Here is a 284,457-nt window from a genome sequence, read left to right as displayed (position 1 = left end):
GCTACAAGACTACACGTCAAGAAGGACAGGAGGGGGCTTCCCTGGTGGCGCAGTGGTTGAGAGTCCGCCTGCCGATGCAGGGCACACGGGTTCGTGCCCCGGTCCGGGAAGATCCCACATGCCGTGGAGCGGCTGGGCCCGTGAGCCATGGCCACTGAGCCTGCGCGTCCGGAGCCTGTGCTCCACAGCGGGAGAGGGCACAACAGTGAGAGGCCCGCGTACCGCGAAAAAAAAAAAAAAAGAAGAAGGACAGGAGGGCTGGTTCTCTGTTCCCTCAAGAAGCTCCAGGCCTCTGAATGAAACAGATCACACCTAGTGATCCTCAGCCCCCATTCTCCAGGTGAGGTAGGCAACATGCGGGTGAGTCCAGGAGCTGGGGGTCATGGAGGAGACACACCCTGGTAAGGGGAAGATTCCTGGAGCCTGCGGACTTGGGGGTGACCTGGAGCTGTGCACATGGAAGGTTCTAGAGTTGGCAGAAAGGCTGCATCAAATAAGAACATCAGTGGGTAAGAAGCAGAGTGTGTCTAAGTGGGGATGGTGGCCTGGAGGGGTTCAAGGCCCAATTCCAGACTGTAGGGCAAATGGCATGGAGACAGGCCATGGGGCTTAAAGATGTGAAGCTGGAAGTAAGAAATAGGAAATTAGGTAATCCGAGAAAAGGACAAGTAGTTTTCCTCTGACTGTGCTTGTTTGTTTAGGTAAAACCACAAACCCAGCCAGTCTCAAGGGACTTAGAACTACCATAGTGACCTCTGGAAGCCTCTTAGGATTCGCCAAAAATTATATACAAAAAAGGTGATCACATGTTCTATTCCAAATCTCATTTTCATCTCTTAAAGTTTAGCGACAGGGCAGAGAACAGGGAAAAAAAAATGTCAAGCTGCCTATTTTAGAAAAAAAGGACAATCCATATTCATGTAGAGTTTAAATATACTTTTAAAAATTGAAATCTCACAGTGTCCTTTGAAGGAAGTCTTACCACTTGATTTTATAGTTGAGAAAATTGAGGCTCAGGGGTTCTCAGTGGCCTCCTGAAGGCCACAGAGGTTGGAACTGGGAGGGAAGCCTGGGGCTCTGGCCTCAGATCCCACACTTGGTACCACTCTCCAGCTTGTTTGGTTCTCAAACTTTTCCCCTAAGGGACCTCTAATTACTAAGGCATCAGGGATTGCACTGGGCAAACAACTCACATTTGTCTGAAATACTTTAGACTACTTTGATTTGTTTGACAAAATTCTTGTGAATAGGGCATTCACTCCATAATTCATACGGGATTATTCTGAGGTTTTGTGTTGAAGGGATTATATTATAACCGAGTTCTCCTGAGAAAAGCTGTAAACATCAAGAGGTGACATTCTGGCGCCTGCTGTCCTCTGGGATGTTTTGGGAGTTGGTAAGGGCTCACAGGGGTCATCCTAGGCCTGAGCGCCGTGGGGTGACAGTAATCTTGGCAGGAAGCTCACCTGCTGCTGTGTGGCCCAGGCCCCCAGCTGAGTGGCCACTGCCAAGCGGCTCTCTCTTGCTCTGTTCAGTGGGGTTAATTCCCTGCCCCGATCACAGGGCTTTTGAGAGGGTTATGGTGAGATGGGCTTACGTACAAGTGCCTCACAAAGACGGTGTGAGCCTCAGTGAGGACCGTGATGGAAAGCTGTGAGGCAGTGGACAGAGGGGCTGGACCAAGGTGAGGGCCCCGAGTTCCCGCCGAGCCTCAGGGAACAGGGCGACAGCCTGGAAGTGTCTCTCCAGGGTTGGCTGGGCCCTGGGTGAGGCGAGTGCTGCTCCCCTGTCACCCACATCGCTGGATAAATGTACCCGCCCAGGAGCCGGGACATGGGGACAGTGGGACACAGGAGAAGCTGGGGATAAACCCAGCTGAGCCCTTAGCTCCTGAGGACCCTGGTGGGTCAAGGTGGCCTGCACAGGAGAAATGCAGTGTCCACTGAGGGCCAGCTCCACTCCAGACATGGTCACCATCACCTGCTTCTCATTGTCACAGTGTTCTGAGAAGGCCGCCTGTTGCCCCTTCAAGTTGAGGACACCGAGATTCGGAGCAGGTGGTACTTGCCCCATGTCCCGAGCTGGCAGGTGGCTGATATGGGTCTCAGCTCTGGTATTCCTCTCACTTGGAAACATTTATTGTACCTCTAGAAGGAGCCAGGCTCTGGTGTGGGCACCAGGGCTGCAAGGTGCCCAAGCTGAGCTCCACACTCTCAGGGGCCTCCACTGACTGAAAGTGAGGGGCCTGATGCCCAGCGCTCTGGTTTTCCAACGTCACTTTGCTGTCCACCCTTCCTCAGAGAGGGATGGGAGCCCAGGAAATGAACCTGGTCCCCATCTGCATTCCCAAGGGCATCCCGGGCTCAGACACAGCTCCCTCCTCAATAAAGTGTGACTGGGGACCCACTTGGGATGAAGCCAGTTTAACAAAACCAGAGAGAGGTGCTGAGGCACACCGCACAGGATGGAGTGGTTGTAAGTCTGAACGTTGCAGCACGTGGGGCCTGCCTACAAAGTTAGGAAGTTGATAACATCCTCAATCACCTGACATGGGAAATGAGGGACTCCAGCCTCAGGGCAAAGGCAGAGGCACCCCAGACAATCCCATGTTTCTAAGGATGCACACCAGCCAGGCCTCCTACTGAGAAGTTGAAGCTGACAGTTCCCTCAATCAGCCAAAGTAATTATGGATACGGTGGGAAGGTGTCTAAACTGGTGGAGAAATGCCTCGTGCTCCTGCTTTAACAACACTAAGCATCTCAAGGCTTGAGGTGGCTGCAAAGACAGGTGGAAAATGGTGCCTTCTTTAGAGGTGTGAAATGCCAGCTTTCTTGTCACCCAGAGGGAAAGGAAGAATAAATACACTTTTCCCACTTAAAATGTTTTGGTTGTCTAACATCCTTGAAGTGATTGGTGAATTTTCATTTCTCGTTGTCATGATGAACCCAAGGATTTTAAAGTAATTGATGTGTCGGGTCCAAAGAAGTCTTTTTCCTTTTTGATCCTCAAATTGTTCCCTCTTTGACCACTGGCAGCCCCTTCGAGTTGGGTTTTCCACCTTTTGACCTGCCCCTTGCAGTCTCCAGCAGCCTTCATTTTTCAGGGAAGACCAGATGTTCCAGATTCAACTCAGGCCAGGAATCAGCCATTGCCTCAGGTGTCTTGGTGCTGGTTGATGGGAAATAAGAATTCAAGAGCACAGTCTGGGTGCAACCAAACCTCTATGCCAAACCCCATGCCCACCATTTCCACCAGCGAGTCTAAAGCTTCTAGACTAGGAGACTCACCATGGAGGAACCACTTGAAATGCACATGACTGGACCCCCCTCTCAGAAGCTCTAATTCAGAAAGTCTAGGGTAGACTCTGTGCTCTGAGCACACACCTCAGTAATTCTCATGGACTGTCATTAGAAGTTAGGTCCTTCCAACAGGAAGGACCCACAGAGGCCTTTGCTGGTGAGGGTGTGTGTGGGAGGTTTTCTTCTGACCTACAAGATTATCAGTAGTCACGACATATACTATTTTACGCCCGATCCTCGAGTCAGCCTTTCAAAAAGCTTTTTCTCTCCTTAGATATTTTCTTTTTTTCAATTTTCTTGGGGTGAATAATTTATTGCTTTCTTTCAAAATCCAATTTGCTCATCCTCTCAAACCATCCTGAATGTACTTATGAATTACGTGACAATCTTGAGATGGAGACACAGAGTTTTGAAACAACTTTCTCAACAAAAACAAGGGGAAATCTTGGAATGAAAACCCATCTGTCTCCTGCGGTTTGGTTTGATGAAAGTCTTGCTGAAACATCAAACCCACACATCCGTCTTGCGTGGAGGGAGGAGCATAGAACTGAGGGGCTCCAAGCATGTCTGAGACTTTCCCATAACTGTGGTCTCCATGGGTCTGCCTGGGAAATTATGGATTTGTAGTCGTTTCTGTTTTCAGCATTTTGGGGGTTTCTTTGGCTGTTTCATAATCCAGAAACATACCATCTCTTCTCTCTTAGTGTGGTATCACCCAGAAGATGAGTGCAGGGCCAGAGCTGGGACCCTCTAATTAAGAAACCTCCGTGGAATGGAGATTTTAGAGGCTGAAATAGGCCAGCCGGTGGGAGACAAAGGTACAGGATGTCCCCTCCGTTCCCATGAACCCGTTTCCTGGGGCCCCATGCGTCCCTGGCTAAGGTGAGGGGTACTGCCTGCCAGGGAAACTTTCAAGAGCAGCTTTTCTCTCAACAGTAAGAAAAGGACAATTATTCAGGGTTTGGGGGCCATGAGATATGGAAGGAAGAATTTTTTTTTTTTTTTTTTTTTCAGCGGTACGCGGGCCTCTCACTGTTGTGGCCTCTCCCGTTGTAGAGCACAGGCTCCAGATGCACAGGCTCAGCGGCCATGGCTCACGGGCCCAGCGGCTCCGCGGCACGTGGGATCTTCCCGGACCAGGGCACGAACCCGTGTTCCCTGCATCGGCAGGCGGACTCTCAACCACTGCGCCACCAGGGAAGCCCATGAAGGCAGAATTTTTTAAAACTTGGAAGTAGGCTCTGAAATGAAAGCTCTTTCTGGAAAGGAAGATGGTTGGGGTCTGGGCTGTGAGTCCTTTCAGAGCAGGCCTGGGAGTAGGGTTTTCTTTTTGGCCTCTTTAGCTTGACTTTGGGGGCGCTGTAAGTGTCCCACAGAGCTAACAACATAGCACATGCTCAGTAAATGTTGAAGAAATGAGCAACCAAACAAACAATCCATCGCCTCATTCATGATTAAATCCATAGGTGAAGCTGGCCAGGACCCTCTCCGTAACACAATGTGACCTCAGGCTAGTCATGGACACTCGCATAACCTGCAGTCCCTTTTCTCTAACGCTGTGTTTGCTTTTAACAGTGTCTAAGCATCATATTCCAAAATTCCTCCAGATAGTGGAGACTAGTTAGATAAGGCACTCCCCATGAGGTGGCAATGACACATGAAGAAGCCAAAGCTAAGGAAGTGAAGGCCCCAGGCAAGGCCACTGGGTAGGAAGCAGCAGGCCGGGACTTCCCCTGCTGCTGCAGACTCCAGAGAGGTGAGGCCCTGGGCCAGGCACAAGAGGCGGGAATGCCAACCACTTCCTTGTGTTCCCTTGTACTGTTATCAACTCCCTTTGGATTTCCCACGAGCTTAGCTGGTCCAGAGGGAGAATCTATTTTAACGTTTGCCCAAATCCAAGCCACCATTTGGCCAGCGCTTCCCCGGGGACAGACCGCAAGTGCTTTGCTGGCAGCTCCATGCAACGTGGGTGGTTCCCATCATGAGGCTGGGTCAACAGGCCTGTGGCCACGCAGAGGAAAGGCTGCGTTTGGTCCCATGGGCACCTGGGGACACTGTCCCCAATCTCCCCAGCCCGCTGCTCCATCCTAGGACATTCATGCTCTGCTCACTCATAGGATCCGCATGGGCACGGTCCGCGCTGATTGACTCCTATGGGGACACTACAACGACTGCCCTTTGTGGGAGCAGAGGGCCCCCCGATGGCCTCTCTCTGATACTGACTGCAGTGCCTTCACCTCACAGAGCCCCTTCAGTCTCCCGCAGTCCATGGACTTGCACAGGGGCTCCCCTGCCTTTGGGTGGCAGTTTCCTGCTCTCCTGAGGTTACCGCACAGGGATGCTCTTCCTCATGGTCACCTCAGTTTGGCTGCCTTCAGGGAGCTGAGGAGGACAAGTGTGGACTAGGGACTGGCATTCATTGTTCAAGACACAGACTGCGCAGCATCCCTCCTAAGGAAGGGCTGATCTCGGATACCAAGGCGTGGCCTGAGATTGTGGAATATAAGGCACTTATTACGTTGAGGTTGTCTCCTTTTATTTCTAGTTTATTGAGTATTTTCTTAATCATGAAAAGATGTTGAGTTTTGTCAAATGCTTATCTAATACGTTGAGATTGGTAATGTGGTATTTTTAATTCATCCTGTTAATGAGGTTATTACATTGAGTGATTTTTGTATCTTGAACCATTCTTATATCCCAGGAATAAATCTCTCTCCGTCACGGTGTCTGATCCTTTCAATATGCTGATGAATTAGATCTGCTAATATCTGGTTGAGAATTTTGAATCAGTATTCAGAGTGGATATTGGTCTGTAGTTTTTATTTCTTGTAGTGTCTTCGGCTTTGTTGTCAGGGTAATGTTAGCCTCATATAATGAGTTAGGAAATGTTCCATCCTCTTGAACTTTTTGGAAGAGTTTGAGAAGAATTTGTGTTAGTTTTTTAAATGTTTGCTGGAATTCACCTGTGAAGTCATCTGGCACTGGGCCTTTCTTTGTTGGGAGGTTTTTGTTAATGATTCAGTCTCCTTACTAGTTGTATGTCTATCCAGATTTTCTATCTCTTCATCATTCAGTCTTGGCTGGTTGGTAGCTTGTGTGATTCTAGGAATCTATCCGTTTTGTCTAGGCTATCCAATTTGTTGGCAAACAATTATTTACAGTATTCTCCTATAATTCTTTTTATCCCTATAAAATTGGGTGTAACATCTCCTCTTTCATTTCTGTTTTTAGTTATTTGAGTCTCTCTCTCTCTCTCTTTTTGTCAATTTAGCTAAAGTTTTGTCAATTTGTTGAGTTAAAAAAAAAACAACTAACTCTTGGTTTCATTGATTTTCCCCATTGCTTTTCTATTCCCTGTTTTATCTATCTCTGCTTAATCTTTATTATTTTCTTCCTTCTGCTAGCTTTGGATTGGGTTTGTTGTTCTTTTTCTAGTTCCTTAAAGTTTAAAGTTAAGTTGTTGATTTGAGATCTCTCTTCTTTTTAAATGTAAGCATTTATGACTATAAATTTCCCTCATTTCTTTCATTGTATAAGTTTTGGTATGCTATTTTCATTTTTATTTGTCTCGAGATTTTCTAATTTCCCTTGTGGTTTCTTCTTTGATCCATTGGTTGTTGAATAGTGTGTTGATTTTCATATATCTGTGAATTTTCCAGTTTTCCTTCTGCCTTAATTTCTAGTTTCATTGTGATCAGAAAAAATGCTTTGTATGATTTCAACCTTTTAAAATTTGTTAAGACTTGTTTTGTGGCTAACATACGTTCTGTCATGGAGAATGTTCTATGTGCACTTGAGAAGAAACCCTAAATATTCCACAGGAAAACTATTAGAACTAATAAATGAATTTGGTAAAGTTGTAGGATATAAAAATCAGCACACAAAAATCAATTGTGTTTCCATACATTAACAATGAACTCTCCAAAAAGGAAATTACCAAAACAGTTCCATTTGCAATAGCATCAAAAGGAATAAAATTCTTAGGAGTGAATGTAACTAAGAAGGGGAAAGCCTTCTATACTGAAAACTACAAAACGTTTCTGAAAGAAAATAAAGAAGACACAAATAAATGGGAAGACATTCTGTGTTTGTGGATTGGAAGACTTAACATTGGTAAGATGTGAATATTCCCCAAAGCCATCTACAGATTCAATGCAATCCTTATCAAAATCCCAACATTTTTTGTGGGAATGGAATATTCAATCCTAAAATTTGTTTAGAATCTCAAGGGCTCCCAAATAGCCACCAAAAAAAAAATCTTGTAAAAGAGGAACAAATCTGGAGGTTATACTTTCTGATTTCAAAATTTACCACAAAGCTACCAAAACAGTGTGTTACTGGCATAAAGACAAACATACAGACCAGTGGAATAAAATATTAATAGAAAGCTAACAAATAAACCTTTGTATGTATGGTCAAATGACTTTCAATTATAGATTTTCAAGGGTCCCAAGATCATTTGATGGGGAAAAGACAGACTTTTCAACAAATGGTGTTGGGAAAATTGGGTATCCACATGTAAAAGAATGAAGGTGGATCCTTACCTAATACCATATACAAAAATTATACCAAAATGAATCAAAGACCTAAAAGTAAGAGCTAAACTATAAAATTCTTAGAATAAAACATTAGAAGAAAAACTTCATGACATTGGATTTGGCGATGATTTCTTGCATATGACACAAAAAGTCAACAACAATAACAAAAAGATAAATTGGACTTCAAAATTTTAAATGTACTTCAAAATTAAAAATGCTTGTACATCAAAAGACACCACCAACCTCAAGGAATAGAAGAAAATATCTTCTAAAATTTTGCAAACTATTGCAAATCATATACCCTAAGAGGGATTGATATCCACAATAAATGATGAACTTCTACTACTCAACCACAGTGAAAGCAAACAATCTGATGTAAAAAAGGACAAAGGCCTTGAATAAACACTTCTCCAAAGAAGATATAGGAATGGCCAATAAGAACACGAAAACATGCTCTACATCACTGATCATTAAGGAAATGCAAATCAAAACCACAGTGAAATTCCACTTCACACTCATTATTATGGGTATAATTTTTTTGGCATGTGGGATCTTCCCGGACCGGGGCACGAGCCCGCATCCCCTGCATCGGCAGGCAGACTCCCAACCACTGCGCCACCAGAGAAGCCCCATGGGTATAATTTTTTAAAAATAGAAAATGAGTGTTGGCAAGGATGTGAGGAAGTTGGAATCCTTTTGCTTTGCTGATGGGTATGTAAAATGGTAGAGCAGCTGTGGAAAACAGTATGTTGTTTCCTAAAAAAAATAAAACAAACAAAAGAATAGAATTACTGTATAATCCAGCAATTCTACTCCTGTTTATATATCTAAAAGAATTAAAAGCAAGGACTCAAACAGTAATTTGTACAGCCATATTCACAGCAGCATTATTCACAATAGCCAAAGGATGGAAACAACCCAAGATTCCAGATGAATGGATAAACAAAATGTGGTAATGTGGTAAATAAATTTACTACATACATATAAGTAAATATTCCATAAATAGGATATTATTCAGCCTTGAAAAGGAATGAAATTCTGACACATGCTTCAATATGGGTGAACCTTAAAGACGTTTTCTAAATGAAATAAGCAAGACACAGAGGGCAAATAATGTATGAATCCTCTTCTATGAGCTACCTAGAGTAGTCAAGCTCATAGTGACAAAAAGTATAACGGTGGTTACCAAGGGCTGAGCAGAGAGGGATGGGGAGTTACTGCCTAATGGATACAGAGTTTCATCGTGGGATGATGAAAAAGTTCTGGAGATGGATGGTGGTGATGGTTGCATAACAATGTGAATGTACTTAATTGTACATTTAAAAAAGCTTAGGGCTTCCCTGGTGGCGCAGTGGTTGGGAGTCCGTCTGCCGATGCAGGGGACACGGGTTCATGCCCCAGTCCAGGAGGATCCCACATGCCGCGGAGCGGCTGGGCCCGTGAGCCATGGCCGCTGAGCCTGCGCGTCCGGAGCCTGTGCTCCGCAAAGGGAGAGGCCACAACAGTGAGAGGCCCGTGTACCGCAAAAAAAAAAAAAAAAAAAGGTTAAAATGGTAAATTTTATGTTATGTATATTTTACCATATAAATGAATGGGAGAAAAAGGTATAAGCAAAGAAGAGATGTTTTACCTCTCTCAGAGGTGGGGGCATACGGTGATGCTGGTCTCAGAGACTTGGGGATTCAGAGGATGCCTTTGGCATCCTCAGTCTTGCTTGTGCCTTTACCCTCACTTGCCCCCTCTACCCCATATTCTGTCTCCCCAAATTGGCTGAACTTCTCTCTGCATCATGGCCACAGATGGCTCCCAAATTACATCGTGTCATCTTAGTGACTAAAGAGAAAAGAGGGGTTTTCTTGTACAGAGTATGGGTATAAATTCTCAAGAAAGGATTCTAAATAGCACCAGTTATTTTATGCGTTCATCAGCAGCCCTTCATGGGCCATTTGGAATAGAAAATGAACCATTCCCCGGATTTTTGTTTTAAAGGAGCAGGGAGAACCATAGTAAATGGGCAAAATTAGCAGCTTCTACAAAAGGGCTAATAATATTTTCACTGAAGGATTGTGATGAGAGAGATGCTGATTTTTTTTTTTTTTTTTGGTCACACTGCATGGCTTGTGGGATCTTAGTTTCCTGATCAGGGATTGAACCCAGGCCCCCGGCAGTGAAAGCCCTAGCCACTGGACCGTCAGGGATTCCCAAGAGTTGCTGCATTTTAAGTCCTATGAACGGTAGGCATGCAATAAATGGAGGCTGCAGGAGTTATGTCTCCATAATTAATCTTGGAAGATAAATTTGAAAACCTATCAAGTCTTAGAAAACTGTCTTAGCTTTGCTGAATTGAACGTACATGGGGTCCTTACTCTAAAGACTGTGTTCTTCATATACTACTTCCCACTAAAAGGCACCAGGCTCCTTGGAGAAATGGAGGATTCCAGGGACAGGGACACCTCAGTCTGTGCAACGATGAATTTCTAAAGAACTTACATGCAAGTGTTTTCAAACGTAATTATATTTTAAGTGTCAAGGGAATCTGTGTCTCAAGGCAGCTTTCATAGTGGCCTCTGCCATGCACAGCTGTGGTGTCCACTGGCCTCGGAGCTTCTACCAGGCCACTGTGACCCATCCATGATCACTGATGTCTGGCTCACTCCTACACCCCGAGCACCAGATACAGGACATGACACGTAAGATGGGCTCAACAAACACTTGGCCACTCAATGAAACAACTACTCTCCAAGCCTGTGCACCCAGCTTCATGCATCACACATTATTTTTGGAAGACCCTGGTGTTTTCCATCCTGCAGGATCCATAGGAAAGTGTCTTTCCCTAACCCAAGGCCTCCAACAACTTCATGTAAAAGCTGCTGAGTGGCAGCAGAGCCTGGGGACTCTGGCTTTTCTCCACCCCACCTTCTTATTTCCTTTTCCAGTGAGAAGCTGCCAAAGTCAAAAAGATTCATTCTACTCACATGATCCTGATGTGGCATCCTGCCCTCCAGAGGATGCTCAGGTGACAGCTTGTTCCTGGGCCAAACTGAGTGAGTGAGCCAGTGACCTGGAAGCCCAAGCTGTGGAGGGAGACCCCTAAATAAAGCCCCCAACCAGGGATTGAAGTGCTCAAGCAGAACAGGCGCACACACACACACACACACACACACACACACACACAGAAAGAAAGGGGGGTTAGTCGAAGGTTTTGAGGCTCCTCCGGACCAGACACCACTAGGAGTTTTACATATATCGTGCTTTTATTTTTCTTCCAGTCCTTCGACATACATGTCATAAACCCCTATTAGCCAGGTTCTGGTTCCCAAGCCCATGCATGGCATCACTGGGGCTCAGTCCAGCCCTCTCACCGAGACCTGCTGTCTCTTGCTCCTTCAGCAGCCTCGTGCTTTTTACCAATATCTTGAGGCTCTTTGCCATTTGTGGACATGTATGCTGCCCATTTTTATGGAGCCACTGCCTGACATAAAAAGCATTGGTGCCAGCTCACCCTGGAGCTAATATGTCGGCAAGTATAAAAGCAGTTGGCTTTACCCAGGTACAGGATTTCCTCATGGGACAAAGACCAGAATGGAGGCATCCATCACCTCCCTGCTGGGGCAAACCGCAAACTGCAACAAGGCCCTGGCTCTGACGGCTAAGCTTACATGTGTCCGCGCACGCAGGCTCTCTGCAGGCCCACCTCAGCTGCTCTGTCCGCTGCTGTTCCCGTTCCTCTCCGAGACCTGTCCCTCGGGTCCAGCCAAATAGAAGTATTTCTTGTTTTCCATGGGAGTTTCCCATTGCCTTTGCTTCTCCTGTTTCATGTGCATGAAGTGGCAACAGAGAGAGACAGAGAGACAAAGAGAGCCTTCTTTCCATACCTGCCCACCCTCCAAGGCCTCCAGAGGCAGCTCCACAGCAGGCATTCCCTGACACTCACGCAGCCAGTAAGAATGACCTCTCCCTCTGACCGCCCACTCTCTGACCTCTACCAAGTGACCTCTCACCTGCGCTGATTTACAAACTGTGCGACAGAATCCCTCACATAAGTTGAAGGTATGATAAGCCAATTAAGATCCCAGCCTTCTACTAAGAGAATAGTTTTGTAGCTCCTGGACCTGAGGGCTGGACCTCTGCCACCCCACACTCCTGAACCTCTGCTATCATGCACTCCATGGATTTCCAATGTGAACACATTTGCTGAGCAAATGTTCATTGAGCTGCAGCAATACTGCAGGCGCTCAACATACATGAACTGGGAGGAAAAGATAAACTGCATGTGAGCCTTCCTCTGAAGAAGACAAATACCCCAATAACAACGACAGCAACAACAACACAAAAACCCACAGGAGATTCTCAGAACTGGGAGACTGAGTAGCCATGAAAATATAAGCTGCCTGGCCTCCCTGAAAATCAGGAAAAGTGAATGGAAACGACAGTGGGACAGCATTTCGTATCCATCCACTTGGCCAGTATTAAAAGGCGTGATGGGGCTTCCCTGGTGGCGCAGTGGTTGAGAGTCCGCTTGCCGATGCAGGGGACACGGGTTCGTGCCCCGGTCCGGGAAGATCCCACATCTTGCGGAGCGGCTGGGCCCGTGAGCCATGGCCACTGAGCCTGCGCGTCCGGAGCCTGTTCTCCGCAGCGGGAGAGGCCACAACAGTGAGAGGCCCGCGTACCGCAAAAAATAAAAAATAAAAATAAAATAAAATAAAAGGCATGATGGTCCTGAAAGCTGATCACAAAGTGGAGAAAGAGGCAACCTCAGACAGCGGGAGGGTATGATGGAACTCCCAGCAGGAGCCCCCTGCATCATGCTGGACATTCTGCTCCTGTGAGCCACGCTCCTGCACGGCCGCCCAAGGTGATGCATCCAAGACTGTTCACTGCAGCTCTGCTCATAGGAAACCTGGGCCCAGCCTCCAGGGAAGCCCTTCCCCTATGGGGCACACTTGTACAGAAGGAATGAAGCGCAGCATGATGTGCTGTAACAGAGAGATACCGTGAACCTTACGGGAGACAGAGCACAGCTGATAACTGGGTGAGAAAGGGCAGAGGGTGTCTCGAAGAGAGAAGGAAAGAAAAGTGTCCCAGCATGGCCAACATAGGGTGGAGGAAAGAGAACGTGTGGATGGACGTCCTGGGAGGTTGAGGTCCTGGGATATGCGGGGGGGTGGGGAGGTCAGATAGGGGGTCATGTCAGGAACACATGGCAGCTTGAGCTCCCACGGAAGAGTTCCAACCTTCCCTGTAGCCTCCGTACATACAATTCCCAGACCGTTGTTGAAGAGAAACAGCGCTGGGGGTGGTGTGGATGGAGCAAGCCCGGGTGGTGGGTGTGGGCAGTGGTCCCAGACCGATGGAAGTGAGAATGGAGCGCAGAAACAGCCGGATTTTTTAGAAGAGCAGTTGGCAGCACTTGGACCTCTTTCTGCGGTAAGTGAACTGTCTGCGATGACTGCCCTGGTGTCTCTAAAGAAAATCACAAAAGTGGAGGGTTACGCCAGATTTGAAGACTCCAGAAAGACAAAACCAGCAACGCATGAATGTTGATGAGATGCTGCTTCAGGGGGAAAAAAGAAAACTGTAATAGACATTCTGGAGCTATTGGGGAAATTTGAATATGGCAGAATAGTAGATAATATTAGGAAATTACTGTGTATTTTTTATGTATGATAATGTCATTTTGGTTAGGTAAAAGAATGCCTTTATCCTCAGGAGATGTGTGTTGAAATATTTAGGTTATGAGCTGTGTAGTTTAAAGTTTCAAGTGGTTCAGAAAAAAGAGAATGAAAGAAAAAAAAAAGAAATATCCACTTAAAATGTGCAGGATTGAATACATGATTTGAAAATATATCAAATTACTTTATTACTTGATTTAGTTTTGTAAGCTTTTAAGTTCTGTACTCTTTTGAATCAAAATTAGAGATAAATGCTTTAGTTTCAAAAAAAAGAGAAAAAAATATAAACAGAGCAAATGTAGCAAAACATTCTATTAAGGATTTTGCGGGGGCGGGATGGGATGTGGTACATATTGTACTATTTTTTCAAGTTTTCGGTCTGTTGGCAGTTTCTCCTAACAAAAACATGGAAGAAAAATGACTGAATACAGTATTCTGCAGATAAGGATGTGAAATTAAATAGATGTTGGTCATTTGCCCTCCTGTGCTGGACTTGGGTCGCTGAAATTTGTTTGTTACTAGTTTCCTCCATGAGTACTTTTCAAAGGTCATCTGGAATTTGGGAAGTGTAGCAAACGGGATGAAGGTGAGGAAGGAAGGCGGCTGAGCTGGCCGAGTGGGAGCCCGGACGTCACGGGGCCTGTCACCACCTGCTTGGATGCCAGCACACAAGCTGTTAGTGTTGACATTTCAATGGCGTTCCCACCTCTAAACTCGGCTTGTTTTTGAAACTTTGGAACCTGAAAGAGCTCATTCTTATATGGGTTTTTCTGAGTCTGCTCAGACTACCCGGGTCCCCAATCTTCTCCCACAAACAGAGCCAGGCCTGGAGGCAATCAGACATCAGACGCAAGCTTTCCTCTTCGTCTTAAGTGACAGCCACGGCTAATGCCAGAGTGGGAGGAAAGCCACGTTCCAGGCCACTGGCTGCCAGCGACTTGAGAAAACGCTTCTGCCTGACATTGCCTTGAAAAAAAATAATGAAAATGTCCTGGTGTTTAAAGAACCCAGAAGGGGGCTTCCCTGGTGGCGCAGTGGTTGAGCATCTGCCTGCTAATGCAGGGGACACGGGTTCGAGCCCTGGTCTGGGAGGATCCCACATGCCGCGGAGCAACTGGGCCCGTGAGCCACAACTACTGAGCCTGCGTGCCTGGACCTGTGCTCCGCAACAAGAGAGGCCGCGACAGTGAGAGGCCCGTGCACGGCGATGGAGAGTGGCCCCCGCTTGCCACAACTAGAGAAAGCCCTCGCACAGAAACGAAGACCCGGCACAGCCAAAAATAAATAAATAAATTAATAAACTCCTACCCCCAACACCTAAAAAAAAAAAAAAAAAAAAAAAAAAGAACCCAGAAGGATGGTAGCAGTGGGCTGCTTTTTGCTTCAAAATGATTCGGCGTTGCTTTTCTTAGATGAGTGACTTTCTTAAAAGCTGGATTCCCTCTCAGATGCAGGCCTTTGACGCAGAGCCCAGGGGACTCCAGCAACCAGCCACGTGGGGCTCACTGCTGCCAGCCTGGGATCTGAGGCTCCAACCCCACGTGGGCAGAGTGATGGCCAGAGCGAGGAAAGCCCAGAGACCTTTAAGCGCTGGGCAAAGCCCTCGCAGGGATGAATCAATGGCCCTGTGACCTGGCCTGGGGCTCACAAACTCAGGCATCCAGAGACAGTCTGACCACGAAGGCCTGGTCTCCCCTTCAAGTTCTCAACGTGGGCTCCGTTGAGCCAGAACTTCCCCGTTGCAAAAGAAGCCAAGAATCCCGGTTTCTGTGTAAAGCCACCTGAGTTTTAAAGGTTGGCAATGAAATCAATTTAAAACAGTGGGACACCACCACGTGGGTCAAACGAACCATGCACACGACTGGGTGCAGCCCAGGGTCACCCATCTGCTCCCTCTGCAGCTGGTGACTGCAGCCCAAATCCCGTTTCTGCCACTTGCAGCCTGATTTTTCACCTGAGAAAACAGCTCCAATGTTGCCTCCCCAAGGGGCCGCTGGGAGGACCGAGGGCACTCTGGAGAGTGCGGGGCCAGGTCTGGGCACCACCGCCCTCTCCCTCCCTCCCTGTGTCCTGCCCATCTTGACCCCGAGCCTTTCCCCTGGGACCTCACACTCTGCTTATCGTCTCCCCAGGCTCCAGTCCACGACAGACATAACCTGGCCAGGCTCCTGCAAACCACCTTCCACCTTCCACAAAGGCTTTCAGCTCCTGGTCAAGGGGCTGCCAGCGTTTCCCGGTGGGCTCATGAATGGTGGTGCCCTTGAGCTCCACTGTGCCCAAAACACCACCCCCAGCACTGTCCTGGACCTCACCCCTCCCCTCCACCCACTTTGCACAGACACTTGAGGCCTAAGGCCCGTCCTCCCCCGTATCCATCAGGTGACTGGAGAGCCCAAGCCTGGGCTTCAGAAGCTCTGAGACAGCACCTTCCTCTCCTTCCTCAGAGGCCACCGAGATCTGGGCCCACCTGGGGGCTGTGGACAGGCCATGCCCCGTGCGCTTGAAGTTCAATTTCAGAAATGTACACATGCTGGCCGCCAAAGCAGAGCAGGTTCACTGTGGGGATTAGGCTGAGCTCTGGCCTCATGTTCTGACCCTGCCACTTGCCAGATGACCATCTGGTCACCCCTCTCCACCTCCCTAGGGGCCACTCTCTCCTCGTGGCACACACAAAGCAGTGGGTCGTAAGAGCGTTGTCACCCAAGAGTACGTGGGGACCAAGTGGTCGTTAACAGGAAGCAGCTGCACAGAGAGGACACAGGGTCCACAACTCCAACATGGACAGTCCCCGAAACCTGTCAAGGGTCAGAGCGGGTATCAGCTGGAAAATCATTCTACCTGAACATGAACTTCTCCACAGACTATTAGTTTTTGGAAAATAGGATACCTGTTGTGGACTGAATGTTTGTGTCCCCCCGGAATATCCATATGTTGCAGCTGTAACCCAGAATGTGATGATATTTGGAGGGGGAGCCTTTGGGAGGTGATCAGGGTTAGACAAGGTCATGAGGGTGGGGCCCCCGTGATCGGATTAGTGTCCTTGTAAGAAGAGGAAGAAACACCAGAGCTCTCTCTCCCTCTGCCATGTGAGGACACAGCAAGAAGGTGACAGTCTGCATGCCAAGAGGAGAGCTCTTACCAGAACCTGACCATACTGGCACCTTGATCTCAGACTGCCCACCTCCAGAACTGTGAGAAATCAGCATCTGTTGTTTAAGCTGCCAGACTGTGGCATCTTTTTATGGAACCTGAGCTGACTAAGACAATACCTAAACCCTAAATACCTAAACCCCCGCATACTCTGGGCAGTAGCTGGCATGTCTGACTCACCAGGATGAGCTGATGGCACATTTAGCCTGAAGAGAACAGGCAGACTTCATGCCCCTAAAAAGGGGCTTCCTGGTCCTCTTGGCATCGAGAAAACAGCCCCTCCCAGCCCTCAGAGTTCCGAGAGTCTAGAAGTGCACACAGAGCAAGAGAAACAAAGACAGAACCCTACAGTGGAGGCTCTTGGCCCCTGCCTCCAGGGCCTTTGGAGGAGAGGCAGGAAGGGCAATCAGGACCATCTTGGGCACTTGCAACATTGTCCAGGACCAATTTCTGCCCAAGTCGCATTGTCTAACCCCTGGAAATAACAATTTCAGAATAAGAAGGCCAGCTCAGCCTCCTGCTACATGGCTGACCCGACTGTCCCCTATGGGACATGTCAGTTAACCTGCTAAGCATCTTGCAAGCAGTTGCTCAGCTGGTGATTGTTCTCTGGTGTCCAGATCCTCAGGGCAGTAGTGGATTCCACAGAAAGGGGACAAGTTTAGGAATCGCATCCACCTGCCCCACCACTTGTTAAGTGTGAGGTTTTGGGGTAGGCATCTGGGTGCTGTGTGGAGGGCAGGTGTCTTACATCCCCTTGGCTTTGGGGGAGAGACTTTCTGGCCTCCTATTGCTCCTGAGGTGGGTGTGTCACCTGGGGAAGGCAGGGGACCAGTGGTCAGGGGCTGGCCATGTCATAGACCTAACTTTAGGGGTCACTGCGTTTCCTCTTGTCACTTCAGAGAAACATATCATCATGTCTAAGTACCAGTTGATGCTGTTGCCCAGAGACATGGGACCCACCCATTACTTTTCCTATGTATCATATTGTTTAGTCTCCTTGTCCTGCTTGTCTTGTGCCGACTTTATTTACTTTTGTAATTCTTTTTTTAAAAAATTAATTAATTTATTTTTAGCTGTGTTGGGTCTTCACTGTTGTGCGCAGGCTTTCTCTAGCTGTGGTGAGCAGGGGCTACTCTTTCTTGTGGTGCGCGGGCTTCTCGTTGTGGTGGCTTCTCTTGTTGCAGAGCACGGGTTCTAGGCGTGCTGGCTTCAGTAGTTGTGGTGTGTGGGCTCAGTAGTTGTGGCGCACGGGCTTAGTTGCTCCGCAGCATGTGGGATCCTCCTGGACCAGGGCTCAAACCTGTATCCCCTGCATTGGCAGGTGGATTCTTAACCACTGCACCACCAGGGAAGTCCTGTGCCGACTTCAATGTTTGCTCAAGAGGCAACCTCCTGGTCATAGTCCTCAAGGTTCATGTGCTCTGTAAATGGCAGAGATGATGAGAGGAACATGGTTGAAGATTCAGCTTAAAAACAACTGAAGATTTCTTTTTCATTTTTTTTAGAATATATGAATTTTATTTTTTTATACAGCAGATTCTTATTAGTTATTTATTTTATACATATTAGTGTATACATGTCAATCCCAATCTCCCAGTTCATCACCCCACCACCACCCACCTCCCCGCCACTTCCCCGCCTTGGTGTCCATAGGTTTGTTCTCTGTACCTGTGTCTCTATTTCTGACCTGCAAACCAGTTCATCTGAAGATTTATCTATGATTGAGTCATCAACAAGCATGAGCTGTGCATCAGTTACACGTGGGATTCTGGACACACAAAACAAATACACACCATCCCAGGGTGCGGAGGTGCCCTGGGACCCCACAGACACACTAAGTGCTGCCCAGGCGTCTAGGAGCATGGAGGAGGGGGCCCGGCTCGGGGAAGGTTCTGGGAAGAATTCAAAGAGAGAGCAGGGCTGTGCTGGAGCCTGCGCTTTGGGACAGTCACTTCAGTGCAGTGGGAACAGGTCTAAGAGGCTGAGACCCAGAGACCAGCCAGGGGTTGAGGCCTCTGTTAGGTGGATGTGCTAGTGCAGAGTGGGAGGGGGATACACTGTTTCACCATATGCCAGTAGTACCGTAATACAGATCATCAGCACGCATTAGCCACTCCCTGTGCCAAGAGTGCTACATGCATCACCTCATTTAATCCTGAGTTCGCAAATTGTGTCCCTGTGTCACGGATGAGAAAACCGAGGCCCTGAGTTGAAAGGTCACAGGTCACGGAGCTGGTTACTTGAAGGAAGAGTTGGTTACATTAGATTTGAACCCAGGCCATCAGTCTTCAAAACACACAAGCACTGCTTCCCTATCTCCCTGTCCCTAAGACAGACCTGGCTCCAGTTAGCCAAAATGCCGAGGGAGACAAGGCAATCAGAACCTGCGAGAAGCTCATGTCAGCTTGCCCACTGCTGCACTGTATTTATAGGTATATATATATATTTACTTCTGAATGCAAATGGATATGTGTGCAAGTACATCCGCATATACAGGTATCTATCTACACATACATATTAAACATATGCGCCCTCAGCCTCGCCCTCTGGCTGTGACACACAATGGGCGGCGGCGGGCCTCTCAGGTAGGCGGGGCACGCCCTGGGAGCCGTTCTGGTTGGCCCGCGGTCCGGCGAGGCGTATGACGTCTCCGTCGCGTCGTGCTGGCGTGAGTGGTAGCGTCCACTCCGGGAGCCTGAAGGAGACTTGGAGGCACCTGGGCCGCGCTGCTTGGGTCGTAGGGAGCCGCCGCTGCCGCCACTGCCCGCACTCCATGAGGAAGATGCTCGCCGCCGTCTCCCGCGTGTTGTCGGGCGTCGCCCAGAAGCCGGCAAGCAGAGTGCTGGTGGCATCCCGTAATTTTGCAAATGATGCTACGTTTGAAATTAAGAAATGTGATCTTCACCGGCTGGAAGAGGGCCCTCCTGTCACTACGGTGCTCACCAGGGAGGATGGGCTCAAATACTACAGAATGATGCAGACTGTTCGTCGAATGGAGTTAAAAGCAGATCAGCTATATAAACAGAAAATTCTTCGTGGTTTCTGTCACTTGTGTGATGGTCAGGAAGCTTGTTGTGTGGGCCTGGAGGCCGGCATAAACCCCACAGACCATCTGATCACAGCGTATCGGGCTCATGGCTTTACGTTTACTCGTGGGCTTTCTGTCCGAGCAATTCTCGCAGAGCTTACAGGACGAAGAGGAGGTTGTGCTAAAGGACAAGGAGGATCAATGCATATGTACGCCAAGAACTTCTACGGGGGCAATGGCATCGTGGGAGCTCAGGTGCCCCTGGGAGCTGGGATTGCTCTGGCCTGTAAGTATAACGGAAAAGATGAAATCTGTTTGACTTTGTATGGTGATGGCGCTGCTAATCAGGGTCAGATATTCGAAGCTTACAATATGGCGGCTTTGTGGAAATTGCCTTGTATTTTCATCTGTGAGAATAACCGCTATGGGATGGGAACATCTGTGGAGAGAGCAGCAGCCAGCACTGATTACTACAAGAGAGGCGACTTCATTCCTGGGCTGAGGGTAGATGGAATGGATATCCTGTGTGTCCGGGAGGCCACAAGATTTGCAGCTGCCTATTGTAGATCTGGAAAGGGGCCCATACTGATGGAGCTGCAGACTTAACCGTTACCATGGACACAGCATGAGTGATCCTGGAGTCAGTTACCGTACACGAGAAGAAATTCAGGAAGTTAGAAGTAAGAGTGACCCTATCATGCTTCTCAAGGACAGGATGGTGAACAGCAATCTTGCCAGTGTTGAAGAACTAAAGGAAATTGCTGTTGAAGTGAGGAAAGAAATTGAGGATGCTGCCCAGTTTGCTACAGCTGATCCTGAACCACCTTTGGAAGAACTCGGCTATCACATCTACTGCAGCGATCCGCCTCTTGAAGTCCGGGGTGCAAACCAGTGGATCAAGTTTAAGTCCATCAGCTAATGCGAGATGGTTACACCTTCAGTGGGCTATTCGGCAGCAACTGTAAGGAATGCTTTGGGTTCTCAACGTGTTAAGGAGGAAGAAAACCCATAGAAAGAAAGTGTAGATTTAGATAGATAGATAGTGTAATTGCATGTGGTTTGTACAGTGTTGCATTAAAAGATATAATGTCTTTTAATGTTATAGCTTAAGGATAGTATGGATCTTATAAAGGTTATTTAGTTATGTAGGTTGAAAATAGGTAATAAGAGTTTGCTTAACCCTCCTTCAAATTACTTCTTTAAAATAGTTCTATTTGGTTTAGCTGTATACTAGTTTAACAAATACTTTCTTAGTTACTACAAGGAAAACAATTCCTTATATGCCTGTCCAACTCTGCACCTTTTTGTGGGGCGAGATCATGGTCCTGTCCCTCCCAGTGCCCAGTAGCTTACCTGGTGTACCCTAGCGTGCACACACGCCCCCATTCGTGTGCATGTCGGTGCTGAAGCCTGTTCACCCAGAACCATCATTTCTCTCCTTAATAAAACACAATATTTATTATAACCAGGCAGGGGTGGAAGGACGATTCGATTTTTAGATAAGACTACTTCATTTTAAGGCCAAATAACTTAGTTTTCTCCATTTATGCATTCAGTATAAATATGAAGCTATTTTCTTAATAGTTTTCTATTTACATTCATATCAAACATTAAATACAAGGCATATTCTTATCAATTTTATCTTTTTTTGTAATTGGTTTCTGCTTTGTGGCAGGGTGAATCAGTCATACATGTACATCTGTTCCTCCATCCCTTCCCTCTTGCGTCTCCCTCCCTCCCACCCTCCCTGTCCCGCCCCTCCAGGCGGTCACAAGGCACCGAGCTGATCTCCCTGTGCTGTGCGGCTGCTTCCCACTGTCTATCTACCTTGCGTTTGGTACTGTATATATGTCCATGCCTCTCTTTCGCTTTGTCACAGCTTACCCTTCCCCCTCCCCATGTCCTCAAGTCCATTCTCAGGTGGGTCTGTGTCTTTGTTCCTGTTTTACCCCTAGGTTCTTCATGACATTTTTTTTCTTAAATTCCATATATATGTGTTGGCCTACGGTATCTGTCTTTCTCTTTCTGAGTTACTTCACTCTGTATGACAGACTCTGGGTCTATCCACCTCATTACAAATAGCTCAGTTTTGTTTCTTTTTATGGCTGAGTAATATTCCATTGTATATATGTGCCACATCTTCTTTATCCATTCATCCGATGATGGACACTTAGGTTGTTTCCATCTCCGGGCTATTGTGAATGGAGCTGCAGTGAGCATTTTGGTACATGTCTCTTTTTGAATTATGGTTTTCTCAGCAATTTTATCTTTTTTGAATTTTAAGTGCAATTCCAGTTAATAGTAATGTATGGAATGTATAATCTAAAACAGTGATTCCCAGCCTTTTTGTTACTTTCAACACCTGTTGTTTCACCTTTCCAGCAAATATTTTTCCATTGAAGTAAATTAAAATTCATTTTTAAGGGCTTCCCTAGTGGCGCAATGGTTGAGAGTCCGCCTGCCGATGCAGGGGACACGGGTTCATGCCCCGGTCCGGGAAGATTCCACATGCTGCGGAGCGGCTGGGCCTGTGAGCCATGGCCACGGAGCCTGTGCTCCTCAATGGGAGAGGCCACAACGGTGAGAGGCCCGCGTACCGCCAAAAAAAAAAATTCATTTTTAAGGATTCCCTAATACTCTGGGATGTCAAGACCAGGTTTTACAATCACTGTTTTCACAATACATACAAGTTCTACTCACCTTGAAAACATGTTGGTAAATAAAAGGTTAAAATTTTTTCCATAATTCTTCAAAACTTCAAGTTCTTAAATTGTTCATTGAACAAGTGGTGTTTTCCTTGTGTAAGTGCAGCAGAATTCATGTGTATGTTGTCAGCTCTTTGCTCCCTCTGTCCCCTGGCTTAGCTGATTGATTAAGCCTCATCTTGGGTTCCACTGGGCCTTTAGCTTGTGGCCCCTCTCAGCTTTTCCCCAACTTTAACCTTGAAAAACTCCGGAGTTTGGAGTGAGGTTGGTAGTTTTTTTTCTGACTGAGCCATAGAAAAGGGAGTTAACGCTAATGAAGGGGGGAAAGTTACCAGCACTTTGTTTTCTACTGCTTTACTTAAAAGCCTAATTACACCAAAAAAGTCATTTTCTGTTCCACAAAGTGTTTTGAGGCTATTCTTACCATAATCTGAGGTACCTTAGGTCTTCCTTAGTGATATCATTAAGAATATCAGAAAGTGTATAACCTTCTTCAAGAATCTGAAACAAAGATCAAATACATTAAGAGCTAAGCAGCTCTGTAATGATAGCACAGGAATGGTGTGTTTGGTTGTAAGTTTACCTTTTCAATTGTGTTCGTATCTGCTCCTTGCAGTTGCAACCAGTCGACAAGCTCTTTATCTGTTCTCTGCCCATAAGACTGAGGAGGGGACGCCGAGTTCTCTGTATTCTCTGTAATGATTAGAAATCTACGTTGTATACTGATGTGTAACAGCAAAACTCTTCAAGTAACAAGTTGGATGAAATAAAGTATTCCAGAATGTGATGTGAAAGGGAAATGGATTAAACCTGGCTCAGCTGCTCTGCTAAAAAAAACAAAAAAACAAAAAAACATATGCCACACACACACACTCACACATGCTCAGAGATTCTGCGATAATGCACCTGGGACACTTAGGAACTGTAACCTCTGCAAAGATGGACTGAGGATTTGGGTGCAAGAGAGGGGGCTTCTAATACTCACGTTATAGCCCTTCTGTAACATTTGAATTTTTACTGTGCACATGCTCTACTTTTACAGCAATAAAATAAATGCAATTTAAAAATAAGCCTCGGCTCTGAACCTCAGTGTGAGGGAGAAGCGTTCCTGCAGGACTGCCGTGGGTGCCCTGCTCAGCTCTGCCAGGATTTTGTGGGAGGACGAGCTGCACCCCTGTGTACCCGATGCTCATGCAGTAAAGTCATCTGTTCTTAGAAAGCTCAGAGTAACGGCCTCGCCTCTGCCCTCAGAGGAGTCATGGGTGCTCAGCGAACAAATGTAAACAGTTGCCATCAAGGAACTTGCTTCACTCTATCCTGGAAAATAAGGCTGCTCTAAGCAGGGAATCTCAAGGCTCTGTGATTCCTGCCGTGAGTCTGTGAAATTCAGCCTAATAATTAAATAAGATGAAACAGCTGCTTTTGATTTCAGAAAATTCCCCACGGCCGACTGCGACTACACTGAACAGAGTTATTTTTGAAGTTGAAGCGGTGCTGGATCTTTTCAAACAGCCACAAGCATATTCATGGCAGCTTCGTTTTCTTACACAACCCTTCACTTCCTGTTTCTACAGAATGGAGCTCTGAATATTAATCTGCATGGGTCTGTTCTCAGGCACTTCCTGACCTCATTTGTTAAAAAAACCAAGACAAAAAAAAAAATGCTCAGAGTTTGAGAGAAAAATCTAAAAGGGTCTGAGTCTAATATATTCCCAGCCCTGAAAAGAGTTAACATAACATTCCTCCTGTGTCAATATTTGGCACTCTGTACAATGCTTGCACTGAAAGAGTTTTTAAAAAGAAGAAAGAGAAAGAAAGAGAGACAGAGGGGGAGAGAGAGAGGGGACAAAGGAAAACAGAAATGAGCTTCAGTTTGGTGATGAAAATGAATACTGTTTGAGGTGAGGGCCTGTCTATTGTGCCCTCACGCCCCAATAATTCCTCTGTTCAGCCCTGTATCCTCTTGACCCACCGCCCCAACTTGTGCAGCCAGTAGGAATAAATTTGTCCTCCTCTGGGGCTCCCCTTCAAGTCCTACCTCCCCACCTGGGCTGGGCTCTCCAGGACTGAGGTCAGGACTCTCTCTGCAGTGCCCATCTGGCCCCCTCAGGCCTGGAGGCTCCACTGTCCCCAGGGCCCCAGCTGTGAGTCCGGTAAAGTCGATCGTGGCTCTATTGCCCTGGGCAGCAGCTGCTTCAGGAGGGGTGTGTGCAGGACTCTGGTGAGTGAAAGACGAGTTAAGTCTGCTCCCAGGCCTCTGGGGACATTTCCTCCCTCTTAATGTGTGACCTAGCATGGGGCCCATCTCCTTCCCTCCAGCCTTCGGCCATTGTTAGGTGAAGGCCAGGGTATCTCTGTGACCAGGAGGGGCCAGCCCAGGATGGGCTGGGGACAAAGCAATGGGGGACCCCAGGTCTTCCTGGGCTCCCGTAGAATTCTCCATGCCCACTGCCATCTCACTTGCCCATGAGTCTGGATGAGAAATGAACAGGTAAACTTGTTGCTCAGAGTAGGTCAGTGGGAGCCCCAGGGCCAGGCTCCACATCAGCTCAGGTGGGAGAAGGAAAGACAGAGGTGGTGTTGAAGGGAAACTGGAGGTTAGGTAACAAAGTAGACTGGGAGTGAGAGTGCTCCAGGCGGAGGACACATAGGCAGAGAGGAGGTATGGGCGGCACCGGCAAAATCGGTCCATGATCAGTGATCCGTGATCAGGCATGCGTAAGTCTTTAAAGACACTTACTGTAGTTTTCATCACTTGCTTTGTTGAGCTCGCCGCGGACCTTGCCGAGATGACAGTGCACACATGAAGGACACACTACCCACAAAGGTAACGCTGGAGACTTTGGCACCGGAACCGCTGCCTGTGCTTCATGCTTCCAGCTTTGCAAAGATTTGCGCCGACTGCTGCAGTTGAGCTTCCAGATGGCCAGGAGATCTCTCATCTGCTCACAAAAAATTAATGAGTACACACCTTGTGTGCTAGGCTTCAGGGTTGCAAGGTGAACAGCCCTTCCCTCAGGTAGTTTACCACTTGGTGGTGGGAGAAGTCACGTGGAAAAGCTCCTCCTGAAGGCGTCTGCCACGCTCAGCACAGAAAGTGAAGTGCGTCATTATAACAGGGCCGTTTACTGAGGAGTCCACATCCCTGGTACTCAGAGAACCAGTTTGTGTAAATGATGTCTCATCTCCCTCTGCAATCCTTCCACCATCCCTGGACAGATCGGGCATCCCAAAGACGGCTGCCCCCATGTACTTATCACACACGGTCTTGTTCATGTGACCAGTCCCACCCTCCCTGGAATCTGGGAAGTGATTATGATTGCTCCGACTGACAGGGAGAGGCCAATGGGGCACCAGTAAATGCTCAACAACTGGCTCTCTGGAAAAAAGTGTAAAACCCTGATGTGTATCACTTGCCAATTTACGTGGTGGAAATATTTCCACCATGGCTGGAGTCACGTGATGCTGCTGAGCACGAAGTTGGGAAGAAATGCCCAAGATCACACCACATGCTTCCACCCTGCAGACAAAACAGATGGAAATCACCCTAGAGCACTAATAATAGTGATATATAGTAAAATAATTTGGAAGTGATTCGTTTTGAGAATTTATCACCCCTATTTTTAATGAGATTCATTTAACTGTAAGTTTATATAATTTATTTTTAATGATGTCGGTGTTTATCAACTTGAAATTTTAACAATCGGCAAAATTCCTGAAAGTTTAGCCATCAGCTCTTGTGAACTTGTACTGTCTGGCATGGAGTACACACACAGAGAGAATTACATGTTTGTACAGCAAAGTGTCACAGACTGGGCAACTTAAACAAGACATGTATTCCCTCACAGTTCTGGGGGCCAAAAGTCCAAGATTAAAGGCTGGTTTCCCCCGAGACCTCTCTCCTTGGCATGTAGATGGCCGTCTTCTCTCTGTGTCCTCACATCATTTTCCCTCTCTGTGTGTCTGTGTCTTGACTTCCTCTTCTTATAAGGATCCCAGTCAGATTGGATTAGGGCCCATCCACATGACCTCATTTTACCTTAGTCACCTCTTTAAAGACCCCCATCTCCTAATACTGTCACATTCTGAGGTCCTTGGCGTTGGGACTCCAACATACGGATTTGGGTGTGTGTGGGGGAAACAACTCAGCCCATAACACTGTCCCAGTCGTCTTTCTCTTAAAAATATATAATTTATAATTGTAAACAGTTGACAAGCACATGGCAGCAATAGGAACCTAGCACGTCTGTTCCCAACTCAATCAGAGATGTGATCACCTGTGGACGTTGACTGTCACCCCTGCGGACACTGCCAGTGGCACAGGCTTGCCCATATTCGGCAAGAAGATGAAAGTCCAGCAGAAGACAATGCCCTCCAGGCAGTTCTTGACCTGTTCTGTGTGTCTCCTGCTGGCTTCTGTGTTTCCCCGCCACATCCCGCCCCGGAGCCGTCTTTACATTGGTCACTTTGAAAGCCATAACTCTCTTCCAGACCCCCTGATGGCACCCTGGGTTCCTCTGTGCCTTGCCAGTGCCCCCTGAACTCAGCAAATCTGCCTGGTAAATGTGCCACACCATGCGGTCATCTGGTCTACCTGCTCTTCCCATCCGATGCCCTATTAGACAGAACACTGGAGAGAGCAGGCTCATTCCTCAGTGTTTGAAATGCTAGTTGAACTCTCAAACTTTCCATCCACCACAACAGGCATGAAGGAGGATGGCCACGCTCCACGGGTGCACCAAGGATTATGTGCAAGTTGACCCTTAACTGCTACCCACGCACAAGTATCCACATGAACTGGAGTGAGCATGACGTTCCTGCAGAAATGACCTTGATTCTGCTGTTTCATGACTTTCTAAGTAAATCACTCTCATCTTCAGCAGTTTATTATTGTGACAAATGGCACTTCTCAAACTTACATTGAGCACACTAGAGGGTCTGGACCCTGAGCTCCTTGATGACACAGATGGAAGCCCTCTGCTGACTGCAGGACCTTACAGGTCCTGACGCTGAGCAGAAACTAGGGACTGAATAGCATGAACAAGTTGGAAGATTCACTCCAGAAAGGAAGGTTGGCAAGTAAAATTATTTTCCTAGAGGTTGACATCTAGATTGGTCATTGGTACTTTCCATGCTGTTTGGAAGAATTTCGGCATACCCACTATGAGGTGGCCAGGATAAAAAAGCTGCTTCTTGTCACTTTTGTTTGGAGAAGTGAAATCTGCTTTGCTTAGAAACAGTCTCCACATTTAATCAAGCAGGGGCTGGAGGAAGTTACACAGAGGTAGTAAAATATAGAGCAACCCTTCTCTAATCTTTCCACTGAAGTCTCATAAGCTAATGGGGCCCTATCCTACAAGTATGCATCATTTTAAAATACTGGAAAATGTCGTGGTGTTTTTCACATTATGAAAGTAATACAAGTCCATGGTGGAATATGAGAAAACTAAAGAAAAGTGTAACTTGAGGTTAACAATTGTCCGTAATCCTACCACGCAGAGATAACCCTGGTTATCACTCAACATCTTCTTCCAAGATTTCTTCTAAGCATATTTTCATGTATGTAAGCACATCTTTTCCGAATAACTTTAGTTTGAGCAAAATCTTCTGCTAAGAAAATTCTTTGAAGTCATCTTTTTCAATGGACGTATCCAACTTCAGTCACATGGCACCTCTTGGCGCCCCCTGGAGAGTCGAGCAGGCTTGAAGCCAGTGCTGGCTGAGTTCAAACCCATCCTCTCTGAGTTTCAGTTTTCCCTCTTTTGAAATGGAGACAGCAATAGCATCTACTTCAAGGGGCTGTTGAGAGGATAAGACCAGTTAATGCTTGTAAAGCACAGATGGCTCCCTGCCTGAGGTGTGTCCTCAGGAAGTGCTTACCTGTTGTTCTATTTCCCCTCATTATAAACAATGCTGTCTGGAACATTTTTGTACCTAAATCTCAGTTTGTGTCTCTGACAACCTTCTTGGGTAGAATCCTAGCAGCAGTTTCATCACCGTCCCATGGAGGGTCCAAAGCAGGAAATGACCTCCTTCCTCTGGGGGTCAAGTGGTAGTCAAAGAAAGTAGCTTAATTTGGGAGAGCAGGTGTCAGAAGGTAGACCCAGGTCCCCGGGGGTCACTGGGCTCCTCCGTGGGGTCATGGAGCCTGGAGTTGGGCAACACAGGGGCAGGACTGAAATTAGTGCTCAGTAAGCTGTTTGTTAAACTAATATGGAATCGCAGAGAAGACTTCTTCACTTCCTGCCCTTCACCATGAGGGTAAAAGTCGAAATCAAGACCCATTCCAAGGAAAGTCTTTTTATTACAGCCACTTTCACTTTTTTCTTCCTTTGAACTTTTTCGGGTTGCAACTAAGGGGGCACAAAATCTGTTCCCCCTTTGCTGAAGGTCCTTGGGGTGGTCAGAACAGCCCTCAGAGCTGAGCAATCAGAAATTTGGTTCTGAGATTTCGAACAATGTATAACCACTGCCGAGGTGACAAGTGGCCTGGCCCCCAGCTGGGCCCCGGGGAAGGGGTAGAACTGAGCAGAAAGAGTCCGGGGGACGAGGAGTGGGGCACAGCTGGCCTGGAGACGGAAACCAGAGCCACATCTAGCAACTTGCCCCATCCTGTGGCCCAGTTTTCTCACCTACGAATCGCATGCTAGAACCTCAGGTTCATGGTTTGCAAACCTTTTTTTTTTTTTTTGCAGTACGCGGGCCTCTCCCATTGTGGAGCACAGGCTCCGGACGCGCAGGCTCAGCGGCCATGGCTCACGGGCCCAGCCGCTCCGCGGCATGTGGGATCCTCCCGGACCGGGGCACGAACCCGTGTCCCCTGCATCGGCAGGCGGACTCTCAGCCACTGCACCACCAGGGAAGCCCTGCAAACCTTTTTAAATGGGACTTTCATTCAACTAAGCGGATATACACAAGAGCCCCAGTATTGGAAAGTCACATCCATCATTTCCGTATATAAATGTACATGTTCCATCACTTCTTCCTACACAAATCTGGTGAAGAGCAGCGGGGCCTGGCTGGACACACACCCTGTGGCCAGGAGGCTGAGGACCTCAGGCAGCCTCACGGCTGACCTCCCCTCCTGTAGGTGGGCAGGACCCAGGAAGTCCTGGCTCACAGCAGGCCCAGGCAAGCGTGGGGATGGTCATCACACACGACGGCTTTCCTTTACAGAATAGGGGGTCTCCACTTAAAACAAACCCTGGAGCCTGCAAAGCTCATAAGAAAGTTTTATTTTAATCAATAGATTATCCAACTGCTTGAGTTTCTTAGGAGATATTTGACTCCTGAATGAGCACGGAGAGGGGTGCTGGGCTTGCGCCGCGGCCTCTGTGGCATGTGTGTCTGTGGCATGTGGTCCTTGCCCAGCTTTTCGCTGCCTCTGCCCCCCAACCTCTGGAAACACTTCATCTTTTGTAAGGGGCGATGGGCATCTGTCAGGTATCTGACTTCTGAGGAATTATTTGCTCTTGATCGGGCCTTTGGGTGGGGCAGGGATGGTGGGGCAGAGGCTGGAGACTTCGTGCTGGACTTTGGAGCATTGACAAGTGGAAGGAAAGCAGCAACATTGCTGGGTATTTATTTATTTCCTTATTTAGAAATAAAAATGAACGCTGCTGGAGAAGACAATGACCCACCAGGCACTGTGGTTAGCGGCGTGGCCAGGACAGGCCGGTGCCGACCTCCTAGCTCCCAGTCAATGACTTGCTTCCCTGGAATTACAAGACTTGGGTGGAGATGCAAGGGGGCAGAGAGACTGGCAGGAAACACAGGGGGTGACATTATGTGTTCTCATCAGAGTAAAAATGTATCAGAGTCAATCCTGGGGCGCCCTGGGGTTCCTCAAGGTGCAACCCTGGGGGACCCAGAGTTTCTTGGGTTGCAGCCCTGGGGGGGCCTGGGGTTTCTTGGGTGCTGTTTGGCAGCTTCTGAGCAAGCTGGCCTCGTTCCTTTCGGCTGGGGGCTGGGGACCACTGCAAGGTCCCCAGGAAGTCATGAGAGTAACACACCAGTGAGCGTGGCCAGGTGTGGGCAGTGGCGACTTCCCGAGGGCGGGTTTAGGGGACACTCTTCTGCCCTTTGTGGCAAAACGGGTATTTATTTGAGCCCCTTCTAAACCTCTTCTATGAAAACCAACACACTTTGTTCAGTGTCGGATCGCCTCTCAGATTGTCAAAATTTCCTCAGTTGCCAAAGGTTTGCTCCTAGCCCCTCCTGCCACCACTTCCCCCCTACCCCCCCCCACCCCACCCCTGTATGAGCGAGCCATGCAGAGAGCTGGGGACCACCAAGAGCTTTGATCCCATGCAGTTAGCTCAGCTAAGGAATCCAGCAGGTCAGAATTCTTCCCTGGGATCTGCTGGGAATACGCCCATCTAAATTCTTGAGCTAGTTTTCAATGCTCAGGCTTCCCTGTCCCCCAGTGAAAGGCCGTCTTTAAACAGGAAAGAAACACTGGTTAATAATGCTTCAGGAAAACAAAGCTCTTCTCTTGAACATATACACATCTCTTTCATAGGATAATTACACAAAACGGGGACCTTTACTTGTTTTTTTTTTTTTAAGTGCATTCCTGGATCCAGCCCAGGAATTCAGAGGTCTGGGCTCAGGAATCTGCCTGTTTAGCCGCCCCTCCCCCAGTGTGATTTTGATGATCTGCTGGTTTGGAATCCACACCTCAGGCAGGGGGGGTTTGGCCTCTGGGAGGAGGGGCCAAAGTGCAGAAGATTCAGGGAGTACAAAATCAAGCCAGCTTTCTTTAATGGGGAGGTGGAAGGCCTGTGGCACAATGATTTTTGCTGCTGTGTTTTCTTCCGCTACCCTAAGCAAGTATTGGGCGTATTCCAGGTCTAGGTGGGCCCTGGGGGAGCCAGGGGAGTGGCCGTTATGGCCAACATCTGCACTGAGTGCTGGAGGCTGCTGTAAATAGAGCATGGAGCATGCTCAGTGCTCACAATGGCTCCGTAGGGTTGGTTCAATGATCATTTCCACTTTTTTACAGAAGAGGAATCTGAGGCTCAGAGAGGTTAATGAACTTGCCAAAGCCACACAGTGAATAACTGGTCCCTCTAGGATTTCAAAGCCAGGCGTCCTGCGTGGCTCCAGGCTGTGTCCCCAGGGAGCTCTCAATTAAGCGGAGAAGACAGAGGGGCCCACTGAGCGTGAAAACGTGCTGTGGCCAGTTAGGGGGTGCAGAGGTCCCCAGCGATGCAGAGAGATACCCGAGTAGAAGAAGAAGCAGATCAGTTGGACTTTATCATTATTGTAGGTATGTGCACTTGTCCAGCATAGGGGCAATCTCAAACTTCAGAACCAAGGTCAATGTGCAACACGCCACCTGAGGTCAGGGAAGTGTAATGGGTGGGCTGTGACCAGGTCCCAGCGCTGCCTCTCTGGCTGGTACACAGGCCAACGGCGTCCTGAAGCCAGAGTTCAGCCAGGGGTGAGGCAGGCCCTCACTATGAGCAGCACATGCATTCCTGAGATGCTGCACGTGCATTTTAATAAATAAATCATATGTTTCATTTGCAAAGGAATATATGTTTAGAAGGAACGTTATGTTGACTCACTCTTTGTAAACTAGTACCAGTTTATCAGTAACTCCTGGAACTTGTGTGTCTGGGGGGTGGGGCGAGAGGGACAGGAGGAGAGGGAGGCGGGAGAAGCATCCTCTCTGGTCTTGTCTGTCTGCTCTCAGGGCCGTGCCAGCAGCATCCCAGGCTGAGGCTGGGAGTTAGCCGTGCTGCCCTGAGAGCATCACCAGCAGGGCAGACCAACTGGTCAGGACCCTGCAGAGAAGTTTCCAGATTCCCTTTTCTGCCCAGAGAACCCAGAGTTAGGTCTTTCTCATTTCCTCTGATGGTTCTTGAGGGATAAAATCTGGATAAAGTTAAGTGACAATGTTTACTTTGATTCACAGAGTGTTTGTAGTTCCAGGTGCTTCTGAAGGAAACCTCCTCGGTTATAGAATTGAGGGAAGTTTAGAAGTCGCTATCATGGTGCTTTTGCACTAATATGGGAATAGGGCCTGAGCCCCCGAGAGCCCCAGGTGAGCACTTCGGGGACCTGGGCACAGGGAGGGGGCAGCTGCTGCCTCAGGAGCGGGACAGCGATGTGGGAGGGCTCCCTGCTAGGGTCTCCTTCTCAACGGAAAATGGCATGATTGCCCAGAACACTGTGAAACTGTGCTCCAAGCCCTAGACACTGTGGTACACTGTACAAATGACACAGCGGGAGCTGTAGGAAGGGTGCTGTGAGGACGAAATTCGCTTCCGGATGTGCTGAGCTGTGAGTCGGTGAAGGCCTAGGCCAGGAGCTGACACGCTGGCAGGCCTGGGAGGGGAAACCGGGGAGGCTGGGCAGACCCCACAGTGACCAGTCGACCTGCTGGGCTTTTGTGGAATCAGGACGTCTGCACGAAATCTAAAAGGGACAGGAGAGGCCCTGCCAGGCAGAGTGACGGGTGCCAGCCTGGCCTGATTTTCCCTACATGGGAGTCCTGGCTGCATCACGTGTCTGCAAAGTGCTTCAGGCTTCCCGGTGGAAAACTGCTGAGCGAACATAAAATATCTGAGCGACTCCTTCTGTGATTCGTAACTGTTTAAAGGCAAAAAAAAAAAAAGAAAAAGAAAAAAAGCAAAGCAAAACCACAAAGCCCCAGGCCAATGGTCTGTCTGCTTTGGTAAATATTTATTTCTATGATGTCCTCTGGAAATAGGAACAAGAGAACGGACTGGCCCCAGACCCCATGGGACCAGGCAAGGTTAGCAAACCAGGTCTCTCCCCGCACCCGGCCCTCAGCCCCAACCCCAGCCAACCTCCACATCCCACGCAGTCACGGCGACCGAGGCTGTTCGTGGTGTTCACACCGTGTGAGACCCTGTGCGAGGGCTGCAGGAGCACCGTCTCAGCCGTCCTCGGGCAGGGCTGTACTTCAGGGTTTTTTTTTGTGGTACGCGGGCCTCTCACTGTTGTGGCCTCTCCCGTTGCGGAGCACAGGCTCTGGACGCGCAGGCTCAGCGGCCATGGCTCACGGGCCCAGCTGCTCCGCGGCATGTAGGATCTTCCCGGACCGGGGCACGAACCCGTGTCCCCTGCATCAGCAGGCGGACTCTCAACCACTGCGCCACCAGGGAAGCCCCGTACTTCAGTTTTAATAGCCTTACTTTCCCAATTGGAAAACTAAGGCTCACGGATGTGTCTGTGGTACAGCTCCAAACTTCTTTGTCAAATTCCCCTCCTTGCTCTGAACCTCGTATCCTCCAGCTGGGCTCTCACCTCTGTCCCTGTGCTGTCCGCTCCAGGCCACGTCCCCGAATGCCTGTGCCCAAGCTCAGGAAGGCCATCCTTGTCCCCCATACTAAGGCCCCTGCTTTGTGCCTGCAGCCTGCTCCGCCCTCTCCCGGGGTACCCACGCTGCACACTTCCAGCTCCTCCAGGGAGCTTCCCCAGGGCATCCGCTCCCGCCCTGTGCCCCATAGCCTCTGCAGAATCTCCAGAAGGGCCTCACTACCAGCCAAAGCCCTTCCTCACGAGAACAGACTGGCGTTTCCGAAGCTGGGTGGTCCACATGGTTGGAAGCCTTCAAGCTGAGCCCAGTGAGCCTGTGTCAGAGACGGTACAGGGGACATCCTGGCATGCAGGGCAGAGGCGAGGGACTCTTCCAGCTGGAAGATTCTGGGATCCTCAGATCCACCCAACTTTGCCTACTGCCGGTCACCTATCTCAGGCCCTGGCCTCTCACTGGGGTGATCCCAGAAGCCCGGGCTGCCACAGGATGAGGGTAAAGGTTCAACTCTACAAACACGCCGTGAGGGCTCAGCATCCAGCACAGCCTTGGCGAGTACGTGTGCTCTGGAAAGTTCTGCTGGCTGCATGTGAAGTGAAGGGTCTGAAAGCATCTAACTGCCCTGTGCCTGACGCATAGTGGTGTCTGGTGACCGGCCCTTCACTGAACACACAGATGCATGCATGAATCAGACAATGATCTCCATGATGTGTTTTAAGCCAACAGCTGGGGCCACTGTATTAGTCTGTTTGGACTGCAATAACGAAGAACCACAGGTTGGGAACTTAACCAATAGTTTATTTGCTCACAGTCCTGGAGGCTGAAAGTCCAAGATCAAGGTGTCTGCGGGGTTGGTTTCCCCTGAGGCCTCTCTCCTAGGTGTGTCCACGGCCATCTTCTCGCCGTGTCCTCATATGGTCTTTCCACTGTGCATGTCTATGTCCCAATCTCCTCTTCTTGTAAGGATACGCGTCAGATTGGATTAGTCCCCTCTGACGACCTCATTTTACCTTAATAACCTCTTTACAGGCCCCATCTCCAAGTACAGTCACAATAAGACACTGGGAGTTAGGACTTTAACACATCGATTCTTAGGGGACACAATTCAGCCCGTGACAGCCTCTGACGAATGAGTCACTAGTAGGCGGTGGCTGAAGATGCCTGTGATCTGCAGGAGGAGAGGCCTGATGGGGCTCCTTGTTGGGGGGCTCCTGCCTGCCGCCCCTCACGTGGCCTTTCACCCCTTGGGCCCCAAAGCTCTCCTCCGCGTGCTCATGTCCGTGTCACTCATGGCTTTGGCAGTGGCCGGGACGCTGTGAAGCCTGCAGAGATCCCACTTCCCTTCCGTCTTCAGTTCTGGCAGGCTCATTCCTCTGTTCTAACTATCCCTTGAAGTGCCAGGCCCGGGACTGCAGACCAGCTTGCAAATGTTAGCACAAGCTTGTGTGCCCGACACACAGTGAGGTCGAACAAACCGAAACCTCAGAGTATGGAGCAGAGGAAGGTTTATTGCAGGGCCATGCAAGGAGATGGGTGGCTCGTGCCCCAAAAAACCCCAAACTCCTAGAAGGGTTTTGGCAAATCATTTTTAAAAGCCAGGTGAGGGGGCTTCCCTGGTGGCGCAGTGGTTGAGAGTCCGCCTGCCGATGCAGGGGACGCAGGTTCGTGCCCCGGTCCGGGAAGATCCCACATGCCGCAGAGCGGCTAGGCCCGTGAGCCATGGCCGCTGAACCTGCGCGTCCGGAGCCTGTGCTCCGCAACGGGAGAGGCCACAGCAGTGAGAAAAAAAAAAAAAATAAAGCCAGGTGAGGGAGTGGTGTCGCAGGGTATGTGATCACCTCGTGCACAATTCTCTGATTGGCTGATGGAGAGGTCACAGGGCATTGTCACAGGGCTTCACATTATCGATCCTCAGGCTCCAGGAGGCCTGGGGGCTGTGTGCTCATGGTCATCAAGTAGTTAGCATCTTCCATTTGGTGAGGGTTTTCACATCTGTAAAACAACTCAGGAAATGTGCATCAGATACTATTATCTAGGTAATACTATTACCTCAGAGAGGAGCTAAAGCAGAGGATATGGGGGAGGGGGTCTGTCCCAGGAAGGCCCCATGGGGTCCCGCTTGGTTACACAAACAGGCTTTTCCTGGCCTTTCTCGGCCTCAAACAGGGAGCTTCCCTGAGTTTGAGTGGGAGCGAGCCTTCCCTAGTGAGGGTCCCCTCCTGACCCGAGGACGTGATCTGTCTCAGGCCTTGCAGGTGGGGCTGACACGGGACATGGGAACGTGTCTGTGGGTCTATAGGGAGGGGGGTCTCTGTGTCCACTACCCTGGGCCCTGCCCTAAACACCTTCATTCTTCTGTTCTTTGGTGGAGAAATATTGCTGTCCAGGTGGTCCATCTGGACACTGGGTGGGTTGGTGAGAACTGTGCAACTGGCCAGGAGATCCAAGCGCAGCCTGGTTCTTGGTTGGTCAGCCAGGGTCGGGGGGCTGACCTCAGCAGGCGTGGAGGGGTCTGTGCATGAGATCAGCTCTCAGCGGTCCTGGGTTCTGTCTGGGTGGCCACCAGAGCCTGCTGGGACCTGAGAGCACAGGTGGGCAGCCCAGAGACAACCATGAACTCCCCTTCTGCAGGTTCTGTTGGGGTAACCCCTGGGTCTTCTGGGGGCCCCTGAAGATGGCACTGTGCAAGAATCATGACCTATCTTGACGTGAATGTCGTGAACTGTTCATTTCACGGTATTTTTGGATTAGGTGCTGAACATGAAAACAAATTGAAGCATCATAGATTGGATTATTACTGATTCCAGCAATATAGTAGGCTTTACTGGTTAGATACATATAGAGGATAAAGGAAGAGGACGGGAAGATATTTGTTTACAATTAAATTGCTGTTATTATTATAAAACACCGCTTATAAATTCATTCTGTCTGACTTTGTAACATGTAATGGGTAAAATGGATTACTGTATTTTTCCTTTCATGTCCACAGGATGAGTCAGATGTTGTTATATTCTAAATTTTAATTAAATATCCATGTTATCTTAAGTAATCATGATATGTATGTTTTAGCAATTAGCTTTAGCAAAGACTAAATCATGTCTTTTTTCACAATGTGTATCCTGAATAGTACCTATTGTTAATGCTTAAAAGTATAAATATAACTATTCGGCCATTTAGTTCTGAGACACAGATTCAGAAGTAATATTATTACACAAATGCTTCATCCAGGAAATTTCATTTCTTTTTGAATAAATCTAGAAATTCACTTAAAAAAGAAAACTTTTCAAAAGTGGTGAAATATGAAGGTGAAAGGGAAACTGAGGGAACTAGCTTAGCACTTCCATGAATTCCAGTTTGGACAAGTTCCCCTGGGTAAGGTAAGCACGTTTCTTTGTAGCCAGAGGTTCATAGAAAATCTGGGGGGACTTGGGTTACCCTAGGATACAAAGGGCCCATCGACAGTGACGGCTCTGCACTTGAATATTTGCAGTCAGGGAAGCACAGCCGTGCTGCCATCTGCAAAGAAGCCATTTTCTTCCTATAGCTTCGATGGCATTTTAAAAAATAAACGTTTTATTTGGGAATTGCTTTAGATTTACACAAAGGTTGCAAGGACTGTACAGAGTTCTGTTTGGTTGCCCCACCCCAGTTTTTCCGGCCCTTAACATCTTATATCACAATGCCACATGGTCACAGCTAAGGAACCAGTATTGGAACATCACTCTTAACTCAGGTCAGCAGCTTATCTGGAGGCCACACCTTTGCCTGTACTGTCCTTCCTCTGTCCCAGGATCCCATCCAGAGCACCCTGTGACATTTATTCCTCGTGTCTCCTCAGGCTCCCGAGCTGTGACAGTTTCTCGGACTTCCTCGTTCTGGCTGACCTGGCCAGTCTTGAGGAGGCCTGGTCAGGTGTTTTGTCCCTCAGTTGGGACGTGTCTGATGCTCACTCACAGGCTGGAGTTCCTGGTTACTGGGAGGAAGACCTGAGCGCCATTCTCACCACGTCAGGTCAAGGGCACACACTCTCAAGGTGACATCACTGGTGACCTTGATCACCTGGCTGAGGTCACGTCTGTCACGTTTCTCCACCTTAAAGTTACTCCTAGACCCCCTCCACCCTTCACACTTGACTCTTTGGAAGGAAGTCCTAAGCACAGCCCACACTCTAGGGGTGGGGAATAAAGTGCATCTCCTTGTCAGGGGGAGCTATCTACAAAAATTATTTGGAATTCTTCTGTAAGAGAGTTTTGCCTGTTCTCCCCATTCATTCATTCAGTCAGTCAGTCAGTCAGTATGGACTCATGGGCATTTAATTTTACACTTTAAAACCCAACATCATGATGATTATTTTTTTGCTCAAATTGCTCAGGTTTGGCCACTGGGAGCTCTTTTGAGTTGGTCCCTCTGCTGTGTCCCTTCAACGGGGCGGCCCTGATCCTTTTGTTCTGTGAACACGTCCTCACTTTCTGGCGCTACCAGATGCTACAGCTCACCTCGTAGGCTGCCTGCCCCAGTCTTAAAACCAACCACATTCCCCCCACATCTGCTAGGGATGCAGAGCTGCGAAACAGAGTCCCTGCACACAAGGAACTAGTGGTCAGTCCAGCTAGAAGGCACGGGGATGGCTTCCTGAGCAAGGGTCCCCCGCCGACCAGATGTGTAAGGCGAGGACTGTGGGAGTAGAGGTGTTGGTGGTCAAAGATAATGGCAAGGAGGGGAGGACAAGTCTAGCCACTCCTCCTCGGGTGGACCGGTTATCTCCCCTTTGCTCCAGACGTTGCGAGAAGCACGGGCAGATGGATCCTCGTATCCTGATTCTGTTAGGAGTGCGCTCGGCTGCAGGGACAGCAAACCCCACCTTTGAGGCTTTGACAAGCACCAGACGTTCACGATCACACACACGTCTGGATCGCGTCTGCTCAGGAGAGTCTGTTTTTCTTTCCTCTCATGCTCTTTGCCATGGTTTCCTGGGCTGCTGCTCTAAGCTGGTCACCCTGGGGGACCAGCAGGTAGGAAAGTGCAGCGCTCCTGCTTTCCCCAGTGAGGCCTGCTTGTCACGGGGGAAGGGGAAGCACCCCAGCACTTGCAGGATGGAGCCCAGCAGGGTTCGACCAGCAGGCTGCTCCTGGGACACAAACGGGGTGGGCAGTCCTCCCATTCTCAATATGGAGAGAGACCGGAGAGACCAGTCAGCTGTTCCTGGGGTAGTCCCAGGGCTGGGCACAGCTCTGGGGCAAAGAGCATCCCAAGGGAGTACAGCCGGCCCTGCAGCAGTGACTCAGATCCCTGCTCAGTGAACATTTTTTGGCCCGGCCACTGGGAAGCAGCCCTCTGTCATCAGCCCCCTTTGGGGACAGCCTCAGCTGCAAAGGGTGGCCTTGCTGCAGCACCCCCCAGGGCAGGGCTCAGCACTACCACCCCACATCTCCTGCCTTCCTTTCACTTCCCAGGGTGTGCTCCCTGATCATGGGGCTGTCTAGGAGCCCACTTCCCAGAGACCGGGTGGTACCAGCGGCACAGAGACTTAATCTGTGTCCAGGCAGTGGTCTCCTGGAGCCCACCTTGCAGAAGCTGGTGTGTCTGTGCATTCTGGGGGAGAGGGTACCAAGGTTCCATAGGTTTGCAAAAGGTTTGGGGATATAGAAAAGGCGAGGCGTTTGGTTGTGGGTAAGGACTGTGTGTTGAGGGGGAGAAGGAAAGTGAGGAGAGGGTGACAGTCCCAGGGAGGTTTTTATTTTTTTTTGCGGTACGCGGGCCTCTCACTGCTGTGGCCTCTCCCATTGCGGAGCACAGGCTCCAGACGCGCAGGCTCAGCGGCCACGGCTCATGGGCCCAGCCGCTCCGCGGCATGTGGGATCTTCCCGGACCGGGGCACGAACCTGCATCCCCTGAATCGGCAGGCGGACTCCCAACCACTGCGCCACCAGGGAAGCCCCCCCAGGGAGGTCTTGAGGGACACGGTATCTTAGGGCACGTGCTCCCACTCCTGCCCCACCCTTTCCTCACAGCATCTGTTACAGCTAGGACCAAGAATCCCAGCTTCCTAGCTGTGAAATCTTGGGCAAATTTACCAATCCAGCTACATCGCGTGTAATGTTTCCAGCTACCCCTTTCAGGGGCTCTTTGGACAATATTAATTTTCAGGGCAAGAAAATAAGAACTAGGAAAAATATCCAAGTCATTGCTCACATATTCCCTTTGATCTAAAGGACAAAAATGTATCAGACTTTTGCCATGGCCAAGACCATCTTTATGGCAACGACAAGCTTCTAAAAAGTTCTTTCAGAACTCCTGGCTGAGAGGAACAAGAGTGAAGCTGCAGAGAGGGGGCACAGAGACACCAGTGTTTCCTGACCAGACCTCCCTCCTCACCCCTGCACCCTGCTCCCTATGGAGTGCTGGGAAGGGAACCGCCATTCTCGGTATATGCCTGCTTTTCCCTCATCTAAATTCGTTTGAGACTTTTGTTTTCAGGTTTGAGATATTTTTGGATGGGTAAGGATGGAAAAATTGCACATTCTCTTTTAGATAATTGCTGCATGCCTTGTTTTTGTTTAAGTTCTTGGGAACTAAAGTTTCAGCCTGTGAAGTGTGGAGTCCCTGGACCCAGGATGGCCTTGTGGGGCATGGGTCACCCCTTAGGAGACTCTGGGCCAGGTGTGGAGTCTGCACTTTGGCGAATCAGGGAGCCAGTTGCATGGGCTAGCAGAGATTGCAAGGGGACACCAGGTCCAGGGTGCCTTCTACCTTCTGAGGACACTGTATAGGTGTGAAGACAGACACTGCATGAACTGGCATCTAAGTCACTGTGGTCCCAGAAATAAGGGTGTGGTCAAGGCAGCCAGCCCAGTAGAGGGCAGCAGGGTCAGTGGGACTGGCTGGCCCTGGTGGGGGAGGGGAGGGGAGCAATTTGGCCCTACCCAGGAGGGCCTTCCTGACAGGGACAAAGAATCCCAGCTTCATAGCTGTGAAATCTTAGGCAAACTCACCAACACAGCTTCTGCAAGTGGATATTGGATATTATAATACCTCATGAAGTTCAAATTCACTTAGTCATTCGGCTAACACGGACCTTGATGTTATGATAGATTCTGCGATGCAAGATGGATAGACTTGTTGGCTGTGAGTCTGGAGGTTCCCACCACCACCATCACCCCCTGCCCCCGTCCTGGGAGTCTAGTGGAAGAGATATTTAAGCAAAGACACAACTCAGTACAATTGAGCTGGATGGATGGGCAGAGCAGGGCAGCTTGGAAAAAAATCAGGGTAGCTTGTCGGCCTGATGGTCCTGGGTCCTTATCATATTCTGTAGCTGACCAGCTGGTGACCTTGGGCAAGTTACCTATGATTTTCGCTTATCACTAAAAAGGGGATAGTAACAGGACCTGGTGAGCTGGCTGCGACCTCCCCAACTCCCCTGAGGCTCTTTTCCTCCACACCTCCTGTTTCATCCTGTCACCTCTTGGGCTGGGGTGTCCTAGAGGGCAGGAAAAATGCCTGCTCTGTTTCCGAGGCCTGGGGCTCAGGGCTCAGGAAGGCTTTGCCTCAAGGAATGAATGCCCTACTCAGCTGAGAATGAGAGTCCAGTGATTTTGACTTCTTGAGAAATCAGAGCATTGCAGGGATTCTTCAAATCCTTCCGAAGAGACAGTGAACAGTGAGAGTAGAATCTGAGCATACCTGGCCTGGGTCCTCAGGGATGCAAACAAGGGGTCTGTTGTGTCTCCTCCCTGACACGCTTACTTTGGATTCAGGGCCACAAGGTTTTTAATGGCTGGCTACTTTTAAAAAAGTCCATTCAGAGATGATTTTCTTGCTCAGTCTCTCCACTGGTCCTGACAAGCCATGTTTTTCCTGCTCTGTGCTCGGACAGGACGGGCAGGGCTGCTCCTGAAGAGCCAGGGTGGGTTTGGATGTTGCATTCCTGAATCAGGGACAATTCCTGGTAACTGCACTCCAAGATGTGTCCCCTTTTCCAGGTGGGATTCTAAGAACATTTGGTCCGGGTGACAGATACAATCTGTGTCTCTTCTGCAGGAAGTAGGGTGGAGTGCCTTCCTGGAAACGTCTTCCTTGTGTGAGGGGCTTTGTGCGTTCACAAGATAAAGTGTTGATGAAACTGTTCTTTTGTACAGGAGGAATAGCACTTCCAATTCTGCAGAAGGGCCTACATTTTACAAGGGGATCTTCAAGAGCCTGCTGTCCACTTCCCAGTTTCACCAATGGGGAAACCGAGGCTTTGGGACTGCGTAAGGGACAACTGTGTCTTGGGGATGTTGGCATCTATCTGCCTTTCCTCCTCTGAGCATCCCTCTGTCTGGGACCTTCTTTCTTGTCCACTCCTGGCCTGCCTAAATCTTGCTCATTTCAAGAGGGCGTGACTTCTAAAGTCTTTCCCGACCCTCTGCCTCCGTTGGCCGGACTTTCCAGGGCTTCCAAAGTATCTTGGGTTTCCTCAGTTACGGCCGTGCTGCTTTATGTGTGCACTACCCCCAGTAGACTGTAAGTCACAGGCGGGCAGTGAGGTTTCGCTTTCTTAGAGCACAATAATTATAGCGCCGAATGAATGAATGAACGAACGAACGAACCCGCTGTGCAGGAACCAGGACTTTGCCTGCCTATTCGGGACCCGCCAGCCCGTGAACACTCTTTGAGTCTGGCCTGCTCAACGGGTCTAATAATTCTCAGTCCCACCTGGCCAACGCAGAGAGGTCGCAGGGCCGCACGGGGCCCCGGGCGCGCCTGGAGCGCGCTGCTTTGTTAGGGCGATGAGGCCAGGTGACCGGCCGGCCCGGGCGTGGCGGCGGCGATTGCCCGCGCCGCCTCGAGGGGGCCCTGCGGCGGGCGCGGCCGCGAGCCAGGAGGACGGGCCCGCCCGCGCGCTGCTCGCGCTGCTCGGCGCCCTGCCTGCTTCGGCCATCGCCCCACGGGACCGCGCCGCCGCTCGCCCAGGTACTGGAGGGGGGCACGCGCCGCCAACCTCTTTGTCTGGGGCGGGCGGCGCCAGCGTCTGCTCCTGGGGAGCGGGCAGGGGGCTCGGGGCGCGCAGGGGAACGGAGCTCCGGGCGCGCGGGGACCTGAGCTGGGGGCGAGAGTTCGGCCGGGGTCCGGGAACGGGGGAGCGGGGCTCAGGGACACAGTCGGGTGAACGCGGCGGGGGGCGTGGGCGGGCTCGGCCGGGGTCCCGGACGTGGTCTGGGGACGGGGGCGCGTGGACGCGGCTGGGGCGCGCGGACGCAGCCGCGGAGCGGGCCGGCTGCGTCAGGGGGCCCTCTGCGCCGGGGCGCCCTGGACGGCGGCGCGGGCCGGAGCGGCACTGTCGCGGCGGCGCCCGGGTGGACTTCGCTCTCCAGGACAGGTTCCGAGACTCCGGGGCGGACAGCCGACTCGGAGCTGCAATGGGAAGGCTCAGGACCCTTCTCCCGCTCTTTGCAAGCGGGCTTTCCGGTGCGTCTCTCTTTCCCTTTCCCTGTGTTGGGCGGGAAGCACGGGGTCCCTTGGCGCTTCCTTCCTGACTTCTGAAGGAGCGGGAAGCGGGCGGGGGCGTGCGGGGCCCGGGCCACCTGCGGCACGTGCCTGCTGCCACGCCGGCGCTGTCGCTGACAGGCAGGAAGAGGGAGGGCCCGGGGCTTGGTGGGCACCGCCGGGGTCTGATAAGCGAGATGGGGTCGTTTGCTTGAATTGATTTGAAAATCTGTGTGGCGGGAAGGGGCTGAAGAGCTCCCCTTGAATTCTTGAGACAGCGCTGGCGGGTTAAAAAAATAAAAGCCCGTGGGGTGTGTGGCCTGCAGAGACCGCTGTTGAGGGAGGTCACTAACCACTTAGAAGTCCCCCAGACCCTGAGGGCGTCCCTGTCCTTCACACACTTTGATCTTCTGGCGGAATTTTCCCCCATTTTCACTCTTTTCTAATGTGAATGCGTGTTCATGGAAGACTCTTGAAATACACTGATGATCATGGAGCACTCTAAAAATTCTGAAAATGTGACTGAAGATTATCATTGCATCGATATCGCAAAGCCCTTCAGAACTAACCGTCTTGGCATTTTGGTATATGTGGTCTGTGCATATTATTCTTTTTGAAGTGCTTTGGTTCTTTGCCTTTTGAAAGAGATTTGTGTGTCCTTGTGATTCTCTCCTCTTTAGGGCCTGGGAGGTTATATTTGCAAATCAATCAACAAGTATTAAGAAAGGCATTTCTGTGCGGAGGCCTGGAGGGGCCAGGGAGTCGCTGCAGCTGGAGGGTGGAGTGGGCAAGGCCATTCTGCGGAGAACGAGGGGACCTCTGTGCACAGGGAGCTGACTGTGGGATCTGGCAGGAGGCCAGGCTCCTGACCTCAAAGACAAAGTAACAGTAATCTTACTTAGTAATTTTACAAAGTAATAGTGACCCCAGAGACGGAGTAATAGCAAAGTAGTAACATGGTCGTAGCAAATGCTTATGGAGTGTTTGCTTGTGCTAAATGCTTTGCATGCATTCGTTGCATTCACCCAAATAACAACCCTTGGAGGCAGCTGGGATTCGTGCTCCATTTTACAGATGTGCAAACTGAGAGGCAAAGAAAGGCTAAGTATATTGTGCAGGTTGTTGCCCAACGTGGTGGTGCAGCCCAGGATTCGGCCAGGTGCAGCCCAGGATTCGGCCAGGACAGTGAGGTTCCAGGGCCCTGAAGTTGCTGCTGCTTGTCTGTCAAGTGGATGCATGTCCTGGCCGCAAATTCCTCAGCTGAGGTGCCAAAGTTAGCAGCAGCAACAGATGAATTATTTCTTTACAAACCAAGGAAAAGATAGAAAAAGTAGTAGCCTCAGGGAACTGGTGCTCCTGGATGCAAACTGACTTGGCTTTTACAAAGTGTAGCTTTGGCACCTATGGGTTTTCAATGGAGCTAGTTGCATACTTTGACCTGGGAGCTAAAGGTCACCAGGTCAAAGTATGTTCCTGGACTGCAGGAGATATTACTGATGGGATTAAAAATGGCCTGGGAATAAGGCAAAAAGGCAAGAAAAGAGAGGGGAAAGGCCAAGAGGGGACGATTTCTCATCCACCATGTGGCGATGGCAGCTTGTACACAAGGCCCATTTTACAGGTGAGTACATTTATTAAATTGCAAAACAGCTGGGGACTAGATCAAACCCAGCCCTCTGGCTCTCCGTGCGTGCGCTGATCCTCCTCTAGGGTCAGCCTGGCAAAAACCACCACCACGCTAGGAGAAAGCCTTTTGTACCCAAACCAAACCCTGCTCCACCCCTGACCCCTGACCCCAAACTCCTATGGGGGCGAGGTGCTGGCTGTTCCTGCTAGAGAAATAGCCGGCCTCCAGCAGGCAGAAAGTTACTGTTGTATCCCAGCCACCCGGTGCATCCACAGCTCCCTGAGTAGAGAGGCTTCCTTACAGTGGCTCTGCTTCCTTTGGAGAGGCCCCTGTTTTGTGGCTGCGTTTGAAGGGTCTTCTGGTACCAGGCGGTGGGTTGGGATGGGGTCCTGGAGGTACACAGACCCTGAACCCTAGGCTCTTTCCTGTGTGACCTAGTAAGCATGGGGGTCATCAGTGACCTAGAGCCGGCCCTATCCCCCTGGAGTCCTTTGCAGTTATCTCTGTTGATCCAGAATAAGGGGTCTGGCCAGTTGGTTAGTTAAACAGGCATTCTATTAACTCAGAGCCGCTACATGTTCCGGCTGTTAGCAAGGGTGTTCAAAATCACCACTGCCTTCATTATTGTCCGGGTTCTGGGCGCTACTCTGGCTACTGAAAGAGTTACTTCTTTGAATCCTCACTGTTAAGCAGAGGTGGGTGCGAGAGGGTGTTGTGTGGCCTGATCTTACCAGGGATGCCCACGTGGAATGATATTTAAACCCCAGCTGTCCGACAGCGAGGGTGTATTTTTCTGTGCTGCCCCACTGATTTTAAAACACCTAGACATTAAAAATTGCCTCAGTCAGAAGGCTGCTGAATGTGAGTTAACTGTCTCTTAGGGTTCAGAAGATGTTTTGAATCTTCCAGTGTGTTGAGTCCCTAGAAAAGGCAGATTTGCTGCTCTGTAGTTGTGAGTGAGCTCAGAGTGGGAACACTTATTTCCTTGATGTCTGTCCTTTCCCCATAAAAGCAGAAAACTAGAATCTCCAGGTTTCTGGAGCTTCCTATTGCACTTTGCACGTCAGGAATGAGTTTGGCGAACCGCACCCCTCCCCCTGCCACCCGCACGCATCATTTTGGTGTGGGTCAGCCGGGTTGTCTGCCTGCCAGAGCCACGAGCCAGGTCCTCTTGCAGGGACATCTCTCTCTCCTGCTCTGTGTGCACTCGGGGTCCCCACTGCGCGCCTGGCCCTGGTGCAGGCCGGCCGGATGTCTCCTACCTGCTGTCCCAGACCCCCGCTGGGGACTGCCTCTGCTGGATAGGAGGGAGGAGGCCAGTGAAGGTGAGGATGACCGCCACCTGGGGCCACTGATAGGAGCCATCAGAATGCCCTACTGTGTCACTGAGGGGAGGATAGTCATCATGATGACCCCTAGACATTTAAAAAGAGCTACGTTAATTTTTTTAAAAAGAAGGCAATGATCTGGTATTAATATGTTTGGTCCCAAATGGGCTAAATTAATGCAGAATTTATGTTTAAGGAGTCTGTGCCAGTGATCAGGAAAATTCCCTCTGGTGGAGCATTTCCTGATCGTGCCAAGGAGGTGCCCCCCAGAGCCACCAACTCCGGGAGAAGAGGTTTCCTCACGTTCCGTGCCCCCCCCATCCCCCTACGCCCGCCCGCCTGGGCTGGAAGCCCTGGCAGCCCTTGGCAAGTATCTCCCCTGCTCCCAGCCTAGTAACCTTGCAAGATTAACGCCTTCTTTTGACGGTGTGGTTACCCATGCGCGATGGGGTGCTTGCTATCCGGGATCAGAGAGATCGTCACCCAACGTTGCCAGGTAACATTTTTGTCTCTGTTTTCCGGAATGGACACTGAGACGCAGTGAGCTTAAGTCATTTGCCTGTGTCATGGGGCTGGTTGGAACCCAGGTCTGTCTGGGGACAGAGCCTGTGCCTGGCCCTCATCCACAGAAGGTGAGTGCCCCCTTGGTCACAGGGGCCTGAGCCTGTGCGTGGAGGGGGTGGTGCGGTGCTGGGCGGGGTCCCAGAGTGGAACCCAGGTCCCTCTGCAATGCTGGGACTTCTTCCCAAGGCCAGGGGTCTCTGTGGTCCCCTGCCCGCGTCACCCCTCCTCGAGGGCCTGGCGAAGGCTCCGAAAGCTCTCGAGTGCCTGCCGTCCATAGCTGGCCGGGGTTCCAGCCGCAGCTGCTTCCTAGGACATGGAGCCTTCGCCCCTCTTCCTCCTTCCTCAGCTCTGACTGTGGCACGTGGCCAGCTGCCTGCCTTCCTCTTCCTCTTCTCCCTGGGGGCTGATAGCACTCAGGACGCCCTGTGCGGCCCGGCTCTGTTCCTAAGATTGGGGAGAATCTGAGGGAATCCTCATTCCAGCTTCCCGAGCGGTGGCCTGCTGGTGCCACTCCCAGCCCGTCTGCGCCCGTGCGCTGGGGGACCCCCCCCAGGTGGGAAGGGTGTCACCTCCTTTCGTCGTGTCTTAGGGGGTGGCAGCCACAGGGTATGACCTGGAACCTCTTGAGCGTAGGTTTTCCGAAGCCGGTGATGAACAACAAACCCCGAGGTTTTAAAGACACACGAATGAGTTAGGTGCCCCAGTGGAAGAAGGTCAAGGCTCTGGAGGAGGAGCAGAGGCAGAGGCAAAGGCAGTGCGTGCAGTGAGGCCCGCCTGGCTCTTCTGTCCAGGGCGAGGCGGCTGTGCCCCGGAAACTCGGGAGCCGGTCGTTTCACACTGGAGGATTCAGGAATCCGCTCCCCTCATTACCCTGGACCACAGCTGCTCTGTGTTGCATCTCACTCATGGCGGAGCCTCCCAGGGCGCGGGGGAGCAGCCTACAGCTGGCCGTGCGAATCGCCCCGGGGCCAGGCTGGGCCATTAGCTGGGGCGTCTGCGTTCTGTACACATTCCTCCGGACGGGCTGCGGGAACAAAAGGGCCCCACTGACTCGGTCCTGGCGTTCTCCTCCGCTCGCAATCCATCACCTTTTTCAGAGGTTTCCTGAGGGCTCACCCCTCACCACTGGTGATTTTGGATGCACATCAAAGGCAGCGTGCTGGGAGGAAAGAGCTGGGCTCTGGCGGCCACAGGTCTGGGGTGGAAGGCGCCCTTTGTCCCGTGACTGCCCTCTCTGTTCCCCACCTGCAGCCCGGGGACATCGCCGCCCTCTGCGTGACTTGTACGGCGCTCCTCCTGGGTGCCGTTTTGTCTGACTGCCGGGGTCATGCGCGTGGCCCTGGATGTCCCTCCTGCTTGCCAGCTCCTGGGCTGCTACTTACTCTGGTTCTGCCAAATTTTCACTGCCCCAGGGGCTCCTGCTGAAACATCACGTCCCCATTCTTGGAGGCCCTATCTGGTCCCCCTGGGGGCAAGCCTTTGTGATAACAGGAGGACACCCTGGGGACTCAGGAGTTTGCCCATGATCTTGGACAGGTGTGTTTCCAGTTTCTGTTCACTGGGAAGACCTGAAGCGCCCAGTGGCTGGGGGTGGAGGAAAGGGAACACACCTCTGCTCGCGTCCACTGGGCTGGCGGCTGAGCGAGGCAGGCCCGGCTCTCAGCTGGCCAGGCACATGTTTTCTCTTGTCCTGCCCTAGGAGGGGAGGGGACGTTTGTCATCTGTGCTGCTCAGGGGGTGGGAGAGGATTCGCAGGTAATGCACATGCCTTTGCTTCCTCAATTATTTTTTGATTCTTTTTCTCCAAAGTAATTTTTGTGTAACACGTTTGCTGTAGACTTGGAAAAGAGGGAGAAATGTTAAGAATGCAGGAAAAATGTCCTAATATTACCACCCAGGGAGCAATGTTTTCACCCTCTTGTATGCTGTGTACCTTCTGTGCTTTTCAGGTTTACCAACTTGAGATCACATGTATTATTTTAGCGTCAATGTGGCAATATAAGCATTTCCCCACTTGTAACTAACTCTGCTTACACACGAGTGTTGATGACAGTACAGAACCCAGTGTGCACGTGATGACCATTTGTCCTCTGGTCACGTACAGCCTGTGTGCATCCTTGCACGGAGGTCGTTGGGCAAGATCCTGGCCAGTCACGTTCCTGGAGGGACTCCTAAGGTGGTTCGAGGTCAAAGAACACAAACTGTTTTTGATTGTGGTAAAATACCCATACCATAACTTGACCATTTTCAAGTGTACAGTTCCGTGGCATTAGTGCGTTCGTATTGCGAGACCGTCACCACCATCCATGAACAGAATTCTTCTCATTGTGCAAAACAAACTCCGTCCCCATTAAACACTTACTCCCTCCCCATTCCTCCTCCCCCAGCCCCTGTCACCCACCGTTCTACTTTCTGTTTCTATGGATTTGACTACTCTAGGTTCTTTATGGAAGTGGAATCATATGTTTGGTTTTTGGGGGGGACTGGCTTATTTCACTTAACATAATGTCCTCGAGTTTCATCCATGTTGTAGGATGTGTCAGAGTTCCCTCCCTTTTTAAGCCTGAATGATATTCCATTGTACATAAAGACCGCCCTTTGTTTATGCATTTGTCCGCCAATGGACACTTGGGTTGCCTTCACCCTTTGGCTATTTTGAATAATGCTGCTCTGAACATGGGTGTGCAGGTTTATGTTCGGATCCTGCTGTCACGTCTTTGGGGTGTATACCTAGAAGTGAGCACAAGGTTTTTGAAGCCTCTTGAAATATATGGTTGGATTGCAGTTGAGAAACAGCGTGCTCGCAGAATCCTCTTGGGGCTCTCCCAGGGTGCCTGAACTCCCGGCCGGCTTGGCGCACGCTGGGAAAAACCAGGCCTGCAGGAAAAGGAAGAGGGAGACTTCTTACCGAGCTATTTTGACAGATTGTGTAAACTCAGTGATTAATGCAATGAGAAAGCAGGAAGAATGTCTTTCATTAAGAAAAAAAAGAAAAAAAAGAGCCTTTGGGGTTGCTTGGTTTTATTTTCAATTAAAAGGGTCTGATTTTGTTTCTGGAGAATGGCTTTAATTTGGATAAATGGTTCAGTCTGGGACCCGCATGCCAGAACCTATGATGTATGAGTGCAATTATTCCGGGTTTCCTCAGGAACAACACACACTTGGGCCCTGCTCTGGCCTGGCCTTGGTGAAATGGCGATGACGGCGGCTGTGCCTTAGAGGGAGAACGCTCTTCTGATTAGTACCTGGAGCCTATGGGGCCTGAGGCCCAACCAGGTGGATGCTGGTTAATTTTTACCCTCTAAGAATGTGTTCACAGTCTCAAGTCAGGAATGCCAACCAGCAGGCCCTACCCCCGGCACTGGAACACGTTGGACCAGAATTACTGGCATCTTTTCCAGTGTGGGCATTTGCAGAATTGGTCAGGCTTGGGGGATTCAAAGGCAGGGGGACATCCTTACATTGTCCCCTATTTATGGAGGCTCCCTGGCCCAGGCAGGGTTCAGGCCCGGGGCGCTGGGCTCTCTGCAGGGTGGTCCGGTGGGGCTTCTTTGGAAGGAGATGCTGGACTGAAGGATGTGCTGGAGTCAATCCTGGGCTCTCTGGGAACGATCCATCGGGTGGAGAGCCAGTGAGGGCAGAGGCCTCAGGCAGGAGCCGCCTGGTGCGTTCCCGGAGCAGGGAAGGGATTGAGGAAGGCGGAGGAAGTAAGAAGACACCAGCATTCCGCTCCTGTTACTAGGAGCACCGTGTCAAAGCCTTAGCCTTCCACGCTAATGGGGGTGGCAGGTCTGCCATGAGTCCTGGCCAGCTTGGGGCCTGGGGGAGCTTGGGTGAGGGCGGGGAGTCTACACAGGAATGTGCACGAGTGCAGCCCACAAAGGAAGGACAGTTTGCTGAACCAGGTGGTTGGAGAATCGTGGAGCCTGGAGATATTGTAGCCCTGAAGATCCTGTGGCCCAGAATGAGAAGCATGCCCATTGTGGCGGGCTGGGGTTCTGGGACGTGTGGGCCTCGGCCTGCAGTAGAAAGGAGTGTGCACCCAGCTTTCGGGGGAGTGAGGGACTGAGCCCACCAGGCCACAGGCCGCCCGCCTGCGAGAGCTCGTGTGTGCTGTTCTTCTGCTCGTGGAAAGGCCGGGCATCTGTGCACGGGCCCCTGAGGAAGGGCAGTTCTCAGCATAACAATAGGAACAACTGCGGGCTGAGGGCTGGCCAGGCTGATGAAGACTTTGGGTGAGGGCTTCCCTGGTGGCGCAGTGGTTGGGAGTCCTCCTGCCGATGCAGGGGACGCGGGTTCGTGCCCCGGTCCGGGAAGATCCCACATGCCGCGGAGCGGCTGGGCCCGTGAGCCATGGCCGCTGAGCCTGCGCGTCCAGGGCAACGGGAGAGGCCACAACAGTGAGAGGCCCGCGTACTGCAAAAAAAAAAAAAAAAAAAAAAAGACTTTGGGTGAGATGGGTGACTGGCAGCAAGAGGGCTGATGTCTCTTGCTCTTCACTCCTCCCCACCTCCATTTAAATGGAAAAAGTCCAAAACATAGGTCATCTGTAAGAGCATAAGGCACTTCTACAGAATTTGTTTCTTGCTAGAGACACTATCACGACTTAAATGATGTCTACACATTTATAAAAGGTCCCCCATTCTCACATTTACAAATACACGATCACCTTCCTCTTCCCGGCTCGTTTTTTTTTTAATTTATTTTGGCTGCATTGCGTTTTCATTGCTGGGCACGGGCTTCCTCTGGTTGAGGTGAGCAGGGGCTACTCTTCGTTGTGGTGCGCGGGCTTCTCATTGCGGTGGCTTCTCTTGTTGAGGAGCACGGGCTCTAGGCACATGGGCTTCAGTAGTTGTGGCACACAGGCTCAGTAGTTGTGGCTTGCGGGCTCTAGAGCGCAGGCTCAGTAGTTGTGGCGCACGGGCTTAGTTGCTCCGCGGCATGTGGGATCTTCCCGGACCAGGGCTCAAACCTGTGCCCCCTACATTGGCAGGCGGATTCTTAACCACTGCGCCACCAGGGAAGTCCCCCGGCTTGGTTTTTATAACAGTTCAGTGTTAGAAGTGTGGTGTGTGTGTATTTGTATGCTGATGGTTTTCCCAGACCTATATCCTATCCTAAGCATTTCCCGTGTATCTGCCTCGGCTTCACAGTTATCACAGCGATGACTCTTACAGCCCTTCAGAGTGATGACCATACCTGCATGAGCTCCCAACCGCTGGGCTGGCTATTTGTGGGTAAATGATTCTTGTTAGAGCTGCTTCTTTCAGAAGGTGAAAGAAGACGCTCAGCTCCGGCTTGCTGGGGCTCTGCTGGCCTCTGGTTTTGTGTGTAGCCCACGGGCAGGTCTGTGCAGCCTCAGGCCTGGCCAGGGCACAGCCCCTCCCTCTGCCTAGGCTGCTTGTCCTGCCCCAAGGGGCCAAGTTTTCTTTCCAGCTTGCGGGGCCTGCGCGCCACAGCGGGTGGAAGTGAGTGTGGCTCTTGCTTGGTTAGGTCTTCACAAAGGCATGGGGGTCAGGGCCCAGCACCGCACCCTGTGGCCTGCTGTGTGCTGATGGAATTACGTGCACTGGAGCAGCAGTGCTTCTGACCTTGGCTCTGGGAGCCTTTGTGACCAAGAATCTTGGCCAGTGTCCAGCTAGGACCTGTCGGGGCTGAACTCAGCTCTGCAATCAATAATGTTCTAGTGGGGTCCAGACATTCTCAGCTTTCAGGTTTCACTGCCAAGATGAGTTGGATTAACGGGCTGGAGCTGACGAAGACTTTTGGCCAATGGTGATCTTTCTTGTCTGCTCTCCCTTAGACCCCTGGTTTACTGCCTTCCTTCCATTTGGCCTCACTGGTTGTTTCTGATGTATTCTGTCTGTTGTCAGACCCGTGCGCTTTCAGGACTTCAGCTTCTCTGTGTACCCTGGTGCTGCTGGAAATGGCATGGTCCTGCTTGTTTGCTCTGGGGCCGGGGTACAAAGGGAGCGTGCTCTGCAGTAACCCCTGTGGCCTGGGTCCTGCCTCTGCGTGTGACCCTGGGACAGCCGTCTTGCTCTTGAAGTGTTGCTGAGCACGGGGGCTTGGTATCAAGGACCCCCCCCGGGTTTCTGGGGTAAATGTGATGTCGTGTACACACTAGGTGTCGTAGTCATGACTCTTCTTTCCTCTTTAGTCATTAAGCCTTTCGAGGAGCTGAATCCAGGAGAAGCCTTCCGCCCACTACCCCCCACCGTGCTAGCCCGCCTCCTGGAGATAGAGCTCCTGGGAAGGAGGTGAGGGTTTGGGACCCCCGAGCTCTTCTCAGCCAGACCCATGTCCTCTGGGTGGAACCCTGGCAGTCACAGGCCCACACTGACCTTCCTGACGCCCATTTAGCACATCCTCGGTCTTCTGACGTACTCTGGGATTTGGCTGTGTAGATTTTGTTTGTATCTCTCCTCAGTAAAATCTGAGTTCTTCCAAGGACAAGATCCAAGGAAGGCGTCCTATATCTTCGTGTGATAAGGGTTTTGGAAGGAGCCCAGGGACAGCTCCGTGACCTTGGGCAAGGCCTTTGCCACTGGAGCCTCCCTACTCTAAGGCTTCACCCTGGGAGGGGACAATTCCACATCTAAGTGGAAACACGTGAGAAGCTGGCTCTTTACTGGAAGAGAAGGAGGTGCTTGCATATTTTCCGGGGTTTCATTAATTTTTTTCAGGGCCACCATTTTCTTCTTCCTGGGAGTTTTGCTTTGCAGTGTACTCCGTGAACTTTCAGAGGAGGGCAGTGACGCTTATCTTACAGACTTGAGAATCTAGCCCACTGTAATTTTCTTGGAAAATAGCCATGTTTCAAGTTGTCGTATTATAGAAAGTTGGTGGTAAATGTCTGCTAGGAATTCATGCGGTCTCCCTGACAAGAGTTGGGAATACAAAACCGTTACTTTACTATCTTGGTAGCACAAAAGAATACTCATTTCGGACAGAGTGTATTGTGGGATTCCTTGAAATCCACAGTGTAAAATGGCAAGAATTATTTCCTTTGTCTTTCTCTCAGAATGGATTCCAGTCTCCATACAGATCCACTAGCAATGTATAATCTCTTGTCCGATATTTAAATGAGAGTTTTGTTCTTATAAAAATGTTGGGCATCCACCAGACTCATGCTGAGAAAAGAGTCACCTCTCCCACTTATCTGCTTTCTGCCCAGGCTGCCCAGATCATGTTCACAAATTCTTTCTGTGGGCCTGAATGCATTTTAAAACATGGCTACATTTTATTTATTTATTTTTCAATTATTTATTTTTAATTTTTTTGGCTGCGTTGGGTCTTTGTTGCTGTGCGCGGGCTTTTTTCTAGCTGCGACGAGCGGGTTCTACTCTTCGTTGCGGTGCGCGGGCTTCTCAATGCAGTGGCTTCTCTTGTTGCTGAGCAGGGGCTCTAGGCACGAGGGCTTCAGTAGTTGTGGCATGCAGGTTTGGTAGTTGTGTCTCGCGGGCTCTAGAGCGCAGGCTCAGTAGTTGTGGCGCATGGGCTTAGTTGCTCCGTGGCATGTAGGATCCTCCCCGACCAGGGCTCAAACCCGTGTCTCCTGTATTGGCAGGCGGATTCTTAACCACTGCGCCACTGGGGAAGTCCTAAAAAATGGCTAAATTTTAGATAAAAGTTTGGATGTGCTGTATGATACCCTTGGTGCCTGGAGGCACACAACTCACGTTCAGATGAGGACGGGATCGCTGATAGCAAGAGTGTGGCTTTGTTTGCCAGCCACAAGCTGGATCTCTTCATCCGCTGATCCATCTGTCCTGCCCCAAATGGCCAGCAGGCGCTTCAGGGCCTTAGCCCTGGCTAAACACATGGCCCGGTGGTCCATGACCCCCCATCACTTGCCTCCGTCTCCGTGACGCTGTTCTGTTCCCAGCCTGATGAATGAGATGTGGTGTGTTGGCAGTTCATAGACCTCAGGCTGATTGCTGGGAATAAAAGGTACACACCTGAGGGTGGCAGAGGCGGGCTGACTGACCTTAATTATTGACTGTGTGTGAGGCTCTGTCAGAGAGTGACTCCTTTTTTCCTTCCTTTGTTCGTGCACTCACTCCCAGGCAGCTAACGTTTATTGAGTGCTGGCTGTGTCCCAGATACGGTTAACCCTCACAAACACTGAAGAAAGGAACACTCAACAGGGCTTGCTGTGGCTTGACTGCTATCTAAGCTTGGATGTGGCAGAACAGCGTGGAGGTGGGGGTTCCTGAGGACCATCAGAATGGGGGTTCCTGAGGGCCACGGGGCTGGTGGGCGTCTTGAGGACCTCGGGGTCAGAGCTGGGGGATCCGTCCAGTCACAGCTCTCTTCGTCTCCGTCTCTAGTTACTTCTGATCATCCGATTCTGAATTCTCACTGTCATTTTGAGATTGAGGCTACATCTGCTAGAGGCTCTCTCTCTTGGGGCCAAGGGGCCCTTTGGCTCCTGTGTGTGAGGCTTCTTTGCCATCGTTTGGGACCCTGAGAACTTAGCATTGGCTGGATCTGTGCTTTAGCGTGAAAGGGAAAGGAGACTGCAGAAGTACAGACAAACCCAGTGGATGGTTATTGAACTGAAATGACTGTTCTTTACCCAACTTCTTTTCTTGAAAATGGTCACATTTTCTGGAGAATAGTATAATGAACACTTGTATACCCTTCACCTAGATTTGCTGGTTTTTTTTTTTTTTTTTTTTTTTTTTGCCATTTTGTCACATTGGCTTTATCTGAAAAGTGAAAAGTTGTACCCATCATGAACTGCACCCACAAATGCTTTAGCCTGTGTTTCTCGAGAGCAAGGACACTTTCCCACATCCCTCAACCTCAAGACCATGATCCCTGTAAGCAATTTAATTTTGATTTGTGGACACCAGCTAATGTCCGGTCCCTAAAGTGCTTTCCTGCTGTCCTTAATCTGCTCTGACTTGTGGTTTACATGTCACACTGGGTGACTTCATCTATCTGTGCCCTGAAAGTGGGAGCAGACTGCCTGCTTTCTTTATTTAATATTATTATTGTTATTTTTCATGACTTCTTTTTCCTGAAGACATTTTTTTAAATTAAATTTTTTATTTTGAGGTAGTTTTCAGGCAGTTGTAAGAAATAATACAGAGAGATCCTGTGTAACTTGACCCAGTTTCCTCCTATGAAAACATCTGGAAAAGCTGTAGGACCATCTCACAACCAGGATGTCGGCTTCGATAGAGTCAAGGTACAGAACATTCCATCCCCACAAAGATCCCTCACATGCCCTTTATAGCCACCTCCACTTCCCACCCATCCACACCCAAACTTCACCCCAGCAGTCACTAATCTTCAGGTCGGTAATTTTGTTATTTAAAGAATGTTACATAAATGGAATCATATACTATGTAGATTTTTGGAATTGGCTTCTTTTAGTCAGCATAATCCTCTGGAGGTCCATCCAGGTTGTTGCTGTTTTAATAGTTCATTCCATTTCATTGCTGAGTACTGCTCTGTGGTGTGCATGGACCACTGTTTGTTCACTGGTTGAAGGTCATCTCTACTAATTTGTGTCTCCAATCCATGAACATGGTATGTCTCTCCAGTTGTTTAGATCTTTGATTTCATTCACCAGCATTGTGTAGATTTCAACATACGAGTTTTGTTAGATTTACACCTAAGTATTTACTTTTCTTTGAGTGATTGTAAATGGTACTGTATTTTTCATTCTGGCCTCCATGTGTTCATTGCTAGTACATGGAAATACAGTTGCCTTTTGTATGTTTATGTGGTATCCTGTGTTCTTGGTAAACTCACTTATTAGTTCTACGAGTTTTACTTTGTAGATTTCCTGGGATTGTCTATGTTGACAATCATGTCATCTGAAAATAGGGACAGTTTTATTTCTTCCCTTGCATTGACCTTTTGAAGAGATGAGGGCAATGTCCTTGTAGGATATCCCACAGTCTGGATTTGTCTGAGTCTTTTCTTGTCATCACATTCAGGATCACGTAGGTGTGAGGTGAGGTACTCTGCTCACCTCATGTCAAGAGGTGCAGTGTCTGTTGTCCCGCTCTTGGTCCACCAAGCTTAGTTACCTGGTGAAGCTCCTAGAGGTCCTTGGTGTCAGGTACCTCTTCCCCTTTGTCCCTTTGAGACTCTGAGCATCCTGCTTCCTAACCACCTTTTGCTCAGTGGTTCAGCATCCAAGGGTGGTCCTTGCCTGAATCAGTAATTATACTGGGATCATGAAATGCTGGACTTTAACCATTTAAGTACTTTGGAAACATTATCTCACAAGTAATCAGACCGTTAATTACCAATCCTCTTACCTGGGTAGAGTGAGAGAATTTTATTTATTGTGTTTATTCTCTAAATGGCCTGTAAATTTGGCAAAAGAAAAATGCTCTTTAGTTTGTCTTCCTCACTCTGTAACTTTGTAACAGTACTCTCCAGTGCTCTCCAGCGGCACCCAACGTAACTTTCCCTGGGAACGAGACTGTAGCTGTCATCACAGCCACGCAGTAGATACCTACCCAGGTAAGATACTTACTTGCCCAGCTCAGCCCACTGTTTGGGTGGCTTTGCTGAGAGTCTGTGTTTGCTGACATTTGTCTAAGTCAGGGCTTCTTCTTTTTTTTTTTTTTTTTTTTTTACAACCTTATTGGAGTATAATTACTTCACAGTGGTGTGTTAGTTTCTGCTTTGTAACAAAGTGAATCAGTTATACATATACATCTGTTCCCATATCCCTTCCCTCTTACGTCTCCCTCCCTCCCACCCTTCCAGTCAGGGCTTCTTAAAGTGAGGTCTCGGGACCAACATCAGCATCCCTTGGGGGCTGTTAGAAATGCCAGTTCTGGGCTCCACCACAGACCTCTGTCAAACACTCTGGGCTGGAAATGACAGTTACAGGGCGTTCAGTTGCCCACTCAAGTCTGAGAACCATTAGTGAAGTTTATCCATTCTCCAGTATGGAACAGTAGCAGTGGAACTCCAGTGACATTGTCCAGCCAGATATCTTTAAAATTCAGTTTGGCTTTGCCATAATCCACACATATTTTTGTGTCAGACTGTGGCTGGTAGCTGTTCCAAAGCCTCCCGGGAGTCTGTGCCAGGAAGGAGCTGCATTTACTTAGGAGAGCTCCATCCTTTAGCCACCTGACCCCCCAATTCCTGTTCCTGCCCAAGACTAGAACACCCAGCAGAGTGTGGGATTGGAGAGTGAGGTTTGCATTAACAAGTATAAATTGGGGCATGTTTTCAGCATTCGTTCATATTTAACTTTGTCCCCGACTAACTGGCTTACTGCTTTAATGAGTGATGATCTATATTTCTGGAGGCCTTTGTTGCCAGCTGTACTGGTTGAGGATAGTTTTATTCTTCATCGAACACATGTAGACTGAACTTCTCTTGTGTGTAAGGCAGTGTGCTCTTCATACAAAGTGGGACTGGAGTTGCTTCGAGCTCAGGAGTTTAGCTCTGTGCACACAGGAAACTTGATGGAGGAAGGGGACGTGTCCATAAGAGCAAAGGAAGGTGCTGTGGGAACTGAGAGGCGACTAAGAGTGAGGCAGCAGAGAACCTAGTGTTTAAAGCAGGTGTATCCGTCAGGTTCTCCAGAGAAACAGAACCAACACGAGCTATATATAGATAGATAGATATCTGTCGGTAGATATCTATATAGATCTATCTATCTATCTATCTATCTGGATAAATATATGAATTTGTGGGGGGCTGGTGTGTTTGAAGTTTGCAGGGCAGCCTGGAAATTCCCACAGGTCTTGATGTTACAGTTTTGAGTGGAGAACAATCTGGAGCAGAATTCCTCCCTCTAGTCTTTTCCCTTAAGGCTTTCAACTGATTGGACGAGGCCCACTCAATTATGGAGGAAAATTCTGCTTTACTTGATGTCTACTGATTTCAGTGTGAATCGTATCTGAAAAATACCTCGGCAGCTACATCTAGAGAGACATTGGGTGCCATAACCTAGCTATGAGGACACATAAAATTCAGCGCTACAGAGGGGAATCTGGACTACATATAGTCAGATTCAAATAGCAGAATTGCTGTGTATTATCTTGGGTACACTGGACAGTTTACTTTTTTCTGAGCCTCTGAGGTTAAGGGCTCTTTAGGTCATCCAGTGGCTGTTTACTGATTTACATAAGTAGAATAACCAGAGGTAATGTGGACATCAGGCTTGGTTTGATCAAGCAACTCAACCATGTCACTGCCCATAAACTCTTCTCTGCCTTTTTTTTTTTTTTTTTTTTGCGGTACACAGGCCCCTCACTGTTGTGGCCTCTCCTGTTGCGGAGCACAGGCTCCGGACGCGCAGGCTCAGAGGCCGTGGCTCACGGGCCCAGCCGCTCCGTGGCATGTGGGATCTTTCCGGACCGGGGCACGAACCCGTGTCCCCTGCATCGGCAGGCGGACTCTCAACCACTGCGCCACCAGGGAAGTCCTGAGACTGAATCTTGAGGGAATGCCTCTGTAGGGTCCCTGCAGTGTTGTCAGTCACATCGTACAACCAACATAGTAGAGAAGTAGAGTACAAGTCTCTTTAACAACCTCAGTGGTGGCCAAGGGCATTGTGATGAAATGCAGGTCTGCAGGAGGAACATTCCAAGGAATATGAGCATGCTGCTCCAGGTGTACAACTTAGATACAAAGATAAAACGCTAGAATATTGCCCTTGAGCTACAGGAGAATGAACTCTAGGGTTCTGTGGGGCCAAAAAGACATTCGGATCTATTCCTGTCCCCTCTGTGCCTGACAAGCTGTGTTTGCCCCCGCTGGCTTCCCCTGGAGGCACCGTGGGGGACCCATGCTTCCAGTGACTGGAGAGAAACTGCTTCAACACTGCTAATTTAGCAAACCCTCGCAGAGAGCATTTGTGCTGCCTCCTTTGCTTTTTGCTTCATCTTCCTCTGAAAATGATGAGTGAACAGTTTCCGCTGAGGATGTGCTCTCAGGAGCCCAGAGCTGCCTGTCCAGTATGTTGATGACGGCCGTGTGTGTGAAGTGTGGCCGCTGTGACCAGGGAAGGGAATTCCAAATTCCTTGTTAATTTTAAGTCCTTTAAATTTAAAAGCTATAGCAGGGTACTGATATTTCTCCACTGAACACAACTTTATTGTTTGGCTAGGCCTACATTTCGCTTTAACTTGAAAATTGAGTGTCCAAACTGAGATGTGCTGATAGCGTAATATGCACACAAGATTTTGAAGACAGTACAAAAAAAAAGGTAAAATATCTCCTGAATAATTTTCATGTTGATTGCATGGTGAAATAATAACCGTTTGGATATATTGGGTTAAATAAAATATATCATGAAAATTGCTATCACCTGTTTCTTTTCAAAATGTGGCTACTAGAAATTGGAAAACTACCTATGTGGCTTGTATGATACCTCCATCGGGCAGTGGGGGTCCAGGGATGTCCAGATGTCCTGGCTTTGGCGCCCTCTTGACCCTGGGGGAGAGAGGGTGCTGCCGTATGGATCTGGGGGCTCCGTCTGTGCGTTGGACTCATGGTGCAACCCCTCTCCAGCTAGCGAGTTAGAAGGAAGAAGAGGGCCAGCGGGTAGAGGCCAAGTCAGTAGCTGTCCCCTCAGGGACAAGGAAGTGTTCCCAAGGCACCCTTGGACTTAGCTGCCTGGACTCTGGGGGGACGGTGAACATTTGTTGTAGTTATTCAGTCATTGTGGATATTATTTAAATTTCTCAGATCCTTACTGTCGCTCCCTTGCCGGGGAGGTGAGATTTCACACGTTCTTGGGAATTTTGGTTTTGAGATTCCTTGCTCTTCTGAGCAGTTTCTTCGTGGATCCTGCTGCTAGGATCGACCATCGCCAAGGAAATTTTAAAGTTGGCCTACAGTGCTGCCCTCAGTCAGCTTCCTATTTGTTTATTTCGGTGGCCAGTCAAGGGGAGAGGAGGTGTGATTGTCCTCTGGTCGCCAACATGGACAGAACTCTTCCTGCGCCTCGGGCTCCGGTTGGGTGCTGGGTGAGTTGGGGAGCGAGAGGCTATGGACCCTGATGTGCAGGCCCCCTGGTCAGGCAGGGACGGCCAGCTCCCTGGGAGAGAGGCTGCCCACCCAGTCCGGCACGTTCCCATCCTGGCCAAGGAGCTGACCGCTCTTTGCCTGTTTCCTCCTGGAGGTGGTATGATGGTTCGGAGAAATCACACGGGGAGGCCCAGGGGCGCACATGCCAGGAGTTCGTGGCGGGAGCCTGCGGGGTGCTGGGTGGGGCAACTCAGGAAAGCCGAGGGCTGCGATGCGGAACGGGAGGCCCCAGGCCAGCTGGTGCAGTACTTGGGGATGCGGCAAGGCCCGGGTTGGGCCATGGCTGGCCTTGGGCGTTGGGAGACCCATCAAAGGGAATGTGAAGTTGTGCGTGTGGGCTGTGGCTTTCAGGGGCTTGGAGGTTCATCAGATAATCACGACCCCCCCCCCCGCCCCCAAACATGAAGTCTTGTGTTGATGTGAAGGACCTGTCTCGGGCGCGGGGTCCAGGCTGTCAGGCACCTGCTGTCAGGCACCTCCTCATCCTGGTCTCCTCTGCTTTAGCGAGGGCATTGGCTCTGTTTTCTCCCCTCCTTGCCAACCCGAGCCTCAGTTTCCCCAGCTATAAAATGGGGCAACTGTCACTATTAGTAGTTTTCCTTACTAACACCCGAAACCCCACAGAGTTGTCGTGATGCTATAGGAAGAGAGCTATAGGAAAGGGGCCTGAGTTTGAGCTCTGTGCAAACCTGAGGCTGAGTGATGTCCTTGTGTGTGTTACGGCTTCCTTCCTTTTAAAAAATATTTTATTGTGAACATTTTCAAACATTTCCCAGAGTAGAAGAAATATAATCATGAAACCCAACAGCCGGGTTCAACATTTACCAAGACGTTGCCGTACTTGCTCCCCGACCTCCTCTCCCTGCAACGATAATCTCGGTGATGTTGAAGCCAACGTGACTTCACCTGCACGCTTAGGTGTGTGCACTCTGGAAGTCCCAGGCACTTTGCTTATATGATGGTGACGGTAATTCTTTGGCATCGCCACCCAGTTGCTGTATTGTATTCAGATTTCCTTGATTGCTTCAAAATGACTTTTCCAGTAGGTGTGTTCGAATCAGGGTCCTGACAAGGTCCCACACTGCACGGGCCTCTCTCTTAAGTCCTTTTTCAGCCATCTACTCTGCAGCTCTGTTCTCTCTTGTTGAAGACGTTGGATGGAGGGCGGGGGGAGGGCCTGGCATGGGTGGAGGGGGTAGGGGGTGGGCAGAGATAGACGGGGTGGGGAGCAGCCTTCAGAGTCCGTGTGGTGCGGTGTTGAGGGTGGGTCAGGGGTCATGCCCTTGACCTTGATGGAGGCCTTGAGGCCCCGAGAGCAGGAAGGCTCTCTTCTCTTGCTGGATGGGTCACGGTGGTTACAAAGGGAAGGTCAGCTTCTTTGTGCCGCCTCCCAGCTGGCAGGACATCTGTATGTCCTGACGTGGTTTGGGGCTTTAGGAGGTTTCAGCTGGTTTTCTCACGCCCTGGTCCATGCACTGGCTCCCAGAGGTGCTGCAAAGCCCCCTCCTGCCCTGTAAGGAGGATCAGTCTGGTGGCAGAGCTAGGTTTTACACCCCACAGGGGACCCCCAAGCGGGCACTGAGGGATAGACATGGTTGGGACCATGAGTGAGGCTAGTACCTCTGTACCGGTCACCTGCCTGTCCTATGCCTGCTGAGTGGGGCTGGGGTGATTCCGTCCCAGTTTTTCTAGGGAGGAAACACAATTGAATTTTGCAAGCAAGTGAAGGCAAAGGTGGGCCTCAACCCCGTGTCCGTACAATGAAAACCTGGTGCCCTTTCCTGCCCCCCATACCACGTAGCTACAGCGGGAAGTGCACCTGGTCGGGCTCTTCAAATCTGGGCTTATGGACACTTGTGAGGAAGGTGGGAGCGCCTGGTGAGCATGCGATGCTCTGAAGAGTACCAAGTCAGCTGAAAGGAGGGGCACAGAAGGGAGCTTTGCATTTTGCCTTAGGCTAAGAAAAGAAAAGAAAACAGTGTGAGCAGAGGAAGCATTCCTGGTGGGGATTACCTGGAGGTGGCCCAGCCTCTTTGATCTCGGGTGCCCTGGGCTTGCTGCAACTTGCTACCGTCAGGACAGCAAATTTCCTTTCCCCCTTTATGTTGAGAACCTGCACAGGGCTCTGAAATTGGAAGCGCTTCTTTCCTCTGGCTCATGGAAAGCATTGCCCTGTCTGCAGGGGGAGAACGTGCTGCGGCCTCGTTGATGGCGGTGGGAGTGGTCCCGAGGCTCAGGACTGACAAGACAGACAGGCAGGCAGACGGCAGAGGTCCTGGGGACCTGCTTACCGCCCACCTCCTACCCGGACCTCCTGAAATAGGGCATCCTTCCAGTTTGTAGACTTTCTCTGGAAAATTCCATGATACATGCTTTGGAACAGTGTGAGGCACCCCTCCGTGCATGCTTCATTGCATTTGGTGGAATAATTCCTGTTGGAGGGTTTGCCTTGGGAATGGCACAGCATCCCTACCTGCTCCTAGTGCGAGTTAGTGGCCGCCCGCCTTGTGGTGGTGACTGAAAGAAAAAAGATTCCGCATATTTCCAAATGCCCCCGACATCTCTCCAATTATTCGTGGCTACAGGAATCACTCAGTGCTTAAAAAAAATGAACTAGGATGAAAAAAATTCCCGCGTGCTCTACAAGTTGTCAGGTTTTTTTTTTTTTTTTGTGGTACGCGGGCCTCTCACTGTTGTGGCCTCTCCCGTTGCGGAGCACAGGCTCCGGACGCGCAGGCTCAGCGGCCATGGCTCTCGGGCCCAGCCGCTCCGCGGCATGTGGGATCTTCCCGGACCGGGGCACGAACCCGTGTCCCCTGCATCGGCAGGCGGACTCTCAACCACTGCGCCATCAGGGAAGCCCAGGTATTTTTTTTAAAAAAGCTTTCAGTTATTTATACATGTATGTGTTTTACCAGGTTGCTGGTTAAAATGTATTTCTTACTGTGCGTTGCTCTCAGTTTCAAAAAACGTTGTGGACTGACAGGGGCGTTTTGGACAGTGTACACTGTGGATGTTCTTTTCCTGTGTTTGAAAGATTAAAAGACAGACGTCTTTGGAAGGGTAGGGAGGAGGGCTGGGTTAAAATAACACATGCTTGGGGTAAAAAGGTCCTTCTGTGAGCTCGACACAGACAGGATTGATAGTTGTGGTTAAGGTAAAGGTGGCCCCGGTTTGTCGAGGGCCCTTCGGGTGTGGCATTCGCATTCTCTGTGTCTGTACGTGGGTGTGAAGACCAGAGAGAGAAAAGTCAACCCATCCTTTGAATAAGATGCCTAAGAAGTTTCCCAAATACACTGGGGCCCATGGTTGGCTCAAGTATTGTTCTGATCGGTGGGCGTTCTCAGGAGGGTCAGAGCCTCTTGGTCAGGGGGTCCAGCATGGCTCCCCTTCCAGCTCCCGCCCGGCCTCCTGCTCTTGGCTAGCCTTCCGGGGGACCCTACATGGGCTCAGCGCCTCTGGGCTGTAGCCTTCTCCTCCTTGTCAGGTGCGGGCAGCACCCTCCATACCAAAACCCACAGGCGCCGAGCCCCCTACGAGCGCACTTGTGGCAGGAGCCTCGCCACTGGAGTCTGGTCTTCGTGGCAGGCACGCGGGAAGGTATGGAGGGCTTGCCAGCGGTCTGCACTGCACGCCCAGCTCGGAAATCTCATCGCATCCCCTCTGGTTTTGGCTGGGAAGCAGGCTGCTCCTCAGGAAGCATGGCTTAGAGGGCCTTCCATCGACGAGAGAAGCTCATAGCGGGGCACAATGATCGGGTTAAAAAAAGAAATTCAAGCAGATGACAAACAAAGCAACAACCATGCCTTCTCGGGTTGCACAGAGCATCCCTGTGATGACCCCTGATGCTCCAGGGTGGGCCGGGAGCAGGACAGCCGCGGTGGTGGAGGCACGAAGTGGCTGTGGACAGCCAGGACAGACTCCGGGGTCTGGGACCAGAGGATCTAAAACCGTCCTGGGTCTGCCTCAGGGTAGCCAGCTTCTATTTGATTAAATAAAAAGAATCTCTAAAAGATCACATTTTGACTTAAAAGTTTCTCGAGAATCTCCTGCAGTCGACCACATTTTGAGCAGAATGTCTCGGTGTCCAGTAGTCCATGTGCGCCCCACACACAGAACTCTACCCACTTGCCTCCCCGCTGCGGGTGTGCGGGTATGCATGCTCGAGTGTCCTGTGTGCGTGTATGCGCGCACACACATGCAGGCGTGTATGCGCGCACACACATGCAGGCATGTATACGCAGATGCTGTGTGTCTGCAGGTGTGCGCGCATGTGCATTGCTTGCACACACATTGCATACTCACATTCACACATGTACACATGTACATGCATACATGTATCTACGTAATGGGTGTCTTATGTGTACACGCATATGCTGTGTATGCATATATATACCTATGTGTATTCACATGCCAAGTATGTGTATGTGATACATGTGTATAGGTATGCATGCGTGTATGTTATGTATGTTTGCTGTGTGTATACTCCTGTGTATGCACGTGCCATTTTCGATTTCTTTTGTTTTTTTTTGGCCACGCTGGGCGGCATGTGAGATCTTAGCTCCCCGACCAGGGATCGATCCCGTGCCCCCTGCAGTGGAAGCGTGGAGGCTTAACCACTGGACCGCTGGGGATGTCCCTGTTGATTTCTGAAATGGAGGCAGAGAGCGTCTTTTGGGGGGTTGTTGAAGACACAACTACAACAGACACAACTACAACACCTTAATGTGGATATGTGGAGAGGAAAGGAACCTCCCCTGCCAGCCCAAAAGTCTGTGTCCCCCTGCCTTGCCCGCCCATCCGTCCTTCTTGACAAAGATACATTGTTGAATCTCTTTGCCCAGCAACCCCTCTTAACGTGCCTTAACAGAAACCATGCTTTGTTATTACATTGTCTCTGCAGTGTGAGGATTAATGTGTATGTAATATTTCCAGTTATGGATTTGCTCACTCGCATATTCTTTGTAGGTGCTGGGGTTAGCGCATCCCTCCGCTCGTTTATGGGACCTCCCCAGGTTGGTGGACTTTGTTTCCCTCCTGCTGTGACTGCTGATGGCGCGGTCACCCCTTCCCGCCTGGCATCTCTGTCTTTGGACACCTCCTTAATGGGGATTCACAGGGGTGGAGTGAGCGGAGCCAGGAGCCTGACCACTTTTGTAGTTCTTGATCTGTATGGTCACATCACTTTCCAGAGTGCTTGCCTGGATAATGAAATGTCTCTCACAGGGTGTCTCCTCATGGTAGTTTTGGACACTGATTTGGCCAAAGGCTCCTTCCTGGCAGCTCTGCTGGAGCCCCAGCCCCATCCTGCCCTCCCAGGGTGGCCTTACCCACTCAGGGCTCCACGCACCCTCACTCCATGGTCTCCTGTGCGCTTAAGTCAGCACCCGAGCAAGACAGAAGCCCGCCGACCTCCAAGTCAGAATGGGTTCGGGCTGCAGACACTTCGGCCCTGGCCCCTGCCACCACCTGGTGCCAGCCACCAGCTACCATTGTCCCTTGCTGGGTGCTCTTTGTCACACTGCCGCCACCTCTCCCTCCCCCCAGTCTCTCTGTCACATGGCAGCCAGAGGGAACCTACATTTCAAGTCCCATCACGGCACTCCTTTGCTCAAAACCTCTGGCCATTTTTGTTTCTCTCTGAGTCACAAGTCAAGTCCTTACATTGCCCTGGTCCACTTCCCACCTCATAGACCCCGGCTGTCCCCCTCCACCCCTGCCCCGGGCATGACCTTGCAATGGCTCCTCCCCACCTATGGCCTTGGTGTCCCTTAGGCTTCTGTACTGATGTCCCCTTCTCAGTCCCCTGTATAAAATATCAACTAGCCCTTGATAAAGGAGCATCCTGCCCCCATTTGTCCCTGGGTGCAGGGCTCTGCTTTTTCTGTCTTTTTCACTTTGCTTAATTTTTCTCCAGAGCGTTTGGCATATGTCACACGCTGTCTTTCTGTTTCCTGCCTAACTCCCTCCTGGAATGTAGGCTCTGTGAGGACAGGTACCTTTTTTGTTTTGTTCTGTTTTGTTTGCGGTACGCAGGCCTCTCACTGCTGTGGCCTCTCCCGCTGTGGAGCACAGGCTCCGGACGCGCAGGCTCAGCAGCCATGGCTCACGGGCCCAGCCGCTCCGCGGCACGTGGGATCCTCCCGGACCGGGGCACGAACCCACGTCCCCTGCATCGGCAGGCGGACTCTCAACCAATGCGCCACCAGGGAAGCCCGGGACCTTTTTTTGTTCATGCTCTATTGCTGGCATCCAGCGCCAGCACTTGGACACATGGCCAGGGCCTTGAGGGGAATGTGCACATGGGGAGGACCCAGCGGCGCCCAGGCTTGGGCCCTGGGTTTGTTTGTCTGCTGGGTGACAGGGGGCCCTGTTTGTCTGTCAAGAAAGAGAAGTGGGGGACTGCAAATAGAGGCCTCCTTCGGGGGCCAGGGGCCTCGGGGGTGCTCCTGGGGTTCACCTGGAGGCCCCTTTGTGAAGTAAGTTCACACTCCCGGGCTGGGAATGAACCTGGAGGATGATCTCCATCACCCCAGAACCAGCTGTCCTTTGCAGTGGCAAGATGCCTTGGGAGTGGGGAAAGACCGGCGGGAACGATCCAAACTGAGAAACTGGGATTCTTTTGTACCTCTCTTAATTTATCCTGGGTACTTCCACATCAATGAACACGGATCTGATCACTATTTTTTCTGACGTGCACTATTACAGATTCCTCTGCGTGTTAGTGTCATCAGTTGCCTCAGACAATTTGTTGGATACTAAAGCTGCGTCCAGTTTTTCCTGTTGTGCATACTTCTGTGATGAAGGGCCTTCCAACTAAGTCGATCTCCTTGTGTGCTCATTGACTTAGAACGCGTTCCTGCACGTGGAATCGCCCACCATGTGCTTGTTTTACACGAAGAAACGGAGATTTCTGTTTGCATGCGCTGTGCTGGTGGAGTCGCTGCCTAAGCCTGTCTTGTGCTTCTCCTGCTTTGGGTCAGGACCCCTGTGGTCTGGCTGCCGCCGACTGGCTCTACGTGCTTCACTTTGCAAAGGGCAGTGCACCGAGCCGTCCTGTGGGCGCTGCTGGGCGGGAGCCCGGGCGGCGTCCCTGATCCCGTTTCCTGCCTCCGTTGCCCATTCATGCAGCAAACGGGTGCGGGCCTTCTCACGGTGACGCGTGACATGCTTGGAGAGGTGCGGGCAGGGAGCGGCAGCGAGTGCGGGACGCTGTACGCACTTAATGGGCTGGGGGCCAGCGACGTCACCCACATCACCTTGAGAGGACCCCGCAGGGAGACGTGTGTGGGTATTTGGGATGAAGGGCCTCCGGGTGGAAGGCAGGAGGGGAGAGAGGAGACCAGGCACGGGGTGGGCACCCTCTGCCGGGAGGAGCCACACACAGCGACTGGGCTCTGAGAGGTGGGGAGCCCTGAAGGGGTCAGTGAGGGGCCTGCCGAGGGCCGTCAGGAGCATCATTCATTCATTCATTCATTCATCGCTCAGCTGGTGCTTAGTGCTGTTCCAGGCACGGGGAACCCTGTGCCAGCCAGGCACACGGGTCCCTGCCCTCTTGGATGGACAGGCAGTAAACCTATCCACATTGCCCCCAGGACAGGAAGTTAGGTAGCCATAAGGACACTGAAGGAAAACAAGACAGCATAGGGGGAGCGAGTATGGGCCAAGGTGGGAGGGCTGTGTCCGCAGGGTGTCGTGCAAGGCCTCTTGGAGAGGGTAACGTTTTGGCAGAAATTTGAAGGAAGAGAAGAGTAAGCCACACGAGCTGCAGGTGGTGGGAACAGCGTGTACAAATGTCCTGAGGCAGCAGCTAGCCCAGCAGGTGGGAAAAGAGCAGGGGAGTTGAACAGGTCCAAGTTGGGCAGGGGGTGGCAAAAATGGTCTTTGGGCCCAGGGTCAGAAGTTTGGGGGTTTTTTTGGTTAAAGGTGTCCTTGTGGAAGCTTGGGAGCATTCTGTGCTGGAGCTTTGTCAAGTCCTGATTCCTATTTAAGGCAGGGCCTCAGGACGCAGAGAGCCAGTCAGCTTGCTGATGGGGGGACTGGGGTGGTGGGGATGGGGAGACCAGGGCAAGGTCTTTTGGGGATTTGTTTTGTAGGGCTTGGTTGTGTGGCCCTTGTGCGGAGAAAACCCAGAGTTCTGACTTAGAGGGCTGAGGTTAATGATGCTGAGGGGACGGCCCGGTGGAGGCCAGCGATACCCAAGACTCAGCAGGTCAGGAGAGAAGGCCTGGAGGGGACGTGGGGTGTCATCAGCGATGATAGGGTGGGTTGCAGGGGACAGCTGCGGGGGAGGAGCGTGCCCAGAGGAGAGTCCAGGACGTGTAGAGGTGCCCAGGGGACAAGAGCTCTCCAAGGGAGATGAGGGCAGGCCCCGAGAGAGAGAAGGTACACAGGACATGGGGGCATGGAAACCAGGAGAGGGAAGTGTGGCGGGCGGGAAGCAGCCAGGTGAGCTGGGAGCTGGGGCAGGTGAGGAGTAGCGTCTGTGGCTGGGTGTCACGAGCTAGGTGGGGACTGGGGGGCAGTTTGGGTGGATGGGGAGGAAAGTCTGGCTGTCAACCCTGGGTAGTGGGCACGGACTCCAGCCAACCCTTGAAGGAGTTTCCCTGGAAGGGGATTAGGAAATGGGCTGAGATGTGGGCCCCAGGAGGGCCGTCTTTAAATATGGGTGTCAGGCAGCCTCTGTGTCTGCTGGGGAGTCAGCACAGGGAGGAAAAAGCTGGTGAGGCTTGACTGCGGGGAGGCGAGAGTCAAGGCTGCTCTGAGGGCCTCACGGGGCGGGCACCTGCCAGTTTTACATCCTGCAAGCTGGGCAGAGGGTCAAGATGTTCTCCTGCATTCAGTTTGCCGGGAACACCGGGCTCCGCGTGTTGGTGTGCACGGGGCAGCAAAGCACCGCTGGGAGCCAGCTGTGGAGGGCGGTGGACGGCAGCGCCCACTGAGGCAGGTTTCCCGGAGGCCACGCTGAGCGCTCCTTGCAGGCAGTGACCTTGGCTTGTGTCCCTGACCTTGGCCTTCCCAAGCTCACGCACAGTGGGTGCACAGTGGACCTGGCCAGCCGATTGAACAGAAGGTGGCCCCTGAGACCCCATGCTCGTAAGAGAGGAGACCGGAGAGCTAGCGAGCAGAGCCCTGCACCCATGCTTACAGGGGCTCATCTGCACCCATCCCAGCCAAGACTGCAGCAAAAGCATGCCAGACATCTAAGATCTGAAGCTGCAGTCCTCCAATGAGTGCTGATGACCTCTGAAGGTCCTGGCCCTACACAGACCCCTCATCGTCTCCGCCAAACTGGATCTTTCCTCCTTAATTCCCAGCCCAGCTTCGGTGGTTGTGACCCCCTCGGAATCAGCCGCCATTTTTCCTGCTGCAGCACCAGGGTCCTGGTTGAAACACCCTTCCCCTCTCTGCTGGCCCGTTTCGCGGGAGGTCTGCCCCTCCCATCCCCACCGTCTGCCCCCTCCTACCCCTTTGCTTGTCAACTTCTGACTCCTCATTTTCTCCAGAGTCAAGTCTGACCTTGAGCCTGGCACCCAGTGCCCCGACCCTCGCCTTTTCATCACTGGGACCACCTTCTTCGAGCGGGCTTTATCAACTCTCTGTCCCTCCCACGCAGTGAACTGTGGGGAATGAATGGAAGGTGGGTGCGTGGGTGCTGTGAATCATTGTCAGTCAGCTACTCAGAAATCAAAGGGCAGCAGATATGAGGCCACAGGTTCCAAGGCCCAGCCCAGGTGTGACCACAGGGTGTGGCCTCCAGTGACCCCATTGCCTTAAAACCTGGCGTCTGTCTTTATTGATTTACAGTCATTCGTTCCGCCAGGAATGTGTGTCCCACACAGCCTGGCTCCCAGGAGGACATGTGTAGTTTACTGTGAGTGGGTGCAGGGCCTAGGGATGCCCAGAGAAAGCTGGCCATGGGACAGGGCCCAGGCAGTGTTGCTTCTCTGTCTGACCTGGACAGACAGTGTCTGCTGCTATTTTAGACACCAGATGAGAAGCCCCAGTGGTCAGGTGGGACTGGAACTGGAATAACTTAAAAAAAAAAAAAAAAAAAAAGGAGAATTAAGAGGATTGTCAGTACTGTGCTACAGATATATTTTTTAACTTATAAACTTTAACTTCTTAAAATTATAAGTTATAAAAGTTGTATTAACCTTAAGCTTTAAAGATTATAAATTCAACCTGACTGACGTTTCAGAAAATTTGGGAACTGACATAGAAATCACCAGCTAACCCACCACCTGGCCCATCGTGGGCTGTTGGAGATGGCTGATACTGGGCTGTTGTTCTTGGGACTGGGAACCAGCAGGAGACCAAGGCACTGGTCAGGCGAGCGGCTGAGGGCCCTGCCCCTCATGTGGGTGCTGATTTCTGCTCTCTGTGCTTGGATGGAGATTTTGCTGTTTCTTGTTGCTGAGTTGCAGCGAGCAACGTTATTTACTGGAAACATGCTTTTCACATGCCGGAGCATCTTGGGGCATGATTTGGGTGAAGTAGAGATTACTTCAAGTCAAGAACATCACACTAGGCTGGGGAACTTGCTTTGCCAGAATTCCAATCAGAGGATTTAGTTATTAGCTCTCTTTGAGAGCACGTTGATTGGGCCGGGTGTGTTCCCAGCTTCGTCATGGCCTTACCGAGTCTGAGGGGGACCCAGCTACCGGGGAGTCACCCTAAAGTCCTGGCTTTCCCAGAGCAAGATGGGACCCAACCCTGCCTGCCTCACACCCGCCCGGGAATACAAACACCGGTTCACAGTGACAGTAATAAACAGAAACAAGGTCTGCTTTTTTTAAACTTCAGGAATAGTCCAAACTTGTTCATATTGATGGAAACAGCCCAACTTTCTCAGAAACTGTGATGTTATCTTCCCATTGTCTATGTGGGGCCTCTCAACTTAGTCCCCCAAACTCTTCTGGCTGTGTAGGGACCCCTCTTAGCAGGGGAAGAAGGAATATTTAGTGGGCATCGTACCAAAGCCCCTCTGGGCATCATCTGGAGTGAAACTCACAAGAACTGTTTGAGGTCGGTAGTGAGTTTCTCATTCTCGTTAGCAGATGAAGAAATGGAGGCCCAGGGTGATGACTAAGAAACTCGCAGACACACAGCAAGGAGTCGGGTCCAGGGTGCCCCGAGGTGCTCTCTGCGGCCGTTTCTCCAGCCCGCCTCAGTCCAGCCCATCTCGGAGGAGGCAGCGCAGCGCTCTTATGGGCAGAGTCTGTCCCCAGAGTTTCAGATGTGGTCTAGCCAGGTTTGGTCAAAGCCAGGGAATACTGGGGCATTTTTGGTCCGCAGGAGAACTATGGAGGGAGGAAAAGGCTGGGGTTAATCCAGAGATGAGGCTTGGTGACTCAGAGGGCGCTCTGTCAGTGTCTCCTTTCCATCCATACCCTCCTCGTAGGAGCCAGCTCCCTGGCACACCGGGGGAGGATGTGCTGGGGCCAAGTGAACAGGAGGGCTGCCCGGCTGCTGTGTTCTAGCAGAAGGACAGGCCAGGTGTGGCCCCTCCATCCTCACACCCCGCCTGGGGAAATGGCTTGGCTTTGGGACCCCCCGTGGGAGGCTGGCTCTGCTGTGGAGCACTGCTCACTAGGCTAAACTTCCCAAAGCCTCTGCTGGTCGCCAAGAGATGGGGATGACACCCCCGCAGAACCGGCGTTTCTGGAGCGGGTGGAGATTGTCTGTTGCACTGCTGGCATTTTGCGGCCCATCACCAGACCTGACCATGATCTAGATTTTCCTCTGTTAGGGAAAACTCACTCTGAAGCATTTCAATTTGATTGTACTGACACACCCCAGAGATATCGCGGGTTTGGTTCCAGACCACGGCCATAAAGTGAATATCACAGTAAAGTGAGTCACACCAAGTTTTTGGTTTCCCAGTGAGTATAAAAGTTACGTTTACACCATACTCTTGTCTATTAAGTGTGCAGTAGCATTATGTCTAAAAAACAATGTACATACCTTAACTAAAAATAACTTTATTGCTAAAAACGCTAACCATCACCTACAACGCAGGGTTGCCACGAACCTTCAATTTGTAAAACATGCAGTAGCTTCAAAGTACAATCAAAACAAGGTCTGCCTATACTGGGGAGGAATTTAAAAGGCCAGATGAGCCATGTCTGTTCTCTTCGGACTTGCACGTTCTCTCTCCACTTCTGGTGTTCTGTGCTGAAAGCAGCAGAATACGTCTTATAATTGTGGGTCTCACGGTTTTCCTTAGGAATTAATTCTGGGGCGTCTCTTTGCACTGGGGGTCAAGTGATGGTGCAGGGCTGCTTGGTGGCGAGTGAGGAGTAAGCTCTGGTTGTCCTCAGCGCTCGTCTCCCCTCAGTACTAAACGAAGGCCATCTACCAGTTTTCCACTGGCCCATTTCCTGAAGTTAGCTAGGATAGGACGGGGCCCCCGCTAGGTCCCGGGACACTGCCAGGAACCGCAGAGGTCTGAGAATGGACACGAGGACTGGGGGCTGGGGGCTCGGGGTCTTCAGCTCTGCGACCCCGGGCAGGTCTCCGAGTGTGAGATTCTAGTGTAAGAGACCAGAATCGCTCGCGGAGGGCAGAGGGCCCTCCAGGCTTATAGTTCCCTCCCGGTGGGGTCATCTCGGTGTGCAGAGAGAAAACTCGACTCAATGCACTAGTCTGATATTTATTATTCCAATCCCCTGCCCCTTCCTGCAGATATTTTCCCCCAGAGCAGGGGGAGCCTGTCAGTGTTGAGGTGGGAGGCTGGGAGGATGTACTCTGTGCCTGTGAGGGCAGAGGCAGGAACACGGTGCGTGGGGTTCGCTTTCTTCTCTTGGGTTTGAGTATGAGGCCTTGGTGTCCGCTCGGGCAGGAGCGCACACAGCCAGGGCCCCCGTGGTTTGCTGGTGTCTCCACGGACCCTGCCCTTATCCTGACTGCCACACCCTTGTCTCCCTCCACAGGGCAGGTGAGGCAGCTAGGATGCCTCTGCCGCCCCGCCAGGAAGCAGCCCTGTCTCCCTAGCCCCTTCCTTGTCTCTAGGGATGACAAGGAGACAGAGAAGGAATGGCCAGGACAGGGGGACATAACCACTGGGGGGTGGGGGGAGGCACCAGCCTTTTCTTTTTTTTTTTTTTTTTTTAGAAAACAATTCCATTTATGATAGCATAAAAAAGAAAATACATAGGGATAAATTTAACAAAATAAGTTCAAGACATATGCACTGACAATTACAAAACATTGTTGAAAGACATTAAAGAAGGCCTAAATTAATGGGAAGATATCCGATGCTTATGGATTGGAAGACATCATTTTTAAGAGGGCAGTGATCCCTAAATTGATCTACTGGTTCAATGAAATCCCAATAAAATCCCAGCTGCCTTTTATTTATTTATTTATTTATTATTTATTTATTTTTTTGAAGAAACGTTATTTTTATTTTTTTTCTGCTTTATAACAAATTTAATCAGTTATACATATACATATGTTCCCATATCCCCTCCCTTTTGCGCCTCCCTCCCACCCTCCCTATCCCACCCCTCCAGGCGGTCACAAAGCACCGAGCCGATCTCCCTGTGCTATGCGGCTGCTTCCCACTAGCTATCTACCTTACGTTTGGTAGTGTATATATGTCCATGCCGCTCTTTCACTTTGTCACAGCTTACCCTTCCCCCTCCCCATATCTTCAAGTCCATTCTCTAGTAGGTCTGTGTCTTTATTCCTGTCTTAGGCCTATGTTCTTCATGACATTTTTTTTTTCTTAGATTCCATATATATGTGTCAGCCTTTTCATCTATCCCTTTCTTTTGCTCTTCTCTGCCTGTTCTTGATCAGGGAAGGGGGGAAAAGCATATACTGGAGGCTGATTTTTGTAGAGGAAGCACGTTTCCTGTGCTTTTTTTTTTTTTTTTTTTTGCGGTACACGGGCCTCTCACTGTTGTGGCCTCTCCCGTTGCGGAGCACAGGCTCGGGACATGCAGGCTCTGCAGCCATGGCTCACGGGCCCAGCCACTCCGCAGCATGTGGGATCCTCCAGGACCGGGGCACGAACCCGTGTCCCCTGCATCGGCAGGCGGACTCTCAACCACTGCGCCACCAGGGAAACCCCTTCTGTGCTTTTTGAAGGCGAGGGAAGGAAACGCGTGAAAGGGGAGAGTGGAGGCGAAATGCGAACCAGTTCTCACTTTCTTAGCATCGGCCCAAAGCGGTACGCTGAGGAGGTCCCCTTATCCTGAAAGGGAGCCACGAGACGTGCCCGTGAAGAGCCGCACTTGACGCGCCCAAGGATCCGGGTCCCTGGATGGTGCGCCCACCCCATGGGGCCGCCATTGTCGCTGCCACAGGACTCCCCTTGAGGGGAGGGGGTTGTGAGCTCAGGATGGGAGTCGCCTTGAACTCTGTGGCCAGCTAAGACATTTTGGTGAAATTGGCTGGACTAGATGACCTCCCTTGAGGTCAGGGGACTCATGGTACAGGTTCACTGAGGTTGATTTACTATGACTTTGGTGAGAAACAGAGGGGTGTGGGGGACAGAGCCTGGAGTGGGAACATAGCCCTACAGTCCTGTGTCCTCTAGGAGGAGGTCATTCCTGCTGCTGGACCGTTCTCGCCGATCAAGTGCCAAACATGCGGCACCTTTAATCTGACTCTTGCCCCAGGGATGTCCCCGGGTTAGCTGATGTGCCTCTGCTCGCTGGCTCTGCAGTTCTCTGCCCCCTCACCCCACATCCCTGGATCCCCTGGGGACTTGGCTTCCCCTGTGTCCTGTGCCCCGTCCTGCCCTCCCTCATCGTCTGAGGAGCAGGCCCTCCTGCCATCGGTGAGATGGACTCATGGGGCTCCTGGGTGTCGTCAGGAAGTCCTGAAATGCGACCAGTGCCCTTCGAGGCCCACTGTGTCCTGTTGCCCTCCCGGGTGTGGGATGGAGCAGAAGCCGGCTGAGCGGGGAAGGGAGGAGGAGGACGGTCTTGAGACTGAGGATTTGCCCAAGGGCTGTGCTTGAGCAGGGCCCACGTGCGAGGCCGGCCTGTAGAGTTGGTCCCTGGGCCTCCAGTGGCCAGCATGACTGGTATCCCTGCCTTCCGATCAGGAGAGAAGGCCAAGCATGGAGGTTTCTGCAGATGAGAGCTGGCGACAGCTTACTGGTATCAGAAGCTCCTTAAACTCAAGCAAGAGGGCTTCCCTGGTGGCGCAGGGGTTAAGAATCCGCCTGCCAATGCAGGGGACACGGGTCCCATCCCAGGTGTGGGAAGATCCCACATGCCGCAGAGCAACTAAGCCCGTGCGCCACAACTACTGAACCTGCGCTCTAGAGCCCGTGAGCCACAACTACTGAGCCCACACGTCACAACTAGAAGTCTGCGTGCCTAGAGCCCGTGCTCCGCAACAAGAGAAGCCACGACAATTAGACTGTGCACCGCAACGAAGAGTAGCCCCCGCTCGCTGCAGCTAGAGAAAGCCCACGCGCAGCAACGAAGACCCAACACAGCCAGAAATAAAAACAAATACTTAAATAAATTTATTAAAAGAAAAAAGAATTGCGTTTTAAAAAAACTCAAGCAAGAGTCTTTTTTGTTACCAGAGGCAAAGTGCTTTTGAAAGAGCTTTAGGTGGCTCTTGGAAACCCTTTGGCACCTGGAGTCACAGAGCCATGGATGGGTGTGACTGGCCCGTGGTGGATCTTCTGTGTGATGGGGATGGAGGGGTGAAGACAGGAGTCATTTGCCTGGAGTGTTTGCTGACCCCCACTGCAGACTCTGGGGCTGGGAATGAGGGTGCATCTAGCTGGCAGACGGACCCTCCACGCTCAGCTCCCAGGGACCCCAGATTTTGGCCCCTGTGTCCCTCGCTCGGATCTGGCGATACCTGGTCAAGGTCAGGGTCAGGCTGTGCCTCTGTGCGGGAGCACCGGCAGTAGAGCCGTGCTCTCATGGTGGGTGTGTCCCATCGAAGGCCACGGTCACTCAGGCTGGCATGGCCAGCCGGCTCTGTCGCAGACTTGCTGTTTTCCCTTTTAGAACAAATAAGGGACAATACTTTGAGGCTATGTGGATCTTCTCCAAAGAGTGAGAGGGGCAGAATGGTGGATCATGGCTCTCCTCTGTGAGTTCCCATAATGAGTGGAGGCTGAGAACCTCTACGATCTCTGTACCCCGCCCCCTCCACCTGTCTCCTGCCGCCCTCTCCTGCCCTCATCCCTCCAGGCCAGGAGGTGCCTTGAGACCATGCAGGCATCTACGTCTCATCAGACCCACAGTGTGTTCATTTAGCTATTTATTTCTATCAGTAGGACTCATGGACTCATGAATTCCTATTTAATTGAATGGGTTATAATCAATACTATCACTATTTATTTCGATGTTCAAGTTGTCCCAAGTTTGGCCAGGGGCAATGTCTGCAAGCCCACTCCAGTCCCCTGGTGATGCAGCCCCGTCATTCTGGGAGCATTCCTTTACCCTCTGGCAAAAACAAACAAACAAAAAAAACCACTGCAGGTTCATTTGTAGTATCCCTGGCTCAGATCTGAAACCAGCCATGTCTCCAAGGAGCCCTGATTTCTTTTACTGGGAAACAGTACTTTAAAACCGGGACGTGGGTGCTGGGTGTAACCACTACTGTTGGGGCCTGCTTCAGGCCGCCCACCACGGACAGAGCTGGGGAGTGTATATATGCATGTGTGTATATGGGTGCATGCTTGTGCATGGGTTTGTGTGTGCATGTGTGTGCACATTTGCATCAGTTTTGATTTCTGTCCGTATCTGTGTCTTTACATTGAAACCATGAGTTACACCAGCATCCGATTCCAGTCCCCCAACACAGCAATCACTGTAATTTTCTTCCTTTCCGTGTTAGTAAACCCCTTCACCACCAGGTGGTCCCCAGGACACAGTGTGTTCATGTGGCTCCTTCCCGCTCACCGCTAGAGATTCCAGCTGCCCTCGGGGTCAGGCCCTGGCTTGCTCTGAGGGTCCCCTTCCTCTCCACTCCTCCCGGGACCGAGCTCACCACCCCCATGCCCGCCCTTAGGATGCGGCCTCTGCCCGCCTGCCTGCGGTCCACGCCCCGAACGCACACTGTGCTTCAGTTCACGCAAACACCCTGCCTTATGCACAGTGCTTGGTCCCCTGGCTCTTTTCCTGTCTCTTTTCTTGTCCACTTCTCCTCCAGGTCTCAGCCCACCTGTCGCCTGTTTTCCCCAAAGTCCCGTGAGTGGCTCAGTGCCCCCTCATAACGCCACATGCAGATATTTCTGCCATCAGGTAAAGAGGAGTTGTTTGTCACCGGAGTCCCCGCGTTGCCAGGCACACACAGGCTGCTCGTCAGCGTCCCGGGATGGCTGGGTGAGCGTGTGAGCGAGGGGCCGTGTGGTAGCAGCCCGCCCTCCACTCAGTCGGACGAGAACCCTGGGGTCCTGGATGGGCCAGCCTCGCATCCCGCGTTAGGGTCACTCTCACCGCAGGGCTTCTGTCCCCAGTCCAGTCTGGGTTCCCAGCCCGGGTTGGTGATGCAGCCCCGAGGCCTGGTGTTGGAGCTTTGCCCGCACAGTCTGGACCCGGGCCCCCTGAAGTCCGTCCTGTGCACGAAGAACCTCCTTTGTTGCCGGGGACTTGTTGCAGCCGGAAGTCAGAGGCAGGCAGTCCGGCCAGCGAGAAGCAGGGAGGACTGCCGTCTTACCAGGGGCAGGCCAGGCTGGCAGCACAGTAGTGGGTGAGTCTGGAGAGGCTAGAGTAGCTGGCTCCATACCTGCCCTAGTTCCTGGGGTCCCCTGGGGTCCCTAGGCTGAGCTGGCCTCAAACCCTCACACTTCAGCTTGCCTCTGAGGGGTGCAGGGCAGGAGAAGCCTGGGGGTGGACGGGGCCGGGTGGTGCAGGAGGGTGAAGGGTTAGGGGGCTAGAGAGGCGGCCAGCTGGCAAAGGGGGGAGTCCCGGCAGGGGTCCCAGTTTTGTATTTGGGGAAGTTCGCTTGGGCTGTGGTGGTCTGGGCTGTAGCCAAAGGACTGTCTGTGATCCCTGGTTCTCACTTTGTTGTCATCATCTGTGAGGTGTGATCGCATGCATGTGATTTATTATTAGTAATAAAGTGTGGGAATCTTCTGAACGATGTATCTTTTGATCAAGTGAGAGGAGATTCAGGTGTCCCCTGTGAAAACACCCGTTTGTCTTCCAATCTGGCAGCCATGGGCCTAGGAGCATGGGTGCTCAGGACCATCATTTCCAGGGGCCCCATAGAGTGTGGAGCCCGGTCCTTGAGTTCAAGGAGCTTTATCATTTTGGGAGTTACCTGTTCTTTGCTGGGATTCAGGTTCCTTCTGCTGGTTCCATGGGTGAGACAGGTGATAGATCCAGCTGACCTCTGGAAGAAGTGTTTGCATCGTGCACCCCCAGACAGCAGAATAATGGGCTTCTAGCTCAGCTTGCAGACACAGCTCTGGGCTCCATCTTGTGTTAGACGTTGGGGACTCAAATGAATCTGATACAGATGTGTGTTCTTAGGGATCCTGCAGTCACATGGGGGTGAGGGATATGTATGAAGAAATAGCACTTCTGAGAGATGTTTGCAAAAACTAAAGTTTAACTACTCTGTAGAAAAAGTGAATAATAATGAATGAATCTAGAAAATGAATTAATGAACAAACGAACGAATGACTATAGAGACAGATGAATAATAATCTTATTTGAAGGATGGAGGGAAATGAGAATGAATGGGTGGCTGCCAGGCAAGGAATCAGAAGACAGAATGGTGTGTTCCTGTGTGTGTGTGTGTGTGTGTGTGTGTGTGTGTGGTTGAAAGTTGAAGAGCAGCTTTGCTATTCCACCCCAGAAATGGAAAGATGGGTATTCAGTGCCAGAACCTGAGAGGTTAATGCTGGCCTTTGAATTGATGGCTGGAATTCGCACATGTGTTAACCATAAAGGCCCAGGTCTAGCCCACCCAGACTGTTCTCCGAAGCTAAGACATTTGGAGTTGCAAGCGGAGTTGAAGATCTGAAGTGTTACACCAACACAGGTCATTAGTATTGCACCCTGGGCTGGGCATGGAGGCAGGCCAAGTCACTAGGGCACACAGTTCTGCTCTGGGCACACGGTGAGCCAGCAGGTCTGAGGCCATACAGCTCCCTAGGCCATGTGCTACTATGCGTGGGCCTCCTCTACAGGACCCCGCGGAAGGAGGACGTGGCCTCAGCCAAACATGTCCACTCTCAAGGGAGCCTTTCCCAGGAGTGGGTTGCCAGAACTTTCCATGGTGGAAAGCTTAGATCCACTGCTCCACGACCCCAGCCCAAGACAATTCAGTCCTGTGGGGTCTGACAGGCATTGAAACAGGGCCATTCTGTCTGTGGGTCATGCCGACCCACCCCTCTGGGCTGTCCTTCAGGCTAAGTGACCCTTCCACTTTCCAGGTGTCTGACTTCCTCTTCATGTGACACCTGGTCCTCACCATCCCAGTCACCTCCATCTCCTTAAAAAACATTAAGAACAGGTTTTTAATTTCCTTCTAAAATCACAGACCCAGAGAGGAAAATGGGTTGTGAATCTGCTGGGAGCTGGATGGCACTCTGGATGGTAAGGAGACGGAGGGGTGTGGTGGATCCCAGACCCCAAGTGTGGAAGGCGCCATAATCATGCGCTTTGAGCTTGCTGGAACCTCTACCTGGTTCTCATCCCTCTTTGGCAAGGCTGCTGCTGCTTGTTTTTCTTAGTCGAAGAAGCAGATTGGAAAGAAGGCCTTTCTGCAGTAGAGTTTTCCTGCCTTGCACTCCAAAGCCACTGTTTGCTAGCAGTGTAGATTACCAGTGATACTGACCATTACAGATGCAGGTTTCCTGGACAGTATACAAGATTTAAAATCCCCGAAGGCAAAGAGCCTGCGGGTTTTGATTTTAAGCCCCTGGGTCTGCATTCTTGGAGAGGTCTGAAATCCTAGTCAAGCTGTACTCCAGCCAGAGGCGGGGGTAATCCAGTGGGAGGGCGGAGGGCGACGGAGGGCAATGGAAGGTTTGCCCCCCAGCCCTGCCCTAGGAGGCGTTTCTTCTCCACTTTTCCTGGGTTTGGCTGAGAAGCCTTTTGCCTTCTCTCTGGAGCTGCGTCTGGGGTGGGGGAGGGAGGGCTAATTCGTGTCAGATGGAGGGGCGCCGGGGGACCGTGCGCTCACTCTTCTGGCTTTTGTTCCCGGCATCTGACTTGTGACGGCAGAGTGGACTTGGAGGTGGCGGCCGCTTCTTTCCGGGGCTCCCGGGGTCGAACTTTTCCAGACGCCCAGACGCAGGGGCTCAGGAGGCATACCTGCCTGGCACCGCCGCCGGAGAGGGGTCCGCGCCTGCCTCGGCCTTCCTCGCCCGGCCCGGCTCTCCGCGGGGGCCAGGGCGGCCATGCGGCTGCGCGCCCTGACACCTGGGCCGCCTGGAGGGTGCGCGCGCGGGGCGCGGCTGCGCCGGCACCGGCGCCAGGTGAGTGGGAGCCCCGAGACGGGGGAGGGGCGCTGGAGCAAGGGTCGGGGCGCTGGGAGCGGGGACGCGGGCGCGCCGGGCGCGGGGACGGGGTGGGGGCATTTTTGGGTTGGTGTGCGCGTGTGCTTGTGTGTGCCCGCGTACCCCAGTCTGAGTGCCGATGTGCAAGTGTGTACGGGTGCCCGTGCACTCTTGTTTGCGCGTGCACGTTCGTTCACGCCTGTGCCCTTGTCTCTGCGCGTGCTCATGTGTCCGCGTGTGTCCTTGTTTGTGCGCGCGTGTGCACTTCCGCGCGCGTGTCCCGCGTGTGCCCGTGTATGCGCGTGTTACTTGCGCAGGAAAGGAAGAGAGAGGGAGAGCAGGGCTTTGCCTGGTGGGAGGCCGGCCGCGCCCTGGTGAGCCCACATGGAGTCGGGGACAGTTCTGGCTTAATTTTCTAATCCAACTCCCTCTTGAACACACTTCCTTGGGCTCCTTTCCTGGGATGGAAGTAGGACATTGGCAATTTCGCGGACTCGCTTCGTAGCCTGTGTTTCTTGCAAAGGAAGAGGGTGCTTAGCTCTATGGGTATGTGAGGGTGCGCTAGCATTGTTGCAGAAGTGTAAGTTAACCAGAGCCATGTAACGATACCTGGTCCTGGGACGGTCCTCCATGGCGTTTGAATCAAACAGAGCAGATGCCGGGAGGCGGCTCCTTGCTAGGTTCAGCAGTCCTTTCTCTGAGTGTAATAATTAGGCATTTATTGCATTCGTCTTCCCGGAAATGCATGTAAGGTTCTGAGGAGTGAGAGTTTGTCAAAATGTCAGCTACTTCACATCACTTTGAGTTGTGCTGCATTCTATTTTTAGTTTAACAAACACTATTGCTGGGAAGCTTAGGGGATGGTGTGTGGTATGCAGAGGGTGTCCCTGTACTCTGGGTCCTGTGGCTGCTGGTGGGTGGAAACATCTCTGGGCAGGAACACCCCAGAGGTTTGGGGTCCACTCTGCCTATGCAGGAAGTTTTCGTGGCGTTTAACTTCAGAGTCAAGTTGCTTGGTGTTTTTGCTCAGTATCTGCCCCCCTAGAATGCTACTGTAAGCTTCCAGGTATGAAAACCCACACCTAAATCCTCTTTCCTGAAAGGAAAACATAGCTTGGATTGTGCTGATTTAGCCTTTGTGCGGGTAACTGTTGCTTCCGGAACATTAGCCCAGAGAACCTAGCAGAGAGGTCTGTGAGGTTTTGCATTTGCGCAGAGCAGCGCAGAAGGGTACCCTTCTGCGCTGCTGTGGAGCACTTCAACTGGCTCAACTTTGCAGAGATTTTTCTTTCTAAAAAGAGACCTCACAATCAAGACCAGCACTAATTACCCTGAACCCCTCAGGGAGTCCTTGTGGAACCCGCAGCCTTGCTCTCTACCCTTCCAACTGCCTGCTCCTAACAATTAAATGCAATTTAGATTCCTGAACTGAGCCTGCTAAATGCTTCAGCATTTTGGCCTCCCCCCACCCCCCTGCCCGTCTCCCCCCTCCCCGTCTCCCCCACTCCCCCCTGCACTCATCAGCCCCGCCTCTTTGGGAGAAATGAAAGCACAGTATCAGGTGAAAACAAAGGCAGTCTAATCCTGTCTAGGCTCACTTCACAATGGAGATGTTATGTACAGATGAAGCGTGAGCAGATGTTATTACACTATCTGAAATGAATTCCTCCGCCGTCCAGCCATTGAAATGGCTTCAGCCTCCCTACAGCACCTCTGCTGTTTCCTTCCTCCAGGCTTCTAGCTGTCGCCCAGCCCGCAAGAATATCACAGGAACACAGTGCCTCTTTCTCCCTGGTTATAATAAAGGTATTTGCAAGGAATAAAAGGTCACAGTATACCCCGCTGGCCTACAGAATACGGCCAGTTCATTCAGTCAACAAATATTAATTGAGGGTCCATGGTTCACTGTCTGCCAGGCACTGTGCAGGGGCCTTGGAAGACAAAATGGATAAGCGCCTGCTGTCCTGCCTCTAGGAAATTACACAGGAGAGAAGGCGTGGAAACAAATAACTGAAATATGAGGGAGGGGGGAAGTATGTGCCAGCTGATGGGATTACGATAGAGGGCTGTGTTTGTCAACTACTTGAATGCCTACTCCTGTCTGAGCATGAGACTCGGGTGGAGACTGGGTCTGAGCCCATATCCCTTATCTGTTGGCTGTGTGGTCTTGATCTTGCATCCTAGTGCCCCGTTTGTTGAACAGTGGTTACAGCACAGAAGGGCCCTGCCAGTGTCATGAACTTCATGATAGCAGCACCTTCGTCCCTCTTTTATAGGCATGGAGTACAAGAGCCCTGCTATCAAAAAGTATACAGCCTCTTGAGAAAACCAGAAACAAACACGTGAACAAGCACGTAATAATCGTGCCTTACCATGTATGAGGAATAGCTTCTTATAGTATGGTCCATTATGTCGTGGAGGCTCTCAGTCCCAGCTGCAGATCAGAATCACTGGAGGAGATTTGAAAAAATTTGTAGTCTGGTCCCACCTCCAGATAATCTGTTTTAATTGGTCTGGGGTGGAGCTTAGGCACAGCTGTTTTAAAAACTCTGCCCAACAGAAGACCTAAATAGACATTTCTCCAAAGAAGATATACAGACGGCCAACAAACACATGAAAGAATGCTCAACATCATTAATCATTAGAGAAATGCAAATCAAAACTACAATGAGATATCATCTCACACCAGTCAGAATGGCCATCATCAAAAAATCTAGAAACAATAAATGCTGGAGAGGGTGTGGAGAAAAGGGAACACTCTTGCACTGCTGGTGGGAATGTGAATTGGTACAGCTACTATGGAGAACAGTATGGAGGTTCCTTAAAAAACTACAAATAGAACTACCATATGACCCAGCAATCCCACTACTGGGCATATACCCTGAGAAAACCATAATTCAAAAAGACTGATGTACCAAAATGTTCATTGCAGCTCTATTTACAATAGCCTGGAGATGGAAACAACCTAAGTGTCCCTCATCAGATGAATGGATAAAGAGGATGTGGCACATATATACAATGGAATATTACTCAGCCATAAAAAATGAAATTGAGCTATTTGTAATGAGGTGGATAGACCTAGAGTCTGTCATACAGAGTGAAGTAAGTCAGAAAGAGAAAGACAAATACCGTATGCTAACACATATATATGGAATTTAAGAAAAAAAATGTCATGAAGAACCTAGGGGTAAGACAGGAATAAAGACACAGACCTACTAGAGAATGGACTTGAGGATATGGGGAGGGGGAAGGGTAAGCTGTGACAAAGCGAGAGAGAGGCATGGACATATATACACTACCAAACATAAAATAGATAGATAGTGGGAAGCAGCCTCATAGCACAGGAAGATCAGCTCGGTGCTTTGTGACCCCCTGGAGGGGTGGGATAGGGAGGGTGGGAGGGAGGGAGACGCAAGAGGGAAGAGATATGGGAACAGATATATATGTATAACTGATTCACTTTGTTATAAAGCAGAAACTAACACACCATTGTAAAGCAATTATACTCCAATAAAGTTGTAAGAAAAAAAAAAAACTCTGCCCAAGTGATTCCCATAGACTGCCAGTGTTCATATCTGGTACCTGCCATAGCATTTGATTATTTACAGTAGCTTGATTAATAGGTAGGAGGGGGCGGGTATCCTTTCCCTTGAAGAGAGGTATGACTTGCCCGGGTCATAGAGCTTGTACTGCAGGTGGCAGAACCAGTGAGAAGACTTCTGCTTGGTGCAGGACACTTTGCCTCATTTGACAGGCTTGACAAGATCAACACCAGGGGATATGTGATTGAGTGATGAGACTGATGTAGGATTGCTACAGGAAGTTGAAGTGGTCAGGAAGGACTTGTGGGGAGGGTGGGACTAGAAATGGTCACAATAGAAAACTATAAGTTACCAGCATTCTAGACAACTTGAATAGCAGGGGAAAGTTTGGGGATGGGCAAAGCATGCTTTAAAGTTGGAATGGCATGTCAGAAAGAGTTCTCTGCCAATTCCAGTCCATTAGTAGTTGCACATGGGGTTCTCCTTGTCAGCCATTGGTCAAGGAATACAGGGTTGTGGTCTGTGTGCTGCGTATTTGCTTTTCCTTTTATCAGTATCAGAGGAGCATTTGCTTTGTTGAAAATTAGGATTCAAGGTGTTCATTCAGTACCTCATATTTATTAGTTATGTAGGATCCAAAGAACATACTTTCTTTGAAACTCTTTAGTTTAATGTTTTTATACTGAAGACACATTTTCAAAATATAATAGAAAACATCACATTGTACACTTAAATATGTGCAGTCTTCAAAGTTGTTTTGGGAGTTTTTTTTTTTTTTTTTTTTAGAAGATGTTGTTGGTAGGAGTTTATTAATTAATTTATTTATTTTTGCTGTGTTGGGTCTTCGTTTCTGTGCGAGGGCTTTCTCTAGTTGTGGCAAGTGGGGGCCACTCTTCATCGTGGCGTGCAGGCCTCTCACTATTGCGGCCTCTCTTGTTGCAGGAGCACAGGCTCCAGACGCGCAGGCTCAGTAGTTGTGGCGCGCAGGCTCAGTAGTTGTGGCTCACGGGCCTAGTTGCTCTGCGGCATGTGGGATCCTCGCAGACCAGGGCTCGAACTCGTGTCCCCTGCATTAGCAGGCAGATTCTCAACCACTGTGCCACCAGGGAAGCCCTGTTTTGGGAGTTTTAAGTGCTTTGCATTTAAATATGAATTTTAGGATCAGTTTGCCAATTATAAAAAAAAGAACCTTCTGGGATTTTGATTGAGATTTTGTTGAATCTATAGATTCTATGGGAAGAATTGTGTCTTAATTACATTGAGTCTTCTGACCCATGAGCATGGTATATCTCTCCATCTATTTATATCTTCTTTAATTTCTTTCCACGGTGTTTTGTAGTTTTTAGTTTATAGGTCTTTTGCAATTTTGTTAGATTTATCCCTATTTCATATTTTTGATACTAATATAAATGGTAATATTTTTTGAATTTCAATTTCTGGATGTTTATTGCTGGTATGTAGAAATACAATCAGCTTGTACATTCATTGATCTTGTATCCTTCATCTTTGCTAAACTCACTTGTTACTTCTGGAGCTTTTTCATAGATTTCATCAGCTTTTTCTCCATAAACAATGATGTCATCAGTGATTAGAGACAGTTTTTACTTTCTCCTTCCCAAACTGGATACCTCTTATTTACTTTTCTTGCCTCATTGCACTGATTAGAACTTCTGGGACAAGGTTAAATAGAAATATTGATTGCAGAAAACCTTGCCTTGTTTCAGATCTTAAAGGGAATGCATTTAGTCTTTCATCATTAAGTATGATGTTTGCTATAGGTTTCACATAGACAATTTTATGAAGTTCAGGAAGTCCCTTGCTATTCCTATGTGACTTTTTGCTGGGTAGGTACAGAATTCTAGATTGGGTACAGAATTCTAGATTTTCTCAGTACTTTTATTGCTACAGTGTGTTTTCACTTGCTTTTTTTTTTTTTGAATGAGAAATCTGCTGTTATGCTAATGATTGCTTCCCTGAGTGTAATGTGTCTTCCGCCTCCACTGCCCCTGGCTGCTTTTAAGATTTTTTTAAAAATTGAAGTAGGGTTGATTTACAATACTGTGCTAGTTTCAGGTGTACAGCAGAGCGATTCATTTATATATATATATTTTTTTTCCAGATTATTTTCCATTATAGGTTATTACAAGATATTGAATATAGTTTCCTGTGCTATACAGTAAATCCTTGTTGCTTATCTATTTTATGTATAATAGTTTGTATCTGTTAATGCCTACTCCTAATTTATTCCTTTCCCGCATTCCCTTTTGGTAACCATAAGTTTGTTTTCTATGTCTGTGAGTCTGTTTCTGTTTTGTATATAGATTCATTTAAGATTGTCTCTTTATGACTGGGCTTGAGCAATTTGGTTATCGTGTGCCTCTGATGTAGTTTCTGTCACATTTCTTGTGCTCGAGATTTTTTGAGTTTCTTGGATCTATGTGTTTATAGTTTTCTTCATGTTTTGGAAAAGTTTCAGCCATTATTTCTTCAAATATCCCTCCACCCACCCATCTTCCTTCAGAGGCTTGAAGGCTGCTTAAAGTTGTCCCACTGTTCACTTATTGCCCTTTTGTTTGTCTATTTTTTTATTTACTTAGGTTGTCTTTTCTTTCCATACTTTATTTTGGTAAGTTTGTATGGTGTTGTCTTCAGATTCACTAATCTGTTCTACTGCAGTGTCTAATCTGCCAATAATCCCATCCAATGTATTTCTCATTTTAGATATTTACATTTTTTCTATAAATGTTTGATTTGGATCTTTCCCTACCTACCTTTTTGAACAAATGGAATATAGTTATAATACCTCTCTTAATATCTTCTCTGCTTATTCTTGTCAGTTCAGGGTCACTTTCAGTTGATTGATTATTCTCATTATGGGTTATGTTTTCCTGTTGCTTTGCATGCCTGATAATTTTTGATTGGATACCAGACATGGTGAATTTTACCTTATTGGGTGCTGGATATTTTTTTATTCCTACAGATATTCTTGAGCTTTGTTCTGGAATGCAGTTAAATTACTTGGAGAGAACAGGAGCAGTGCTCAGTCTACAGTTAATCTTTCCCCACTTTTGAGGCAAGATCCTTCTGTTTTCTGTGCAATATCTGCTGAATCTTGAGGTTTTCCAGTCTGGCTGTGGGAAGAAGGACTATTCCCAGCTCTGTGTGAGCACTGTTTCCTCAAATCCTCTCTGGTGATTCTTTCCCCAGCCTTGGGGGTGGCTTCCTCAAACACGTGTGTGTAAACGCACATGTGTGTGCACACGCACACGGACACACGCTCATCATTACTGTGCTGAATGCTTCAGAGGGCCCTTACGCAGATCTTAAGAGTTCTTTGTAGCTCTCTCTTCTCTGGTGCTCTGGCTAGTGAACTCTTGCTGGCTTATTCAGCCTGAACTCTTAACTCCTTTCTTCAATCCATGTAGTACACTGGTTCCCCCTTCCCTCTCTGCATCCTGGAAGCTTTCTCCATGTAGGAATTTGGGGCATTCGTAGAGCTCACCTCACTTTTTTCCTGCCTCTGAAGAACTAGATAGGTTAACTTACCTGTTCATGAACACCCTATAAAGAGAATCAGTCACTGTGTGCTCGTGTCTGTCTTCTTTCATTTAGCGTAATAATGCTTTTGATGTTCATCCATGATGTTACATGTATTAGTAGCTTGCTCTTGTGTATACCCAAATGATATTCCATTTTATGAATATACCATGGTTTGTTTATCGAGGCTCCTTGTGATGGGCATTTGGGTCACTTCCTGTTTGGGGCAGTTTTAAATAAGGTGGCTCTGATCGTTATTGCACGTGTCTTTCTGGACATATGTATTTTGGTGTCTGTAAGAGTGGAATTGCTGAGTCATAAGATTGGCGTAGATTTAAAAAATGTATAAGAAATTGTCAAGCCGTTTTCCAAAGTAGTTGTACCATATGTCTCCCATTCTCGGCAACGTTTCGTCTTCTCAATGAATTTTAGCTCTTCTGGTGTGAGTCACGGCCTCTGTGAGTCCATGTGGATACAGGTTACGTTAGAATACACTGTCTCATATCAGCAAATGGGAATATGATTGGTGTTTGGTTTCGAAGGCAAATTGAATTTTCATAAGATCCTCAGCTACAGCTATGAGCCTTGACACTACAAACACGGATTTGGTGCATAAGTGTTTCACCTTGTCCCGGTGCCGGTGTGTGTAATGGGTTCAATTCTGTACCAGGTTTAAGGAGGAACTGCTATCTTGTCACCCTGGTCTGGTGACAGCTTCTCCTCAGTACATCAGTTCAGAGAGGCTAAGTCGCCAGGAAGGCCAGTTGGTTAGTGACCTCTGCTATAATTGTGCTGTTTGCTGATCGTTTCTTCCAGAGGAAGAAGCGGTAAGATTCTGGGAACGCATGTGGATTCCTTTGTCACAGAAGCAGTGGCTGTAAGCCTGCAGTTTGTAAGCTAATACGCAATCACATAAGCCCTTCACCCAGGGGATTATGAACTGGTAGCGTGTGGGCCGCCACCAGGGCCCTGGCACCGGGCATGCTGACGGGGCATCCCAGGCCCCTGGGATCCCAGCCTTGGCAGGGTGCTGTCTTGTTCTTCTCTGTTTGCCTGGTCAAGTTCCTGTTTCAGCCCTTCACCAACTCGGCTGGATTTATTATCTCCTGAAAGGGAAAAGAAAGGGCAAACGGACTATGAATGGAAGAGCTGACACTTTCTCTCTCTACTTTTTCAGCCAGAAGAGTTAACTTCGAGTCTGCACAGTTTTAAGAACAAGGCCTTTAAAAAACCCAGAGTCTGTGGGGTTTGCAAACAGATTATCGAAGGTCAAGGGATTTCATGCCGAGGTGAGTCCGCGTTTATCGTTCCCATGCTGATTAAACCGAAGCAAGCAAGCAAACAGAAAACCAAAATGAAACCTTCTTTCAGGAGTTTCCAAAAGTTAAATCACGGAATTCCCCATCTCAGCCTGAGTTTCCCCCTACCCTCACTGGGCCGGGACTGACCGTATTTACACAGATACGTACTCATGAGAACTTTTTCCAGCAAGAGTAAAGCTAGTCATATGGGAGAGGGGGCAGCAATGAGTGGCTCATGACGTATCTTCCGTCTGTCCTGTAGTGTCGGTAGCTCGGGTTATTCTACTTTCTGATCTCTTAGCAGTTTACAGATGAAAACTTGCGGCTCTTTTGAGTGAGGGTCATCGCGTTACTGCCCTTTCAGCGTGTTGTCAGGCATTGCTCCTGTCGGTAAACAGCCACCAGCTTCACTATTTGGTGCTTAAACCCCAGGTAATCAATGCAACTTGCTATCTTTTGTGCTTTCACGTTAGTAAATCTGTCTAAGGGACATGTGAGGAGGACGTCTCTTGTTTCCCTTGAACTCTAGAATCGTGGTTCTGTGTCACAGAGCGGAGGCAGGTTGGGGGACCTGGCAGAAGGCTTTGGGCTGCTCTGGGGCTTCTTATCACCGGTGGGTTTGGGATTTCCTCCACAGAACATTTTCAGGGCTGCCTCTAGGCTCCCTTTCCCCGCTGTGGACACCCTGGCGCACGGTCCCTGATGGCTGCTTTGGGGTTGGGCAGCCTCGAGGAAAGATGCACAATGGTCACACTTCGTTGGGACCCAAGAGTGGGCAGGAGGCAGCTGTGGCCCCCTCCTCTGAAGGGCCCCTCCACGGGCAGTGCTGATGGTGCCCTGGTGCCATGAGCACATCACCAACTCCTACCTGTCCTTCCCCCGCTGCGGCCTCGTGGGGACGCCAGAAGTCCCCTCCCTCCCTGGCGCCCCAGGGGTCTCTATTTCAAAGTTGACACACCTGCTTCTCAGAGTGCGTGGCCCTCTCACCTTGTCCCTGGATGCAGCCTGTCTCACGGGGCCTGGTGGTTACTCTCTGTGTAGAAAGGGTGAGCCGGGCCCCGGGGGCTGAGGGGTCACCTGTGGAGGTGCACATGGGACATGGATCCAGCGCCAGGCCTCCTCAGCACGGGCCCTCTCCCCATATCAGCAGGCATGCATGGGTGTGTACGTACACGAACACACACGTGTGCATGTGCAAACAGACACGTGCTCACAGGTGCATATGCACACACATGGAGACGTAGAGGAGGGTGTGACAGAGACATGGCTGGGCTGGGAGCACAAGCTGGTGCTCTGAGTCTGTCAGGGGCAAAGTCTCCTGCTCTGAATCCATGACATGGGTTGTAACCATCCTCCTCTGGATGGCTGGTGCGAGGTCCGAATGAGACAGGTGTGAGGTGCTTAGCCCACGTTCTGGTACTTAACTTTGCAGTTGCTGTGATGATTCTTTTTCCTCAGTGACCCCAACTGGATGTGCCATGGGCGATTCCCACGTGGGTGACACCCGGGGTCCTTGGCTGGCTGCTGTCCACACGTGCAGGTCACGAGCACAAGCAAAGGTGGTTTAGCTCCATAGGCACAAGGGCCCTGTTTCCCACGTACGTTTAACACGGCCTGGTTGTGACAGATGGTCTCTATGGAGAGCCAGTTTCCTTCTCGTCTCTGCACAGCTGAGGCCTGAGCTGGCTGAGGAGCTGTCCCAAACGTCCTTTTAAAAATCTCAGTGCCTCTGCTCTAACCACCTACAAGGAACAGTTATTCTTTTCAAAGTAAATAGAAGCAGTGAGATGTGACCAGCTTGGAGACAGCGGTGCCCAGCAGCCAGGCTCTCCTCTCAGGCCAGGGCCTGGCTCCCTGCTTGCTTCTGAAGATGCTCACGGCCCCCAGCACCGTCCAGGGCTTGGCGTGAGAGTGCATGTCCGGGCTTGTGCCCCCCTCCCTGTCCTGCAGCTTCCCAGGCCCATAGGGGCCAGGAGGGGTCCCAGATTATCCTTTGGTTCTTAACGGTCTGTTTTATGGCATTTTTTAGTGTGTAGTGTGTGAGATGCCAGGGAGGACCAAGGGGGCTGTCGGAATGGTGTGGATGGCACGTGGTTGTGCGTGCACCTGCTTGTGCACCCTCTGGAATTCTGTTGGTAGAGGGCAGCCAGATCTGAGGATCCCACTGGGTGCTGAGCTGCCTGGGGCTGTCTTGGCCCCGAGGACCCTGTGTGTGCCCAACACGGAAGGGCGGGAGGGCGGCAGGGCGGTGACAGTCGGGCCTTGTGCAGTGCCGTCTTGTGACCTGTGTGGCCCACGCTTCTCTGCTCCAAGAATCGCTATGTGGTTACGTTTTATCTCACAGTCTAGCCCCATGGAGATCACTTTTTTGACCCACCTAGTTTTCTTTTCCTTGAAGAAAATCATTCACTGACAGCGGTCCCGTAAGTGCCCTCTCCCTCGGGGGGTTCATCTCCACGTCTCATTTCCCCTCAGGGACACTCTGCCAGTGTCTCCTGTGCAGGGAAGCCAGGGCAAACACAATGTGACCCCAAGGCACCCGCGCCCGTGTGTCGCCCCTGAGCTTGGCTGGGATGGTTTGCATAGTTTGGAGGCAGTGGAAACAGATCAGGGGTTGGGCGCGGGTCCCGGGGCAGCTCCTCTCTCCCGCTTCCCTTCCCAGTGCGTATGCCCCAGCAGATGTGCCACGCTCCCTGTGTGCACACCTGGCCTCTCCTTGTGTTATCTCAAGGCCACGTTCCTCTGTTCCGAGCCCCCCAGCCGAGGGGATGTGTACAGACTCTCCCTGAGGGGCCCTGGGTCCATCCCTCGTGGCCGGGTGGTGGCATTTGCTGCCCTGAAGCACGTGGCCGGGACCGCTGGCTCGTAGAGGCCACCTCTGGGGCATGTGTGGCTTGGGGAAGCCATGTCCTTGGCCCAAGGACTCAGCTGCCTGGATGTGGGCCCCGGAGAGCTGCGCTACTTGGAGAAGTAACCAGGAGCAGGTGTGCATGAGGGCCAAGGCCCAGGACTTGGTGGAGAGGCCCGCCGACATCAGGGATGCCTGTGTGCCCGGGGCCCCACGTGGGTTCCAGGGCAGGCAGTGGGCGGTGTGGAAGGAAGCCCAGTGGCGGGTGCCCGTGCAGGCATCAAGTCCTGATTTCTAGGTCCTGCATGGAGGCTGTTCCTAATGTGGTGAGTGCCACCCCTTGGGCACATGTGCATTGAGGGGCTGGGCACTCACCTGTATCACTGTTAGTGAGATGTCTGCCGATTTCTCTTCAGAAAAAGGTTTTCTAGAACTCCCTCATTTGGTGGAATTTAAACACCTATGAGAATACTCAATGGATTATCGTATTTATGTACCTAACTGTAATAACTGTGTGAATAAACAGTAGCTACTCTTTTTTGAGAAGGAAAGGACTCTATGTGCCAGGAGTCCTTTCGATGTTGCCTTCTTAAATTAAACTGCTGTGTGCGGGAGATGCAAGACTCCATCCCAGGGTGGTTGTGACGGTCTGCCTCTCACAGATGCCATCGTGTGTGAAGTGGGGCTGCTGCTGGATTGGGAGCCCGGCAGAGTCTCTGCGGGTGTAGACGGGGCCTGGCAGGGTCAGTGGTTGGCTCCTGCAGAAGTCGCTGTGGCCCTAGACAGGCCCCTTTCCTGGCCCTCAATTTGGTTTGGTGACCTTTACAATTTGCATGTTGAGTAGTTAATGTTTAGGATTTCTTCCTTTTGTCAGTAAGCTATACAGGTACCGTAAAACACTCGGATAGTATAGTAGTTTCCTCTCCCTATAGTTTAGATGTATGTCATATACATTTGCACGTTGAGGCCGTGTGTGTGTGCTGCCTGTAGACATCATGTGTCTTCTCTCAGTAACCACGCACAAGCTGTGTGAGGTCTCGGCGAAGAGACCCTTCCTTTGGTTCATTTCTGGAGAAGCAGCAGGGCATGGTGGAAGGGAGCATGGACCCTGGAGACAGGCTGCCAGGGTTCCTGCCCTGCCACCCTGTGCTTGAATTCTCTTTTATTTATTTTATTATTATTATTTTTTTTGCGGTAGGCGGGCCTCTCACTGCTGTGGCCTCTCCCATTGTGGAGCACAGACTCCGGATGAGCAGGCTCAGCGGCCATGGCTCACGGGCCCAGCCGCTCCGCGGCATGTGGGATCTTCCTGGACCGGGGTACGAACCCGTGTCCCCTGAATCGGCAGGTGGACTCTCAACCACTGCGCCACCAGGGAAGCCCTTGAATTCTCTTTTTGAGTCATTGTAACAGATTAAATGCACGAGGAACACAAAGAACATTGATTGGCTCAAGGAAGCGTCCAGTAGTGTTAGTGATGATGACTGTGATGACGTTATTCCTGTTGGTTATGGTGACATTGGTGATGGTGGAGAAGAGTCAGGTGTGTCTTCTGTGACTTGGGCTTAATATTTTTACTGTTTTTTTCTAGCTCCTTCTTGACCTTCAAGTCCCTTATTTTCACTTATTAACCTATTTTGCCACAAGTGTTTTATGTGGTGAACTTAGAAGAAAAAATTTAATTTTTAAGAAGCTGTCGTTTGCACATAGAGGCTCCCTTACCCCTACTTCTCAAACTGTAGCTGCAGGGAAAGCCGCAGATGGCCGGTTAAGTGTCTGGTGTGGTTTGCCTTCTGCTGCCCAGAACCCAGCTGAAGCGCTTCCTGCTCTGCCCTCCCCACCAGCCAGGGCTTTGAACAGGTGACCTCTTCTCACTGCTCCACCAAGATCCCTCGGGTGGCTCAAGTGGCCCAGTTTCCACTGACAGTCCTGCTCCAAACCCACACTCGAGGGCACTGGCGTGGTGGATCTTGGCGTTCTAGTCCTCAGTGGGTGAGTCTTTTCCTGGTTGTCGAGAATTGTGAGTTCTGCGAGATTTGACCCCACGGGGGAGATGGATCCAGAGAGGATGCAGTGTCAGATCAAGCCTGGATCTAATAATGGAATAGGAGAGAACAGACTGGAATGGAAAAAAATAAAGAAATGCTTCTCAACCGTAGGGAGGAGCCTGAAGGAAACGAAGGTTGAGAAAAGGAGCAAAAGAGAGGCCAGAGGGAAAATGGCATGGAGGGGGTTTTGTAAGGAATATTTGATAATGACTTTTTCCCTTCGGTTAACGGAACACATATTAAGCACCTGCTAGAATAAAAAGGTGAAAAAGCTGTGACCTGTGAGGGGGGAGCTCTGAGGCTGAGGGGGGAGTCCTGTCTGTCAGGCCATCACTGTCTACAATATCCTAAGGGATAAATAGACAGAGCTTAGGGCTGGATGGGGCAGGTCGGTAAGTGTAGATAGTCAGCACTTGCTTTGTGCCAGGTACTGAATTAGAACCACAGGACATGGTGGCAGTTATGACCAACAAGGCAAGGAAGAGGAGTGTGTGGCCAAGCAGTGAATGTGGCGTTGGGCCCTCTGCCCTCTGCTGTGGGCGTCCGGTCCCCCGTCACAGGTAGCTGGTGACTGTGGACGCGGATAAGCTGGTGAGCTTGAGGGCAGAGGCAGGAGAAGCAGAGGTGACGCCCAGGGCTCGTCTCTCTCTTGGTAAATATGTGTAGAGTATTGTATGACAAGCCTGTAAGCCGGTGACCTGGATTCCCAAGGCTCCTGGAGACATCGGGAGAATAGCAGTTCCAAGACAACGTGGAACAATTTGGGGCGTTTCAGAGCCAGACGCTCTGGGCAGCTGCTGCTATGGGAGCGGATTCCTACCCATGACTTTGGAAGCCCCTGTTTGACCAGGGAGCCGAGTGTGGAATGCAGACCCCAGACTTGTGGAGGTGAGGATTCGTGTGTCATTAATTGCAGGAAACTCATGAGAAATGCACTGGCAACATACCCCCTCCCAGGGTGGAGAAAGGCTCCTGATGGGAAATGCTGAGGGAGCGCTGGGGAGCCTACCCTGGACCTTGGCCTTGAGCTCAATCCACTCTTTCACTTGACTGCTTCTCTGCTTTTCATTTTTGCAAGTCAATGGATGAAAAATGGTGTCTCGCTTTATTACGTTTTTCATTCATCTGGTTATCACTGAGGCTAAGCATCTAAAGAAATACAGAAAAGATGTCTGTAATGTTTATTTAGTAAACTAGCCTTTCAAATCCTTGGCTCATTTAAAAACTTAGATTATTTTTCTTCTTGATTTCTAAGAATTCATTATATTATAATATTAATCTTTCTATCATTAAATTAGGTAGGACTTTTGCCGATTTTTGATGGATTTTGACCTACAGAAATGTCAGTTCCTTACCATTTCAACTTGCGTATTGCAAACATTGCAAGCAGTTGCTTGCCTAATTTTGTTTGTGGAGTGTTTGTCATGTGAAAGTTTTAAGTTTCCGCTTATTCAAATCCACCCATCATTTCATTTAATTTCTGTTTTTGTTCCTATTTAAGAATGCCTTCCCTTCTCTATGGTCATAACGATGCTCTACAGTGCTTTATTCTAATGTTCATTTCTGCTTTTCCAGTTCTCATCCAGTTTCACAATTTCCTGGTTGATTCATCTGGAATTCATGTTATTTCGGTTATTTTTCATGAGCGAGCTGGTTTTCCCAGCATGATTTATTGTGTAGCTCGTCCTTTTGTAACTGAGTATGACGATGTCTTTCCCCTATGCCGCGTTCTCACATGTGGACCAGCCCATTGCACATGTCTGTTTTTACAGAGTTTGTACTGTACACAGTTTTATATCTTTTCACCTTGCCTGTTATAAGCATTGTCACATATTAGCTTTTTAGAAGTTATGATTTTTCAATAGGACTCAATATTTTATTTGTGGATATAAATTTTCTTCTTTATTGCTTCCGTAACTTCTTTTTTCATGGCAGAAATGAGCCTTTGATATCCCTTTGTTCTACTCCTCATTACGTACAATGAGACGAGTGGCATTGTTTTACATATATATATATATATATATATATATGGCGCATGCTTTGTGTGACTTAAGAGGCTGGATCTTCCCAGCTGTTTCTGCATTCAGTGTTTTTCACCATGGTATCAGTTAAAGTTCTTCAGCAAAAAAGAACCAACAGAATGTATATGGAGAAAGAAATTTACTGTAAGGAATTGGTCCACCCAGTATGGAGGCTAAGCCCTACCTGTAGTCGGCAAGCTGTGACCCAGGAGAGCCAATGCATGTGTAGTTCCTTTCTGAGTCCTAGTCCCAAAACAGGAGAAGACTGATGTGCCAGCTTGAAGACAGTCAGGTAGGGAGAAAGAATTCTTTCTTACTCCACCTTTTATTCTGTTCCAGCCCTCAGTGGATTGGATGAAGCCCCCCTACATTGGGGAGGACAGTCAGCTTCACTCAGTCTACAGTTCCAACTATTTTTCTTATCCAGAAACACCCTCCCAGACACACCCAGAATACTGTTTAAGCAAGTATCTGGGCATCTTGTGGCTTAGTGAAGTTGACACATAAAATTATCCATCAAAAAACATGTTCTGGTTGAAGTCTTTGAAGAAAATCCAGCTCTATACAGATACGTATTTGGAAAAGGAAGCATATTCTTTTTTTGATAGTACACCAAAAATCAAATGATAGTTTCTTAACGTTTAGTTTCCAAAGAAGACATATAAGTGGCCAATAGGTAAATGCAGAGGTGCTCGACGCCACTAATCCTGAGGGAAATGCAAATCAAAACCATAATGAGATGACACCTCACACCTGTCAGAACGGCTGTCATCAAAAAGACAAGGAAAAACAGGCTTTGGCGAGGTTGGAGAGAAAAGGGAACCCTCGTACACTGGTGGTGGGAATATACATTGGTTCAGCCACTGTGGAGAACAGTATGGAGGTTCCTCAAAAAGTGAAAAACAGAATTACCATATGATCCAGCAATTCCACTCCTGGGTATATATCCAAAGGCAACAAAATCAGTATCTTGAAGAGAGGTCTACACTCCCATGTTGATGGCAGCATTATTTACAATAGCCAAGACATGGAAACAACCTATGTGTCCGTCAGTGCATGACTGGATAATGAAAATGTGGTGGGTGTGTGTATGTGTGTGTGTATAAGGAAATATTCAGGTATAAAGAAGGTAATCCTGACATTTGCCATCATGCATGGGCCTTGAGGGCATTCTGCTAAGTGAGATAAGTCAAACAGAGAAAGAGAAATACTGTATGGTATCATTTATATGTGGAATCTGAAAAAAAAGAAAACTCATAGAAACAGAGAGTAGGAGAGCGGTTGCCAGGGACTGGGGGCTGGAGAAACGGAGAGATGTTGGTCGAAGGGTACAAACTTTCAGTCATAAGACGAATTCGTTCTGGGGATGTAACGTACAGCGTGGTGTCCGTAGTTAACACGGCTGCTTTGTGTACTTGCAAGTTGCTGAGAGTGTAGATCTTAAGTGTTCTCACCACACACACAAGATGGTAACTATGTGAGGTGATGGATGTGTTAATTGACTTGATTGTGGTAAATGTTTCACAGTGTGTATGTATGTCAAATCATCATACTGTACACTTTAAATACATACAACTTTGTTTGTCAATTATACCTCAGTAAAGCTGAAAAAAACCCAACAAAGTACGAGCTGCCACTTGTAGGCCCCTGAGAAAAGGGGTAGATGAGAAGCTGACGGTCAAAGTAAACGTGTACATTTTGTATTTTCATGTACATTTTGTGTTTTCGTGTACATTTTGTGTTTTCATGTACATTTTGTGTTTTCATGTACATTTTGGCCTCTGCAGTTGGGGGGGTGCATTCTGTTGGGGAAGTTCTAGTACCTTCCGGGGCCTTCCTTCATCCTGGGGGCTGTGCTGCACAGAGGGGCAGTTAGGTGAAGAGGCTTCTGCCCTGTGTGGTCCTGCCGGGCACTGGCTTCCGAAAGCGGACCCGGAACAGAGAAGGGTCGTACGCCGTTGTCCAGGGAATGACACCCCAGGTCTCATCCATGAGCTCCAGGCTCCTATCAGGAATTAGGCAGAAGATCTGTAGTGCCTTTGTGGGGATGTGGTGACATTTGGTGGTGGCTGTGGGATGAGAGCTGTGATCAGACTGTCCATGGTGGGCACTCAGGCTGTTAGCCTCTGTCCCTCCTGTCATGTCGCTGTTCCAAGAAGCTGGTGGTACACAGCAGATGACACTTTCCCTGGATGAGCTTGGCCTGGTCAGGAGAGATGGACGCACAGAGACTACTTTGAAATGATGCACGACGGGCTGGGTGCTGGAGGGAGAAATGTGCCCGGGGCTCCCGCAATCCTGTCAGGCACTTAGCCTTGCCTGGCGGGGCAGGGTGGAGGGAGGGAGGGCTTCCTGGAGGAGGAGGCGGCACTCGCACTCAGTCTGAGGAGGGTGTGGACGAGGTGCTGGAGCCGGGGAGGCTGGGAGTGCTGGATGTCGCATCTGTGCTGAGGAGCTGCCCTTGCTACTGTGGGCCACAGGATTGGAAACCGGGTCTGGACGCTGTTCCCGTCAGTGTTTATATGTTGGAAAGGCAGTGTGCAGCGGGGTGAAAAGTGGGGGCAGAGACGGGCTGGAATGCCAGCCTGCATAGGCCCTGCTGGGTCCTGGCACTGGCCCAGTTTCTCCCTGCCGGTGGTCCCGAGGATTGAAGGCAAGGGACACGCGGGAAGCATCTCGCTTGGGGTCACCCACAGCTCCCACAGGCTGAGGGTGAACTGCCACTCCGAGGAAAACCTGAGGGACCATCCACGCTGCTGGCATTTGGGTGGAAAGTGCATAATGCCGTGGGGTCACCTGATTCCATCCCAGGAACAGTGGGTTCACCTCTCAGGACCCCCGCCTTAGCGCGCGGGTGGTTTATGCAATTCACTATGATCAGTTAACCTTTGTGAATGTGATGATTTGCCCTGTAACAGCCTGAGGCTCTCTCGTGGCCCAGTGGGCCGTCCACCATGAATGTGTCCCACTGCTGTCGCCGTGCTTTCCACCGACCACAGCCCTTTTTGGGTTGAATTGGTTTGTCGATCTGCTGCTGCATAAGCAGTTACCCTCAAAGTTAGTGACTTATCGTGACAGTAGGTTCTCTTCTCACTGCTTCTGTGGATCAGGAATTTGGGAGTCACGTGGGCCGGCAGTGCTGGCTCAGGGTCCCGGAAGAGGCTGCCTCATCTGAAAGCTCTCCCGAGGCTGGAGGACCCACTTCCCAGGTGGCTCCCTCGCACGCACGGCTGGCTGGCAGGGTGGAGCTGCCTGCTGGTGGGAGGTCTCCATTCCTTCAGGTGGCCCTCCTCTCCAGGGCTGCCTCAACGCCTCACAGCGTGGGCCAGGCTCCCCTCAGAGGCGGGATCCAGGAGACCAGGGCGGAGGTCACTCGCCACGCCCTGTGCCATCCTGCCTCGGCGCACGACCAGCTCTGTCACTGTGAGGGGACTGCGCGGGGTCACGGGTGCCAGGAGGGTCCCTGAGGCCATCTCCCGGCTGACTGCCATGGGAGGTCGTGCTCCTGTCCTGCCTGCTGAGTGGACTGGCCTGCCCCATCCAGCGTGTGTGGACAGAGCTTCCTCTGGGGCAGGGGGAAGTCTTCACCTGCATTTCTGCTAATTTTCACTTTCCCAAAGGCCAAAGGGCCCCTCAACTGCCTTGCTCTCTATCTCAGTCCTTCCGGCTGGCCTCTGGCCCCTGGCTGTCCTCTGTCTGAGATTTTAATCTGGTGTGAAAGCCTCTTTTATTCCCATGGCCAGCTTATCTCAATTAGAAAATCACTCATCGCCTTTGGGCGGGGGGAAGGGGGGACCCATTAGAAAATGTAGAATAAATATTTGTTTTTGTGAATAATTTCACAAACCTCAGATGCACAGAAAGAGTTCAAAAAATAGATCTTGCAAAGATGCTAACCCTGGCTCTTCCCTGCTGGAGTTGCAGGGACCACCCCCCAGCCGCGGGCTGTTTTACTTTGTTGTACCGTCATTCGGGCCCAGGTAGACTACGAGTTCAGGCTTTCTGTCCTCAGCTCATAGACGAGAGGGGGAAGATACGGGGGGGTGGGGGTTGGTGAAAAGTTTGGGCCTCAAAGCGCTAACCAGGATTTGGGGCCCGTCTCCTGACCTCCAAGGCCTTATTCTTCCAGGACCACACACTTCTATACGTTGACATTGTGCTTTGCAGTTTCAAAGCAACGTCCCAAGAACGATTCCATTTTGGCAACACGATAACCCTGGGAGAGGAAAGAGGCCCAGAGAGCTCACTGGTCCTGCCTAGAGCAGCCCAGCTGGACAGGGCCTGGAAGCCCTCAGGTCCCGTGCCTCTAAGCCCAGGTCCCTGTCCCCCATCTCACAGCTGCCCCACGGGTTCCCCAGATGGATGCCCGCTTGGAGCCCACATGGGAGCTTGCACTGGGCTTATCTGGTGCAGTTGCTTCATTCTGTGCCGCCTCGCTGTCCCGCTGCCTCTGCCTGGAAGCGTCGGCAGGCAGGCCCCCGTGCCCCGAGCCACCGTGGTGGTGTGGGTGAAGCCTTTCATGTCCTGTCAGCACAGCTGCAGCCTCTGGACGGCGGGCCTGTGAAATCCACATTGGTTCCGGCTCTGTCTGCATTGTTAAGGCCTCCGAACCAACACATGCCTCTCTCAGTCCACACAATGGCCTGGGTTGAAGGATCCCCCGCAGGAATTTAGACGTGGATTTGTTGTGACAGTCAGTTCTTAAGTTATCCGGAAGTGGAAGGAGTGTGGAACTCAAATGTCCAATTTCTGACTAATTTAAAGGCGCCAGTCCTGAGTCTTCTGGGGCACTTTCAAGTTTCTCTCCTTTCTTCAGGGAGAAGCTGTAATTTCCAGCCAAACACGGATGCTTTCTACTGCTCAGGTTCACCGCCTTTCTCCTGCAAGGCCCCGATTTGGCCACCTGAACCCCTGGAAAAGCCAGTGTGTTTGTAACTGCTCCCCAGCGTCCCCACCTGCGCCATCTGGGCCGTTGCTGACAGTGCAGAGGGTGGCTGGGTTCTTGGACGCCGTGTCCGTCCATCCCACACTCTGTTGAACTCGGCGTTGTGTCTAAGTGAAAAACCTCCCTCAGTCCGGACGTTCTCAAGGATTGAGAATCTGGAGATGTAGAAAGTATTGAGAGACTGCTCAACACACACACACACACATTCTTTCTCCTTCTCTTGCAGCCTGCAAGTATTCCTGCCACAAGAAATGTGAAGCCAAGGTAAGCGTTGCATTGCCCTCCCATGGGGCTTCTGGAGCCGAATTGGCCCGCGTTGAATGATGTGCATGGAAGGGGACTGCTTTGGACCGTGGCCACAGAAATGGAACGCTTAAGAAACGGCTGCTAGATGCTTTTCGATAGGGTGTATAGTTTTCATCTGAAGAATAAACTGAGGAGCTATGAAATCCATGTTTTTAATTATAGAAAAATAGCTCTTAAGAATTTGGTTTCAGATAAGAATTCGGTAATTTTGTCCTGGCCATCTCACAGCCCTTTCTCCACAACAAATGATCCGTTCTTTCTAGTCACATCGACGTGCTGCTTTTTTTAATGGCAGAGAGGGGGTGGGGATGGGGCAAGGGCACATGCCTGGCCTTGAGAATTTTTCTGGCTTCTTTTTTGAGGGTAGTTCATAGATGGGCTGGGGTTTTCAGGCTGTCATGGACGTCTGGGGACCCTGAATCACGGGGTCCTGCATTCCCTGGTAGGGTTCAATTGCTGGGTGGCCCTACAAAGTGCTTGAGGCCTGGGTGTGCTGGGTTGGGTGTAAGGCTTTGATTAGCGGGGAAAGAGGAGGCCTGGAAATGGCATATGGAAGCTGTAGGCACCCCTAGACGGGGCCCTGGTTTTCTGAGCAGGTCCAGGTGTCTGCACCTCTCCCGCTTTCCAGGTACGATGTTACCTTCAGTGGAGCCAGGGCCCACGCGTCGCTCCTTGCTGACTGGACGGTCCCACCTTTGTGGGACCCCCTCAGATGCCCTGCAGGCTGCCCCTGGTGGGTGGAGGTCCAGGGAGACGGGGTTTCAGAGAGTCTTGGGATTTTGTTGCTGCTCTGGACTTCACGGCTCAGCGTCTCCTGAGAATTTTCGACTGGTCCTTGGGCTCTGAGTGGATGGAACGTGCGCTGGACGCGGGCTTCGTGGAACTGTGGGCGGGCTTCACGTGCGTGTGCTCTCCCTGTGAGGACCAGGATGCTGGTTTCCTCCACTGTCCCCACGATCCACACAGGCACGCACGTGAAGTCACACACGTGCACACACTTCACGTTCATACGGGCACTCACAGTCCACACTCACACGTGCCCACATACATGCACACACACACACACACTTCACACATGCACGCAGGTTACGTGCACGGGCACACACACACACACATGCACACACACAAAGCTAGAGAAATTACAGGTGGGTCTAGCCCTGCTTTTTTTTTCAAGAAAGAGATTAAATGACTTTTCTTATTAAACTTCTCATCATGGAGCATTTGGGACACATGCAGAAGTGGCGAGGCTATAGGATGGAGCTCTGTGCTGCACTGTTATCCAGCCCCCAGGTTGGCAGCCCCCTTGCCCCCGTCTCTTCCGAGGTGTCACATGATGTGTGTTTTAGTCGTCTCAAGATCAGGCCCCGCAGTGGAGCTTTGGGACATTTCTGCTGTCACTTGCGGTCTCACTGTGGAGAAGGCTTCCCCTTTCTGTCCAAGGCCAGGCATTCTTGCTCACACTTACCCCTGGGCAGGACTGATTTCTGACCTTGGTTATTTTAGGTCTGCTTTGCCCACAGATGGGCTCGTCTGTCCAGTGTGCTGTGTACTTTAAACCTAAGTGACTGTGTCAGAGCAGAGATTCCTGCATGCAGTGGAGGTGGGGAAGATGCCACCTTGGGGAATATTTCGGATTTCCCAGATGGTTTTCCCCCCGTCTGCCTCCTGAGGGTTTGGATGCACCCCCAGCCCCCGAGGGTCCCAGTTGCAGCAAGCCTTGTCCTGCGGAGCTTGTGCCTTATCACCCCGGTGGGGCAGACAGTGGGGAGAGCCACTGCCAGAGCCCTGCTTGCCCCGTGTCATGCTGCATGTGTGAGTGTGCCTCCTCCCGTGACACTCTGCCTGGCCTGGCCACTCTTGACCCGCAGCTGCAGACTGAGCCCTGCTGCTCTTGGCACTGTTTCTCAAAGGGGGCCAGGTGCCAGCTACTTAGGGGATTGAATTCTTTGGTTCAAAGAATATTCCAGAAGTCTTACCTATCACTGATTATGGCATTTCTAGCCACAGTAATTGGCAGTTTGCTAGGGATAGATAAGCTTTTATTCTTATTAGATCATGGTAGAGGGGGAAATGTATCCGTAGTCATTTTTTTTGGATAACGCAGCTTTGAATGGCAGGAGAGAATGCCACTAGCAATAACAAAGACTCTTCTTATTCCAAAACTATAATGCCATTGCTGCTGAGCAGACAAGGGCCATAAATTCTCAGCCGCCCCTGGAGATAAGCACGGGGTTGGGGGGTAGGGCAGCTCAGTCTCCCAGGAGCTGAGACGCAGCTCCCCCAGACGGCTGGGTCCTTGATCACCGCACGTCTGTGCCTAACTGTGCGCACCCGGATTTCTTTGAGACTGAGAAAGCTTACGTGAAGCTTTGGTCAAAAACACAGGCTTTGGCCTAACGTCTGGCCCATCCATCCACTTACTGACTTGGGGATGGTATGGGCTGTGGGTCCCCTCTGCACTGGGAACACTGAAGGAGAGGGCACAGCACGATCCCCGGAGCATGTTCGTGTGCGTTTAACCCCACTGGCGTTGTCGTCGCCCTGTTGCTGCCAGGGCCACCATCAGAGGCTCCCAGCCAGGCCCAGGATGTCCTCTTGGTAGAGAAGGAGATGCGGAAGGAGAAAGCCATCCTGCAGAAAAGGGGCTGAGCTATGTGGACTGGGGGCTCAGGCAGGGGAATGGAGCCTTGAGCTAGGACCGAGGTCACTTTCTTCCTGGCCGTCGGGTAGTATGCCCCCCCAGGTGAGGCCATGCAGTCCCAGGGTACACGGAGGCAGAGACCTGGGCTTTCATCCTCCTTGTCTCTTGGAGCAAGTCTGGTTCCCCAGAGCCTCAGTTTCTTCATGCATAAAATGGGTGAATAACAACTTCTGCAATCCACCTGAAACAGCTTGCTTTTAGCTGTTAATTGTGGTCATAGTAATTATTTAAATTTTAAGGAAGCAGAATAATTTACGTATAATTACTGGGAAGTTTGGAATTCTAAGTATCTTGCTCCCTGGGAGGCTGTGCTTGTTCATGGGTGCCACGTGAGCTGTTCGGGCAGAGTGACTTGGTGTTTTTTCCTGGCCCCTGGTTGACTCCCTGGCAAGAGCAAAGAGGAAGAAGGAGAAAGAAAGCTGTTTCAGGAAGGCAGATGATGGTGCGGAGACACTTGGGGGATGGGGGTGCGGCAGAGCGGGTGTTTCTTGAGCTTTGGTGCACTGACGAGAGCACCGTGCCTCCAGCACGGTTTCTGCAAATGTGAGGCCCCGCATAGGGGCTGAGCTGGCAGAACTGGAGTGCACACGTGGTGTGGAGCAGCCCTCTCTGCCCCGAGCTGCCTGCCGCCGGCTCAGAGACTGTCCTCGGACCCCCTGTGTCCCGTCCCTGGCCTGCACAGCACACAGCCCGGGGCCAGCTGTCCTCTTCTCTTTCCGAGCCTGCCTTGACGGGGCGCCTCGTTGGAGATAAAGACCAGGACTGCACGTGCTGCCACTTGGTTACTGGACAGGAGAGGATTCCCGGGCTCGGCTGGCTTCTTCGCCCGTCCCTCGCCGTGGCCACCATGTGGTAGCTCCGCGGCCCACTTCCACCTCCCGTAGAAGCAGAACTCTTGGTCCTGGGCCTACTGCTCCTCTCTCTGAAGGGAGACCATGTGAGGCAGGTGTGGCTCTGGGGGACCCCAGGACCCCTGGGGCCTCTCCTACCTTGGGACCCCTGCAGGCTCTGCTGTCGTCACCTCCTCTGCCATGCTGGCCCCTCGGCCCAGTGACCCCAGGTTCTGGCTGTGGCTGACGCAGGAGCCTCAGTGACCTTATCCGACAGGCTGGCTTCAGATGACATCTCTGTGCCCTGGGAAAGACGAGGGCCATAGCCTGTGACTTCCTCGTAGACCACCCTAGACGTCTCTCCTGGGTGTCAACAGCTACCCACTGGCTTCATTCATGAGTTTTAACCATTAACTTACATGTCTGCTCATTAACCTGTGTCTTCAGACAGCTCTCTTCTCCAGATACAAAGGGCAACAGCTTCCCTTTTGGGGCCTGCTGTCCCAGGCTTTGTCGGCCAGTCCCTCCCTTCACTGGATGAGCAATCAGAGACCCCGGTGGTGAAATGACTTACCCACTGTCACCTGGCATCCAGGTGCCAGTGTTCAAGGGTGTTGGGCTTCCAAGTTCAGGTTTTTGCTGCCCCATGTATTTTCGCTCTTCGTGGATCAGCCGTGGAGCTGATGTGCGCCTGTGCACCTGGTGCGGCTGCTCTGATGCCTCCAGAGCCCCCCCTTGGGAACTCCAGCCCCGTGGCCAGCTTCCCTGAGACACCCACACGTAGGTATAGGCAAGGCCCCCCCTTGGCTCGGGGGTCGAGTCCTTCCCTGTCCCGCGTCTCCTTTCTCTGCCGTGAAGGATGCCCTGAGGATCCATGCCCCCTGCCTGCCCCCTCCCACACGGCTTTGCTCACCTCACATCCATGGCATCTTCTCAGTCCCCAGCCCTCCCCGGAGACACGGGCAGGAGCAGCTCCTGTCAGCCGTGCGGGGCCCGCGCTGACCGGGGTGCGTGGGCACGTCCGACGGCCTTGCCGCTGGAGCTCGGAGCGTCCCTGCACAGAGGAGGTGGAGAAGCCAGCCTGTCCGAGCGCTGAGCCCCCAGCCCCGGGGGTCCCGGCACTGCCCCATCTTCATGTCCAAATCCTACTGTGCCTCGGGGCCCCGAGGCCCTTGCTCCCCAGAAGCCCACCAGCCAGCCCCCACCTGGGCAAAGCGCCCCATCCTTCCTGGCTCCAGGGCCGCCTTCTCCCTGCCTGCTCGGTGCCTTCGGAGGCATTTGGGGAAGGAATGCGGGGGGAGTCTGCCTTTACCTCCCCACAGGATGTTGGTGATGACCTTTCTTTCCTGGGACACAAATCGTTTCCTGGGAACAAATGACCTGAATTAATAAAAAGGAAGGAGTGAGAGTTTTCATAACACTCCTGGTGGGTCGAGCACAGAGCCTTGTGAGGGTCTGTGTGTTCATCACCCCAGGCCTCCACATACACAGGCAGCCTGAGAGTCTCATTTGAAGCACGATGGCTGATTGTAATCCAGCAGGGTGGTTTGGGGGTGACGTGAGGTCAGAGAGCTAAATATCTAGCCCGTGAGTGGCTTCTGACCTGTGCTCAGAAGGAACAGAAATCTGCTACGGTATTGAGAGATGATCAATAATGTGCTGAGCCTTTGCTTTTCCATCTTTGATCGTCACAGCCTCCCTTGGAGGGCGTCGTGTCCTTTGCCCCAGCCTTACAGGTGACCCTGGGGCTTGAAAGAGTCACACCACCCGCCCGGGGATAGGACCTGAGAGCCGTGTCCTATGCGGGGCCCGAGCTGCAAACCCTGGCCCGGCCTCTCTGCCTTCTTCGTGAATGTTCACACTTCTCTTCCCTCCTCCCACCCCTTGCCCTAAGGGGAGAGGAGGTTAATTTTCAAACTGCCCAGTTCAACAAACGCTTCCTGATTTGCTGTGGGGTCAGGCCCTGGGCTGGGTGCCCCGATGTAGCTTGCTGGACTACAGGTCCATTTCGGCCTGCTGCTCGTCCAGGACCACCCAGGGAGGCCAGTCCTGGTAGAGGATTCCATTTATCCACCTATGGTAGACAGATGTGTGCCTGTGTTTTGATGCTTGGCTGTTGATTTTTGTTTGATTGTTTATTTTTTTATTTTTTTTTTGCGGTACGTGGGCCTCTCACTGTTGTGGCCTCTCCCGTTGCGGAGCGCAGGCTCCGGACGCGCAGGCTCAGCGGCCATGGCTCATGGGCCCAGCCGCTCCGCGGCATGTGGGATCTTCCCGGACCAGGGCACGAACCCATGTCCCCTGCATCGGCAGGTGGACTCTCAACCACTGTGCCACCAGGGAAGCCCTGATTGTTTTCTATTGATAGTAAAATAATAAAATCGAGGGGAAGGTATGAAGAATTTACATACTCTCACAGAACCCCTCTTACCATCAACCTCCACACAGGTGTGGTGCATTTGTTACAATCGATGAGCCCGTATCCAGGCGTTATTATTAACCAAAGTCCATTGTTTACTTTAGGGTTCACCCTTGGCGTTGTTCATTCTATGGATTTGAACAAATGTATAATGACACGTATCCATCACTACAGGATCACGTAGAATAGTTTCACTGCCCTGAAAAACATCGGTGCTCCCGCTCTTCATCCCTCCTCCCCCACAACCCCAGCCACTGCTGATATTTTTACGGTCTCCGTAGTTTTGCCTTTTTCCAGGATGTTATATACTTGGAAGCATACAGTGTGTAGCCTCTTCAGACTGGCTTCTTTCGCTTAGTGATATACATTTAAGTTTCCTTCATGTCTTTTCATGGCCTGATAACTTGTTTCTTTTTAGTGATGAGTAACATTCCATTGTCTGGATGGACCACGGTTTATTTATCCATTCAACCACGGAAGGACATCTTGGTTGCTTCCGTGTCTTGTTTTTTTATTTTTGCCCGTTGTCACTGGGGTCAGAAGAGCCATTAAGCCCTGGTAAGTTCTGCACTTCTTCTGGGCATTATTGTTTCTTTTCCCGGTAAGATCCCTTTCCTGATAGGCTGTCCTCACTGAGCTTTTTTTGACTCATTACAACTAGAAGAAAAGTCACCTTACCCATTTCACGCTGCTAAAGGTACATTCACGGCTGTGGTTCTTGTCCCACTGGAAACGGTTATTCTGAGGCCACAGTTTGGGGAATGGCCCCCATGTGCCACTTCCTACCAGGGGGTTCTGGGTCTGCTTTTCAGTCAGCAAGCCATATGCAGCTGCTCTAGGAAAGTGCTATTTTATATAAACGTGGCAGTTTTCTTTGTATGGGAATTAATGTTTTTAAATCCCAGATAACCTGGGCCTGAACAGGGGCATTGATGGTGGGGTCTTTGGGCTTGAAGGTGGCTGGCAGGACGGAGCCGCTGTAATGTGGAGAAGCTCATCCCCTGAACAGCACTGGTCCAGGTGGTTCTGGAGCCTCCTTCTTTTCTTTTGGCACTTCTCTGCGCAGGGACCTTACCAGACCCTGACGGGCAGCACTGGATAGGCTGGCAGGCGCTGTGTTCATTTTACACGGGAGGAAACAAACAGAGGCCGCTGAAGCTGGCGGTGGCGTGTAGCCAGGTGACAGGACCGAGTGGCCGTGCAGTTGACAGTCTCACTCCATCACGACTGATTTGCTCTCTAGAGCAGCCTACGTTTAAGCTATATTTACATAGGATTCACTAGCCCTTTCCCAAAAAAGCCCAGAAGGGAATTATAATCTTCTTCTGAAATTTATTTATTTGAAATAAATCACATAATTGAAAAATAGGCCCTTCTGTTCTCTCTAAATCGTCAGTTTTCATTCCGCATCATGTACTGGCTAACAAGGCAGCCTCCACACATACTTGACTGCACTCACCTGCTGCACATTTGACCTTTCGGCTGGTTACCGAATGGGCAGGGGTCCTCCATCCTGAGCAGGGCGCGGGAGGGCAGCAGGAGGAAGCCTGGGCTGCTCTGGGTCCAAATGCACTTTGTTATTTAGACTAGGACGTCTGGGGTGCCCTGGGAACCTACTTTGGAGCCACACCCTTCTCACCCCAGGCCGACTCCCCTGGAGCCAAACCAGAGGTTGGGGGAGGCCCTGGGGCCAGTTGTCACAAATTCTTGGTTGGAGACATCATCTGTGAGGGGAGGGGCGCCTGAGCCTAGGCATTGCTCAAGTTTCCCAGAATACCTTTTGAAATCCTGGGAACAGGTGTTTTTGTGACGTCATTAGTGGCGGGGCTCCGTGCTCTGTGGGAGGACACTTGATGTTTGCTGAATCCTGCGATCGATCGTGGTGCTGGCACGCTGTGCAGGTTGCCCCTGCCTGCAGTCACACCTCTTCTCCAGGACCTGACTCAGATCCCAAAGGCAGCTGCAGCAGGGTTTTAGTTTTAATTAATAACACAATTACTGGAATATGTGTATAATGTGTCAAGGTGACTTTTGAAGAGCTGCAGTCATTTAAATGTGTATATTCGGGACGGTTCCTTCAAAAACAGTGCTTCCAAAAAAAATAATAATAAAAATAAAAACAAGCAAAAAAAAACCCAGCGCTTCCTGCACCGTCATCTTCGGCCAGTGCATCTTGTGGTCCTTTCTAGAGAGACCACTTGGGTGAGGCCCCCGTGACAAATTAAACATTGCCCTGCATCCCCCTCATCTGTAGGACTTAGGGGGGACGGGAGGAGCGACAACGGTAACGTTTTGGAATATTTTTAGCACATTGATCCTAGCAAAGGGGACTTAGTTACACAGGAGATGATCAGATGCACTCAAGCAAGCGCGCTCACTGAGGCCGGAGATGGGGGCGGGGACAGGCGCCTGCCAGCAGGGCATCAGGAGGGTGGTGCCATCTGACCCATGCAGCTGGGCTCTGATGACAGAGCAAGGGCACCCAGGACTGCAGGACCTGTCGATTCCAAGCAGACGTCACTCTTGTGACGCGAGTAACCAAGGTGTGTGTGTGTTTGTCCTGGGTCAGACAGCAGGGCGGGAGCCCGGCCGTGGAGGGTGCCTTGTGCAGCTTGGGACACCTCGCAGAGGAAGAGCTGTCCTGGGGCCAGGCTGCTGTGGGCACCTGTCACTCAAATAGAAACAAAATCAAGAAAAAGCACTCAGTGACTATTTCTCTCCCTCCTCTCTGAGTGTGAGTGACTGGATTTGCTGGTTCATGAAATTCTGTAATAGATGATTATTTCCCTGCACCTGCACTCTTTTGGGGAGAATAGAAGTAGAAAATGGAAATTTCCACACGTAGCTGTTGGAAGCAGCTCCGAAAGCCACGAGAGCCACAGGAGAAGGGGCCCTTGGACCTGGGTCTGTGTTCTGATGGCCCCGTGGTATCTCTGTGACCCTGGGTGTCTCCCTCTACAAATAGGAGTAAAGCAGCGTGTCCTGCCGGCCCCGGCCCACGCTCTAGACGCTGCAGCGTGTGCTCCATGCATTGGCAGACGGTCCTCACGGCGCCCTCCTTCCGTGCCCGTGCCCTCTGTTCTGGGGCCTAGCGTGCGGTCTCCAAAGGGGCAGGTTCCAGCAGGTTCCTGGAGGTTTCGGGGGTGTGCTCCAGCTCTGGCCGGCGACACGTCCCGCCCGGTAGAGGAGGTGCAAGCCAGCTCTTGTTCTCCAAGGTCACCTCTCTGCTGCCCTTTCCCTCTGTTGTCCCCAAGTACTACGTTCAGGCTGGGAGAGGTGACCGAACCCTGCACGATTTCATTGTCCCCTGTTCCCTGTGGGGAGGACACGCTGGTGGGCCTTGGGGACCTCTGCAGGCCTTGTGCTCAGGGCGCTGGCTTTGGACCCATTCCCACCATACCTCTGGACACCCTGTGCCTCATGGCCGTGCCATCGACCTGCTCCCTGCCTCTGAACATGTGTGTCTGTGGACAGCACCGACACCTGGGCGAGGGCCCCCGAGGACAGAGGGCCAGTACTGAGATCAGAACCCGGAATGCGGCTCGCCCACTTCTGGTGATGACCAGTGTGTGTTTGGGGGTGTTTCACACGGGTTTGTGTTGGCATCTTTCAGCCTCTCATTTGAAATTGCTTACAGTTGTACACGAGGAAGGACGTTTCTAATCAAGTTGCTGGTTTTATTTTTGTGTAGCTACTTCTGGAGGATAGGTTTCATATTTTAAAAAGACCCAGTTCTCCTTTCACATTTTTAGCAGCAGGATGGAAATAATCAACTAGACATTTGAGTCCCCAGCTTCACGTTTTAATTTGTAAAGGTAAACTCCAGTTGCACCCTGTGCTTTGTTTTTTCTCCAGTAAAGCTATTTATTTTGAGCAGGGATTCAGGAAGTGCCTGCCTCCCATTTTCCTTCAAGTACAGAAGTAGCTCCGGGGATGCCCTCTGGTCACCTCTGGGTGCAGCCAGCACAGTTCATTTTAGTGTGTTTCTAGGCATTTTGACTCGGGCCTTCTCATGTGCCCTGTGTATCTCTGCACCTTTCAACTCCTGAGTACCCCAGGAACTTCCGGAGCTGGCAGGCCTCCCTTCTGTTCTAACAGAGCTGAGCACTGGGCTCTGGGCTGTCGGCCTCCCCTTTCCCTGCTCAGACCATCTTTAGGATAAACTCACAATAACTTCTTTTTGGAGGGTAGGAGGTAGACTGTCTGAGTGCCTCGCACAGGCTATGAAGTTAGAAATTCTGATTCCAGAGTCTTTATCTAAAACCTTTTGTCCTTTTAGAGGTTTTCTCCTTTACTTTTTTTTTTTAAAGCATTTTTAAAAATATTAATTAATTTCTTTTTGGCTGCATTGGGTGTTCGTTGCTGTGTGCAGGCTTTCTCTAGTTGTGGCGAGTGGGGGCTACTCTTCATTGTGGTGCATGGGCTTCTCACTGTGGTGGCTTCTGTTGTTGCGGAGCACGGGCTCTAGGCATGCAGGCTTCAGTAGTTGCAGCACGTGGGCTCAGTAGTTGTGGCTTGCGGGCTCTAGAGCGCAGGCTCAGTAGTTGTGGTGCACAGGCTTAGTTGCTCCGCGGCATGTGGGATCTTCCCGGACCAGAGATTGAACCCGTGTCCCCTGCATTGTCAGGTGGATTCTTAACCACTGTGTCACTAGGGAAGTCCCTCCTTTACTTTTAATAAGTATGTTTCGGGGGAGTTGCCCGGCCGAAGGAGGCCCGCTGGAAGCTTAGTGGTGCCCAGAGAGGGTGGAGGGCCTGGTCCGGCGGACGAGGCAACAGGAAGGGACCCGTGGGCTTTTGAGGGAAGAACTGGCAGGTCGGATTGGCGTCTGCTTAGATGGGGACGGGGTTGCCGGCAGTTCTTAGGCTTTCTGTGTGGGATTCTGGGTGGAGAGTGACACCATTAGCAGGATTTGGTAAACGTGGATGGAGATTGAGCTTCATCAGGGTGAACTCCTGTGGGTTTAGTGGGACATATTTATGTGGACATTCAGAGTAAGCTAGCTGGCCCTATGCAGCCTAATGCTAAATTAAAAAATGTTTCTACTAAGATTTGAGGATAAGTTACGGGCTATTAAAATGTGTCATTTTTTTCCTTTTCTTGTCAGCCAAAGGGCAAGTGGCAAAAACCACACTATTCATTGTAGTGTTCTTAGACACTTTCAACAAAATATTTGGGGGGAAATTTCCTTGGTATCCCCCTTTGTGGCATGTACTATTTCCATCCTTTAAAAACTGTTGTTTCTGTTTGTGCCTTTTCTTCCTTTCCTCTTTGTGACAAGAAGGAGGGTGTTAAAAAGTCATGGGGGTGGTGTCATTATCATTTCTAAGCTCTTCTCTTAAAAAAAGCAAAAGCACACACTGTATTTGTCCTGAATTTTTGGTGCAGCTCCTGGCTCTGTTTCTCCTGGCTCCGCCCACCTTGTACCACACAGAGTTGCTTTTATTTAGGCTGGTCTGGTTGACCTGTTCAAGCCTGGGGGAGGGGGTCCTTATTCCAGTATTGCTGTTTGCAAAGATGTCCCAGCCATGCAGGTGCCCCTGTAAAGTGAGAGAGAAGGCAGGAGCTTGGTGCCTGGTGCTGGGAAGAGGGGGGAAGGGAGGAGCCTGCTGGGGGCATAGGGGAGGGGGAGGGGGAGAGGAGGGGCTTGGTGGGGGGAGAGGGAAGGGGTGGGGCTTGCTTGGGGGTGGGGAGAGGGGCTTGCTGGGGGTGGGGAGAGCCTTGCTGGGGGTGGGGAGAGGGGAGGGGAGGGGCTTGCTGGGGGTGGGGAGAGGGGAGGGGAGGGGCTTGGTGGGAAGAGAGGGGAGGAGAGGTCTTGATGGGCCGAGGGGCTTGGTGTGGAGCAGGCCCATCTATCTTATCTGTGGGTCTCCTGAAGAAGGAACCTCTGGTCTGGCCTTGAAGTAGGGGCGTGGCTAGGTAGGAAGGGAGAGGTGGGCCTTCTCAGCAGAGGAGCCAGCCTGAGACGCCTCAGGGGGTGAGATGACCTTGGGCCTGTGTCGATGGAGAAGGGGAGGTGAGGGCGGAGTGGAGTGGCAGTGCGGGGTCCCATGCCATGCTGGGTCCGTGAGCTCCAGGGAGGCTGGGCTACTGTGTGCAGCCTGCCCGCTGCGGGCAGTGATTTTCTTTCTCTCTCTTCAGCACCCCAACCCCGGGATGGGGGGAACAGGCAGGACCAATAGGCTTAATTGCATTGGTGGGGCGGTGTGTTCTCATGGGGATTAGACAGGTTAAATTGGGCTTTAACGCACAGTGGGAGAACAGTTTCCTGAGGAATGTGAACCTAATTAGGGATTTCAGGGTCACGCCTGATAAAGTTAAGGAAAAGTGCTGGAAGGAAGCAAGTAAGTTAATAAAGCCTTGAAGGTGGGCATTTTGGGAGCCATCCCTTTGCATGGATTCTGTTGTTCTTTGGAGGTTTGTGTTGGACCTCTAGCTGGAGCTCCCCTACCCCAGATGCTCCGAGACCCCAGAGGAGCATTTACAGGCCACCTGCCCACATCTGCCTGGAGGACCTTGTGAGAATGGCCTGTGTGGCCCTCTCAGGCCTTTGATGGTGGATGCTACGGGCTGAATGTGTGCTCAACCCCCAGATGCATAGGTAGGAGCACCAACCCCCAGAATGAGATCGTATGGATGGGCCCTAACCGTATACAACTGGTGTTCTTACAAGAAGAGATCACACAGGGGCTTCCCTGGTGGTGCGGTGGTTAAGAATCCGCCTGCCAATGCAGGGGACACGGGTTCGAGCTTTGGTCCGGGAAGTTCCCACATGCTGTGGAGCAACTGAGCCTGCGCTCTGGAGGCTGCAAGCCACATTTACTGAAGCCCGAGCGCCTGGAGCCCGTGCTCCACAGCAAGAGAAGCCACCGCAATGAGAAGCCCATGCACCGCAACGAAGAGTAGCCCCCACTCGCGGCAACTAGAGAAAGCCCGCACGCAGCAAAGAAGACCCAACGCAGCCAACAGTAAAAAATAAATAAATAAGTACATAAATTTATTAAAAAAAAGAAGAGATCACACAGAGGGGAGACCAGGTGAGGAGAAAAGGTGGCTTCTACACGCCAAAGAGAGAGGAATCTGGAGAAGCCAGCCCTGCCAACACCTTGGTTTCCGACCTCCAGCCTCCGGAACTGTGAGGAAATACATTTCTGTTAAGCTGCCCAGGCTGTGGTATTAGTTACGGCATCCTGAGCCCACTAAGACAGCTGATATTTAAGCAGACGTGCTGTCTCTCATAATGTGAGCACTAGGGCAGAGGGGGGCTTTCCTCTTCTCATTATTCTAACCCCCTATCTATAATAAACGGGGGAATAGAAATAATTGAACTTTTATCTTTAATCATCTGTGATGGGCACATAAAACACCTTGCTACTTTATTGATCAGTATCATAAAATGCAAGAAGTAAAAGCTGTACATGATACAAGATAAAGGTGATGATAAAGTTTCTGTCCCTTGAGGAAAGGCCCCACCCTCCTCCCAGCAGGCTGCCGCTCTGTGCAGAGATGAGGGAAGTGTCACCCTCCCCCCATTAGTGTGACGTCCCCGTGGCCAGTGTGTCTGTACCCATTCCTCCAGCTCCTGGCTCAGAGCCCGAGATGGAGAAGATGGCCTGTGACTTAACAGGCTGATGTGGGAAAGAAAGTGCTTCCGTCTTGATCTCCCTGTGAGTTTCCTTTGTAAAGAATCACCTTTGCAAAGATAAAACAGAGGTAAACTTTACTGCAGATTTTGCATAGTCTATGCTAGAATTCAAATTACTGTGCTGAAGTGATTTTATTTAATGATGCAAGGTGTGCACAGAGTGATGCCTTTATACTTGATGTAGCTCAGTAGACTGCCGGGCGTCCCACCTGCAAACGAGTCGGCTCACCCTGTCTTCTCCCTGTTTGCTCATTTTGCACTTGCATGATGGAGGATCATTTTGCCTTTGCACGTGTGTGCAGTTACTGAACACACTTTGATAACTATTGGCTGCTGCTGTTGAGCTTGTCCACCCTTCCAAGATCCTGGCGTGAATCGGATCTGCTCAGGCCGGCTTGATGCCAGACTTGAGGGATTCAGCTGTGGGCAGAGTTAAGTAAATGGCAGGAGGAGAGGCCAAGCCGGGGACTTGTGTGGTAGTGGCTGAACATGTGGTACATGCCACACGCTCTAGGGCATTGATGTCTGGGCTTCTGTGGAGCTCATTCACAGGACTCAGTGCAATTGGGGTTCCTCATGGTTCAAGAGGTTGTACTCTGATTTATCTCTACTCTGTGCACATGGTGACAGGCAGGGCACCAGTGATGCATGCGTGTTTTTGGAGGAGCTGGTGAGAAAATGTCACTCTTTATATGGCTTTGTCCATAGTAAAATTTAATAAGAAGCAATGACAACAAAGCTGAGCTCATTGTTTCGTGGTACTCACGAGAAGGGAAGCGAATCTCCGTAAGGCATGCGGAGACCTGAGCTGTAGTCTCTCTCCAGGATTAATCTCCAGAAGCAAGTAGAGGTGCCCCCGCGGGCTGTCAGAGGCGGCCTCACCCGCTCCGGAGAAAGAGCCTCGCAGCAGACAAAGCACCATGGTTCCCCCCGGGAAGTGAAGTGCAGGGCTGGGCTTTTGTAGTGTGTACACACACGCACGCTCACACACAGTTCCACAGACACACAGTCATGTAGACACACACACAACGCTCACACTCACCTTCTACCCTCCCTCCCCCTCACACGCACTCACCCACACTTCCATCCCACAGGGGCACAGTCACTTCTGGTGCAGGGGCCCCTCGTCCCTCCTCTGTCCTGCTCACCTATCCACCTGCTGGCTTCGGGACAGGTTGCTGATACCAGCAGGCCGCAGGCGCCACGTCGCCAGGTGCGCTGGGCACAGCCCTGTTTGTTTGTGGTTGCCCTTGGTAACGGTGACTCGGCCCTACCTGGAGCCGAGACAGGCCAGGCCTCCGGGGCCTCCTCTGGGGCTACCTTAGTCACTAGTGGGCACTGGCTCTGCCTCCTGCCCTGTCCCTCCCACATCCTGTGTCCCCCCGCCCCCCCCGCTCCCGGGCTCCTTCCGGTGAGAAAGGGGATCCGTTTGTATCAGGAGAGGAATGTGGAGTTTGACCTCTGTGGCCGCCGTGTCTCCTCCCTGGAAGGAAGGATCCGTGGCCCGGCCTCTTTGGGACTCAGCGCCCCGGGGCACTGACGGGACGCTCACCAGCTACCCGGGTTGTGCGGGCCGGGGAGAAGGACCTGCGGGTGCCCTGGCCCAGTTGTGACTGAGCTGCAGGCATCCCCGGGGGGTTGCCCTGCCGGAGGTGAGAACGCAGCCCTGTTCTCGTCCCGCTGCCGCTGGCTCAGGACACCTCACAGAGCAGGCAAGGGGCTCGGCGAGGGGGGGCACTGCCAGATCCCTCTGAAAAAACGCGCTGGCCATGCCCTCAGGGAGTTGTGGGCCTGCTCGGTTTTCAGCTCCATCAGTGAGCTGGGACTGGCCCTGCAGAGGCCGAATGCTAAGGTGGCACCAGCTCCTTCCTGCTGAGGATGACCAAGGCCACCCACAAGTGACCCAGAGCCACTGTCTTTCCTTTTGTCAAATGAAAATAACAGAAGACCCAGACGGCCCTGTGAGGGGTGCGATCAGAGGACGCCCTGGAGATGGGGAGAGAAAGCAGGTGAGCCTGCACCGCCGTCACTGACCCGACCTGCACCCGGGACAGCAGCCCTCGGCATGGTTACCTGGTGGCTCCATCCCGAGGACGTGCAGCTCCCGAGGGGGAAAGCAGGCAGGGTCTGCAGATCCGAGGGGCGGTGGAGAGCCTGCAGCCACGTGGGCTCCAGCACTGGCTGTCACCCCTCCGGAGAAGCCGGGCGCTCCTGTCTCTCTGGTCAGGCTGCACAGTGCTCACATTCCCTGATGCTGAGCTGGGTGGTCCACGTGAGAACATGCTGTGTCCTGACTGTGATTGCTCCATGGTTCTGCCGGACCGTGGTCAGCTGCCTCCCTCTTTCTTATTGGAAGGGAGGAAATAGAAAATGTACGTGAAGAATCTCATCTGTTTTCATGTAGTTCCCATCCTGGGATTTTGGGTTGGAAGGGACACGTGTCAGTGTGTCCACTTGATGATGACCTTTACAAAAGTAGGTGTTTGCAGTTCTTGATGTAAACATTAGTTTTCTCTGTACGGACGGGTTTCTCCCCCCCACCCCGCCCCCCACCATTCCTTTTTCTCTGAGTTGGTACTTCTTTCTTTCTTTTTTTTTTTTACATCTTTATTGGAGTATAATTGCTTTACAATGGTGTGTTAGTTTCTGCTTTATAACAAAGTGAATCAGCTACACATATACATATATCCCCATATCTCCTCCCTCTTGCATCTCCCTCCCACCCTCCCTATCCCACCCCTCCAGGCGGTCACAAAGCACCAAGCTGATCTCCCTGTGCTATGTGGCTGCTTCCCACTAGCTATCTACCTTACGTTTGGTAGTGTATATATGTCCATGCCACTCTCTCGCTTTGTCACAGCTTACCCTTTCCCCTCCCCATATCCTCAAGTCCATTCTCTAGTAGGTCTGTGTCTTTATTCCTGTCTTACCCCTAGGTTCTTCATGACCTTTTTTTTCCCTTAAATTCCATATATATGTGTTAGCATTGTCTGCATTTCACAGCAGTGTATGTAAAAATAGACAGTAGGGCTTGTAATCGATTCCCTGGACGAGAGGCTCTTTTCTGGCAGGAATGCAGAGAGTTGCTGCTTGACGTTTGCTCCCCTGAACTGGGGAGCCCGCTCACCGCACCCCACACCACAGCTCACTTCCTAATGAAGAGTACAGTTTATGCAGTTTGTGTTAGGCAGTGTCTCCTTCCTGAGGACTTGTCCGTTTTTTTACTAATGTATTGCCGTGAAGGACAGCAAGTGCCTGGCAAGAGAAGGCACTCAGTGTAAATGAGAAGCTTGGGGTGCGGATTGCACAGCTTTTAGTGATGTCAGCCATAGATGGGGCTTATTGTGGTGGTCCCGGGAGGTGGGATTGGGAGAGCCCCCGAGCACAGAGCTCTCTCTTGTTTTCTGGAGGACATCCTGGGGCCACGCCAGGTGGTCAGTGTCATTGCACTTCATGTGGCTCTAGGGGACATGGGAGGTGCAGGACACACCTGGCTTCTGGACTGTCTTCCTAGTGGTTGCTGTTTTTAAAACTCAAGTTTCTGATACTGCATAGCGCTTTTGCTTTTGTTCTCTTAACAAGCACATCTTCCAGACAATGAATGAAAAATAATTAATGGACTTTATTTTTTAGGCCAGTATTAGATTGACAGAAAAATTAGACAAGTAGTATAGAGAGTTAACCTATACCCATTTCCCTCCCTCATAATTTCCCCTATTATTAATATGTTGCATTAGTGTGGTGCATTTGTTGTACTTGATGAGCCAATATTGATACATTATTAACCAAAGTCCGTAATTTACATGGTGCTGTACATTCTAGGATTTGCACAAATGTATAGTGACGCACACCCACCATTACAGCACCACAAAGAACAGTTTTCCTGCCCTAAAGCTTCTCCGTGCTTCACCGTCTCATCCCTCTCCAAATCCCTGGCATCCACTGACCTTTTTAGTGTCCCCATAGTTTGCCTTTTCCAGAATGTCACAAAGTTGGAATCATACAGTATGCCGCCTTTTCAGATTGGCTTCTTTCATTTCGCAAATAGGTAATTAAGGTTCTCCCATATCTTTTCATGGCCTGACAGCGCACTTCCTTCTATCGCTGGATTAGTATTCCATTGCGTGGAATACAGATAATGATTTGTCAAAGGCAGGAGCTCTGGTGGCTTGCACATTTCTCACCAGTGTGTCAAGCGTTTAGTGAAGCACCAGGACACAAGCCTGCACCAGGTGAGGACTGTACACAGGATAAAATTAATCACCGAGCTCCATAACCACAGGGGCCCCTTGTCTGACTGCCAGCACCGTCCTATGTGCATCTGTGTGTAGCTTCCTCTATGTCCAGAGACTGTTCCTGCTTCCTAAGAATTCTCAGTGTAAAGTGAAGCAACTCTTAGCTCAGCGATTCTGGACAGTGAGAGCTGCTGCTAAGTGTATGCTAGGTAGGGGGGAAGAAGATGGGGTGTCAGGAGAGAGGGCCCCTGTCCCAGACGAGAACATGAGTCAGAATCCTGGTGGAGTAATAATATGACCCAGACAAATGAATGAGTGTGTATCATGTTCCTTAAGGAACTTTGTAAGATAAGCTGGAGAACTATAAATAGTTGCCATGGCAAGGACCAAGGTTGCACTGCTGCCCACTCCAACCCACAAGGACAATTAGTCAGATCCCGTGGATTTCTCCTGCCATTACACATTTTTAGAAAACTCTTTGAGGATGGGGCTACACGTGGTCCGGAGGGAGGAGAGCCAGGACACAGCTATGGGGAGCTGAAACCTGCTTGCAGGTGCCAGGATCTTGGCCTTCCAGAACTGCAGGAAGCAAGTCTGGTTCCCTCACCTGCTGGCAGCCCTTTCTGCTCAGGGAGGGCACCGTGTTCCCAGGAGGAGAAGCTGCCCTGTGTCAGGCCCCCTGTTCTCAGCACCACAAGCTCTTACAACTTCCAGTTCTCCGATGGGGAAACCAAGGCCCAGAGCGATTAGAGCCCAGGGGCCCATGGCCAGGAAGTGGTGGAGCAGAAGTCCCACCCAAGACGGACTCCAGAGCTGGGGTCTTTATCTCCACTGGGTCTGTCGTCCCGGGTGCCTGTAACTGTGTTTCTTCTGACGTGATTGCAGCTGTGGCCTCGTCACATTGGCCTGTGTGTCTTTCTTAATGTGCTCACATCTGCAGGGGCCCGGGGTGGAGTCCAAGGGACTCCTTCCCACTGTCTCATGCACTAAGCTCCAGCCTAGAGTGAAATGTCCACATTTAGACTCTGGTTTTGGTTCCGCTTGTGAAAATAGTTCTAGAAAAGGCAATCTGTTTTGTAGAGAACGCGAGCCCTGAGCGTGTTTGTGAGGTCCTGGGGCAGCTGGAAGACCCCCAGGCAGAGCCCCCAGCTCCCTCTCCTGGCCCCCGTTCCCCCTGCTACCTGGTGGGGAGGGGCTCGCCCTAGTCAGGAGTTCCTAGCCTGGGAGTCTGCTAGGTCTTCCAAATTAAAGATGAAGTCCTGTATTTATGAGCGATGGACATTTCTCTTGGGGACAGGCTCCATGGTTTTCATGACATTCTCTGAAAAGGATGCGGACTTTACAAAAGTGAACAAAAATCTGGACTCTGTAAACGCTAGGTCTTTTTTGTCTTCAGATGCGAAATAAACACTAGGTCTTTTTTGTCTTGAGATGTGAAACTGTGTGAATGTGGTCATAGGTAGTTTCAGGTTTGGGAGCCTCGCTTGATCATGATGCTGAGTTTTTTTCTTGAGAGAACCCACCTGTTTATCGTATTTCTTCTTCCTTTAGGTGGTGAGTCCCCACTGTGCTCAAGTCCACCTGGAACAGGTAAGTCCTTGGCATTTCCTTGGGGCCCTTCCTGCCGTGCCCTCTCTGGGCAGTCTCCCAACCCCTCTAGGATCCTCTCCCTCTGTTTGAGCTGTAGCTTTTGTTCACAGAGCTCTGTAGGGACCCTGGACCACCTTGCAGTAGCTGTTTGCACGCTTTCCTTAAGATGTGTGAAACATGCACTCTGTAAGAACTACCTTTCCGATCAGTGATAATTACTTCAGAGATTCATTTCCCTGAGCCCGAGTTTCCCCTGCTGTAATGCAAAGATGCACCATGTCCATTTTCTTAGTGATAGAGATGTGGGCAAAGCACTTGTGTCCAGGGTGTCTGTGTGGAGGGCACGATGCAGTGGCTTTGGAGCAGGAGGCTCTGACCGATGCCAGCTCTCTATCAGATTGAAGGTAAACTCAGTGATAACACTTTGACTTTGGCAGATCTTTATTGTTGTCTGCTTTTTAAATGGATATGTTCTTTGAATGTCCTTGTGCCTCTGGGTGTTTTCTTTGCCCCCCACCTCCTTACCCCCTTGGAGGGGGTTAAGCCTGGTGTTAATGACTTAGTAGCAGCTTGTAGGACACCTGGCTCAGTGACCTTTCAGGACAACAGGATGCCGACAACCCTCTTATTGCAAATTGGAAGTGACTCACTGTGCGGGGAGTGTGCCTTTCCCAGCCTCACCTGTGAGGAGAGGAGACAGGTGTGCCCCGGCGCCTTCTCCAGGATATCTACTAGGTGCGTTCTCTGTGCTTCCCAGGCTGGACGCGGCACCTTGCCCTTGGCCCCGGTTTCGCCATATCCAGAATCCAAAGTCCTGGTGGGGATTTCGCCCACCTTCCTGCTTCCTGTGCCTCTGATGGCACAGGTGCCCTGCACCTGATGAAGCTATGCTCTGTGAGAGTCTTTGCCAGGCAAGGCACCTCTGTGACCACCTGGGGTGTTTGGGACACAGGAATCAAGGAATCTTCATGTGGTTGTGATGCTCTGAACCCTTGGCTGTTTGCCCTGATGCTCATTTTTCTAGGCCTTTTCTGGTAGCAGATCCTCTGTTTATTGCGATGGCTTAAAAAGTGGGTGTGAAGTTCGACTAAAAATGGCAGGCAGTGGGGCTGAGAAAAAGGTCTGGAAGGCAAACCTCCCTTTGTAAATGTTAACTGAGGGGATGAAACGTGCAAACAGGCTCCGAGATTCCTGGAAGCCAGTGTAAAAAGGAAACCACGTTATTGGCATGTGCCTTATCAGCAAGGAGGGAAGAGGTAAATCAGTGGAGAAAGTGCCATGTGGGAAGTTATGCAGGGTGTTGACTGCGTCTGGGAAAGGTGCTGAACCACAGCTGCACAGAAATGCTCCAGCCTGTGCCCAGATCGAGATGAATTATTGTTTTAGAGGGACAAGCTTTGAAGGGGAGCTTATCAAACCCACTGGCATTATGTGGCTGTACCCATTGGCATGGCATTTAGAAATAGACAAGAGTACCCAATACTTTATTGCCTGTTTGGGTCATACTTGTGGGACTTCCACAGAACGTGGTCTACTGGGCTGTACAGTGGATGCATCACTGTTTTTCTAGGTAACCATGATCATTAGTGATGGGAGAGGTGGTCAGGCTCTTCAAGACTGAGTCATGTGTATGTTCTAGATGTTTTTATAGATCTACAGGCATGTTCACATGCACGTATAGCACAGAATATAGCAGTGATTATGTGGGGCTAGAGTCAGGTCGGGGTCCCACGCAGGCTGTGACAACAAGAGAGCCGAGTGACCTTGAACTGAGCCCTCTTGCTTCTGGGCTCCACTTCCCTCTTCTGTACAGTGGGGATACTACCCCCTTCCTCACAGCTCGCTGATAAGGATGGGATGAAATAACGTGTGAAGATTCTTAACTACGGCTCTGGCACAAGGAAAGTACACAGTGAGCGGGGAAAAGCCTTATTTGTTGTTCAGTGAATTCAAGAGGGCGATAACGGGTCTCAGTTCCCGCAGCCTTTGCTGTTTGTGTTTTTTCTTTTCTTTTTTTTTGCAGTACGCGGGCCTCGCACTGCTGTGGCCTCTCCCGTTGCGGAGCACAGGCTCCGGACGCGCAGGCTCAGCGGCCATGGCTCACGGGCCCAGCCGCTCCGCAGCACGTGGCATCTTCCCGGACCGGGGCACGAACCCGTGTCCCCTGCATCGGCAGGCGGACTCTCAACCACTGCGCCACCAGGGAAGCCCTTGTGTTTTGTTTTTGATCGTTGTTCCCTTGCCATCTGCTGGGGGAGAACCAGTTTGATCGGTTCCAGAGAGTGCCCTCTGCTGCGGGAGGGTGATGGCACCTTGACAGGCACTTCTAAGACCTTGATTCTTGTCATGCCTCCTTTGGAGGCTTAGAGGAGCTCAGTAAGCCCATGGAGAAGAGCCTGTGGTCAGGAGGTAGGTGGCGTGAGAGCCTCCAGCTGGTAGTCAGTGGATTGATTGCAGGATCTTTCCACAACACAGGCCTCCCGGAGCTCTGAACTTGGCCTGACAGCTTTTTATTGACGTCGGGGCAGTGCTGTTTGTTTTTCCATCTTATCTTTGCCTTTCCAGTGCTACCCAAGGGAGTGGATTCATATCAGGGCACCAACGGAAACTCTTTCCCAGGTGCCAGTGCAGCTTTCTCTGGGACACTGTGAGTCCACGTGTATGAGTCGCACCCACGGGCAGCACACAGCCACCTCCCCAGAGCATCCAGCCCTACGGAAGCCCCGCGCTGCTTTGCGTCTGAGAGGTGCATTCTCTTCAGAGCAGCCGCCGTCCTTGAAAGAGGCCGTGTCTCTGCCTTTCGGCCTTTCGGGGCCACGTGCAGGAAGCGGTCGGGGCAGTGCCGGCCTCCGCTGAGGACGCAGGCCCTCACCTGGCGGCTGGCACGCACACACCCATTGTTTTGCTGGGCCATTGTGGTCTCTCCCACTGGAGAAGAGGTTGTATAAGAATAGCTTCTGAAATTTGAGTCGGCTGTTTACTGAACTCAGATGGCTTTATTTCTCCTTGTTTAATTAAAGTGAAGGCAATGGGTGGTTTCTGTCAGAGGTGACCTTAGGAATCAGATTACACTGTCTGAGGCTGGAGTTTCCAACCTGGGTTCTGAAAACTACACCTTTGTATTGGCGTGTATGTATGCGTGTGCAAGTATGTGTGTGTGTGTGTGTGTGTGTGTTGGGGCTTTGTTCAATATCGTTTGCTTAAACTCACAAAGTCAGAGGAAGTGGTGATGAACGATGAGGTTAGCACGAGGGCGGCGTGACTGTTTAGGACACATGCCCATGAGCATGTGCTGTCAGTGTCACATTTCCCACCAGTGGCTGCATGACAGCTTCTCTCAAAAGCATTGAATTATTTCAGAAAGAATGCCTACCAAATTGGATAATTGGAAGTTTGAGATAGAGGGAAAGGAATGTACTCGGATGATATTCCCTTTATTTTATTGCAGTTTGGTAACCGCTACACATTTCAAGGTTTCTATCTGTCACATATTGATTTGTAAAGAAGTGTTACTGCAGCTCATGGAACCTTGGTCCCTCCTGCTGGCTCCTTTCCACAGCAGGCTCTCTGTACGAATTTCATGTCCTCGTCTGTAAGTGCAGGTATTCGATTGGATGCTGGTTTTTCCTGCTTATAGGTTGTTTCCTGCCCAACAGTAAACCTTCAGAAGCATAGACATGGATCTGCTTACCACAGCAGAGTCTTATAGCTGAGTGATGATGGATGCTGTTTTCTGAAAGTCACAAACACACGTACACGTGTGCATGCACACGCATGTTGGGACGCACAGCTGCCCCTTCAGGGGCTGTATATCTCATAAGAACGTATTTGACCAGAATCACAATATTAATTTGTTTCAGGCCGACAGAGACTTGCAAATTTCCTTGCTCTTTAATCTCTCTGATCTTTAGGAAGTAAAGTCTCAAGAATCCTGTTGGATCAAAGTCCAAGTCTTCCACTTGGTCAAGAGAACCAAACTTAACATCTATGTTTTTGGTAAAAGCCGGGTGAGACCCAGAAATCAAAGTATAAACGATGCTGCATTCCCAGAGTTTAACCTTGAAACGAAGTCATCTAATAGCTGTGCTCCAAGTAAGCTGTCTACACAGGGATGGGTCATCTGAGGAGCCCCATGGAGGATCATTGAAGGGGCCTGTGGAGACTGAAAGGCTCAGTTAGGATGGGAGAAGCATGGCAAGCACACCTGGACTCGGGGGGCTGGGGCATGCCCAAGAACTAGAAATGGAGGGACAGGTGGGAGGCCAGAGCTTGTGGCACCATCTCCACTGGAGAGGCAGGGTGTTCTAGCCCTGCGGTGCTGCTGGAGGGCCTGTGTTTGCTCGCCGAGAGCCTCACGCCCTATTTCCCCAGCTCCTGCACCCGAGTGGGGGCACACGCTGGCTACTTCTGTGTGTTCTCAGCAAGTACGGATGGACAGGAGTGCCCGGGGATTTACAACTTGGGAGAAGAGTGAGGAGTGTTGAGGAAAAGCTGAACAACTGAGTTGAGATGCGGCCCGGGGTCTCCCTGTTCCTGAGGTTCCCGTGCACTGGTGATCCAGACGCCCACCAGCCCCTCCAGGGCATCTCAGAGCAGGCCGGGCTCCTGGGCTGGGTTGATGACTTGGTTACTTCATTTCTCAATTGCTCATTTGTTGTACTTTTCTCAGTTCAGAGTCCTTTGTGAAGGTTGGGGTGCTGGACTGGCATTAAGTCAGGGTGAGCCCACAGTGGGAATGGGAAGACCCCCTTCCATTCCTTCCAGGAATCAGCAGGACCCAGGCCAGACTGGTCAGAGCCCAGCCAGTTCCGGGAAGGGGGCCCTGACCTTTGCCCGGCCTCTGGCTGCAGCTGCCGTCAGCACCTCTCCTAAATGCGGCCCTGGGCCATCCCCACAGCTGGGTGTGGATTCCCGTAGATTTCCAGGAAGGAGGTACTTGCCTCCAGCCTTTCCTGACCCCAAGCCAAACTTGGGTCTACACTAGCTTTGATTTCACTGTTCCCTCCCTCACCTGAAATAACATCCAGGCCCCTGGCTTTTTTCACCTTTGGGGGTAGAATTGTCAGGATTTCTGGGAAGGTGGCCCTGTGAAGAGGCCCGGCGTTTGCAATGCCTTAGTGAGAACTCCAGGTCGGCCATCAGGAGCCTTTCCTTAAGTTTCAGTTCAGGGACCTTCTGAGAAAGAGGGACAACCCTCCGCAAATTAAGAAAACCCCCCACCATAAGCCACCCCCTTTGTAGCTGGGCTGTGAAAGCTGGTGGCTACGTGTTGTTGCTGGCCGCCAGGCCCGCCTGCAGGTGTGACGAGAAGGCTGCAGGGGACACATGAACTCAGGGTCGGCTTGCATTCAGGGCAGCACGGAGCCTGGCTAAAGATGAAAACCCACCCCAGCCGCAGGCGGTCACTCCAGCGACTGCTTCCCCGTGTCTGTTCCCGTCCTTGTGTTAGACGTCAGCATCCCCTGCACATCCACCGCCAGGTGTGGCACACACGGCGTGGCATCTCCACCACTCTGGTTCGGGCTGCCCATCGTCCATCCTTGTCCTGGGCTCCCCGTGCCCAGCGCTCTGGGGTGACAGCGGTCAGCTAGCCAGGGCCTTGCAGCTTCCAGCGTGATGGCTCCTCTCCCAGGGAAGGGCCTTGGGAAATGTTTTCAAGGAGTGACTGGGGCCTCCCCAGGTCCGAAGGCTGGAAGTCTGCAGTGGATAAGAAAACTCAGGTTGAGTGTTGTTTCTTTTCTTTTATGACACTGGTTCCACAGCAGTCACAGGTTTTAAGTGTGGGAGGGATGCTTGAAGACAGTCGTTCTGTGTGATCAGTGGTGGAAATAGCAGTAACTGTTGAAGGGGAAAAACAACTGCTTATTTTTTTAATGCCCCGGATTGGGACGAAGGAGAAGCATCATATTGCCATAGCGCTTGAATAACCTGAGTGTATTTTTACCTGCGAGAGGAGTACTCCTTAAAAAATGCACACAGTGGCAAACTCCCCCAAGTTTAAATCTCTGCCCGGGAGCAATGGCAGGGGGGCGAGTGACCCTGGCTGTCATTTTGGGAGCCCAGGGGTGCGGAGTCAGATTCTTCTCCAAGTTCTGTATGCCCTAGGGCCCTCCACCCCGGCCCTCTCCTGGGACCCAAGGAACGTAGGGACACAGGGGCCTGTCTCCGGAACTGGGTCTGGAGAGCAGGTGTGGAGCTGGGGATCGGGGCCCCTGAGTGCGGACATTTCCCGGATCGGCGTTGTAACAGCTGTTAGCTGTGTGACTTTGACACATCATTTTCTGACCTATACAACAGACTTTAAAAAGCACTTACTTAAACAAGCAACAAAACTTTGTTAGTTACCCTTGATGGGATGTTAGAGAACCAACTTGTGAAATTTGATGAAGAGAAGCCATCAAGCATTTGACCTTCTTTTCTTGTACGAACTGTACCTCAGAGTTAAAAATAGATGAAGGGAGGAAGTTTTACTTGGTGAGGAATTCCGCTAACAAATGTTGAGAGAGTGATAGAGTTAGAACAGGCCATGTTTCAGACCACTAATAACTAAACAGCTGGCTCTAGGCTGTGACCTTCTGTAACCTCCTTGTTCACAAAAAGGAAGCTGGTGGGGTCATGTGGGCCTCATGTGAAGGACAGGCTGCCTCTTGGCCGAGTCCCTACCAGAAAGCAAACCAGAATCACAGCAAGCCCAGATCCACCCACAGCTTACAGGAAATACAGGGCCAGAGCGATCTGAAAAATATTTCCAGAGGGGTCAGCAAGATCAGAATGGGGAAATCCTACTGGGTAAAAAGAACCCCAGTTGTTTTCAAATACACTGCAAGAAGAGGAGGAGGGACCTGTGCTCCTCCAAGGAAATGAAGAGACAGGTTAAATAAACATTGTAAGACTTGATGTGGGTCCTGATTCAAAACCATCAGACTGTGAAAAAACAAAACCACAACAAAACGTTTGAGACAGGGACATTTGAACATTGATTCCATATTTGTGTACAAACGTGATTTCATATTTGCTTTACATTAAGGAATATATTGCTAATGATACTGGTATTTTGTTGTATTTTTTGAAAAGTCTTCATTCTAAAGATGCTGAAATACTTATCAGATGAAGTGATATGATGTCTGGGTTTGGCTTTACAGTGATTCAGTGAGGAGCTGTGGGGATTGGAAGCTGGTGGTACCTGAAGCTCAGGACCCTGGTCTCCACATCCCAGGATTATTGTGCAGGGTGCAAGTAGTATAGGCACAGAGCTCAGTGGGCTGGTGATTGAGACCCAGTGGCCAGTAACTTTTTCATCATATGAATCGTCCCCCATGTTTCGAGATCCACTGCCAGCTCCCCATCCTGCCCAGTTATCTTTCAGTACCTGAGAGCTCAAGGCTTGCCCGCCAGCGGCCAGTGTGGCCTCCTGACTAGTTGGCATCTGGAAGGAACACTGTGTCTGCTTGATGAAATGCTTCACTGAAAACCTGCTGAGTTCATCAGCACGTGACACAGAGGTGATACATCCTTTTCTAAAATGGCAATGTTTGCTTCATAAAGACTTTTTTTTTTTTTTTCGATCCGTGGGCCTCTCACTGTTGTGGCCTCTCCCGTTGCGGAGCACAGGCTCCGGACACGCAGGCTCAGTGGCCATGACTCACGAGCCCAGCCGCTCCGCGGCATGTGGGATCTTCCCGGACCGGGGCACGAACCCGCGTCCCCTGCATCGGCAGGCGGACCCTCAACCACTGTGCCACCAGGGAAGCCCCATAAAGCCTTTTTAAAACAATCATTCTACATGAAGTTAGTTTCAAACTGGCCAAGTGCATTCTTACTCTTCTCTTTGGGAAAATCATACATCTTCGTCCCCAGAGGGATTGACTTCAATATGATTTGCTCATGGCTGAGGTACAGACGTTGAGTGAGCACAGATTTAGACTCAATGTGACAAAGGACTTTGGAAAATTAAGAGTTAAAAATGGACTTGGAGGTGTATGAGGTGGTGAGCTCCCTGTCCTTGGGGATATTCAAGTAGAAGCTGACAACACTGCTGCAGTGGTCATTCCGCATGTGATTGGGAGATTAGGGGACTGAGTGAAAATGACAGCGAGGGTTGCTTTAGCGAAGCCAGCAGAGTATGTGATAACAAGGTTTTAGTCCAAACCAAGCAATGCACAGATAGTTTATTTAGTCAGTGGTTCTCAAAGTGTGATCTCAGAACAACAGCAACAGCATAAATCTGGGAACTTAGAAACGCACATCCTCTGGTCTCACCCCTGACCCCAGATCTCTCTTTTCCTAAGCCTGCCGAGTGACTGTGCTGCCCGCTGAAGTTTGAGCACCTGCTCTACAAGGAGATGTCTTCCAGGGGTGCGGCCACTCTGAGCGAGCCTGGCGGGCTGTGCGAGCTGGGCGTGGGGATGACTGAGGATGCTGCAGTGCAGCCTAGGGGGATGGAGAGGGGGTGGGGCTGGGCTGCCTCACCGAGATCCCTTCCTCTTGGGAACAGTGTCTCACCTCCTGATGCCTGTCTCCTCTCCCTCCTGCCTAGACGATGCTGTAGTCCTTTTGTCCGTGTTCTAGAACACAGAGCCAGCTTCGTCAGAGTCTCTGTCTAGAAAACGCTCCAAGCGGCTCAGTGCATGGCGTCGGAAGTCCTCAGGTGGAAACAAAGCTCTGGCAGAGACAGTGCGTGTCTTTAGAAGGAGGCATGGCAGCACCAACCTGTCAGCCTCTGCCTTCCAAAGAGGAAGGAGAACTCCAGGGCTTAGCTTCCCAAGGAGCATAAGGCACCCTTGGTATAAAAAAATGATATCACGTAAACTTACAACTATGACTGGATCAGACTGCGATTATGATTCTTTTCATAATGTTATCGTGACAAACGTGGGGACATTAGCATTGGGAAGTTTTCCAGATAGTTCTTAAGTGAATCGAAGATTGAATCATCTACAAATTTAAATAGATTAAATTACAGTCACACCTCATTGCTTGTGGATTTTATGTTTGCAAACTTGCCTATTTACTAAACTTTATTTGTAATCCACAAATCAACCCTCACTGTGATTCTGTGGTGGTCCAGGGATGTGCGCAGAAGGGCACAAATTTTGAGCTGCCTGTGGGCACGTCACCAGCTGAGGCTGTACAAGGTGTCTTCTTGTTTCAGACCTCAGACTAATAGTATCAATAAACAGGTGTCCTTTTCAAGGTATATTTCTTTTAGTGCCACATTTTTTGCATTTTTTTCTTTTTGTTAGTGATTTCTGTTTACAATGGCTGGTGCTCATAGGCACAAGAAGGCTGGCCAGTGTCATGGTGACTTTCTAGAACATGGCAACCTTGAATGAACTACAACTGATTCTTTTTTTTTTTTTTTTTTTTGCGGTATGCGGGCCTCTCACTGTTGTGGCCTCTCCCGTTGCGGAGCACAGGCTCCGGACGCGCAGGCTCAGCGGCCATGGCCCACGGGCCCAGCCGCTCCGCGGCATATGGGATCCTCCCGGACCGGGGCACGAACCCGTATCCCCTGCATCGGCAGGCGGACTCTCAACCACTGCGCCACCAGGGAGGCCCTCTTTTTTTTTTTTTAATTATAAGTTTATTTATTTATTTTTGGCCGCGTTGGGTCTTCGTTGCTATGTACGGGCTTTCTCTAGTTGTGAGCAGGGGCTACTCTTCGTCGCGGTGCACAGGCTTCTCATTGCGGTGGCTTCTCTTGTGTGGAGCACGGGCTCTAGGCGCGTGGGCTTCAGTAGCTGTGGCTCGTGGGCTCAGTAGTTGTGGCATGCGGGCTCAGTACTTGTGGCTCGCGGGCTCTAGAGCACAGGCTCAGTAGTTGTGGCGCATGGGCTTAGTTGCTCTGTGGCATGTGGGATCTTCCCAGGCCAGAGCTCAAACCTGTGTCCCCTGCATTGGCAGGCAGATTCTTAACCACTGTGCCACCAGGGGAGTCCCCAGTTGATGAGTTATTGATTAGGTCCTCAGACCTTTTCCCCTGACTTGCCCATCAGAAAGAAGAGACCCTAGCCCACTTCCCAGCTGCCTCCCCATGGACCTGCAGTGGGCAATTCTCATACAAACCTGAGAGGCGGGCAGGAGGAGAGGCCAAGCTGGGAGGAATCTGCGGTGGTGGGCTGAGTGGTCTTGGCTTTTGGGGTGCTAGGGTAGTTGGGAAGTTGGCGGCCCACCATGGTGAGTAAGAGCTGGGAACCTCTTCTGCATTTGGCATAAACAGGTTTGGGAGCAGACATGGTAGCCTCTGGGCTGAGTCCCAGTGCTGCTTCTCACTGGCTGGGTGACCTTGGGCATGTGGTCCTCAGCTCCCTTTTGGCAAAGTGGGGATGCTAAGGGTTCCCGGCTCAGGGGGCCGCCATATGGGTCATGAGAGATAGTGCAAGGAAGACACTAGGATGGGTCTGGGCTCGAATAGGGTCTGGGGTGTGTGGCTTTAACCATTTCTCTTCTCCATATAATAACAGTAATGAGGAGGATTGTCACATGCCGTCGATTTGCTTTCACATTCAGTCAAACCTGTCATTAAAAATGATCAGAATGTGTAGGTGGTTCTTGAGTTGACCTGTCAGTTAACCCGCAGAATCCTGACCGTGACTCACTTTAGTATTTAACTGTGTCGACACAGACAACAGTCATCGACACAGACAACAGTCGCCGTGTGTCTTTGGTGTATTGATAGCCCTGTCTTTGAGTTCAGTACGGTGGCTGAGGCTCCCCTGTCCTGTTTTTGCATAACGTACTCCCACAATGAGTCCTCTGAACTTCCCTCCAAGTGTTACGAAAGCTTAAGGAGACTTAGGAGATGATCTGACCACATCAGTCCTCTGAGTTTGCCCTGGGTGTTACACAGCCTGGTTAGGTCGAGAGCTCTGATGACTGTGCCTTTCCGGGGACGTGAACACCCACCCGTGTCTGTAGCAACAACAGATCTCTTTCTTTTTAGGCTCACATTTCAGTGGTTTGCACAATGTTTCCTTAAACTCGGCAGCGACAGAAGCCAGCAGACATGGTAGTCTCTGGCCTGGTTGATGGATGAGGCAGTATAGGATTGTGGAGGCTGGCTCTGAACATTCAGTGGGCAGCCCTGGGTAGCAGGCATTTGTCTTCCAGAGTGAGTGGAGTGACCATACAGTTATTGATTGGTGGGGGGAGGCAATCAATTATGGTGTGACCTCATTTATTTGGTTCTTGGAGGGCAAGACAGAGTTTAATTCCAATCAGTGAGCAGTAGGACCCAAACTTTGACGTGGCTTCCCAGCTGCGCCAGCCAAGACTCATCTTCCATTTTAATTCAACATGTGTTTGTCTTTTATTTATTTATTAAAAAAAAAATTTTTTTTTTTTTTTGGCTGCGTTGGGTCTTTGTTGCTGCACGTGGTCTTTCTCTAGTTGCGGCGAGTGGGGGCTGCTCTTTGTTGCAGTGCGCGGGCTTCTCACTGCGGTGGCTTCTCTTGTTGCGGAGCACGGGCCCTAGGTGCGTGGGCTTCAGTAGTTGCAGCATGCGAGCTCAGGAGTTGTGGCTTGCGGACTCTAGAGCACAGGCTCAGTAGTTGTGGCGCATGGACTTAGTTGCTCTGCAGCATGTGGGAATCTTCCTGGACCAGGCATCGAACCCGTGTCCCCTGCATTGGCAGGCGGATTCTTAACCACCGCGCCACCAGGAGAGCCCATGTCTTTTCTTGAATGTGATCCATTGTCATCCAGCATTTAATTCCACATTCACAGTCTTATATTTACCTCTCTGTTTCATTTTAAGCAACTTAAATGTGGGAAATATCCTCACCTATAAAAAGGGAACACCATTTCAGAGATGTTCCCAGAAAGGGGGCCTGCCTTTTCCTGTGGACCCCTGGATTTCAGTGGGGCCATCCTTGGTGGGAAGCTTGGGCACTGGGGCAGGATGGGCCTGCAGGACGGGACACTGCCCCACTGGGTACCACCCGGAGTGGCCTCACATCACTGCTGCTGAAGCCCTCTCTCTGCAGAGAGCTCTTGCCCTCCCAGGGTGACACTACCCCAGGGATAATCACACAGGTCCTTACTTTCTAGAGACTGTGTCTGGTCTCTCCTGGGGCTGCAGGTCACTCCTGGGCTGCTTCTTCCTGCACTTTTCATATCCCTGGCTGGCACCGAGAATGCTCCTGTTGGGAATTTGATGGTGTCTTTGAGAGCTGGATCCCCAGGCTTGGTGTGTTCTCCATCACCACGGAGTAAGGAATAAACGGCCTGTCCTTGGGGCACCACACCTGGCCCCATCTGCTCCCCGACCAGAGTGCACCTCCCCTCCCAATCACGTCTCTCACTCGTGAAATGCGGGAGTTGGGCTAGGACCGTCTCTCCCTCTGGGGCCCCGATGGTGAAGAGTCTGGCTTTGAGCTGATACCTCCATGAGACACGGGGCTAGGTGCCTCTGGACTTCTCCAGTCCTCTCATGGAGCCAGGAGGCTGCCATCGTTGACCCATTTCACAGAGGTGAGAACCGATGCTCAGAAGAGTTAAAAATCCTGCTGACGTGACACGTAAAGGGACAGGTGGCCCGATTACCCTTCAGCCCCGCGGCCCCTCTCAGGAAGCCCCTGCCGTCCTGTGGGGACCGAGCCAGCCTAAGACAGAAACTGGAGCCCCTCAGCTCGGGGCCTCCATTGCGTCTGGCCTGGAAGGAGACCCCACGTGGTTTCCTCCAGAGCGGACCCCTCCACTCCCTGGCCATCCTTCCAGGGACAGGGCTGAGAGAGCCTCCCACAACCCTCCCCGTGGTCCTCTATGGGAAGCAATGAAATGTCCTTGTTACGGAATAATTGATAAAAAATAAAAGAATGCCTGTTTAGATGTAATTATAAAATGGGCCTACATGAATCTCCCCCTCAATTTAAGGAACATATCCGACCATTTCATAAAATGAAATCCACCAGACAGCCTCCAGGGTAGACAGCTGGGAAGGGGAGGGTGGTTCTGACGTGGGGGATGGGGACCCGGTTCTGAAGTGGGGGATGGGGCCCCGGTTCCGAAGTGGGGGATGGGGCTCTGGTTCTGAAGTGGGGGATGGGACTCTGGTTCCGTTGTGGCGGATGAGGTCCCGGTTCCGACGTGGGGGATGGGGCCCCGGTTCCAAAGTGGGGGGTGGGGCTCTGGTTCTGAAGTGGGGGATGGGGCTCTGGTTCTTGGCCGCTCCTGGCCCGGCACTGGCTGTCCTTCCTCTTGTAGCTCCGGGTGTCCAGTGAGGAAGTTGAATCCAGCCTCAGACAGGTTGGGCCACCTGTTCAGCCACGGTTTTCCCCACGGTCTGACGTGTGTCCAGCCACCACCTCCTTTTTCCTTTTGGCCTCCTGGAAACTCGGAGCCCAAGGAGCGTGACAGTTCAGGAGCTAATGGAGGTATTATGGCGCCTGCTTCTTCTTTCTGGCCCAGCTATGCTCTTTGACTTTGTTTGTGTGTTTGTTTCTTGGTTTTGTGCTACTTAAAAAGGACAGAAGGAGGGCAGGCGGGCGGGTGGGCACGCACCTGTTAGGTTCTGGGACACCTGCCTTCTCAGGAACCCCAGCAAGTTTCCTGGGGGAACTTACGAGGATGGGGAGCAGCGCTGGGCCCGCCCTTTCTGCACCCCAGGGAGGTGGGACTCGGCAGTGCCAGCAGGACGCAGCCCCCTGCTCTGTGTGGTCCTTCCTGGTCCCTCTCTGGTCCCTGCAGCGCCCTGGCAGGCAGCCCTCAGCCAGAGCCCGCCTCCCTGCCCCGAGCGCAGCCCTATGTGCTGTCACTGAACCCTCTGCTCCGCTGTGGGGCTGGGGCCCCCATGCTGCAGCCCTGAGACTGCGCTCCCAGCCGCCCCTCCTGTCACTACTCCTCCGCCTGCCTCAGGCCAGCAGCAGGGAGGGGGCTGCTTCTGCAGGGAGAAGCCGGCCGTGCCCCTCTGCAGCACAGTGAGTTCCTCCCCAGAGGGACCTCCACTTGCACTTGGCACTGAGTCTGCCCCTGGCGTCTCTCCTCTGTTTGCCCCTGTGCTCGCTTGGTGGCGATGGGGCAGTGAAAGTTACGTGGAGCGCCGAGCCCTGACCCTGGCCCCCGCCCTCTGCTTCCTGGGGGCGGCCACTGCCCGAGCTGAGGACCTCTTCCCATCAACCCCTCTGGGGACATAAGACTTGATTGTGAAAGCGCTGTCTCCACCCTCCTGCCCTGTGGACGCCTCCCTCCCTTCCTTCATCAGCCTCGGGGTTACTTATGGTTCAGACCAGCCTACGCAGCTCAGAATTCTGAGTATTTGGTGACAAATCAGCACAGACATAATCTCAGTGTGAACGAAACCTTGCTTCTCATAGTTCAGCTTGGGGGTTACCTTAGTTTCCTAACTTAAGAGGGGTGTGTATTTTCTAGTAATTCATCGTAATCGCTGCTCACCTGTAGGAGCATTAAGAAAAGAATTCTTGGGCTTCCCTGGTGGCGCAGTGGTTGAGAGTCCACCTGCCGATGCAGGGGACACGGGTTCGTGCCCCGGTCCGGGAGGATCCCACATGCCGCGGAGCGGCTGGGCCCGTGAGCCATGGCCGCTGAGCCTGCGCGTCCGGAGCCTGTGCTCCGCAACGGGAGAGGCAACAACAGTGAGAGGCCCGCAAAAAAAAGAAAAGAAAAGAATTCTTAAGGTGGGCAATCCTAAAAAAATTCTTAAGGTGGGCAGTCCTGATAATGAATTTGTTTTCTGGTATTCTCGTTCTGGAAGGGAATGGTGTCTTGCTGGCTGTCTGACTTTAGGGAGATTTCTTGCCCAGAGTCTTATTTTTCTGAATGGTGCTGTGGTCCTGGGTGGTTACTGTGTTTGATGTGGGCTTGTGGGGAAGTTGTGTTTCAGGGGCCAGTCCCTGCCTGGTGCCCAAATACAAGGATTGAGTGCAAAGCTGATATTTATTTAGCACGTATTACCTGCTAGGTGCTGTTCTTAGCTCTGCACGTGTTTCCTTATTGAATCCTCCCAATACCTCCACTTTCCAGATGAGAAAACTGAGTAACGGAGAGGTAATTTCTGAAGGTCAGACAGCAGGTGCACATCACCCCTGCACCCTGCCATCTGGGCGGTGAGTGAATGAATGAATGAGTGAACAAATGAATGCCTTTATATTTGAACTGGATGTGGGTACCTGTTGCCTTTCAATTTTTTATTTTATTTTTTTTGTGGCTCTGCCCCACAGCAAGCGGGATCTTAGTTCCCTGACCCGGGATCGAACTCATGCCCCCTGCAGTGGAAGCGTGGAGTCTTAGCCACTGGACCACCAGGGAGGTCTCTCAAAATGTTTTAAAATGTATTTTTAACTCCATTTTCCTGGAGAAACAAACACAGACTGTACAGAGGTGTTTCAGCTGATCTCCTTAATGGAGCCCCCTCCCCAGTCCCCTGCCTGGCGGTGACATTTGTGCACTGCCACCAAGCCCCGTGCTTCCTTGTGAATCTGGCTCTGGTTATGCAACGTGCCTTTTGTTCCTTTTTATAAGACCTTTCACAACGCAAGTTTCAGGGCTGGTCAGCATGCCTGGGACCAGCACACAGGTCCGGCAACTCTGGGGAAGCTGGCACCCTTGATGTGTCCTCAGGCCCTGCCAAGTTCCCGGTATGGCATTCACTAAAGGTCTTTCTTTCTTTGCTCTTCACCCGAAAGCCAGAGGGGGCGAGGGGAGGTGGGAAGCAGGGGTGCAGCCTTCACCTGCTCCAGCCCAGGGATCCCAGTGCCACCCTTCACCCCGTGAGCGGGAGCGGGGAGTGAGCCTGGTGGGAGCTGCGACCAGCTCCCCGGCACGGTCGGCAGTGTGCCTGGAGAGGAAGGCCGTTGCTCCGGTTCCTCGTCTTGCAGGGATCTCATCAAATGCTTCCACAGGGTGATCTGGAGGATCCTGTTGGTGAGAACGTGTGTCACTGTAGCCAGTACCTGGGTGGGCGCAGCATATGAGTCCCACCCAGCCAGTGAGCAGAACCCACATTTGACAGTCTGTGGGGACAGGCTGTACTTTATGGTCACTGGGTTGTCTGAAGTTGGTGCTTCACCACCTGGCTGTTCAATGGAAAATTTCTTCCTAATAACCAACCACCCCCCTTTCATTGATTCCATATGTTATAACCTTGTGGTGGGGTAGAGAGTTGCTACTCTTCAGCTGCTATTCTTTTAAATTTTTTTTTTTAATTTTTTTTTTGCTGTATGCGGGCCTCTCACTGTCGTGGCCTCTCCCGTTGCGGAGCACAGGCTCCAGACGCACAGGCTCAACGGCCATGGCTCACGGGCCCAGCTGCTCCACGGCATGTGGGATCTTCCTGGACCGGGGCACAAATCCGTGTCCCCTGCATTGGCAGGCGGACTCTCAACCACTGCGCCACCAGGGAAGTCCCCCCTTTTATTTTTGTTATCCTAAAAATAAAGCTAGCTAGATATTCGTTGCTGAAATGTAAAACAGTATCCCCCTGCCTCTTAAAATGGCCAGATCACCCCTCTGACTCTTTGAAATTAGTGCTTGGTTTATTCCTTCCTTTATCTTGCAGACCTCTGTGTTTTGCTGCCTACTGCCTTCAGGACACCGCTCCCAGGGCTGAGCTGCATCTGGGAGCCAGCAGCCAGTGCCTCTGCTGTGTCTTCAAGGGGGGAATGTAGAGCTTAGACAAGAATTCACACCCTGGTTATTTCTGTGCAGTTGAGGTCAGTGCGGTCGAGAAGACCAAGGTAGACAGAACATGCATACAGGGCCCCTTTGCTGGGGAGATGACATCTGAGCTGAGAGATGCAGGTGGGGCTTGAATAAGTGGGTGCAGAGCATGTGCAAAGGCCCTGGGGCAGGAGGGAGCGAATGTGTTGGGAGAACTGAAAGGAGGGCTGTGAGGTGAGGATGGAGAGTGAGGGAGACTCCATGAGGTAGGCTGCTGGGTTGGGGCTCACCCAGGGCCTCCTGAGCCAGGCCAGTCCCCACCCTTTACCCTGTGGCAAGGGGACATGAGAACACCGCATTAGCATCAACCCCTGTGACACAGGCTTGATTTGTCCACCGTGTGTGTGTGTGTGTGTGTGTGTGTGTGTGTCTAAGTGTGCTTATGACAGAGATGGGTGCTGCTGTGTCTTCACGGGGAAGTGTCCGTGGCCTCCCCTCCTCTGCCGACATGCGTTCACTGACCGCTGAGTGGTTCTCATTAAGGCACTGCTTTCTCTGTTCTCATTTTCCTTTCACCCCATTTCATGCTTTCCCAGAAAACACATGAGACTATGTCGCTGTAAATGCTAATAATGCATTTACTCTGTGCTGGGCCCTGTTCTGGGTCTGTGACAGGCCTTTGCTGCTTGAACTCCACAACAACCTTGCAGAGAAGGTTGCTGTAGTTATCAGCCCATTTTATGGGTAAGGAGCATAGAGCACAGAGAGGGCATGCTGCCTGCTCAAGGTCACACAGCTGGAGCATTCAGGGTTCTGTTACCTGTACTTAGAGGCCTTCATCTGAAGGAAAGCAGGGCCTGGTAATGCAGGGACAGCCTGTGTGGCTAACCCTGGCCTTGGGTCAGCTGGCTGTCTCTGTGTGGCCCTGCGTTCACAGCCGCCAGGGCTGGAAGGGACTCCGGGAGATGCCCCGAGGGTGGCCATGGTGAGGAGTGTGGACATGGTTCTAGCCCAGGCCGCACTGCTTACCTGCTGTGTAGCGGGGCTCGCTGCGAATGTCTTCCCCTCCGCTTTCCTGCCCTTTGCGTTGGGAGGGTGACAGGGCACGCGGCCTATAGCAGCTGTTGTCTCTGCACCCTGAATCCGATCCCTCACATAAGCCTTTCAGGTTGTCCCCTAGGCTCTGCTGGGGCCCTTGGCGATGCGGCGTTGGTGTTGTGTCATTGCTGCATTGGATTTGTTAAGCACTTTTCGTAGAAGCCTGTAGGAAGCCAGTGATCCGCCTCTCATGAGTGATTATTGGAGACACGGAGCCTGGAGTCCTTTGGCCTGGACGCGGTTGCTGGTGTGACTGCGGCACCCTCCTCCAAAGCCTTCGACGGCACATTGTGCATCCAGAGTAAGGTCTGCAGGGTGTTTGTGGACTGTCATGCATCGACTACATCTTTTCCTTGAAAAAGTATAAGATACAAGGGCCCCTAGTAATTCTTGGCATCCTGTCAGGGGAGCAGAGGTTTGGGTGTAGATTTGAGGTGGTGCAGGATGTCTGACTGAACCAAGTAAAAGCCTCAGGTCAGCTGGGGGCCCAGGGGCCCGGAGCCCCACCTGCCCTGGGGAGCCAGCGGCTCCTGGGAGATGGTGTTGCCCAGTGGATGAGGATCCCACCTCCCCCTCCGCCCCATATACCACGCACGTCTGTGAGCGCAGGGGACCACCTCCCCGCCGGGCACCGTGGGTGCCTGTCTTTACTCAACCCGCGCGGGGCCCCCAGAGTGTGCGCCCGGGCAGCAGCTGCTCTCCCACTCTGGACATGTGCTTTGGCCTTTGTCCCCCGCGAGCTTCCCGTGGCCTTTTCACACCGGTAGTCCCCGCCAGGACCCCACTGTTCTCCCCCTCTGTTGTTTGGAAGTACGTAGCTGTCCCGCGTCTGCTCCCACACGGTGGAGTGACGGTGGAGTGCCTGTCTGAACCCCAGCCTTCCTTCCAGCGGTCTGCCCTCTTAGAAAGGCGCCGTTATCAGTGGCAAAGCATTTCTCTCCCAGCGATACTTGGGCCAGTGTCACCAAGTGTTCTGCACTGAGCTACCTCTGGTCTTGGCGAATGGTGCACCAGTCTCTGTTCTCTCTCTCTCTTTTTTTTTTAATTAATTAATTTATTTAATTTATTTATTTTTGGCTGCATTGGGTCTTCGTTGCTGCGCGCGGCCTTTCTCTAGTTGCGGCGAGCGGGGGCTGCTCTTCATTGCAGTGCGCGGGCTTCTCATCGTGATGGCTTCTCGTTGCAGAGCACGGGCTCTAGGTGCACGGGCTTCAGTAGTTGTGGCGCACGGGCTTAGTTGCTCCGCAGCATGTGGGATCTTCCGGGACCAGGGCTCGAACCCGTGTCCCCTGCATTGGCAAGCAGATTCTTAACCACTGCGCCACCAGGGAAGCCCTCTCTGTTCTCTTTTAATAAAAGAAGTTTGTGTCGGCATGCAAATGTCATGGTGGTCACTGTGCTCTCTTGAAAGATGGCCACGTGACTGCAGAATTGCTATCGCTACATCTATTTCAAATATAAAAATAACCCCATTAGGAAAATAAATGAGTTTTAATAATTTGAAAAATATGTTAAACAAGAGAGCCCCCGGGCAGGTCATCTAATTCTTTATCTGGTGGATGGCTCACTGCTCACTGTCTCGGATCCATGGACTCGGGGTTTGCAGGGCTGCACCAGACCTTCTAAGCGCTGGATCCAAAGCTGTCATTTTATCAGGGAGGCCAGTGACTTTACTGGGGTCCCAGGACTACATAGTGGTCTAAGCAGATGAGCTTTGGGCCTCAAGCAGCACCTTTAAGGAGAAGCAGCCCCTCGAGCAGCCCAGGCTTTGTGGGTTACCTTTCATATGTTTAACCTTTCGCACAGATTCCGCCTGTGTCTCTTCCCTTTGCCCTTATTTTTCTTAGCACATTTAGAAGTTGAGAGCTGTGATAAGCATGTGCCAAAGGGGACACAGGTGAAGGGGGCTGGGCAGGGCAGAGGCAGGTGGGGACGGTGCTGCATCGCCCTGGAGACCGGGAGGAACACGGGAGGTGCTGTGCTGTCACCCGGGGTGCTGGCACAGGTCTACGGAGAGCGGTGGGGGCCTGCAGCCCTCAGCCTCTGAAGGCTCCCCAGGAAGGCTGGCGGAGAGCTCTCTTCTTACAAAACAGCAAGAGAAAAGGCGTTTGCAGCACAGATCTGGGGGCCAGGGGTCTACAAGTAGAGAGGCTTCTTTAGACTTCCACGAGCTCAGGATGCAGGGTTTCTCATGAGCAAGGGACTGTCTTCAAGAAACTTCTGTACGTTGGCTCTCAGTTATTCTTAAGGCATGAAATATACTGTGGCGATAAAGGGAGACTTTGGCTTTTTAGCCCCAAAAGTAGATAAATTCTTTGCTTCCAAGTAAAGACTCACAGAGACATCACATGTCACCTTCCTGACAAGCACGGCGTTTGGGCATGGTCAGGCCCCTTCCACTGGGCATGGGACTTGCCCCTCGCTATCTGCTCATGGCAGAACTCCCCGGGCAGCCAAGGGGCTTCTGTCCAGTGTATCCGGGGTCCCGTCCCCTGCGTATCATCCGCTTGGTTCCAAATACAGCCCCAGAATGAAATTTTCTCCCGTTGCAGGATTTCATGCACATCAGATCTCAGAAACTGGCTTAGAAGTGGTCACTTGCTCACGGTTTCTCTATCCTCCTAGGCGTAGGGCTAGACTAGCTCCCCAGGGAAAAGCTCCTCTACCTTCACTGATTCCAGTCTGACCCAGGGACAGGCTGAGCAGGATGGGCTGTGGACCGTCGGGGGCCGGGGGATCGAGAGAGTCCAGAATTTTGGTGTCAGAAGTTGCTACTGCATCTTAACTGTGTGATTCTAGACACCTAATAGTACTTCTGAATGCTTTTTCCCAAACCGTGAAGTGAGGAGAATCACATCTCCGTCCTGGGGTTCCTGCTGGGAACCAGGTGGCTGACCACGAGTGGGTCTGCTTCCTGACCTCGGTCACCTGTGGCCTCTTACAGGACTGTGCTGATGGAACACTGCTGCCTTCTATACTGAAGCCCGGGGGGCTGCATGGTCGTTGGACCCAGGCCCTGTCTCCCCAGGCACGGCTGGCTGCTGTGGGGTGCAGGGGCTTTCTCTCCAGCCTCTCGGGGGCCCTGACTCGCCGGAGGGCCTCCCTTTTTCATCCTAGAGATCCTCTCCTCACTCTTTCCCGCCTGTGTACCTGTTCTGGCCTCACTGGTTCCCTTGCTGGTCCCTGAGATGCAGACAGTCCCACCGCAGGGCCTTGGCACTGGCCACGCCCCCCTGAGCGGCATCCCCTTCATGTGATGTCCCTCAGCCCACCTCCACGCTAGGCTTCTGCTGTGCCCTCCTCCCCGCGTGCTCCCCACCTAAGGAGTGGCCAGGAGCCTCACCGGCAGGCTGGGGTGAACAGTCACTATGTGGCAGTTCCAGCCCGTCATCCAGTTAGGTGATGGGGGCAGGTACTAGAAGGCGTTAGAGGGCCTGCCTTCAAGGAGTTCATTCTTTTTTTTTTTTTTTTTGCGTTATGCGGGCCTCTCACTGTTGTGGCCTCTCCCGTTGCGGAGCACAGGCTCCGGACGCGCAGGCTCAGCGGCCATGGCTCACGGGCCCAGCCGCTCCACGGCACGTGGGATCTTCCCAGACCGGGGCACGAACCCATGTCCCCTGCATCGGCAGGCGGACTCCCAACCACTGCGCCACCAGGGAAGCCCAAGGAGTTCATTCTTAATTGACAGACTTAGGCTTATGGATGGTGTCGGCTTGTCCTAAATGGGTGTGTGTTACTTCAGTGTAAGTTGGCAAAGGACACAGCTCAGGCTGTAGGTGAAACTGAGAAATGCTGGGAGGGTAGGCCGGGGCCTGGCCTTCTGATTGCATTGCTTGTACATATGTATGTATTTGTTTAATTATCCTTCACGTGTATATGTGTGTATGTATGTTTCTATCATCTATCTATCTACCTAAGCCTATCATGTATCTATCACCTATCCAATCTATTTATCTACCTATCTACCATCTAGCTATGTATTTCTCATCTATCTAGCTTACATCCATCATGCAAAGGGTGGTGGAGCTCAGGACTTGCTGGGGGTGAGAGCTGGCTCGGACCCTCTGTGAAGCTGCTGAGCCTTGAGGCTGCTGCGGGGAGTGTGGGTGCTACCCCTCCAGGCCCACCCTCACTGCCCTCTTGGAGCCTGGTGTTTCCCAAGGCCCGGAAGCTGCCCAACTCTGTGCCTTCTGGAGCAGGAAGTATCTCGCGCTCCTGTGCTAATTCTGGGGGAATTACAGAGCAAAATTAAAATGGTTCTCTTGGACCTTCAAGTCAAACCAGGAGAGAGTATGGAAGGATGGGGCTTTTGGAGGAGTCTCTGTGGCCCCCTTGAAACTCAGCTTCTGTGGGTCAGTAATGACAAGGGAAGTTCCCTCTCCAGCTAAGCAGCGAGGAGCGGGTGGCCTGGTGGCGGGCAGCTTGGCCTGGTCACGTCAGTGCTTGGACATCAGCAGGTGGGGCTGGTCCGCAGGGCCCCCGTGGCCTTCCCTCCTTCCAGGGTATTGTCTTCTCTCCTGCTTTGCTTTGTCACATGTGTTCGCACAGACCAGAGTTTGCAGAGTGAAAATGCAGAGAAGTTTGTAAATATCAGAAGACAGAATCAATCGCTTTATGCTGGTTGGTAGTTGAGAGCAGTGGTCTCCAGTCAGCTTTGAGTACTCACCCCCAGGGCTGAGACCTACTTACGTTTAATTGTAATGGAGTGTAATAGGATGCAATACATTATGTTTATTTATGTATAAATTATGTACGTGTCTCATATTGCAGATATGTTGTGTGCATTCCTTATACACACTCACAGGATAAAACAAAATGGAAAACGTTGCATGAATTGAAGGAACGGCACACGGCACCGTGTGTCTCCGCCGGGGCCAGTGGCTCTCAGACACGGTGATGAGCGCAGTCACCTGCTTAGCTTAAAACCAGCTTCAAGCCGGCTGGTCAGGATTCTGATGCTCTGCCGAGACTGGTAGTCGAGTCCTAAGGGAGGTGAGGTCCTTGGGAGGAAGGACAGGCTGGATAGCTCTGTGGTCAGGTCCTGTGACCTGGCCATAGTGAGGGTGGGGTCGCTCTCAGGCCCCTGCAGCCGCAGTGCAGCGACCCTGGTGGGCCGGGAATGTTCCTGTTCCAAGATGCTCAGCGTCCACCCTTGGCGGCTTCCTCACTGTTTGCCTCCCAGGAGGGCGTCTGAGTTCTGTGACTGTGGCTGTGAGGCCTGAATGCCACACCAGGAGCTGGAACTTCATCTGAGCTGACCCTGGAGGCATTACACTTTCTCTCTCCAGTTACAGAAGTAAGCTATGTTCTAAGCAGAATAGGAAAAAAAATGCACATAGAAGAAAAAATGTAACGGGACATTCCAGAAGCAAACTTCTGCCCTGTCAGCCTGCACTCTGGCCACACATTTCCAGGTGTGCGTGTATAGGAGTGAGTGGGTCTGTGTGTGAATCATATACTCTGCACTGGGGAGCGGCCATGTGGCCGTCTGTGGTCGTCAGCGCTGTTGCTGTCATAGGTCACGGCCTCTCTCCAGGCCCACACGTGTGTCGCCGTCTGCAGGGTAGCGTGGTTTATCTAATGTAACTGAGGCGCGTGGTTGACCTCTTAGGCTGTTGTCTATTTTTTGCTGTTACACACATCACAGCGCAGTGAGCACCCCTCTCCATAGAGACTCACAGACTTTTCCAGTAATTTCCTCAGCGTCATTCCTCACATTGCTAAGTCACATGCTTCAGACCTTTTAAGGGCTTTTTATCTTTACGGACAAGCTGTTTTCTAAAATGCTGAATCAGTTTACATTTCACCAATACTTAAAAAAAAAAAAAATATATATATATATATATATATATTTTTTTTTTTTTTTTTTTTTTTTTTTTGCGGTACGCGGGCCTCTCCTGTTTCGGAGGGCAGGCTCCGGACGCGCAGGCTCAGCGGCCATGGCTCATGGGCCCAGCCGCTCCGTGGCATGTGGGATCTTCCCGGACCGGGGCATGAACCCATGTTCCCTGCATCGGCAGGCGGACTCTCAACCACTGCGCCACCAGGGAAGCCCTTAAAAAATATATTTGATGCAGTGGGCAGGAAGGAGCTCACAGAAGGCAGTAGAGGAAGGCGCCTCCTGAGAGGAAGGCATTCGGGGAGATGAGACGGGGACGTCTGGGCTGTCCTCCCCCTCTGCCATCTTCGACAAGACCTCACACCTCTCAGAGCCTCGGTTTCCCCGCTTCTGAAATGTGGGGATAATTCCTTCTCACAAAGTTGCTTAATTCCTTCTCACAAAGTTGCTGGATGCATCTCCTGAGAGAGTGTATATATAGCCTTAGAGTATAACATAACCCTTACCACACACACACACACACACACACACACACACACATACACACACACACACACGGGGAAGGGTTATGTAAACTGTAAAGTAATTGTAACCTGAGGTTTTTTTTTCCCTGTTGGATAAGCTTTTTAAAAAAAGGAGTGGAAAAAATGGAGAATTCTCTCAAAGTCATTAACTGGTTCTTTCAAGTAAATATCAATACTAACAATAAAGACAGTAATAATGGCCGATGTTGACTGAGCGCCTCCTGTATACCAGGACACGCAGGACGAGCGTTTACATGTGCTGGGACCGCTTACCTTTTCCCTGACGGAGGATTGTTGTGCTGTCCCACGTGGGAAGCCGTCCTGCTGTTGGTTAATGGAATTGTGTCACTTGGGATCTGGAGTCTTAGGGCCGAGATGACCTGATAAGCTGTCGACCCTCCCGGGTGATAAGATGAGCCAGTAGTTCCAGGGTCTGACTTAACCATTTATGATGAAACAGAGGATCGGGCTCCCATCCTTCCTTCTTGGTGAGGTTTGCGGTGTGCGGGCTGGCAGGACAGGGGACTTGAGAATGACCCTTGTTCTGTCATTTGCAGACTCCGGGGGCATCCTCACCACCTGCTTCTCTGTGCTGTGACAAACCATCCAGGTGAGTGTCCATCACCGAAACTCGTGTGCCTCTGGCCTTGGGTCAGATCTCACAGAGGAAGCCTGGGCACCGTGTTATTTTATTCTGTAGTAATCTTAATGTCGTTTTCACTTTTAAAGCTAAATGCTCCGCAAAAAAAAAAAAAAAAAAAAAAAAAAGATAAATGCTCAAAAGTGATAAATATCATGTTTATGTCTCTTTCTGGATGTAATCTCCCAGCATTAGAAACACTGGTTGTGGAAACATTCAATAAATAATTGTGTAGCTGTGATTTGAATGTGAAACGTCACATTGCGGGAGTTCCAGAATTGACTGTATCACAGGGGATGAACTCTTTGTTTTTTAATACCAGTGTCAAAAAATGTGATTTGATTTTTTAAAGTAAACAAAACTCTTTTACATTCATGTCTGATGCATAAGGTAGAGAAGAAAAATCTTGGTGATTGTTTGAATTCAAATAAACCAATTAAAAAATACATTTATGATACTGGGTATTTGAAGATATTGTTTCTTTTAGGCATGATAATGACATCGTAGATATTTCTAAAAATATCTTTGTCTTTTAGAAATAAATGCAAAAATATTTATAAGTGAAATGACATATAATATCTGGGATTTCTTCAATGCAATCAAAGTGACGGAGGTAGCAGGGGGTATGGATGGAAAAAGGTTGGCTCTGTGTCAGTTTTGAAGTTGGATGATTGGGTTCCTGGAAGTTTGTTAAAACCATTTGGTGTATTTTAAAAATTTTTTCAGAATTAGGCGAGAAATACCTGTAACAAGAGTAGTAAACAAACAGCAACTACAAACCCCTAAAGCTGGTGGTGGGGAATTTGATGGACTAAAACCGCTCTCCCGTGACTATCCTGCACCCTTCTGTGGTTTCACTGTGGGCTGTCACTGTCTTGGGGTTGACCCTGGCACCTCTCCGCTGGATGTTTTACCTTCCATCCCTGACACCACCCGCAGTCCTAGGGCCCTCTCCTGGGAGGGGCTCTGGGGCCCGTGGTCCCCAGAGCACCGTCCTAGTGAGGGAAGCAGAGCCTGGATGCTGCGTGCAGGAAGCATTATCCTGGGCTCACCGGGCTCCGGGCTCTCCCCACACCAGCAGCCCTCCCCTCTGCTGGCTTCACTGCTTGGCGTTTTTACCCTCCTCCAGGCCCCATCCTCCCATACCGGATGCCTGCCCTTGTCCGCACGCCCTGGGTTAACCCACGCGCGGTCTCAGCAGAGCCTGCGCACAGCCCTTCCCAGAGACGTTAGCGCTTGCCTCCCAGCTGCTGAGATTCCCTCCCAGCTCATCCGCCCTGCAGGGCAGGCCAACCTCCTGCCTGGGCCCGCGGGCCCTCCACACCTGCCCCAGGATGCTACATGCAGACGTGACGAGTCACTTGCAGGTGTCTCTGCTCTGCCATCCCCGTCTCATGGGCTTCTCCCCTGCTGCCTACTCCTGACTTGATACCCAGAGCAAGGAAGGCTCCTCCCTCCAAGGTCCAGGCTCTCTGAGCCGACGCCCGCCCACTGAGGCCCTCCCTCTGCAGGCTCCCCATCAGGCCTGCTGCTCTGCAACGAGCCTCTCTTCCTCTGAGTATTCCCTGCTTGTAGCTTGTAGTGCCCCAGTCATGACCATTAAGGAAGTTGAGATGTGTGCCCTCCTGGGATGGGGCACAGTAAATTCCCAGATGCCTGTAATCAGGTCCAGGTGCGAACAGCGAGTGAATGTCCCTGGCCTTCTGCTGTCCTGGCACTTGGCCCCTCCCCTGACAGCCTGCCGCGTGTCTCCCAGGCCTGCAGGGCTGAGCCCCGCCATGGAGGACGGCCGCGAGCTGGACCTCACCTACATCACCGAGCGCATCATTGCTGTGTCCTTCCCCGCGGGCTGCTCCGAGGAGTCGTACCTGCACAGCCTGCAGGAGGTGACGCGCATGCTGCGGTCCAAGCATGGGGACAACTACCTGGTGAGCGGGGATGCAGAGCGTGAGGACGGTGAGGGGACACCGAGGGTGGGGACCTTGGGGGACACTGAGTTTGCTGAAACTTGGCGGAAGCGCCCACGTGCGGGGACTGAGGAGCTTGCGGGCGGGAAGGCAGGCCGGTCACTCCGCAGCTCAGTGCCCTTGGGGACCTGGTGGATGGAGACAGGTGCCGGGGAGGGGGACGCACCGCACGGAGGCCGCACGGGCTGCCGCGCACGGCCCGCAGTGGTCTGGGGCGTCTGGGCTCCGCACTTGCGCCCCAAGGGCCGCCGGCTTCTGCCCTGGCTGCTGGGCTTGGCGGCCCCGTCTCCAAAGCCCCGTTCCTTCCCTCCTGCTGAAGTGAATCAGGGGACGGAGGGTGGGCATCCAGAAGCCAGCGTCTGTCCTGGCCCCATTTCAAACACACGTGAGGTTGTCGGATGGAGCCCCCAGTTGAGGAAAAACGCGGGAGAGCAGAGTCTTCCTGGACGGCCTCCTTCGCCCCTTGCTCTTGTGTGTTCCCTCCGGGCCGGTGCCGGTCCCGCAGGGGGGCCCTGCGGCTCCGTCTTCCATTCTTTGAGTTAAATGACAGCTTCTCGCTCCTCTCCAGACCCGCACCTGTAAGGCCTCTTTATCTCCACGAGGCAGGTAATCTTTACCCTAAACGACAAGGTAGTTATTGTCATCCTTATCAGCCTCCTCAGATGACTAGAAGGGCTGGGCGGGTGGCCCTGGCAGCAGAGCAGGGGGAGATGACCTCCGGGTGGCTTCCAGCAGCCCCTGCGGGGCCCAGCGGCCTCTCCTGCCGACGCCTGCCCGCGCGCGTCCTCAGCATGGCCTGGTGACAGGCAGGGAAGGCGGGGTCCAGCCCCTGAGATCACTCCAGCCCACCCTCCTCACTCCCAGAGCCACCTGCCCTGCAGGAACGGTGTCCTCGTCCTGACACCTGGCCCAGGAGGGGGTCCCCTCCACGCCTCGTCCTTCCTGCCCCGCTCGCTGTTCACTGAGCCCGCGAGGGCCTGGGGCCTGAGCCCCGGGAGCTGGGGCACTTCTTCCCTCCACGCCGGCCAGAGGCCCCCTTGCAAAATGGCGAGGCTGCGGGCGCTCACCTTGTTTGGGGACAGGGACCTTTTTGAACAATCTGAAGAAAGACACGCCTGTGTGTCTTCCGTGGCTCCTGAGTTCAGAACCCGGGGTGAGTGCATCTCCTCCCCCGTGTACGTCTGAATTGTGCGCCCTGACAGGTGCTTGTGCGGACAGAACACCTCCCTGCCCACAGCTGTCTTGTGAGGCCACAGGCGTCGACCCTCTGAAGAAGGTTCTAACGGGGCCCATGGTCCACGGGTGTAGGAGGAGACAGCTTGTTCTGGGGTAGAGGAACCGTGGGCCCTCACCCCAGGAGCACCCCTCCTCTCAGCTCTCCACAGTGTCCATCTCTGGAGAGAGAAGGACGGGGAGCCCCTTCTGCTCCAGTGTCGCCCTTATTTGTTCCTTTCCTCAAGGTGTGGTCGGGTTCCCCAGGCAGCTCTGCTTCTCCGTGAGCGCACGGGTCTCTGGGCTGCCTCGGGGTGTCAGGGCCTGGGCTCCCTGAGGACCAGGTGCCCTCCTTCCTGCACCTCCCTCCTCTGAGGAAGCCCAAGCTCTCTGGGGCCAAGTCCAGTTCCGTAGGATCTGTATGCTGTCATTATTTGTTTATTTTGTTTGCTTTTCATTCTGTGACAATTACACATCTGTACGTTTCAATCTTTTATAATCCTCTCTATCTAGAAGGCAAATAGCGTGTGAGAATGCAGTTGTATCCTCTTTGATCTCTGAGGACAATGATTAGTCTAATAGCTTCTTATTTCCCCTTTGTAGGTGTTAAACCTTTCGGAAAAGAGATATGACCTGACTAAGCTTAACCCAAAGGTATGGATCTTAGCCCTTTATATTCTGAGTTTTGTTAAATGTCCACGATGCTTATCCTGCTCCCGCAGAAAGGGTTTGTAGCAAGTCTTTGTGGAATATGACTTAATGACGGGTATTAGGAACTGTTCATATCCGTGGCTTATTTTTTTTTATTAACACTTTTTAGTTTGAAATAGTTATAACTTCACAGGAAAATGCAAAAATAATACAGGGTGATCCTACATACCCCTGACCCAGTCTTCCCCAGTGGTGCTGTCTTGCATAACTTGTAGTAAAATATTAATGCCGGGAAGTTGACATTGGTACCATCCACAGACTGCATGCAACTTCCAGTGGGTTTATGTGTAGCAGCTGTGTGTGTGTGTGTGTGTGTGTGTGTGTGTGTGTGGTTCTGTGCCATCTCAAATATGTAGATTTGTGTCACCACCACTGCGATCAAATCCAGAACATTTTCACCTCAAAGATCTCCCTCCTGCCACCTCTGTACATCCATGCACTCCCTCTCCATCTATTATTCTTTTTAACAGCAAAGATTTAGGGGGAAATTTTTAAGATTGCATAAGTATAAGTTATGGTATATATGGTATATATATGCATACTGTATTCCATATGTTGGAATATTTTGCAGCCATTAGGATAAAAAAAATTAGTAACGTGGTGAATTGCCTGTTTTAATGCTCGTTAACAAGGGCAGAATATAGAATTTATGTATATGCTAAATGTACACAGAAAACGAGTGTAAGGGATTCACCAGAATAGGCTTTTGCTCTGAGCAGTGGAAGGGGTGTAGACCTTTCCCTGCTTCCAGCAGTTTTCTGAATTTTTCCATCATTTGACACAATTTGTATTGCTTTTATAATAAGACAGAGCTCTGCCTTCCCCTCCCCTCTTAAAAAAGTAAACGGAAAGCAAAAATAACAGCACTGCGTGGCCCTCAGGTTTAGAGCTGGGAATGTGTCAGGTGGCTCAGAGTTGCCGTGTTTTGCCCACAGACCTGCCAGGTTCCTTATCGCGTGTTGATGACTTTCTTTGTTCCTGAATTGTAACCCAGGTTTGAAGGCCTTCCTCCCTCCCTCCTGGGCACATTCCTGTCCTTTGGGGAGCGTCATGTGTGATAGGCATCTCCCTCTGAGAAGTTATCTGCCCTTTGTGTGGAGGAATGGCTCTCAGCGTTTTCCCAAACTGCGATTTTAGTCTGAAGGGAGGAATTTAGGCAGCGCCTGCCAAGAACTCCTGTTTCAGATCTTGCTCGGCCTGGGCCTCTTTTCCCCATGAGCCACACACCATTAGCGGCTCCCGAAAGCCCTTTCTAGAATTGTCATTCCAGCTGCAGCAGAGCAGATAAGACCCGGGAGTAGATGTCTCGTGGGGAAAACATAATCCTTCATATTTTTCTTTCCAGTAAAGGAGCCATAGTTCCCACTAAGTTTTAGAAAAGGAGCGTGCAGCGTTGTTCTTTACTCTAAAATGAAATAGTTTGGTAAATAAAAAAAACCGTCATGAGATGGCTTCATAGGGCCTCTGGAGATGGACGCCAGGAATCCTCCTCTCTCTCCCTGCAGATTCTGGACGTGGGCTGGCCAGAGCTGCACGCGCCGCCCCTGGATAAGGTGTGTACCATCTGCAAGGCGCAGGAGGCCTGGCTGAACAGCGACCCCCAGCATGTGGTCGTCATTCACTGCAGGGTGAGCACCCGCTCGGGGGCCCAGGGGGCCCACCTTTCACTCTAACTTCCAGCTTCTTTAGGGGTTTGTGGTTAGGTTTTCATACTTATGCTAAGGGGTGGGGGTGGGAAAAGAGTCATCCAGCCTCCCAGAGTGTGGCTTCAGAATGTACAGGATGGAGGTCCCTGAATGCATAGCTGCACATGGTGAGGCTAAGGTTAGGGACCCCTGGGAGTGAATCCTTTCATTTTCATGCATTTTTTTTTCTTTATTTTTTTGCTTTATAACAAATTTAATCAGTTATACATATACATATGTTCCCATATCCCCTCCCTTTTGCGTCTCCCTCCCACCCTCCCTATCCCACCCCTCCAGGCGGTCACAAAGCACCGAGCTGATCTCCCTGTGCTATGCGGCTGCTTCCCACTAGCTATCTACCTTACGTTTGGTAGTGTATGTATGTCCATGCCGCTCTTTGGCTTTGTCACAGCTTACCCTTCCCCCTCCCCATATCCTCAAGTCCATTCTCTAGTAGGTCTGTGTCTTTATTCCTGTCTTACCCCTAGGTTCTTCATGACATTGTGTTTTCTTAAATTCCATATATATGTCATTTTCATGCATTTTTGTTTATCATGGGGAGCGCTTTTTAAAAAGTGAAGGGGGCTATTAAGAGGCAAAGCGTTGGGCTCTGTGTCGCCTGAGTTATGCTAGTCTATTGGCTTGACGTTGCGGGCAGGATGCTGCTGCAGCAGTCTTATGGTCCTTTCCAAGCAGGTCAGCCCGAAGGGGATGTGACATGTCTACCCTTGCAGGGTGACCGGGGCTGGCTGTGAGCACAGCAGCGCATCGTCCTGGCTGCCCTGACCTGCTTTGCACCCCTCCCTCCTCCTACCGCCCTCCCATCTTCTGAAACCTACCTCTCCTCTTACTTCTCCAGTTTCTCAACTGCCTTGGATTGTTTGTAGCCTCTTCCTGCACTACCCTGGATTCCTCAGATCTGATCCGTTTCCCCAGACACCTTGAGCTCATGCAGCGTGTGGGAGGAATGCTTTGAGAAGGCGGGGGTGTGGGGAGTGCAGTGGCTGGCTCTCCGTCCCAGAAGAAGAGGGCTGCTCCCTGCTCTGTATATTTTACACCAAATTCTTATGACCATCAGGACGTCTCAAAAAAATAGACATTTCCACCTTAAAGTGTTTTTCCTTCAGACTTTTCACACTCAAAAGCTGCACAAAAAACCTTTGCGTTAGGGACCTTAGTGTAAAAGAACCTTCCCTTCGAATGATCAGACTTTCTGTTTGAGTTTCCTGCAAGGGCACTGAGATCTGCCTGTAGAATGAGGAGGGTAGACAGTGGCTGACCATGTTCAAAGCTCCCACACTTGGGGCATTTGAGGGTCACTTGGCCAGGAGGAAAAGCCACTGGGTGCACACAATGCGTTTGCTGCTCTCTGCTTTTATTCCTTAAATCTAACTTGATCTAACTAATCTAATCTAACTCACATCTAACTTGATTACATTCTCCCTCAGACAGCCAGGGAGTCCCGTTAGTTCTCTTACTAAATTAAGTTAACACGTTATATTAAGGAGCTTCTCTCCACATTTGTGTTTTGGTGAAAATTTAAAGAAAGAGACTTTAAAAAAACAACAACACAATTCTTGTCCATTAAAAAAAGTCTGTATCTTTCATTGGGCTCGGCTTGGTGATTTTGACCCAGTGAGGATAATACTGATGGGCCGTTGTTACCTAAGATCCCTTCACAGGCATGTGAAGCAGTGGTCCCTACCCCACCCGGAGCACCTGCAGTGCCTGACCCTGGGGAGAAATGCCCGCCCGGCGCACCGGGACCTGCTGCCAGCTGTGTCTCCAGAGGATTCAGGTCCCTGAACCTTGAGATGCACCCCCTTCACCATGCATTCCATTTCAGTTGTTCACTTTTTTAATGAAACAAATTATAATATTATTTACAGCATCCGGGCCACAAGTGATGAACTTAGCTCACAGAGTTCTCTAAAACGTATCCCTCTTCTAAACTACGCTTGCCTCTTGGGAAAAGTCTTGTTAGTGGGATTAAACTGGAACATGTTGAAACTTTGGGGGAACAGTTTGCTCATCTCTTGCCCTAATTCTGGTGGCCTATGAACACTTTCCAAGATGAGCTAGAAAACATGCCATGAGGGAGAAGCCCTCTTGTGATTTGAACTTACAGATGTTGACATTAAGGGAAGTTCATCCTAGTTGCTGCGGGGGGTGAGATGGCTGACTTTCCCCCAAACCTGCCAGCCCTGCAGAATGTGCTCTTCCTGCCAGGAGCGACAGGAATACCGTCTTGGCCTGGGGAGGTCAGACTAAGGCCAGACTGTGAGATCCGTGTCTCCCTGCTGGATACAAAGGGTGGTGTGTGTCCCCAGGTCCCCCCTCACACTAGTTTTGAGTAGAAATTGCCTGCGGTTCTTCTGGACAGGTTCACCCACCTCCACACGGTTTAGTCTTGAGTTTTTGGTGGAGGATACTCTCTGAGACTTGTGTAGTCAGCGATTCTGATTTTTGTGAAGAACAGACAAAAGCTGTTCAAGCCCTAAAGAATGTTGTTTGTGCTTGAAGACTTCCTGTCCGTACGTAACAAGCAGCCCTGGAGATGGGGGCAGTGAAGCCGCCCCGTGTGCCTGACTTGACGGGGCTGTTGTTCCCTGTAGGTGAATTTATACAAGAAACATACTAGTAGCTGCACAGTTAAAACCGCAGGTGCCAGGGTTCAGCAGTGAAGGACTGATTGTGTGTCTGCACTGAGTTTCTGTAAGGCGCGCCCTTGATGAGACAGAGAGGAGAACGCACCTGGGTGACAGTCACACGCCAGATTTGGACCTGAATTTCCTCCATCGTTCCCTTTCAAGGATAGACATACGATCTGCACGTTGCTGACACAGCCATTGTGGCTCATGGGATTCTAGATCAGGGGTTGCTGGCTCTTCTTGAAAGACCCAGACAGGACTTTCAAGGCTTTGGGGCACCACAGTCTACTTCCACCTGCCATTGTCATGTGGAAATAGACCCTGATGCCCCTAAACAAACAGGCGTGCTGGGTCCCAATCAAACTTTATTTATGATCACTGACATTTGAACTTCATATGATTTTCATGTGTCGTTGGAACATTCTTCTTTTGATTTTTCTTCAACTGTTTAAAAATGTTAAGATGGCTCTTAACTCATAGGGACACAAGTGGTGGGCAGAAGTGGCTGGCGGGCTGTGGTTTGCTGGTCGCCGTTCTGGGTCACGGCAGTGTGTTTCAGAAGGCGGCAGTCCACGGTTCTGGTCGAGCTGGCCTGTCACGGAGCTGCGGTGCTTCCAGACACCTTCTCCTGTTGGCAATGTTGGTCCGAGGCCCTGCCGGGCTGCCTTGTCCGGGCTGTGCATGTCTGTGGTTACGGATTGAGTGATGCATTTTCCATGACGCTGCCTCGGATGGGGGTCCCCTGAGTGTGACAGGGCAGGGCTGGGTAGGTGGTGCCAGTGATGCCGGCATCACCCTGGGATCTGCTGTCCTGCGACTCTGGACTTCTCCGGGCTCTGTGTGCAGCCCTCAAAGCCCTCTCAGCCTGTGAGTGGGGCATTCGGGTCTCTCTCACATGGGTGATTAAGTCACGCTAATTGCTTCCGCCCAGCACAGTTTTTTCTAGCCTCACTGGGAAATGAGGAACTGACTGGCCGCCTCTGTGCAGACCTGCCCTCGGGGGTGTCCTCGGATGTCCCGGATAGCACCTGCTCCTGCCATCAGCACCCCATATGTGTGTTCTCTGCTGAGTTGGGTGCTGCCGTCCCCCAGAACAGGGACCAGAGGAGGGTAACGCTGGCTTCCCCTCCGAGGCAGGCTCTTTGCCATCCTGTGAATGAACGAGTGCTTTCCTGTTCTAATGGCCTCTCTTGTCTCCTGCAGGGCGGAAAGGGACGCATCGGCGTGGTCATATCATCTTACATGCACTTCACCAACGTCTCGGCCAGGTAGGAGGGAAGCGTGCTCACTGCCGTGGGCATCGGGATGCTCTGAGCCTGGGTGGGCGGGAGGCGGTCATCCTGGGAGCTGACCTGGAGGCCGAGGCTCGTGTCCCTGGTGCCTAGAAACTCAGCTGCAGCTAAGAGTTTACACTTGTGAGAAAGACACTTTCGTAGGTGTGCAGTGATTCACACTGAAGACTTCATGGAGGCGTCAAAGATAAAGTGAGTGCGCTGTCATTCTCTGACAAGAAAGACAGGGACAAACATTACCGTTAGTAAAGAAGAGCAGTGCTTTCTCACTGGACGCCTCAGATTCTATACGTGGCCATGGCCACGGCCGCCATGGTTTGCATGCATGGCTGCCATGTTTGTATGCAGCGGGCCTCTGGGAAGCACTTTGCATGTTTCCTTTTTCTTGCTCCATCCTCCCAGGTAATCTAGGAGCGAGCAGTCATTACTCCCACTTCACAGATGAAGAAACTGAGGCTTGGTGGACTTAGCTTGCTCATAATCTCATGGCCCGTGGGCGGGAAGCCCGGTCTGGCCGGGGTCTCAGGAGGTGCTGCCGTGGGCGTGTGGGTGCCGCCAGCAGGAGGCTGGTCCCGTCCACTGGGGACGACAGGCACTGCGAGGCCAGTGAGTGAGGCAGCGGCCGCATGCCAGCCCTCCTGGCGCTGGTCGTGCTGGTGGACCCAGATGCCCTTTCCGAGCACACGTCTCCACTCACACTGAGACCCAGTTCAGAAATGTCGTTCTTTATGGGTTTTGCATCTGCGTTGGCTCTCTCTGTTCAATGGCCACTTTGTGAAGCATGAACTACTCCATTCTGAGGAAATATAAACCTATTCATATTAGCCGATAAACCCTTTCCTTTCTAGCGTTAAGGAGTGAAATTTGACTTTCCAAATGTTTTCTCTGGAAACAAATTCGGGAGCCCATTGCCTGCCAGGCAGGAAACCCAACCCCAGAGCAAAAATTAGATCCTTTCTTGGTGATAATAAGTGCTTGTGTGTGTGCCAGACAAATTGAGATTCCTGGTCACGTCACATCCCTCTGCTAAGCCAAAGACATTTGGTCAGAGAGCAGATTTCACCTGCTCACAACAGCACAGCTCTGTCTGGAACCAGAGTTCCATGCGCCGTGGGCAGTCCTGGCATCTTTGGAAAGCAGAGAGGCTAAGCTTTAGTCACTTAAAGCTTATCAATGACACTCTCTCTAAACGCACCACTTTTTCTGAATAATCGAAGTGTGTCTCAGCTGCACGTGTCAGGCAACTCACATGAAAGACTCTAAGCCTCAGGGTCCTCACCTGGGAAGCGGGGATGATGGCTGTGCCTCGCAGGGTTTTGTGACGATTCAGTGTGTCATTTCGTGTAAGACAGTTGGAACAGCATCAGTGCTGGTATTATCTCCTCACTGAAATGAAGTGACGTCACCTGGATTTTTGTAACCTGCTTTCCTAAATTAACACGCTTTCCTAAATGCCTTCCCTGACGTCATTTTAGTGGCTGCAGTAGTTCGCCACTCGATGAATAGAATATTATGTATTTTAGCATTTACCAATTCTGCCTATCCAGGTTGTTTGCAGTTTTTCTTTAGAATTTCAGTTGCTTCTGTCTAATGATCTTTTTTTTTTTTTTTTTTGCGGTATGCGGGCCTCTCACTGTTGTGGCCTCTCCCGTTGCGGAGCACAGGCTCTGGACGCGCAGGCTCAGCGGCCATGGCTCACGGGCCCAGCCGCTCCGTGCTATGTGGGATCTTCCCGGACCGGGGCACGAACCTGTGTCCCCTGCATCGGCAGGCGGACTCTCAACCACTGCACCACCAGGGAAGCCCAGGAATACTTTTAAATGTATAGGTGAGGGGCTTCCCTGGCGGTCCAGTGGTTAAGACTTCGCCATCTAGTGCAGGGGGTTGTGGGTTTGATCCCTGGTCAGGGAGCTAAGATCCCACATGCCTCACAGCCAAAGAACCAAAACATAAAACAGAAGCAATATTGTAACAAATTCAATAAAGACTTAAAAAAAAATGGTCCACATCAAAAAAAGTAAAAATAAAAAGATAAAATGTATAGGTGAATATGTAACTATACTTTTTACTCTGAAAAACTTATGTGCTCTGTATGTTAAATATTCAGTGCTTAAGTGACCCTTGCTTTTGTGCACCCCTGCCAGCCCAGCCCCTTATTTAGACAACGTTATTATTTTAGATGGTTATTTAGATAGGACGGCGGGCCTGTGTCCACAGGTGAGAAAAGGCAGGCAGGTGACTCTCCCACCTGCCGTGCGTGCTGCAGAGAAAGTGCCACATCCTAGGATCGGGTGCTGCTGTTTCAGGGGGGACTCCAGACCTTGCAAGCCTGGCTTCCACTTGGCCCTGAACATCTTCCTGGGGGAGATGAAGCCCTAGAAGAGACGCTAAAGTGGATATGCCTGGGGAGGGGGTGTAGCAGAATGGAGCTCTTAGTGGGTGCCAGCCACTCAGAACAGCCTCGGGGCCTGACTCATGTCACTCCCCCCAACCCGGCCTCCTGCGGTGGCCATGGAGTTAAAGCGTGTGCCCTCTCTCTCTCTCTGCTTTCCCAGTGCTGACCAAGCCCTCGACAGATTTGCAATGAAGAAATTTTATGATGATAAACTTTCAGCTTTAATGCAGCCTTCCCAGAAACGGTATGTATCTGTCCCAGAGCCAGAGTGAAAAAGTGAATGAGATTTTACATTTCAAAGCGTATGTGTGGGGATGGAATGAATTGGGAGATTGGGACTGACATAAATACACTACCATGTGTAGTAAAACAGATAGCTAGTGGGAACCTGCTGTATAGCGCGGGGAGCTCAGCTGGGTGCTGTGTGGTGACCTGGATGGGTGGGATGGGGGGCAGGTCCAAGAGGGAGAGGATATACGTATACATGTAGCTGATTCACTTCGTTGTACAGTGAAACCAACACAACAGAAACCAACGCAACATTGTAAAGCAACTGTACTCCAATTAAAAAAAAAATGTAGGGACGGAAGACGCACCTCCCCTGACCAGCCAAGATGAGGAGGGAAGGGACTGTCGGTGTCCAGTGGTGGAGGATGAGCCACCCTGCGTGTGGGTGCTGGGGGGGCCCCTGGCTGGCTCCGGCATGGACGCAGGGCTCCTCCCCACACGCTCAGCCATCAGGTCTTCCGAGTTCTCTACTGGTGTTGGTGCCATTCCTGTATTGGGACTGGTTGCTGTCTCCTGGACCAGGGGTCTGTGAACTGTGTCTGGATGGCGGATGTTCTGGGCTTTGCAGGTCACGTGGTCTCTGTCACGGCCACTCTAACAGAGGGTCTGTGGGCAGTAGGAAGCAGATGAAAGCAGCTTATGTCCAATAAAGCTGTCGACACACACAAGTTTGTTGTTGGCCAGCTTCAAAGGCCCGGGAGTCTTCTCTCTCCTCGGCCTCCCCTGGCCCGCCTCCCCTTCTCTCCTGCTCGGCGTGGCCCCCAGCAGATGCTGCAGAGGGACCCTGGGGAGCAGACTTCCTCTTGCCGCCCGCTCCCAGGCGAATCCACGCTGTCACCAGGCCCAGGTGGAGAAGAACCAGAGGAGGGTTAGGTGTGTGGCCTGAGAAGAGCCAGCAGCCACTTGCCTTCCAGACCCACTTCTTCTGCAGATGGGGGCATGGAGCCAAGAACACTGCATTTTTATTTTAAAGCAAATGGCAGGGCATTTGCACAAGAATTGTCCGGGAAATTGCCAAGATGGTTTTCCTGCGCCTCGCATCTTTTCCCCCAGTGCCAGAGGGCTGGACCAGCGGTCTTGGGTGGACTGAAGGTTCCAGGAGGCAGGGTCACAGGTATATTTTGGTCAAGAGCCGAGTCTCAGTATTTCCACTTGGGAAAGGGATTTCAGGGACCACCAGAGGCACCTCCCGCTTTGTCCCGGGTGTTTCCCATGGCTGGGTCTGTTTGTGTTCAGACCAGAGTGTCTGGTGGATGTAGGACCCACGGGTCAGAGCCTGGCCGTGCCCTGCTCTGAACAAGGGTCCCACAGGACATGTGAGCTGCCTGGGAAAACCCAGCATTTTATTAGTATTACAGTTAAACAGACCCTTGATCTATTTCGAACCATTAAGTGTCATTTCTTGATTGAGCAGTTTCCAAAATGGTTACATTCATGTGAGCCCCTCTGTGAGACATGAGGTTAAACGGGCTAACCCACCCCAAAACTCAGCACGCACCAGGGAAGGATATTTGCCTCATTTTCTTCTTTTTTTTACTACTACTGCAGCTTTTTTTTTTTTTTTTTGCGGTACGCGGGCCTCTCACTGTTGTGGCCTCTCCCGTTGTGGAGCACAGGCTCCGGCCGCGCAGGCTCCGCGGCCATGGCTCATGGGCCCAGCTGCTCCGTGGCATGTGGGATCCTCCCGGACCGGGGCACGAACCCGTGTCCCCTGCATTGGCAGGCCGACTCTCAACCACTGCGCCACCTGGGAAGCCCCAGCTACTGCAGCTTTTTAATACCATTGAAGGAGTGTGGAAAAAGGGAAGCATCCTACTTTAACGTGCCCATGGTTCTCCTGCATCACTGAACGACAGAAGCGGTAGTATTTACATTTTATGAGGGTGGCATAGGTTAAATTTTGCATTCTGAGGCTAATCTCCCCGCACCCACAGATGAGGGGAATGCCAGCCCGCCCAGCGCCTGCGTCGGAAGATGCTCGCCATCTCGTAATGAAGCGGGTGAACGACTGAGTGAATGTATAAGTACCTCTGGAGGAATATTTGAGACCCGGAGGATGTGTGATGGCTGCACTTGTGGGGACAGGCTCAGTGGTGATGGGACCCATCGCTGTGGTCCCAAATGCCCACAGGGGGAGCGTTACAGGCTGTTTTAGGACTGAACTCAAGAAACCATTTTAAAATCCATCTTGTGGTGAGAGCTTGGGTTTGTGGTCCAAGAAGTTTAGAGCCTCAGCAGTAAGCCTCCTCCACCCTTCACTTAATTAATATTGGGTTTAAGAGCTCGAGAGGCAGGAGGTCCATTTGACAGGCAGCAAATTCTCTGTCACTTTGTGCCTCACTCCTAAAAGCCACCGAGCCATTGGCCTGCAGCAGCCTGGCCAGCAATGGCTCATTGGAGGTTGCTTGCTTCCAGCAGAATTCCTCGGGTAAGAGCCCTTCTCTCTCCCTGCACCTGTTGCCTTGAGCAAACCCCAGGAGCAACTTGTGGAGGCCCCGGGGTAACTTCCTGCAGGGCTGATGAGCCTGCTGTGTCAGAGAGGCTCCCATTAACTTGGAGGCCCTTTCACTTTGATAAGTAATTAAAGAAAATCCTCCTACAGCATTAGTTATCATCAGCATCATGGAAGGGATGAGTTCAATAATGCAATTCTGACTCCTTTCCTTCTCCGCTTTTCCTTTCCTTCCATGAAGGAGTCGGGACAAGCGGGTCCCATCACTTTGAGTTTAGTGGGGCAAATGACAGGTAACCGGCTTTTTCTTTGGGACAGCAAACCTCTCCTGAGGGTGTGCGGAAGAAGGGAGCCCGGGGGGGGTCCTGGGCGGGGGCCATTCCTGTGTCCCATGGGGTAGAGGGAAGGGAGGCCAAAAGTCTGGGCATGCAGACACCAGGATTGGATTCCTGGGTGTTTCTAATAGCTGGAAAGTTCCCCAACATTACAGCATTATTTGGGTTTTGATATTTCTGTAGTTTTTGACATGATGCCTTGAGTGTCTGAAAGAACCTTGAACTTGAAGCAAGAAAGCTGCCAAGAGAAGCAGATGTGCAGATCCTTTCTCCGCAGATGTGTCTTTTAGGGAGTGTGGCCGCTGAGGCCAGCAGGCACCCTGTGCCTTGTCCACTCCGCATGTCCTCCTGCCCTGGCTTGCAGGGTGGGCCCGAGGAGCGGGACCCTCCCTCAGGGGGGTCGCCTGGAAGAGGTCTGAGGTGTGTTATCCTTCCAGCCCAGCCGGGGCGGGGAAGTGCTGGGGAACGTTAGGTAACCAGCAAGCCTGGGTCTGGCGCACAGGCCAGAGCTGATGGGGCCCTGCCCAGGTCTCCCCGCCTTCCGTGCTTCCCCTGCAGCTGTAGCCACGCTGAATGCATTCAGGTGACACCAGGAAGCCTTAGGGAGAGATGGGCCGACACTTCTGCTTACAAAAGTATCATTTCACACTTGTTTTCAGGGCTCTTTAAGCTTAGGTTGAGTACAATTCACATATTTAGGAAGATTTAGGGAAACTCCACATGTAAGTTTCTGCTTTGGAAAGAGGTTATAAAGAATGCAATGAACGACTGCACATTTTGAGCTGCTTTGGAACTTGAAGGAAGCATGTGCTCTTCTGTTAGTGCCCTGCCAGCTGCAAGCTTGGTTTTTTTTTTTTTTTTTTTTTTTTTTTTGCGGTACGCGGGCCTCTCACTGTTGTGGCCTCTCCCGTTGCGGAGCACAGGCTCCGGACGCGCAGGCTCCGCGGCCATGGCTCACGGGCCCAGCCTCTCCGTGGCATGTGGGATCTTCCCGGACCGGGGCACGAACCCGTGTCCCCTGCATCGGCAGGCAGACTCTCAACCACTGCGCCACCAGGGAAGCCCAAGCTTGGTTTCTTAATCGTACTTGCTAGTTGAGACGAAGTGGGGAAAACCTCATCCGCAGGGAGTTATTTCCCTCGAAAGAAAGAAGAGCACAGCTGGGAGACAGGTGAGCTCTCTGACATGTGTGGCTGTGAGAGCTGCGCTGACCAGGGAGGACTTTCTGTTTGGGGTTGGACACTGGGATGGGCTCTGAGAGGCCATCTGACACCCTGTGCGTTCATTCGTACACACCTTTCCTTCAGTGCTGTGGGTGAATATCACATAGACAAGAGTTGAAGTTCATCCTTTCCACAGTTTTCTGGAGGAAGTAATTGTGAACTCCTTGCCTGTGCTTTTCTTCCCTCTTATTTTCGGCTGTAGCCTGAATTTTTTTTCTTTGGCAGTGATGGCGGCTCTCCAGGTAGTTTCCTGCCACGTGTGCCCTGTTTACCTGTCCTCTCTCTCCAACGGTGCAGGTGGTGGCTAGCGCCACTGCTGACTGCAGCAGCAATTACAGCTTATATTTGCAGTGAACTTTGTTTTTATCGGGCGTTTTGTATGTGATGTCTTTGGGACTTAAGGACAGCGTTCTCTTTTCCAGGTCATGCTCAGGTGGCCTCCAGCAGAGCTTCTGAGCCTGCTCGTCAGAGGGACCGATGAGAGTGTGAAAGGGTTCTGGGAACAGCAGGATGAGGCCACGCCAATGAAAAATCCATGAAAAATAGGCTTTCCCGTACAAAGGTTTTCTTTATGCCGCCCCCATCACACACACTCATCGGTGGTGCATAGAGAGGAGATAGGCTTAATTTAGGGCATTGAGTGTCCCCTCACCCGCTGCCGTGAGCCCCCAGGGGGCCAGGAGTGTCCCCTGGGCTGAGGCCACAGTCACTGGGGGAGCCAGGGCCGACGGCTGCTCAGCTGTGCGGTCTGGAGTTTCGGATTTGCCGGTAGTTGCCCTGGAGGAAAGCCCCGGAGATGAGCAAGGTGCCTGTGCTGTCCCCGGCGGCCATGCTGACCTGCCTGGGTTCTTGGTGGCGGGCTGGGGTCACAGGTGAGGCGCCCCCAGGCTTACGTCCGGCTCATTTACGTCCACCATCAGCCACAGACCTGTACTCATCACGGCTGGAAGGAAGGGACAAGGGTGCTGTCTCCACTCTGTCTGTAAGCTTTACAAAAGTAAGGACATATATGACCCTTGTCCCCTGTCCCTGTCTTAGGAGGTGGATGGCGGGGTGATGGGGTTGGCGTGAGGTTTTCTTTAAAGGCTGTTCTGATCTCAGTCAGGCCGCTAACGAGCCTTATGGTAAACTTTTGCAGTATCACAAAATCCAGAACTTGGACTCAGAAATTACGCTTGTATTGCATCCTATGAACAAGCACCCAAAATGACTTCAGCTCCACAAAGTTAGGCAGTATAATTGCTGGAAAGTAGCACTTCATTAATAGAAAATACCGTGAAATATAAAACAATTTTATATTTTTTCCTTATCAAGGAAGCATGTGAAGGAAGAAGTAAGTTGTATTTTATAATAACATTTTGCGTCTTTGGTTTACCTAAAATGTGAATCCATATAAAGCAGATTTCTCTAAAGGGCAGATGAGAAGGGCTTTTTTGCGCTGGTTACATGATGGACTGGTCAGGAGGGCAGGCGTCCGTGTCTGGGTCCCAGGCAGAGGACTGGTCACTCCCTCCCGTCTGTCCCTAACCCCATGTGAGGGCTGGCCCTTGTCTTCTGGCTCCTGCTTTGGGAGCTTGCAGGGAATCAGCATTCTTCTGTGGTAATGCTGACACGCCACCTGAAAGAAGCGCCTTCTCATACTCCCTCTGGCTGCTGGGCAACGGCGCCAGCCAGGCTGTGTCAGGGCAAGGGGAGGACCTTCCACGTTTACATCAAAATGTAAAATGGAAACTGACCCTCACCCCCCTCCGTGATGCCTGGTCTGTGTGCTCGTGGGTCCCTTGGATGTCCAGAGAGTGAAGGGCCACCTTGCCCAGAGAGGTCAGTGTAGAAGGAGCGAACGGCCAGGCGCCCACAGAGTAAACACAGCAGCTGGGCCACAGACAAGGCCGAGGAAGCGGGTTGTCTGGTGACCAGTGCTGGAGGAGGGGAGACTGCTGTCCAGAGCAGGTGGCGACTCATGACCCCAACTCAGCGTCCGTGATCCCTTTTCCTGTGCTCATGAGCTGGCAGGGGTGGGGTGGGGTGGCCGGAGAACCCAGAAATCTGCAGTGCGTGGCACTTAGGTGATAAAAAGTAGCTGGACAGGTCACCTGAATATTCCCGTGTCTGCACGTCTGCTGTCGAGATAGAAGATAAAATGGGAAGGCATGTGGAGCCATCTGGTGGCCGGGCTCCTGCAGCCACGGCCCGGCCACGTGGCTTCCCGGGCCCTCCAGGGCTTGCATCTGGCCTCTGTGACTTGGGTGAGCTTTTGTCCTCTTCCAAAAGGGAAGAGCGGTTTGCCACCAGGAAAACTGAAACACTGGGAGGGGCCCCTAAGCTGAAGTGAATGTTCTTTTCTAACATTATTTTCTAAAAGGATAGATTTCAAGTAGACTTTTTAAACTTTGGTTTTAAAATTGACTAGAAGTTTTCTCTTGTTCAGTTTCCTTTGTATGCAAATTCGGCTGCTTGAGATAATGGACTGCATCTGAATTGCTGGTGTAAATTAGATATTTTTAAAAATTTAGGTGTTTTTTTTTTTTTAAGAAGGTGTTGGGGGTAGGAGTTTATTAATTAATTTATTTTATTTTGGCTCTGTTGGGTCTCTGTTTCTGTGCGAGGGCTTTCTCTAGTTGCGGCGAGTGGGGGCCACTCTTCATCGCAGTGCGCGGGCCTCTCACTATCGCGGCCTCTCTTGTTGCGGAGCACAGGCTCCAGACGCGCGGGCTCAGTAGTTGTGGCTCACGGGCCCAGTTGCTCCACGGCATGTGGGATCCTCTCAGAGAGACCAGGGCTCAAACCCGTGTCCCCTGAGTTAGCAGGCAGATTCTCAACCACTGCGCCACCAGGGAAGCCCAGGTGTATTTGACAAATGACATTGTGTAAATTTAAGGCTTACGAGATTAATTTGTTACATTCATGTATTGTAATACGAAAAGCCATTGTCACCGTACTTAGCACCTCTGTCACGTTACAAAAGAAATTATCATTTCTTTTTAGTGGTTGGAATAATTAAGTTATATCTCTTAGCAAGTTTGATAATTATAATACAATATTTACTACACTGTGCATTGTATCTCTAGGGCATATTTACTACTTACTGCGAGTTTGTACCCTTTAAAAATTCTGTCCTGTCCCCAAAGCCCCCAGCCCCTGGTAACCACCATTTTACTCTGTTTTTAAATGTTTGGCTTTTTTAGATTCCATATATTATGAGTGATATCATACCACAAGGGGATATCACCTCACACCTGTTAGAATGCCAGTCATCAAAAAGACAAGAAAAAACAAGTGGTTACGAGAACACGGAGAAAAGAGAGCCTTTGTGCACTCTTGGTGAGAATGTAAATTGGTGCAGCAACTAGGGAAAGCAGTACGGAGGTTCCTTAAAACATTAAAAATAGAGCTACCATACGAACCAGCAATTCCACTTCTGGGTATATATCTGAAGAAAATGAAAACAGGCTCTTGAAGAGATATCTGTACTCTTATGTTTATTGAATGTAGCCTTATTCACAATAGCCAAGATACGGAAACAACTCAAGTGTCCCTCAGTGGATGAATGGATAAAGAAAATATGTGTGTGTGTGTGTGCGTGTATGTGTGTATACACACACACACACAGTGGAGTATTACTGAGCCATAAAATATAATGAAATTCTGCCATTTGTGACAACATGGATGGACCTTGGGGACATTATGCTAAGTGAAGTAAGCCAGAGAGAGAAAACCAGAATTTTTTTAACCTAAGTAGGCTGAGCCTGACTAGCGTTCAGTCCTAGGGAGGAGGGGGGTGGTCCCTGGTCCTCCGAGGGGAGTGGACTGCGGTGGGGTGGCTGGAGGGTATGGAGGACCCTGTGCCGGCCGCACAGCCTGGTGGTTCAGTGAACGCTCCCTTCCCGCGCCTGTGTGGCTCTGTGTAGTCATTAGAGATGCACAGAGATGTTGGATATGGTAGGGGTTGGCTCTGCTCTGGAGTCACACATTCCGGGTGGCGGGAGTGGCCGAGGCCAGGCAGCATCTGAGAACTTGGCAGGTGTGTGCCCAGTTGGGGTCACAGCTGCCACCTTGTGCCCCGGGAGGAACCAGTGAGGCAATGCTTCCAGGGTACAATCTTCTCTCTAGGCCGCCAAGCACCCATGCAGGGCGCGGGGCCGTCAGCATGGCACGCAAGGCTGTGTGTGCTGTTCAGAGAGAAGGCAGGTCTCCCGGCCCACGGCAGACGTGCACTGTGCCGCTGAGATGGGCCTTGAGGAGGGAGGGCACAGAGAAGCCAGAAGACGGGAGGGCAGTGCAGCTCAGGGGGGCTTGTGCCCTTTATGGTAGGGGCGGCTCTCACAGTGGGATGTGGCATCCGAAGGCTTCCTGTGGGCTGGGGGTGCGGACTCCAGCCTCCCACGAGGCTTCCTAGTATGAGCAGAAGGCGGGGTGGGTAGGACTGAGAGTTAAGCCGAGTGACCTTCATGCCCTCAGAGGTGTGGCTTGGTTCAGAGAGCAGGCCCATGGGACGGCAGGTCTCTTGCTTTGCCGTTCTCTGTGGGGAGACCGTGCCAGCCCCGTGGCCCAGCCCTGCCTGGCTGTGGGTTCCATGGACAGAAGCGATACCACCTGCACTTGGGGTGCAGAGCAAAAGGCGCCGCGTGGGGGGGCTCACACTCAGGAAGCACCGTTGGCTGTGCTTCCAGGTCATTGGCCATGTCAGCGTGGAAGGCCCAGAGATGCCCAGTGGGCTGTGGGCTCGGCCATGCTCTGCAGGGTGTGGGCCAAGGCCTGGGGTGCGTACACCCTCCTTGCTGTGAGCAGTTAGGATGGGTTCTCTCCCAGAACCCCCGGAAGAGCAGGCGGGTTTCCTCATCGCCCTCCGGCCCCACCTGGGCTCAGGAGCTGTGCAGGAGCCCTGAGCCGGCTGCCTTTCGCAGGTACGTGCAGTTCCTCAGTGGGCTCCTGTCGGGGACGGTGAAGATGAACGCCTCGCCCCTGTTCCTGCATTTCGTCATCCTGCACGGGACCCCCAACTTCGACTCGGGCGGAGGTGAGTGTCTCCCACGGGGTGAGGGTCTCGAGACGCGCCGCCTGGTGCTGGCCCTGAGTTCTGCGTGTTGATAGCCGATTCTGCGTGTCTTTCAGCGTGCCGGCCCTTTCTCAAGCTCTACCAAGCCATGCAGCCTATGTACACGTCGGGGATCTAGTAAGTGTGGCTGCTTTCCTGGGGGCCTCCGGAGGGCCCGGGCGGGAGGGGGCCCGCTCCCGGCTGTCTCTCCCTCTGGAGGGGTGAGGGGGGGAAAGCCAGGTGAGCCAGGAGCAGGGGGCAGAAGGGGAGCCGTGGGTGCAGTGCCCCCGTCATCCTGCCCAGCAGGTGTCTCGCTGTGGTCACACAGTTGGCTCTGTGAAGGGACGTGGATGCTGGGACCTGGGGAAAGGAGAGGGCCGCGCACACCATGTGGAAGTAAACACATCAGGGTCTTGGGACAGGGCCACGGTGGTCTCCCTTTCTCTCCCCTTTGCAGTTTAGACAAAGGTCAGGCAGACATTTCCAGAATATGTACTAATTCTAGACCTATTTGCTTTGCTTTTTTTGTTTGGAGAAGCGTTTTATGCACATCAATGGAAAATGAATAAAGGTAAAAAATGTTCTTAGCATCGTGTCATCACTCAGAATGAGCTGTTATCACGTGTCCGGACTCTTGTTGGACCCAGGCACTGGTGACGCTTGGGCAGCCTCACTCTCTGCTTACCACAGAGGCTGCTGGCATCAGCGCGCCAGGACCCTATGCTGCGCGCTCCATCGTGCACGGGCCTGGGGTGGGCTGGCGGGCACTGGCTGTGACGTTGCTATCCGGGCCCTGCCTGGCCCTGTTGCTTTTTCATACGTTCTTGGGACTCATTTTCATAGGAGAGAGTCTGAGGAATTGGATTCCTGGGCCAAGCAGGATATTTTGTCTAATTTCAATTGTGGGATTGCTTTTCTCAGAATGTATTTCCATTAAATCATGAAATCACATAATGATGTACCTTCTCATTTATTCCAAAGCAACGTCGGCCCAGAAAACCAAAGCAGGATCTACATCGCCATAGAGCCAGCCCAGCTCCTGAAAGGGGACATCATGGTGAGTGTCACAGCCTTGTCTCTGCTGCCAGTAATCATACCTGGAAAGGTAAAGCCAAGTTCATCTTCAAGCAGGAACATGAAACCCACTTCCCACCCTACCCCTGCCCCGAGAAAACCTGAGGGAAGAATGGAAAGTAGCCTTTACCTTAAGGCAGTTGGTTGATTTTCTGAGTCAACCTATTTTAATGAAAGAGACAGAACAAATTGGTAGAGCCGCTTGCTGTGTGCACCCTTGAAGTTACAGTCCTAAGTCAGCCACTGCGCTTCCCAGGGTTCCAGTTACCTGAGCACAATGTGCAGTCTTAACATGACCTAGGCCTTCCAGGGGTAGGCATAGACATAAAATGTTTATTAATCATTAGTGGCCTAGGTGGGAAATATAGCTATTGTATTGCAGCTTGGTTTATGACTGAAACAGTGATTTCTCCAGATAGGTTTTTTTTTTTTTTTTTTTGGTACACGGGCCTCTCGCTGCTGTGGCCTCTCCCGTTGCGGAGCACAGGCTCCGGACGCGTGGGCTCAGCGACCATGGCTCACAGGCCCAGCCGCTCCGCAGCATGTGGGATCTTCCCGGACCAGGGCACGAACCCGTGTCCCCTGCATCGGCAGGCGGACTCTCAACCACTGCGCCACCAGGGAAGCCCTCCAGATAGTTTTGATTCTTGGGGTGCTGCTTCTTGGGGCAGAAGCAGCACCCTGCCCTGTTCCACTTTTGCCTTTTATCTATCTTGACTATAAAAAAGTGCATGCATCTAAAAAAAGAGAAATTTGTCTGAAATAAGGAAAACCTTTAAGGCACATGTGTGCTTCCAGCAGGCATAGAGTAGCTCTCCTGTAATCTGTTTGAGGCCCAGGAGGACACCCCGTGACAAGAAGATGGTTCACAAGTTGCATTTTTATTTATTTTAAGTGGCTCATCTAGAGTTTTTGAGGAGTCTCGTTAACTTTTCCTAATATTTTGGGTTTTCCACCCTCTCTTCGTGGTTGGTGAACTCCCACCTTGCCCCATCCTGCATTCTCATGAAGCTCAAGTCAGTGAGGTTCTCAAAGATGAAGATCCTGGGCACATTCACAGCTGATGCCCCCTTTGTGGGCTCCCCAGGGGACGCCCCTTCCACTTCCAGGCCTCAGGGGTCTGTGTCCAGAGAGGCATCTGCAGGCCCAGAAGGTGCATGAGGGGGAATAAGAAGCAGACCAACAGCAAAACGGCTCTGTTTCCAAGTCACTACGTTGAGCACTTTACAATCATGGTCTTTCACCCTCCCCGCGACCTTGAGATGGAAGAGCCAGTATCCTGTTTCATACGTGGGAAAGCCGAGGCGCAGGGTGGTTGCTACGTTTCCACAAGCCTGTTTTCTCAGCCACGGTGTTGCACTGCCCCGAGGAAGGAGGGCTTGGGGCTGGGTTCTCCTTCCTGGCTCTGCACAGCAGCTCGTGGCCTCCTCACCTCTGTGGTTAGGAGAGAGGGGAGGGACGGGGCAGGGGAGGGATACCCCTACTCTTGTGCTTCTCTACCCAGCATGCAGCCCTGGCTGAGTCTCCTTGGACCTCCCGGGATTGTTGGGCAAAGGGCTGAGCACTTATTGGGCACCTGCTGTGTGCCAGGCACCAACCGGGGCTTTACCTGGCTGTGACTTCTGTCTGCTCATCAGCTCTGTCCTCTGGGTCTAGTTTTCCAGCTTTAAAAAGGAGGCCAAGAGACCCAGAGCGGCTGCGAGAGGGCGGAGCTGCTGTTGGGACGTGCGTCCAGCCGGGCATTGCCCCTGGTCTGGGAGAGGGATTGGAGTCGGCATGGCCAGGCTGGGTGCTCCCTGGGGTCTGGGATGAGTAGTTGGCCGAGTCCCTTTGTGATGACCCGAGGGCGGGGCTCCCCCTGCAAGAAAGAGCACCTGATTGCGGGCTGGTGGCTGCAGGGTCTTCCCGAGGCAGCAGGAGGTTGCCAGTCCAGAGGCCGGTGGTGGCGAGTCACCTCATCTGCCCCGGATCCCTGCGCCCCTCCCTCCTTCCTCCTCCCTCCCTCCCACTGTCTCTTCCCTCCCTCCTTCCTTTCGTACTATTAGTTTGTTTGTCCAGAGGTCCCGTTTTGAATGTTTTGAGCTTTCTGAACGTCTGAGTTGGGCCCCAGCACAGGAAGGAAGGGAGGGACGGAGGAACGTCTTGGTCCTGAAGGAGCCTGGGGGCGGGGATTGGACGTCTCGCAGCCGGACATCCAGAGAGCGCCGCAGCGTGGCTCCCGATGGCTGGGGCCGGCGGCCGGGAGGTCCAGCCAGAAGCGCCCTCAGAGGTGGGCGTGAGGCCCTGGGCAGGGGGTGCAGCAGTCCCCAGGCCTTGAGGGTGCCCTTGTGGGAATTAGTTGTCCTGGGAGGTTGAAGCCAGATCGTGCAGGGCTTGGATTTTGCCGTCTTCTTTTGGGAAACGTGGTGTTAGCAAAGCTCTTTTCTGTGTCCTGAAAATGCCCTGAACCACCCCTTGAGAGTAACCCTTATAGGACTGTGACTTAGAGAAGTAGTGAGAATGCGGGGGAGAAAGCCCTTGGTCTCGAGTGGAAGGAAGGAAGCCCTGCAGCTACATACGAGCGACAGCAGATTGGGAGCCGCAGGCCCAACAGGGGCATCACGCAGCCGGGCAGGCCTTGGGTCCCACTCCCGGGCTCCCAGCAGGTCTACGGCTTAAGGGGACTGGGTGGCCTCAGACGGGTCTTGTCCACACTTGAGCCCCCTTCTGCTGCATGAGGACCGTAGGCAGGCTTCGTTGGGATGAGATGAGACGGGGCAGCTGGCGGGGGTGAGGGCCCCCGAGGGGCCCTGAGGCTTGACCTGGGTGTGGCCACCAGCTCCCCGTGCCCCCGGGCGATCGCCTACCGCGCCTCACCGCTGTCCTAGGCCTGCATCGGCACCGCCGTCTGTGAGCAGGGTGCCTACCTGAGCATCACGTGCACCCAGCTTCAGCTGGGATGTGGTCTGAGCAGGCGGGTGGGGTCGTTCTGAGGGGACCCGGGTGGGTGGTTGCCATTTGGCCCTGGGGAGCTGGGAAGCGGGGCGGGGGGAGGAGGCGCCGGCAGACACGCTTGAACTCCGCGGTGTCTGCCAGCCGGGGCCGCTGTGGGCGCGGGGAGCTGTCCCCCGGCACGCGGCGAGCTTGTCGAAGCCAGCCCTGCTGCAGCAGGGAGGCACCAGCCTGGGAGTTTGGGACGCGGTCGCCTGCACCGTCTGCAGATGAAAGATGGTGCCTCTGGGCACCCATGGCCACGTGAAAGGCGCCTGTTGCCACGTGTGCTCGGCCCATGGCCCTTTTCAGGTATGTTGGTAGGTGGCTTCAAGCCAGTGGCCAAATGGGACCCGCCCTTCCCTGTGCCTGCTTTGCTCCTTCTCTGCGGGAAGTCCGCAAGTGTGATTATTAGGCCCTGCTCGAAAAGTTTCATTTCCAGCGGACACTTGGGAGTCTGCTTGGTGCTGAGTGGGGCATCCTGAAGTGCCAGCTGCAGGTGAAGGCGTCGGGCCAGCGAGGGTTTGGGGAGCACCTGCCCGAGACCTCTGGAGGCGTGCGAGGCCTGGGTGGGGAGGGTGAAGGGTGGACATCAGTGTGGCTAGGGGGCCGTCAGCCTAGAGCCGTCAGAGTGAGTGGACCCCTCCTCCTCGTACAGCGCTGGGAGGGGCCCTCACGGTCACAGGAGAACAGAGGTGGGGTGCAGCACAGGCCCAAGTGGGAGGAATGCCAAGAAGGCTGGTGTGGGCCTCAGCACGTGGGCTGCTCCCCTCTCAGAGGTTCTGGGGAGGGAGCACTGGCCCCTCTCTGCCCGGCGATCAGGCTCTTCCTCCCCCGTGGGCACCCCTGCCTCTGCCTGCCCGCTTTCTTGTCCAGGTTTTAGCAAAGGATGGTTTACGCCCAACTGGCCCTGCCCTCTCTCCTCCCTCCGTCCCCGCCCTCCCTCTGGCCGCATCCCAGGGACCGCATCCCCGTGGCCGTGTCTGTGGCGCTCACTGTCACGTGGGCCCTTTCTCCTTGTGGAGCCCCTCTCCCGGTCCCCCTCCGGCTCCTGGCGGGTCTCGACGCTGGTGTCCTCTGGGCATCCGTCTCTCCCGAGAGCTGCTCCTCTTGGCCCCGTGTCTCTCTCGCGGGGTCCACGCTGCCTCTTCTTCACTTCTGCCTTCGGTCCTCGGGCCTCAGGATCAGCCCTCGGTGCCTGCCAGCCTCCTGGCCTCCATTCTGCTGCTTTCTAGGACCTTCCCCACCTGTCCCCCAGACTCCGTGTGGGAGCTTCGTCCTGGCGTCCCCTGGCTCCACTTCTCCCGTCAGTCGTGCAGATCCTCCACCCACATGGATCCCGAATCCCCGAGCCCTGGCCCTCACAGCGTGACCCCGTCCAAGCACGGCGTTCCGCAGCCGTGGCCCAGCACCCTCCCCGCGGAGGGAGGAGAGGGTCCAGTCTCCTGTATGTGGCATAGGATCCCCTGGGTGTCCTGCCCCCTTAATCACTTAGCCCTAGAGATCTTGTATTATCTGGTTTGTTCTGCACACGGCCCCATGGCCCTTTCTTCTGGGTCTTGCTAATGCCTCCCACCCGTGTCACCCACATCAGGCACGACTGGGGCACATGGCTGTGCCCTCCCTGAGGCCGTGTTTGATGATCTGTCATAGGTGGGTACGTCATCTGCCTCCCTAGTGGATGCCCAGCCCTTGAGGCAGGCGGTTGACTTGTCCCAGCCTCTCCAGAGCCAGTCATTGTGCTCCTCAGGGGTGGTGGCTCACGCTTGCTGGGATCCAAGAGGGGACCCTGTGCCCGGTGTGCCATCATCCCCAGCTTACTGCCCAGAGCCCGCCCCTGAAGTGGGAGCCCCTGGGCAAGTTCACACCCCAGCAAGAACTGCAAGCTGCCTCTTGCGTGAGGGGACAGCCGGCTGGATGAGGCCCTGAGCGATGCTGCAGGAACCTGAGAGGTCTGGCGTTCAGGTGTCCTGTCGCCATGGGGTCTCTTGAGGGGAATGTTTTGTGCCGTGAAGTCACCCTGTCTGCGAATTTTTGCTTCCGTTGGAAAGGCCGGCGAATAGGGATCTCTTCACAGGAAATGCTTAACTTGATAAAACCAGCCCCTTCCTGCACCTTTATGCATTCTTAACGTGGAGTATTTTTGGACTGAATTATTATTTGATTTATACTTCCTGTGTTTACAATTCATTTTCGTACACTCTGCACTTATTTTTTGCAGCGTTGTCAGAAGGGAGAAGGACGCTGCGGGTTACAGCTGGACACGGGTAATTTTCCATCGCACAGGGTAATTTTTCCTTGCACCATTCGTGGGAATGATTACCTAGGAGGTTTAGTTTAGTTATTGATCTCTAAGAAGTCTCAGAGTAGCTCTAGCCTCTTGTATTCGTTTCCCAGGGCTGTCATGACAAAGTACCACAGACTGGGTGGCTTAAACAATAGACATTTCTCACTGTCCTGGAGGCTGGAAGTCTGAGATCAAGGTGTCAGCAGGGCTGGTTCCTCCCGAGGCTTCTCTCCTTGGTACGTAGGTGGCTGTCTTCTCCCTGTGTCTTCACATCATCTTCCCTCGTGTGTGTGTGTGTGTGTGTGTGTGTTGTGTCCGTGTCCTGATCTCCTTCTCATAAGGACCCCAGTCAGATTGGATTAGGGCCCACCTATATAACCCTACTTTACCTTAACCACCTTTAAGACTTCAACATATGAATTTGGGGGGCACAGAATTCAGCCCATAATACCTGTGTCCACTGAATAAACCCATTCTGGAATAAACCTATCCTAGTAAGGTTAATAGTGAAATCAGGTACCATTGGTTCTCCGACACCTTTAGCTCTGATGTGTCATTCGTCCTCTCATTCATTCCCCCCAGCATGCGTCCTGAACCAGGTAACATGGTGGATGTGAACGTGAATCCCACGCAGGTCCTACTTCCAAGAGTTTAGATTCTAGCTGTGGAGTGAGCTGAGCTGGCAGCTCACTCTCGTGCAAGTGGAATTTGGTGTGTTCATGCGTGTGCACAGAGGCAGGATCGGAAGGTTCACGGCAGGGAGAGAGGATTCCAGCGTGTCTGAGGAGGAGAGTCCCTGAGGCCGTGCTGTCCGGCCTGGAGGACGGGCCCAGGGCGTCCCCACACTCAGACCATAATCTCTGGGGGACACACATTATGCTGCATGATCTGTGGGCTCCTTCGAATCCCAGGGCTGTTGGTTCAACCTGAAAATGACCCTCAGGGATCAACACAGGGAAGTAGCTGGGCGGCAGAACGTTCCTTGGAGTTGGCCGAGCTTCCTGGGGAGTAGCGTGAGCCGTCTCCCCTCCTGCTGTGCAGGTTGGCTGTGGTTTCCAGAGTCTCCAGGCAGGAGAAGCCCCTGGTCGCAGATAAACTGTGGGAGACCCCTGCACTTCGGTTTGCCCCGTCCTTCAGTTTTAGGGAGTCATCGCTTGGTGCGCACCTCTGCGAATCCAGTGGGCGTTCCTTCAGTGGAGAAAGCTGCAGATGGAGAATGTTTCAGGGCCTTTTCCGTGTAAAGGTTCAAGTGTGTAGGCGGTTTAATTTCTCATCAAGAATTTGGCAACGATTGTGACTTGGACGGAATCCTAAGTCGCAGAGAATGCTTTTGTAGGCTACCCACCCCCCAGCCGCAGAGGGTTCGGCTGGGCTCTGCTCTGGAAAGTGGAAGGGAGCTCCCAGGGAAGGCTGACACTTTGGTCACCATCCTGTGAGGCAGAATGTTGTTGTCCTTTGGTTTTTTTCCCCTCCTTGATTTTGGTAAATGTCGGCCTCGTACACAGATAAACCTGCCTCTTTCCTCGTGAGGGATTCTGCGTTGAGACTGGTTAACAGAGGTAACAGGGGTCCAGTTTACAAGAAGTAAGGCCTCGTCAGCTCTTCGGGTTGAGAATGCTACATGGGAAAGTGGAGGGGGCTCCGTCTGTCATTCCTTCGACTTGGGGGCTGGAGGGAGGGCTGTCACTGGGGGCCATGGGGACACCCACCCGCTGTCCAGCTTTGCCTGAACACTGCCAGCCTGTCTGCGCGCACCTTCCCACCGCACACCTGACCCGCCCATCTTTGCGATGTGCTTTGCACTGAGGGTCAGATTTTCGAGTCCGAGCCTCAGGGGTTCAGTACACATGCTCCTGTCGGGGGGGGCGCAGAGGCATTGGGGAGCACAGCTGCGTCGTTATGTAACCTCGCTAAGGAATTTGCATGGGCCGCAGGCCCGTCAGGAGCCTGGCTGGGGTCCAGAGCCCTGATGGGCTTGTAAACACTTTCGCATCCACATGCCTCGTCTTGCTGCTTCTGCTTGTGCAAGCCCTGTGGCCACTTACATTCTGTCCTTGTGGGGCGGGGCTCCGTGACCTGGCTGCAGCGACCCGACTTCTCAACAGAGGGGACCTTTCTCAAGGAGCCATTGCAAACAAACAGCACCTTAGTTTATTGTTTCTTGCTGAGGGCACTTACGTAAGATCAGGGAAAATGAAGGCGTCCGCAGGCCCCTCTGGATTTGCTCCTGCGGAGGTCATTACAGGGCTTCTGTTGTGCTGTATTGTCCTGGGACTTGCTGTGCGTGCATCCTTCTCCCTCGCTGTGCTGTGGGTCTCCTGGACCTGGATCGGGCCTGATCCGTTCTGCATCTCAGCCCAGTGGATCTACTTGTGTTTTCATCCACAGCCAATACTGCTGACCTACTAATGGTTTAGGAAGTGAGTTACAGCCTTGCCGCCCTCTGAAATCATTTTCACCTCCAAGTGAAGTGAAATCATGGTTAGTGCTGGCGCTGGATAATGCAGGTGTTTTGACTTCGGAAGGCAGCCCTCAAGCTTATTAAACCTTTTAGCATGTGTGGTTGTAGCTCCTTTGAGGATGCACATTCCTTGATGCCTGTGTAGACAGCCACCGGGGCCACCAGCAAAGTGGGTTGAAATTGTTTCAAATGTAGATATTCTAAAATCCAAAGGCAGAGGATTGATGTGGTCTTAGAAACTCTCTGGGGAGACCTAGGTAAACAGAACTGCTAAGCTGGAGGGATGAAGGGGGTATTACAGACCTCAGTCTCTAATTGTTGCAAAATGTTACCAATACTTTATACCTTAAAAGGCGCATTTTGGGCACTACTATCAAGCAAAATGTTGACGGTTCTTTCCATGGAGTGTTAGGAGCCTGATTCTGGTCTCTTGTCACTGATGCTACTGAGATTTATTGGTGCGGATGATGCATCATTCCTGGCTCTGCAGGGGGTGCCAGAGGCCCCCGGGCGGGACTCCTGCTGGGTGGGTCCATCTCCTTTCCAGTTGGAGCCGCCAGGACCCCATGTGACCGAGACTTCTGTGGTTTTCTGTGCCTTCAGGAGACAGTGGGGGTCATTCTTGAGGTGGCCAGGAGGACTGGAGGGGATGGCGGGTACCATCCTGAGCAGTGGGAAGAGAAGTCCGTGGTGAAACAACGGGCGGGAGTATGGGCGAGGGCTCAGGTCTCCGCCAGCGAGGGGTTGTCAGGGGCCCCGGAAACCCCTCGGCAAGGGCACGTGTGCGCAGAGGGTGGCTGCTCTGTGGCAGTGGGCTACCCCGCCCTTCTTTCTACCCTGAACCCTTGTCGTGTGAAAAACTGGGAGTCTTTAGACACTAGAGTCACGCTGGGCCTGGGGAGGTGCCTGTGCCCCAGAATGATTGGGAGCCAGCAGCCTAGGGAGGGTGAACCCGTTTGCTGTCCCTCCCGTGCCCCAGGGTGTGTGGTGACCTCTGCCTTCCCCTGCCTGGTGCCTGGAGTGGGCTGGGATTCGTGTGTGTGTGTGTCTCTCTCTCTCTCTCTCTCTCTCTCTCTCTCTCTCTGCTGTGATGAGTGATGGTGAGACCAGAGGAGGGGAGCCCACAGAATGTCTTGGGTTCTGGGGAAGGTGGGAGCCGGGCCTGGGGGCTCTTGGTTGGCATCTACTTCCGTCAAGAGCTGCCTGCAGGAGAAGGTGTCCCTAAAAGGGAGCTGTCGTTGGGCCTTCTGCGCTGCCCTGAGGCTGCATATGCCTCTTTACCCAGCGCCTGCGATGCCCCCGTGTCCACCTTGGGCTCTGCCTGCCCACAGGCAGCTTGGGGGAGCTGCCAGCTCTGTGTGGCATGACCCTGTGGGCTGGCCTGGGGCTGCTTCCCTCAGTGGATGTCAGCTTCTGGAGGCCTTGTTGGTTTATTTTACAGCCTCAGCCCCCCTCAGTATCGATAAAGATTTAAGGGCCAGACTGGTGTGCGCCTGAAACTCTCTTTCCTTTTCTCCAATCTTCTCCCCTTTTCCCTCGTACTTCCAAGGTACCAGTGGAAAAAGGCAAATGGAGGGGGGGGTCCATCGCCCCACAGAGATGGGCATGTCCTCTGCGTGGTAGTCTCCACCGCAGCACGTGTGGGACCCCTGCTGAGCGGTCAGCGCGGTCAGTGTGGGGCGAGGGCCTTGGAGGGGTGAGGATGCAAGTAGCACCCTCTGGAAGGAAGGCTGAGAGGACAGCCTTTGAGGGGGCCCTGCTGAGGATCCAGAGACCCCAGACGAGGTGGGAGAGGACTGCGGCCGGCGATCCATTTGCTGTTGGAAAGCAAATTGAAGGCTTCACGCTTCTGCAGAATTCTCATTGGCTGGTTCCCTGGCCAGGGGCCGGAGGCCAGGCCTGAGTCTGGATCCCCACTGGTCGCGTGTGCACAGGCCGCCTGGCACCTCCCGCCTCATGAACGCTCAGCTCGTGTTTGTTAACGTGAAACACTCCCCTGACGGTCTGTTTACATTTTTCCATCAGACTGTCTCCTTGTAGAGAGCACAAAGGTAGAAGACCTCTGGGTCTACCCTAAGGGGCACAGTTTCCGGCACGCTGGCCGCGGCTCCTTGGGCCTTTATTTTTTCTCTCGAGTGGTGGTTTCACTGGTGAAGGTTATAGACCGGTCACCTGCGGCATCCTCCCGCATCGCTCGTCTGGACGGTCGGTGACCTTGCACAGAATCACTGAAGCCCAGCTTTTTCCGAGCAGAGTCTCTTTTGTGAGCATGGCTGCCTCTGAGATCCCTGCACCTCCAGACTCCCTTCCTCCCGGGCATGCTCAGTGCAGGGAGTGGCCACCTCTGCTGAGTGTCTGAGGGCAAGATCCAGCCTGCTTCTGGTCTTGGACCCCTGGGGACCCTGGAAAGGAGCCCTGCCCTGCCGTGGGAGGGAGGAAGCGTCCCCTCTCCTGCAGCACGCCACCCCGCCATGACCTTCGAGCCCACGTTGTGGCCAGCGCCGTCCACAGACCTCTCAGGCAGGGGCAGGGAGGCCCCTGTGTAAAGGTGGGAAACGACGCCAGGACCCCTCCCCTGCCCACCCTTCCCTGCCACGTGCCAGGAAGGGGTGCTTCCACCCTCCATAGCAGCACAGTCACTCCAGGGGCCTGAGCTGCTCCCAGGGACCTAGGGCCACGGAGCCACAGCCTGAGTTCAAATCACATCCCTGGTGATTCTGGAGACTGGTCTCAAGTGGCCATTCAGGATGTCTGGACAACCCAGCAGTGGAATTTCAATTCCGAGGCCTCTCTCCCTTTCCCCTTCCCTTCCTTCTCCGTTCTCCCCATGTCTCTCTCTCTCTGAATTATAGCATGCAACATAAATATTGAGCATAGTCCAGAAAGTGATGACTGCCTGCTTCTTTCATGAGAACAGGAAGGCTTTAAGGCGAAACATGGAGAGTTTAGATGAAATGAGGAAGAAGAGGCCACGGAATTTCATTCCTCAGCTGTCTTCCAAAGTAGAGGTGTGGTCCGTCTGAGGACTAAGGACTGTGGGATTCCTGTCCTGTTGGAACAGCACAGGTGTCCCCCAGAAGGACCAAAGCCGCGGTGACGTTTGCAGCCCGCCTCCTGGGTTGGGAGCCGCTGGCGGTTGCACGCACTCCCAGCCCCTCCTGGAATGGAGCGGCCTGTGCGCCCCCCGACAAGCGCCCTCCGCGGGCGCGGGCTCCCCTGAGGACGCAACCTCTTTACCCCAGGTGAAGTGCTACCACAAGAAGTACCGCTCGGCCACCCGAGACGTCATTTTCCGCCTGCAGTTTCACACCGGGGCTGTTCAGGGCTATGGACTCGTGTTTGCAAAGGAGGATTTGGACAACGCCAGCAAAGGTGAGGTCGCTGCCCCGAGTCCGGACTGGGGGTGTGGGGAGTGGACCCTCGGCGGGCGACCCCCGGCGGCCTCCTGTGTTTCTTTCACTGTTCTCCCGCGCTCCACCTGTAAGTCAGCCTATTGACAAAATCATGACCAGTCTCACAAAAGACTGGCAACTGACCCAACAAAGAAAAATTTCTAGAGAAACGGTGAAACTACTGATACTTCCTCTGTCATGGGTGCGCTGTTGGAGATTTGGGAAGGGTGTTGTCCTGGTTGGAATATAAGGACAAAATTCATCCACCCCTTTCCCGTCTCATTGTCTCCAAATTTGTTGACCTAAGATTTCTTTTTTAGATGACCGTTTTCCTGATAATGGGAAGATTGAATTAGTCTTCTCAGCCACTCCTGAGAAGATTCAAGGTGGGTAGAATGCAGAATGCTGGGGGGCAGGATGCTGACCTGGTTGGGTGATGCATATGCTGGGGCCTCTGTCTGGCTTCCCACCTCTGCACATAATTGGAAATATAATATATTTTAAAAAATAGTAGGATATTAGACCGTGGGAGGGCATTGCCTTAGAGACAGTAGGGCCCAGGTGGGTCAATAAGACCCCAGAGATGGTGGGACTCGCCCAAGGAAGGGCCCAGAACCTTAGGACTGGGGGCCGTGTCTTGATGCCCTGTTTACTTCTCCCTCAACAAACAGCTACGTGGTTGTTTGTTTGTTTGTTTGTTTTTTTGTGGTACGCTGGCCTCTCACTGTTGTGGCCTCTCCCGTTGCGGGGCACAGGCTCCGGACGCACAGGCTCAGCGGCCATGGCTCACGGGCCCAGCTGCTCCGCGGCATGTGGGATCTTCCCGGACCGGGGCACGAACCCGCGTCTCCTGCATCGGCAGGCGGACTCTCAACCACTGCGCCACCAGGGAAGCCCCCAGCTACATGTTTTTAAAGAGGATTAGAAATATAGTAGACTGCACATACTTACGAGCAAAACAGACTCTCTCCTTTCTTCTAAAAACACATTTAAAGAGAAATCAGTCCCTTTATCGTGAAGGCAGATGGTTCATTTCCATCACCAAGATCCATACTCATGAAAGATTTAATTCAGTTTTTAATAGCTGTGGAAAAGAAGCACGCTACTTCTGTGCCCAGTGCCATAGATTTAGGCATGAACTATTCAATGCGATGCTGTGGGGTAAGAACCCTCCTGGCATCCTCAGAATGATCAGGGAGCCTCGAGGGAGGGCCCAAACCTGCCCCTCCCGTCCACCTGCCCTGAGGCCGATCCTCTGGGTGCCTCTGGGTCCTTGACTTGCCAAACCATCCGGGTGATCCCTTAGTGCAGAAACAGCGCCCAGAGCCCCGTACCCAGTGGGTGGAGGACCAACGTTCGCCTTTCCTTTCTGCCAAGAGGTGTTCACTGTTGTTCAGTTCATCCCAAATAGTGCACGGCAGCTCTGATTACTGGAGGGCTTGTGGGAGGGGGCGTGGATCTGAGTGCTGGGCCTGGACACTCAGATGAGGCAGCTTCTCTGCCTCATTGCTGGCAGATGCCCAGAGGCACCGGCTTCTCTCTAACTAACTCCTGTTGCCCCCGTCCCACCGCCCTGCAGGGTGTGAACATTTGCAAAACGACCACGGGGTGATTGTGGACTTCAACACGGCAGACCCGCTGATCCGCTGGGACTCGTACGAGAACCTGAGTGCAGACGGTGAAGGTGCGTCTGGTTACCTTGTGTCAGTTACCAGAGAATAGGGCCCAGAAAAAGCAGCCTGTTCACATTTAGATCAGAAATCTCCTTGCAGTCTGCTTGGAGGATGGGAACCCTGCTGTCCAGGACCCCTGCCCTTGTGAGTCTGAGGGCACTCGTGGGAATCAGGCTTGGTTTTTTTTCTGTTTGCTCATTACACTGGTGTCCTGGTTGTATGGCTGCATCATTTAATCTCTGTTTTTGTGAGTCTGTCTCTCTCAAACATATTCTCTCTTTGCCACGGGATATGCAGTTTGGGTCACAAGTATCATGAAGGAGGAAAGAAATGAAGGGTGGCATCTGCCAGGTTTATAGAAAGAAGCCCCTGGAAGCTAATTTCAAAGAGGGATCCGTCTTCTTCCAGGCACTTGAGAACACTGGCCTTTCATCTTTTTCAACCACCAATTGAGAACAGACCTGATTTGGGAGAGAAAAATCAAAACATTTTTGTCCAATTACTTTCGTCCAAACGTTAAATAGATAAAAGCAAGTCTTGTGGAGGTAACTCCACCAGTGCCCATCTTTGTGCATCTCTGGGCTCGCAGGGACTGGCGGCTGGGGATGTCTGTGGTCCACGCCAGGGGGCATGAGGCTCCTCTACTTGTCCCCCTGGGGTGTCTGGGCTCGTGTCAGTATTTTTGTGATGCAGACCCTCCTGCTGTCTAGAGGTGAAGCCTGCATCACTGTTGTACTTCAGGCACGGTTTCTAAATGCCGGCTGTGTGTTTCACAGCAGGGGTGGCCCCTGTCTGGTTTCATCACCTGACTGCTCCCTTGGAGCCCCTGTCAAGCATCTGCACATACGTCTAAGCACTGTTCCAGTGCCTTGTCCATTCACCACACTGCATTCCATCAGAGGGGTTCCCAGGAGCTCTTGATTTTTTTCCTTAGACCTCTCGAATCTACTTTTTTTCAAAATTGAGGTATACTTGATGTACAATATTATATGTTACAGGTGTACAACATAGTGATTCACAATTTTGAAAGGTTATACTCCATTTATAGTTATTATAGAATATTCGCTCTATTCCCTGTGTTGTACAATATATCCTGTAGCTTATTTATCGTATACATAATAGTTTGTACCTCTTAATTCCCTACCCCTATCTGGCCCCTCCTCAATTGCACTTGATCTTGGTGGAACTCATGTGGCGTTCCGAGTTCTCGTGGTTAAGTGCTGCCTCTGTGGCCCCTGCTGCCAAGGCCCTGCAGACCCTCGCATAGCCACCTTCCAGAAAGCGTACACCGCTTCCCTCACATGGAAACATTCCCCTTCCTGAAGTTCCCTCCCTTCCCCCAACTCTCCAGGCCTCCTCGGTGAGGCTGACCTGCATCAGTGAACTCATTCCTGAGGCCCTTAGCTCTCCCCTGGAGCTGCAGCCTCTTGCTTGGGTCCCTGGAGGAGGGCGCAACTGGGCCCCCAGACCTGCAAAGGCGGGGGCCTTGGCCGGCAGGAAACAGCATCTCAGCCATGCTTCCATCAGGGCAAAACTCTCTCCAGGGTTTGGTAGCCTATGGAACCGTGTCTTTTGGCCAGAAAATGATGTTGCAGCCCTCTCTTCTATCTGCACTCCCATCCCTGGTCCCTACTGATTGAAAAAAACAAAAAAACCACACGCACACAGAAGCATTGACGTAAGCTGTATTTATCTTTGGACATCCCTGCTGTCCTGGGATGGACCTTCCACAGTGGCCTTCTGTCAGGGACCTTGACCCCCCTGTTAGGTCTGAGTGAGGATGTGGACAGATGATTCCAAGTGTCCTGTCTTCATCCTGGAGAGTCACTCCTGTGCTCCTGGCTCTGTGGCCCTGGCGGGGTGATGGGGGTCCCGCTGCCCCATCAGCATTTCGTGGGGCGCTATTTCAAGGAGAGAGAAGTTGGGAGGGGTGAGGGCAGACAGCAGGGCAGCCTGCCGGAGCCTCTCCTATGCCATTTTATTTAATCCACATAAGAACCTGTGACCCATTTTAGAGATTAAGGGAGCAGTTCCCAAGAGAAATCAAAAGATGGACATTGGTGAGGGGTCCTGGTAGCCATTCGGGGTTGTGTACTCTTGGTGATCACGGGTGAAGCTGAGTGAGTTGTCGTGTGTTCGAGATCACGCAGGACAGAGACCGTGGCAATGGGACTCAAGTCTGGGCCTGTTCGACCCCAATGCTATTTGGTTCAAACCTCATCCTTCCAGCTGAAAACCTGCTGGTCCCTGGGCCAGGGTGAGGCCTGCAGACAGCATAATCCCCTCTAAGCAGTTTGAACAGAAAAGATGTATTTCTAGGGCACTGGCTGGACAGATGTGACTGTCTACCCCAGGGGGCTTGACCATCTCCGGGCGCTGCCCTCGGGGCCCCGGCTGCATGGTGAGCCCTCTGCTCGGGGCCCAGGAAATGGAGTTGAGCTGCGTTGGGCAGCCCCACGTGCGTCGGGTGACAGGACAGGGCAGCGAGCGCTGTTCTAAAGACACCTTACCGACTCTATATGGGTGGTTCATTGACACTGAACTCCTGGCCGGCAGCACTGTAACTCATGCCTGAGCAGAGCTGATCTACACCCGTGTTTCCTCCATAAGGCCCCTCCTGGCCTCTGGCTCTGAGGAACAGCGCTTCCGCGCTTTGCTGGGGGGCCACTGTGAATAGAAAAAGCACGAACAAAGTGCACGGAAATGCAAAAAGTGTGGCATGACATAGGCCCGGAGAAGGCCACATCATGGTGTCACAGCGGGCCAGCAGAGCTAGTGCGCACAGCCCTGCTCGCTCTCTCTCTGTCTCTCTGTCTCTCTCTCTCTAGCTCGATGAGGCACGTCCTTGTCTGAAATGGCCTATTTTAATTAGATCATCCTAGAGATAACCCCAGCTCTGGGAGTTCTTTTCTTTTTTTCCTTTTTTTTTTTTTTTTTTTTTTTTTTTCTGCGGTATGCGGGCCTCTCACTGTTGCGACCTCTCCCGCTGCGGAGCACAGGCTCCGGACGCGCAGGCCCAGCGGCCACGGCCCACGGGCCCAGCCGCTCCGCGGCATATGGGATCCTCCCGGACCGGGGCACGAACCCGTATCCCCTGCATCGGCAGGCGGACTCCCAACCACTGCGCCACCAGGGAGGCCCGGGAGTTCTTTTCTATTCTACATACATTTTCCCTTTTTCACGCGTCTCGTATTTCCTTAGGGGCTGCCATGTTTCTGATGCTGTGATGAGCTCAGGGAGAGAAAATAAGCAGACCTCATGGGGAAGACATATCTATGTGTGTATTTGTGTACGTATGTGTGCATATGTGTGTGTGGTGTGTATATGTGAGTGTGTGTATATATGTGTGTGTATGTATGTGTGTGCATATATATGTGTATGTGTGTATATATGTGTCTCTGTGTGTATTCAATGTACATGGTATGTATGTGTGTTCATGTGTACATATGTGTGTTTATGTGTACATGTGTGTGTGTATGTGTGCGCACGTCTGTGTATGTGTACCTATCTCTCTGTCTACCTCAGCAGTGGCCATAAGATGCCCCATGTGCCATGGGAGGGCTAGGTACCAGGAATTCGGGAAGTATGGAAGAGAAGCAGGTACTCAGCCTGTGTATTCGAGGGAGATGCAGGAAGAAGATGGCTCTTGTAGGCAGGGGTGCAGGAAGGGGGCGTGGGAGAGCCCGGCGTTTACCTGCCTCATTGCAGGCATGCTGCAGGAAGCGGCAGGCGCTGGGTGAAGGGAGGTGTCAGGGCCCGGACAGGAGGGCAGCAGTGAAGAGGCTTCTGGAGGCCCTGGACTCGGGTGTGGCTCTGGGTGGGCAGTAGGCGGTTTCCTATTTAGGAGGTAGATGACTAAGACTCTCTGCCAGATTCAACTCAGGGGTTGGGGCAGGGAAGCTTCCAGAACACGGTTGGGCATGAAGCCTTGCTGTGCCTCCCTGTCCTCTGTTCCTGGCTTTAACCAATGAATGAGTTTCTGGCCACCGGTAAAATTCATGGATCCAAGGTTGCATAGACGGGGGCCACCGTACCCCAGGTTTTGTCTCTTCTACTTCAAGTTGCTACCTTATAAACATCCTGTAGTTCAGACTCGGCCTCCCAGGTGACCACAGTTGTCCCAGAGCTTCATGGAGGCTGGTTGCAGGCAAGGGTGACTTAGATTTCTCACCACCTTCACAATAAGACACAGTCCTCTCACTCTTCCAGGCAGGACACTCTGCAGAGCCTGCGGCAGTTGGCCTGCTGGTGAGGACAAGTTGGGTCAAGAAGCGGCTGGCCACGGGGGTGTGCAGAGTTAGAAGTGCCAGATCCAGTTGTGACATTTAGGTGTTGCCATTATGAAAATGGATTTGAAAGCAGTTCTTCCCAGAAACTGTGATTGGGTGTTGAGATTTGGAAAAGCAAAGCAAGCTTTGGCGACTTAGCAGAAGGAGGGTCCACTGGAATCTGGCAGATCAGCCCTTAGGTCCTGGATCTGCTCTCTGTCCAAGGCCAGGCTCCCTGCTGGCAGAATGGGAATGCTGTTGGCTGAGCTTCCAGAACTTAGGGGCTGCCTCATCAGTGTACACGTGTGTATGAGTGTGTGTGCACACGTGTGTATGTGTCATCAGTGTCTGGCCACGGCCACCACTCACTGAATGCATCCACTCTCTGTATCCAGACTGAGAAGAATTTGCTTAGATCCTGCACCCAGCCAGACTTTTCCAAGCATTGCTTGCTTTGACGGTTCAGGGCAGAGTCACGGCGTTAACCCAGCCCACGCTGTGTCAAATGCTGCTGGCGTTTGCCAGTTTAGATGGATGAGGTGGGCCTCTTGCTCAGACCTCAGCAAGCACCCTCCTTGTGCTCCCTTGATTTACAGCCTCTGACCCCCTGGCCTTGCCAGGTCCCCTTCCAGGTGTGAACCCCTGACCCAGAGTTAATCCTCCCCTGATAAGGAATTTCAGGCAGCAGTTGGGATGGAGGGCAGTGGCTTCATCTTATCTGAAATACAAGAGTTTCACCATCTGTGCTAAGAACCATGAAGTCCTTCGGGTGTTAGCTTTTTGACATGGATTGGATCCTGTCAGAAGAGTTAAGTGCGATGTCAGAAGCTGTTAGCGAGTCATGACCAGCCCTGAGCTGCCATCTCAGAATCCATTGCTTTTCTAGCCCAAGGGGTGTCAGAGAAATCGACTCAGAATTCATGTCGTCCTGGACGAGTTTGCACGAATTAGCCCGTGTCAGTCTCCCAGGGACGGCTGGAAGCATTAAGTAGCATTACCCCAGGACAGACAGTGAACAGAGGCGCTGAGTGTTGGCTTGATTTCACTGGGGTCCTTGGCCCCCAACTTGCCCCCATCCCTCGGGCTGTGGGACCCACCGCAGGAGTGAGCGTGTCCTGTGCTCTGGGGCAGGGTTCTGAAAGGCAGGTGGCTGTCGACCTGCCCGCAGCTCCAGCACCTCCCTAGACTCCAGCCAAGTGCATGTTGATTCTGCTCTCACTTTTTCCTCCTGCCCTTTATGACTGGCGTCGGCATCGCTTCTGCCCTTTGATGCTGCACCTGCTTTAGCGGCAGGCACCCGGGGATCCCCGCCCGTGCCCTGCATCCCGTCTCTGGAGCACTCTGTCACTGGCGCCCTGCTTTGGGGACCAGCAGCTGATGAGTTCTGACTGCTGGTGGGTTCTCTGAGAGAGGAAACTAGAAGTGGGCCCGACTCCCTGGTTTCCCTAAAACACCAGGTCACACAACTTCTACATGAGAGTGAACTCAGAGAGTGTGTACATGTGGTGTGGTGAGGGGTTTGTTTCCTGTCCCCTTCTTTAAAAGCTCTTGCAGACCCACTTTTACCAAATCGCATCTCAGTCGAGCCCCTCCCGGCCACTTCCCTCCCAGCCTGGACACTGGCACGTTGGCTGGGTGAATTAAGCTCAGATCAAATCTGGTGAATTTCCTTCTGCGTCCTCCATGGGGAGAACTTCCTCAATGACGGGCAGGATTGCAGTCTTCCCTGCAGAACCTGCAGGTGCATTTCTGCCAAGGCAGGGCTCAGGCATTTTGACAATGTCACCAATACAGGAATGACTCCAGACTTGAAGTATTTGACAACCAGAACCAAAAGCCTGAGAGAGAAAGCGGCTGAGATGCACGTGCTCGTGAGTGTCCTCCTCCCCAGCACGTGCACGCATCCCCTCCTTCCATCTCTGGCCTGATGTGGTTGCCGTGTCACCCTGCCTCCCATCTCTTCAGACTTACCAAATGGAGGGGGTGGGCTTTCAGATCCCACGTATGTGACTTTATCACATGGTCCCTTTGGAAAGGGCTGCAAATTGGAGCGGACCCAGGGGTCCTCAAGAGGGAAAAGTTCCCCATGAATTAAGGGAAAAAGGAGGTGTTTTGTAAGAAGGGGCAGCTGGGAAAATCCTTTATTTTGTCTCTGTAGAGACAGTTATCACGTGCCTATTCCTTTTAAATAAATGGGTCTCAGCCATTTATTGGGAGGCTCTCTTGGCGATGGTATTGATGGTGGCAATGAGGGTGTTCCTGGGGTCAGACTCTATGTCCTGTAGCTCCAGGAGTCCAAGCGGGTGCTTCAGAAGGGGCTGGAGGGAAAGCATGGGCTTCCAGAGGGAAAGGAGTTTTGGAAGGAGTGGGGCGCGGGGGCAGAGGTACCTCTCCCGGCCTCGTGGTGGGCAGCTGTCCCTCTGGGGCCTGGGGCCGGGTCTGGCCAGGCAACTGTCACCACCTTCTAATTCCAGAACATTTCTGTCAGCCCCAAATGAAACCCCGCGCCCACTGGCCGTCCCTCCCCAGTCCTCCTCTTCCAGCCGCAGGTGACCTCGTCTTCCTTCTCTATGAATTTCCCTCGTCTGGACATTTCCCACAGTGGAACCATGCAGTGCGTGGCTTTCTGTGACAGGTGTCTTTCACTTTGCCTGATGATTTGAGGGCTCATTCATTTTGTTTCGGGACTTCACTCCTTTTTTATGGCCGAATAATGATCCAAAGTGTGGTTAGACCACATTGTGTTGATTCATTCATCAGCAGGGGGGCATTAGGGTTATTTCCACCTTTTGGCTATTGTGATTAATGCTGCTATGAACCTTCTTATATGTGTTTTGACCTTGGGCTGTTCTTATACTGCCGACCTTTTCTACTACTTTGTGAAATTTCCACTTCTTTTAGTCCCAGTTGGTTTTCCTTTTCTGGATGTTTCTTCTGTCTTTATGGGTCTTACACCAGGAATCACACAACATTCTGCAGGTCTCCTGTCCCACTTTGCCGACTCCTCCCAGGGACATTCGGGAACCCACCAAGTCTTTTTCCGTATCAGTTAGGTAACCCCAGGCACAAAATTCTACCTCTGTAGCTTTGAGAGGTTTGAGGCCTTTCAAAACACTGAGCCACAGAGCTCTCTTTTGGCCACACATCAGCAGAGTGTCACAAGACCCTGTTGTTTCAGGAGAGGTCGACACTAACGGCCTGAATGGCCTCTGTGTGATGGAAACCCACAGGTGGGAGGAGAGGGGACATAACAGTGTTTTGGGCGCGAGTACTCAGAGGCCGTCAGCAGCACAACTGCCAAGATCTGAAGGTCACACTGGTGCCAGTTGCCATGCATTCATGGAGGCTGTCGTGGTTCATTTGTGAAGCTGCCGTCAACATGGGGAAAACCCACCCTGCACCCCACGCAGTAGAAAATGAGCCGCACGAAAGGCCAGACTTCTTTTGACACACAACTGATCACGCAGCTTCGTTCTGTTAGAAATGGAGAAAAGAGACCACTGGCCGGGGTACAGTTGTTTGTGTCTCTTCCTCATTGTTGGTACCTTATTCTGTGTTTTTTTCACACGGTTGCCAGCTTTGGGATGCAGGGGTCTGATTTTAAGACTTTCTCCTGTAGAAGGCTAGGACCTCCACCCCACTCTGGACATGACCTTGGCTACAACGCGGCCAGGCCCCATTTGTCTCAGTCCTCAAACCAGATCTTTCAGATTTCCGTTTCTAATGTCTTTTCTTTTGATCTGAATTCTTTGACGCAAAGTATTGTGTGATCAGTTAGTCACTTCCTTTACTGCAGTGACAGTGTTATTTGCAGAGTGGGCACAATGATGTCAATTCCCTCGACAGGAACAGGGGTTGGTCAGGACCCTTTGCCAAACACCAAACTGAATAGACCTTCTTGCACAAGCAGTGCATTGTGTTCCGCGATAAAAGAGACGCTTTCTCCTGAGCACGAACGTAACCTGTGCCTTGATGGCCGTTTGGGGGGTTGGTTGGAGGAATCTGTGTCTGGGACCTGCTGGCTCTGTCCCGTCTCCCCCTCCTCAGGCTCATTGGGTGGTGACGTTTGTGAAGGTCCCAGTTGTGCTGTGGGATCCTGAAGGCATCAGAACGGCTTTGCTTGTTTGCTCTGGTGTCTTAGGTTCATTTAAGACTCGGAGCGTGTGGCTGTGCTGTGACCAATATGCGATCGAAGCACAGGGGTAAACCGTTCGCTGAAGCCCACCTAAGTTGCACATAAAGAGGCCTGAGGTGCAGAGGCGCTGCTGGGCAGCATGTGGAGGTCTGGGTGTGCAAGGAATCCCTGAAAGATAGGCCGTGTGCAGTTAACACTGACAGTGAACTTGGCCACATCGAGCTTGAAAGAGAGACACAGCCCCAGGAGATGGAGGGTGTAAAGGCAAAGACTTCCTGGCAGATACGCCGAAGAAAGCAAATGATGCTGCAACTGTGGTTTGTAAACCCAAGCTGCTTGGTGCTGGCTCCACACGTCAGCTTGTCAGCCCGGGAGGCTTGGAAGGGAACACTGGTCCCACTGGGTGGCTCTCGAATAGAAGCCTTTTCCCCGCCTCCTGAGCCTCCAGGGTTCAAATTTCACTAAACCTGATTGCGGGAAACCCCGCCCTCGTGTTTACATCGCACTGGCCTTTTTGGGTGGAACCAAAGTCCTTTTCTTAGCTAACAAGATCTTCCACCTTCTACGCTACCTAGAGAGGGAGGCTGGGTCCCTGCGGGGCACACATGCCCTCATCCCGGAATGCTGCATTCTGGGGTTGAAGGCTTTCTTCAGGGTCTAACAGATGTGGGCTGAACAAGCTGCAGGGCTGTCTGGAAGGAAGGTGAGCAGGGAGCATGTGTGTGTGTGTGTGTCTGTGTGTGTGTGCGCGCGCGCGCACGTGTGCATGGCTTCTGCTAGGCTGCAAAGACCCTCAGTTGAGACCAGAGCGTTGCCAGCCAGAAAAAGTAGCAGAGGGATAGCATAGCACTCCCGGGAGAGGAGAGGTGTTCGTTGGTCAGTAACGAGCTGAACAGTAGTTTTAACCTGGCAAGAGGGAAAGCCAGGCAGGCCTCCGGGAAGACTGTTGGTTTGCAGTTTAGAGGAGTCTTAGCTGCTTCTGCCCTTGGAGATTCAGTGATGGTTTGACGTGGGGTTTATGTGCAGAAGCTCGTGGCCGGCTCTGTGGCTGGCTGGCCCAGGTGGCCTCTGAGTGGGGCCGCAGGACCCCCTGTTTTCACTGGAGTGCCTGGAAGGGAATTGGCTGCCAAGGTAAGTGCCCTCGACAGGATGGCCCGAGCTGGAGTGTTGGTTGGACAGGAGAGGGGCCCCCTTAGGAGTGGTCCTGCCAGCATCTGGGGCATGGTCACTGTGGCCGGGACACACCTGCTGCCTCCCCACGGTGAAGCCCAATGCTCCTTTACCGCAGCATTCCGGGCCTCGCCCAGGGGACCGCCAGGAGTGCTTGGAATCGGTGTGGCTCCAGCTTCCCAGGTGCTGGGCCCTGACATTGGCGCGCCCCTTCCTGGACAGCCATGTGCCTTTCTGGCTGGAACACCCCCCTCCTGCTCTCACTGTTTTTTTCAAGAATTTACAGCCTGCTTCGGTTTTAGAAAACATTTACACAGAGCTCGACTTGGCTCCAAAGGGAGCGATTTCCATCCGCCCCCCTGGCAGGCCAGGTGCCACCTCCCCGCCTGGCATTCAGTGGGGTAGTTTTGGGTTCGGGGGTTCCGGCAGGCGTTTGCTCGCAAGGTATGAGGATGGCACATCCAGAGAAGCTCCTTGCTATGTGGAATTATTTCTGGAACTCGGCCTGAGAGGGGCTTGGGCCAGGCTCTCACACCCCTGGGGTTCCTAGCAGCTAATCACCATCTTCTGCCTTTTGTTTAGGGGAAAAAGGCACATTTCACCTCACCTGTGACATATCAGTCACCCGTCTGTGCTGTTGTAGACTAAAGGTAATATTCTCAAAGGCCCCAGTGTGGCCATCCTTTCTTAGCTCTCGATATTTTTGGAATAGGACTAATTCAGTACAAACACAGGGGAGTCTTTAATGAGCACAGAGGCAGAACCCTACTGCAATAAAATAAAAGCAAGCCTCATTTCCTGAGAGGTTATAAATGCTGCAATTATAAACGTCCAAGTGGAAAAAGAGAGAGAGAGATCTCGGCGTGAGTGACTTGGTGAGATGACGAGGACTCCACCGAGAGGGACACCGGCCAAGCCTGGGTGTTTCTCCTGATTGTGAAGGTTCTGTAGCCTCCACAGGCCCCCGAGGGAAGAGGCACCCCTGGGACACTTCCAAAGCCGCCTGCAGCTCTCTACCTGGCCAGAGGATGTAGAAGGTCACTGACCCCGCTCAGCCCAGCCTCCTGCTCTGGGCCCATCCCCCTTCCAGCTGCCTTGCTCTGTGGCAGTGCTCCCCATGCCTCAGAGACTGGAAGCCCAGGTGCCCCCTCTGCCTGCACACCACACAGCAGGCACTGAGACGCTCGCTTGCTTCTCGACATGTTGCAGTGCTGGGCCAGTGCTCCAGGGCCCATTCTCAAAATTGAAAGCTGGGCAGTTTGTCGCTGGTTCCACAGCTGGTCAGTCAGAGCCGATGCAGCAGGTCTGGGAGAACCGCCTCTAACCACTAGGGTGAGGGTCCCGAGATGTGCAGAGGTAAGGAAGGCCCCTGGGTGTGCTTTGGAAGATCCGCCCATGTGGCTGTCGTCCTGCCACCGAGCCCTGTGGAACGGGGCACGGTTCCCACGACCGCGCGGGTTCAGTAGAGGCGAGTTTGTGGTGAGCCCACTGAGACGATGCAGAGGCCCCCGGCGTCACTCAGCTAGCTGACTGCTCCCGCTTTTGTCCTCGTGGTTATTGGTCCCAGAGGAAGCTGAGAAGCCGAGCTGATCACATGGCTTGGACAATGTTTTACAGCTGGTGAGAGCTGGAGGTGGGCTGCTTGGCCAGCCGGAGGGCCGCACTGTGCAGTTTGGGTTATAGAACCTTCAGGTAGGTCTTGTAAAATTCCATCTTTTACTTTAGATCCCTATTAAAAAGCAATTCTTCAACATAATTCCGAAGTGTCAGGTCAGTCAGGCCGAGTTAAGAATATTCATTAACGGGACGACATGAGGCATTCTTACCGTTCCCCAGGCTCTGGGCTGGAGGGAACACAGACAGGAGCCCTGAATCTCCAGGACAAGTGTGGGGATGGCTGTGCAGGGCCAGTGTTCACCCAGTGCCCACCTGTGCTTTTCCCTTTGTGTTTGGTCTCACCGAATCGCCGCGGTGATCCTGGGGCAGACCTCACCAAACACCTGTTGCCCGGCAACTTCTCCAATAAGGGAAGTGAAGCACAGAGAGGTTGAGTAACTCGCCCAAGGTCACACAGCCGCGGGGAGGATTTTTAATTAGGATTCACACCCAGGTGGATTATGCCAGAAAGTCCAGAAGGGGACCGAGGATGTGCACATAAATCGCTCCAGTGAAAAAGTTAAAACAAGCTCTATGCCACAAGGGGGACACGAAGGCCCCCTGACAACTATCCCGAAGAGGAGAGCACCATCTCAGGGAGTCTAGGAGGAGGAAGGAAGTTTCTGGAAGAGAGGGGGAAAGTGGAGGAATTCAAGGCGGGGGTGGGGGGCGGGAGCAGAGAGAAAAGGAGATGAGGAGAGGAGGGGGGGAGGAGAGGAGGGCGGGGGGAGAGGAGGGGGCAGGCGGACACAGTGCATGGGGGGTGGCCCATTGCACCATGAGCCTCATTTCTGTCTTGATTTCATGACCTTTTTAAAAATCGAGATGTAATTTATTGGGTTGGCCAGGAAGTTCTTTTGGTTATTTTGTAGCATGGAGACACCCGAACAGAGTTTTTGGCCAATACATACATAGAGTAAAGTTCACTCTGTTTACTGTGCCTCTAGGGGTTTGACTTCCTATCCTGCAGCTCCCCACCACAGCTAAGAGAAAGAACACGTCTGTCACCCAAATCATCCCTGGTGCGCCTTCGTAGCAGCCTCCCCGCCGCGAGCCCAGTGCCTGTCCCCGATCTCTTCCCTCAGGATGTCAGTGGAAGCCTCTGGAGTCTGGCTGCTCACTCAGGGCTTTGGGTGTAGTTGCAGATGATGGCATCATTTGTCCTTCTTTCTTCTCAGACACTTTTCCCGGGAAGCCCACGGCTGGTAGACTCACGGCGTCTGGTATTGGGACATCTTGATGGGGTCAGTTGGTTTAGCTGAGTGGCCTCGAGTAGTGAGTGAGCCGATTGGGGAGGGGTGAGCTGGAGGTGGTCCATGGGGGCCGGCCGCAGGAGGCGGGAGGGACCGACTGCTCAGCAGTCTCCGCCTGTCTCCTGCTGAGTCAGGGTGGGCCGGGAGCCTTCCCTTTATCAGGGGTCCCAAGGGGCTGTGGGTGCGGTAGGCGGGGGCCAAGTGGTGTACCCGGGAACAGCTCATTCATTGTAAGGACAGAAATGCGCAGCCTGCCATGGCTCCTGCTGCTGTAGCCTAGGAAACAGACATAACACTGCCATCATCAACCCGGCAGCCTCAAAACACAGGATCCTGTCCCGACAGTGCACCATTTCGGGAGTTAGGGAGGAAAACAGAGTGCTTAAGTAGTTTCTAAGGAGTGTGTGTGTGTGTGTGAGAGAGAGAGAGGGAGAGAGAGAGAGGGAGAGGGAGAGGGAGTCAAAAAGAAAACATCTAGGGAAATTCCTTTCTGAAATTAAAATGTTAATTTCACATTAAAGTGGTTGGTCAGGTTTAGAATTCCAGTGTTTTAAAAAAACAGAAAGCATGGATTTGGGAGTAGGGCAGAGGTAGGCTTGAATTCCAGATGATCTATTCAGTAGCTTTTTATTATCTTAAATATTAGCATAACCTCTCTGAGCCTCTGTTTTCTCGACTATAAGACGGGCTTGTCCGTTACTGCCTCACAGGATTGCTTTGGGAATGAAGTGAGGTCCATCCCTGGAGCGTGACAGTGTCCTGGCACATAGGAGGTGCTTAAACAGAGCCTTTGTCTTTAGAGTGTCAGCCCCATTGCAGGAGACGGCTGTTTCCTGCATTCTCTCTTTCTCTGATGACAGAAATAACGATTCCTTGCAGCCTCACCTGAGAGCAGCTGTTCCTGGATGCATCCCTTCTTGCAATCCTGCTCTCTCTTTCTGCCTCTGCTAACCCGTCAGATGCTGTGAAGTATGCCTGCCGCCCTCCGTTTCTTGACCCTCTCCCTGTCCCCCAGGCTGGTTCATCCCAGCATGGAGTCGAGACTCTACTGAGTATTCCATTTCAATCTCCATAAACAACTAACTAGCAGCCGTGACAAGTGCTTAGTAAACTCGTGCGACTGTTCCTGGACAGGAGTTTTCTGTTATTCTCTGTTGAAGACTTGCAGGGAGGATCCTGTTAGCTCTTTTGAAATGAAAAGTTGCTTTTCAAGCAAACCTTTCACGAAAGTAAAACATAAGATTCATAGAGTCAGTATATAGAAGAAAGAAAGATTTCAGCCAGCTTAACGAAGCCCTCAGGTTTGCCCTTTTGTTTGAAATGGATTTTTTATGTTGGCGTCAGGGCTGAACTCATTACAGATCAGTTCTACGCCTTCTTGGTAGCTGAGTGGTTGGTGCTGCGATGGCGGTGGAGTTGAGATGCTGCCTTCCCTTTGGCTGATTCTTCACACACCTGTGAGCACATACCTGTGAGCACAGGTGGGCATTGGTTAATCTGCGTTCAGCCAGGATGAGAAGGAATGTTTTCATTTTTTTTTTTTTAGGTCTGCCTCATTTTCTTTGCTTACTTTTGAAATATTTTGGGGGTGTCTCTTTTCCTTCTTGTGAGATAGCCCCCTTTCAAAAGTCGAGTGGGAAAGGGCAGGGAACCGGCACACGGTAGCAGAGCAGGGGCGGGGAGTCTGTGCTGCAGCTTCTGCCCTTTAACGAGGCAAGCATGTCCACTGGCTCTTTTCTTTCTTCTGGTTCTTTTCCAGATGGGAACCTCCCTGGTGTGTCATTCAGCGGAAGCGATCAGAGCCGTAGTTAACATTTGTTTGATTTTTAACTAGGCCCCGGATGCAGGGAAATCATTACCAGAAAACTCACAGGCCTCCTTTTGGAAGGGGCCCTGGGTTCTGGTCGGTGGGGCAGGGATGGCGGGAAGGGACAGGACACAGAGCAAGTGGTTGATCCTGCACTGGGACAGGCGAAGGCTCTTGTCCTGCATCTGCAGTGGAAAAGCTGGGGGTCCTGGGCGGGTCACATCTCTATCTGGAGATTGGGGTCTTCCTTTGCAGAATGAGGATTCATTCAGTTCCCCCAAACTCCCCTTGAGCTGGAAGCACAAAGTTAAAATGTGTCATTTAAATCTACAAAAAGGATGCAAGGGGCGGATGAAGTGAATGCCTTCCAGACGTCTTCTGCTGGCCCCGCACTCACCCCAGCTTTGATAGCACTCTGAGCTCCGAGATGGAGCCGAGCTTCACACCCCCAAGCCTCCTTCACCCCAGGGGACCCACCTCCTTTCCCCTGGGAGCCCTTGGTGGTGGCAGTGGGACCCCAGCCCCAGCCCTGCCAGGGATCACAGAAGGTGTTTGGCTATATCGGTTCTCTGAAAATTACTTTCTGCATCACTTTTCCAAACCTGAATTAAAAGGGGGCACTCTACCATCAATTAAGTCAGGGTGTCCTTAAAGACTGACCAAAGTTTTGGGGGACTTCATACACCAAGACTGGAGCTTGTGTCTCATTTTCCATGGAGGGTTTGGCAGTCAGTCAGTCTGCAGTGACCCCCTCCCCCAAGCCCCCCAGATAACTTTTGTCCCTGGTTGTGATTCCGTTTTCATTGCTCTCACCCTGCAGTTTTCACATGGGGTCTCAGAAAACAAAATACCAGCCCCGTAGGCAAGGTCGCCCTTCTCTAGATGTGGTTTAGAGGCGGGCCATGAGTAGGTGGGTGTGCCCCGCCCACCCCTGCAGCTGTGGGGACGAACCTGCTTGGGAAAGTCCATCTCAATGGCAGGAGGATGGAGGAGACGGGAAATGGTAAAGATGCGGTGCCATTGTTATGCACCTGCTGTATGCCTGGGCTCTATCTTGCCCTCATCACACCCCCAGTCCTGTGGCTGCACAGATAGTTTTCAGACATCCCTTGGACCTTTGCCCCTCTGCCCGCACATTGGGTCACAATTAGGTTGGCACATTGGGTCACATTTAGGTTTGCACCTTTTGTTTTCTTTGACATTTTGGAGTCCACTCGTTGACTTCGGCACCTTTCCAGTCAGGTTGCATCTGAAGGCCCACTCGCTGGGGCTCTGCGGTCTACCTGGGGGAGAGTTTGTTATGATGTCTGGGGAGTGGAGGCCCTGGGGCTGCAGGTGGCCAAGGTCTGTGGGCACTTCTACCTTCAGAAGGTTGGTCAGTTATTTTTAGTCTTTTTACCAGCTAAGGCAGCTGAACATCTTTCCAAAATAGCTCCCCAGGCTTTGTCATGTGAGAACAAGACAGAGCATTCAGTCTATCAGTACTCGATGCCCACTGGGTGCCAGGGGCTGGTTCCTAATGCTGGAGATACCACAGGGAGCAAAAAACAAACCCCTGCCCTCCTGGAGCTCACAGTCTTGTGGGCGAGACAGTCTGCAGTAGGTCTGAATGTAGGTGTGTGCCACAGACAAACACCCAGCAGGCAGAGAACAGCACAAGCAAAGGCCCTGGGGCAGGGGAGTGCCTGCTATGGTCTGGGAGCAGCAAGCTGGACAGGGAAGAAATGAGCACAGTCAGGGAATGCCAGGCCTTGTCCACCTTGGAAGGAGCTTTTAATAATTATGACTACCCTCAGGACTTGCCTGGTGGCACAGTGGTTAAGAATCCGCCTGCCAATGCAGGGGACACATGTTCGAGCCCTGGTCCGGGAAGATCCCACATGCCATCGAGCAACTAAGCCCGTGCCCCACAACTACTGAGCCTGCGCTCCAGAGCCTGCGAGCCACGACTACTGAGCCCGCGTGCTGCAACTACTCAGTCTGCGCGCCTGGAGCCTGTGCTCCGCAACAAAAGAAGCCTGTGCACCGCAATGAAGAGTAACCCCCACTCGCTGCAACTAGAGAAAGCCCGCGTGCAGCAACAAAGACCCAATGCAGCCAAAAAAAAAAAAAAAGATAATTATGGCTACCCATCTCAGGAGCCTAGGACCTGGGTTCTTTGTATATGTTCTCTAATTCTTATAAATGCATTGAAAGATAAGACTAATTATTCCCTTTTATAAGTGAAGAATCAGGGGATTGAACAGTCTAAATGTCCTGACCAGGAAAGTACAGAGTAAATGCAGAACAGGAGTCCATCTCCAGGTGCAGGGAAATTCAGTCCGAGTCCTTTTGCGAAGAGTGCAGGGCAGGGACAGCGGGTACCAGAGGCCCCTTTTCCTCCTCACCCCAAGTCTGACTCCCACACTCCCCGGGATCACAAAGCATGTGTGCAGTAGGGTGTCTCTGGAGGCCCCTGGACAGCCTCCCAGAGGCCCTGTGCCTTTGGGATGATTTGAGCTCCTACAAAGTGATTCAGAAGTTTGGGCGAGTCTGACTTTGAGGGTTCTCGGAGATGGTTCGTTTCCTTTTCCTATAGATATACCATTTACTGGATATTTTCTGACATAGACAGTCACCTGTGTGTGTGGTAGAACGTTTAGCAAAGGGTCTGCGGTGGTATCTTGCCACACTCCCTGAGCAGCTCTGAGAGCCCATGAGACTGAGGCCGAAGTGCTCAGCGCCCAGCCTCGCACAGAGCCAGCGTTTAGTCCGTGGCAAGCGGGCTGTTTTTTAATGCATTTATTATCATTTTAAGATTTCTACTACTAATAAAAATAATAAGAATGGGATTACTCGTAACTTGCAGCCAAGGGGAAATATCCTGTCCTGTTCCGTTCCCTTCAGGCCCTTATGGACTGTTCTTCACGTGGGGTCGCCACGGGGTTCTACTCAAAATGATTAACGGGCACTGCCTGAATTTAAATCAGAAGAATTTTTGTACAGCTCCTTCTCGGCTTCCTTTTTCCCCCTTAACTCATTGCGCCAGTCTGTTTTCATTTAGATTCAGGCAGAAGGACTTGAGTCATGGACGCATGGACATCTGTTTCTAGAAATCCCCACTGGCTGGCTGTGTGCTGGTCGTCTGTCCTGGCCTCCCCTCTGCTCAGGCGGGACTGGGATTCTTACCGAGCGGAATGTGCTCTCCTGCTGTCTCTGCAGAATAGAAGGGAAACAGCTGGTTCCCCAGGTCTTGCCTTAGTTGAGTTTTCCTGGCCACAGAGGGTCTCCCACAGAAGCCACGTTAGAAGGGCTAGGAGGGCTAGAAGGACACCCATCTGTGTGCTGTGACTTTCAGTGCCCGTGTCTGAGCTTCATGTAGAGCACAGCCAAACCCTCGTTGTGCAGCTGGGCCAACACAGGGTTGGTGGCCCCAGGCCGGACTGGGGTAGAGCCAGGACTTGAACTGACGTCTGTCTGATGCTCCAGCTCCCGCTTCACCCACGGGCCATTCTGTGTGAGCCCCGCAGCGTCCTAAGCTTGAGGACCTAGTGGCTCACACATGGGTTGATTCTACACTTTCACGGTTGTAGGGGTGACGTTTGCAGGTGCCCTGTAACTTGGGGGTGCTCATTCCAGGGTCCTTGTGTGCAAAGCTGGGTGCAGCAGGTCCTCCCCCTGGCACCTTTGAGTCACTTGCTGACCCCACGCAGAGCATCATGACCGAGTGCCACCTCTTCGTGAGCAGGGCCCCAGGCGGCCAGGGTCTCCCAGGCTGCAGAGCCAGAGAGCATGGGTTCTGGTCCCAATTGGGCTTCCCAGCAGCTGCCTGACCTTGGGCAAGTTACTGATGCTCTTTCAGCATCAATTCTTTTTCTTTAGAAGGGGAATATGCTAGAAAGTTAGAGAAAATGTGCTGAGTGCACACCCCGTGATAGGTGCTCTGTGACCACCAGCTGTCACTGACACCTGCCCCAATTACCCCGAAGCTGCATCCAGCTCCTGCCTCTGACTTAGGTGCTCACGTCACCAGTTGCCTGCCTTGAAGACTTGGTTTATTTACCGTATTTTATGTATCATTTCTCCCCCCAGCTCTCCCCACCAGGCGCTACGTTAAGGTGAGGGTCACTGAGATTCGTACCGGCCTGCACTCCGGTGTTTGTTTGCCATCCCCCATCGCTTCTAGCCCCGCTTCTTCCTCTTGGGCACAGCTGAGATAAGAAGGAAGCTGGGCTTGCACATGCTCTCAGCACAGCACCCCCAGATACCCCACAGATCTCTGTCCTGGCTTGTCACCCTGGTGTTTTTTTTTTTGCGGTACGCGGGCCTCTCACTGTTGTGGCCTCTCCCGTTGCGGAGCACAGGCTCCAGACGCGCAGGCTCAGCGGCCATGGCTCACGGACCCAGCCACTCCGTGCCATGTGGGATCTTCCCGGACCGGGGCTCGAACCCGTGTCCCCTGCATCGGCAGGCGGACTCTCAACCACTGCGCCACCAGGGAAGCCCCTCCCTTGGTGTTTTAAAAAAAAGCCGGAAGCTGCTGATGGTGGAGTGCATGCAGCCCACAGGGCCAGAGCCGAGCCGGATCCCTCCAGAGCGGCTCCAGGCCCGGTTGCTGCTGGGATGCAGTGGCTCCCAGGACCCCAAACAGCGTGGGTCAAGCCCTCTGCAGCTCCGTGATTGTGGTGGTATGCCTGCAATTTCACAGTTGGGCAAACAGGGAGGCAGAGGAGGATGGAGGGGGAGGGAGGTGCTGACCTCGAGCTCTCTTGTGCTGTTGGGTGCCCTCCCAGCTCTTTGCTGTGAGCCAGGGAGTGGTGACTGCCACAGCCAAGGCCGTAATTAATAATAGGAGCGCTCTTCCCATCTGCATTGGAGGCCTAATTTTGTTTTCTCGGCCGTCCTGATGCGTGGAGATCAGTGCTTACCCCTCTGTGTTCTGAGGTCCTGCTGTGCCCTTATCAGCACCTTCTTGGCCCAAAGATGCTGCACTAACGGGAAGGTAGGCCCAGGACGAGTTCCTGTGCTTTCTCTTTTCGTTGAGTCGCATATTTAGGTTTCAGCGGATCTCAGAAGGTTGAGGACAGCAGGTTCTTAAATCAGATGTTCTGCTTACCAAGGACTGTTACCCAGATCCCTGGAGGACGCTTCATAGATGTTGACGGAAGCTCTCTCCTGTCCTAGGCGCCATCCATTCTTGAGTCTTGGAGATTTGTGAGCAGCGCTGTGTTCAACATTCAAACTAAGGACGCCATTAGCAGTGAGCCCTCGAGGCAAGATGAGTCCAGTGTGGAGAGGCCCAGAGGTTCTCTCAATGACTGTTCTCTTTGCATAAAAATGTAGAAGCAGTTCAGGGCCTGAAAATGTTTGATTATTCAGAGTGTTTTCCGTTGGTGTTTGTTTCGCAGGAATGTATGTAGAATTTGGGGACCCTAGAGGCATCTTTGGCCTTGATTATTCTAAGTTGTCTGTTGTGAATCCATTTATTTGTTCAGACAGACCTATAGGCCTGTTCCAAGAGCCCGAAGCCCCCTTCCATCCTTGACTTACACTCCATCTCTCCGTCTCTCTTCTCCCCACCAGTGCTGCACACGCAAGGCCCTGTCGACGGCAGCCTTTATGCCAAGGTGGGAAAGAAGAGCGCCTCGGATCCCAGTGTCCCAGGTGGGTCCCCCGCTGTCCCGGCCGCCAGCAGCCCAGACCACAGCGACCACACCCTCTCTGTCAGCAGTGACTCGGGCCACTCCACGGCCTCGGTGAGGACCGACAGGACCGAGGAGCACCTGGCTCCAGGGCCCAAGAGGGGCCTGAGCCCCCAAGAAAAGGCCGAGCTGGATCAGCTGCTCAGTGGCTTTGGTCTCGAAGATTCTGGAAGCCCCCTCAAGGACATGAGTGATGCTTGCAGCAAGTACAGCGGGACCCGCCATGTCGTACCGGCCCAGGTCCACGTGAACGGAGACAGCACCCCCAAGGACCGAGAGACGGACATCCTGGACGACGAGATGCCCAGCCATGACCTGCACAGTGTGGACAGCATAGGGACCCTCTCCTCCTCCGAGGGCCACCCGTCAGCCCACCTGGGCCCCTTCACCTGCCACCAGAGCAGCCAGAACTCCCTCCTGTCTGATGGATTCAGCAGCACTGCTGGCGAAGATCAGCACGGCACTCTTGCCCCAGATCTGGGCCTCGCCGTGGAGCCCCCGTACGAGCGGGAACAGGCTTTCGGGAGCCGCGAGCCCAAGCAGCCGCAGCCTGTGCTCAGGAAGCCCTCCGTGCCCGCCCAGACGCAGGCCTACGGGCAGAGCAGCTACTCCACTCAGACCTGGGTGCGCCAGCAGCAGATGGTGGCTGCTCACCAGTACAGCTTCACCCCCGACGGGGAGGCCAGGCTCAGCGGCCGCGGCACAGCTGACGGTTCCGGCCTGGCGCAGACCCAGCCTAGGGTCCCGCTCACCCCTACCCGGGGGGCCAGCAGCAGAGTGGCCGTCCAGAGGGGCATAGGCCCCGGGCCACATCCCCCCGACACGCAGAGACCCCCTCCCGGCAAAGCAGCGCTCAAACCCAGGATTCCAGATGTCAGAGTCGTGAATGGTAGTGGCCCGGAGCTGAGCACAGACCCTTCCCCTGGCTCACCCACCCTGGACATCGACCAGTCCATTGAGCAGCTCAACAGGCTGATCTTGGAGCTGGACCCCACCTTTGAGCCCATCCCCACCCACGTGAACATGCTGGGTAGCCAGGCCAACGGCCCCGCAGCCCCAGACGGTGTGGGAGGCGGGCTGCGGGCGAGTGGCCGCCTGCAGGACACGGGAGAAGGCCCTGGCAGGGCCCCCGCGAGGCAAGGTGAGCTGCTGTTCCGTGGGATGCATGCTTGCCTGGGTCTGTGTTTTGCAGAATAAGGATTTATGGCAGAGCGCTGGGCTCGACGCAGGGTCGGGGGAGGGGAATGAGGAGGACAGTCGGGGCCCTGGGGACAGCCTCGTGGGGACAGGCAGGTAACCGCGCACTCCAGGTGACGAAGATGTCTCCTGGCTGGCCACGCAGGAAGCGGGAAGGCTGTCCGTGGGGCAGCGGCCTGCGAGCTGGAGAGCCAGGGCCATGGGGGTGGCTGGAGGCGGGCAGGTTCCGGAGAGTCGGGGCTGAGAGGCGCGGTAGGAATCCCGGCCGCCAGGCCCGGCTGCAGGGTCGCGGGCCCTGAGGACGTCCCTGTGTGCACCCTGCAGCTCTGGGGGCTGTCCTGGGCAGGAGGTGGGCACTGCGCAGGCTCTCACCCTTAGGGCACGGCTGTGCAAGGCCAGGGCCAGGCCTTCCTGCCCACCTGCGAGACCTGGGAAGGCTGGGGGTAGCTGTGGCGGACAGAGGTGGCCTCTGGGTGTACGGCTGAGTGGACGTGGGGCAGGGAGTTGGGATCCGGCCTGTGACAGGCTCTCCACGTTGGCGAAGCAGAGGCTGTGGGCCCTGGAGAGCTGGCCAGGGAGGCCTGGGAGGGTGCCCCACAGGCCGGGGGCACTGGGACAGAGGTGGGGTGTCCGGGTCAAGGAATGGAGTGTCCGTCTAGAAGCTTCCACACAGAGGAGGCGGATGGGGCCAAGGCAGGTGTCCAAGCCTGCTGAGGTCTCGGGGGGTGGAGGGGGGTGTGGAGCTGCAAGGACCCAGAGGTCACCTCGGGGCTGAGAGTGAGGCCAGGCCCTCCCGCGTCGGCGTGTTGGTGTGCGTCCACCTCTGGGGCATCAGCTGGTTCCCTAAAGGCCCTGCCTCTAGAAGTAAAGTCTGGAGGGGTGACAGAGGAAGCGCTCTGTCACTTCCCCCTACTCCCGAGTGTGACCCTGAGTGCCGAGCCAGGATACTGATGGGGCAGGGGTGCCGCTTTTGCCGCAGTCATTGTTCTTGGGACCCTTTCTTCTTCTTAGGCCCCTGGCTACAGGGGCGGATCCTGTCTTAGTTGAGTTTCCAGAGGTGTCAGGAAGTGGCCCGCCCAAGGTCACATAGGTCATTCGCAGTAGAGCAGGATTCGGCCCCTGTGGCTGCACCCAGAGGCCCTGCCCGCTTTGCAGTCAGATGGAGTGGATTGCAGAACCTCCCCCGCAACCCCGGGTCCAGATGTCCTGGATTACCTGAGCTTTGCAGACCTTGGTCCTACTTAGCTGTGCATTTGGCGGACTGTGCGACTTTGGGTTAAGGATGTAGTCTCTGAATTTCTGTTCGCTCTATCTGTTAAAAGAAACCCTATCACATACCCGGCTGGTGGAAGTGTGCAGGAAGTGCTGGTCCGCACGCCCTTGTAGGGTACCTGGATCACGTGTGTGGCATCCCCTCTTCCCTGAGTACCTGTGCCCCTGGATGTAAGTAACTTGGAGCTGGACGGAGCTGGAAGAGCCTCCTGGGAGCAGATTATCAGACTCTACCCTGTAGCCATAGGACAACAGCAGTAATAGTAGCAGCTAAATAGTTGGAAGGATTTGGATGTATGAATTCGTAGAATCAGACACATTCAGGAGATTCTGAGTTTAAAAAAGGTTTCAGGGGCTTCCCTGGTGGCGCAGTGGTTGAGAATCTGCCTGCCAATGCAGGGGACACGGGTTCGAGCCCTGGTCTGGGAGGATCCCACATGCCACGGAGCAACGGGGCCCGTGAGCCACAAGTACTGAGCCTGCACATCTGGAGCCTGTGCTCCGCAACAAGAGAGGCCGTGATAGTGAGAGGCCCGCGCACCGCGATGAAGAGTGGCCCCCGCTCGCTGCAACTAGAGAAAGCCCTCGCACAGAAACGAAGACCCAACACAGCCAAAATAAATAAATAAATTTATAAACTCCTACCCCCAACATCTTCTTTAAAAAAAAAAAAAGGTTTCATTGAAAACAAAGCTATCTGCATCCTGTCTCTTATCTCACCAAACCTACTTAAAAGAAATTGCTTGGAAAAATTAAAACCAGAAACGTTTTTTTTGGATTAAAACCTCCTTTGAGATTTGGAAGCAGTTGGAGGCATCCGAGTGTATAGGGGGAAAAAGATTCCAAGGCTCAGGTTACAGTCTGACAGCCTCCTTTAGTTCATTTGTTTTCCAGCTGATGGAACTTGGTCCCTAGTGACTTCTTCTCCTTTATTCTTGTAGCAATAAAAGGTAGAGCCTGGGATGTTAGAAAGTCTCTTCATTTCCTCCACCCTTTAGTTAGCTTTTCTTAAATTACTTGATAAACTCATCGCTGTAATTATTGGAATTCTAATTTTAGATCTTTTCTAGTTCCTTGTCTTATAAAAATAATGACATTTTTTAAATTAAAGGACTTGAATATTTCAACAGACCCGTAAAATTCAGCACGTTAGGTTATTAATTATGCAAATTCAGTTAGAGTGTTTATTAATCCATTCACGTTTGATAGGAACCTCGGGCGTTTGCCAGTTTTCTTTTATACTTTTAAAACTATGGTGATGTCAGTAGATTAGGTATAAGCAATGTGGATGCTAACCTTCAGAGACCTTTCTGAAATTTGCACGTGAGCTTCTGGTAGGAGGCCTGAGCAGCGGTGAACACCTGCCAGCGGGGCAGCTCATAGCTCACAGCACGAGGATGGGCCTTCTGACCCGGAGCTTGGCTTTCAACTCCAGAGTCAGCTCCTGTTTTAGGAGAGTGCCAAGCTGGGAAGTGTAGTGCCTTTGAGACTTGCACTACATTGATGAAAAGGATCTGGACGGTGTAAAGGGTTCTCCGAACAGCCTGCATGCAGACTTCTGGCTCTCATTCTGGGACATCTTGTATTGACAGAAATCCCATCAAAAGAATGTGCACGTCTGTAGCTTTCGGCCACTTGAATTGAGGTGGAGAGAGAACTTCCTTCCCTCCCTGGCTGGTATAGAGGACACTGGAACCCATTTGATTTTAATATTTAAATGTTAGTATTTACACCTCTTGGTTGCAAAAAGCTAGATCAGCCAGCAGCAGAAAAAAATCACTAGATGGCAAGGAAATTTCATAAAAGTGTACAACTAACCAACTGATTCTGAGTTGTGGAACATTTCAGAAGGTTTGGGGATGCTGGAGACCTGTGCTTGGAAGATGTTCCAGGTCCCCAGCACACATCCATCCCCTAGATGGGGGAGGCCAGGGCTGCCGAGCTAAGCTGGTCCACATGTGGCTCTCGGTTCTACCATGCTGAGTAGGAAGGGGACAATGAATCTGAAAGACTCCATGACATTCCCAGGATGGTGGCTGTCATGCCACAGATGCATGGTCCCATGTCTGTGTGCCTGAGGCTCAGCCCTATTGATGTGGGGCAGTATCTGACCAGAGCGGCGTCAAGTCTTGCACACAAATGGGAAGTAGGCCGGAAAGTTCCAAGACGCTGTATCTTCTACGTGAGACCCTCCCTGGCCTGCCTTGCGTCTTGCCCCCAGATGCTGACTGCTGCACAGTGTCTTAATTCTGGCTGTACATAGAGGTTTGTCCCAGAGACCTCAGCATCCTGAAGTCAGTGAAATCCTTCACTCTTTGCAGATCATGTCCTGACTATGAGAAAGACCACCAGTTATCTGCTGGTAGAGAGTTGGGAATGGTATTACCTGGAGCTCCTTCTGGGGACTGCTGCATGTCCTGCACAGCTCACATTGCACCAGCTCTACAGGCAGCAGCATGCCCACTGTGCCTCTGGTTATTTCTGAGATGAAAATTATATGTGAAGGCTAAGCATTTTCTGAGAAAGTCTACTTGTTATCAGCACAATAATAATAATGGTGAGGATGGTGATGGTTGTAGGGATAATAATGGTGGTGATGGTGATGATGGTGGTGAGGGTGATGGTGGTGGTGGTGATGGTGATGATGGTGATGATGGTGGTGTTGGTGGTGATGATGGTGATGGTGATGATGGTGGTCATGGTGATGATGATGGTGGTGATGATGATGATGGTGGTGATGGTGGTGGTGATGGTGATGGTAAAGATGATAGTGAGCACTGCCACACAGCTCCTGCCCCATTCCAGGTGCTATGCTGAAGCTTGCCTGCATCACGCCTGACCTTTATGCCCACCATAATGTGTAAAAAACCTCCATCTGTCTCACTGTGCATCTTATGGCTGAGCCCTTATTCCACTAAACTCAGTTTTTGCCACCAGATCGAAACCCCTGGAGGGCAGTGCCAGTGACTTACTCATTTTGTTTACTGACACATGGGAATGTTTGTAAATAGAGGGGATCTGGTGCTGGTGGAAATGCAGGTGACCCTCCAAAGACCCATGTGTCTCTGCTGAATTGACACGGGGACCTTAGCGAGGTTTATCACGGGCAATGTAGGGCGCCAGTCCCCACCCGTGAGGCGAGAGTGGCCCCTCAGAGGTGGGGTCTCAGAAAGCCCTGGGAGACCTTGTAAAATGGGGGTGAGATGTGGCGGCGTTTCACGCCCTGTAGGCGCTCAGCACCTCTGCAGCTCCCCTGCTCTGGGCTGACACCAGACCGTGCTTCAGCCACAGCACGTCTGGGCGCTGCTGTGGCCTCATGCTGGGCCAGCTGCACTGAAGCCCTGCTCAACGGTGGGTTTCTTGGATCACATTTTTTAAATGAGGGGGGATTTCAACTGATAGTACCCAAGTAACAAAAGAAATGACTCAATCTGTGAAGTTTATGATTCCATGGATGGCATGAAGCCAGCTCTGTTCTCCTCATACCTATGGGCTCCTTGTTTCCTGTTGTCAAAATATTTTAGTCATGGTACATCAACCCCCAACCCGCAATTGTCAGACCCTGGCAGACCCTGTGTTCTGCTTGCAGATGGCACTGGGACACTGTGCCCGTGCTCCTCATGTCCTTCTGCAGACAGACACAGACGTCCCTGCATGAGTGCTCCGTGAGGACTCATTTATGCTGAAGGAAATTCACAATAAGTATCAACTTTCAGTAATTGATAGTGGAAAGCCTGCCAATTTAAATTACATGTTAAAGGGGCTTCCCTAGTGGCACAGTGGTTAAGAATCCGCCTGCCAATGCAGGGGACACGGGTTCGAGCCCTGGTCTGGGAAGATTCCCACATACCGCGGAACATCTAAGCCCGTGTGCCGCAACTACTGAGCCCTCACGCCTAGAGCCCATGCACCACAACAAGAGAAGCCACTGCAATGAGAAGCCCGCGCACCGCCACGAAGAGTAGCCCCCGCTCTCCGCAACTAGAGAAAGCCCGCGCGCAGCAACAAAGACCCAACGCAGCCAAAAATAAAAACAAACAAATAAATAAATTTATTTTAAAAATATTATATGTTAAACCCAAACCAAAGGGATCCAGTGTGAGAACCTGAGATCCTCAGACGTGGGTCCACACCGTGAGTGTAGGGTCCCTGAGCGCGGGCGGGAGCCGCAGCGGCACGAGCCCACAGGGGCACGGCAGGAGAGCCAGGAGCATCGGGGAGAAGAGAGCGGGGCCTTTCCAGGAGGAAGTTCCGTGGAGGCTGTGCAGATGCTGGAGAGAGGCAGGGCCCAGGTGTGCGGAAGTGCAGGTGTGTTCGAGGACCGGGAATCCAGGTGCACGGAGAAGAGGGAAGGAGGGGTGAGCGTGGACCCTGCCCACGTCCATCATGAGACAGAGTGCCTGCCCTCAGGATTTCCGCTGTTCCCCGAGGCCGCAGATTCTGACGGCTGGGGAGGGCATCTCAGGCTGACCCCGACGTCACCCACGGCAGAGGATTCAGGCCGCCATGGACCCCGGCCAGGGGCTGCGAGGCTCCTCCTCCACGTCTGAGGCTCTGGGGCAGCCCCCGTGCTTCCAGGAGAAGCTGGGCTCCACAAAACCAAGAAGTCTCCGCCAGCATCACCCGTGCTCAAGGCACTACTGGTTCCTCTGGTCGGATGAGATGGAGGATGACGTCCAATCACAGAGAGGAAGCTCGAGGTCAGAAGGGGCGGGTGACGGAGGCTCAGACTTGGCCCATGGGCTCTTCCTGCGTGGCCAGCCTGTGTTAGTTCTTAGGCCTTTCCCGGAAGAGGGTCCCGGATCAGGGTCAGAACCTGCTGCAGACTGTGGTCTGGGGACGTGGTGAGCAGAGAGCGAGGGCTCAGGTCTTTTCTCTCCACCCTCAGGCCTTTCCGTGTCGCCCTTCCAAGACAAGATGACTGTTTTCAGGTCAGGGGGTGCTCCTGTGTCCAGGGAGCAGGCCCTGGCGTCCCTGCAGGAGCCGGCAGCAGAGCGTGTGGGGCCAGCAGCTCTGTGTCCTTGGCAGGAGAGGGCTTGTCCCACCCTTGGCAGCGACCTCAGGAATAAGAGAGTGAAGGATGATCTCCACTGGTTTCCTCTGGGAAACATAAAGTGTGAACTCCCTGGAACTACGTTTTGGTTCTCTTTCGGTGGGTTTCAAACGGTGAGGGTGGCCTGGCCATAGACAAACCTTTAGATGGCGGGTGTTACGCTCACAGGTCTAATGCAGTCTGGGTTTGGGTTCACTCATGTCGTCTGAAAAGCTCTAGCAGAGTAGAGCTTAAGGAAATGTGTCCATACCCCTTCAGTTGAGTCATTTTCCATTCAGTATTGTGAGATGAGAAAGTTACAGAGATCTGTTGCAGAACAATCTGAATATGCTTAACATTATTGAACCATGCACTTAAAAATGGTCAGGGTGGTAAACGTAATGCTATGTGTTTTTTAACACAAAAAAAGCAAGTACACTTTTTTTTTTTTTTTTTTTTTTTTTTTGCGGTATGCGGGCCTCTCACTGTTGTGGCCTCTCCCGTAGCGGAGCACAGGCTCCGGATGCGCAGGCTCTGTGGCCATGGCTCACGGGCCCAGCCCCTCCGCCGCATGTGGGATCTTCCCGGACCGGGGCATGAACCCGTGTCCCCTGCATCGGCAGGTGGACTCTCAAACACTGCGCCACCAGGGAAGCCCGCGAGTACATTTTTAAAGCTTAGAATAATTTCTTAATTGATCTGCTTTGTATATGCATCTTTGCATCCCTTGGAGTCACTCAAAGTCATGGACTCCTCTGTGGGTGTCTGCCTGACACTGTCTCCCAGCCGCCACTTCCCTCTCTTTCCCCTCCTTCCTTCCATGCATAGGGTCCTGACCACACAGTTCTGGAAGGGGTTCGTGGTTAGAGTTTCTGGCTGCCCACTTTGATCATGGTCCCTGAGCTTGGCTAATTTAACTCTAACTTCACACCTGCCCACTCACTGTCCCCTGAAACCCACTATTCCTCTCAGCTGCCCAATCAGGCCTGTACCCACTGAGCCAGGCGGTGAGCAAAGGCACGCGGGATCCCATCGGTGTCACCACGACAACTCTGGATGCTGTTTTGAACCTGAGTTAGAGCGTGTGGTTTCAGGCTGTGTTTAATGCTGACCAGTCTCAGTACAGCTGCACGATGCCTCCTGCCCTCGGGACACACAGGAGCCAGCGGCTGGGAACACGAGGCACAGTGCTTCCTTCAGGGAGCCCGAGGAGGCCTGGCCTCTCATTCAGTGACCTCCACCTGTCACGGGCTCTCTGGGTTGTCATAGGTCAGCCCAGGGTCACATCCTCCCTGAAATGCTTCCCTGACCACTGTCACTTCCCCATGTGCCCAGGGCTCCCCCCATCTCCCTGGACAACACTGGCCTGTGACTGACTGTGCCTTTGCTTTTCCATCACCCCCCCACCCCACTCATGAGCTCCTGGAAAGCAGGAGGAGCCAAGAATTACAGTGCGGGGGACGGATTTCCTCCTCCCCAGGCCCACCAGGGAACCAGGATAAAGGAGACTGTGGAGCGAGGGCCAGTGAGCCCAGGCCAAGGGCTTCTGGTGATGTTCCTGTGGACTCTTGCTCTCCGTTTGCTGCCACAGGTGAAACTGGGCTTTCTCCACCAGTGAGGTCCTGTCACTGGAGGTGAACGGCAGGCAGGGTATTCATGTGCCATGAGAGACCACCAAAAAGAGGTTCCTGCCCAGGGGTCAGGACGGGCCATGCCCCTTCAAACTGATGCTTTAGGACCATGAATAGTGGTGGATGGACCGATGCCCGCAAGCGCACAGTTAGTGATGGAGTCGGCTTGTTGTGCTGCGGGGAGCTCTGCATGCTTCTAGTTTGGAAGAGACTTCAGAGCGAGAAATGCACGGTCACTGCTGGAAGCTGTTGTTGCAACTACTTTCTTTCATTGCATAAAAGCACATTATAAGGCTTCCCTGGCGGCTCAGTGGTTAAGAATCCGCCTGCCAATTCAGGGGACACGGGTTTGAGCCCTGGTCCGGGAAGATCCCACATGCCGAGGAGCAACTAAGCCCCTGCGCCGCAACTACTGAGCCTGTGCGCCACAACTACTGAAGCCCACGTGCCACAACTACTGAAGCCCACGTGCCTAGAGGCCATGCTCCGCAACAAGAGAAGCCTGCACGCTGCAACAAAGAGCAGCCCCCGCTCGCCACAACTAGAGAAAGCCCGTGCAGCAGCAATGAAGACCCAGTGCAGCCAAAAATAAATAAAAATCAATAAGTTAAAAAAAAAGGCACATTATAAATCCGAGAGTTGATGAATCAGTTCCTTTTGCTGCAGCGACCCTCACCACACAAACAGGCAGATTCGGGTGCCCCACGTGGTCACTTTGACGGGCGTCTCCCGACGTCCCTGAGAGGCCTGGAGTTGCGGCCTCTCCTGCCTGCTCTGGACCGCCTGGGCCAGCCTGCAGCTGTGGTTCTCAACCCCTCAAGCCCATGGTTCTGTTTTTAGAACATCTGTTTTCTGATGCCATCTTCAGTACCCTGAGATCAGTCATAGCCGATGCAAACTACTTAAACACATAATTTAAAAAAACCTATGTAACACCCTGACACTCGTGTTAAAGGATAAATAAAAAGAAAGCAATTTAAAATAAAATAACGTGCATCTCAAGGTGAAAACCCTTGGGCAGGCCAGCCTAGGAAACAGAAATCAGCCCCTCAGATCTTTTTTATTGGGGGAAAATGAACCTAATGTAAAATTTACCATTTTAACCATTTAAAAATGTACAATTAAGTGGCATTAAGTACCTTCACAATGTTGTACAACCATTACCATTGTCTAGCTCCAGAGCACTTTTGTTATTTCAAAAGGAAATCTGTACCCATGGTCAGTCACCCCCATTCCACACTCCCCCAGCCCCTGGCAGCCCCTAATCTGTTTTCTGTCTCTAGGGCTTTGCCTCTTCTGGACATTTCACATAAATGGAATTGTATGATATGTGGCCTTTTGAGTCGGGCCTCTTTCACTCAGCATAAGGTTTTGCAGGCTTAAGGCTGAGTGATATTCGACTGCATGGACAGCCCACACTGTGCTTATCCAGTCATCGCTGGATGGTGACCTTTTGGTGATTGTGAATAGAGCTGCTGTGAACGTTCACGTGCAAGTATTCGTTTGAACCCCTGTTTTCAGTTCTTTGGGGTAATACCCAGGAGTGGAACTGCTGGACCACGTGGCAATTCTTTTGTTACTTTGCCAAGGAGCTACCCCCTCAGATGTTTGAAAGCCCACTTTGGAGACCCCCGGAGGCCAGTAGTGACCTTGCCTTTTGGTTGCTGTGCGGCTTTTTACATCTGTGCTTTAAATTACAAGCTTACTTTGAGTAAAACATGAGCGTATTCCTGAAATTTCTTATACTAGAAGGGTATGCTTCCTAGCTTTTTGGCCACAATCTTTCCCTTTTAAATATGTCATTCTAGAGGCAATGCTACCACCTAACCAAGCACTTTGGAGTTCCCCAGTGGAAAGGGTTTTCACTTTCGCAATCCAAAAGGTCGGCTTTTTTTTTTTTTTTTTTTGCGGTACGTGGGCCTCTCACCGTTGTGGCCTCTCCTGTTGTGGAGCACAGGCTCCGGACGCGCAGGCACAGCGGCCATGGCTCACGGGCCCAGCCGCTCCGCGGCATGTGGGATCCTCACGGACCCGGGCACGAACCCGTGTCCTTTGCATCGGCAGACGGACTCCCAACCACTGCGCCACCAGGGAAGCCCGAAAGGTAGGCTTTTTTACTTGGCCTCTTGGTGTGCTTTTGCTGGAGCCCGCTGGTCTCATTCCTGTACGCTTTCCTAAGGCTCTGGGGTCGGTCGGGTCAGAGAGGGCACCCCAGAGGGAACGACTGCTCCTGCCGAGGTCTTCAACGTCATTCTGCACTCTGACTAGGGATTTCCAGCAGATGTCACCCAGCTCTTCAAGAATATACCCTGCCGGTGAATCAATCCCTATTTCAGCTTAAGGGAGGAAAATCTCCTTAAGTCATCCTGGGAACATTTAAGCTGGGAAGAGTTTTTGGGCTCTTTGTTGTCGTTTCCCCTTTTCCACTCTCTCTCTAGAGGATGCACATGTTTATTTGAATGAGCCGAAGTCAGGAGGCCTCAAACTAACTCTGGAGCCAAGTAATCCAAACGAATCCTTGGTGATTGTTTTTGCTCCTAGGAATTCGAGGGAGATTCCAGAACCCATCCGTGCAAGCCTGATGATGCAGGCTTCATTCTTATATGATCGTATAAAGATAAATAAATAGCTTAAGGGTGCTTCACTTTGCAGTGGCCCAGATAGAAGATGAAGGTCGTCTTCTAGGAGCTCATGAGTTTCCACCTAATTGTCAGAGCAGGCGTTTGCCACCTGGCTGCACAGTGCACTCACCCGGGAACTTGACAAAACGCAGGTGCTGAGAGTGCCCACGCAGCTTCCGCCTCCAAAAGGCCTGGTTGAATTGGCCTGGGTCGTGGCTCGGGGGTCAGAATTCTTCTAAATGCTCCCCACTTGTGTAACTCCAGTGTGAATCCAGGGTTGAGACCAGCCCTGGTTCTCAACCTTGTCTGTGTATTGGAAACATGAGAGTTTTTAAAAAAATGCTGACACCTGGGCCTCACTCCCGCGGGTTGTGACTTCACAGGGAAGGGGTGAGGCCCGAGAGTCAGCATTTTTAGTGTGATTCTGATGTGCGGCCACGTTTGAGAATCACTGTTTCACATTTGGGTTCCATCTTGCGCCTGTGTCCAAATCACCTGGAGGCTGACCCACTGTTTGGTGAGGCAGGAGAACTTCCCCCTGCTGTAGAGCTTCAAGGACAGGCGGGTGTCCTGTGCCAGAGGTCTGGGCAGTGACTCCCTGTGCTGGCCCTGCCGCAGGTGCAAGCTTTATTTGGGCAGGCAGAGTGGGTGCTATGACCCCACCTCTCCGCTTCTCAAGTTCCTCTTTATATAGGATCAGATAGTCGCCCGGATAAATCTGAATCTGCCCTAGCACAGTGCAAGGAAAATACAAGTGTGCTCTGAGTTACCTACGACCATGTGTCTGCACTCTGTTGCATAACTGGCAGTTCACCGTATTTCGGTGCAGAGTAGCCAAGGGGCTCCTGGCTTTGTAAAATCCAGTTTTCTAGTATTTTTACAGTTTTCTAGTCGTCTGAGAAAGTCGCCGCTTGCACCTCTGTTGGCTCAGGGGTAAACTGGCGACCACAATGCCACCCACCTCCCTAATTAGGCTGAATTCAGTGCTAGGTGCTAAGTGCTTGACGGGCACCCCGCAGTCTTGGCCTGAAAACCCCACGTCTTCAGGGCTTAGTGGGGGCATCCGGGTGCCCCTGTATGAGGACTGGCTCTCCTCAGCACCCCTGAACTTTCCCGCACTGACCCCATGCCACTCTCTTGTGGTGACCCGTGTAAGGTTGCAGTACCCGACCCCGATCTCAGCAGGGCTCCATCCGTACGAGTGGCCTGAATGACCGAATGACCAAGCCTTGCTTGTCTCTCAGGCTCAGTGAGCTCCTGCGTCCCATAGGGAAGCTCAGCCCCACCCCCCAAGCCTGTCTTGGGCTGAGGCAGCGCCCCGAAAAGCCGGATGCCCTCTGGCCCAGCACGTGTCCTTGACCCCAGCTCCACCTGTGAGTAAAGTGAATTGTTAAAATGCTGAGATTCTCAGGTCTTTGGGAGTGGCAGTGAGGGGACACCTGGGGACACCTGCCCCCCTTTCCAGCCTGGGTAGATGGGTCCCGAGGCCTGGAGTGCATCGTGTCCAGTGACAGGAGGAAAGGAGAGGGGTCTGAAGACCAGTGTAGGGACTGGCCAAGAGTGGGCCGTGTCTGGTTGTGTGGCCATTGCAGGCCACGTCACAATGCCACGTGTTGGCGGAAAAAAGCAGACCCCGAGCACGAGACTGGCAGGCAGCATTCTGTACAGGAAGAGCCGCTCCCACACCGACCCTCCACGGAGACCGCAGCCGGGAACGTGAGTGGGGCTCGTGCAGGGACGTGTGGGTCACTGGAGATTGTCGGTAACTCTGTGGTCCTAGGTTGCCACGACTTCTGCACGGAACCCTACCGCTTCTGTGACTTGGAGGGCGGTGGTGTCCTGGGGCATTTTCTAGTGGCCGCACCTGGGCCAAGCAGGGCAGGGGCAGGGGCACCGGCTCCAGCTACCCTTTGCCTGAGGAAGGCCCGTCGGAGAGGGCAGTTTGCCGAGCCACCTGCAGGGTCCCAGCCGGCACAGGCACAGGGCTTTAGTGCAGCGACGCTGTCCTCCTTTCATTCAGTCTCCTGCTTCCTCTTTCTTGGATCTGATTTCTCTACTGAGAAGGAAAAATAGGGTCATGGCCAGATTTATGGAGTGGATTCTTGAATACAGTTCAACTCGTCAAGTGAAATGGAATCAAGGCCCTCCCTTGGGAGGGTGGGCAGCCTGCATCTGGCCATTGTTGGATGACCCAAGGGGTGGGGGCCCCCGCCCAGCGGTGCTCACATCCCAACCTCGCGGACACCCTAGTCCTGCTCTCTTTAAATTAAGGTAACTTGTACAGCTCCTCTGAGCTTATTGGTGCAGAAAGCCACCTCCCATAGGATTGTCTCTGTATCTGATGAGAAGATCCAGCCATCACACACGGCAGACTGGTCAGAATGATAGGTTAATCAAACACCAAACACGTTTGTATTTGTGGATCTTCACATAGAAACTAAATACGGGCACAAACTGCAGGCATATTGCAGGTTGGGCTCCAGACCATCATCATAAAACAAATATCGTCTCAATAAAGTGACTCAGACAGATTTTTTCTGATTTCCCAGTGCATATAAAAGTTATGTTTACACTATCCTGTAGTCTATTAAGTGTACAATAGCATTATGTCTAAAAATATATATACATACCTTAATTTCAAAATACAAAACAAAAAAAGTAATTACAGTAGTAATATCATAGACCACTGATTACAAGTTACCATAGCAAATATAATAATAGTGAAAAAATTTCAAGTATTGTGAGAATTACCAAAATGTGACACAGAGACATGAAGTGAACAAATGCCGTGGAAAAATGGTGCCGATAGACTTCCTTGATGCAGGATTGACACAAGCCTTCAATTTGTAAAAAACAGTATCTGTGAAGTGCAGTAAAATGAGGTGTGCCTGTACTAGTACAGAGTTAGTTCTACTAGAATTAGAACTAGTAGAGAAGGACTTGGAAACGTCTGTGAGGCCAACTCAGAGTTCTACAAAATGTAAAGAAAACTTATCCTTCTTAAAGATGATCTGGATCTTGTTTTCCTGATTTTAAAAGTAAGACCTATTATTAGTGAAAACTTTGGAAGATATGTTGGGTTGGCCAAAAAGTTCATTCTGGTTTCCCGTAACATCTTACGGAAAAACTCAAACGAACTTTTTGGCCAACCTAATAGATATTTTTAAAAAAACTATTCACAGTGCCTAGAATTCCACGACCCAGAGACAGCCTCTTGTGAACATTTTGGTACATTTTCTTATTTTTAAAAATCAAAATGAAGTCATAGATATAATGCCACATGCTCACTTTTCCACGCTGCTCTTTTCACGTAATGTTTTAGCATGTTTTCTCCCTTCACATTCCATCAAACAGGATTTTCAGTGACTGCATGAATCTTCCACTGGCGTGTTTGGTGGCTGCAGTTTTCACATTTGGCTCTTGCTGTGGGTTTGTGTCCTGCACTGGCTTTTGCTGCATTATCTCATTGAGCCTGGATCAGGCTCAATGGTGACGGTTGTCCTCATTTCATCTCCAAGACATCTGTCGGACCAACCAGTGGGCACAGAGGCAGACCTGCTCCGTGCTTGGCCAGAGGTGGCCTGCCCAAGCGGGCCGGGGAGCCGATGTCTGCCAGCAGGTGGCCGTGGGGTCAGATGCCCTTTGCCCAGCCCCACTTCCACCGTCAGGCAAACAATTCTCGGACAGGAAGGCCTCTAAAACCCGCCTCCTCCTACCTTTGGTCCAGGCTGCTCTGAGCTCACCTGCCCTGGGAACTACACCCCAAGCCAGTGTTTTTACTCAAATGCCAAAGGGGGCATTTCCAGAGATTGTAAGGAAGAAGCCATTGTTAATCTGAAATTCACTTGAGGGGTAGGAGGACTTGAGAAGCCAAGCGGGCGTCGACTGCCCCTTGGCACACGGGCAAAGGAAGGGTCCCCGGTCCCAGCTGGTGCCCCTTCCATCATCCGCGTTAGCCATTATCAATCACTGAGGTGCCGACAGCACCGCTGGCTGTGTGGGTGGGCCGTGCCTCCCAGGCCTGTGGGCCACCGTCTGCACTGAGCAGGCTTTGTGAAGTGGGAGGGGACAGTGGCACCTCCTGGCTGACCCGCCCCTCGCTTGGTACTGGTGCGCGAGGACAAGCGGCCCTGGGCGAGTGGAGTGTGCAGTGGGGGGTTTTTGGTCAGCTCCGCGGGCACCAAGCCCCTGTCTGTAGCTTGCTGTGTGGGATAGGGCAGGTCTCAACCCGAGACCCCATTTTCCTCATCGGCAGAAACGACGCAGCACACCGCCTGGCTGTTGTGAGGCAGCCTGGCTCTGCTTCCCGCTTTCCTCCTGGGCAGAGGTGGGCACATGCGGGCATATCCCGGCGCCGTGGCTGCGTCATGCACCCCTCCTCGTTTCTTCAGGAACATCACCCTGGGGTCGGGGTGGTGCTGGGGACCCTCCTGTCTACACCGCAGTCTGATAGGAGGGCAGGGTCTGTCGCCTGTGGGGGCCTGGCCTCTGAAGACCGTGGTGCCTGTATCTTTGCCTCTTTGGGAAGGGAAGACACACACTGTGGCGAGAGCGATGCTCCGTGCAGGTCACAGCCTGGAAACGGGGTCCCCTGTGGAGCTTGTGTGAGTGCCCCGACCCCTGCTCTCAGCGTTGGCCAGGCCCGTCCTGGCATAGACCCTCGGTGGCCACCTGTGACCACACTCTTGCAGGCCGGGGAGCAGTGAAGTATTGATCCATGATTATTGAAGAATGAAACCCCTAACTGCTGAACCACATGCCCTATTACTTAGGTTCAGTGAAGGCACTCGAGGTGGTATTTGATACGAAGAACACTTTCCAGGAGAGATTTTTTTCTTTTTTTTGCGGTACGCGGGCCTCTCACTGTTGTGGCTTCTCCCGTTGCGGAGCACAGGCTCTGGACGTGCGGGCTCAGCGGCCATGGCTCACGGGCCCAGCCGCTCCGCGGCATGTGGGATCTTCCCGGACCGGGGCACAAGCCCGCGTCCTCTGCATCGGCAGGCGGACTCTCAACCACTGCACCACCAGGGAAGCCCCTGGACATGCTTTTATAGCTGGGCCTTTGCAGTACATCCTCGAGGCTGTGCTGGCTGGTTTTTATATGCAGGGCCGTACACGGAATGGGGCCTCAGTTCCTGGAACCCTCTGGTTCAAAGGACAGGGCTGAGGTCACGGGGCATTGAAGTCGGGGAGCATGCCCACACTCTCCGCACCTTTCTGGGGCTTCATGCCACACAGCGTGTTGAAGTGATGGCAATGTGTTGTTTCCACAAAACACCATTTATTATCCTGCATGTTGAACAGAAGCTGTCTTCCTGTCCCCAGATCCCTTGTCCGGAAGGCTTTGGAGCAGTGCGGGCTCTGGATCTCTTGGCTGTGATGGGCTGCAGGTGTCAGTTAAAGGGCCACTGAGCACCCAGTGCGCGATTTGGGTGGAAGCGTTTCTTTGGATGAGGTGCTCCGTGCTCTGTGTAATCCCTGCAGCCTTGGAGGAGGGCATTGGTGCTCCCGCTCTCAGGGCAGCCAGGCTCGCACGGGCCCCTCTGTCCCCACTCTGCACCTTTGTTGCCCCGGTGACAGCACGCGAGCCCGTGCCTGGGCCCCGATCCTCCAGGGGGCCAGCCTCTCCCTGCGGCCTCACGCCTCCCGGCGTCCCCTCCCTCGGTGGCTCCAGATGCCCATCCAGGGGCAGGTCTGTGGCTGTCAGGGGCCAGTCCTGCAGCACCGGTCTCGTGGAGGGCGGGAACCTGAGGAGGGACCCAGAAGAGGACCACAGGATGGCGGTGGCGCTGTGTCAGTGTGCATGTGTTAAACGCATTTTATTTCATCCTCACCCCAGTTTTTCTCTGCAGGGGAGAAAAGGGGGCAAGCATTGTGCTCATTTTTCACATAATGGAACGGGGGCTGGAGGATGTCCTGCAGCTGATCCTCTAGCTGATGAGGGTGGACATGAGCCTCCAAATCCCAAATCCTAATGCCCTCTCCCCTCGCCCCTCCAGGCCGGGTCTTAGCGGGCAGCTGTTGGAAACGGAGGGAGGGTGTCAGGAGGGGTGGAAGGATTCTTCTGGGAGGGGCTGGCCACTCGGAGACCCGGTTTAGATCTCGCCCGCTGGCTCACCAGCTGAATGGCACCGAGCAGACGTCCTCCCGTGTGACACAGAGGGCTGTGCCCTTCTGGCCTCTGTCCGAGGAAGGGACCCTCGGGAAGCTGGAGGGTTTGGAGGTGGGGCGCCCTTGAAGGAGTCCCACTCCTCTCCTCACTGGACACAGCTGTTGAGTGTTCTCCCTCTGTGGACGGAGCTCCCTTCACGCGGCAGCCTTTGAATTCCATGCAGCTTCTGAAAGGCCCTGCTGAGGGAGGGGCACGAGGCTTGCCGGGGATGCTCACGTGACAGCGTGTTCACAGCCGTGGGCAGAGTCTCTCCAGCTGAGCCACACGCACATTGGTAATTTAAACCCCACCTTTAAATGCAGTGTCATCATGACCGTCACAGTTGCAGGGATTACACACAGCTTAAATCTGAACTGTAGGGAAAACCCTTAACACGTCTGAATTTTCAGAGGACATCATCGATAGAAACATTGCCATCCTAACAGCCTGCAGCAGGTTTCCCAAACCACCAGTTGTGAGATTCCATAGATCGATTGCAGCCCCCAACCCCTCCCCCATCCCCCATAAAGTGAGTCTTAGTTGGTTGGAGCAGGGCTGAGGATCTGTGACATTTCTTGCACTGGACAGTGGGACAGTGAATGCTGACTGTTGGTGCTTGAATTAAGCTTTTTTCCCCCCAGGATTCCTCGCTGTTAAGAGTCAAGCTGTCACGTGTAGGGTCCTCACTCAGCCCTGAAGCTCTGCAGGTGGTGTGGCCTTCAGGCCACTCTGGCCCTGACGGGGGCGGGCAGACAGGGCTCGCACACAGCTCTGGCATGCTGTAGGTCACACCCAGCCTGGTCATATCCCAGAGCCCTGGGTGCCGTCCTGGTGCCTGTCCTGCCCAGAAGCCGGTTCCGGAGGGAGTAGGCCGGCTCGCCGGGGCTGCTTCCTCCCTGCCCCGTGAGTCTGAGGATGCCCCTCGGTCGCACGTCTACATGCAGCAGCCCCCGTGGCTCCCCTGAGCAACCAGTGTGGACCAGCTATGAAATACAAAGTATCTTTGACACTTTGAAATAAAAAGTGTACAGGTTAACAATTCTGATATCACTATACCTGTATACTGGGATTGAGCATAAGAACGGATAAAATTTTTTTTTAAAGATGCAGGACAACATACCAAGAAGGTGACCGTTTGTGTAGGCAAATGGATATGTATTTATGTTTGTGACTCAAGGAAAGATTTCTGTGTCTCTGGTCTGAGTGGTTGTTACCTCCTTGGTGGTCATAAAGCAAGGTGCAGGCACTCTGACCCCAAAGTTGACCGCAGATGCCCTGAGAAGGGGAAGGTGGATTATGCGGGCAGAGGTCTCAGACTAAGTCCCAGGGCCTGCAGCCGTCAGGGGGCCCACCCTGGGTTCTTTGAAGCTTGACCACCACCAAGAATCTTTCTTGCTCACTCAGCCAGGGGAAAGAAGCCTCGATCCTGGGTCCCAGCCTTTCTCTGTCCCTTATGCTTCCTGAGCACCTCCTGTGTGCCGGGCCCTGTTCTAGGCCCTGGGGAACCGGCCAGGCACGATTCCCTGGTGGAGCTGACGCTGGGAGAAACAGCCAGGAACACGGACAACGGCCAGTTCACACAGTAACAGGATGAGCCTTGAGAGGGTCACGCTAGGTGAAAGACGTCAGACAGCAAAGGACGTGGAGTGTGTGGTTCCATGTACATGAAGTGTCTAGAATAGGCAAATCCATAGAGACGGAATGTAAATTAGTGATTGCCAGGAGCTGGGGGTCGGGAATGGGGAGTGAACGCTCCCCATAATGGGTTTGGATGGGGTTTCATCTTGGGTGATGAAGATGTTCTGGAACTGGAAAAAATAAAATAAAGAATGCCTCTGAGAAGTTTTAATGTCAGTTTTAACTGCGGGTCAGTGCTCTCCTCCATGATGAAAGCGCCTGCAGCCCACGTGTCTCTCTCCTAACAGGTGACGAGCCACTGGGCGGAAGGTTCCGGAAGCTGAGCCTCGAGCAGTATGACAACAGTGCTGGAGAGCAGCCAGCCTTCTCCACATGTGGCTGGGGAAAGACTACCAGCGCGGAACAGGCCCCAAGCCTGGCGCCTTTTCTCTCTTCAGACAGCGCCAAAGAGGTATACACACCACCACCCAGAACCTGGCCTGAGCCCCGTCCCAGATCGCCAGTTCAGTTCCCCGCCCGCCTTTGTCCCCATCTCACAAACGAAGTTCCTCCCTGAAGGCAGGTGGTGTTGGGGAGAGCCCAGCTGTGCATCAGCCGGGACCCTGGGTGGGATCCCCGCTCTCCCGAGAGAGCCGTGCAGGCGTGCACCTCACTCACTGGGGTCATCTGAGCCTCTGTGTTCTGATCTGTAGAATGGGGATGAGGGGCCCAGCGTGCAGGTGGGTCATGAGGGTAGAGGTCTCAGAGCTCCATGGGTGGACGACAGCAGCAAAGGGCAAACAGAAGTCATCGCCAAGGGCCCCAAGTCCCCAACCCAAGGCCTCCCGGCATCCCCGAGAGGGAGGAAGAAAGCAGGTCAGCGTGAATGTGTGCTCCGTGGGGAGATCTACAGAGCATCTTTGGGGAGGCGTACTTAAGGCTTTTATTCAGAATTGAAGTAAGACAGGTTGGCGAACCCCCAAACGATGAACCCTTTGAAATTAGGGTTTCATTGACTCTCAAGGTGGAAAAGTTGGAACCCAGAATAGACGAGAAAAGAAAGTCACCAGTAGTCTTAACACACACACACACATAGAACCAGTGTTAATATCTGGGCTATGTCCTGCCAGCCTCTTTTCTCTGCCTGTGTTTTTAATTCATTGGGAATTTTATGTATCTGTGAACACACTACAGGTGACGATTCGTTTACCCTGCTTTTTTCACTTAACGCTCGCTTTCCCTCTGCTGCACAAACTCTCTGCTAACTCCACTTAAGAGCTGTGGAATGTTGACCACAAGACCCTTCCCTCTACCTTGACTGTTATTGAAACTTCTTCTAGTTTTCCACGGCTGCCTCCTGTCCCCAGTCTCAGACGAGGGTTGGCTCAGTGGGTGCCAGGGGCCCCCAGCTGTCTGGAAGTGGCCTTCACCTGACCAACCCCCCTTGCCGATTTCAGGCGGTGATCACCACGTATCCCCCAGACCTGGGTGTGATCGACGGTAGGATCTTCTCTCCAACCAGCAGTGGCAGTGAGTCCATCTCTCCCACACCAGCATTTCCTGTGTCTCCAGAAACGCCATATGGTAAGAAAGAAGCAGAGCTCGTCGTGTGCAATCCCACCCCTTCAGGGAGCAGAAGGGAACAGCTCGTCACTCTGCTTTCTCCTTCCAGTGACAAGAAGCCCACGTTATCCTCCGTTCAGCCCATCCGGGCCGCAGATGGGCAGCCCCAGCGGTCTGTACAAAGGAGCTCCCGGTAAGAAACCCACCTCCTTTCCTCTGCTCTGGATGTCCTCTCATGCAGAAATATTTCCACGTGTGTCACATCTCAGAAATGTGGCTCTGGCTGGGAAAGGTGCAGGGACACTGCTGTGCAGCCCGCTGGGGTTAGCAGTGGTGTTGAATCTCTGCCTGGCATCCTGCAGGTGTGCTTCTATTTTCTTCTGCTCGCATCAAGCGTTGATGCGGAGGGTCATGGTGCTCTCAGCAGCCAAACATCAGGGCTTTTCAACTCCTTGTGGCATTACTTGGAGTTGAAAAGAAACTGGAACACCCAACCCCCCCCTTTTCAGAGGAAGTGGGGGCCACAGAGAGCAGCGAGCTTCCCGCTCTGAGTGGCATGGCTGCCCTCGCCCGCTGCCCGCTCACACACACCTGTCCTGGCCCCTTATGTTCTCGGCCGCCATCCTGGATCTCCCCAGCGAGTGGCCGCTTCTGGACGGGTCTGCTTCCTCCCTGGGCATGTGCCATACTTGCAGGGTCAAATTTGTCTGTGCACCGGCCCCGGGGAGGGAGTTAACACAGTGGTGGTGGGTTCTTCAGCATCCCTTCCTGGTATGACATTCCCCACCTGCCTTGAGAGTCCAGGATGGGCCTGGCCCCGGGCAGGTGGGGCGGGGATGTAGCTCAAGCTGAACTTACACTTTAAAATCGCTCTTCTCTGCAATTGTGGATTCCTTATGCGGCTGCTTTTCTGCCCTGGGGAAGCTGAGTGAGGGTTCCCACTTCTGCTCATTAGATGCACTTTTGGGGGAGGGGGAAGCAGACATTGTGTTTAAATCCCACCTCTTACGCAGGGGAGGTTGTAGTGATGACAACTAGCTCCATTTTCCTTCTTTTTCCAGAGAAAACGAGATCCATGTGTCATTTAAGAGAAGGGCCATTTTTCTTCCAAAATTTCCTTTATGGTTTTAGGACCGTAGATGCTTGCTTTTAGCATAGAATTAAACTGCACGTCTTTCTTAGCAGATGTAACTGAAATGAAGGGTAAGAAGAAACGTGCGCTGTGTTGGTGCATTTGTTTGTACATGTAGGAGCACAGCATGAGAAGTGCCTGTGTTCCTGTGCGTGTGATGCACGGACTCACACACGTGAAGCCGTGTGTCTGTTCTTCTATGTTCTAATATAATTTAGATAGAAGCAGAGGGACGTGCCTCCATTTCCACACAGCCCCCTCCTCCCTGAGTCGACCGCGATTAATGGCTAATTTGAACGTATTTAGTGGATTCCGGCTAGAGCCCAGCCCTCTGACACGGAATTCAGTCAGATTCCACCACTCCAAGACCAGGTTCACTGGAAACATGCTGGTGACAGCAGTGGAGGGTGGATGATAAGCTCGAGGAGAGAAAGTACCAGAGAAAACCTGCAGACTCACTAACAGCTCTGAACGTGGGCTGCTAGGGCCACTGTGTGGAGCATCACAAGCCCTTCCTGAACTTGAGAGGGGCCTGGGGGCTGAACGAGCTCGGCGTGCCCTGTGTGCAACCATCCCGGCCTGGAGCATCAGGCCCTGGGACAGACGTGGGCTGCATGGGCCAGCATGTCCATGTGTGACCGTGTGGCCCTGCACATCCAGTGTGGATTAGGCTTGTGTGCAGCCAGTGTGTCTAAGGAACTTTGGTGTGCAGATGTCCGCCTGGAAGAAGTAGGGCTTTGATTTCAAATACAAAAAGCAAACACGTGAAATTGGAGCTGTTTAATCTTAAGAACGCCTTCCGAGTCTTCCATGTTTTCATTTCGGCAGTCCCTGAGGACGTTAGCCCAGGAAGAGCTCAGAGACACACACAGAGCACTGGCTGGGGGCCCCATGTGCTGTGCACGGTCGAGGGGTGGGTGGTGGCTGACCCCTGAGACACAGCGATGGTGGTGGCTCACACTTAGGGACTACATTCACCCCTCTTCTAAAAATATAAGCAGAAAGCAGTGCAATTATAAACAGGGAAACAGAAAATAAACCAAAGAGCTGATTCTTTGAAAAGATCAATGAACTTGACAAACCTCTAGAAAGACTGACAAAGAAGAGGGAAGACACATGTGCTAATATCAGAATGAAATAGGGCTATTGCTGAAGACCCTGTAGAAGCCAAAAGGACAGTAAGGGAATAATACAGACAACTTATGTAGTGTTTAATGATAAGCACAAATTGTAAACAATGTGAAACAGACCATTTGAAGACCCTGTAACTATTAAGGCAATTGAATTGGTAATTTATTAAACTCCCCAAAAAGAAATCTCCAGGCTCAGATGGTTTCACTGGGGAATTCTACCAAATATTTAATGAAGAAGTAACACTAATTCTACATAATCCCTTTCAAAAAATAGATGAGGAGGGAACACATTCCAATTCATTACTTGAAGGTAATGTTGCCCTGATACCAAAACCAGACAAAGGCAACAGCAAAAAACAGCAAAAAAGATAACTATAGACTAATTATCCCTTATGAACATAGACACAAAACTGCTTAACCAAATAGAAGCAAATGGAATTCAGTAATATATAAAAAAAAGTATACACCATGGCCAAGTGAGACTTATTCCAGGAATGCACGACTGATTCAATATTTGAAAATCCATCAGTGCAATCCACTGTATTATCGGGATAAAGAAGAAAAATCACATGATATCAATAGATGCAAAAGAAGAATTTGACAAAATTCACACCCATTAATGACTAAAAACCCCAGCAAAATAGAACGGAGGGGAACTTCCTCAACCTAATAAAAAGCATCTACAAAAACCCTACAGCTAACACGACTGTTACTCCACATAATGCTGGAAGTTCTACAGGGGCACCATGCAAGAGAAGGAAATAAAATAGATTGGAAGGGAAGAAATAAAACTGTCCCTTTTGGCAGATGTCATGATTGTCTATGTTGAAAATTCTAAGGAATCTACTAAAAAACCTCCCAGAACAAATAAGTGAATTCAGCAAGGTTGTTGGATATAAGATAAGCACTCAAAAATCAATTATATTTCTATATGGTAGCAACGAACATGTAGAAACCTGAATTTAAAATACGGTGTTGGGACTTCCCTGGTGGTCCAGTGGTTAATAAGACTTCGCCTCCCAATGCAGGGGGTGCAGTTTCGATCCTTGGTCAGGGAGCTAAGATCCCACATGCCTCGTGGCCAAAAAACCAAAACATAAAAACAGAAGCATCAATAAAGACCTTAAAAATAGTCCACATCAAAAAAAAAGTTAATAAAAAAATAAAAATACAGTGTCATTTATAATAGATCAGAAGTGAAATACTAAAATGTAAAACTAACAAAACACGTACAAGACTTATATGCTGAAAACTACACAGTGTTGATGAAAGAAATAAAAGAATATCTAAATAAATGGAGAGACATGTTCGTGGGTTGGAAAACTCAACCTGGTACAGATGTCATTTATTCCCAAATTGATGCATAGTTTTAACACAATTCCTATCAAATTCCTGACAAGGTTTTTTTTGTAGATGTAGACAAGATAATTCTAAAATTTATATGGAAAGGCAAAGGAACTTGAGTAGCTAAGACAATTTTGAAAAAGAATAAAGTGGGAAGAATGGATTTGCCTAATTTCCAGATTTATTATATAGCTACAGTAACCAAGACTGTGTGGTGTTGGTGGAGGGACAGACACAGAAACCAATAGAAAACCCCAAAATAGACTCATACAAATATGCCCAATTGATTTTTTTGAAAAAAGGTGCCAAAACAAGTCAATAAAGGAAAGATAGCCTTTTCAACAAGTAATGCTGGAGCAAGTGGGCACCCACAGGCAAAAAAAAAAAAAAAAAAAGAACATTAACCAAAGTCTCACATCTTATACAAAAATTGATGTATAATGGATCAAAAACTTACATGGAAAATGGAAAACTATAAAACTTATCAAGAAAATAGGAGAAAATATTTGGGGTCCAGGCTGGGCAAGGGCTCTTAGATTAGTACCAAAAGCATGATCCATTAAAGGAAAAATTGATAAATTAGACTTCATTAAAACTGAAAATTTTTGCTATGGAAAGAACATGTTAAGAGGATAAAAAGATAAACTACAGACTGGGAGTAAATATTTGCACTGTGAATACTCAGCAGTAAAGAAACAAACAATCCAATTAAAAAATGGGCAAAAGATACGAAGAGACGTTTCACCAAAGAGGATGTGCAGGTGGCAAATAATCACACGACAAGATGTTCAGCATCATTAGCCTTCAGTGAAATGCAAATAAAAGCCACAGTGAGACATCCCTACAGACTTGTCAGAAAGGTGAAAAATAAAACTAGTGACGGCACCAAATGCTGGTGAGGCTGTGGAGAGACTGGAACTCTCATTTACTGCTGGTGGGAACGGACAATGGTGCAGCCTCTCTGGGAAAGAGTTGGGCAGTGTCTTAAAGAAACTAAACATGCAACCACCATGTGACTCAGCAATTGCACTCCTGGGGTTTTGTCCCGAAGAAACAGACTTATACTCACACAAAAACCTGAACAGAAATGTTTATAGCAGCTTTATTCTAAATAGCCCCAAACTGGAAACAACCTGCGTGTCCTTCAGCAGGTGGATAAATAGACTGCAGTCCATCCACACCATGGAACACAGCTCAGCAATGAAAAGGAACCAGAATGTTGATGCAGCAGTGGTGCCACACCTGGGTGAATCCTCAGAGCAAAGCCATTCCCCCGAGTTTACATCCTGTATGGTTCCACTTACATATCATCCTTTAAATGGCAAAATTATAGAAATGGAGAACATATTAGTGTTTCCTAGGAGTTTGGAGGGGGTAAAGGTGGAGGGGGAGTGGAGGGGTCCTTGTGGGGTGGGAATGTTCTCTATGTTGACTGTATGAAGATCACCATCCTGGTATAGCTTAGTAAGATATTACCTTTGGGGGAAACTGGATGAAGAGTATAGGGGATCTCTGTGTGACTGTACCATGATCTCAACATTAAAAGTTTAATTTAAATCCCATTGGGGGAAATGGTGTGGATGTGGTTGAAACAGTATTTATTGGCTGTGAGTTAGCAGTAGTTGAAGCTGGTGACGTCTTCACAGAGGTTCATCATACTATTCTGTCTACCTTCGTATTTTTTGGAATTTTCTATAATGAAAAGTTAAATTATAAAATGAAGGAATACTTGGTGTGGAGTGGACCTGGGTGCAGTCTGCCTGTGTTTATCGAGCACTTCTGTTCCGCAATGCTCTGCTGGGTTGGTGTGAGCCCAGAGACCCAGCCCTGCCCTCCTGGAAGTGCAGTAGGTACAGCAGGGATGGACCCAGTGATCCCACAACAGGGAAGAGCCCAGGACAGGACGATGGCACTCTGCCAATTTGTATTGGTCGTTTAGCTGGTGAGGAGGTCTGAGGGTTTGACGGGTGAGTAGGGTAGGTAGGAGCTAACTAGGTGAACGGAGGGGGGCATTTGGGCTGGAGAAACAGCAGGGGCGGGCCTTGTGGCAGAGGGTACTGCGGACCAGGACAGGATGGACACGGGGGTCTGGAGGGCAGTGGAGGGGTGAGAGGAGGCCCAGCCACAGCTGTTCTCTGCAGCCACAGAAGATGGGGGTATGTCTTGAGATGGGGAGACAACTGCTCAGATTTCTGTTTTCACACATCGATCTGGCTGCTGTATGCACAACAGCAGTCAGAGTAGGCAGTGGGCTGGAGCACCAAAATGGTTTCAGAAATGATGGGAGGAGGTGGGTTGGATTTGTGGGAGATTCAGGTGGTGTCATCAACTGACCCCAGCAGAATGGATTTGGGCCTTTGTGACTATTTCTGATTTTGTCGCTATTAATATTATGATGGCAGTTATGTTCTGGCTTCTTTGAGTTAGTATGCCGTCAGTGCAACACTAACTACATAAAATTCCTCTGTGTGTCTTATTACATCAAACTGAACTAGGTACCAGCTTAGTCAGTGTAAACCCAGATGTTGTCAGGTTATTTCCTAGACAACCAGCAGACAAATGTCAGGGAGAAACAGAGCAGGACACCAGTGAAAGGTGGTAGAGACAGATTTTATCTGGTACTATTGCAGCAGGGGAAGGAGCTGAGCTCAAATCCTAATGCAGCAAATACAGCCAAAGAACAGTGACAGGGTCAGGGGATGAAAAGTTACTAGGGGGAACATCAAGGACAGGGACATTCTTGCCAAACTGGCCCAACAGGATCTTGCTGAAGACAGGCTGAGGGCTTAGACATCAAGGAGGAGTTGAGGAATTTGATCAGAGAGCAAGCAGGGGGGATGACTTAGCAGAATCCTTGCTAAAGACTGGGCCGTCCGAGGACAGACATCAAAGGCCAAGATCGAGGCTCCAGGACCCTATGTCCGGTTTGGTCAGGGAAGGAGAGTTTGTCTCAGGAGAGGCCCATGTTATCCCCTGGAACCTGGCAGTGCACCTTTGCCTGCAGCTCTTGCCCTCTGCTCTGGGTAGCACACATCCTGTTCTGTGTCCCTCCAGGTCCTGTGGCACTTAGTTTAAGCCCCCAGACTCCAGTTCCAGGGATCCCGGGAGCCTGCCTGGCTCGTCCCCGCCACAGGCGCCTCATACCAACCCCTCACCTCTGCAGTAAACAAGCAAAGTAAACAAAAAGCAAGCGGAGGTTGGTGATGGGTGGACCAGAGCCCAGAGTAGCCTGCCCTTCCCCAGCATGTGCTCCCGATGCCTGGGCCTGGGCCTGGTGAGCTCCTCTTTTAAATCACGGTACCTGCCCCAGGAGAGTGAGGGATATTTAAATATTTACTCAAATAATGAATACTTAAATATGAATTCACATACTGTTGAATTCTCCTAGCAGTGTGTTGTAACTAGAACAGGAGGCCGTAACTTGAAGGACTGGGGACAGGTAGCGGGAGGTGACAGGGCGGCGGTAGGTGCTGGGCGGACAGCTGGCGCCAGGGGCTGGACTGTGAGCTCCATGGGGGAGAGACGAGCAGGTTCTACCCACCTGGGACCCTCAAGGAGGAGCCTGGAATGGCCGCCCTCGGGACTGTGTGTTCAGTGCATCCCTGACAGCCTACTTGACACCCCAGGAAACACATGTCTCTGGGGCCACCATCCTTAGAAATGCCAGATGTGAGTCTGTGATACTGTTAATTATAAAAAGGAATATATGTTTGGTTTTCCTTATTCCTGGCACCAAGCTCCTAAAGCCTTTGGAATTTCTTAAGTGATTAGAGCAAAACGATGTTTGTCATGTCAATGACGTGACTTTTGGAAAGGATGGAGGGCAGGTTGCCAGGGGAACCAGCCTTGTGATTGGAGGGTTGGAACTCTCAGTCCCACCCCCCTGACCTCCAGGCAGGGGAGTGGGGCTGGAAGTTGAATCAGTCGCCAGTGGCCAATGATTTAGTCAATCCTGCGTATATAATGAAGCCTCCAGAAAACCCCAAAAGGACAGAGTTCAGGCAGCTTCCCAGCTGGTGACCACGTGGGGATTTGGGGAGAGCGGGATGCCTGGAGAGAGCATGAAAGCTCCATGCCCTTCCCCATGCCTTACCCTGTGCATCTCTTCCATCTGGCTGTTTCTGAGTTATAGCCTCTTATAATAAACTGTTGATCTAGTGAGTAAAATATTTCTCTGAGTTCTCTGAGCCACTCTAGCAAATTATTGGAACCTGAGGAAGGGCTCGTGAGCACCTCTGATCTATATAGCTGGTTGGTCTGAAGGGAGGGCAGTCCTATGGGACAGAACCCTTAGCCTGTGGGCTCTGACGCTGTCTCCAGGTAGATGGAGTTGAGTTGAATTGTAGGACCCCCGGCTGGTGTCGGAGTATTGCTTGTTCGTGTGGGGAACCATCCCCAACATTGAATTGGGTGCAGAACGTTTTAGAGCCTCAGCAGGAAATGTGTTTCTTGAAAACAAAAATATTAGTAAGAGTTGAAGTAAAGGGGTCATTTAATCTCAATCCTCATGAAGGCAAAAGAGAGAAAATTGTGAAGTTCAAGATGTGAATTACTCTGTCATTCGTAGCTGAAAGGCTAAGGAGTCTTGATGATATTTTCAAAATAAATGGGGAAAAAATATAAAGAAAGTTGTCATTAAAAATTTGTTTCTGATATATCTCAGCTTCCAACTAATCCATAAGAGATTTTTTTTTAATTGAGGTAAAATTCACATAACATAAAGTGAACGATTTGAAGTGAACAGTTCATTGCGGGGAGGACCATCATCTTTATTTAGTTCCAGAGCATTGTCTTCCCCTGACGGTTTTACAAGTGGGATTTAGGGAACATCTGGGGACTTCTGGCTTCCATGAGCACCATTAACCGTTAGTTTACTGAAAGAGAAGGCCTTTATACATTTTGCAGCTTCTAGTTCGTAGACCCTTGTTCTGGGGAGAAGGGCTGATGTTTTCAGGGCCCTGCCTGGGGCTGTGGGTGGTCACTGAAGGTGGAGGAAGACCTCTGACCCAGGGCTACTCTGAACTGGCAGGAAGGAGGCCCTGGCCTGAGGGGTGCAGGGTTTGCTTAGTGCTGTCGCGACCTCTTGGAGTTGGATTCAAAGGGTAAAAATGGGTGATGTTTTGCCAGAGGGAGGAAGAAAAGGAATATCCAGGAAAGTCTTGTTGAGAGAGAGGGGGAGAGAGAGAGAGAGAGAAAGAGAGAGGTTACTTGGAGGCAATGCTTTATTTTTGTTTAAAGAAAAAGAAGTTGTCCTTCTTCAAAGCTTGACAAATTGTAAAATGTTTCTACCAGACCTCCCCTTTCTTCCTGTACCCAGCTCAGTTTTCTTTTGAAATTTTACAAACTTAATGAGAGTGTTTATAATAGGAAAAAAGCATGTACTGAATGTGAACATGTGTGACATTTATAGACGTCCCTGGTTACTTTGAATTTTGCAGAACCTCAAAAGCTATACATGTATATATGTATTTACAACATGTTTATATTTAGGTACATATGTGTATATAACGACATATAGGAATATCCACATCTGTATACACATGGGATACACTTTGCACTCCGATTTGGGCAAAAGGACGCCTGCTGGTGAATGTGACCCCGTGTGACTGCCCTGGTTAGCAACTATTGCTACCCCCATTGCTGCTCCAGATTTAGAAAATGGAAAACAGGAAGGTTGACAGCTTCAAAGTATATTTAAACATGAACATCAGTGTTGGGCTGCTGGAGGTCAGTGTGCAGTGCTGGCCTGTGCATGCGCAGTGAGCAGTAGTCTGCAGAGATGAGAGCACCATTCACTCGAGTGGAATGAAGCTCAAAACATACAAGATGTTGGCATTCTGTACTGACACTTCATCCACCAAACAGGCTGGCTTGGAAGTGTCCCCACGTGAGCCGCTGATTTCCCAACCACGTTGAATGCCATCTTTTGTTTGCGTGCTTTGGGTTTAAAGGCGTCTTTGTTTCTCTAAATTTTTAAGTTTTATTTTTTAAATTTTTGGCTGCATTGGGTCTTCGTTGTGGTGCCTGGGCTTCTCAGTGCGGTGGCTTCTCTTGTTGTGGAGCACGGGCTCTAGGCGCACCGGCTCTAGGCTCGCAGGCTTCAGTAGTTGTGGCCTGCGGGCTCAGTAGTTGTGGCTCGCGGGCTCTAGAGCGCAGGCTTGGCAGTTGTGGTGCACGGGCTTAGTTGCTCTGCGGCGTGTGGGATATTCCCGGACTAGGCCTCGAACCTGTGTCCCCTGCATTGGCAGGCGGATTCTTAACCACTGCGCCCCTAGGGAAGTCCCTCTAAATTTATTTATCAGCTCATTTCATCCCCCCTCTGGTGGACCGTTCTCGAATCTCAGCATGTAAAAGTTATTCTGATGTGCTTCCAATGGGGTTTTTGCTGCTGTCCTGATTCTGAGCCCTGCAGGCCAGTGACCTGGGACCAGGCCCTAGACTTGGTGACAGACACATGTGGGCCCACAGTTGCCATTATACACCTCTTGCACAAGTTGCAGACCTCTTAAGACATTTTTTAAACTTAAGCAAAAATAATAATAGCGGTACTGTGCATGGTGTCATCTCTTAGAAATGAAGGTAGATTTCAGCTTACATATATATGATAATGTACCAAATGTACATTGATTTGTATGTGATAACGTACGTGAGAATGTACCAGAAACTTGTCTTGCAATATCGTTTTTAAGTTCCAAACGCACTTGGTCATTAAACTGTTTCCAAAGCCTCATTGTGGCTCTGCCCCGAGATTGGAGACGTGGGTCGGTCTCGGCCCCGGAGTGGGCTGCAGGCTGATGATTCTCTGGCAGCAGTGGGTGTGGGCTCCAGAATCCACCTGCAGACCTAGCCACCACTCGGGCCCTGTGTGTTTTCACTTCCTCTCTGAACGGGGATAGGACGCCTCTGAGAACTGGGAACGACTTGAAAGAAAATGCACGTGCAGCCCTGGCCCGTAACATTTGAGGTGTTTTCTTACTGGAAGCATTCACCCCGTGCCGCTTGCAGTTCTTCCTTTCCTTACAAAGGCGCTCCCCTGCCCGGCGTGGATTCCTAGCATGGTGTGAGGTAAATGAATCTGTGACTCTTGTCACCTCAGGCTGGCAGTCCCGGTGAAAACTCCACATTCTGCTGGGTACACTTGGGAAGATTTTGGATTATGAGACCTGAGAAGGGTGAACATTTAAATCTGCCATCTGCCTCTCATCCTTTGTTACTGGCTGTGGTCTAGCCGGCTCAGTGCCTTTGGAACCTGGTACCCCCAGATTAGGGTGCCTCCTTGACACAGAGGGGCACCGGCCAAACCACCGTGATGAGGTAAAGAAGCTTTGTGTTTGGTTGAAATCCTGTCACGTGCTAGTATGTTTTTGCATATACGTATCGCATAGCACTCAGATGCACCTTGGATGTATATATTCACAGTTATGCCCGGACTGAGGAATTCATTGCTTTTTGAGCTCTTACCACGTGCCGTGCACTTACATATGTGCCTATGTAGAGAAAGAACAAGTTTATAGAAAACACAAAAGCCAGGGGAATATGAGAATTCCATAGTTTGACAAAAAGGAAAACCTTTCCTATGCCCCAGGGCCTGGCATGCACTTGCTGGGCATCTTGGGGTGAATGTCGTGTGTCCTCAGGTCTCTGTGGGTCACGCACCAGGACAGATGGACCATGTGATGTTACAGTTAGATTTCCTGGAGTAGCGTGAGGTTGGGCTGCTGTGAAGTCAGTGTATAACTGAGGTCCTGTGGGGTGGCTTTTTGGGTTTGTCTTTAATTTCTTCTCTGCAAAAGCAGACCATTGAATTGGACCTTAAGAAGCCCAGAGCAGTGCCTCCCTGGGTGCTGGTGGGCAGGTAATCCCTGGGAAAGCAGCAGGAGGGTGTCAGAGTGGCCCTGAGGATCCCTGTCTGATGTACTGGTCATTCGGGGTCTTTCTAACATCCCTCCTCATTCTATTTTACTAGGGCAGAGCCTGTGCTGAAGACGTGCAGGTCCCTGGGAATCTCCTCTCGGTGGTCCCCGCCCTCCCCTCCTGTGTACGCGGGAGAAGCCCACAATTTGTCTGCATGGCCCCCTTTCTCTGAAGCAGCTTCCTCGTAAGGCTTCTGAGCTTCCTTTGCTGTGTCACGTACCGAGTCCTAAGGGAGACCCTGCAGATACCCCATTGTTGGGGGAGCAGCGGCCCTGGATTCCGTGTCATTGAGTGAACGCTGGGCGGGACGGAGTGCAGAGAGGTGAAAACACGGCCCCCCGTAAGGACGTGTCAGGCCGGCAGGCCCGTCAGGGGCTGGGGGGCTGGAAGACACTGACCAGCTGGTGCCTTTGGATGGCACAAGCCCCTCTGGAGGCATAAGAGAGGGCTGTCGAGGGGGACCCTACTGGCCTCCCCGTGCCCTTCCAGGTGCTTTAGCCATCACTTTGGCGTCCTTGGCTCGCCTCAGGGTTCTCTGCCCTCTCTCTCGCATCCCAGATGGCTAAGGCTTTCTGAGGCTTCCCCCGGAAGAGGAACTCGCGTCACCTCTCTCTCTGCCCTCCCACCTTGCTCCTTTCACGGCAGCCCAGGCCTCGCCCTCCTGCCCCATAGTTGCTCCCCGCCCCTTCCCTCCCCAGCAGTGTTTCACAGTTCCACGGTCACCTCCTGTGATGTGGCCCTGACTGTGCAGTGTGTCGGAGGGCCGTCCAGCTCCGCCTGTCACGGTGGAGCGGGTCCCAGGCCGACCCTGGGACAGCCCGCCCGGCTCTCACCCGCCCTGGGATGTGCTTCCCAGTGGGGTGGGCTCCGTAAGGACCCAGCCTGCAGGAAACGGGGGCCTGGATTGGGGTTATGTCCCTCTCCCTCTGTAGCTCCCAAACTATTGTCTGTCTGTGTTTCACTCATCAGTACGTCCCGGCATCTAACATAGATAAGGTTTGGGATAAAAGTTTGTGCTGTTTTCTCCTAAGTGAGTAAATAAGTGAGTGCGTAGGAGAGAGACGCCTTTGACTTAAAGGGAAGCAGGCACACAGCTTCTCGGAGTGCGGAGGAGGGCAGCAGGGGTCGATGGCTCGGTGGCCGGCACGACTTGTGCAGGGGAGGGTTGGCATTGCCGACAGTGGACAGTCTGTGTCTGCACTTGATCCGTGATTCCACTAGGGCTAAGTGGGTGACCTTGCAGGTGTGAGCATCCATGGGTACCCACCTCCCGCTGACCCAGATCCTAGGTGCTAGGTAGGGGCAGCATAGGCTTAGGGGAAGAGTTCTTCGAATGTGACTTTTCATCAGAATTGCTGCCCCTTGCAGCACCACCACGAAATCTTTGTCCCTGTTGCTCCAGCTAAGCATAAGAGAGAAGGAAAAGGGGCAGACAGATCTCCAGAAGGTTCTGAAGTGTCTGTCAGTCCCCACCAGAGTTGCCCTGGTCACAGATGCTGTGGCACAGAGGTGGCATTCTTCCCCTCCACCCAGCCATGGGCCGCCCCAGACGTATCAGGCCCACAGAGTCCACTGGCACCAAGGGAAGGACCCACCCTGGGGAGCGCTGCTGCATCACTGTCCTTCCTGGGCCTGGCTGCCAGACGGCCGCCTTCCTCTCTGTTCAGGGAGTGGTGGGCCACGGGAAAGGCCTGTCCATCCGCTGGCTGAGCCTGCCCTGGGCTGTGGTCAGGCATTTCCTACGGATCCTGTGCAGGAGCCACTGCCCTGCAGGCACATAAACAAGCTGGAGGATGTGCCCTGCTCAGACCTCTGGGGCAGAGGGTCCTTGGGGTCTTCTTGGCCTGTAATTTAGAGAGGTGGCCTGAAGGTCCCAGGCATGCCTCTCTCCTGGTGAGAGGCATGTACCTGTCAACTTTCACCAGGTTGACGAGTGTGTCAGAGGGGCACACCAGGGCTGGGCAGGTGTGACTCCACGCAGTGTGGTTGGAGCGTGTTCTGGAAGCCTGCTTGCAGGCGCCTGGTCCCATCGTGGTGTGGTGAAGGCAGTGCCAGTGCCAGCCCATGAGTAGGAAAGGGGCCTCCCGGGAGGGATGTGGGACCTTCTCTTTCAGGGAAGACTTTAGTGTATGTGGCATCAGCACCAGGATTTAACAGATGAGTGGGACTGTGCCCAACCCGAAAGGCAGGAGAGGCAAGGGGCGAGTGCCCACCCCCAGCTGCGCTTGGTCGGTGTAAACCTGGTAATGCACGTATCTACTGCCTGGAGCTTCGGCCTCAAAAGCCACACACGGGACAGAGCCTCTCTACTCTGCTACATGGACTTGTTACTGTCAGATCTCAGGTCACGAGGGACAGAGCATGGACTCACCTGAATGAGGGGGATAATGTCCCAAGTCTTACAAAAATGTGGGATCACTTGAAACGGGCTTTGAAGAGTATATAGGAGTCCACCAGATTGCTGGATGGTGGGGCTGGCCTTTCAGAGAGGGGGAAGAACATGAGCAGAGAAGAGGGAAGAAAGGGATGGAATGTGTTTAGACCTACCAGCAGCCTGTTGGTGGACTAAGCTACCAGCCAGGTGGAACAGGCTACGTGGTTAGAAAAGAGACTCTGCAAACTGGGAGTGGTAGGGCACATGCCGCTGCGGCCAGGAAGAAAACCTGCAGTGTTTGACAAGAGGAAGGTCCCCCAGGCTGCCCTGGGCAGGGGATGGAGTGAAGGCCGTGGGGCTGGGGACTGGGACGGAGGAGAGGCAATGCCCCTGCCCCGGGGGGGGAAGGGACGGGGCGTGGACCCTGGCTGGCAGGGGTGGGGTGCGGAGCTGACCAGGGACTCCGGCGGTTGTGGAAGCTTCTCTTTTGTGAGCATTGGATCCCGGGGAAGCAGGTCTGCCTTTGGGGGAGTTGCCTCTTGAGGCGCAGATCCTGGACAGGAGGCCCGCTTGAGGGGGCGGTTTGGGGGGGCTGGCGACCCTGGGAGTCTCCAGCCCCACGCGCGCACGCGCAAGCTGCTTGTCCCTTGGGTAGCGCCGGGCCTGGGGCTGAAACTAAGCTGTGGAGGGTTTCAGCTGGGAGTTTGCAAGAGATTAAAGGCAGGGAAAGGGGAAAAGGGGAAAAGAAATGAAAAGGAAGCAAACCGCGCAGCAGAGCGAGGCGGGGCCACTGCCTTTTGGAGGCACTCAATGGGCAGGCTGCCCGCGACAGCCAGCGGCCGCCCAGCAAGCCCGGATTCTTTCCCCGGACGAGCTCTTTCCCTGCCGCCCTCTGAATGGGCCTCCTCAGAGGCGGCCGTCCCGCGTCCCGCCCCGATTCCCCCGGGACGCCGGAACCCAGAGTCGCCCTGCCCCGGTGGGTGGGGGACGCCGCTGGGGACAGCCCTGGGAGCGCCTTCCGCCCGGCCCCTGACCTCCCGGGCCGTCTGTGGACTGACCAGCGCCCCAAGGTGCCCAGGTAAGCACCGCGCTCAGCCCCAGCTCTCCTCTGCAGCCTCTGGCCACGTCTCCGGGGAGATGCTGAAACCTGATCTCTGGGGTGGTGGCGGGGGGAGGGGACGGGGATGGGGGTAGTGGGAGGAGGTGGGATGCAGAGTCCCAGGGCCAGGAAGCAGGGGAGACCGGACTTGGGAGGAGGCTGACTCTTCCAGTGTCTCCTGTCACTTGAGGACAGCCCTCAGGTCCGAAGGCTGTGGGACAAAGCGCCCCAGCCCCAGAGCCTGGAGGGCTCCTCCTTCCAGGAGAAAGCCATGCTTTGTCTTTGCCGAGACTCACTGGGGCAGAGGAAAGCCTGGTGTACAGATGTGCGGCTTTCCGGAGCCGGGGCTGCTTCCCAGCACAGCACATTCTTTTGCTGAAACCGAGAAAGCCCGCCTGCCCGGTTCCAGGGCCGTCCGTCCACCCCCAGAGCCCGTGAGGGATCTCGGGCTGCCCTGAGGACAGAGGGCCCTGAGGCTGTACCCAGGTGCTCCTGCTTCTTAGGGGAAGCAGTGCTTTTACTAAATGCAGCAAGCCAGCCTCAGGAGCAAAGCTGAGGTTTCAAAATGAGTTTGCCCGTTGTCTTGCCCACTCGGAGCAATCAGAGGGAGGGTTTTAGAGTCCTTGACTGTGAAACAAGACACACAGTCACTGAAATAACCTGTCCACAGTATTAGCAGAGCTTCCAGACGGTAGAGTGTCTGGGTCCTTCCATGCATCTTACCTCTGAAACGTCCGAGGTGAGCCGGGCCAGCACCGTGGGCCCAGCCTCTGAGGGTGGCACATGCTTGGATCAGAGTAGCCACCCTGGGGCATCTGTGCCCGAGGATTCCGCTGGTGTTCAGCATTCTGCTGACCGTGGGCTAATACAGTGCTGTGTGTGTGTCTTAGCTGGAAGGATGAGGGTGATCAAGAGGGAGACAGGAACACTCCCTCTAAGAAAGGCAAGCCCAGGCCAGTGAGCGGTCTGCCTTCTCACTTTTTCCAGCCTGAAAGTCTTGTAAGTTCTCCCTTCTAGGACTGGGAGGTTTCTCCGCAGCTGAATGGATGATAATGTCTGTTCAAATGTTTCCCGACATTTTAATGCAGTATATACACGATAGTAGTTTTCCACGAATTCCATATGTATATCAATATGTTACAAATTATCTGGTTAGGATGGAAATATTTTTCCAACTCCAAAGGTGAATTTAAGAGAGTTTTGGTCCGTTGCTATCAGGAGAGAGAGATCTTTCTCTTCCTCTCTTGGTGACGGTGGCTGTTGGGATCCCAGGAGCCGACTTCTGGTGGCACTTCCTACAGGCACTCTTTCTGAGTGGGAGCTGCGGTCCCAGGGCTGCAGGCTACTCCCAAAGGCCCCGAGCCTTCTCTGCACGTGGGGAACTCGCACAGCAGGCTCCTCCGGGGTAGTGTTACGCTGTATTTGGAGGAAAAAGGCAGTGACTTTAGGACAGGGTTATTCCGTTACATTAAGGCTGCGGACTTTGAGATCTCCCTCATGGGGGGCAAGGGTGTCTTGTGGAAAGAGCACAGCTTCCCAGTCATAGAGATGAGTTGACTGCCTTTGAACAAGTTTCTTAACCTCACCTTTCAGCATCTCGCTTTCCACGTCCATAAGATTGGGGTAATAAATTTGCACATGGAAACCTTTTTCTGAGGATAAATCAGATGATGGTTGCGTATGGCTTAGCACAGTGCCTGGCATATGGTAGTAGGTACTCAGCAAAAAGCAGCTATTATTCTGATTTCCATTATTGTTCTCTTTGTAAAGAATGTTGATAAGTATGATATAAGCAGGATTTTAAAACATCTTTGAGAAATCTGTGATTTACAAGTCGTGGACATTCAGATCTGCACCTGTAGCCACTGCAGCATTACTCTGAAAGCATGAAGAAAGTAGGACTTGGGTTTGATGATCAACATAAATTCTAGGCAAGCAGTTTACACATTAAGAAGTGTTTACTGACCATTGTCCTGACTGTTGCCTACGTTGTCTTTTTTCTCTCCTACCCTTCAGTTTCCCCTCCCTATATTTTAAGGAAACAGCAAAATAACATCCAAAGGCATAGAGCCGCTCAGGTGAGTTGGAATCAGGTTGGATGGTGACGGTGGTTTTGTGTGTGTGGCTGAAAGGTGTTAAGTGACGTGGAAGCTGGTGTTCAGCCATCAGTGGCGCGTCCAGGGTTGGTTCTGAGTCCCGGTCCCACTCACTTTGCAGAAGGCCCCTGAGACAGTCTTTATTCCAGGCATTCTCTTGTGACTTAAAGGTAACTGAGTCCCAGTTTACAGAGGAGCTGGGGTCCAGAAGACCTCCTTTCACAGACTACACTCCTGTTTCCTCCTTTAGGGCCATCACCTGCTTTATCCCGCAGATGGAAGTTTAAGGGCACTGGACGAAGTGGAATTCAGGGAACCAGTTCAGCTTCCAGTTCTGCCACTAAATACCAGGGAACTTTTGGCCTGGAGCAGTGTTCTCTGATATCTGAGAGTGCTTAGCGCAGGGAGGGCACGTAGAAGTCTCAATGGAAAAGGTGGGTGGGGACCAGGCCGACCAGGTACATGAAAGCCAGGTAGGATTTTACAAACTCGGAGTGGGAGACAGCGGAATGAGTTGGAAGGAGTGGGGTTAGGGTATGATTAGGACTCAACTGGGTGGAGGACCCAGGCATCCTTGGGACAGCTAGCTTTCCTGGGTGACTGAGTGTACACAGAGAAGCTTCTAGAATGCCAGGGGGCTCCTTGACAGCTCTGAGAAGGTGAGAGAGCAGAGTCTCCCCCAGGACAAGATTTGGTCCTGGAAGTTGTGGGTCTCGGGGCCCCTACCTGGTGCGTCTGTGGGTAGGAGCAGACCTGATGTCACCCAGATGTCCCTCTGCCTCAGAGCAGACGCTTTGGGAAGCTCCCACAGTTTTCCAGTTGTCCTGTAGGTTCTGATGCCTGTTCGCGTTCTGGTTCTTGGTGTGATGAGTGGCTTCTAGATTTTACCCTGGACTTTTCTGATACTGTGCCGTGAGCTCTCGATTCTGTTTCATCCGGTCTTCTCGTTTTAGGCAGTGCTCCTGCCCAGGTGTAGTTCCAGGGCCATGGGGATGTTTCGATGTTTAGATGCACCTTCCCGCTAGCCCTGCTGACACAGGGGATGAGCAAGTGCAGCTCGTCTCCTCGCACCACTGCACTGGGGCCTGAGGCTGGGTGGGGAAGGAGGCTGGCTCACCCTGCGCCCGGCTGACACCTGCCTGGTGGGGAGGTCAAGGGCCACCTCCTCCTGTGCATTGGGGGATAGGGGTCCTGTGGGTGTTTGGTTGGAATAGGACAGGTATTGCCGAAAAGGTTTTCTGCTGTTAGGCTGCTCTTTTCGGATGGGTTGGTTTTGGTTCTTTGGCTAGATGAGCAGGCTTTTCCCGGAGCTGCTTTTGTCTGACAGTTCTGGGATCTATGGGAGGCAGTAAGGAAACCAAGGAACTCACCACGGTGTCCTTCCTCACCTCCCCAGGTGCCCAGGTCCTTTTTTCCATCTGTCAGAGTTCCCTGTGCGTGTGGCACAAGCACCCAACATTATTATTTTCAGCATTGCTAATTTGGTAAACATTTACTGCACAGACACCTACCATGTGCTGGGTGACTGTGGAAACCAAGGTGAAGCAGGCATGAGTCTCACTGCAGGGACTTCACTGGCTGGCTGGAGAAGTGATGCACAGACGCCCGAAACATCCAACGAGAGTACAGGAGATACGTAACAAAGTTAGTGAGGAAGAGGAATTTAGTAGAAGGCCTTCCATAATCAAACCCTTGTGTAGAGTGTGAAGCCTTAGCTCGGGACCGAATCCTGTTTCCTAGAGCAGGTGGGGTTGAGGTAGCACATGGGCAGAGTTTTATAATAAAAAGATGAAAACAAAAGAATACCTGTTGCCACCTCACTGCCCAGAGGGAAGAAGCGGGGGCTCAATCCCAAGACCACAGCCCCAGAAATCTCCTGGGCACGGAGTGGGAGGGGCGCCCCGTGGTCATCTTGTGGGGAGGCCGTGACCCCTGATGACGAGCTCTCCAGAGCATGCCCCAGCCCTGTGGAAGGGGTACCATTGGCTCACGTTCCTGCAGGGTCAGGGGCAGCATGGACCCAGCTCCACCGGGCTAGGGAGACCCAGCCCCTTTGTACCCGTCCCTCAGCGCCGCCTCCTCTGGAAGATGCCCTGTCCTGTGGGAAGACGCCATGCCCACCCTGGAAATGAGAGAGGGTCTCTTACATTGAATCCAAGGCACGTAGATTGTCAGACAAGCCAGCCTTCTCTGTACCACTGAGAAGGAGGAAACAGTGTGCACTCCGGGTGTAAATGAGAGCAGGCCCTGAGCCTTAACTTCCTGGGTCTGCCCAGGACATGATACCCCTGAGGGCTTGTTTCGAGGGCCAAGGAAGCCTGTTAGGTACCCCCCAGGTAGTAATGAGTAGTAGTATGTTGGTAATTTATGAAGAAAGCTTGCTCTTTCTGCTCACGTTGTGAAAATCCAGCTTAAATTACAGAGCCATGTACTGCAGCGAGCTGCCTGTGCTAACTGAGAGGACCGCTGCCCTCGCTGGTGCCCACCTAACGAGGGGTTCACGGCGCCGCGTACGTTATGTAATCAGGGTGATTTAGAAGGACCGGGCGAAGACACCACTGCCTGGGTAGGGGCCTGGTTTTAGAACCTGAGCAGTGATCATCTCTGGAAAACAGCAGACTTCTGGCTTCTGAAATTAGGGGAGAAATTGGCTGCCTAGGGCCCCAGTTACTGTGTGGGGCGGGAGGTTAATGGATGCGGGTCCCCCTGGTGCCCTAGGGGTTCTGAGAGGTGGGGATCCTATGAGAATGTCGTGGAGTTGTGTCCTTTAAGTCTTCCACAGGGAATAGGGCTTTCCAGTCACCACAAGACACTCTGTGAGATCACAGGAGGGTTTTCAGCCCTGGCCCTCTGTTGGAACGTGGTTTTAAGTCTCCATGGTACGGTCCTGATGAGAGGAAGCTCTCATCCCGATGAAGATGCCTCAGGGCTCCTGTGTCAGCCGTCTTCTCCAGGCTGATGGCTCTGTCCTTAGAAGGTCGAGGACAAAGTTTAGCATGAAGGCCACGTCCCACTTCCAGAGGAAAGCCAGAGCCACTGGGGACTCTGCCTGAAGGAAGAAAGCAGTTTTTCTGAGAACCTAAGACTTTGAACCAACCGGGGGTCATGGGTACAGCATCTTCACCAAGATGGATCGGGCCTCATCTCACATGTTCTGTGCCTCCTGCTGACAGTTTATCCGTTCCTGGGTGAGTCTCGTGGCTCCCTGCCCTGTCGTCTTCATCAGCCCCTTACTCTGCACATGAGTTATACAGGTTCTCCTTCTGCTTGGAACACACTCTCTCTGGTGGTTTTTTTTTTTTTTTTGGCTCAGTCCAAGGAAAGCTTCCCTGTGTCAATGTCTCTTTTCTTCTCTCTGGCGCCATCTCTCCCCATAGCCTGACGGCTGCTGTAATCATTCTTGTCTACCTGGATTCCCGCTGGATTGGAAGTAGCTTTGAGGCAAGGCTCTTGTATCCCTGAGGCTGCTTTCTGTTGCAAGTAACCAGTCCCAACTCAATCTTGGGCAAAGGAACATGAAAGGAGGACATGAAACTATTCACAGAAGCCAAAAGGCAGGAGCAGCCCGAGTATCCATCCACAGATGAAGGGCTAAACACAATCTGATTCATCCATACAATGGAATGTTATTCAGCCTTGAAAAGGAAGGAAATTCTTACACATGCTGTCACATGGATGAACCTTTAAGAAATAGCCAGACACGGAAGTACCAATACTGTATGATTCCACTTATATGAAGTACTTAGAGAAGTCAGTTTTATAGAGACAGAAAATAGGATGGTGGGTGCCAGGACTGGGGGAGGAGGGATGCAAAGTTAGTGTTTAATGCGGACGGAGTTTCAGTTTGGCAAGATGACAAGAGTTCTGTAGATGGATGGTGGTGATGGTGGCACACCATGTGAATTGTACCTAATGCCTCTGAACTGCACACTTACAAATGGTTAAATTGGTAACACGTGTTATGTCTGTTTCACTTCAGTTTTTTTTTGTTGTTGTTGTTTTTTTTGCTGTACGCGGGCCTCTCACTGCTGTGGCCTCTCCCGTTGCGGAGCACAGGCTCCGGACGCGCAGGCTCAGGGGCCATGGCTCACGGGCCCAGCTGCTCCGCGGCATGTGGGATCCTCCCGGACCGGGGCACGAACCCGTGTCCCCTGCATTGGCAGGCGGACTCTCAACCACTGCGCCACCATCACCTCAGTTTTTAAAAAAACGGAAATGTAAGTGAGGCCGGAACAGAGGGCAGTTCCGGCCTCGAGTTTGGTGTCAGGAGGCCTCATACCCTGACCCCCAGTTTCTCAGCTCTGTGTGCAGGCTCCCTCATCCCTGGGCTCTGGGGGGTCTTAGGTATCCTCAGGACCTCCAGGCCCAGTGCCATTCTTCCTTAAAGTCTAGCAGGAATGATGGAGTTTGTTTTCCTGAGAGCTCACTCCAAAGCCCATTTTGGAAAGATGCTCATTCTTTACAGGTTGCTAAGAGTCCTTGTTAGTCATTTGAGAAGCTGGCCTTGCTTATTGCATCATCAGAGTAGAAACAGCTTGGAAAGACTCACTGTGAAGAAAAAACTGTTTCCACTGTTACCACATTAGAATTCCCTGCACGACACCAATGAAATGGGGGCAAATGTGTTTTCTTTCCAGCATGCTTGAATCAAAACCTCTGAATAGAAATGAGACATCTTAAAAGAATAAGAAGAAACAAGGTCCTGATTGTAGTGAGCCATTTTCTCTGCATTTTCTGGTTCTTCTGTGTTATGGAGTAAAAGGAAAACTGTGGCATAAGTTTTTTGAAGGGGGTAATTCCGGTTTGGATGAGAACTTCACAGAAGGATCCCCTGTCTGTTAACAGACAGAGGCCCTGACTGCAGTGCTGGTTGGGGGCACTTCTGGCTCTGCTGGGGGCATGAGAACATTGATGCTTCTAGAAGAGAGAGAGACAGTTCATCCTTGGGAGAGCACTCCTCGTACTTACTGAAAATGGTGACCTTAACCCATAGAGCACATTCGTATGATGTGATTGTGACATAAAGATTTACAAAAGAAAAAATTCAAGATCCAGAAAGTATGTGTTTATCCATATGGGGGCTGTTGATCATTTCCTTCTGTGTTTGTAGAGCATCTCTGGGGCCAGAGATGCAGGACTTTGATTTTTGACAAAAAGCATCTAGCGCAGCATTGTTTTTTCAGTCTTCCAGGGTTTTTCTCTACTTAATTGACATTATATCTGGCTGCCTGCCCATCTTTCCCTTGCTTTCAAGAAGATTGGTTAAGTGGTCTGTTGTTCATAGACAAATAACTAAAAAATTATAAGGTAAGAGCTCCCTTTAAAAATCACTACTACTGGACTTCCCTGGTGGCGCAGTGGTTAAGAATCCGCCTGCCAATGAAGGGGACACTGGTTCGAGCCCTGGTCTGGGAAGATCCCACACGCCACAGAGCCACTAAGCCCGTGCGCTACAACTACTGAAGCCCGTACACCTAGAGCCCGTGCTCCGCAACAAGAGAAGCCACAGCAATGAGAAGCCCAAGCACCGCAACGAAGAGTAGCCCCCGCTCGCCTCAACTAGAGAAAGCCCCCACGCAGCAACGAAGACCTAAGGCAGCCAAAAATAAAAATAACTAAATAGGGCTTCCCTGGTGGCGCAGTGGTTGAGAGTCCGCCTGCCGATGCAGGGGACACGGGTTCGTGCCCCGGTCCAGGAAGATCCCACATGCTGCGGAGCGGCTGGGCCCGTGAGCCATGGCCGCTGAGCCTGCACGTCCAGAGCCTGTGCTCCACAACGGGAGAGGCCACAGCAAGTGAGAGGCCCGCGTACTGCAAAAAAAAACCCCAAAAAACCCCTAAATAAATATTTTTTTTGAAAAGTACACAGTATAAAGCCTACAAAATTTAAATATCTAATAAATAATTTTTTAAAAATCACTACTATTGAATTTCCCGTGCAGTCTTGCTTTTTAAAATACTTTAAATTTAGAGGTAGACAGCAGAAAGGGGACCGTTTTACCTATGAAATGTTTTATGTAAACCTTGTGGTAACCATAAAGCAAAAATCAAGAGCTGAGACATGACACATAAAAAAGGGGGGACTGAGCAAATCACCATAGGTGGAAACCACCAATTTACAAGGGGAGACAGAAACAGAAGGAAAAAGAAACAATGGAGAGATAAATTTAGAGCTAAAGAGACTCAAGAAATCATCTGCTCTGATCCTAATTGATGGGATTCTGTGAATGAAGAACGTGAGGTCCCAGAGGTTGAGAGTGTGTTCAGTGGTCCATGTCTTGTGGTGGAACCCAGACTAGAACTTGGGGATCTGTGCGCTCCTTCCCCAGCAGCCCCAGTTTCACACCTAGAACTAGAGTGAGAGAGAAAAAAAGGTTTGGTAATGTTCCATTTTGCAGAACTCTCTCAAATGGTGGAGAAGGGAACTTCCTGGTTAACTACATCATCCCAGGAGGGAAGGTCGGAGGGATGGTGATAGATATAGATATGAAAGATAGGTAGATAGCTATAGATAAAAGATAGATGAAAGGTGAACCGATAGATAAAAAGACAGATGGATGATAGATAGATAGATAGATAGATAGATAGATGCATACACATGTACCATTTGGTCTATCAGAATCCCACCAGCCTTCCAGGATTCCATCAATAGATTTTCTCGTTCACTTCTAAAGGCTTATTGTGAATATGCCAGCCAAAGGTTGAGACTGTTTAGATAGATAAATAACAAAACTCAAGTGTCTTCACCTGGATAGGCAAGAATAATCTTGACCTCAGCTAAATATACTTTCTTTTTCATTAAAGGTCATATAACAATTTAATGGCAGCTTGTAACTATTAAGACTAAGTAATATATGAGTGAATAATTTTTATACATTTTAAAGATTTTTTTATGTACCTAGGAGACAGGAAAATGTTGATTTTTTTTCTTTTTTTTAAATGTCACATGCCCTGACTTTTGTTAGTAAGTAGTGGTTCCTGCATCCAAGAGAAGAGGCATACAGGGATGAACCTCGATGTGTGGGCCCCTCCTTTATTTTTCTGCCCGCCCATTCCCTTCCCGTGAGGGCCTTAGCCCCAGGCTCTGGAGGACAGTGCGCTGAGAGCAGCAAGGGTTCCCTTTCTTCTTGTTAACTTATACTGTGTGATGTAAATAGTGGTGACCAGAGAGCAAATGTCACCCAGCTTCCCACAGAACCTCCTGTAGCAGCCCAAAGGGAGCATAAAAATAGGCCTTTTGGAAAAGAGCCTGTGACCCTCTCTCACCCTGTTCTGGGTAAAGGAAGTGCAGGAAGGGGAAGCAGAGGGGAGATGGTGGGCTGGACATCCCGGGAGCCAGAGGGAGGCCCCCTCCTCCCAGCCCTCAGCCCAGGACGCGCCATCTGCACAGAGAAAACCAGGAAGTGAGGCGGTCGATTTCCAACCACTGAAGGTATTATGCGGCCTCCTCTGGGCGTCAGCAGGAAAGGGAAAATGTGAGAATGTGGTGAGGAGGAACAGACTTGCCACTTTGCCGGGATGATGCCAGGGACCCAAAAGAGCCCAGATCGGGTTGGGCACCAGAGCTCTGATGTGCACGGGGTTTACAGCAGGGACCGTGTGGTTCCTAGTCCCCCGACCATGTAGACACACCCTAACGGGGGCTGTGGCCCCAGAAGTCTGACTACCCTGGAGCCCCTTACGTAGTTGGTTTAGGACAGACAGACATGCTCTCTGTGGCATCCGGGGCCGAGGAAAGCCTGCCGGCCGCGGGCTCAGGAGGAAGGCAGCCGGGACCAACGCCTGCACACTTGTCACCTGCAGGACCTCCCTCATGTTGGAACTCTCCCCCGCCCCCGTGGCTGTCACCGCACCCCTGAGCCTCCTTCTGGGTCCAGAGCTGAGAAGACGGAGGCCCGATCCCCACCTCCACCCGGCAACGGGGCCCATGTACAGTCAGTCGTCCTTCTGGAAATTTCACCTATCGTTCAACCGTGAACAACAAATGTGCAAGTTGAACAGAAACCAACCAGGTGCGGCTTCCCTGGTGGCGCAGTGGTTGAGAATCTGCCTGCCAACGCAGGGGACACGGGTTCGAGCCCTGGTCTGGGAATATGCCACGTGCTGCGGAGCAACTGGGTCATGAGCCACAACTACTGATCCTGCGTGTCTGGAGCCCGTTCTCCGCAACAAGAGAGGCCACAACAGTGAGGGGCCCGCGTACCGCGATGAAGAGCGGCCCCCGCTTTCTGCAACTAGAGAATGCCCTCGCACAGAAACGAAGACCCAACACAGCAAAAAAAAAAAAAAAAAAAAACCCCAACCAAGACATGTTCTGTCTGCTCTCGGGCGTGTGCGCTTCGAGAAATGAGGTGAATCCACGCAGAAGGGTCTGCAGGCTCGACTCACGCAGCTGGTGCCTCTGCCTGGGCTTGGAGCCCGATTTCTAGGTCCTTCTTCAGCCACGTGGGTCCCCCGTTCTTACGTCTCTGGATTCCCAGCAGGGCCGGTGGCCAGCGCCCCACTGCCTGGAGAGTGAAGGGTGTACCCTTACCTCCCACGAGGCTCCCACTCCCCGTGCTGTTTGCATCTCTGAGCACGTGGTGGGGCCAGGAAGCCAGGGCCTCCACTCTTAAGATGCTTGGCCCCCCGCTTAGGAGTTAAATCCTGTTGCCCGGGCAGAGGGCAGAGGCCGATCTGACCAGAGGGAACAGAACCCAGCCACATGCCCCAGAGTTGGCTCTAACTGAGTTAGGAACAAAGCCACTTTCATGAGAAGCACTGTGCTGGTTGTTTTCTGGAACAGGCAGCACGATAACGGCACAAAGTGGGATCTTATTTCCCCCCGGCTTCTCCTCCTTGGCTGGGGCTCTCGGGCGCCGTGGGAGTGTGGTGTGGGATTCCTGAGGTGGCCGCGGCCCTGGGACTCGGCCAACATACAGCTCCCGTCACTGCATGGGGACCACCAAGAGCAGCCTCAGTCCTGGAGGAACTGATCCTGCGAGGAGCTGCTGTGTGCATGCTCGTGCCACGTGCTCTCAGGCGCGCCCGTGACACGCTCAAACAGCCCGAAGGCAGGTGCGCTAGGCTTGACGGATAAACCGTTTTTTGGATCCCATGGTTCTGTGCTACTCCCTGACGTGGGGTCGTAGGGGCTGCTTGGCACCTCTGTCCTCCTCCCACTTTTCGCGCCAGCCTCCTGAACCACATTTCTATACTTTGCCCTGCCCTGCACTTTTCCGTCGGTGCCTTTGTTAACTCATTCATTAATTCATAGCATGACTGACCTGAAGCTCCCACCAGCTGCCAGCTCAGTGGAGGGGCCAGCAGTGAACACTGGGGGCTTCTCCTGCCCTATGAGCACGGAGCCTGTTTCTGAAACATTTTCAGTTTAGTTATTTTGAAGTCTGTATATTTTAACTCCAACGTTTGTATTAGCTGTGGGTGTTTTTGCTTTTCTTTCTTTTTTCTTTTTCATTTTTTTGTTTTCTTTTTTATGTTTTTGTTTTTTTGCCTGGAATGCCTGATCAGTTTTTTTATTAAATATTTGATATTATGTCCATAAAATTATAGGTAGATTGATAGATGCATAGATGTCAGATAGATGGGTGGATAGGTGACAGATGGTTGGATAGATGGATGGGTAAACAGATGGATAGATGGGTGACAGATGGGTGGATGGATGGATGGATCGATGATAGATGGAACTGAGTAACGCGAGTGATATGAAATGTTTTCAACTTTATTATTTTCTGATCAGTCCTCCCTTGTTTTAAGGCAGAAAGCAAAATAACCTGTACTTCTCAAAATATTATTTTATTGACCATGGTAGATTTGTCCAGTTCTCAAAGCTTAGTTTTAAAAAAAAGGCAAAATTAAAGGGCCTCCCTGGTGGCGCAGTGGTTGAGAGTCCGCCTGCCGATGCAGGGGATACGGGTTCGTGCCCCGGTCTGGGAGGATCCCACATGCCGCGGAGCGGCTGGGCCCGTGAGCCATGGCCGCTGAGCCTGCGCGTCCGGAGCCTGTGCTCCGCAACGGGAGAGGCCACAACAGTGAGAGGCCTGCGTACCGCAAAAAGAAAAAAAAAATAAAAAAAAAAAATAAAAAAAAAAAAATAAATAAAAAAAAGGCAAAATTAAAAAAAAATACCCAGAAATAGTGGAGATGCTAGGCTGTGAGCAGGACGGACATCTGGTCAGCCGATCATGTGAAGTTCCCTGCGGTGTGTGGGTGTCAGACAGGCAGGCTTTCCTGGTGCTCAGCTTTTCCTCCTCCTGTGACGGGGGTCAGGCCAAGTGGTCTCTGCACCTCTTGGGGGTGAAGACACCGCAGGCAGGGCCGTGCTGGCGGAGGGAAGTGTTAGCCGAAAGCATGCGACCCAACCTGGGGCACACAAAGTGCCGCTGGTGGGGCACTTTATGGAAAGTGGGTCTTTTCTGTGGTTTGCACAGAGGCCTTGCCCTTTCTAGAGTGGGAAATGGCTTACCTCATCAGCACAGTAAGTATATCAGGGCAAACTGTTCCTCAGGTGAGACACTGGGCTCCCTCCCGTCTCACTAAACGAACATCATCAGTGGATGATGCTCATCAGTACATGTTGAAAGCGCGAGCAGGGACTGGCCAGGTGTTTCTCCTTTTGGAAATGTGCCAGGCACAAGGACGCTGCCCTTGGTGGAGTCGGGGCACCTCCTTCTACTGCAGGAAGCTTCCAAAGTGGCACTGCTTCTTACAGCCTGCTCGTGTTTCCTTGATCCAGAACCACGAGGCTGCCCTGAGATTCTCGGTCACGCTGTGGGGATGTCAGAGAGCCCCGTTGGACCCAAACCTGCGATGCTCCGGGCTGACATGCCCACGGCGCCCTCCTTCCAGCGGGCGTTCACGTCCTCCTGCACGATTTCTGGCCACAGCCCCAGCCAGCGGAGGGGGAGGTAAGGTGGCCTTTGAACCAAACACAGGCTGCTCTTACAGACCCCAAACCCAAGCACCACGGAGGGAAGGGGCGGGGGCTCATCCTCCACATGACACCGGGCTGCCGTGTGGATTGACAACCATCGCTCTTCAAAAATGCAGTCAAAATAAAAACTCCCGAGTCCACCCCCACTGTTAGCAGGCGGAGTGCTCAAGGAACGCACTGCACTTAGAGTCTGGGCACAGTGGCCAGTTCAGGACCGAGCATCCGTGAAAACGTTATCTGAGCTGAGGCTGGAAAGGGGGTGCAGTGGCCAGGCTAGGAGGGGGCCTGCCCGGGGCTGCAGATTGGGGTGGACAGGGCAGGCAGGACGTGCTGCACTCGGAGACATGGAGTTGGTGCAGGTGTTCGGGAAAGCATGGGGGTGCAGGAACACCCCTCAGTGGGACTGGAGAACAGAAAGGCTGGGCCACAGAGACAGAGAAAAATGTCGTATTTCTCCTTCACAAAGGACTGCCACTGAGCAAATTCAGATGCTCAGGGTAGGAATCATTTCTTAGTATTTTATTTCTGGGCACATTGCTCTACAGTTACTTACCACCCTTAATTCCACCTCCTTTCTCTTTACAAAAAAAAGGGGGACATTGCGTATCAGAACTTGACATCACACACAGCGCAAGTACATGTTTGCTAGCGTGTTAGCTGTCTTTCTATATTTTGAAATATAGAGTAATTTCCAATATTAATATTGGAATTGCCCATTTTCGATACGGCAGTCTCCTGTGTATCCTTAATCAGCTGGCTGTCCTGCAAGCACTTATGAAAACTGACTGTGTCAGGCACGTATGTCGGGCATCGGGGAGAAGAAGAGAACGGGGGGAGGGAGGTTGAAGCAGATCCCATGGTTGATACATGCGTGGTTGGGACCGCAGGGAGGACGCAGCTAATCCCTGTGCACACGGGGACACGGGCTTCAAAGTCAGGACACAGATGAGCTACGTCTTGAACTGAAGAGAAGAGGGGACTTTGCCAGGTGAACAGCGAGGAAGGAAGAGGCACACAGGCTGGGGAGGCAGGGTCAGACCACCACCCACCCCGTCCCTGAGGCTGTAGACTGAGCATCTGGGGTCAACAGTCAGATGGGAGGCTGAAAGGGCAGGGCCTGAGTTCAGATCTTCGGGGAGCATCGCGCTGCTGCAGGGGGAGCCTCGCGCTGCTGCAGGGGGAGCCTCGGCACCCAGCCTCCCCATCCCCGTCCCCGTCATGTGGGAACCGTTGCTAATTTCCAGGCATCTCCCTGGACGTGTCGTTCCCTGACGGTTTGTCTTTTGAACAGCCCTTCCTCGGCCGAGCACCAGTGGGTGGACACCAGCCCCAGGTCCACGCTGACCCTGCTGGGGAGCAGCCGGCCCGGCAAGGACGGCCCCGGGCGGCCCCACTTCCCTCCAGCCGAGCTCCAGACGTCCTTCCACGGCCACGAGCTGTCCCTGGCGGAGCCGCCGGAAGCTCTGGGCCCCCCAGGCAGCCAGGCCTTCCTGAGCTTCGGCACTGCCCCTGAAGGAGGTGGGCTCCCCCCCGGCGAGGACCCGGGGGCCTTGCTGGCCAATTCCCACGGAGCGTCCCAGGCCCCCGGCACCCCGCGGACAGCAGCTGAGGCTGCCGACAACGGCTTCCTGTCCCACAGCTTTCTCACGGTGGCACCTGGACAGAGCAGCCACCACAGCCCCGTCCTGCAGGGCCCGGGGCTGACCCTGCCCGGGCAGCCGCCCCTTCCCGAGAAGAAGCGGGCCTCGGAGGGAGACCGTTCTTTCGGATCGGTCTCCCCATCCTCAAGCGGCTTCTCCAGCCCTCACAGCGGGAGCACCATGAGCATCCCTTTCCCAAACATCCTCCCGGACTTTTCCAAGGCTGCAGAGGGAGCTGCACCCTCCCCAGGTAGGCGTGTCTCCACGGGTAGGGGACCCACCCCTGTGCTCACAGGTGCACTTGGGCAGGGATGAACCCTGGGGTTACAGCTGGGCCTGCCCAGTGAGCACCAGTGCCGGGGCTGGGCTGCGCGGCTTGAGAGAAGAATCCAGAGCCTTCAAGGGGTCTTTTCCATCTCGCTAGCCCGAAGCAAAATACCGATGCAGAGCCGCCTCGCAATTCATCCGGCTTGTGCATTTATTCACGTGAGATTCATTCCAACGAAAGAAAATGCAGAAATCTGTGGTGGTTCTGTTTTTTTCCCCTTTGACTTGGAATCAGTGTTCTGTGAGAGTAACTGTAAAAAAAAAACATTAAAGAAATACATTTGAAATTTAATTATGAAATGTTTCAAATGTAAAAGGTATAATAAGACACCGACAGGAGTAAGCAACACCAGCTTTGCTCTGTGCGCTTCCTGTCTTTCTAACTACGTGTTGTTGAAATGTGTTGCAGAGGCCTGATCGCAGTGTCCTGCTGTCTTTGTGTTTTCTGTTATGAAACAGCCACTCCCTGCTCCGAGCCAGGCTTCTCCCCTGTAGTTAAAGAGAGCGCTCTCCCCAGAGCACCCCATCCTCGCCCAGGGTGGGACTTTGAATTTCTAGGTCCCTTTGAGGTGAGAGGTTGCAATGAAAAACGCCCTTCACAGTTATTGTTTTTGAATTCTGTCTTGCAGATAATCCAGGTGATAAGCACGTGTCCGTGAACTTTGTCCAAGACACATCCAAGTTCTGGTACAAGGCAGATATCTCCAGAGAGCAAGGTGAGTGGGCGGGACAAGGGCTCTGCATCTGGGAAGGAGGACCGCGGGGTGGGAGCATCAGGGTGGGACGGATGAGCTGGAGGAAGGCCTGCACTTCATGACTCGCCTTGAGGGAAAGGCCATGACCTTTAAGTTTTTGTTGGAAAAGCTCAGCCCTAATGAGGGAGCCGGCCGGGATGGGCACCGGCCATGATCGGTCTAGTGTGTGGGGTGTAATTTCTGGTGGCTTCCACCAGCCAAGGTCTGGCCAGCGTTGCCAGTGATGACGTGATGAGAAGACATCATGGGTCCCAGCCGCTGACCTGAGGGTCGGTGGGGGAAGGAGAGGTGTCTTTCTAACACCGTTCATGGGCACACTTGCCTGGGTCACACTGGAAAGACAAGCTGCTGGCGGACTCAGCCCAGCATGTCACACACAGCACAGCAACTCTGGGTGCGCGGTACAGTCGGAAGACAGCTGGCAAAAATGAGAAATGGTTAATATTTTTGAGCAGCGAAGTCGTGTGTCACTTTTCACTAGAACACGAATAGAAGAGGTGTCCCAGAGGGACGCTGGCATGCCGTCGGTGGTGGTCCCTCTGGGGCAGCCCTTCAGGCGAACAGCACTCACTCCAGCAGAATTCGTGGGATCCCTGCGACGTGCTGGCCCCACTCACGGGAGCCACCGTCCTCCCTGGAGGTGACGACACGGCCGCCTGTGGGTGGGCTCATCACTCCCAGACGTCCCTCCAAGAGGATGACATGGAACTGGCTGGGGCTGGCAGATGCTGGCCAGGATGCCCAGAAAGGAGATACCCCAGGGGCTGCTCTCAGCAAGTGGGGAAGAAATCACAGCTGTTCTCCGGGCAAGTGTTTCTCAAAAGTGCCTGGATGTGAACAGTTAAATGGCTGGAAAACAGCACTGTCCAACATTGTCACTGAAATTCTTCTACTCAATTAGGCAGATAATAAAAATGGTAAGAATGTGCCTTTCTTCCCATGAGCTCAATGGACCTATTGTCATTTCCTGTGAGGGGAGCTCGCTTGGCCTGGAGAGGCTTCTGAGTCCCTGAATTGGCCTTTGTGCTGTGCACCCCCCACGTTCCAGGCTCTGTTGTGGCCAGATGCTCCGTCCTCGTCCCCTCCCCGCTCTGGTCACGAGAACCCCCAGGACTGTGGCCCTTAGCTCCAGCGCCTCATCCAGCCCGACAGACCCTGAGAAGTGCTTGTCGGGGTCCCTGCCCTAGAGTATTCTGAGCAGACCCCCCTACTCTGGCGGCTCAGCCTTTCAGACCAGGGTGAAGGCTGGGCTGGGCTGCCCCCTTCTCTGACTGAACAGCCAGGCTCCGGCTTCGGAAGAGGCAGGATTGGTTGGAGAGCGCTAGGCGGGTCCTGTGGAATGGCGATGGGAAAGCCTTCCGCGTGGGGTTTGGGGGACAGGATCTGGGTGGAGGGCACCTCCCTTGGTGGCACCTGCTGGGCGGTAGCAATTACTGTTGTCATTTGCCTAATCTTAGCCACACATTTAAAAATATTTCCTTGGGGTGGACTCCATCTCAAAATAGCTAATAGGTGCATTGGGCATTGATTTTTCCAGTTGAACTCCGAAAGCATAACTTCCTCTATTTTCTAGATATTTTGTGTAGACAACACCTACATGGATGAATGTTCTGTTGGGTGTGCCAACTTCTCCAGATGGAGGAAAGCCATCCGTGGGTTTTGTTGTAACTGCTGGGATGTACCTTTTTGTGGAAAAACTAATGAAATTTCAGGGAGATTCAGGAGGGGGGAAAAAAGCCCTATAGCCTGTTTAGGGGCACAGTTGTTCACGTATTACTATGGCAAGATTAGTACCTTGGGACTTTTTAAAGGTGAACATAAAACCATAGGAGGAAAGTAAAGTAGAAATTAAGTATGGTTGTTCCAGCCGTGCTCTCAGGCCTCTGCCCTCAAATCCTTGAAAACACCAGCCACAGGGAGAGAGGTAATGAGGATCCCGTGGGTGTGCACGAGCTCCTTCTCACACCCTCAATGCGGGCTCATTTCTGTTCCAGAAACAATGAGTCCAGCATCGCCCTCAGGTTCCCTATGTGGGCACGTGAGACCCTGGCTCCCTTGTGCCCAGCTGGCCTGGCTTCAGGGATGGGGTCTGGGAGGGGAGGATGGGCCGGAACAGAGCTGGCCTTCCCTCTGCTGCCCAGAAGTCGGCCTCCCATGAGGCTGGGGTGCTTTTTTCCACCACAGTGAAGTAAAATCATGACTTACAAAGAAAAAGCTCTGGTGAGGTTATCACAATTGAAAACTATAACTTCTGTAAGTGATCCTCCCCTTACTTTAAAAACGCAATAGGTCTTCAGCCCCCATATTTAGAAAACATGCTATGAGACAAAACCAGCTGCAAAGGCCTGAGATCCCCCGTGGTGTCCACCCACCTTCCCCTCCCCAGCCTTGAGTTGCTGGAGCAGCAGGTGGGTTTTCACTCCACTGTGTCAGGCTTGCACCCCCCAGGGTCACACCAAACCTGCTCCCCTTGGAGAGCGCTGTTGCTTTCTGTCCCTCGTCCCCTACGTGTGTCAGTGTACAAGCTCCTGCCTTATGGCCTTGTCCTGCAGGGGCTGGGGCAGTGCCATGGAAGAGTGTATACAAGAAACCAATTGTTTCATCCTGCAGCCAAGCAAATGCCATGCCGGGGGATTGGGGCTGGAGTCGGGATGCACGGGGGCCTGGACAGAGGGCTTCCTGGGGTTATTTCCTGAGGCGTGACGGGGCTTCCTGCCCCTCCTGGGTTTATGTCCGGGCCCCCCATCTACTCCAGACAGGGCCTTGGGCTCTACAGAAAGGCGGCATTTCCATGGCTGTAATTTTCTAGTGCCTTATATTTTAAATCCCTAGTTTTCTTTTTGTAAAATGTAAAGTTTATAAGAGACATTCTGAGAGAGGTTCTGGTTACTAGAGAAAATTCTCGCCGGTATCTCGGCTGCATCAACTTGAGGTTACTGTCACCCTAACCCATCCATCCATCCCGCTTTCTTCCCGTATCCTGAGCATGGGACCTGTGGGGGCCAGACTTTGAGCTTGAAGGGGATGGATATTCTTTTTAGGTGACAATCAGTGTGACATGCCTCCCAGCCTCACCAGGGGCAGGTGGAAGGTGCAGTGCCAGGTGCAGCTCGTGGCCCTGACGGACTGGTGACGACCGCATCGAATACGGGTTCACAGCCTCGTCCAGGCTGGAAACACTTGGCCATAACTGCCACACCTGCCTCAGAGCCACGGGACGGAGGGCCACCTACGATCCCCCTGGGGCAAATCTTGGAATTCGTATTAGATATTCAGTAACTTTTGGGGTACACTCTCACAGTCTTCAGAAAGTGGGATTGGAAACTTCTTTCCTTCTATTGAAAGTTGAGAGCGCACTTTCTAAAATCTCTAAGAAAAATGCCACGTGGGGAGACGTAGGGCTGGGCCACGGTGGGGAATGCGTGGCAGCCCCGCCTGACTTCCTGTTCCGTCACACTGTGTGTACCGGGACCTGGTCTGGGCACTTGTGCCAGTGAGGCTCGGTTTCCCAGGCTGTCAGGTGTGTGTGTGGGGTTCCTCATTTGGCCTTCATAGGTGCTGCCGGGTTAACAGGAGTCGTGTGTGAAGGCAGCACCTTTGTGATCTAAAGGGACGGGCCACCCTGTGCCCCTGTGTCCTTTACAGTCAGGCCTCCAGGAAACCTCGGGTCATCACAGAGGCTTCCCTCACCCTTGTCACGGCCCTGAGTGGAGACAGGCCGTGGCCTCCCCCGGTAGACACTCACGTCTCTCTGTTCCCCTCTGCAGCCATCGCTATGCTGAAGGACAAGGAACCCGGGTCCTTTATCGTCAGGGACAGCCACTCCTTCCGAGGCGCCTATGGCCTGGCCATGAAGGTGGCCACGCCCCCGCCCTCTGTCTTGCAGCTGAACAAGAAAGGTGGGTCCTGCCGGCTCTTCTCAGCGGCACCTCGCCTGTCAGTTACCTTTGTGCCCGTGAGATGGTGGGTGACCTGGAACAGCACTCATAGGTTTTCTTCTTATTATTTATTTTTTCGGGTGTATTTTGGTAAGTACTGTCTTGGCTCAAGAAGGAAGGTTAATTATTTGTAAATTTTTTTTTATTGCTTTGATGGGTGATCAGATGTCAGAACAATGGAGCAAGTCCTCTGATAAGGCATCTTTGCTCCCATTTTCAGCCCTGTATGCCTCAGTTCCCTCCTGCTTCCTGTGGGTAGACATCTATAATAAATTCTTGTGTGTCTTCTCACTATCTGTCCAATGCACACAAACATGCATTTTTCCTTTTCTCTTACATAGAATGTGGCATACTATATACACAGTTCTTGTTCCTACACCCAATAGAGTATTTTGATGGATTGAAAGTGAGGCCAGTGCAAGCCTGGAGTCATGAGATTATCCTTCCTTAGGGGAAAGGACAAAGCCTTCTTCCTCTCTGGTCCAACACTCTGCACAAGTGGCAAATACTAGCCGAATAACGTGTAATACAGGCAAGGCTTCTTCTTACCTTCTTAATGTTTTTTGTCATGAACATAACCCATGTATAGAAGAGTTTGCGATGCCTGCATGCACAGGTAAGCATTATTATGAAGCAGACATGCATGTACCCAAACATAGGCCACCACCTTGTGGGGAAGCCCCTACATGCCCTTTCCTGTGTGTTGTAATCCATCGCCACCATTACTTTTTGGTTTCCAAGGATCCTGGATTTGACTAGGTGAGGCCCTTCCAGCGGCCCCTTGTCCTTCTGACATACCCCCCGTTAGGCCATGAGCACGCCAGCTTTCTGAAACAGCAAACGTGTTTTAGGCTGACTTTGTGCTTTCCCTGCCCCAGCCATTTCTCTAAAGATCCTTGGTTCTTTTTATTGGGGAACGGTATCTAGAAACCAAGATCTAATTGCTAGGTTTGCTCTTTGCTATCAGAGTATCACTCCTTCTCTCTAGGACCTGAGCTAGGGAATGTATCATTTTAAAAAAATTCCTGAGCTCACGTTGATACCACCTGTTCAAATACAGTATCACCAGGTCCTTTCTCACCTCTCCTTCAGGGATGAGCTCGGTTCCCAACAAATCAATACACTTATTCCCTTTCTCTGTCCCCTAATATGTGGTTTCTGGTTTATTCTTCTTTTTCTTTTTATAGCACCCTGCCCTCCTTGCCCCCCCCCTTTTTTTTTAAACCAACTATGCCACAAACTCTAAGGAAAGGGAAAAGATTCTTTTCCCCTAAATGGAGATTGTGGACTGGAATGTCAGCAAGTTACATGGCTCTTCCTAGGGCACCTGGGCTCACCTGGGTGGGGCGAGGGTGGATCAGAGTAAGCACAGATTCTGAACCTTTGGTGTTTAAACAAAATGACACTCACCCGCTTCACTCACGCTCTGTGCCCAGTACCAAATCCTGGGATGAAATCTCTGCTTAAAGCTTCCTGGAGAAAATGGCCTTGGAGTGAGTTACACCTTGAAGAATGAGATTCGGTTTCCAAGGGGTCCAGCTTCAGGCATGGCCAAGGGGTTTTCAGGAAACTTAGATGGTCGGTTTGGCCAAAGGTAGTGGTTGTGTGAATAGAAGGGAGGTGAGGCTGAGAGGAGCAGGTGATTCAGAGCCCAGATCCGTGGCTATTGTCATGTCTGGAAGTGAAGGCGGAGAAAGCTCTGTGCAGGTCAGGCAGAACAGGGGAGCCTTGGAAGTCGGGCCACAGGGCATCCAGAATTCCTGCATGAGAAGCTCCATCAAACACTCCACTGGCTTTCGAGTGGTTTAAATAGAGGCTTTTGTAGCTCAGGAGCTGACTGGGCCCTGATTGTGGAGGATGTAAGGCGTTTGGCAGGATTTGGAAACATGCTGAGTGACGATTATATCAGAAAAGAGTCTCAGGACTGGAACCTCTGAGGGTCTGTGGAGACAGGGGTGGGTGACAAGGGAGCAGAAATGAGTGCATGGCAGCTCCCGGGCTCCTCGGTTTCAGCTGAAGCTTTTAAAACTTTTTTTTTTTTTTTACTGCATGCATTATCTTTTTGGAAATACGGATGGTGGTGTATAATTCTTACCTCCAGGCATGCATCCCGCCTCTAAGGCCCACTTTGTCTCAATCTTCAGGCAAAGGCAACAAAATAGAGGATATTAGAATAGCAGACTTCAGGACATGCAACATTGCCAGGCGCATCCTCTGGGTGAAATTTTGTCTGGTTGCCTTGCCTTCATCCGGCCCCGGGATTTGGCATTTGGATTTCACAGTCTAAGGATAGATCTGAGAAGACAGTTGACCAGGAAAAAGCCTAGCAAGTCACCACCGACCCCTGGTACCCCGGAGACGGGACAGCGACAGATGTGTGGGGTGCTGGTCTCCGAATCTCCATGCAGCTGGATTCCCCGCTGACTCACTTCTCACCACTGGCATCCAGACCACACTCTGTGTCTGCCTTCAGTTTGGAAGCCATGGATCATTTTCCTCCCACAACTGAATGGCAAAATGTTCTTGTCCCTATTTTTATTCAGTACTGCCTTTTATGGAATCTGATCATTTCCTTTCCTACCAGCTATACTGCCCCTGTGAAATGCTGACACCGACGTTGTTGATATTTGTCACTGTTTTTTAAAATAAGCATCACTGGGGAGCCTGCCATGGGCCAGGTGTGGAGCCCAAACCCACCTCTAGCAGGTCCTGCCGTCAGAAATGTTAGAAGTTACGGCAGGCAGACACGGTCCCATGGGGACACGTTCCCAGGGAGGGTGCTGAATGAGGCAGGACGGAAACACTGCGCAGTGTGAATGTGAATGTCTGTGGGACTCATTAGCACAGTGCAGTGACTTCTTTTTCTTCTGTTTGTTGTTTGTACTTTTCCACTGTCAGACAGTTTGCCATTCTATGGCTTTTCATGATGCGCTTTCTCTTTGGGCTCGTGGGCTGGCATGAACACAGGTCTGTGTAGCAGCAATATGATTAGAGAGGGCTTGCTGTCAGGAGGGGCTTGTGTACCTGGCTCCCGGCTAAATCACCCAGAAGACTGGCACCCTTCCAGCTGTTTCCAGTGATTCATTCTTGGGCATCGTGCTGTGTCTGGGCCTTTCTAAGTTCTCCTCTTAGGAGGCAAAGGAGCTGGAGGTCCATGTTCCCAGTTCTTAGCTGCTCATTTCCGTCACTGGGAATTCTGCAGTGTTTGAGGCTGTCTCCTAAGGACTCCTCCACTTCTAAGCACAGTCACTGGAGAGGGTTCTAGCTGCCCATCAGGCAGTGCTCAGCCAGCCTTCCTGCAGCCCAGCTACCAATCCTAGAGTGGTTCTTGGCAGCCAACCTACTGCGGGGGCCAGACTCTCCTTCCCTCCCTCTCATCCTCCCCTTCTCTCATTTTTTAAAAATTCTCTTCTCTTTCTTTTAAACCTCTACCACAGCTGGAGATTTGGCCAATGAACTCGTTCGGCATTTTTTGATCGAGTGCACCCCAAAAGGGGTGCGGTTGAAAGGGTGCTCCAATGAACCGTATTTTGGTAAGTGGCTGAGAGCCTGACTTGGTGTTCTGAACCCACGAGCACGCGTTGCCTCTGCTCACTGCCATCACCCCGCTGGGGCTTCACGCAGAGCATTTACTTTTCATCCCCATCCAGAGATTCCTCAATTATCATCTCTAAAATAAACTGGATCTTAAATTTTCTTAAAAGCTTTCTCAAAACTAAGCAAATAAAATGCACGGTGCTGGGACTGGAAATGCAGATTCCACAAGGTGTGGTCCAGGCAGGCGGGCAGAGAAGGGTGGACAAGGTTGGGGCCTGAGTGTGACCCCACCCTCCGGGCACAAGAGAAGCACAGGCTCCCTGTAAGGCGAGAGCCTTCCCGCCCCTGCAGGCATGTCCGAAAGACGTAATGAGCTCACAGGCAGAGCTTGAGCAAACCAAAGCATCACCTTACAGAGATGATTCGGTGGTGGTACCAGTGGGAGCTGTCTCAGATTCAGCAGACTGTGTGACTTGTTCTTGATGAATTGGTAATGATGTGTCTTTGCTGAGAATCATCTGCAGTTCCCTTTATCTGCCCCTTTGCCATCTGCTGAACTTCTGGCTTCGTTGAAGTTTTGCACAGATTCCCACAGTAATGGAGCATGTTGGGTGCTAAAAATATAAGGGGTCACCCTTTGCAGCAGCCTCCTTTCAGGAGATAAATTGGCTGAGCAACACGGTATTTAGGGCAGTGCTAATGCCTGTTTGCTGTTCATCTCTTCCCAGGGAGCCTGACGGCTTTGGTGTGTCAGCATTCCATCACGCCCTTGGCTCTCCCCTGCAAACTGCTCATTCCGGATAGAGGTACGCTGCCGGGGCCTGAGGGCTGCTCTGGCTCTGTGTGGGATCCCCCGCAGGGTGTTGGGATCCCCCGCAGGGTGTTGGGATCCAAAGAGATTCCTTGAGAAAAATCAGACCAGAACTTCCTTTCCATCACGTACTCTGTGGGTAAACCCTGAATGGTTCAGCCAGGTCAGGTAAGAGGAGGTGGCTCGCTGCCCCTTCAGCCTCCGGTCATGTCTTTATGTCATGGCTTTGGGAAAAGTTTCCTTGGAGCCAAGATTCTGTAGCTCAAAGTTACAAAATGCCTGGACTCAGAGACCTTCCAGGTCATTTACATTTAAATTTTATAATTCTACAAAATCAGCAAAATGTTGATATTGTTGACGTTAGGTGCTGGATGAGCTATTGTCTGTACCTTTGTGTTTGTTTCAAAATATTCACGGTGAAAAGATTTTTAAAAATAGCACCCACAGCAGGCGATTAGGCATATCTCCGCTTTCCTAGACAATCTCAAGTTCACATAATTGTATTATATTCCAGAAACATGATTAATTTAAAATACAGGCAAATGTGACTTACCTTTTTTTTTTTTTAAGGGAATTCCTTTATTTTTATTATTTATTTATTTATTTTGCTGTGTTGGGTCTTCGTTTCTGTGCAAGGGCTTTCTCTAGTTGCAGCGAGCGGGGGCCACTCTTCATCGCGGTGCGCGGGCCTCTCACTATCGCGGCCTCTCTTGTTGCGGAGCACAGGCTCCAGACGCGCAGGCTCAGTAGTTGTGGCCCGTGGTTTCTAGTGCGCAGGCTCAGTAGTTGTGGCGCACGGGCCTAGTTGCTCCGCAGCATGTGGGATCTTCCCGGATCGGGGCACAAACCCGTGTCCCCTGCATTGGCAGGCAGATTCTCAACCACTGCGCCACCAGGGAAGCCCTGACTTACCTCTTAAAATGTAATTGTTCATATAAATTAATTCGGAGGTGAGAAAGCTATTTTGCTGGGCTGTGCCATCCCAGCTTTTGCTTGGAATGTGGTGATGGTTCTCTGCGCTGGGCTCTTGTCTGTAGGAGGAAGGCCCACCTCTTCAGAGCCTGTGCATCACCATCCGGGCCTCAGTCATGAGCATCCACATTGTCATGGTCATTCTTTGCCTGGGAGGTGGACTCACTTCTGCGTTTTCTTGCTCCTTCCCGCAGACCCGTTGGAGGAAAGAGCCGAAAGTTCTCCGCAAACGGCGGCCAACTCTGCGGCCGAGCTGCTGAAGCAGGGGGCAGGTCAGTCCCCACTGCGTTTTCCGCTCCTCCAGGTTCCTGGGCGGAGACGGGCTCAGTGACACAGCTTCCTTTCTTACCTCGGTCTGGGTTCCTTTCCTTGCTGTGTCAGAGGAGGTTTCCTTCTGTTGAAAACCGCTGCAGGGCTGGGCTGGGTGGGGCTTCAAGTGTCCTGGCAGCAGGGCCAGGACTCCGCAGGCCAAAGATGACCAAATCCAGTGGAGTAAATGTCACAGCCTGTGTTTCATTTGGGAGAATGTGGGCAACCTGCCCCTCCAGCTGGAAATGTTAAAGAGACCAGTGAGTCCGCAGTTTGACCCAGGGTGACACAGACCCCCAGACCTCGAGCTCCCCGGGGCACTTTTCTTATTAGTAGACTTTATTTATTTATTTATTTATTTATTTTGCGGTACGCGGGCCTCTCACTGTTGTGGCCTCCCCCCTTGCGGAGCACAGGCTCCGGACACGCAGGCTCAGCGGCCATGGCTCACGGGCCCAGCCGCTCCGCGGCATGTGGGATCTTCCCGGGGCACGAACCCGCGTCCCCTGCATCGGCAGGAGGACTCTCAACCACTGCGCCACCAGGGAAGCCCAGCAGACTTTATTTTTTAGCGCAGTTTTAGGCTCACAGCAAAATTGAGAGGAAGGTGCAGAGAGTTCCCATATAGCCATTGCCCCTACACATGTGCAGTCTCCCTCATTACATCCCCCATCAGTGGGACATTTGCTACAGTTGATGAACCTACATGGACACATCATAGTCACCCAGAGTCCATAGTTTACATTACTGTTCACTCTTTGTGGATATTCCATGGGTCTGGACAAACGTCTGATGACATGTATCCACCGTTATAGTATTACACAGAATAGTTTCAATGTCCTAAAAATCCCCCGTGCTCCACCTATTCATCCCTCCTCCCTAACTCCTGGCAACCACTGATCCTTTTATTGTCTCCGTGGTTTTGCTTTTCCAGAATGTCATATGATTAGAATCATACAGTATACATAGCCTTTTCAGATTGGATTCTTTCACTTAGTAGTGTGCCTTGAAGATTCCTCCATGTCTTTTTATGGTCTGAGAGCTGTTTCCTTTTACTGCTGAATAATATTCCATTGTCTGGACGTACCACAGTTTGTTTATCCATTCACCCACTGAAGGACATCTCGAGTGTTTATACATTTCCGTAATTATGAATAAAACCGCTATAAACATCCACATGCAGGTTTCAGGGTGGACATAATTGTCAGTTCCTTTCGGTAAATACCAAGGAGCACAATTGCTGGATCACATGGTAAGAGTATGCTTATTTTGTAAGAAACCATCAGACTGTCTTCCAAAGTGGCCACACCATTTTGCATTCCCACCAGCCATGCATGAGACTTCCTGCTTCTCCACATCCTACCAGCAGTTGGTGCTGTCCGTGTTCTGGATTTTGGCCATTCAGAATAGGTGTTTAGTGGTATCTTGTTGTTTTAATTTGCATTTTCCTGATGACATATGACATGGAGCATCTTTTCATGTGCTTGTTTGCCATATGCATATCTTCTTTGTCAAGGTGTCTGTTAAGGTTGTTTGTTTTCTTCTTGTTAAATTTTAAGAGGTCTTTGTATATTTTGGATAACAGTTCTTTGTGAGATTTGTCTTTTGCAAATACTTTCTCCCAGGATGTGGCTTGTCTTCTCATTCTCTTGACAGTGTCTCTCAGAGCAAAAGATTTTTTATTTTAATGAAATCCAGTTTATCAATACTTCCTTTCATGGATCATGTCTTTTGTATTGTATCTAAAAAGTTATCACCAAACCCAAGGTCATCTAAATTATTTCCTAAGAGTTTTATAGTTTTGCATTTCACATTTATATCCATTCTATTTTGAGTTAATTTTTGTGACGGGTTTAAGGTCTGTGTCTAGTTTTTTTCACACGTGGATGTCCAGTTGTTCCAGCACCATTTGTGGAAAAGACTATTTCTGCAATACTGTATCTCCTTTGTTCCTTTGTCAGAGATCAATTGACTATTTATATGGGTCTGTTTCTGGACTTTCTATTGTTCCGTTCATCTATTTGTCTATTATTTCACCAATACCACACTGTCTTGATTACTGTCACTTTATAGTAAGTCTTGAAGTCAAGTAGTATCAGTCCTCTGACTTGGTTCTTCTCCTTAATATTGTGTTGGCTGCCCTGGGTCTTTTGCTCTCCATATAAACTTTAGAGTTAGTTTGTTGATATCCACAAAGTAAGTTGCTGGAATTTAGATTGAGATTTCATTGAATCTACAGATCAAGTTGGGAAGAACGGACATCAGAATTATATATTGAGTCTTCCTCTTCATGAATGTGGAATATTTAGTTTATTTACTTCTTTGATTTTATTAGTGGGAGTTTTGTAGTTTTCCTCATATAGATCTTATACATATTGTATTAGATTCATCATTTTGGGGGTGCTAATATAAATGGGATTGTGTTTTTAACTACAAATTCCACTTGTTCTCTGCTGTTATATAGGGAAGTGATTGACTTGTGTATTCACTTTGTATCCTGCAGCCTTGCTGTAATAGCTTATTAGTTTCAGGCCAGGTCATTTTTGCAGCATTAGATGCTGTCCTAGTGACCCCAGCTTAAGAGGGTTGTGGACGAGCCAGAGACCACAGGGCTCTTGTGGGTGTGTGGCTGAGAGGGAGGGACACAGCTGGAGAGAATTATGGGGCCCACTGGCTCCAAACCTTCAGTTCCCCCACTGGAGGTCTTTCATTCAAGGTAGACATTTACTCTCAGAAATCCTGGAGAGGGATTCTCTGAGTCTGCAGGAGGACTGACTAGAAATACTTCTATCTGTGCCTCATGTCTGTAGAGTACTTTATAGCTGGGACTCCGTAATGAAAGAATATGCAGATACAGGTATTTTCTTGTTGCTTCCTCTGTACAGTTTGCGTTATTCGTCTGCGCAGTTTGTCTCTGTAAAACTATACATCACTGACTCTATTACCCAGCTAAAGTAAAATCTCTCTGTTTTCAAAAGGAATCTTTTTTAGTGTTGAACTCTTCGTAGACTATCCTTAAAGGATAAGTTATCTGTGGCCAGAACAAAGGTGACAGGAGTTTGTCCAAGATAGCAAGCGTGCTAGAACTTGAAGCCTCAAAAGGAAGTGTCTGCCTGTATCCAGTCTGGGTTCCAGTCCAGGCCCTGCCATTTGGGGCTCAGCCTCTGGCAGGTCACTTAGCCGTGCAGACCTCGACATAATCATAACAATCTCTCCCCGACACAGTGGCTTCAGGACCAGTTGAATAGGATGTTGAAAATGCCTTGGGAACTGGAACGTGGTCACGTAAGCTGTAGTTGTGTTCCTGCCGCTCTGCTTTCGTGTAAAAACACTTTTATTGGCCCAAGAGGAGTGGCCTTTGCTGTGCAGTGGCCTCATCCTTTGCCTACGTAGACATGATTGAAAGGGCTGGTCCCACGGCAGCTTTGTGAGGCAGTGTCCCCACGCCGAAGACCATGAGCTCACAGCCCCCAGGTTGTTTCAGGGGGTCCCTGGAGCCCACTAGGGCTCATTGCTACCTTATGTTAAAGCAGCAGCTTTGTCCCCATGTCTCTGGGTCCCAGCAAAGTTGCAGGGAACATGCTGGACTTTGCTGCAGGCCTTGCTGGTGAGCTGCTTAGCCATGCACTTGACCTTGGAGGTGGGCTGTGAAATCAGGTCTTCTCCCATTGACATGTTTGAACTGCACCTTTTAAAAAAATGTATTTAAAAAATTTTAAACATGTCATTAATGATTTTTAAATTGCAACTCATGTATCAACCTCATTCAAGAAAAGTGCTCCAGAATGATAGCAGCAAACCCTTCCAGAGCACGTGCCCTGCGAGGCTGGCAGAGCCTGGGCCTCCGTCGGGGCACCACCTGGTGTCTCAGGGTTACAGCCCTGCTTACCCACCCCAGGCAGTGAGCACTGGGGCACATACATCTCATTACAAGCAGCATTTCATGTTTCTCCTTAAGCTTCATGGTTACCTAACATTTTCCCAATACATGTTGAATTAGTAAATGAATCAATGAATTAGTTGATCATAATGGAACTATAATAGCCTTCATTTTTAGATATTAAAGCTTTTCCTTCTGCTCTGGCTTATCATTTTTAGTTACACTCTCTCATCTTTTCAGATAATCTATGGCACGTATCAGTAACTCTGAATGCTTTGCTTTTTTAAAGGGTGAGCCTCCCAGGGACAGGACTTCACACAGAACCTGGAGGTCTTATTTAATCATCTGACTGGGCATTTATGTATGGGGGTTAAATTATGACTGCCTTGAGCTTATGTCCTTTTAAAATCTCTTGTTTCTAAAACACATCAAAAGGTTCAAATTTCCATCCAGCTACCTTCACGACCGACAAGGCAAGGAATCGAGTCAGGACACGGATATGCAGCTGGAAGAGTGAGATTGCTGCAGAGAGTGCTGGGTCCTAGCTGTTGGTTCAAAAAGTGCAGAGTGACCGTGGTGGGAAGGTGATCAGGCTGTCTGGTCTCTGACCACCTTAAGGAAACTGAGTGGTTCTTTCTCCCCTTAGTTTCATTTGTTGTCTGAATTCACTTAGAATCCCAGACCCCTGGCCCTGCAAGGGCTCCTCGAGATTCCCTGGCCCGTGTCCTCTGCGTGGAGGTGAGGCGCTGACACTCAGGGGTGTCTGCAGAGTTGGGCAGCTCCCAGCAAGCGGCACAGACTTTCAGGTCTCTTCAGTTTAATCCCTTTGCATCTGATACCGAGGCCGTTATGAGTTGCTGCAGTTTCTAAAAGAATTGCTGTTTATGATTTTAGTATCAGCTCTTTTTTTTTTTTTTTTTTTGCAGTACACGGGCCTCTCACTGTTGTGGCCTCTCCCGTTGTGGAGCGCAGGCTCCGGACGCGCAGGCTCAGCGGCCATGGCTCACGGGCCCAGCCGCTCCATAGCATGTGGGATCCTCCTGGACCGGGGCATGAACCCATAACCGCCGCATCGGCAGGCTGACTCTCAACCACTGCGCCACTAGGGAAGCCCCTGTGTCAGCTCTCCCCTGTGTCAGCTCTTAATTGGTTCTGTTGAAGCAGTGGAATGCAGCTGAAGGCCCTGGCACCAGACCCCACACGATATCCCATAAACGTTAGGGCTGTGTCTTTAACGTACCGTACTGTAAAGGATGTTTTCTTTATAAAAGTAATAGGAATTCTTCCAGTTTAAAAAAAAAAAAAAAGGGAAGACACAGAAAAGCAAGGGAGAAATGAATTCCTCACAGACCTGTCACCCAGGTACAACCACTGACTGTTTTCCTTTTCTCCCTTAGCATAAGGGGTTTACCCATGTTTTTGGCAAACACAGCCTAGGTCTCACTTTCAGTGGCTGAGGAACCGTCCACCAGCTGATTCCACCCCTTACGGTTGCCCAGTTAGCGTGCTTCTAACTTCTCAGTACCACAGACAGCACTTGGAAGGCTACCTTTTTGCATTACTGCCTTTTTCTGAGTTCTGGATCGTGGCCTTCAGACCCTGAATTTCTGGCAGCGGTAGGACTGGGTGAGAACCTGGGACCTTAACACTTCTGCTTCCCGCCGCGGGTTTGACGGGCGCTTTCCTGTTCAATATCACACCACAGCTACACACCCTCAGGTGGAATTGGACGTATCGGGCCAGGCCCCGGGGGACAAGCACAGCAAGCCCACCTGTCCTCTGCTGGGGAGGGAAGGGGCTGGCGTGTGCTCAGCAGAGCTGCCCCAGGCGTGCTTGGGAGAAGGGAGGGCTCCCCTCTCTGCTCCAAGAGGGACAGTGCCGCTCTGCGTCGGGGGGGAGATGCCCCCCAGGCCGCTGTTCCTTCTCAAAAGGCCATTTGTGCTGCTACAAGGAAGCAGGAGTCTGGATCGTGGCAGACGTGTGCCCGTCTGTGCGCCCGTCCAGGTCCAGCTCGTGCCAATTTTCTGGGATTTCATTGTGACTAGATCAGAATTTGCTTTTTTCTCTTTTGTAACTGCATGAGTATCATTATAGTAATACCAGTGAAATTAGTATTCATTAGTGCTTCATTAGAGGCAGAATATTCACCCTCCTAAAATCAAACCGTCTTAAATTTTCCAGGCACACCTCCCACTGTTCGTAGGCACACACGCCTTTTATTGTGTAGGTCTCATCATGGCACAGATAGTTTTATTCTGCTTTTCCCAGAAACCGCTAACATTTTTCCATGTTGCTATACAGGGTTCGTGATTACCATTTGCTGGTTAGTTGGTATTCCATTGAGGGGCTAATTTAACCATTCCCCTCCTTTTGGACATAGTTTGTTTCCAACTAACTTCCCACCAAATGAGTATGGGGCTCAAATATCTTCGCCTCTAGGTTAGCTGTCTCAGCTGGTTATGGAATATTTCCCGTCTCAGGCCTCTCAGAGCGGGACCTCCGGGTTACCGAGTGCAGGCAGGTCTTCTGACCCTCCTGATAAATAATGCCAAATCATCTTCCAGAAGGGCTGTCCTGGTTGACGTGAGCATTTCATAAAAGCACCTGATTTCATCAAAGCTTTGGGCAACTGCAATTTTAAAGACTTTTGCTAACTCACTCTGTTTCCCAAGACGACACAAGTAGACCCCTCAAGTTCAGACAGGAGCTGAAGTGCAGGTCAGCCTCCGGCCCTGCAGTTCCCTGGAGTGTCTCATTGCCCGGCGTCCTCAGATGGGGCAGTGCCGCCGGCTGGAGCAAGAGGGCACGGAGAGGGCAGCAGTGGCCACGGCAACTCAGCCGTTCAGGGAGGGCTCTCTGATTTCTCCCTGCCTCTCAAAATGTGCAGGAGGCACAGTGGCTTAAAAGATGCCACTCTGTCAGGACAATCACATGGGGTTGCTGACGGGCATCATTATGGCTGAGGAATGTCTCGAAGTAAAATTCACAGCTCAAAAAAAAAAAAAAAATCACAGCTCGTCCTCAGGGATGTTACGTGAAATTTCTTCCTGAGCCCGTGTTCTCTACCTGGTGCCTGGTACCTGGTGGTACCAGGTCCCTCAGCACTGCAGGAGCCAGCACGAAGGTTGGGTATCACAGCAAGTCCCTGGGGAGTTGCCAGGCTTCTGGCATATTTCTCTACACTTCAGTTTCCTCATCTGTAAGTTGGGGATGATAACAGAATCTTCCTCACAGGACCCTGGTGCAGATGTGATGAGAGAGTCTGTCTCAGATGTTCAGTCGAGGCCTGACACAGAGTAAGCGTCCTTATGAATGAGCCACGTTAGGTGGAGCTCGGAGAAATGAAAACTGTTGTGTTTGGGAACTTCTTTGAAGATTTTGCTTAATGGCACAATGTCATTTTAATAATTATAGGAGTGAAATACGAAGCTCTTTTCCAGAGAGTAAAAGTGACTTGTTCGCTAAACTTTATAGAGGGAAGTTGGTGTCTGGGATGAAACTCTCAGTTAACAGGCGTTTGGGGAAGCCTGGCGTTTCCAGCACGTTTCGACCTTTCACCTGGGCGCGTTGGGAGCCGTGAAGTGTCACTCCAGGAGATACCGTCGCCTGGCTTTGGGGCTGCTTGCTTTTTGGGCGGTTCTCTAGTATCTCCCACCTTCCCTCAAGGTTCAGCCTTTCCACTCAGGCCTCTTCTGGCAAATCAAAGGATTGTAGCTGTTCCCGGCTCAGGTCAGTGGGGCTTCGGCCTGCCCGCTTCTGATTCTCCCATCTAGGGTAAAGGGAGGGGCCTCGTTTTTCTGATGAATCTGTTACACAAACCCCAGGCCTTGCTTTCTTTCTCCATCATCGTGTCCTCACTGAAGTGGAAGTTTCCCAATCCTCAGACCTTCTCAGCTTCTTAAAAAGTAGCTGTGGATTGTCGCCTTGGCCGTGGAGAGAACAGAGGGCTAGCAGCTTATAAGCGGCCCTGCATCTTGACACCAGGGACGTTGTACGTTATTTCTGTTCTTTTTAACCCACCTTCGTGGGCCTGTGGCAGCACACCTGCCAACAGGTATGACTGCTGCTGAGTCTCAGAATTCGGGGTGGAGATGGAGCCTGTCCGAGGCTGGGCCTCCGGGAGACTCTCCCAAGGAAAATGGTGCAGGCGAGGGCACAGCACTTGCCTTATTGCTCCAGTCAGGGGGAAGCTTTTTCTTTTCCGTTTAGTGAAAATCTAAAGACCTTTAGAGATGGAGTTAAGACAGCCCACTCACTTGCAGAGGCTGCATCCGGCAGAGTGGGGAACAAGAGCGGCTCTGTTCCTGGGGGGGACACGTCCTTAGGGGTGGCCAGGCAAAGCCACAGCTCCTGCAGGACTGAACTTGAGGGAGAGTCTGAATGTCCCACAGTCACACAGATGTCACACGCCTCGAAGTCCCACATTAGCTTCTGCTTGAGCTGCAGGGATCCAGGCTCAAAGGGCCATCAGTCTGTTTACAAAGTCTCGTTCACACTCAGCTGTTTGCTTCCCCCAAGGGGAGATGGCGGTGGACAAACCCCCAGCCCCCTTGGCAGCATGTGGACAGGACAAGCCATCCCAGCTCTTTGTACGCAGACTGTGTTCTGAGTCACTGCAAGTCATTCGTTCACAGCAGCTCTTTCTGGATGCCTGCTGCTTTCAGAACTCCGTGCAGGGTGGATATTTGGGGTTCCAGGCTGCAGGCTCCCCTCTGGGGGCGTTTCCTTAGCTGCAGGTGTGGTTGGGTTCTTATCCCACCCAGACCCACACTGAGACTGAAGAGGGTGCCTCCAGCCCACCCTTGGGACACCAGGTGTAAATAACGCCGCAGGGGTGGAGACGCATCCTGGGCCAGTGGGAGGAGTTTCCTTGGCTCCAGTGCGTGGTGGGGGGGTTGTGTGTTGGTGGGGGCGGGACGGGGTGTTATTCTCTGCATTGACCTCGGGGCGTGTGCATCTCTGGGTCATTCCACACCTTTGGAATTAGGGGTAAAGTGCCTCAGACATACCTGGCCACACATATGTGCATGTTGTTCATAAACCCCGGGGCCCTCGTGTCTGGCAGATTCATTAATGCCGCTTCCCCCTGCGTCTTCCAGCTTGCAATGTGTGGTATCTGAACTCCGTGGAGATGGAGTCCCTCACGGGCCACCAAGCCATCCAGAAGGCCCTGAGCATCACCCTGGTCCAAGAGCCGCCTCCTTTGTCCACGGTCGTGCATTTCAAGGTGTCAGCCCAGGGCATCACCCTGACGGACAACCAGAGGAAGTGAGTGTGCCTGGCGGCCGGGCTGCGGGGCGGGCGGGGCTTCTGACCCCACCTGGGGTGAGACCTTCCACCAGCTCTGCCCAGGCCCCTGGACGTGCGGTGGTCACCCTGGCAAAGCTCGGTGGTCCTGGAACAAATCAATGATCCAGTCACTCTGTGCTTGGCCCTGATGTCCTGTATGTCCCCAGAGACACATATAAACTATTGACATTAGGCCCAAATGCTGTTTTTTTAGAAGTCAGTAAAATTTTTAAAAAGATACATGGATCTTTGAGCATCTCTTACACACGCGCACACACAAACACGTGTGTGTGTGTGTAATTTACAAATGCAAAAATCTTTTGTCATTTCTGTAAAAACACTCAGAGACTATGATAGAATCCACTCATCTTTGCTTCTGTATCATTGGTCATCCCATTCTAACAGTTGGTCATCCCATTTCAGGTGAGAGTGTGACCTTGATAGATATTATTTCAGTATCTAGATAATGTTAATTATTATGTAATAATACTATAGTATATAAGAATAATTAATGTTAACTATTAACCATTATCTAGATATTGTATATTGTTATATCTTAGTTAACAACATTTGAACATCTAGACAGTAGATGCTGTTTCAGTTTCCAGGTGAGCACAGAGCAGGGTCTGTAATAAACAACGGCAAGCGTGTTCCTCCCACGAGCAGAGCCTTTGACCTCAGGATCCAAGGCATTTCAGAGGCAGTTATTGTTTATTTGTTATGGAAACAGCCTGCTGTGATTAATGAGGAAGCCAGGTCAGCGACCCTCAAAGCAGAGTGATGGCCGGAGCTTCAAGGGACAGGCGGCCAGTCCCTGCACCAGCCGGTGGGGCAGTGCTCACCCCGGCGCCCTGGAGCTCTTCCTGCCACGGCCCCTGCTCCAGAGCTAGTCCCAGGTTTGGGAGGGTCCCTGACCCAGAGCTCCCGCCCCACTGCTCTCAGGATGAAGCGGGTGTGGAGTGTCAGGTGGAGCGTGGGTCCTGCCGCTCAGATTGGGGTCCTTGCTCCCTGCGCTTTACCCGACGGGCCACCGTGGCACGTTCCTCATGCCATGCACTCGGTTCCCTCACCTCTCAAGCTTCACTGAGGTAACCGTCTTGGGATGTCAGTGACTCGAATGAGATATCCACGGGCAGGTGCCGGTACGGCTTGGCTGAAGCGTGGACACGGGCTCGGGCAGGAAGGCATGGCTCCTTCCTTCACAGCCTCTCTATTTTCTCCGGCTACCTGTGTGCTTTTTCTGTATCTCTATAGTTTCCCTGTGTCCTTATAAAACCATGGAGGTGGGCCACGTCCATGGCACTCAGGATCTTCCCTGTTGCAGGAGACGGCACGCGCATTCAGCCTGGCTGATGCTGGACAAAAGAGGCTTGTGTCCTCAGCGTCCCCACTGAAAGATGCCCCGCTCTGCCTGTGCCTTTCCTGTACGCTGGCCTCTTTCTTTCCTTCTCCAGATGAGCTTTCTCCTTGCCCAGATCAAAGCCACCAGCCTCTGGGGATACCACCTCCCCCAAGAGGAGAGGGCGCTTGCCCAGCTGGAGCGGGGCACACAGGGCACGCGATGCTCAGAGGAGCAGGGAGGGCTGGCAGTGAAACAAAGGACAAGTGACAGGAGCCGGGACCGAGGAGTCCTCTGGTGGGTCCCCCAGCGGCTCTGCTGGCCCGGCGTTTGTAGCACCTCCCAGTGGGTTTCACGTGCACAGCCCTTGACAGTTTACAACATGCCGTCAGATGCCTCGTTGGGGCTGACTTGGCTCCTGTCCTGGGAGCATGGTGGTCTGTACCAGATGCCGTCTTCACAGGCAGCTGCTAGGGCTGTAGACAGTTGGTGTTTTCCTGGGATGAGGGCAGGAAGGCTGGGCCTCCCTCAGCTCGATCCCGTCCTCCACTCGGCTGGCAGTTTCTCTCTGCAAGGTGCAAGGTGCTTGCCTTCACCCCGAGACGCACTCCTTTCCTAGTGCCCACTTTTCCCGGAGCCACTCTGCCCAGCTTCGTAGGTCTGCTGATTTCTAACAAACGTACACTCTGCTCTTCTCTCCAGACCACCAGTAAAAGCATAAAATAGGCTTCTGCCCCCCCGAACCTCCTCATGGCGGGGGGTGTCTGCCCAGGGCGGCACTGTCACTGCAAAACCCCAGTAATGGGCTCTCCCTCTCCGGTGTCCCGGCAGGCTCTTCTTTCGGAGGCACTACCCCGTGAGCAGCGTGATCTTCTGTGCATTGGATCCACAAGACAGAAAGTAAGACGTCTGTATCTGTACTAAGCAATGCATATGCTTCCTTTGCTTTTTAAGTTAATAAAGAAATTAACGTGACTCTTCTCTTATTCTGTAATTTGCAAGGTGGATCACAGACGGCCCTTGCTCAAGGTACGTTGCCAGCCTGTCTTCATTCTTTCTTAGTAGACGCTTGCCTCCAAAGCTGAATTCTGCCCCAGATTTCCAAAGAGGAAAATGACTCAATAATGCCGATGGGTTTGGGTTTGGCCTTTTAAAAAAAATTTTATTGGAGTATAGATTTACAATGTTGTGTTAGTGCATTTGGCATTTAACAAAAATGAAAGTGTTCTCTTTATGCAGAAACGGCCTGCAGAGGGTTAAGTTTTCTGCTTGCTCTTCTCTGAATGAGCAGTACTTACCTATGACCCATAAAATATGGTATAAATAGCGTGAAGAGATTGCACAGCGTTTCTGGCCGTTGAGGAGGGGTGTAGTCTGCAGCAGCACTGGGGCCGGGGTGTTGGAATGGGGCGCTGCGTGAGTGCAGTGGGCGTCACTGTTTCCCAGCCCAGAGGGAGCACGGCTCTGCCCTGGCCCAGGCTCTGCGGTGGCCACACAGCCTCGGAACCCTCCAGAGCTGTCTGCATTCCCACAGGTGGGCGTCCTCTGCGTCACCTAAATTTGATTACCACAAATGTCTAACTGCAGGGGTCCAATCCTACGATTCCAATTTCACGTTTGTCGTTTGTCTTGGCATCTGATAAAGTGGTAGGAGCCCCCCAGGGTGGGGGGTGCCCCCAGGCCACTCTGGCTCTCAGGGCCCACGGCCATCCCAGCCGTGTGGAGTGTGTGGCCCCGGGAGGGTCACTTGAGTGCCGTCAGCCAGTCCTTCCTGTGGTGTGGAAACCACTCAGCTCATACAGAAAAATTCTTCATTGTTCTGAGAAGGAGAAGAAAGACCTCAGATAAGGGATAACTACCATTATCTAAGTCCAGGGATTTGGATTTGGATAATGGTAGTTATTGTGTTAAGTTTGCGGCTCCTGAAAGCTTATTCAGATAAAGGCTTCAATTCTTGTAAGAAAAATATTAGATTGTTCCGTGCTTTTAAACAGTTTCCTCACCTGCACGTAGTTTGTAACTCAGGGGTGTGAGGAGCGAGAAGGGAGCCCCTGGCGTGTTTTTAACTTCCCATCCTCTGGCCCCAGTGGGTGGGATCGTGAGCATCCAGGGAGAGCCCCCAGCACCCCAGGAACCGAGGCTGGGGTGCGGGCACCTGGAGTTTTGTATGCCCATCCACTCTGATGGTGTGAGCAGGGAGTAGGCAGCTCCTGAGGTGGAGCCAGGGTCCTCCTATCAGAGACTCGGGAGTGGAGCTCAGGAGCTGGCAGACCAGGAAGGTTCTGGCCAGGTTGGAGCAGCGGCTTTGGTTCAGGTCCCAGACCCATGACTGGCACTCCTTGGTCCTGCCCGTCAGCTTCCTCCCTTGTGAGGTCTGGGCACAGCGTCCTCCCTGCAGGGTCTGCTAGACAGAGAGGACGCAGACCTGCGTCTGGAGGTGTCCGGCAGGGGACTCGGCCCCTGAGATTTTGGAGGAGCAGAGGTTAGAGGTGGCGGCGGTGCGACAGGAAGTGGAGGTTTGTATCCTGTGGGGTGGACAGGACTCGGCTGGCACGCTGACCCGGCTTTCCTTTTGCAGAGTCTTTGGATTTGTGGCCCGGAAGCAGGGCAGCGCCACAGACAACGTGTGCCACCTGTTTGCAGAGCATGACCCCGAGCAGCCGGCCAGCGCCATCGTCAACTTCGTGTCCAAGGTCATGATCGGCTCCCCTAAGAAGATTTGAGCCCCCACAGCCTGGAGACTCCAGAAGGACCTGTGTGACCCTCACGTTCCAGGCCCAGGAGGGAAAGGGGCTCCTCCAACCTTACAGACAAACAACCCTGCCACCAGCTGGCCTTAGCTGAGAGCCACAGCTCACGGACGCATTTCTGTAGCCCAGTGCTTTCCAGGTGGAGGAAGTTGGGCATCGGGGGTGCCCGCCCGGTCCCCACGCGGGAAAGGACCATGCAAGGAGACGTGGGGGCCCGTGTGCCTCGAACTCTGGTGTTTGTGGGAAGGAGGGGAGCCCGCCCGCTCCTCAGTGGCCCTGAGTGGCCGGCTGTGCCTCGCCACTGCCATGTCAGAGGGCTCCCGTCCAGCGGGCACCTCAGGGCCTCTGTGATTAACCTGAGAAGGGGATGCGTGTTGGATGAAGGTTCATGCGGGTCAGGCTCTCCCGGGGCACTGGGGCATCATGGACAAGGGGACGATGGGATGGGCGGTGAGGACGAGGGAGGTCATGCGGCATTGTGAGGCCAGAGCCTGAGCGTGGGGACGGCTCCCCACCTCTGCTCACATGCCTCGTCTGAATGGCACCCTGGGCCGTGAGAGGGGAAAGTAAGATAGGAGTAAAACCCCATTTCCATGTAATTTATATTTTACTAATGCCAAGTTATTTATGAGAACAGTTTGCCATTGCTGTGCTGTACTGGTGTCCAAATGCTGCCGCCTGCCAAGCCGGGGCTCTGGGAGGAGCATCTGTCCCCGTGTCGGATGCACCAAGACGGGTGGTGCGGACTCCGTTGGCCGCTCTGTGGGCCGTCGTTGCTTGCGGGCGGCTGCAGATAGCTGGCTTTGCCTCAAGCAGCCTTCCCGAATGCTTGACCATCCATGTGTCATTTCCAGGCTGTGGATACATCCTTGCTGGGGGTTGGGGGCGGAGGTCCTCAGGGGTGGGACACGCTTACTTTGAGACTCAGCCGTCCTCCACATCGCTGTCCTCGGCCAGCCGGGGGCCTGGGAGAGATCATCCCGAGAACCACTGGCCTGAGGAAGCACTTGTCTGTCTCCACGCCGCCTGTTGGCTCCTGCTGGGATCCACGTGTTCTGGCACCTGAGCAGGGTGAAGATGAGGAATCTCAGTCCTTCCGCTGTTTTCAGCTCTTCTGCATCATCTTAGCCACCTAATGAGCTGTGATCTTTATGCTGATGTGCATGTTGCAGAGCCGTGGTCTGTCCACCTGAATCCGGCAGTGGTCAGAGGTTTGGGAGAATGAAGCCAATGGTCCTGCAAGATCCCAGAGCAAGAGGCCCCGGTCTCCTTCCCCGTCACTCAAGACACTTGCACCATGGCTCTCCATCCCCCGTGAACTGCCCGTCTCATCCACTTCGCAAATCAAGCCCAGCTCTTCAAACACCAGGAATCACTGTGGCGGTCACCACACTGGCGTTTGGAAATGTGCTTTGTGGATTCTGTTTTCAAGTGGGGCAGAGACAGACTCGGCGACAGCAGAGGTGAGATTGGCCGAATCGCAGTGGGCATTGTACGTGTGTATGAGTGTGAGTGTGTGTGTGAAAGCAGGTGGGTGAGTCCACTGTTTAGCTCCTATTGATGCACCAACACAAGTGCCTCATTTCTGTGCCAAATGTTTGCCTTGGTCCTCGCGGACCCTCTTCCCTGACGCAGGGCGGCCTAGCTAAGGAGAACGTGCCGGCATCTTCCAGAGGCCTGATGCCTCGGTGCCTGGGGTTGGGGGTGTCTAGCATTTCCATTTTTCATTCACAGCTAGAACTCAGCCAAGGGGAGTGGAGGTTTGTGCTGTCCCCCAGAGGGGCCTCCTCCTGGGATGCTTGTCCCCAAATTTGACCCAGGGACCGCAGGCCAGGTCCCTTATCCTTCTGACAAAGGAAGAGAGAGGGCTCATGTAGAAATCAGAGCAAGAGAGGGGTGCGGGACTGAGAAACATCAACCACCCCAATCACAGAGGCCGTCCTCGTCCAGAGTATGCAAGCCATGACGTTCGCTTTTTAAACTGACTGGCAGCTGAGACTTTTACTCTCAGCAGTCAAGGGCATCAGCAGGTGTCCTCCCAGCAGATGGCTCCCTCTGAGGTGGAATGAAAGGGAGCCAATTCCCTGTCTTCTGAGGAGCTGGTACGACAGTGTGTTACATATGCATGAAATGGAACGAGTCCATGAACTTCGTGCTCAGACCTCAGGCAGCCCCGCCGCCAACACTGACTCTGGGGCAGGTGGGGAAGGAACATCCCCAGGCATCTGGCTTCTGGGGTGCCCGTGGGCACAGGGGTACTGTCCTGGGGCACGCACGAGGACTGCACCCCACAGGTGTCACAGCCAGGGCCTGTTTACCTGCTCATTAACCTATGCTGTATTCCTCCAGTGTTAACCTATAACCGTGTTAAGTCACCGCATTTAAGGGTCTCCGTGTGTATCCTTGGCATCAACGACCTCATCATGTCTCCTTATCTGCCTTACCTAGTAGTGGATATTTTTACTTTTCTTATATTGTAAAGAATATATCCCGTATGTAAATGAATGTTCTATAAATCCTTTGTATAGTCATTTTCTTTGCTCTTTAAATATCATCTCTATTCAGAGTATAATAAAAGTATAAACTTGGTAAGCCTCAGTGAGGCAGGCATTTGTTTGTCGTATTGAATGGGAAGGCCCCAGAAGGCATGTGCGGGTGTGGACATGTGTGTGCGTGTCTGGGTGTGCCTGTTGTGTGTGTATTTGGGAGTGTGAAGGGGGTTGTTTATGGATCGGTGGATTATAGTTTGATTTCTGCCCAGAGACTTCTGAAAATTGTATTCAGAGATTCTAAGAATTTAATAATAATGTGTGGTATTGATCATAGGAGCTGCTACATTTTTGATGTTGATATAAAGCCCCTGTTCCAGTAGCTGTAGGAGGAAGCTTCCAGTGTAGATCAGCCTCTGATGAGACTTCACAGGTGTCTACCGAGTTGGGTGCTGAACCTGAATATAAAATGTGTGGTGGGTTCACCTGTTTTTTCAACAGATACTGGTGACAGTCCCAGCGCCGCCCTGCCGCTCTCCTGGGCTAGCGGGGTTCGTCCCCCAACCAGATGAAGCCCCACTGTGCTGGCTTTCTGCCCTCTCAGGTCTGGGCCCCCTCCCGAGGTTGACCTCCCTCCCTTGTTTGGTGATGGACGCAGGACTCCGCTGCCCTCGTTTCCTCTGCATCCTAAGGCCTGGAGCAAATATCATAGCATGATGCCAGGTGGCCACTGGACCTGCCTTGGCCCAAGTCTGCATCACAGCCAGGCCCCAGAGCTTCACACACACTGGGTCACACCTGGCCTTGCCTTCCTCTCCCACTGCAGGCTCTGGCACAGATGTGGCTCAGGGCTGAGGCTTAACCATCCACGTGGCTTAACCCCCACGGCTGCTTCTGTTCCAGCTCAGGAAAGAAACAGAACCTGGGCCCATTTTGGTCATGGACAGATAGGAGCTGGCTCCCTCACCCAAACTCAGTTTCCCCGCGACAGGGTGAGCCTGTGCAGGCTTCGCTTTCTGCTCTACTGAGGTGCCCAGGAGACTCTGACGTGAAGGGGGACCTGCAGTGGCCCCGGGGTTGATGCCAATAGTGGAAGGGAGAGCGGGCGGAGATGGGTTGAGTCTTGTCCAGCAAAAGGTTCCCACTGGTCCCTGGACCCTTGACTAGTGTCACAGCAGAGAGTGAAGTGGGAGGAGCTCTTACAGGTGCGCTTTCAAGACACAGTCTGGATTTGTCACCACGGCTCCAGGCTGCACAGAGGACTGTCTGAGACCCAGCACTCCCAGCCTTGCTGGACGGGCCCCTGCCATGTGGGGAACGTCACATTCCCTGTTTATCACTCAGCCACCTAACAGTGACCACACCCCGGCCCCGCCCACTCGGGTCCTGGATCTATCAGTGACGGGCCATCTGCCCTGCCTGCTTGGGTCCTGGTCCTATACGTGAACACCCTTCTGCCCTGCCCACTCGGGTTCTGGACCTATGAGTGACGGCCCCTCCGCCCGGCCCACTCGGGTCCTGAATCCATTAGTGACAGGCCCTCGCCTGCCCAGTGGGGGACATCAGTTCTGACCCTTTGTCGTCGAGGTGTTTTGTCTCCTAGAGGTTTGTGTGTGGTTTTGTAGGTCGTTGGATAAATTGCCCCCATGGCCCAGGGGTCACATTTCACAAAGCAAGGGCAATGGAGCCTGGGTCAAGGCTGAATTGGAGTTTCCAGGCAGACCTGGGGTACCAGGAAGGGACATTTTATGACCTGGGAATGGGCTGTATCTGGACACAATTGAGCCGCAGGGTTGTTGAATTGGTAACAAGAAAAATGGTCCAAGAACAAATGGCCTTAAAGTTCCTGAGGAATCAGACCACAGCCCAAGCCTGGGCTGGAGCAACAGTAGGGGTGGGATGGGCTCCCCCAAAGCCTGTCACCTGTGGTGGTCCAGTAAAAGGGATTCTGCCACAACTGACCTGGCTCCCAAAGCCCCTTGTCCCCATGGACCTGAGACTGCCTTCCCCAGCCCAGAGACACTGGAGTGGCAGGGACACTGGCAGGGGTCCTGCCCCATCCAGGAAGCACCCTGTGTCTCCCACAGGCAGGGGGTCCCCCACAGCAAATGCCAGGCCAGGGAAGGCTCTCTGAGCCGCAGGCCTGCCACCCCTCCCTCACTGAGACCCCCTCCTCCCCTCAGGCAGCCGTGGGGGGCCAGTGAGAGCCTCAGATCAGCGGGTGAGCCAGGCTGACCAAAAGCCTGAACGGTTGATGGGAACGCAGCCCATAGCGGCCGGGACCTGGTGCTGCCCCTACACAGGGCCATGCCTGCTGACACATGAGACTTAATCTGGACCCAGGGTCTCCTAACATAACAGCCAAAATATCCAGAATACGACAGAAAATTACCTATTGTACCAGGAACCAAGAAATTTACAGCTGAATGAGAAACAACAATTGACTGAGGCCAGCATCCAGATGAATCTGGTGTTGGGATTATCCGGTGAGGATTTAAAGCAACCGCTGCAACAATGCTTCAACAAGCAAGTCACGAATGCATGGAGAAACAGGAACAGCCACAGCAAAGAACTAGAAGTGATGAAAAAAGCCAAACAGATTACAGAACTAAAATGTATAAAGCAAATTAAAAGCCCACTGGAGGCTCAGTAGCAGAGTGGAGATGAAGGCGGATAGAATCCGAGAACTTGAGGACTGAGCAATGACGTCTCTAACCTGAACGGCAGAGACTTTAAAAACATGAGGCCGGGGGGGCTTCCCCGGTGGCGCAGTGGTTGGGAGTCCGCCTGCCGATGCGGGGGACGCGGGTTCGTGTCCCGGTCCGGGAGGATCCCACATGCCGCGGAGCGGCTGGGCCCGTGAGCCATGGCCGCTTGGCCTGCGCGTCTGGAGCCTGTGCTCTGCAGCGGGAGAGGCCACAACAGTGGGAGGCCCGCATACCGCAAAAAAAAAAACAAAACATGAGGGGACCTGTGGGACAATCGTCATTTGTATCACTGAGTCCTAGAAGGTGAAGGGAAGGAGAGTGGTAGTATTTGAAGAAATGACCCAAACGCTCCAAATTCAGCAAAAGTCATGAACCTGTAGATTTAAGAAGTTGAGTGAACCCCAAACAGGAGAAACAGCAACAACAAAAATCCACGCAAAACTTGATCATCACTAACCTTATGACAACTAAAGACAAAGAAAAAATCTTGAAAGTAGCCAGAAAGAAGTGGTGGATTATGTATACTGAAGGACGACAGTGGATTTCTCAAATTAAACCATGACGGCCAGAAGGAAGTGACACATTCTTCAAGGCTGAAAGAAAAGAAATATCAACCTTGAGTTCTATGTTCAGTGAAACTACCTTCAGGAATAAAGGGAAAATAAAGACATTCTCAGGTGAAGGAACTAAAAGAATTAGTTTTTAACAGGCCTCTTCTTAACAATTTGGCTGAAGGAAGTTCTTAGAACAGAAAAGAAATGATGAAAGAAACTTGGAGCATCAGGGAAGAAAAAGGAACAAAGGAAAGAACAGTAGACTCTGCTTTTCTTCACAGGTTTTTATAAATCAGATATGATTGGATGATTGAAACAAAGATTACACCACCATCCGATACGCAAGTCAATGATACTTCAAAGTGAGGAGGCTGAAGGGACCTCAGTGGAGGTGACATTTCCACATATCAGTCCAAGTGGTGAAATGCTGATACCAGCAGAAAATGACAAATCACACACACACACATATATATGTAGCAATAGGTTACATTAAATTAGTAATTAAATAACAACCACCACAGAAACTGTACAAAAGGTTATACTTAATAGCACTAAATACATCAAAATGAAATTTTAAACAATAACCAAAGGAAGGCAAGGAAACAGAAACAGGGAAACAAAAACAAGGCAAAAACAAAACAATAATATAGCAGAATGTAGCCCTAGCTTATCGATAATTACCTTCAATGTAAATGCTTGAACTACACCAATGAAAAACAGAGGTTGCAGAATGAAAATACAAAAACAAAAAGCCAGGCCCAGTTACATGCTGTTTACAAGACATTTCAAATTCAGTGACATAAGTAAGTTGAAAGTACAAGGATGTAAAAATATGTATCATGCCGACATTAATTTAAAAAATACAGAAACCACTGTACCAATATCTGATAAAGTGTACTTTAAAGCAAAGAATATTACTAGAGACAGGGAGGGACATTTTACAGTCATAAAAGGATCAGTCTACCAGAAAGACATGAGGACCCTAAATGGACACTCATCAAACAGAGGCTCAATACATGAAGCCAAAGCTGGTTGAGCTGAAAGGAAACAGACAAATCCACAGTACAGGTGTGGACTCAACACGCCCTTCTTAGCATCTAATAGAACTACTATAGACAGAAAGTCTGGAAGGATGTGGAAAGCCTGCACAATACAAACAATCACAGGATCTAACTGATAAATCCTGAACCCCACTCAACAGCAAGATATACATTTTTTTGAGAACCCGTGGAGCATTCACCAAATAGACCATAATTTGAACCATAAAGTTGAGGGGAGGATCCTGGGAAAGGGCGGTGGGTCCTCTCTGGGGAGGCTTCAGGGTTTCACAGACCATGTCAAGTTGCCTAGAACCTGGAGAGTTGGTTAGGACAATAAAGCAGACATTGGTTGAGCACTTAACTGTTTGCCAAGTGCAGGGCAAGCACTTGCCAGTTAGCTTGGTTTATGGGGCCAAGCTCCCCTCTGCTGAAGAGCCCAGGAATCCACCCAGCACAAACCAGAGTGGGTCTGGATGGGACCATGATTCTTGCTGACTGGACCAGGATGTGAGCCCCAAACAGACCCCCCCGAGAGGCATGGGTTGAGTCTGCCAACAGCCTCGGCTGGAAGCTATGGAAGCTGGCTATGGTTACCTTTTTCAAGATGCAGCAACAGCTCCCAAATGGGGTGGGGACAAGTCGGGTGATCTTAGCTGCTGCAAATGAACAGCTGCAGATAGCTGCCGGCAGTGGGGTATGCCCTTTTACAGAGAATGAAGCTCAGGGTGGGAAAAGTGGAGTGACTTGACCACAGGCTGCGAGAACCCAGCAGGCAATTCCAGAGCCTGTGTCCTCCCTGTGGCCCTGAGAAGCCATCCCTGCACACTCTCCCCCGGTGAGCAGTCTCCGTGAACTGGTTCCCTCCTTCTGCACTTGGCCTTCCATTTGGACAGGAAGATTCTAGCTGAAGTGATAACCTGCAGTCTCTCAGGATTTGTGCTGCATCTGGTGGTGGCTGAGTATATCGTGGGCAGCATCTCCCCCTGGTGGCAGCATCGCTTACTACAGCAGGCAAAACCGCAAAGACCAGCGCGGTGTCTGTTAGCTAGCTGTTAACCTACAAATGGAGAGCGTGTGGAATGGAAAATAGATTGTCTTGATACAAGGAGCGTGGATGCTGCAGCCGAGTTGTCTGGCTTCAAATTTGGCTCTTCTGCCTGTTCACTCTGTGACTTTCACAAGCTACTTGACCAGACCAGTTTTCTGTGTCGTCCTGAGAATTAAATGAGTGAATCCACGTAAACAGTTTAGAACAGCAATTCTTTAGGGAACTGGCACTTAATCATAGCTATAGTTATCTCAAAAAATATTATTAGAGTCTTTAATCCTTGATAGGCCGACTGATGGTATTTGTGGATTAAAGTTGAGACCCACTGTACAAAAAGTGAGGCATTATCCATTGTAGCCATGACCCCTTACAATAAGGGTGGGAAAGCTTTGCCAAGTAAGGGCAGATGTGCTGTGCTGGCTTAAAGAAAGAACGTCAGGATGAGCCTCAAACTGCTGGGGCTGAGAAGGTTTCTGTCCCGGAGTGACTAATGTGGTGGTCTGGTGGTCTCCCTGTCTCAGCACGAATAGAAGCTGAGCCAGCAAAGCTCCTGCAGGAAGGAGAGGGTGCGCCACACTCTCTTTCCCTCCTGCCCCACCTGCCGGCCTTTCTGCCCTCCACCCATGTCCCAGCCATCCTTGCCATCTGAGCACAGGTATAAAGAAATACCAGGAATGAAAACAAAAGAAACCTCCTTTATGAGGTGTTGAAAATGTTCTAAAATTGATGGTGTTGACAGTGAATTGTGGTGAAGATACGAGAAACCATTGGACTTACACTTCAAATGGGTGAAGTGTGTAGTGTGTGCATTGTATCTCAATAAAGCTGTTATAAAATAAAAGCAGAAAGAATCTACAAGACTAAAGACAAACGTGAGAGCCCTGGGAGAAGCGGACAGCGATCCAAGCATCCCTGCATGGAGAGAGCCAGGGAACCGAGCCTGAGAGCCCAGGAGCCACTGTGGCCCTGCCACGCCACCCGAGGCAGCTGCCTCCAAGGCCTGGACTTGCTAACCAAGTGCAGATGTGCCTTCTCTGACCAACACTCTCCAGCTGGGAAATATGAA

At 51.7% G+C, this 284,457-nt stretch overlaps 1 protein-coding gene and 1 pseudogene across 15 annotated transcripts; both read left to right on the top strand.

Moving 5' to 3' along the window:
• Window positions 1-19,291: 19,291 nt before the first annotated feature.
• LOC308622841 (pyruvate dehydrogenase E1 component subunit alpha, somatic form, mitochondrial-like) lies at window positions 19,292-20,919 on the top strand (annotated as a pseudogene). The gene has a single exon. The product of its transcript is annotated as a pyruvate dehydrogenase E1 component subunit alpha, somatic form, mitochondrial-like (transcript).
• Window positions 20,920-42,557: 21,638 nt separating this feature from the next.
• On the top strand, window positions 42,558-278,164 carry TNS3 (tensin 3). 14 transcript variants are annotated; one of them, XM_081244808.1, is made up of 31 exons: window positions 42,558-42,643; window positions 89,397-89,508; window positions 101,609-101,646; window positions 121,070-121,108; window positions 145,741-145,793; window positions 147,580-147,751; window positions 149,606-149,656; window positions 151,219-151,341; window positions 155,253-155,317; window positions 157,897-157,980; window positions 166,939-167,051; window positions 167,147-167,207; window positions 168,051-168,126; window positions 179,104-179,233; window positions 179,574-179,639; window positions 180,833-180,937; window positions 200,778-202,037; window positions 220,726-220,889; window positions 221,875-222,001; window positions 222,090-222,173; window positions 249,808-249,979; window positions 251,297-251,895; window positions 252,602-252,688; window positions 256,495-256,626; window positions 260,103-260,198; window positions 260,931-261,008; window positions 262,180-262,257; window positions 271,274-271,442; window positions 273,634-273,702; window positions 273,805-273,831; window positions 275,381-278,164. In XM_081244808.1, the coding sequence occupies exons 6-31, from the start codon at window positions 147,602-147,604 to the stop codon at window positions 275,523-275,525; spliced, it is 4,311 nt and encodes a 1,436-aa protein (XP_081100934.1). In that variant the 5' UTR covers window positions 42,558-42,643; window positions 89,397-89,508; window positions 101,609-101,646; window positions 121,070-121,108; window positions 145,741-145,793; window positions 147,580-147,601; the 3' UTR covers window positions 275,526-278,164. The 14 variants fall into 14 exon arrangements, with proteins under 14 accessions (XP_081100934.1, XP_081100933.1, XP_081100935.1 ...); XM_081244807.1 differs by lacking the exon at window positions 42,558-42,643 and adding an exon at window positions 42,983-43,138; XM_081244809.1 differs by lacking the exon at window positions 42,558-42,643 and adding an exon at window positions 86,497-86,526.
• Window positions 278,165-284,457: the final 6,293 nt, after the last annotated feature.

The sequence above is a fragment of the Mesoplodon bidens genome, assembly GCF_964165515.1.
Source record: "Mesoplodon bidens genome assembly, chromosome: 9".
Classification (NCBI taxonomy): Eukaryota; Metazoa; Chordata; class Mammalia; order Artiodactyla; family Ziphiidae; genus Mesoplodon; species Mesoplodon bidens.
Note: the sequence above shows the minus strand (reverse complement) of the source record. Positions and strands in the feature narration are given on the sequence as shown.

Coding starts and splice junctions, on each gene's coding strand:
- TNS3 (XM_081244811.1), top strand. CDS start 135,613: ATGCCGCGGAGCGGCTGGGCCCGTGAGCCATGGCCGCTGAGCCTGCGC. Junction 202,038..220,725: donor CAGGGCCCCCGCGAGGCAAG/GTGAGCTGCTGT, acceptor CTCTCCTAACAG/GTGACGAGCCACTGGGCGGA. Junction 256,627..260,102: donor CTTGCAGCTGAACAAGAAAG/GTGGGTCCTGCC, acceptor CCTCTACCACAG/CTGGAGATTTGGCCAATGAA.